Here is a 288358-nt window from a genome sequence, read left to right on the forward strand (position 1 = left end):
TGATTTATTTTACAAAAGAGGTAATAAAGTAAAAAAAGATCTCCATGAAGGAAGCATGAAGGAGGTTTGTAAGAGGGTAGGATCCAGCATCTTCTCAGTCCACGTGCTGGCCTGAGTTCAGGATAGCCCTGAAACAAGTCCTATTTTAGACCAAGTGTGGCAGAAGGAAAAGCAGCATGACAAAAAGGCTGCATGAATAGCGGTATCAGCCAATGATCAAAAACACAGATTACAAGAATCGTATAGATTTTGACTGGTTCATGCTAACTTGACTAGGTTAGCATTAGCAGTAAGGTATAACTTCAAAAGTATATTTCAAAGAATTGGGTAGGAGGGTGAAAAGTTCCCTTTTAGAGTATGTAAAGGGGCTGTAAGTGATACTGGGTAGCACCAGAGATAATCAAATTGAATAAATTTTGTATTGAATCTTGCATAAGGAATGCAGGTTATCTACATTTCTTACTTGAAACCTATAGGAATGAAGAAATTCAATTATTTTAAGCTAAACTGCACTGACATTTGTATAGCACCCTCCAGAGAATAAGTATTTTGGCCCTACAAGAATATGACCTATGTATAAGCTCCCTATTTGTAAGCGCCTTTGACATCTGAACGATGAATCAGACAGAAGGTAGATGGAGCAAATGCAATTTACGTAAAAGGAGTATTTCTGTCCCCAATCCTAGTAAAATGCTTATTAGTAGGAGAGAGGTTGAACTATACCTAGTTAAATGATATCCTGTGGCCTTTTTTGGGTGCTGTTTGTGGATCTAATTTTTCTGTTTTTTCTGGTCCCAGTGATAGCTGGCATCAGTGGGACCTGATACACAGGTATCTGAGCTATCTGGCACACACTAGGAAAGGAAAACATTTTATAAACACAAACAAGAGCTATCCTGTTTTCTCACGCTAAAGAAAAAGACAGTCCTCATAATCTGAAGACTCCCTACACTGTGGGTGTGCTGCTCCTCATCTAAGATCAGGCTCCAACTCGATCCAGATTGTTGCAACAGTCACTGGATGGCCCACGCTTCCTACAGCAGTGGCTTTCAAGGCTTTTGTTTTAAAAAACTGCAATTCGTAATAGGAAATCACATTTTATATTGTGACCCAGTACACACAGTATATAAAGTATTCAACTGAAACAATATTTCAGGAAACGATATTTAACCTTGTTATATGCAATGTTCTCATCTTCTTTTCTATTCCACTTTTAAAATATGCTGGTCTTGAGTTGTTAAATTGATTTCATGGCCCACTAATGGGTTAAGACCTACAGTTTGAAAAACACTGTCTGTGCAATGGCCCTGGCACCCAAACAGATTTCTCTGAATTGTGTGGGCTGGAGTATGAAAACACCTAGTCAAAAATAGCTACTTCCACCTTTAGTGTATTCGGCACACACTTTCAGTCCTATAGGCAAAGTAACCCAGCACCTTGTCCAAATCTTTTTAATACTGGGACCTTGGTTTGGCCTGAAGGATCAACTAATACAGGCAATTGATGACTGGATAACTAAGGTGCAGAAAATTCAGCACTGAGCAGAATCTTTAACACCAGAAAGGAATAGGATACTGCTTTGTGGTCTATTTCTAAGACATGAGCTAGGTACATATATATTCACTGGGATAATATTACTACTACTACCATCAAAAGAAATGAGAGAGAGAATTATGATAGGAAAGACAATATAAATTAAAGAAAAATTTCTTATTTATTTGGAGGCCACAGGATAGTTTTGGGATGGGTAAGGGTTATGGAGGAGAGAGGGCCAGGGAAGAACTGCCTACAGCTGGAAATAATTATTTAGGGATCAGAAAATAACTCGGCTGTACTAAACTGAGTCTGGGAAAAACCCCAAGGTCTCGCCAACACTCGGGGAGAAGCTAATACATACCCTGTAATCAGGAAGTCCCTGGAGAAAGGTACATACTCTTTGGTTCAGACAGTATTTTGCAAATGGGAAGAAATCACAAGGTTCTTTCTGTATCAGAAATCAATGCTGCCATTTCTAATGACCACAGTTTTCTGGAGGAGAGCTGGCAGAGAACGGACACTCTGCCTTAGGCTTCACGCAATGATCATGGGCCAGAATACATGCTGTGTTAGAATTAAGGGCCTGGGGCTACAGCTAACAAATAAAACAAAGAGTGGACACGGTACTCAGGACCTCATTCTGTAGCAACAACCAAACAACTAAGACAAGTTGAAAGTTCTCAGGCAGAGAGCCATTAAGTGTAGTTAATTCAGAGCAGATTGTTTTCAAATACAGTAAGATTATGGACTCTCTAATATTCAAGAAAAAGAAGAATATAGAATCAAACACATAATTGTAAATTGTAAAATGTTATGCTAAAGACTGACATTATCTAGTGATCTACTGATGTTCTTTGTTTAGATGAAGACAATCTTCTAAGACAACTGATAAACCGCGGCTCTTGCAATTGTGGGTGTTTTTACTCTAGAAACAGAGAAAGTGATGGGAGGTGTTGATGGGCAGGTGACTGGTAGAGAAAGAAGAAAATCTATTTCTAGGTTGCTACTGGTAAGGGAACAGGAGGATAGGCATCCTGGCCTTGCATGTGTACTAGTTACAAGACCCACTCCTGCTGGTTCCAGAGGATGCCAGAAGAATTTCTAGGATTCCTCGTTTAGGCTTTTCCTTACTACAGGACACTCACGGAGTTATGGGTCTGTATTTTTTCTGAGAAAGAAATCATGAAATTGGAGTAGGTAATGAGGTACTTGGCTAAAGGCATGGAGTGGAACTCCAGTAAAGCAACATTTCAGATAAAGACAATCTGATGCAACTTTTCTGACTACTCTACTCTTAGGTTTAATTCTAACATAGGCAAAATTGGAGGAGCTCAACAACAGAGAAAATGTGTATGTTACTTTGAACAAAGGTCATCATAAGAGCACGCACTATCATGTGATTTGAAACTTGTCATCTTTTGATACGATTTATGCTCAGCAAAGAAAAAACATTCTGGGGGAAACAACTGATAATAAGCAAAGTTTTTATAATCAGGAAAATCAACAGTATTTAGTAGAAGGATTTGGTCAGGAAGAAATACAGTTACAGTCTGGCATGCTGTTTATTTTAGCTTTTACAACAAAGCAAGGGTTTGAGAATTTCACAACCAATGACTATACAGTCTCCAATTCCAAAAACAGTTTATAATAATTTGGCGGCACATACAACATGCATCAAACACTCTATTATTCAATAACTAAATGAGACATTGCATCATTCTCTTCATCGTTCACAATCATATATTCACCCCTTTTCACTTGAAAAAGTTCATTAACATTAAGGTACAAGGATCTTGGACAAAAACCAAGAAAAAAAACCCCATGACCTTATTTTTACTAATGTGCAAACCATGATTTTTGTTCTGATGAGCTATACATTTAAAAGAGTGATTCTCACTTGAATAACTGTCGAGAAAGCAAACCAGCAATTCTCAATCTACTGCCAACAGGACAGGTTACTGGGTTAGATTTTAGGGTACACACATTTACTTGTGAGAGGGGCTGTCTCTTCAGAAGCATACCTTGTATCTAACATGGTGGGAATTTTGTTTATTTCATATTACCAGTGAATGGAAAGTTGGTATTGTTAAGGCTTCAGGAATTTTCTTTAAAGTCAGCAATCTATTAAAAATATGACTTGGGTAAACCAAGTAGAACCCCTGGAATTGGCTTGAGGAACTATTTCTAAGGCTTCAAAGTTCTGAACGGGGCTTTCCATTTTTGGGTATGATGCTCATTTCTTCAAGTCTTTTTTAAGATGAGGCTTGAAGGAGTATTATTCAATCTGCATTATATTATATAAAAAAGTCTGTTTTTCATAGTCATGCTATGCATTTGAAGTATAATTAAAACCTATCCTTTATTAAAAAAAATAAGGAAAATAATACCAAAATATTTATTTGTAAAAAGAACTTCATGTTTCTAAAGAAACCACCACTGAAGTTCTCTTGATACCACTGAGGCAATGTCTGATTTGATGATTTATCTGTCACTCATTCAGGAAGTTTGAAGTAAACATGACAGAAGTTTAAAATGTGAACGAGGAACATTAAACTTAGCTCCATGTGGAGGCTAAATATGGGCAACCTCTCTATCATTGCAGAGAATCACCTAGGGCAAATATTTAAGATTTATGAAAGAAATGTTTCTTTTATAAAGTAATTGGAATTTTAACCAAATGCATGATTCAAGTTACAAAACCAAATGGATCCCCAGGAGTTGAAATATTTTAATCACATAGCTGTTTTACCTGATTCTAACTGATTTTTCTTTTAGTACTTGAAATACTTCTGTTCTATACTTCCCAAACAAGTTTTGAAAGGTACAAGGTGGAAGCCGTAATGATTTATTGCTGTGTGTCTTCAGGCAGTGTTTTCCGTCAGAGCCTCGGGGAAGGTTCTCTTGCTTCTTCTAGCTTTGTGAGGATCCACTGTTGTGGGGGAACAAACCAACATTTGTTTACTTCAATGAAGTTGCAATGAAACTCAAAAGGTAACGAACAGAAATCTAGAAGTTGGCTCTCTAGATTAGTTGGGTATATACTCATAGCCAATAATTAGCTTCATCCTGCATAAGAGATCATTCACTCACTTAAAAACTCACTCATTAGCAGGGATGATGGTACTGGGTTTGATTTAACAGTAGGAATAATGTTTTCCTAAGGTCTTTGGACTTAGATGTTCATCTTCAGAATAAGAAAAGTAAAATGAACCATCCTGAGAGAGAAGGGTAATTTGGCAGCTGGGCTGAATAACTTTGGCATAGTGTGAAAATTATCTATGAAAAATTTGTTTCAAGTTATGCCAATTCAGTATCACAAACATTTGTGATTCCCTGTCTAGGATTCTACTGATTGCGCAGGAATAATTATGTATAATTCTACAGTGAGTAGTAGCACAGAAACATTCTTGAGCATTTTAGGGCTCTCATTATATATGTTCTATTCTGAAAGGATTTGAAATCACAAAAATAAAATGAAAATATAATGCAAACCTTTCTACCAATAATGTCTATTATCATTGGGACTGTATGACAGATGAAAGCACTGGCGATGATACTGAGGTTATCCCATTATGGAAAGCTTTAGCAGAGATATTTGTGCTTCTTTAACTTAAGAATAACCTCGTAGGAACAGCTCTAAGATAAGTAGAGAAAGAAAACTGAGCTCAGTATCCTTCTCAGCATGTTTTTGGCGGAGCAGGAGGTTCAAAAACAAACCTTCTGGGATAAAATAACATGGTGACAGAGATTAAGTGGAAAATATATTACAGAGAAACTGAAATAGGTGGTAATGTCCTTCAGCAACATGAAAGAAGATGGCCTGAAAGTCATGCTATTACCATGTCTTACTCTGTCTCCCTGGTTCCAGGTAACACACATATTGAAACTCTCATTACTGTACTCCTCTGTATTTGTAACTTATCCATGCCCCCTTTCAGTTTTCTACTGTTAGTATGCCAGTGCTGCCTTATATCACAATGTCTAGATAGAAGATTGCACAGCACATGCTAGCTAGATGGTCCAAGGTTCCTGATTTGGGGTCCAGATGTGATAAGTGGACTGGTAAATGTTACATCCAGCCAGGACCACGGCAGAGAGTAGTATGAGGGTGGGAGGCCCAGGGATTCAGTAAAGGAGTAATGCGTTCTTATTATACATTTTATGACACAGTGAGTACAATTCAGTATCAGGAATAGTGTCTTAGTTGTGATTAATGAGGTGGATACTCAGTTGACATCTTTGTAACTGCCATAATCCTATAGTATGCATAGTGCTTTTCAGTTCCTATCATCCACATTTTGAGGAAACTGAGGTTAACTGACTTCTCCAAAGTCCTATAGTCAAGAAGGAACAGAACCAATATTCAAACCCAAATTTTCTGACTCCAGGCTTGGCTCCTTTTGCCCTGTGCCATGCTATGGTAATTAAAAAAAAACTGCTATAGCTATATAGTAGAGAAATCAACAACGCTAGAGCTGGTAGATCAGCATTAGAATGAAACAATTCTTTTGTTTGTTGACTTTTTCACAAAGTATTATAGTTAGGATTTAAATAAGATGGAGCAATTTGATATGAAAAACAAGTAGGTGTGTTGAAATCAAACTAATGAAAAATAGTTTTGGGGAAATATTATGTAGTTATATATACTAAAACTACCAAAATACAGAAACAAAATTAAAAACAAACACAATTTATCTGACTTAAGAAAGAGCCCAACTTACATGACTTTTAAATGAGAAGGTGCTATCTGTTTAAGTAAAAGATTCATTATATTTACCCTAGCATCCTCAGGGGTCTTGAAGTTAATTATTTTTCCAAACTCTTTGGAGTGGAATACAGACTTCACTCGTTCCTATAAACAGAATAAGTAACTTCATTAAAATGAAAATCCAGCTGTAGAAATACGATAAAGAAATGCCATGCAGTTTTATAAATCTGTGCTTAAAGCATCCATCTTACACATATCCTATACCTTAAAAAAAGCCAAGGATGGGGAACCAAGAAGAATCAAACACAAATGGGAAAAAAAGACTAAACTCTAACATATCCATTATCACTAATCCTAAATTAAAAAGTTTCGGGTGAGATTTCAACTGCTAAAGCCACAAAGGGTTTACGCAGAGGATGGGAAGGAGACTGGTTGGGAGCAGTGCCACTGTTTTTCCCTCCAAACAATTTCTCAGATAGTTCTTGATATCTGGCCATGGAATCATGATAAGTTCAGCTTAAAAATAATGCATATATATGTGTGTGTTTATATATACACATAAATGTTATATGGGGGTGTGTGAACGTATGCGTGTATGTATGTAACTTCTGACATTTTTAACTAGTCATGCAATAAGAATGTAGTTGAAGAGTCAAAGAAATCAGGGTGGGTCCTAGATCATAGATGATTATTCTCCACTTTTTACACTCCTTTGGTATTCTGTTCAGTGTTTGTTGGGGAGAACTGTCTAATGATGGATGTTAAGCATCAGAGAGACAAATAGAAAGAATGGGATTATTGAGGAGAAGGGTGGTGTTTACCTCTATTAGCTATGGGTAGAGTTATAGAAGAAGCAATATGGAGGTTTTACTCATCTAATAATTGCTATAAATAATTCAAATATCCATGCAAATATAGACTCAAGAAGAAATCAGATTCCTTTATTTAAAAAAAAGGATGATTGCTGATACAAGGTCTCAAGAAAAAGCGGAAGGGGAAGAAATCAAGTAGCCCAGACGACATCTGTTGTTTCTGCCTGTGTGTGTCCAATGCATCTTCTGGTGACAACTGTTTGAATCTCTTTTAGGTAACTATTTCTCACCTTATCTCACTCCAAACACTTCAGACAGAACTGACTCTTCCTTCTTGGTAGCATCCATGGTGATCCCTTGACCCTCACCTGGCTCACTGGCCCATTCCAGCTCCCTGACCAAAGTGCCTGGTTCAAGAATAAGCATGTGACCAAAGGTGGCCCAGAGAGAAGTTCCTTCTGCTCAGCTAGTAGAATACAAGCTTGCAATGCCTGCTGGCCATTGTGTCACCAAAGGACAGCCTGCTTGACAATGAGGCCAACACTGAAGAAAGCAGAACCTAGAGATGAAGGCAGCAAAGGAGAGAAAGGAGGAGGAGAGGAAGGGAGGGAGAATAACTGCTAATGACATCACTTGAGCATATCTAAGCTACAAGAGAGAGACTCAGACTTTTCAGTTACGCGAGCCAATTAAATCCCTCAAAACCAAAACAAAACAAAAATAACAAAGAACAAGACTTACTTGGGTTGAGTCATTTACAATATTTCTGACCAAGACAGCCAGTGCCAAAGTGGTCCAACACATAGCTATTTGGTCAAATACCTCGAGGCCAAATACATTATCTTGTATTTCTTTCTATCACCTATAATACCCAGCACAATCATTACAACTTACAGTAAATGTTGAGTCTCTGTTGATTTACCAAATGACTAGCAATTCACTGCATTTTATATCAACATCCAAATACCAGGCACAGTGCTAACTGCTAAGTACTCAAAGCAGAATGAGAAATGGTCTCTGCCTTCAGGAAGATTAGAATTGAATTGGGAATATAAGATACTATCTATAAAAAGAGGAAGAACTATCAACAATTGGCTGTTAGAAAGAGAGAACTTTTCAAGTGTCTTTTTGAGAGACTTTCAGGGAAAAACATTCTGTAGGGAACTCCTACGGATTCTGAGGTATACAAATGATTTTCTCATTTTAGTGCCCTGGACAGCAGTGGGAAGGTGGGGATCTGTTACTGAATATGAAATGACGGCCCAGGAACGTTGTTGTCAATGTAATAGCACATAAAGCACAAAAAGCAGCATATTTTTTCTTGGCCTAGCTTTCTTTGCTTTAAGCCTGAGTAAGACAGTAGGTGTAAAGGAAAACATACGAAGACAAAGAAACAATTACAAAAGAGATGGAAACATTACAAAAGTAAAGAGGACTATTTCAATGCGTTATTTTCAGTTCCAAGTTCTCAAAAAACTCTATTCAATATACCTTTGCTTCAATGCGCAATCGTCTTCCATGAACAATGAATGGCTCTTTGGTAAACTCATCAAAACTATACTGCCACTCACATGTAAGCTGTCCAAATGTTCCTTTTGTTACAAACAATATACCACTGGGGGAAAAGAAAAGAATCCACTTTAAAGATTGAAGCACTTATATCCATAATATAATAATAGCAGGATACTTCACAAGTGCAAACAGGACACCCACCAAGAGAAACTGTATTCTGGGTCATAAAAAATCTTAACCAATTTAAAAGAACTGATATCATATAAAGTATGTTCTCAAATCATAATGGAATTAAACTAGAAACCAGTAACAGAATGACAATAAGAATATTTCCAAATGCTTGGAATTGGCACACTTCTAAATAATCCATAGGTCAAAGAATCTCAAAGGAGTTAGAAAACATTTTGAACTGAATGGGAATGAAAATATAACAAAATTTGTGGGGTGCAGAAAAAGCAATGCTTAGCGAGAAATTTATAACACAACATACTTATATTGGAAAAAATAAAGTACTTATAAAGTCAAACATATAAGGTACTTTATAAGAAATAGGAAAGATTTACAGAACCGATTATCAATCAATATTTTGGGGAACTTTCATGTAATTAATGCTTTAGAATAAATGCTTTTATTACTAAGCCTCCATGTAATATATTGACCAACCTACATCAGAAAGAGGCTTTTAAAATTAATTCTTGTTTCCTTGCCATTTTTGAGGGAAGAAACCAAGAAACGAAAATGCATTGTTTAGAATAATTCTATTTAATCCTTCCTTCAAAGGCCTTTCTCCCCCAGTTCTTCCTTCTGGTTTAAACATCGACTGTGGATGCAACAAGAGGTTTCTTTAAGTAACACATACTTTAAGTTAAGGGATTGAGTTAAAAAAAAAGCTGGCTGCTGGCTGGAATGGAAGAGAATGCTAAAGAGGATTCACATCTCTCACCTCAGTCTTCTGTCTCTGATCCCCTCTCTCACCAATCTTGGAGTATAGGGGCTGTTGCAACAAATGTACTGGTCCTCCAGTACATCTTCAACAATGTGAAATATCAAAGATAGGCTAAGCTTGTAGCAGGTACCTAGTCCTCCCTCTCCTGATTCCAAGATCCTTTCTCCTCAAATCCGACACTTGGGGAAAAAAGCAAATTCTAAGCATAAATGTCACCTTTCAATCAACTACAACTAACTCACTAACCTTACCCTGTCAAGGTTTAGGTGACCTCATTTAAAGAGCTCTCCTATATGTTGAAAAGAAGGTAATTTTTAAAATGTTGTAAGATATTGTAAATGAAAAAACTTTGTAACTGACCCTTGTTTATTAATTCTGATAAATCACCCTTCCTTTAGTTAATGAGGGAGAGGGTTAATAAAAACGTGATTGAAAACTGCCAGGCAATAAAAAGACTGCTGAAGCATTGTGTGTAATAATAAAAGTTCAGAAACAACTTAGATGTAAATACTAGGTAGTCATTTTCAAATTAAGAAAAGTCTCCATATGCTGACATGGAATAATCTTCAAGACATAGATCTTAAATAAAATTTAAAACAAAGTACAGAATGGTGTGTATAATAGGTTCTCATTTACATTAAAATACCTATGTGTGTATGTTTACATAGGCACAGAATATTTCAAGGATACAAAGGAAACAAGCACAAGTGGTTGCCTCTGGCAAGCGGAAAAAAGGGACTGATAGCTGAGACAGAATGAACATTGACTTTAACATGCATACTTTCTAATCTGTGTGAGTTTAAATAGGAAAATTAAGATAGTGCTGTACATTTCAGATTCAAATTATTAGGATTAAAAACATTAAAAATGAATGCTAAGTTCAACGGTCAACTTGAACTAACAAGATGCTTATAGTTCTTGTTATACGCAAGTGATAACAATAATGAACAAAACCACATGGGTTTACTGACCGCTCCTCTCTCTTTAGCCATAACCTCTCTCCCTCAGCCACATTTTCATTCGCTGCCATGCAGAAATCTCCATCCTAATACTAAACTTGCTAATTCTTTTCCTCAGTTTAACAATAATGACACCTGCAAAAACTTGCCCATCTGAGGCTATGCCACCGTGTATTTTTGCTCGCACTCCTCCACTGAATACAAGTCTGTTTGAGGATTTGGCTGTGGCTGAGAGTAACCACATAAAACCTGACCCATCTCCAATGGTCTATCTAACTTATGTGAGTCAATCTCTATTCATTAATAGTGCTATTCTAATGAACAGATACCACCAGAAGATCATTGACTTCTAGGGTAACCTGAAATTGTATACTTTTTCAAGAAAGGAAAGGAATGGTATTGGCCTACCTTTAAGGGGATAGTTTTATAGGAATTTCTGTGTCAGTCCAAATTGGTTGAAATAATAAATTAATTTACAGTTATGTTTATGCATGGCTATGCAGTTATCCTTATGCACATACAAAGCTAAACACGAATTTATGTAAAGTTTTAAGTACGAGGCTTATAGAGCAAGAGGACCAGAGTTAAGCAGGAATCAGTGTGACTATCTGGAACAAAAGTTGAATAACAAGTGCTTCACTTCATGAGTGGCTGTCAGTCAACCCCTTATCAAATTATATTAGAAAAAGAAAGAAAGTTACCTTTTGGTTATCATCAACATATCTGTTTTATTTATCATGACATGGGTAAAATATTTATATTTTGCAAATCTTCCATTTTCTATGACCTGAAAAAAAGTGAGAGCCAGAAAATCAATTAATATTCCTATTCTAATGCGAGTAATGCCTTACAATCCTTTAAAAACCATTTCTCAATGGGGGCAAATCATTAACATACTTATATAGGAAACATATCTTCAGAAAATTGAATATTCACAAAATCATTGCTGCTTCCTTTTCCTCTTTTTCTTTTTTGAGGAAGATTAGCCCTGAGCTAACATCTGCTGCCAATCATCCTCTTTTTGCTGGGGAAGACTGGCCCTGAGCTAACATCTGTGCCCATCTTCCTCTACTTTATATGTGGGATGCCTGCCATGGCATGGCTTGACAAGTGGTGTGTAGGTCTGCACCCGGGATCTGAACTGGTGAAACCTGGGCTGCTGAAGCAGAACATGCAAACTTAACTGCTGTGCTACTAGGCCAGCCCCTGCTGCTTCCTTTTTAAAAGCACCTATTTGCACTATTTTATTCAAGATTACTCAGTTGCAACTATATCAATCTTTAATGCTGGATTTTGGGAATATATTGTTATTATTCCAAAGTTTAAGTTTAAATTGAACCTATTAAAGTTACTATTAAACTATCGCATTCATTTTATCTTGGAAAATATATTAGTATTTGATCACATCATATAAAAACACAAGTAAACACTAACACATACAGTCACACGTTGCTTAACGATGGGGATATGGTCTCAGAAATGTGTCCGTAGGTGACTTCGTTGTTGTGTGAACATCATAGAGTGTACTTACACAAACCTAGATGGCATAGCCTACTACACACCTAGGTGATACAGTACTAATCTTATTGGGCCACTGTTGTATATGAAGTCTGTTGTTCACCGAAACATTGTTATGCAGCACATAATTGTATTTAAATATATGTATCACATAAATTACATTAGCCTCCACCTTGCCTCTTTCCTAGAATTTCCCTATCTGCGTTACAAACGTTATTTTCTTTGCAAGTCTCATAACTCACTCAAAAATAAGGAGCAAAGTGTTTCTGGACAAAGAGGGAACACCAGGGACCCAATTAGCCTATGAAACAACCTTTAAATTTATTTTCAGGACAAGCATGTCTATCCACGACATTGTCAACAATTCTTTGTCCCAGAAAATATAAAGATAATGATATAAACGAAATGGACTTATTTTTAATTCTCCCTAAATACCATTTGCTCTGAAATGAAGTTACTTTGGCTACTTAAAATATATAGTAAGCTAGACTACCATTTTTCAAAAGACACACAATAAGATCCCTCAAGAAGAGGTATGCTAAGAATTTAGCCAAAATGTTAGATCTCTTGAAGAAATTCCAAAACAGGATACAAGATTTTAGAAAATTGTATTCCATGAGGCTATATCAAAAAACTAAAACTATTTAGCCTAAAAGAAAGCTAACAAGTGACTTCATAATAATCTTGGTAGACAAGGCCGGTAGAATAGCCTTCATTTTTATTGGAGACAGAAGTTAAAAAAAAAAAGAACCTACTACAGTACGATGAGGGATACAGATTAATTGCATGAAAGAATTTTCTAACTTCAAAGATTATACTTTTTGAGGAAAGAGTATCTTTACTATTTACTATAGTAGGTAGGGCAAGTAAGCACAAATTCCTTCAATTATAAATGAAAAAAGGACAGAACCACAGATTCAGAAGAAATTAGTAAGAATTACTAGATAATTTGTAAATTATGCAAACATTTGAATAACTAGGTGAAATGGGTCATGTTTTAAGAAAATACAAATTATTAAGAGAAAGAAGCATCAAATATTGGAGAAAAAGAGCAGAAATTATTTGCAGATGACAGTATATCTAGAAAATCCAAGTACATAAAGCCTAGTAACTTTATTTTATAAACACAATAATCAACCTGAAAAATGGAAGGAAAAATATCCTGTTTACAAAGGTGTACATATCTACACATAAGTTTAACACCATGCAGAATTTCATGGAATTTATGTGGTAAAACCTATAACACTCTATTGAGGGGAATAACAGAAAAATTTGAAAATGGAAATTCATGTCTTATTCTTAGATAGAAAAATTCACTACAATGAATGTGTTATCCCCTCCTCCCAATTTATAGATATACATACACACACTCAATGTGATCCCAAGATGGTATTTGTGAGCTTGTTTTGGGGAAGCGGAGAAGTGATTTAACAATTTATCTAGGAAAAAAAGTGATAATATCTAGTAAATTATAAAAGGAGAATGAGAACTACCCTAGCAGGCATTAATAGAATTTATTAGTTGCAGTAATGAAACAGTTTGGTGTTGGTGGATATAAAGACATATCAATAGAAAGAACACACATTCCAGAAACTGACCAAAATGCATGTAGGATTTTTGTCCAAATATAGGAATTTATGAAATCAAGACAGCATTTCAAATTACTAGGCAGACGCAAGTATTATTAAATAAACAGTGTTTCAGGTAACTCGCTGGCTAAAGCTGGATCCCTACTTCTCGCTTCATACCAAATTAATTCCACGTGGGTCACTGATTTACATATACAATACGAAACTATAGAAGTACTAGAAAAAGTAACATTTTAATAATGTTAAAGTGAAAAGGCTTAAATATAAAACACAAAGTCCATAAAACAACGTAAAAAAGTGGATAAGTATATGGAAATTAAACACTACTGAATGGCAAAACAATAAGCAAATAAACAGAAATAAAGTAAAATAACACAAAAACCAAAGGATAAATTGGGAAAACATTTGTCAATAGAGAGAGGGCTAAACACAGAGAATTCTAAGAATATGAATAAACTAATAGGAGAAAAATGAGTCAACCAACAGGAAAACATGTAAAGTTTATGAATAAGTAATTTAGCAAAACACAAACAAAATCTGACGAACAAACACATGAGAAAATGTTCAACTTAACTCAAAATCAATAAAATCCAAATCAACTTAACAGACCTTTTGAGCCAGCAATTCCATTCCTAGAATTTATCTTATGAAAAAGTATGCCAAGATATACATATAAAAATCTTCATGGTAATACGGTGGTAAAAGCAAAAAAATCTAAATGTTCATTAACATGGGAGTGTTTAAATAAATTATAGCATAGCCATACAAGGAGACACTATGTAGTCATGAAAAAGAAAAAGAGGGATGCATGTACCGATACAGAAAGATGTGCAAGATATAGTAAATGAAAAGAAATTAAACTACCGAGAATGAATGGCGGGAGAAAAAAGCAGAAACGCATACATGTACACTTATTTATATATGCACAGGAAATTTCTGGAAGGGTTGATGGTAACACACCAACCTGTTAATAGCACTTATCTTTGGGCCTGGGAAGGGTAATAGTGGGGGTAGAAGTGAAGCTTTTATTTTTAACTTTACATCCTATTGTTTCAGTTTTTTGGTATGTGAAAAGAAATAAGCTGCCCTATTAACAGATCACAACCTTCAAATAGCTTAAAAGCTATGGTTCAGCTCTAAGCACCTACCTTCTATTTCAATCCTACGGTAGTTTAGGCATTGCAGTTGAGCCTGCCTCTCATCACTTTCCACTTTTCAGACACAACTTAAATCAAATCTAACCCATGCATATAAGCAATTAAACCAATTTCAATAGTCACATACCATCTTGTATAAATAAAAGCTAAAACATCCAAAAAAAGTCATTCATGCAATGTTTTCCGGAGTTCATCAAAAACCTTAAATGCAACACTTGAAGGATGAATGGACATTATGGTCACAGTAGTCTACTTTGAAACAGATGACAAACTGTATTCTTTATTATTATAATGGATATATTTGAATAAACATCAAAGATAACCCCTTATGCAGCAAAACGTTGGTGGTCAGTTTCCATTACAAACATGTGAATATGGAATAAGAACAGCATTATAAGCAGAAGCTAAAACCTGGGAACTAAATCCCAAAGCAGCATGTGAGAGAATGTGATGGCTTATCAGCCATCATCTTCCATCATGCTGTAAAGTCTAGAAATATCATGCCTTTGGTCACAATTTCCTGATTAATTATTTGACTTTATAAATTTCCTATATATGAAGCTACATAACGTCATTATATATTATTTTAGGGAAAAAACAACAGAATTTTAGACCTGAAGGAATGTTATTGTTCATCCAAACAAATCTCTTCCTTTAAAACATGAAGAAATTAAGGATCAGTAAGTGTCTTATCCATCTAATTTTCACAAAAACCTTGTGTAATTAGGTAAGATTACTGTTAAGTGACTTGCTTAAGGTCACACTATCACTTGTAAAACTGGGCTGAGAAAAGTGGTTTCTTCACTTCTAATTCCAGGGCTTTTCACTATACCTTGATGTCTCCTCTTACGGTGTCAGTCACACATTTCCCCAGGGTACCTCAAAAATGTCTTCAGTATCCCTGGATGCTGGACGTTGCTGAGGCAGGCTGCTAAAGCAGTTCAGGCTGGCTGATTTTTTTTTTAGGTTAACAGAGTCCAAACAGTTTAGTGTTAATATCCTATCTTCCTCCATCCCAAACAGATGTTATGTATTAATGTTTCTACTAAAGTAATTTGTGATGCCCTTTAAAATAAATGAAGAATTAGCAAAGCCAGGGCTAGAAGTTATCATGTAGAGCCTTTTGCATAAAGACCAAGATTTGGCAGAAATACCAAATGATTTGAAGTATCAAATACAATAACCAGTAATTTAGACATGTACGCCTCATTTATCAGGCTATAGTGCTAAAGGAAAAACAATTTTTGCCTTATTAAATTACCTATCATTATTTGAGAAGTTTCTTAAAGAAAGAAACACCACAAGACAAAGGGAACTGCATTCATTACGTATCATTGTCAGAATTTGTAGATAACAATCGAAATGTATGGCTATTGGTAAAAGGGTCCCTTCTGCAGTAGAAAAAATGAGTATGTAAACCTTAGTTTATTAGATATAAATAAACCCAAACCAAACTTAGAAACACAGAGAAAGAAAGAAATTGAAAAACAGTGGTATCAGGGTTACCCTCTAAAATTCATATTTCCTGTCAGATAAGTTCCAATACTTTAGAAAAAGAACATGAGCTAGAAACTACAGTAATGCAGAAAACATTCCTAACACTCTCACATCATCCAAATGCTATGAAGTAGCAGAATATTCTGAATAAATATTTCTGAAAAAACAAAGCAAAATATGAAAAGTCAGATACTAGGAACAAATCAGTAACATGGAAGGCTTTAAATCTCAAACAATATAAAGTGCTAATATTCATGGGAAATATATTTAAGAAAATTGGATAAAGGACAAGAACAAACAGTTCAGCAAAAAACAAAAACAAAATCTGATTAATGTCTGACTCTTCTGGAAGATGAATCTAATAGAGGTATAAATGAATTTTTTTTTAAAGATAGCAACATGGAGTAAAAGGAAAATGAAATTCATCTAGATGAAAGATAAAGTAAGAATGCTATCAAGAAAGAAAATCTACTTGACAACAAATAAATGGTTTTATAGATTGGTTAATCTAAATAGTCAGGAGATGATGGGGAAAGAGGAAAGGTATATGAACAGATTATACTGAAAAACTAGGGGCCAGCCTGGTGGCGCAGCGGTTAAGTTTGCCTGTTCCGCTTTGGCGGCCTGGGGTTCGCCAGTTCGGATCCCGGGTGCAGACATGGCACCACTTGGCACACCATGCTGTGGTAGGCGTCCCACATATAAAGTAGAGGAAGATGGGCATGGATGTTAGCTCAGGGTCAGTCTTCCTCAGCAAAAATGAGGAGGATTGGCAGCAGTTAACTCAGGGCTAATCTTCCTCAAACAAACAAACAAACAAAATTAAGCTTACTTTTAAAAACAACAAAATTCAGGCAGGTAATCACAAATTAAAATGGTAAATGCTCTATTTTCAATTATTTAAGAAGTAAATAAATAGACAACTTGTTCAAAACAATCTTATCTTTAGAGAAAAACGTAGTCAATAAGCATAACTTCCTTAGAGTTATCTGAGTAAAGGTTAAGGATAAAAAATGTTGTACTAATTCACTTCAAATATGAGAGATTTGAAGGCCATGACCAGAAAAAACAAGGCATTCAACCCAGCTTCATGATCAAATATAGCAAAATTCATTACCTCAAAGCTCAGTGATTTCATATAACAACAAATGTAAACAAGAGTGAAGAAGTGATATTTAGCTTATTCCATGAGGCAAGTTGGTTCAAAAAAAAAAACCAAATCTCATGGACTATCATCAAATCTGAAGAGGAATTAGCCCTTATTTAATCCCCATACCTTTGTCTCCTCCCATGGTAATGAATTATTTAGAGTGTCAGCCCAAGTACAAACTACACTGACAGCTTAGACAGAGCAGGAAAGCTGACCATAACCCTGTGACATAACATCAAATAAAAGAAACTATTACCTTAAGACATATGATTTGTTATCAAATGGTTCAACTAAAACAGTCTGGAGAAAGAAAAGAATTATGCTCATAACATAATTGTGCAGTGACAACAGCAGACCATTAATTAACCTACTTAATATGTTCTAGAAGAAGGGCCAGAGAGGTGGGTCAGAAATAATATACGTGGACAGTTATAAGAGTCTCTCTAATGCTTTTCCAGCAGAACCTCTATTGAGCAACACTTACTGACCCATCATACTATATATACTTAAAAACAATCATAACATTTCTTTTAAGATATTGTATAATATTGTATAATTCCAAATTACTAAAGTTTTATTGTTTCTATTGCTTACCAATTAGTGTGTGGAAATTATCATGGTATTTTAACTAAAATATTCTATTAATCTTGAAAGGAAAAAGAAGGATAACATTTAATGATGCTTTTATCTTGGCAAAAAGGAGACAAATGAGGAATATAGAATTTATATAATGATGACCAAGAACCAGCATCAATTGGTATTCACCTGGAAAAATGAAAATAAATGAGTTCTTATTAGACATTGTACTAATAATCATATATATTACCTCACTTGTTTTAATTCTAGCAACACCACCAAGGTACTGTTACGTACTACAATTATCTCCCTTTTACAGTCTGGAAATTCAAGTCAGAAAAGCATAATAAAAGATTATAAAGTTAATAAAAGGAAAAGGCTGGAATTGAACTCAAGTTTACTTGGTTCCAGAACCCAGGCCCTGAGCCATAGGGTACTGCTGCATTTCAGATAAATTTTATTGTCAAAATGAGTCAGCACAGAACTACATGTATTGCAGTAGATGCAGTGGGATCCCATTTTAACAGCTCACTGGACTATGGATTCAGGTATCCCACAAGCTGTAGCATGTCTCTTGCAATGCTTCAATTTCATGTACTACTTGGGGATCATCATCTCTTTGTAAGACTGGGAATGTCTTATGTGTCTTTTGATTCCTACAGTTCCTTAGAGCCTTGCATGTGGCAGCTAGTCAACAAACAGGAATGACACTGTGAAGATCCAACATTACAGGGCTGGCTTCTAACACGGCACGTGTTTTATTCCCAATCACCAGAATAACAAAGCTCACTACAATTATAAGCTCATGACAGATGAGCAGGAAACTTGACTACTCTCTTCAGGGCTGTAACCTTAAGATCTAGAAGAATGTCTAACACATACCAAATAGGAGTTTAACAAATACTTGTATGAAGAATAAACACGTGACATTACATTTTTTCTTTGTATTCATATAAACTATGCTACCAAATCATTCAGCAAAAATTCATTTATACATATATAATTACACCTTTATTCTTTTGACAACTTTAAAATCCAAAGTAACCTGGCAATTTATTCCAGAAAGGTTAACTTTACATGAAATATCGAGCCTCCCACACTTGTATTTCAACATAGTAGCTCCATGAGTCCTCTAAAACAACCTCAGACTCAAAGTACCACAGAATGTCTAAATGTACGTTTCTCCACATTGCTTCCCATGGGGTTCTTTACAGTGGTAAATTTTCACTGAAAAATTGGCAGTGTAGTTCATTAGACTCATCATCAGAACTAGGATATCAATTTCATTTGAATTTATAACTAAAGACTGTTAATTGACAAAAACGTATACATGGTGCTTCCTTTCCTAGATCACATTAAATTTTGTTTTTAGATGAATGGAGGTAGCCTCCGATCGAACTTTGTTTGAAAATGAACTGTTTCATTTGGCAAGAGAACATCCTTTCTCTGATAGGACATGTGACCATTAAAAAACTAGACTTTTCAGAACTTATACTAAAGTCTTCTAACACTACTGCTAGAGCACACGCTAAAAAAAGTCTGAATGCGCTTTACTAAGCTCAATTTATGTTGAAAATCTCTGTGCTGTCCAAAGCAACCAGGCGAAGTTATAAGGTAGAGCTCTAGCACATCAGCAGAGAAGTCATGGGTTGAGTCCCAGGTTACAATTTAGCACCTTTGGCCTAAATAAAGGCTAAGGACCTTCTAAACTTACACCTACTACAGAGTTTTAGCACTATTTGCATCCTGTTTAGCAGAATAAGAAGAGAGTAAGACTCAGTTGAACCTACCTGAGCTTAACATTTAGGGATTTCTTTTAAAGTTAAGTGTACCAAGTTTTAAAATAGTATGTAGCTTTCCTTAATATATTTACAAATTTAAGGGATGCAATGATGACAAACTTTTGAAAAAGATTTAGAAGTCAAATCAGTCTCATTCAAGGTACTGGATTTAAAAAGAGAATTAAAAAATTCGTTCCATACTTGAGGCAAAGAGAAAACTGGCACCTCCCCTAAGTGTAATCATCACCTCCAGAAAAAGATATGATTTCAAAGACTTATTCAAAAAGTATTTCTATGTAATAATGGAAGGTTCTAAGTGGCATGAATTACTCTATTGGTCCAAAAAAAGGTTAGTGGGACTAAGTCCTCAATGTTCAAAAGCATAGGCCTTCGAAAATGACGTGCCAAGGGCTCTTCAAGAGTTTTGTGCTAAACTAATAAACGAGGTGTGACAATTGTATACAAGTTGGACAGGTACTATCCTTTTCCATGGGATCTGCTTTATCTGAGATGCCAAGAATTCTAATTTGCCTGGATAACAGAATTTGGCTCTCTTCAGTTTTCTCGTCCCATTCAGAAGTATGCTTCTGGAGAGGAAGAGTTACAAAGTGAAGAGTGAAATCCAATAAGCCTCTGTCTCCTAGATCTTGTCCACTTACTCAAAATTTCAGATGAAGCCAGGAAGAGTGTTCGGCACTACTCTGGTGATCTGACTGCCTATGGTAAGCCCTTTCTTCCAGATCAGTTGTAATTCTCCTCACGAAGTAAAGGGCAAGACCACGTCGGCTGAAGGCAGTTATCTTCCAATTGCTATTAAGGCAGTGTTTGAAGCTAATTATAAACATCTGTAATTTCTGAAAGAAAAGAAGTATACAACAAACAAAAACAGCCTCCCTTCTACAACAACTTACATAATGGCATCTATGAGAACTTTTAAGAGATTTACGAGATTCAAAGACAATATAAAGTTTAAAAATATCTGAAATGGTTAAGAATATACTACCTCCATGGGACAGCCCATTGTCAATATTCACACACAATGAAAGACACAAGGATTACACATACATACATACATACATACATACACACACACACACATATTTTAAGACGAGATTTATTTAAGGGGTAGAAATTTTTTAAATAGGTAAGAGTTAAAAGGTACAAATATGTTCAGTCAAAAAGAAAAAGCTTGTACATCAGCTATAAAAATAAGGGAAAGATTCTGCTGGCTATTTATATATTCCAGAAATAAAGACCAGGTTTCCCACATTTGGGATTATTCTATGAATGAGCTACTTTTTAAATCTTTCTTAGAAGTTAATAATTCTGTTTATAAAAATTTACAATAAAATAAAAAATATATAACAAACTTTTAGATTTAGATCTTAATCACATGAACAAAAAATTTAAAAGGGACATATGCTGTAAATGGTGGGAGACAGGATTTTTTTCTTCTTTACAGTTTCCTAACTTTTCTTTACTGAGCATATATTACTTTAACAATGTAGAAAATAATCTACTTTAATTTTTGAAAATTTTCATATCCACTGTAAAATACTAAAATCGTAGACTGAGAATCAATGTTAGCTAAATGATTCACAAGACGGATTTAGCTTTTTCCATGAACAGCAGGTCTCTATAATTTTTTTAATTCATAGAAATCCTAAGTTTTATTGCATACATTCAGAAATCTCTGTAGCCATATGTAGTTAACAGGTTATTGATAAATGATAATTTACAGTAGAAAAACAAAGCATGTCCAATTAAGAAGAATTATACTTAGCTAAATCTCTGACTATCTTGATTGTTTTTAAAAAACACAATGATTATAATATTTTGAATGCTCAAATATTTAAGTTTCCCCAAGATCTAGAGGAATGGCACAACGCAACTTAGTACATATCTTTGTTACCATTTCACTGCTTAGAATATGTATATGCAATGAAGGTGGTTACATTAAAAACCGATTTTAAAAATTATTAAACATTTATTTTAAAGCTGACATTTGGAGGTACACTGTTGCTACATATATTGGTTGATACAGAATAACTGCTAAATAAATTTATCACACTGACTGAGAGATAATTATGGATATGAAAATGGTCTAACACATCAAAACAAAACAAACCATAAACCCTTATATGAGAATCATAAACTATTCTAATTAGCTCCATAACATAGACTTATCTGAAATCATGTGTTTTATTCTTCTTTGATTCAGGACTTTCTGTAATGTTTTGTATAGCGTTGACTGTACTCACTGTACTTTATTAATTCAAACATTCATCCACTGAAATTAAACATTAACTTAATGATCTAGACATTTTTAATTGATCTCCATTCATCCCAAAGGTGCAGGGATAGAATAATAAATAAAATTTACATTCTTTTCCCATATCCATCATAATTAATACTTGATCTAAACGAATAACCTGTGTATCTTATTTAGACCCCATAGGACTTTTAATATTTTTGGACTATTAGAATAAATTTCCTAAATTTGCAGGAAATCTATAAAACAAAAAACAGAGGATTGAAGGTGCAGTAGAAAACCACTCCGTAACAGTTGGAATGGTTGTTTCTGGTCTTTCTCCCACCACTATAGGAAAGTATAATACAAAATTTCACCACAGGGCTTAAGTCAGACAAACTACTACAGTAGTCATCATTCTTTAGTGTATATGACCTAGGTAGGGATGTAAATACAATAGCATATATTTCATGTTGAACACTGATGTCCTAGTCACAGATCTACAATGGCTCCATCTGTAAATTTTAATAACATGACCTTAAAATCAACACTCAGGATTTTAGCAATATGTGTTTTAAACAATTTCAAAAGGTAAAATTTATAAAATCTTTATTGTTTTAAATATAGAAACAAAGAAATTTATTCTGAGCTCCTTTTCCATAAGGAATATTGAAACTTAGCAATAATATTCTGGATTTACATTTGTTATATCTATATCCACTGTGAACGCTAATTAATTTCATCCACAGGCTCTTATAAACTTCGGTTATTTATTCACGGTGATAGGTGCCCACAACTTCAGGACTTTTATAAATTTTTCTTCTTGCCAGTTTTCAATATCATTCAAGTGTCAAGTAGACACAAAGGACAATAAAGAATGAGTAATTACTCCCTTAGAGAAAAGAGAAGAACCCTCTCTCCCCTTTTCTACACACAAGCAATGAACATGGAGAAATTTGGAATATAATAAAGTTAAAGGATATGGAAAGGTATGGTATTACATTATCTTTCCAACAACTTTCTCATTAGACTTTCTTATTAGATGGATACTTCCATTTTTAAAGTTCTAATTCATTATAAAGCCCCTAATAAACAAATAAAAGAACTGTTCATCTCATTAAAGCCCCAAAGTTGAACTTATTTTCTTTACATTTGATGAGGAATAAGAAGATATTACATCTCCATGAAGAACACACTGATGTAAAACAATAGAGCAATTCTTAGTCTTAACTTTTTCTCTAATAAAAGCACATAATGTGGAAAAATAATTAATACCTCTGGTCAAAAAAGCTTGAAAAGATTATTTCACTGTGGCAGGAAAACAGAAACAGAAAGAAGAAGGGCAATTACACTGTTAAAGAACATATTTCATTTCTAAGGGCTAAAAACTTAAGAATGATGAATTCTTAAGATCACATGAACAAAGTTTACTAGTTACTAGAATATTGTTTTAAATCTTCTTACTGTTCAAGAGATTTAAAATAAATGTAATCCTACCTCCAATTTTCTTTTCATTAAAATGGTAACTCATTGCTGAAATATCCAGAACTTTTTCCAGATAAATTCTTAAGGATCCTTACGAAACCAGTACCATAAAATTAAGTGTCACAGGCGAACCACAGGAAACTCAGTAAATGTCTTGCAAACAAGTAGTTTTAGCATTTTCCCTTTTAGAAAGGCCTTGTGCCTAGCAAAGGTGGAATATAAGAAGCCAGTGAAGACATTTCCAGACCTTTCCTTCCTCAGGCATACATAATACATAACAACAGGCTCTGCTCCTTATAGCTTCTAGTAGCAGCAGCAGCCTTGGTTTGATTTTGGCTAAGGGTGAGAGAACACTGAGTACATGACAAATACAAATTGTCATTGATAACCAGTAGTGACTATTTTAATGATCACTGTTTTCATTTATTTACTTACTCCAAAAAGCTAAGAATACTATTTTGATGAAAACAACAATTAAATTCTTTGACATTTACATATTTCTTAGTCCTAGTATACACGACTTTGACTTGTATTTAATTTGAATGAATGTTAGGCAGGTAGAATTTCAAGAGATGGTAATTTTTCAGTTTTCTTTTTCTGTAAGATCAATAAAAGTTTAAAGTAATAATTTTCTAAAAAATTGAGAACAATGACTTAATAGCGATAAAATCTTGATAAACAAGAATCAGAAGAGACTCAGAAATCACAGGCTGAATGAATTAAGCCAAAAGTTGAACAATTAAGGCAAGTATTTACTACAATCTAATATAAACTCAATATAAGCAAAGTGCTTAACATACATCAAGGTAAATGTTCCTTTGTTGATCCAAAAGCACAGCAATCATAAGGGATTAAACATTAGACTGTAACAGTCATTCACTTATTAGAGAGTTTTTTTTTTAGTACATCTGATACACTAGCAAAACAGAAAAAGACAGTTTCATGTAAGTTGAAATTAAAAACAAAAAAACCCTCCAGTACACAAAACATAAAACAGATTTACTCACTGATCTTTCAGAGACATAGATAACATTTTCTCAGTATCACCAAGAAAAAATATACATAATTATGCTTACTATAAAAATTCTTCTAATGTCCTGAACTAACTTGTAACATTTTATTATAGGGATATAGCATATGGATATGTAAGTTAATATGTAAATATACTGACTGTTGTGGGGATCAGAACTGGCCAGCCTAAAATGCGTCTCTTTGGCATGAGGATTATTTTGGGCTGGTTACTTTTGAGAAACTGCAGACAGGCAGAAGCTCTGAAAATCAAGTAAGAAGTTACCCTTTGTAAGAGACATGTACGTTTGTAAGAGAAACCTCCATTTGTAAAGACGTCTCCCTCTCTATACCACGAAGAAGTGGGGACGATCTTATCTCTAGAAACTCCTGTCAATGCAGAAGGTAAGGACTTAAACCTGTGTAATAACCTTACTCTTATTTATTGTGCTTTTCTGGCATCTCCCATAACATCCTCCTTTGTCTTTAGCTGAAGATAGTATTTAAGGTAACAGCTTCTGCCATTTTGGCGAGTTGCTCAGTTTTCCTGGTTCTCTCCCATGTACACATGTTATAAGGCTTTGTTTGATTTTCTCCTGTTATTCTGTCCCATGTCAATTTAATTCACAGACCAGCCAGAAGGACTCAGAGTGTAAAGGAAATGTTCTTCCTCCCCTTCACTGTAAAACCAACTTTGTTCATTGTTTCACAAAAAGTACATACATATAATGAAATAAAAAGTAAACCAAAGAATGTTTTTTTCATTCTCAGACTATAAATTATCTCGCTAGCTAACCTTCCATGGCACATCATGAATGTTCCTTATTGTAGCAGTTCAATCTGCGTGCTTTTGGAACAGAACAACAATTCACAGTGCTTCAAGTTATATAAGTTTCTTATTATTAAAAGAAATTTGAGAAAAATACTTTTAAAATGCTAAATAAATATAAAATATTGACTGGCTATTACTATTCTTTTTCTTTTCTTTTTTCTTTTTTTTTTACACAACAGCATTATATTATAGCCCAGAAAATTTAGAGAGAACATCAAAAATGGCATTTTGCTAACAAGTAAGCAGATAATTTAAAATAAAACTAGTGAGCATTAAAAAAAAATTTGTCTAACTTTAAATAATAAAGACTAACTGTATTATAAAGCCACAAAATATATACAAGCAAATGCTATAACATATGGTATGCTGTACTTTGAATGTAAAATACATTTTTCTGTGCTTAAATAATGTAATTATTTTGCTTTTTGAAAATGTGCAGAAAACATTTTAAAAGGAAAAAGTATTTTAATGCCTTAAAAGTGGACATATGGGCATCATGATAGCAGTCATACAAAACACATTAATGAAACATTCCAAATAAAATGACAAAGAACATGAATTTTAACGTATCAGATCTGACTAATTATCATCATCATAATCATCATCACTACTGCTACTTTGAATCATAATCCACTCCCTGTAGACCTGAATTTTCTGTAAGCATGGTCAAAAAAAAAAGAAAAGCACAAAGGTTAGTTAAGTATGGCAAATTGCTTGGAAAACATGTAAAATTATGAAATTTTCAAGGAGTCAGAATAATTTTGAAGTAGACTTTTCAGCTCTGAGTAGGGCAGTAATTATGGATATAATATTACATAACTTAATAGACCTAAGACTAAACTCTACTGGTTGGTTTACTTAATGTATAAAATAGTTTGATGATACCAGTGAGATATTCTGTGAATGTCTTAGAATTATTATTCTATTTCTCTAAGTAGGCAACTTTAATTGACTACTAGGAAGCACTATAAAAATGTGCTACTTCCTAGATACACAATGAAAGAGTGTATTTTATATTTAATTATATATATGGGCATATATAACTTAGTGAACACAGAGTACCTTTTCTAGAAAATCAGAAAATAAAAGGAGAAACATTTGAAAGTATTAAACATTTTCTAAGGGCACCATTGTTAAATCACTTAGGTTAAAACTAGGCAGATGAGATTTTAAATTCTGTTTATATGTTATCTACTTCTTTTCCACAATACTGGTATTTGCAGATTTTAAAGTGTTTGCTAATAATACAGAAGAGTTTTGAGATTCAAAAAAGCACCATTACCACCAAAGCAACAACCCACTTCTTATATCTGTAAGAGAATAATGCTAACCAGAAACAGCCTAAAGCATCTGATGAATCGACACAGGTATTCCAGCTAACATGCGTTTTATTGTTCCTGCTGAAACACAAGTAATGGCTGACAAGGATTGTGAGTTTTTAGTCATTTAAACAGCTCCTTAAGTTAATTAGTGCTAAGACTGGCCTACTGAAAATAATATGCATCTTTAAAAATACACTCAAAAGTCATGACTTTTGAATCCCAAAGTTTTAAAGTTTCAGAAAACAACAATGAAAATGTAGAATAAATTTACTTGTCACTGAAATTTACTTGTTACTTGAAACATCAACCACAAGAAATTTTTGATAACTCATGGCTTTCTTACGTATTATAAGCTGTTCCCTAATAATGAGGATGTATTTTTAAACCTCTCCTCACTACTCATCCTTACTTCATACTAAGTTTGTTAAAATAATTTCTCAAGAAATATTTTTAGTTTTCTAAAAGGTGATTTGCTAACTTCAGTCTAGTAAAATATCAGTATCACACTAATTGTCTTCTAACAAGGGAAGGCAAATACTGAGCAGAAATATATGTTCAATTGTATTAACCATAGGTGACTTCTTCCATAACATTTCCAAAGAGTAATATGCTGTCATTGTAGAGACTGTGAAACACGTCCTTTAGCACTAGATTGCCAGTTGTATCCCAATACACAATTATTTTGATGCTTTAAAAACATTTTAAACACACTGTAAAATCACTTTACTAAATATTGCACATTTACTCAATGGTTATGTTTTACTACATTAGATGGAAGTACATTTTATGTGAAATTATATACTCTGGATGTAGTGGGTAAAATATTAAAGTTTCAAATCTTTACCCTCTTCACTCTAAAGATGAAATATTTATAATACCAAGGCTATAAAAGAAGGATCATATCCCCACAGTTTATTATTATCATGAATATTTTCAAGTCTATACAACATAATGACTCCTTGTTTGTTTTCAAACAAATGATTTAATTTAGTATTCCACAGCTAAACACAGAAACGACTTTAAATCAGTATAACCTATTATGATGTAAGTTACCTACACTATAATCCAGATTTTAAAAAGTCCCATGTACAAAGTAAGAAAGTCGTTTGTTCCAAAAGCTAATTCTTCTTACTAAAAGATGTTGGCTTTCATGTGAACTGCTTATCAAATTCTACAAAGTTTCAAACAGACTACACAAGCATAAAGCAGGAAGAGGGTCATGGCCACTTAAGCATCTTCAAAAGAAAAACATAAGAACCCAAGAATTTGCAATAGCAGTGGTCCTGAGATTTTTCCTTATCCATGCCTAATTGGACATGAGGGCTATATCTGGCAAAAAAAGCTACTAGTGGTTTGATAAACAGAAATGGTCTAATTGACTAAATGTGTACCACCAACTATGAGGGTACAAAAGGCACAAGAGCTTTCAATAAATCTAGCAAATCCAGTACACAACTAAGAATAGCCTATAAAAAGATCATATTCACTAAAAATCCTATACAAAAAGTTACCAATACAAAAGCTTTCCTTTGTATTCAAAATACTGAAACAGCTGTACGTAGTCTATAAATTTTAAGACTAAAATCTACTGCTGGCTTTCACTTGCAAAGTCATGCATTAACTGTTTTCATATCAAACTTTTTGATGCCTGTAAAAAAGAAAAAAAAATCTTATAGTAAATAAATGTACATTAAAACCTAAGTAAACATAAGACACTTACAAATGGAATTAAAGAAAACCAATAAAAGCCTAAATAATCTGACATATATTTAAAGCATTATATAGCTACTTTTAAAAAAGTTAACTTGACTAATCTTAATTTATAAGATATTTTTCACCCACCTGTAACATTTGATTTCCAGTGCCATCCCTCAACCTGTAAGGTCTGATAACTCCATCTTCATTAAAGAATCGAGGAGGTCGCAGACTCGCCACTTCATCAGAAGTCTCTGTAGCTCTAGGGAGAAAAAATATAACTTGATTTTAAAAATTATTCAAAAACTCATAAGTAACTTTGAAATGCAACTACTAAAAAGGATCTTCTTTTGGATAAAGTAAGTCTATTACTCTATTTAAAATTTGTCTTTATGACTAAGTTCTCCAGAAAAACACAGAATTGTAAAGTTTGTTTATAGATTCTCTTGGACTTTCTTGTAGACAATAATCAGAGAATCAGCAAATGATGAATACTGCTTTTGTCTTTTCCATTTTAAGACCTTCAATTTCTTTTTCTTTCTTACTACAGTCATGTGTCACTTAATGATGGGGATACGTTCTGAGAAATGTATCGTTAGGCAATTTTGTTGCTGAGTGACCATCATAGAGTGTACTCACACAAATCTAGATGGTATAGCCTACTACACACCCAGGCTCTATGCTACTAATCTTATGGGACCACTGTTGTACATGTACTCCGTTGTTGACCAAAACATTGCTATGCAGTCCATGACTATATACTGTCTAGTTCCTCCAGTACAATGCTAAATACCAGAGGGACTGTAGGCATCCCTGTCTCATTCCTAACTTTAAAAGGAAAGCTGTTAAGAGTTCTCCATGATGTACAGATATTAGCAATGCTTTTGCTTTCCTTTTTAAAGGCAACTTTTGTCAAGCCAAGTAAGTTCATTTCTACTCTTAGTTTGCTTGTTATAGCTCTTTTTCTATTATTGTTTCTGAAAATCTTGGATGTGCAATGAATTTTAAGTAACGATTTTTTTCCTGGTCATTGCTGTAATAATGTGGTTTAATCTCCTTCAATCTATTAATGTTATAAATCTTACATTACATGGTTTTCTGATGTTCAAATACCCTCATATTTCTACTTGGACTCAATATGTTTTGTTTGAAATTCATATATACATTGCTGAATTTGGTACTGTAATATTTTATTTAACATTTCTGACTATATGGACCTACATGTGAATGGTCCATTTATTTGTTCATTCATTCAACAAATATTCACACATTCAACAAATATTAGTTAAGAGCTTACACATAATATATTCACATATATAGCCACACAGATATAGATAAATCCCCCAGTTATAAGAATTTGGCAGAATGGATAAAAAAATATCTGCTGTCCACAAGAGACTCACTTTAGAGTCAAAGACATAAATAAGTCGGAAGTAAAAGGATGAAGAAAGATACACCATGTAAATAGTAACCAAAAGAGAGCTGGAATGGCTATAGTAAGATCAGAAAAAATTAGACTTTAAACAAAAAAATTCTTATTAGTCACAACGAAGGCCATTTCACAACGAGAAAAGGGTCAATTCATCAAGAAGATATAAAAATTATAAACATAAGTACTTAACAACAGAGCCCCCAAATGCACGAAGCAAAAACTGACAGAATTGAAAAGAGAAAAAGACGATTCAACAATAATAGTCATTCAATACTCAACTTTCAATAATGGATACCAAACAGACAGAAGATCAGCAAGGAAATAGAAGACTTGAACAACACTACCATCCAGTTAGACCTAAAAACGTCTATAAAACACTCAATTCCAACAACAGCAAACAACATATTCTTCTCAAGTGCACATGGAACATTCTCTAGGACAGAGGAGTCCTCATTTATGCTACGACATGGATGAACCCTGAAAACATTATAATGCTAAGTGAAAGAATCCAGCCACAAGAGGACACACACTGTATAATTCCATTTATATGAAATGTCCAGAAGAGGCAAATCCAGAGAGACAGGAAGAAGAATAGTGGTTGCTGTTGGCTGACAAGAGGGGAAATGCTGAGTGACGGCTCACAAGCACAGGATTTCTTTTTCGGGTGATGAAAATGCTCTAGAATTAGATAGCGGTGATGACTGTACAACTTTGTGAATATACTAAAAATTACTGAAATGTACACTTTAAAATGGTGATTTTTTTAATAGTATGCGAATTATATCTCAATTTTAAGTAGACTATATTAAGGTGTTTAAAACAGCATTATAGATTACAGGGATATATGGGAGGGAGGTAGATGTGGTTATAAAAGGGCAATATGAGATATTTTTGTGGTGCTGGTACTGTTTAGTATCTTCATTGTGGTGGTGGACACAAACATACAAAAATGATAAAATCGTATGAAACTGGTGCACACACAAGCAAATGAGTACAAACTGAGGAAATCTGAATAAAATTGGTGGATTGTATCATGTCAATATCCTGGTTGTGATACTGTTAAAGTTTTGCAAAATGTTACTACTGTGGAAACTGGGCCAAATATATGTGGTGGTCTGGATGGTGGTTCTCAAGGATATCAGGCTCCCATCCCTGGAACCTCTGAATGTTATTTTATATGGTAAAGTCTATGTGGATATGATTAACTTAAGGATTCCAAGATGAGGTGATAATCTTGGATTATCTGTGTGGGCCCTAAATGCCACCACAAGTGTCCTCATGAGAGGCAGAGGCAGATTAGGCATACAGAGGAGAAGGAATGTGAAGATGAAGGCAGAGATTGAAATGATGCAGCCACAAGCCAAGAAATGCCTGTAGCCACCTGAAGCTGGAAGAGGCAAGGTGCAAATTCTTCCCTCCAGAAGCAGTGCAGCCCTGCTGACACCTTGATTTCTCACTTCTGGCCTCCAGAGCTGGGAGAGAATAAATTTCTATCGTTTAAGCCATCAATTTTGTGATAATTTGTTACAGTAGCCATAGAAAACATAATACATGTACAAGGGGTCTCTCTGCATTATTTCCTACAACTGCATGTGACTCTACAATGATCTCAGTGCAAAAAAAGACTACCACATGTCAAGCAGTATTCTAAGTGCTGTGGAAACAGACAAGAGGCACTGCATTCACAAAACTTACATTCTGGTAGGAAAGACAAATAAACAAGGTAAAATATATAGTGCATTAAATAGTGATGAGAGCTAAAGAGAAGAAAAATAAAGGAGGGAAGAGAGATACGAAGTATCGGGGCAGGAGTAGGGGATAAATTGAAATTTTAGGGTGGCATGGAAGGCCTCACTGGGAAGATAAGTTTTGAATAAAGGAAGTGACCATGCTGACAACAGAGAGAAGAGTACTCCAGGTAGAGGGACTGCAAAGATGAAAGGGGAACAATTTCTCTGTTCTAAGTCCCACACCTGCTTTTCAAATCAAACTTATAGTGCTCTCACACAAGATGCATGAGAGAGGGTTCTCTTTTCTCTTACACAACAGTACAAGCTAGGATTGTCTGTTTCTTGGCTTTTGGAACACCACTTTCTCAATTATCCCCCTTACTTTAATGGCCATTCCATTTAATGGCCCTTTCCTGGGTCCTCTTTATTTCCCCAACTTCTACGTGTTGCTGTGCTTGAAGGCCAAGTCCTTGGAACTCTTCTTTTCTCTCTTTTCCATTTTCTTTCCCTAGGTTATCTCATCCAATCTCATGGCTTTAAACACCGTATTATAGGTTCAAGAATCTCTAATTTTTAACTCTAGCTTGGAGCCTTCTCTTGAACTTCAGACTCCTATACTCAACAACTACTAAATGTCTCCATTTGGACATCTAGGAGATAGTTTAAGTTTAATATATTCAAAACAAAACTGTGAATTCCCTCTTTCCCTAAAAGGAATGACAACTTTATCCTTCTAGTGGTTCAGACAAAAACTTTAGAATTGCCCTTGATGAACTCTTTCTTCCATATGCCACGTCCAATTTATTAACTAATCTTGTTGCTACCACCTTCAAAATACATGCGGAACATGACTCCTCCTTACAACCTCTAGCCTATACTGGTCTAATCACCCTAGTCTAATCATTTCTCCTATCACTGCAAAAGCCTCTTAAGTGTTCCCATGTCTGCCCTGGTCCCCCTATGGTTTATTCTCAATATAGCAGCCAGTTTATATCATTCTTCTTGTTCAAAACCTTCCAATAGCTTCCTGTCTTACGTAAGAAAACGCTAAAATCCTTACAGAGGCTTACCAAGCCCTATATGATCTGATCCCTTGCTCATTCTCTGAGAACATCTTTGCCCACTTTTTCCTTTGCTCAATCTACTCCAGGTACACTGGCCATGCATCCTCCTGCATCAGGGCTTTGTACTTGCTGTTCCTACCGCCTACGACATTCTTCTCACATGGCTCACTCCCTTACTTCCTTCACATCTCTCCACAAATTTAACCTTACCAGTGAAGCTTCTCTGAACATCTTATACATGAATGCATATCTGAACATCTTATATATGAATATAAGAATATATATGATTCTTATATAGATAAGAATATATATTATTTTCTTATATATATATAAAAATATAGCATTTTCACCATTTAACATATCATTTATTTACCAGTTTACTTATTTCTATTATTCTCCCACTAAAAATGCAAGCTCTATGAGGACAGGAACTTTGCCACTTGTGTCCATTTCTGGGTTTCTTCAGCGAATAAAACAGTATCTAGACATATAAGAAGCTCCCTAAAATGTAATGAATCAATAAATATTTATATGTGTATTAGATCAAACTTGTTAACTGTGTTCAAATCATTTATTTACTTTTATTTTGTCTTCCTGATCTATCAATTATGGAAAAAAATGTTAGATTCTTACACCATTATTGAAGATCTGGAAAGTTTTTGTAATTTTATCATTTTTGCTTTACAAAGATTGAGGCTATTGTGAGTTGAGGATAAATTAAAAATTGTTATTATCTTCTTGGTTAATTGTTCTTTTTATCATTAACTAATTATCTTATTTATCTAAAATAATGCTTTCCTGTTTTTTGCCTTACAGTCTGTTTCATCTGATGTTATGTAGTAATCCTCTTTAGTATATATGGTGTGTGTGTATGTGTATATGTGTGTGTGTATATATTTACTATATATAATATATATGATATATATAAAATAAATAGTATATCTTCTTCAGAAATGAAATTAAAATGCTTAATGCCAATTATTCCCTTCAAATTGCATCTCATTATTTTTAATATTTTGGTTCCAAAGCTGTTTTTATACAGTTCAATTAGCTTTATCTACCAATTTATATTTTTACATTTGATTCTTATAACCCACTTCTTTCTGGTTTCAGTGTCCTTTTACAAGTATGTCCTTTAATAGTTCCTAGTCTTATTTTTTTCTAAAAATGTTTTATTTTGCTGTTAATCCTTAAAGGTAATGTAGCTGGATATAGATTATAAGGTTTTTAGATAAATGGAAAGTTATTATAGCAGCTCTGAACAGATACCTGCCTAGCTCTCTACATATTTTTTAAAATTTTCTTGCTGAGGAAGATTTGCCCTGAGCTAACATCGCTGCCAATCTTTCTCTATTTTGTGGGTGGCTGCCGCAGCATGGCTGACAAGTGGTGTAGGTCTGTGCCCAGGATCTGAACCTGTGAACCCAGGCCTCTGAAGCACAGCGCACTGAACTTAATCACTAAGCCATGGGGCCAGCCCTACACATTTTGAACTCCTCATGTTTCACTGACTTTTGAGTTTCTCTAATGACTAAAACTCAACACATTATATGTGTGAAACTAGTTACAGGTAGAAGAGACAAACTTTTTTTCTCATCCTAATTCTAAATTACAAAACTGGAAACATCCAATTATGGTAAGGAGTATGAAATACTGACTTAAGAGGAGCAGCTCATAGGATGACAATACTTACCCCTATAGAGCAGGAAGCAAGAGACAATACCAAAGGAAACAGATTAGGGAGATATCCACCCACCTATCTTTCTAAATCAGGTCTCATTAGCATGAATTTAATCAATCATTGTATGTGTTGCAAATTTCTAGAACAGATAACAATAATGCACTTAGTAAATTTCAGTCTTAAGCTAAATTTAATTTGGAGGAAGGGATACCATGCTTTAAAATTATTGTACAAATGAAGAAAAATATAAGGAACAGATGTCATGTTTCATAACAAAATAAGAGCATAAATGAAGGGTGAACACAGGGTGAGTTTGAACTAGGAATATAAAATGCCATTCTTTATTTCTCAAAATAGGAGACAGAATATTACACTTGCTAATTTTATAACTGACATATAGCATTCCATTATTGTAATGTATATCAATCAATATAACTGAAAAGCTTGCTTAACTTGCTAAACCTTTCCTGCCAAGACACCTGGGAAGAAATGACAAATAAAGGAGAACTCTATAAAGTTGAAATGATGCAACGGCAACAACTTAAAACTATCGAAAGGAATTAGAAAGATCATATGCAACTTGCTATAGTGTAGGGTTCATAACTAAGTGCCTTGAGCCAAACAGATGTATTTCATTTCTTGTGGTTTAAGCATTTTACTCATATCCTACATCAAAGAGAATTTACCTTTTTATTCCCTGAAACGTACTGCTAGCCATGTCTATGATGCCTCCTGTTGGCCTTGCCACTGCTCCAACTAAACCTTTCCCAACACCTTTAAAGAAACCAGCTGCCCCTTCTTTTTGAGCTCCTAAAAAGAAAAAAAAGACAACGTTTTAGACAATTGGATGAAGAATGAAAATAGAATCAACTTGTGAAAGACTTGGTAATATATATCACCCGAAGGAACTATCATACTTGCCTTTGATTGGTTTTGTAACAATTCCTGTTATGCCACTTACAAAACCCTAAAGGGAAAGGACAAGTGAAAATTTATAAAACTTTCACACAATGCCTTGAAGCACCAAATCTGGCTTACCAAAAAAATACGGAGCTCTGCTTTCTAGACATCTAAGAACTAACATAATTACTATTTTATTTAACCTGAATGCTTTTGGAGGCTACTGACATATTTCACATAGGCCACAACCTACTGTTCCTCCAATATCCAAATAATATTTGAAGAAGCCAAAGTTCTATGTCTATTTCCTTATTCACAGAATGTGGCTTTAAAAGATATTCCCTAAAATGTTCACAACCCTGGGAAATTTCTTACAGAAACTAAGCCTTTTCCTCCACGAGTGATGCCTTCTCTAAGACCAGCTGGCTGCTTATTCATGGCTTCTCTTCTCTTCTGTTGGTAGTCTTCATCCATAGTCATAGCTGCTACCCCTTTAGCCATAGCACTGGTGATTCTGGAGGCAGCACCAGCTAATCCACCTAGGAGAAGTTACAGTATCTTTAATAAGAGCAAATATATCATTACTTTCTAGCATAATCCTACTCAGTAGGCATTCTGTTTCTTACCAACAGCTCCACCAACTAGTGCCTTCAGCCCTAGTGCCATTCCCTCCACAAACTCTTCAGGACCCTGAATGGCTCCCTAAAGGGTCAAAAAAAAACAAAAACAAAAACAAATAATGTTATATTTACTGTTAAAGGTGAACTTATTGCTATAAATGAGGATAACTATCTTACCTGGTAAGGTTCATAAAAAAATGCTTCTACACCTTCAGAAAATTCTCTAATCAAGCCAAAAGGGTTTCCCAAAACTTCAAGTCCAAGAATGAGTACATACATCTGCTTAATGGCCTAAAAATGAAATACGAACTTTAATCAATTTGGATGATCAGACTTAATACTTTTTTCTTATATCTAGTACACATATCCAGTTTTTTTATTTCAACACCTAAATCATTATCACCTTATTCATCACTAGTCTTCATTTTCATTTTTTATTTTTATGTTTTGTGAGGAAGATTGGCCCTGAGCTAACATTTGTTGCCAATCTTCTTCTTTTTGCTTGAGGAAGACTGTTGCTGAGCTCACATCTGTGCCAATCTTCCTCTATTTTATGTGAGATGCCACCAAAGCATGGCTTGATGAGCAGTGCTAGGTCTGCACCTGGGATCTGAACCTGTGAACCCTGGGTTGCTGAAGCAGAGTGCACAAACTTAACCACTATGCCATCAGGCCAGCCCCACTAGTCTTCATTTTCAAAAAGCAATTTAGTGTTAGAATATTGGAAATAATATGAGATAGTTACATAAAGCTTTAGAATATTCAAAATGCTTTCACTTTTACAACTACATTTGACAGTGATTACCACCATGATTTTAAAAGCTAGAGAAACACATGCGTCAAAGGATGCCCAGGGTCACACAATGGGTAAACAGCAAAACTGGGATCCAAATCCAGACCTCTTAGGTCAAGCTCAGTGACCTGTCCACTATACAACAGCTGCCTCAGATACTCAATAAGTTATATCGTACAATACAGGAGTCTGTCTAGAGGCGGAAAAAACCCCACTAAGATAACGTATCTAGCTGACTCAACAACTCAATTACATTAAAAAGTATCCTATGTTCATCAGTTAGTTACTAATAAATAGTTTCCCTTGAATCTATTTTTTTTTTAAGTAAGTGTGGTGAATTACTTAGTTAATATTTTATTTAAAGATTTATGCCTAGGAAATATTTCTGTCCAGGAAAGATTTCTGTCAGTGGCTAAAAAATAGGACAAAAAATGGAAATGGAGTTGGGCTCAATTTCTTTCTACAATTCTGAGGGGAAAAAACTCATGTTTTAAAATTTTGAAAATGGTTTTTCACTTCCTTGCCAAATCTACATTATACGCATACAGACATATACAGTTTAACTATTTTATACCACTTTGTCCCTTTGTGAAATAATCTCAGACAAACCTGTTTTGAGTAGTGTCTTATTACTTCAGACTGTAGTTCAGATGTTGTATGGAACTGATAGTTGAGTTCAAAAAATGCAAGCCTGAAAAAAATATATAAATAATGTGTGCGTGTGTGGAAAAAAGGAAAGAGGATGTTTTTAATATTAATGAATAATTTTATTTTCTTTAGAATTTGCCTACAAATCTTTCCTGTTAGTACATTTTCCCATGCCAATCAGAAAATCTACTCTTTTACATACATCTCTGCACATTCTGATCAAAGAACCCTCTAAGAAGCTGATAAAAGCTATGGATCTTATCCTCGGAAAAGCTGTCAATATATACACACATTTTCACATAATTTAGGAGATGCAGAGACCTCCAGTTTCCCACTCATGGACATGAACTGTATTTCTCAACTCTGTCCTATTATGGCCCACACAGAAACTGTTTGACACACGGAGATAAATGGAAGAGGCTGCTCAAGAATGGCCAGAGTTCAGTTGCTGCAGGTCCTGCCTGATCAGCTGACAGCTGAGGAATCAAGATTGATTCACTTATAATCTATTCACAGCATGTCCTGGAGTTACCTCTCACTGGACTGACTGATTCTTACTACTGCTCTTAGTAACAGTTCTAGGTGCTACCTGAAAAAGTCACTCTCATCTAAAGGTCCCCCTCAGACTCTGAGTCTCTTTGGTCAGATGCTCTAAGAGCTTCCATTATGACTCACATTAAAACGTAAATTCTTGATGCTAACATTTAAACTGATCCTTTCATTTTCACTATCATGGCATTCATTTTATTCTAGTCACAAATGCTTTGAAGAGTCTTGATCCTGTAGGCCTTGAAGCTGTAAGTTTTAAGCACCACATCTTTTAGACACCACACCTTAGGGCACACACAGCTTCTTAGGGATCCTTTCCTAGGCCAGAAGGGCCTCACAAATTGCACAAACTTGCACGGCCACTGTCCCTCTTTCTTAAGGAAATTATTTAATAACTATTCTGTTATTTAGTAGTTAAGGGTTAGCAAGTAATATGTTACTTAAATTACATTCCATTTAACAGCAAAAACTATATTTTGCCTATGATATGCAATGTACTTTACACACTTTTTCACTTATAAAATTTTGAGGTAAATATAAAATGGACATTTCACTAATTTATAGACTTGAATATTAAACATACTTAAAAACTACATCTTGTACATTTGTAAGAGTGGCACCAATACTCTTCAGTAACAGATTTAAAGAATGAACTGCAAGCAGCCCTCCATGTTGTTCTGAATCTTTAGCTTCTTTACCCGAACTCAGTGAAACACTTAAATGCAACTAAAGAGAGAAAGAAATAAATATTGAAAGCACTATCTTCACAATGACAATTTTAACTTTTAAAATTTAATCTCATTTTAAATTCAGTACATGATAAATAAGACTTCAAAGTTATCCGGATTATGCCAAAATTAATAAGTGAAAGTTAAAGGAATTTAAAATCTAGTACAGCTCTTTTAAAATTTTAAATTCAGCAATGTAAGATTATATGATATTTACTTCAATTCTTTTAGTGAACCTAGGAACATACTAATTTTTACATACCTTTTAATAACATTTAAAATCTAGAAGTTGAAGTTGTTGGAAATAACTCAAATATCTCCAAAAGTGAATGTTTCAACTATTAGAATTAAGTTAGCATGGTGAAGCCAGTTAAAAAGCACTTTTGTATTGTATGCATATACATACTGTAGATATAGTTGTACAATAATTTTTCAAGTAATATGTAACTCATAGAAACTTTGTGTTAAGAACTTACATTTACTTCCATTCAATCTTCAATTCTTAAATCAAAGTTACTTTATAAATTAATTTAAAACATATACTCGAGTTAACAATACCATATTGCATATCTGAAAGTTGCTAAGAGAGTAAATCTTAAAAGTTCTCATTATAAGAAAAAAATTTGTAACACTGTATGGTGATGGATGGTAACTAGAATTACTGTGGTGATCATTTTGCAGCATATGCAAATACTGAATCATTATGTTGCACACCTGAAACTAATAGAATCTTATATGTCAATTATACCTCAATTAAAAAAATAGTTATATATATGTCATACACAAAATTTTGAAAATTGTCATAAACACCCTAACAGAAAACTAAGGTAACATAATGTTAGGTCAAGATATAAACATACAAACACATGCTGTAGGTGGTTCCACTATGACTTCCACATGGTGAAAAATTATTATAAGTACAAATAAAAATTTAAAAGGATTATTCCTTTGCTATTTATTTACATTTGTAATTGAGAAGTTACAGAATTTATATACTACTAAAGAACATAATTTAAATGCTATATTCCCCCAAACTGATCAAGTTGATTTGTTATTACCTAGATTATCAAGGATAATGAAAATGACTTGTCTTTCCCCTACCTTGATAGGAGATATATGAAAATATTCATAGAGACTGACTTGTGATGAATCTACCGATGAAACTGTTTTATATTCTTCTTGGAAAGCTTCTATATCTTTATGAAAAAGTTCAATCTACAAAGGAACATAAAATATTAAAAACTTGTGGGACCGATCTGAATGAGGTATTTAAGCCAATAGCTCACACACTGCAGAAGAGTCCCCTATAATATCCAGATTCAACACTGCTCATGGATGGAAAGATACTGCCTCAGAAGGGAAACTAACATCTCTGTTGTCAGGAAAGTTCTGTCACTCACAAACTGATAAGCATATCTTCTATGTTTCCATACAATCCATTAAAAGACACTAAGCTTTTCTTCATGTGACCATAGATTTTATTCCAAAAGGCCACTGATCCAATCCATCAACACTTTCTTAGAAACATTTATTTTTTTAAATACAATCATAGTTCACTTGTAGCTTTTTGATAAATGCCTTACTGACATCTACAGAGGCTGGTAATACGGTCAAAAAAGGGGAAGGCAGTGGAAATAATTTTGCACGAAATGATTAGTGCTTTCATTCTTGATAATCAACAGTACTTCTCTTCCAACACTCACAAATCAAAGTTACTTCTATGTGCTGAGAAATGGCCCAACATTCACATTTTAACTTATTAACAAAATCATCAAAATGAGAGTCTTACTAAAAGTGTATTTGGAAATTGACTTCTGGGATGATAGTGTGAGAAGCTCTTTAGGCCAGTTCCCCAACAAAACTGGTAAAATGTATTTAAAAAACAAACATTTAAGGCCTCTATGAATGGTCCTAAGGATATAAGCAAATGAAACATCTATTAATCTACAAAAATTTCGTAAGAAAAGGAAGTTTGCGGCATCTGAACAAGGACCATTCTCTCAATTCCCACTCTCAGCTCAACAAGCCACAACTCCACTCAAGACTGGTACACACAGAGCTCCCTCTATGGCCAGACTCCAATTGGAGGACTCTTCCTAGAAGGCACAGGATGTCAGCATTTCTCACCCTATCCCCACCGATCAGCCGCTGAGGCTAAATTACACGGAACGTAGGAGCTGCCTTCTTCTGTCCAGTCTCTACTCATGAAACAAGTGCTCTACCTGAGTGTGACACCACTTAGAATATTGGGGCTCTGATCACCCTTGCTTCACCCCCAGCTCCAAAACTCTGGTTCAGAGATTTTGCTGGGGGGCAGGTAGACTTTAAAGTAGCTCCTAATCTATTCCCAAAGAAATTGACTTCATTTACAACAGAGTGTGAAGAAGTTCAACCATAAGAGTCCTTTAGGAAACAGTGGATTTTGTGGTGAAGGGTAATTGGGAAGAAAATCATTGACTCAACGAAGATACAGGGGCCGGCTCTGTGGCCGAGCGGTTAAGTTCGCGTGCTCCGCTGTGGCGGCCCAGGGTTCGGATCCTGGGCGCGGACATGGAACCGCTCGTCAGGCCACGTTGAGGCGGCGCCCCACACCCCACAACTAGAAGGACCTGCAGCTAAGATATACAACTGTGTACAGGGGGCGTTTGGGGAGATAAAGCAGGGAAAAAAAAAAAACAGATTGGCAAGAGTTGTTAGCCCAGGTGCCAATCCTTAAAAAAAACACACCAAAAAACCAAAAAACAAAGATACAGGCTAAACTGTAGGCCTGTAAGTTTTCATGAGAGAAGTGGGGAAAGAGACAATTTAGAAGAGTCCTCCCAGGTCAGATATTTCAAGCACTAATCTCCAAATCAAGTCCTTCAAAGCAGCCCAAATTTGACTGGATTAGTCTGTACAGTAATTTATGCCCTGAGGCACTGTTGAAAAAAATAGAGCAACTAGCCCGCAACGAGTGGAGTTCAACAGTTGGGTGTGCTCATGGGAAGAGATGAAGAGAGCCCTGTCAAAACCACTGTCATTCCAGGGTAGCTGGGTACCCCAAATCTTCGTCTCCCTGAGGAGCAGCACCAGAGGCTTAACACTGCAGGGGAAGGCAGGGGTGTGGTGGTCTAGACTGCAATAAAATAATCCAGCCAGTCACTAAAGAAATAAACTAATAACAGTAACAAGCCTCAGGACCCACAGTGGCTACAACGTATTATCTAAAATGTCCAGTTTCCAACCAAAAATTATAAGATATGCAAAGATACAGGGATATATGATCCATACGCTGGAAAAAGAGCAGGCAACAGAAACTGCCTGTGAGAGTGACTAGATTGGATTTAAAAGAAAAAGACTTCAAAGTAACCATTATAAATATGTTCCAATAACTAAGGGAAATCATAATATTTAGGGAAGTAAAGGAAACTATAATGACAGTGTCATATCAAATAGAGAATATCAATACAGAGGGAAACTATAAAAAAGAACCAAACAGAAATTCTGGAGTTGAAAAGTATAAAAGAAATGGAAAATTCACTAGAAGGGCTCAATAGTGTATCTGAACTGATAGAAGAAGTTTAAATGCTTCATTATATGCTAAATTCAAATACTTCACTTCATTAGTGAACTCGAAGATAAACTGTTACAGATTATGCAATCGGAAGAAAGAGAGAAAAAAGAATGAAGAAAATGAACAGTCTCAGAGAAATGTGGGTCATCATTAAGCATACTAACATAGGTAATATGGGGGTATAGTCATGCACTGCATAATGATACGTTGGTCAATGATGGACCGCATATATGATGGTGGTCCTGTAAGATTAGTACCATAAAGCCTAGGTGTGTAGTAGGCTATACCATCTAGGTTTGTGTTAGCACACTTTACGATGTTCACACAGTGAGGCAACACCTAACCATACATTTTTCAGAACATATTCCCCTCGTTAAGGGACACGTGACTATATTAGAAGGAGAGAAGACAGAAGAAGAAGTAGAAAAAATATTTGAAGAAATAATGGTTGGAAATTTCCCAAATTTATTGAAAAACAGTAAGCTACATGTCCAGGAAGTTTAATGAACTCCAAGTGTAAAAAATGCAGAAGTTCACAAACAGATATATAACAGCAAAAAAACAATGCTGAAAGTCCAAGACAAGGAGGAAATCTTAAAAGTGAGAAGAAAAAAGCAATTTATTACATATAAGGGGACCTCATAAGATTAATAGTTGACTTATTGGCAGAAACAAGGAGGCAAGAAGGCAGTGGGATAATATATTCACTGGTAACAAAGCAGTGGTAAAGGTAATCACAAAATTATAAAAGACAGTATAAATATATAATCTTTTCCCTTTCTTAACTGACTTAAAAAGCAATTGATTAAATAATATATTTACTATACTGTTGGGTCTATAACGACAGACCAACATCTCTTATGAATATGAACACAAAAATCTTCAACAAAACACTAGCAAACTAAATTCAGGAAAATATATACAAAAAATTATACACAGGACCAAGCAAAATTTATCCCAGGTATGCAAGGCTGTTTTAAGATGCAATGCAATAAAACTATCTTAGACAAAAACAAAAACCACATGATTATCTCAATAGATATAGAAAAAGCATCTGACAAAATTCAACACATTTTCATGGTAAAAATACTCAACAAACTAGGAACAGAAGAGAACTCAACCTGATACAGGGTATCTACAAAAAAATCCACTGTCAACATCATAATTAATGGTGAAAGACTGAAAGCTTTCCCTGTAAGATCAGAATCAGGGCAAAGATGACTACTCTTGGCACTTCTATTCAACATTGCTAGAGGTTCTAGCAGGGCAATTAGGCAAGAAAAAGAAACAAAAGCCATCCAGATTAGAAAGGAAGAAGGAAGACTACCTCCATTCTCAGATGACGTGAGTTTACATACAGAAAACCCTAAAGATTCCACAAAACAACTATTAGAGTTAATAAACAAGTTCAGTGAGGTTGCAGAATACAGGATCAATATACAAATATCAATTGTTTCTACACACTTGGAATGAACAAACCAAAAATGAGACTAAGAAAACAATTTCTTTCATTATACTATAAAAAAAGAAGAAAATACTCAGAAATAAATTTAACAAAAGAAGTGTAAAAACTTACACTATAAAAACAATAAGTCATTGCTGAAAGAAAGAAGATATACATAAGTAGAAAACATCGCATGTTCAAGGACTGGAAGACTCAACATTGTTAAGATGGCAATACCCCCCAAAGTGATCTCTGGTGCAATGTAATCCCTGTCAGAACCCCAGATGACTTCTCTGAAGAAGTTGACAAGCTGATTCTAAAATTCATATGGAAACACAAGGGACCCAAAAGAACCAAAACGATCTTGAAAAAGAACAAAATAGGAGGATTCATACTTCTCAAAAACTTTACTTCTCAAAACTTAGTATAAAGCAACAGCACAGCGTTGTATTGGCACAAAAATGGACATATAGATCAACAGAATAAAACCACGTGTCTATGATCAACTGATTTTTGACCAGGGTACCAAGACCATTAACGGGGAATGAACAGTGTTTTCAACAATGATACTGGGACAGTTGTTTAGTCAAATGCAAAAGACTGATGTTGGACCTTTACCTCACAACATACACAAAAATTAACTCAAAATAGATGAAAGATCTAATTGTAGGAGCTAAAACTTTAAAACTCTTATAACACCAGACTAAATCTTCATAACTTTGGATTTGGCAAAGGAGTCTTATAAATGACACCAATCATGAGCAACAAAAGATAAAATAATTTGGACTTCATTAATATTAAAAACTTTTGTGCTTCAAAAGACAGCAAGAAAGCAAAACACAACACACAGAATCAGAGAAAATATTTACAAATCATATATCTGATACAGGACTTGCATTCAGAATATATAAAGAACTTATACAATTCAGGAAAAAGAAGACAACCCATTAAACAATAGGCAAAGAGACCTGAATGGACGCCTCTCCACAAAAGATATGCAAACGGTCAATTAACACATCAAAAGATCCTCATCATCATTACTCATCAGGTAAACGGAAATCAAAACCACAATACTACTTCACACCCACTAGGATGGCTAGAATTAAACTAAAAATTGTACACAAATATTCATAGAAGCATTATTCATAATTGCCAAAATGCTGAAACACCCTAAATGTCAAATTAACTGATGAATAAACAAAATGTAGGATATCCATGCAACAGAATATTACTGGGCCACAAAAAGAAATGAAGTCGTGATACATGCTACAACATGGATGAACCTTGAAGACATTAGGCTTTGTGAAAGAAGCCCATCAAAAAAGACTACGTAGTGTATGATTTCATTAATATGAAATGTCTGGAATGGGAAAACCAATTCACAGAAAGTACATTAGTAGTTGCATGGGGCTAGAGTGATTTCTTTTTGTGGTGATGACAATGTTCTGGAAATAGTGTGATAATTGTACAACTCTGTGAATATACTAAAAACTGCTGAACTGTGCACTTTAAATGGGTAAAATGTATGATAAGTGAACTATCTCTAAATAAACTGTTATTAAAAGAAAAAAACTATATGTCTTTATGCATGTAGTTCGTTTTATCTTCTGAATTCTTTCTGTGAGGGCTGCTGAAAAAGAGACCACATCTGATCCACCCTATCACCCACTTTATAGTCTTTCCATCAGTCACAAATAAGATACTATCTTTTATTTGCCTTATCCCTTCTATCATCAAATATCCTGGTAATACCCAAATTTCTAAACTATTAATCGAAACAAAAGTAACCCAGGAAAATAAAGAAAAAACAGTGATATGAACATGATTGATTATCCTCTTCCCTCTTCGATCAGCCTAAAAACTTTCTTCCTATCTGCTAACTCACTTTCAAAAGACTATTTTAACTTGTCTTGCTTCCATCTTCTATAAACTGAAAATGTGATTTCTCCCAATGTACTCACCACAGCAGCATAATAAAAAGTTAAAAATTGTATTTTTAAAATGGAACAAGACCATTTTAACATCTTTAAGAATTTATAATGATATCACTTTTTTTGTCCTCCTCTTTCCCTAATTCTCCCCATCAAGGCTATTATTCTAAGTCTTACCTCCGTTTTTTCAGTCACTTCAGCTTCTGTCATAAGTTCTGCTAAAGCATAGACAAAGCCAAGATCCAACCTGAGATCCATTTCTTGGATCAACACTTTGAAGTACCTATATTACAAAGCAGAAAACATTTAAAAATCATCAACTAACTGCATTAAGAATATTAGGTGAGGAAAAAAAGTATCAGATATATTAGTATGTTGAAACTTAGGACTTTCTAGATTAATAAATTAAAAAACGTCAGGACAAGATTGTTCATAATGGCAAAAAACTCAAAACATGAAGACACCTATACAGAGGAAATTGATAAGGAAACTGTAATATATAGCCATACAACAGAATATTATACATTAGTGATAATGAAAAACTCTAGCTACATCCAACAAAATGAATACATTTTAGTAAAAAGTTGAATGAAAAAAGAAAGTCCCAGGAGTACATGTACATTTTGAAAAGACTTTTTTAAAGATTGGGAAAAAAAAGAAGGAAAACTAAGACGCACAATGTTTAGGTACACATATACAGTGAAACTATATTTTAAAAAGCAAGGGCGTAAAGACAGTGTTTATCTTGGTGATAAGATAGGGGAAACAAGAAATAGGGGGGTAACACACAGATGGATGTTTCTGTCAATGTTCTATTTTTTTAGACTGGATAGTGACTGAATTTGAAAATATTTTCTTCCTTGTTTCTAAAACAATATGCAATAATTATAGATAATTTAAGAGAGAAAAAAACAAAAAAAGAAAAGAAAATACCCGCAATTTAGACATGACTATTGTTAATATCTAGGTGTATTTCTTTCAGAGCCTTCTGACTCTACAAGATTATAAAATAATTCATAGATTTTTCCTATGACTTCCATAATTTAACATTTTACACTTAAATCTTTGACTCATCTGAAATTATCTTTTTAAAGAGTACAACTAATTCACATTCTTAAATCAAAACATTAAATGAACACACAAAAAATGTATTAAGACACTTACTTAATACGTGATATTTGGGAATGCCCTGCAGATCTCATGACAATACTGACATCTGTAAAGGGCTTTGGTGCTGTAAAGGTTAGTAAATATGATTAATCCATGATGCTTTACGCAAAAGATAAGCATTTTCTTGCAATTTAACACACATCACAAAGGACAACTAAATTATTTACTAAGTCAGGAATATTAAAATTACTGATATTTGTAAGACCCATTACAATCTTAATTTCAGACTCCAGGATTTCTTTTTTTTTTAAATGATCTGTATTCACTCTAAGGGTAACTAATCCTTTAAATTAGTGATTTTAAACTAGAAGTATGCCTTAGGATCATCAGTGCAACTTCATGAAAACACATATTTCAGGGTCTTGCCTCAGACTTCTAAGTGGAGGGTCTTGAACATGGTCAAAAAAACTTCCACGCAGATTATGGATATCCCCTTAGATAGTTTAGAGCCAGTGATGTGGAGGTGGGGGGTGGAAAGCAAGAGGAGAGGTGGGGGAAGCAGAGCAGTGGAAAGGGAAGAGAAAGTGAGGGGAAAAGGGATAGTAAAGAAAGAAAAGTTAAGGGGAAGAAGCAGATGGAAGAAAGGGTTTGTCAGTTAATCTTGTCTGGGGAATACCGGACAATTTCCGTGATTAGAAAACACTCTGAATTTGAATTTCCTCATGCTTTATTCAAAGGTTCTAGTGGATTTTAAATCAGGGGTTTACAAATTAGTAATGTTTTTAAATATTTCTAAAAATTTAAATATATATTTCTAATTAATTTTCTCTTCAGTATTCACTCAGAGTTTTGTTGAAGTTAGTTGAGTACTTGCTGGTCCTTTTTCAAGCTGTTTAATTTTCCAGTGATCCTATAGAAACTAACCTTGAGAATGGTTTCATTTCATATTTTTATAGCAAAATAAACCAAATAGCTAATACAATCATTTTTATGCCAATCTAGAAATACAAACAAACCTGAATCCATGGTGATTGACTTGGGAGGTTTAATAGGATAAAACACAAATGGAAATACAGCACCATGTATCTGGTTTTGGATCTAAGAAGACAAAAAACAGGTCAGAATATTAATGTGTTAATTACAGAACCTGAGTAGAATAATAGGATTTATGACATAGAAGGAATGAAAAAGCCTAGTCGACTGAAACTGACCGAAGTACTAGATAAAACAGAACATGGGAATATACGTGTTTATTGCTATGTTCCTTTAGAATATAATATGAGTATCTTTTCAGACTCACCTGTATTCTATAAATTTGAATTCTAAAGGATGACTGGTGTGCAGATGTGCTATATTCCACTTTCAATGCTGGAAGATAATTTCTTCGTATAGCTATTACATGTGGTTGCAGAATTTTCATGTTAGTACCAGTAGGTGTGAAGCGAACCTGAAAAATATGCCCCCCCCCAAAGAAATCCATGGAATTTCTCTTTATTCATAATCGGTTAAAATTAGAAATTGTTACCAAAAAACTTCAACAATAATATTAATTAAAATAGTAGGTTAAATATTTGGTTAGGTTTAGACTGAGATCTTTATATAGCCCATAGCCATAAGAGTCACAAGAATATTCATATAGTCCTTATAGCTTGGTTGTATCACTTTTTATATAAATTTACTAAAAAATAAAGTGATAAAAAATAATTTTAAAAATAAATGAATAAAATAACTTATTGGCTTCTTGTTAACCAAGGAATAGATCATTAGTTTCATAAGAGAAATTCTGAGTTCTTAATATAGGTAATTATTCCCTTAAAATATTTTATATAAAGTACACATGACAGGATTCATTGTTTTGTAAGGAAACCAGATTTTCCTTAAAAATTCACTAGTGATTCATCTAATTACAATAGATAAAAAAATCAAAACCTCACATCAGTACTTAAAAATATTACCGGAATGTTAGTGTCCAACTCTATAACCTTATCTTCTGAAGGTGAAGATTCAGCATATTCCTTAAATTCTCTCTCTAACTTCTCAGTGTGTTTAACACTCATTGGCTTCCATCTTGCCTTCTTCTTGGGCTTTGTCTCCCAAACCACATCAGAACTTATAGATGAGGGCAAAAATCATGGTACAAATTTATAAAAATTTTCATTTTAACTGGTTTTACATAAATTACAAAATGTTCAGTAGAATTGAATCAAGTTTAAAAACATGAATTCATTCAACCAACACAATTAAAATCTTAATCAGGCACTATTGGTGGTAGGAATACTATCAAGTGAACATCTCTGCCATCTGGAGCTTTATTTTAGCTGAGGAGTGACAGATAATAAATAGCAAATACAATAAAGTTGTGTATTCTAATATATTAGGAGGTCAAAATGCTTTTGAAAGAAAAAAATCCTAACAGGGTAAGGTGGATCTGGGGTACTAGGATAAGCAAATTGGTGGGGGTTGCAGTATCAAAACAGAGTGTTCAACGGGGTTGTCATTTAGAAGGTGAGATTTCAGCAACCTTAAAGGAGGTGACTGAATTATTCAGCAGACAATAGAAGAACATTCCAGGTGGAGGGACCAGCTAGAACAAAGACTCTAAAGCAGAGCACACCTGAAGTGTATGAGGAAGAGCAAGGAGGCTGGCAGACCTGGAACACATCAGGAGCAGGGGATGAAGTTAAGACAGACAGTGGGAGGTCAAATAATGCAAAGCCATATAGGACACTGTAAAAAATGAGTTTTATTCTGAGATGAGGAATCATTGAAAGATCATGAGATCAGCGACATGATCTGACTTAAGCTTTGATAAGAATACACTGTGTGGTGGGATGGGGGAAAGAAAAAGAGGATGAAGGCTAGAAGCAGGAAAACTTGTTAGGAGTTTAATGCGGTAATCCAGGAGAGAAATGGTGATGGCTCTGCCTAGGGTGGTTAACAGTGAGGTAGTGTCAATTCTATGTGTGTTCTGAAGGTAGAGCTAGCACAGAACTTCTAGATGGATTAGATGCAGGGTGTGAGATAAAGAGAGGAAGCAAAGATGACTCCAAAGCTTTTGGCCTGGGAACTAGAAGGATGTAGTTGTAATTAACGCCAGTGGGGACGCAGCTTTTGGTAGGAGGAGATCAGGAGTTTGGTTTCACACATATGAAGTTGAAGTTTAAGACGTCTCAGACATCAGACTCTGTGTAGGTGGCTGGATAAAGTCTAACGTTCAGGACAGAGGCCTGGTCAAAGATACAGTTCTATAGATTTTTGGCACGTGGTATTTGAAACCATAAAACTGAAACATAGAAGAGAAGAGGACTAAGGTCTAAGAGCCTGAGGGCACCCAGTATTAAACAGTTGAGAAGACAAGGAACCAACAAATGAGACCGAGAATGTTGAGATAGAAAGAAAAACCAAGATGGTGAGGTATTCTGGAAGTCAGGTCAAAGAAACTGTATCAAGGAGGGATCTATGTTAGTGTTACAAACTTAAGCAACATGAGGACTAGTGATTGTACACCGGACCTGGCAATATGTAGGTCTCTGGTGATCTTGACAAGACCAGTTCCATGGTATGTTAAAAGCAAAAGCCTGTTTGGAGTGGTTAAGGAAAAAATGGGTAAAAAGAATTGGAGATAGTGAATATATTAAACTCTTTTGTAATGGGATACAAGGCAGTGAGCTGAGAGAGAAAACGGGAGTTTAAAAAGAAATAAAGTGGGGCCAGCCCGGTGGCACAGCGGTTAAGTTCGCACGTTCTGCTTCTTGGCGGCCCGGGGTTTGCTGGTTCGGATCCCGGGTGTGGACATGGCACCACTTGGCACGCCATGCTGTGGTAGGCGTCCCACATATAAAGTAAAGGAAGATGGGCATGGATGTTAACTCAGGGCCAGTCTTCCTCAACAAAAAGAGGAGGATTGGCAGTAGTTAGCTCAGGGCTAATCTTCCTCAAAAAAAAAAAAAAGAAAAAGAAAGTATGATATAGTAATCTAGAAGACAGAGAGAGAATGGAACAAGTCTAATTTACTGAAAAATTGCTGAAAGGCATAAGTAGAGAATAAAAAATCTATCCACATTCTAAAATTACCTTCACTCTTTCTGTTTAAGTATTTAAGTATTCTATTTTATACCTTCTAAAATTTATATTCACTTAGTAAACAGAAAGGGAAGAACCATGTATTATTCTCCTTTGCATTCACATTATTTAGCATAGGAGATAGCACATAACAGGTTTAACAGGCTTTAAAATTTGTTGTCTATTTGACCTTTTTGTTTAAATAATGAACATATTTTTGAGAACAAGAAAAAGTTTCTAAGAAAACAGTTTTAAATGGCATGGATTCTATTCAATGAGAAGTCAGGGGAATTTCTAGATGAATTTACACAGAAAAATAAATTTAAATCTATATCATAAACCTTTAATATATATATTTATTTAGGAGTTTAACTCAAGTAAAGGAGTAAAACTACAGTATCTTGGTTAAACAGATTGGAATCCAAAAATGCTCTGAAATTAGGCACTAATATATAAATTAAGTTTACTTTGCATGTTCATGAATAGGAATATTGAGGGCATAAGAGAAAGAAAAGAGTTTTACTGGTGATGACCTTTATGGGTAATGATAGACACAGTATTACCTTATTAGATCTTGAAGTGCCAAGGTTAAATTGGAAAGTAATTGTCTTTATTCCTCCAATAACTATTTATGGAGCATCTGCGGTGTACCTTGCCCTGCCCTAGTAGTTGGTAACTGACAGTTAAACATTGCCCTATGACATGTTAAATAAAGTATACTTTTGATAAGTTGAATAAATCTAACTTTTTAGAGAGCTGGGAGAATCAACATAAAGAGGAATTTATAAATTTGATTTTTTTATATATCTTTATCTCAAAAGGCAAAAAAAAAACCCTCAAAGCACTTTTAAATTAGCATTACTTTACTATCAATGAACAGTAAAAACACAAAATTTAAATTATTTTAGGTTTTACAATCACCATTCTTAATGACTAAGAATTGATTGTTTAAATTTATCCAAATTTTAATGCATCTAACCTTGTAATGCCAATATAGGCTACTTCTTGCTTTGTGTAATTGTTGACGAGAGAAATTCCAACATCTTGTAATGCCAACACGATTTCCTGCTCTGCTAACTCTGCTTTCTCACTTTCATATGTCACTTTAAATACCCTTGGATCTTCAGTGAATAAAATAATGCGCTGTAAGCCTTCAAAGAATGAAACTAAATAAATAGTCTTTTTCCCCAAATTTATAGGTGTCATCATATCCTAAAACAAAACCAGCAAAAAATAAAAAATTAGAGTTTTGTCCCAAACAACATGAAATCTAGATTCCACATTTGAAAATTGAGAATAGTGATAGCACCACCTTCATAGGGATGAATAAACTAAATGAATTAATATTTGTGTAATACTTGGAAATTTACATAATTAAAATCATTTGATGTTACCTTCTACCATTATTATGAAGTTATTAATCAAGAAGACAGGTCAATTGTTCTTTTCTTTTAACATCATAATAAAATTTAATTAAATAATCTCCCTTTGTAGGCTTATCAGTAGCACAAAGTATTATTTTCTCTGCTTTATTCTAAGACTAATCGATGTGTCATATGTTAGAAATTCATATTTCCTTATGGAGCTGAATTAATATGATAAAAATTATCTGACACGTTAGTTGCATGCTCTACAAGGCACGGATATTCACCACAGAATCAATTCTGCAGGAAGCCCTTATACATAAGCATTGTGCTGATAGCAGGGTCTTGAGGTTCAACGACAAGATAAATATAGCAATTTTCATAATTAACAACCATGAATTTCTCATTAAGTGACCACTCTGATTAACAGGAAATTTTAATACACAGTACACATTCATGGTACAATCCAATGAAATTAAAAACTGGAGTTCTTCACATCAAATCAATATCTAGAAACAGTCATGTTACTTATAATACCTTCTAAAATAAAATATATATCACTATAATTACATTAAGAAATAAGAAAACTAACTTATTTCCAAATAATTCTGAAGTCATTCTAATATTTTGTAGTAGATTTCAGATTTATCTTTATAAACTTCAACTACCATTATGATATAAATAAGCAAAAGTACAAATCAACAGATTAAATAAGATTTTTATATTAAAATAAAAACTTTTTTCCTGAATAAATATAATAATCAGGAATATAAAAAAAATTAAAGTCAGGTCAATTATAGGAAGCCTTCTCAAATACACTTTTAAAAAAACCACCTACACTGGACTCCACAAGAGCAACACTGGAAGACAATGGAAAAAGACTATCAACATGCCATGAGAAAAGAACGCTGAACCCAGAATTCCTTACTCAGCAAAAATATCCTTCAGTGAAGAACAGTGTACCAAATAAAGATGCCTAAAGACAAATAAAAACTACTAAGTTTCATCATCAACAGAGACTCACTAAAGGAAATTTTACAGGAGGAATTAAACACTGGCAAAAAGAAAGTGATCCAAGATGATGTCTGAAGCCAAAAAGGAATGCTATGCAAATAAAATAGCACCGATGTGGGAGAAAACATTTTATAAAATTGAATATCCAGTCATAATAAAAACTTTCAGCAAACAAAGGCTAGATAAGAAGTTCTTTAACCCTTTATCAAACTCTCCAAAACTGCCCCCCTCTTCCCCAAACACTAAACTCTGGCAAAGCTCATACTTAAAGGTGAAATATTGACAGTATATCATTTCAGATCAGAAGTAAGGCAAAGATGTTTGTAAACAGCACTTTTACTCAGCAGTATGCAGAGATCCTAACCAGTCCAGTACGGCAAAAATAAATTAGATGAAAGGATTGAAAAAGGTATTATTTCTAAGTGTCATGATTGTTCACAGAGAAAAATCAAAACCTAATAAGAGAATTCAGTGAGTTTTCTGAATATAAAATCAATAAACAAAATGCCATATGCTAACAAGATTAATTTTAGAAAGACACTATGAGTTTCTGCTGTGGGAGATGACGACAAGTTGGTCTTAGACCAACCCTTTTGCTAAGAACTACAGCTGGACAAAATATAAAAGGGAAAACATATGCTTGAAAAGATAAAAAGGCTGCCAACGCAGTGAGAAGTAATGGGGTCAAGATCTGAGAGAGAGAGAAAGCCAATAAAAGTGAACTTCGTATTTGGAGGCACTTTCTCCAAATGCCGAATGTCAATTCTAAAAGCAGCAGCAGACACTGAGAGGTTAAGAAAATGAGAAAAATACTGGGTAGTTTCATGGAAATGGAAGGACCAAAACTGGGAGTGCAGGGCGTACCAAAAAGAAGGGGTCAACAGCTCAGGCTTTCAGCTGAGTCCCCAAGGGGCTATCCTCTAGGTACTAGGGTAGACTGGAAGTAGTCTAGTACTCACAAGGATTCAAGACCAGATTCAAATCATTTCAATGCCCATTTTGATTGAGGTAATCTCCCCCTAGACTACCTGCCTGACAAGGGCAAAACCAGATCTTCTCAAGAGATAGAGAACATCATACAGACCCTCAAATTATCTCTAAAAATTTTCATATACTACGTCCAGCACGTGGGCAAAAATAAACATGGATAAAGAATGGATTTGAGTGAAAAGTAAGAAAAAAAGAGAAAATATAAAAATATCCACAAGAGATCTAAATATTGGAATGGTCAGATAGGCTTTAAAGTAGCTGTGATTAATACATTGGAAGAATTATGTAACAAGAATTTTGGAATAAAAATTTCTGTGACAGAAATTCTAAAACTGATAATTTCAATAATTAAAATTAAGAACCCAATGGATGATTTTAAGAGCAGATCAGATATAGCAAGAGAAGTATGGTAAAAGGTAAGTCAGAAGAAAATATCTGTACTGAATGATGAAGAAAAAAGTATGAAACAATGTAGAACACCACATAAAAGTTACATGTGACAGGGGCTGGCCCCATGGCCGAGTGGTTAAATTTGTGCGCTCCGCTGCAGGCAGCCCAGTGTTTCATTGGTTCGAATCCTGGGCGCGGACATGGCACTGCTCACCAAGCCACGCTGAGGCAGCGTCCCACATGCCACAACTAGAAGGACCCACAATGAAGAATATACAACTATGTACTGGGGGGCTTTGGGGAGAAAAAGGAAAAAAATAAAATCTTTAAAAAAAAAAAGTTATAAGTGACATGGTGAAAAGGTCTAACATTTACGTAATGGTGGAGTCCTAAGGTGAAAAGAAAAAAAGAAGTGCCAAATCTGAAATTTGACATCCAGCAAAAGTACCCCACAAAAACAGGATGAAATAAAGATATTTCCCGACAAATGAAACTGATGGAGAACTCATCAACTGTAGACTCACGCTAGAAAAATACTTCAAGAGAAGAAAAACGAACCCAAATGGAAACATGGAGATGCAGGCAGGAATGAAAAGTGGCAAAAAGGAGAAACAGTGGTTTAATTTAAACAGAATATTAATGGCGGAAAACAGTAAGAGTACTTCTTATGGGATTTAACCCCATATTTAGAACCCCATAACGTATATTTAGAAATAAAACATATAACAATAGTACATAAGATGGAAGGGGATAAATAGAGTTAAGGAGTTCTAAAGTCCTTCCATTACTGAAAAAATGGTACAAGTACTAATTTACAGCAGGTTTGAATAAGTCAAGAATGCATGTTGTAACATGGTAGGAAGCTACAGCATTAGGCTTCTCTTAAGGTGATAGGCTTATACATCCCTTGCAGAAAACCTGTAAGCTATGCTCATGGGCTGTTAACAAGAGATATCTGCTATTGTGGAGTAGGGCTTCTTAGGTCAAGGTGGCTCATATACATCCCAATGAGCCTTGTTTCCTCAGAACAAAGCTGTCATTTGAGGTGACTAAAGAGAATACCTCCTAAACTGCTATGTGAAATGTCTGATGCTCCCTGCTGGCATGCTGTGTTTCCTGGCCTGTCTCTTCCCAAGTAGGCAGCTGCAAACTGTGGTCTATGGTAGTTTTGTGAGTCTGAATGTTTGAGCTTGAAAAGATACTGTGTTGGGCACTGCAATATTATATACTAATGAAAGGATCAATCTACCAGGAAGATACAACAATTCTAAATTTGTATCTACCTAATCACATAGTTTCAAGCCAAAATTAACAAAACCAAAAGGGAAATGTATAAATCCATGATTATATTGGGAGACTTTAAACACAACTCTCACAAGAACAGAACAAGCAAACAAAAAAATTAACGACAGATGATTTAAACAACACAATTAACAAACTTGAACAAACTGACATACGTAGAACATTGTAACCAACAACTACAGAATACATATTCTTTTCAAATACACATGAAATATTTACAAACACTGACCACATGTTGACCCACAAAGTCACTCTCAACAGATTTGAAAGGACTGAATCAGAGTATGTTCTCAGATTGCAGTGGAATTTAGTGAGAAATCAACAAATAGGGGCTGGCCCCATGGTCGAGTGGTTAAGTTCTTGCACTCTGCTGCAGCAGCCCAGGGTTTCGCTGGTTTGGATCCTGGGCACGGACATGGCACTGCTCGTCAGGCCACGTTGAGGCAGCGTTCCACATGCTACAACTAGAAGGACCTGCAACTAGGATATACAACTATGTACCAGGGGGATTTGGGGAGATAAAGCAGAAAAAAAAAAAAAAGATTGGCAACAGTTGTTAGCTCAGGTGCCAATCTTTAAAAACAAAGAAATCAACAAACGTAACTAGAAAATTCCCATGTTTTTGAAAAGTAAGTAATAACCTAAGTAACCATGAAGCCAAAATATAAAAAATAAATCATAACGAAATTTAGAAAAATTCTGAATTAAAGGATAATAAATAGAACATACCAAAAGTTGTGAGAGACAACTAATGCTGGTTTTGAAGGGAAATTTGTTAACTTTAAGTGACTTCAAATAAGAAGTGAAGAAATTTTGAAAAAGAATGATATCGGTATTTGCTATGAATTGTTGTGTCCCCCCAAATTCATACGTTGAACTCCCAACCTCCAATGTCACTGTATTTGGACATAAGGCCTTTATGGAGGTAGCAAAGGTTAAATGATGTTGTAAGGGAGGGACCGAACCAAAAGGATAAGTGTCCTTATAAGAGAGACCAGAGAGCTTACTCATTTTCTCCCTGCCATGTGAGGACATAGCAAGAAGGCAATCATCTGCAAGCCAGGAAGAGAGTCCTCACCAGGTTCACCAGAACCTACCATGCCGGCACTCTAATCCCAGGCTGTCAGCCTCCAGAACTGTGAGAAATAAATTTCTGCTATTTAAGCCATCCAGTTTAAGGTATTTCATTATGGCAGCCCAAGCAGACTAAGACAGTATCTATCTCAAGAATTTAGAAGAAAATTATCAAATTAAAACCATAAAAAATAAAAGAACATAGATTAGAGCAGAAATTGGTGAAAATGAAAACAAATGTATTAAAGAGATCAAATGAGTGAAACGATGACTTTCTGACTGAAAAAAAACCCCACAAATAAAACTGATAAATCCTTAGCAAAACTTATGAAGTAAAAAAAGAGTGAAGGCAAAAATTATCTCTACCAGGAATGAAACAGAGAATCACTACAAATATTAAAAAGATAAAAAAATGGATACCATGAAAACACTTACATCAATACGTTAGAAAATTCAGAGAAAATAAACATTCTTAGAAAAACTTTTACCAAAATGACACAAGCAGAAATAGAAAACTGAATTGCCCTATATCCAATAACAAAATAGAACTCCTAATTTAAAATCTCCCTACAAAGACAATCGCAGGCTAAGATGGGTTGGCTTCACTGGTGAATTCTAGCAAACTTTCAAGGAAGAAATCGTACCAATCTTATGTAAAGTCTTTTAGAAAACAGGAAAATCATACTTCCCAACACATTTTAGAAGTCGTCATGACCTTAATATCAAAATCTAGTGAGGATATTACAAGATAGGAAACTTACGGGCCGACTTCTCTCACGAATACAAGCAAAAGTCTTCAACAAAATAATACAGAGCATGTATTCAGAAAAGCAACCTACAGTAAAGACATACTTAATTATGAAATTAGAAGTCTCTCCTCTCCACTGGCTTATTGACAGGAAGAAATCACAACTAGCGGTGAGAAAAAAAGACACTGGAATAGGGGTCAAGTTAAGACAAAATTTGAAAGATTAATCAGACAATTTCTGGAAGACACTTAAAATGTTACTGGAAAATGTTTATACGTAACTTTAATATTATAAAACACAAACCAACACTAGCTTCTCACCCAGAAACAAATTTTTTAGTTAGTGGATCTCTAAATGTTCCTCACAGAAGCTAAATTGACCTAAGATGACTGTCTCAACACAGAGAGCGTATCTGTTTACGAGGTCAATGCTGAAAGCACACCTCTAAGCACAGTTTACCCTTTATAACATAATAGAAGCAAATAATGATGTAGACAAAATAAGAATTCTTTAACTTAGCCAGAATATGTTTAAAGTCAAAGTTTGAATACTGGTTTTAAAATCTTTGGCAGTTTTTTAGAACTGTATGTAGACACAAAACAGGCCTTAAAACTAGCAAGGTTGAAACAGAACACCTTTACAAAAAAAAAAAGGCTGCTACTAAGCTACAAAAAAAGATGAAATCTTGCCATTTGCAAAATAAGTCAGATGGAGAAAGACAATTACCTAATGACTTCGCTCACATATAGAAGATGAACATAACAAACGCAGACGGGGAGAACAGATTGGTGGTTACCAGAAGGGAGGGGTGGGGGAAGGGCAAAAGGGGTAAAGGGGTGACTGATGGAAATCAGACTTTTGGTGGTGAACGTGATGCAGTCCATAAAGAACGAGAATTATAACGATATATACCTGAAATTTATATAATGTTATAAACCAATGTGACCTCAATTAAAAAAAAGAAAGAAGAAAACAGAAAGTTACTGTTTTGTTTTTCTACCTATTGTTATTGATATTTACTAGTGAAAAAAGTTTACTTATATTTTTATTCAAAAGATTTTAAAACAAAAATAAACTATTGAAGAGGAAAAAAGAAGGCTTCTGAGAAGACCACAATAATCAATCCAATACATACATCCTTTTGTGTTACTTCACCATGGCTTTTTCCACATATCCACTTCAGCTTTCTAGAGCCCACTGGATCAGCCCATGTATAAAATACTGCTTTTCCAGGAGGGAGGGAATCTTCTACTTCACTGAGAGAACTGACATAAATAGAAAAATATGCATTAAATTAAGTGCAAGTATATGAATATATAAAGAATCCAAAATAATACTTCATTAACTGAGTCCATTAATTCAAAGTTGTGATACTTCTGATTAAGAGTAGACTGGAATTTTTTCCTTAATAATGAAAAAAAAGTTTTCTAAGAAAATAGTGAGACTATTTCAAGGGAAAATATGTCCTACTTAGAAAATAAAATTTTCAGGTCTTTGAAACTACTTTGTCAACTTTCATTTTAATACAAATTAATTATGAAAGAAAATTATTCCAATTATTTTATGTTATCTATACTAAATCTAAGAGAATTTAATTGGTAACCCTTCCCTAAGTATTAGTCTTACTCTGGCAAAATGATACAGCTCAATTATTTTTCAAAATCTTAAGACATGGGATATAAATCTAAGAAATTCAATCAACTCACAAAATGACTACCAGAAAGAAAAAAATTGGAGAAGTTACAAACCTTTTCTGAGCGGAAGAAGAAGCTGACTGCAGATTAAGTGACTTCATTGGTTATCAGACAAAATTAATGAAAAAAGAATATCATCCCACACATACCTTTGTAAAATGTTTAAATTTTAAGAAAATAGAAAACTGCCTATAAACATCTAGGAAAATGAGTAACCCACAAAGGAACAAAAATAACACTGGTCTCACACTTCTCTCTAATACTGAATGCCAGAAAACAATGGAGCAATGTCTACACAATTTTGAGGAAAAGAGGTTATGTCTTAAAATTTTATGTCAAATTCTAAGAGCAAAACATTTTCAAACAAGCAATAGCATAACAAACTTTTACTGAAAAACTAACTCAAAGACTTTTCCAACCAAGTCAGATATGACTCGAAATAAAATTTTACGAACTAGGATGTAAGAAATATTAAGCAACAAAACTAGTCAAATAAATCAACTTGTGATTAATATGTTATACAAAAAATGCAAATACCACAGAAAGCCTTGAATACCATTTTTCTTTTTCAAAGCTTCAGTGCATGGTTGTGTATCCTAGTTGTTAGTTTTTAGTCCTCTATGTGAGCCACTGCCACAGTACGACAACTGACAGATGGGTGGTGTGGTTCCACAACCAGGAAATGACCCTGGGCTTGGTGGTGAGAACGCCAAATCTTAACCAGTAGACCACCAGGGCTGGCTCTAAACATATATTTCTAAAACTAACCACTTTATATTAATCTGGGTCAAAAGTCCCAAATTCCTAAGAACCTGGGACCTTGGAAAGAGAGGTTGAAGAAAATGTAAAAGTTATTTCAAATTTTTCAGGGCTAAGTTAGCAGCTACTGTTTCACTCAAAATTTAAAATGCATCAAAATCTTCAAGAACAAAAAAGTACGTAGAACAGAAACAGAATGTATATTTTCCATATCATCATTAGAAAAAAATAACTATTACCAAAAAAATGGCAAGGAATCATAAATTTGTTTATTATAAGGATTACAAATGGGTTAAAGATTTTTATTAAAAGATAAACAGATTCTAACAAAATCGAAAATAACCAAAGTTCTCAACATGAGAGTATTTAATTATAGTGCATCTAAATGATGGAATATCATGCATTTATTAAAAATTGTGTTTTTGACGCAAGTTTACATGCTCACAATAGCTGTTAAAAATGAGATTCAGGGGCTGGCCTGGTGGTGCAGTGGTTAAGTGTGCACGTTCCACTTTGGTGGCCCAGGGTTTTGATGGTTCGGATCCCAGGTGTGGACACGGCACCACTTGGCACGCCATGGTGTGGTAGGCGTCCCACATATAAAGTAAAGGAAGATGGGCATGGATGTTAGCTCAGGTCTAGTCTTTCTCAGCAAAAAAAAGAGGAGGATTGGCAGCAGATGTTAGCTCAGGGCTAATCTTCCTCAAAAAAAAAAAAAAAAAGAATCAAAAACATAGATAGCAATAGTAAAATAGTGTGAAAAGAATGCATCAAAATGTTGACAGTGTTGGGATTATAGGGATTATGGTTTTCTTTTCAGTTTTTCTTTGGAATCTTAAAAATTAATTGATAGCTATTATTTTTATATGAAGGAAACAATTAACCATATTAACAACAACAACAAAAGCCAAGGGAAGGGAAGGCAGAGGAGACGAAAGACGCGTATTCTTTATTTTTCCATGAAAAAATACCAAATGTAAATGTGTTGATCAAATAAATTTGGTTTAAAAATAGTTAGAAATGCTTTTAATCAATATAAGTTTTAATCTATTTAATTCATTGCAGAATATTCCTTATGAAAAAATTCATCTCAAATATATCTTAGGTAGGCAATGGGAATTCAAAGAAAATAAAAACTAACCACAGTTCTCAGAATGCTAACCCTGTAGGTGTACATGTCTTAAACTCACAAGAAAATGACAACACGATGTGAGAAATGCTTTAACCTGCATATGCAAAGGTGCAGTCAAAAACTAGGTGTACAGATTAAGCTGGCGGGGGAAGGGATCACAGGAAGTGGAGTTTTTCTATCAGAAAGGAGCACCTATAAAGGTAAAAACACATGGAAGGACCCACAGCATTCAGGAAACAAAGACATCATTTGGTCTTAAGTATAGAGTAAGAGTTAGGCAACAGAAAGATAAATGTTTAGAAAGGTAGCCTAGAAACATATTTTGTTTTAAAAGAAATGGAAAGTCACTAAAGAACTTTAAACATGAGAGAGAGAGGACTATATTTAGTGTTTTTGGAAACCTACCTCTGGTGGCAAATGGAAGATTTACTAGAGACAAGACTAGACATATAGACAAAAAGTCTATTCAAATAGACAAGAAATGTTGGGAGCCTGAACTGGGATAATGACAGTAGAGATTAGAGAAGAGGAGAAGATTTTTAAAAAACAGAGTTTAACTAAGTGAATGCTGTGGTGAGGCAGAGGAGATCTAGGCTGATGGAGGTAGATGACGCCGCCATTCACTGAGAGGAGGATGCGGGCGACGAGTAGTTTTTGCCGTGCAAATGATGAGATCAGCTTTGAACCACTTTAGGTTCTTACGTGATATTTAGGAGGAGGTGGCAACGTGAAACTCAATAGAAGTCTCTACTGGAGTAAAGATTTCGGGATCACTGGCACACAGAACTCTGGATTCAATATTTTTTTAAACCAACGTTTCAGGTTCTTGCTTTAATAACTTCTTCAAATAATTCTAAGTTTAAATCCAGTGTTCATTCTTGTAGACTATTTATTTTATAAATTTCCAGGAGGATTGTAATTTTTTTAAGTTTCAGAATTTCAACACAGGATCACATTCTAGTTTTCCCCTTATCCCTTACTTTTACAATTATAACAATGCAATGGATAACATTTCTAAACAATTTATTCCTGCACTGTACTATAAAGAAAATTGCAAGGTCAAGGCCAAAGAAAAGACTGAGAAGTCTTTAGTTCAGCCTCAGTCAGGCTCAACCAGATGTCAGAGGATTAAACTATGAGGCCCTACATCATCCACAGTATGTAAAGAATTAACTTAGCTCCTGTGTTTCCAGAATGTGACCAGCTACGCAGTATACTTGAGAGAATCAAGAAAACAGTCACTCAAGTCATCTTCTGAAGGTCTTAATTTTGTGAACACTGTTGGGGAAAAGCTACTTGAGGTACATGGATTGAAGGGCATATGAGAAAACATTTCTATTTGTTTTTGTCAGACTTTTTTAAAAAAAATTTTTATTGAGTTAATGATAGGTTACAATCTTGTGAAATTTCAGTTGTACATTATTGTCTGTCAGTCATGTTGTAAGTGCACCCCTTCACCCTTTGTGCCCCCTCCACCCCACCTTTCCCCTAGTAGCCACTAATCTGTTCTCTTTGTCTGCATTTTTAAATTCCTCATATGAGTGGAGTCATACAGAGATTGTCCTTCTCTATCTGGCTTATTTCATTTAACATAGTTCCCTCAAGGTCCATCCATGTTGTTGCAAATGGGACAATTTTGTTCTTTTTTATGGCTGAGTAGTATTCCACTGTATATATATACACACCACATCTTCTTTATCCAGTCATCTGTTGATGGGCACTTAGGTTGCTTCCACGTCTTGGCTATTGTGAATAATGCTGCAATGAACATTGGGGTGCATGGGACTTTTGGAATTGCTGATTTCAAGCTCTTTGGATAGACACCCAGTAGTGGGATGGCTGGATCGTATGGTAGTTCTATTTTTAATTTTTTGAGGAATCTCCATACTGTTTTCCATAGTGGCTGGACCAGTTTGCATTCCCACCAACAGTGTATGAGGGTTCCTTTTTCTCTACAACCTCTCCAACATTTGTTACTATTTGTTTTGGTTATTTTTGTCATTCTAATGGGTGTAAGGTGATATCTTAGTGTAGTTTTGATTTCCATTTCCCTGATGATCAGTGATGGTAAACATCTTTTCATGTGCTTATTGGCCATCCGTATATCTTCTTTGGTGAAATGTCTGTTCATGTCTCCTGCCCATTTTTTGATTGGGTTGTTTGATTTTTTGTTGTTGAGTTGTGTGAGTTCTTTATATATTGTGGATATTAACCCCTTGTCAGATGTATGACTCGCAAATATTTTTTCCCAGTTAGTGGGTTGTTTTTTTGTTTCAATACTGTCTTCCTTTGCCTTGAAGAAGCTCTTTTGTCTGATGAAGTCCCATTTATTTATTCTTTCTATTGTTTCCCCTGTCTGAGAAGACATGGTGTCCGAAAAGGTCCTTTTAATACTGATGTCAAAGAGTGTACTGCCTACATTTTCTTCCAGAAGCCTTATGGTTTCAGGTTTTACCTTTAGGTCTTTGATACATTTTGAGTTTATTTTTGTGAATGGTGAAAAAGAATGGTCAATTTTCATTCTTTTACATGTGGCTTTCCAGTTTTCCCAGCAGCATTTGTTGAAAAGACTTTCTTTTCTCCATTGTATGCCCTCAGCTCCTTTGTCGAGGATTAGCTGTCCATAGATGTGTGGTTTTATTTCTGGGCTTTGAATTCTGTTCCATTGATCTGTTTGTCTGTTTTTGTACCAGTACCATGCTGTTTTGATTACTGTAGCTTTGTAGTATGTTTTGAAGTCAGGGATTGTGATGCCTCCAGCTTTGTTCTTTTTTCTCAGGATTGCTTTAGCAATTCGGGGTCTTTTGTTGCCCCATATGAATTTTAGGATTCTTTGTTCTATTTCTGTAAAGAATGTCATTGGGATTCTGATTGGGATGGCATTGAATCTGTAGATTGCTTTAGGTAGACCAGACATTTTAACTATGTTTATTCTTCCAATCCAAGTACATGGAATGTCTTTCCATCACTTTCTGTCATCATCCATTTCTTTCAGAAAAGCCTTGTAGTTTTCGTCATATAGGTCTTTCACTTCCTTAGTTAAATTCACCCCGAGGTATTTTATTCTTTTTGTTGCGATTGTGAATGGTATTGTGTTCTTGAGTTCTTTTTCTGTTAGTTCGTTATTAGAGTATAGAAGTGCTAGCGATTTATGTAAATTGATCTTATACCCTGCAACTTTGGTGCAGTTGTTGATTATTTCTAAAAGTTTTCCAATGGATTCTTTGGGGTTTTCTATATATAGGATCATTTCATCCGCAAAAAGCGAGAATTTCACTTCTTCCCTTCCTATTTCGATTCCTTTTATTCCTTTCTCTTGCCTAATTGCTCTGGCCAAAACCTCCAGTACTATGTTAAATAAGAGTGGTGATAGAAGGCATCCTTGTCTCGTTCCTGTTTTCAGGGGGATGGCACTCAGTTTTTGCCCATTGAGTATGATGTTGGCTGTGGGTTTGTCATATATTCCCTTTATTACGTTGAGGTAATTCCCTTCTATCCCCATTTTGTTCAGAGTTTTTATGATAAATGGCTGTTGGATCTTGTCAAATGCTTTCTCTGCATCTATTGAGATGATCATGTGGTTTTTATTCCTCAGTTTGTTGAAGTGATGTATCACATTGATTGATTTGCAGATGTTGAACCATCCCTGTGTCCCTGGTATAAATCCCACTTGATCCGGATGTATGATCCTTTTGATGCATTGCTGAATTCTGGTTGCCAGAATTTTGTTGAGAATTTTTGCATCTGTGTTCATCAGCGATATTGGCCTGTAGTTCTCCTTTTTCGTGCTGTCCTTGTCAGGATTTGGTATCAGTGTGATGTTGGCCTCGTAGAATGTGTTAGGAAGTGTTCCATCCTCCCTAATTTTTTGGAAAAGCTTGAAAAGGATAGGTATTAAATCCTCTCTGAAAGTTTGGTAGAATTCCCCAGGAAAGCCATCTGGTCCTGGGGTTTTATTCTTTGGGATGCTTTTCATTGCTGTTTCAATCTCTTTCCTTGTGATTGGTCTGTTCAAATTGTCTGCTGCTTCTTGACTAAGCTTTGGGAGATTGTAGGAATCCAAGAATTTATCCATTTCCTCTAGGTTATCCACTTTGTTGGCATACAGTTTTTCATAGTATTCTCTTATAATCCATTGTATTTCTACGGAGTGTGTTGTTATTTCTCCTCTTCCATTTCTGATTCTGTTTATTTGAGCTTTCCCTCTTCTTTTCTTTGTAAGTCTGGCTAGGGGTTTATCCATTTTATTTGTCTTCTCAAAGAACCAGCTCTTTGTTTCATTGGTCCTTTCTACTGCCTTTTTTGTTTCAATAGCATTTATTTCTGCTCTGATTTTTATTATTTCTCTCCTTCTGTTGACTTGGGCTTTGTTTGTTCTTCTTTCTCTAATTCAGTTAGGCATAGTTTAAGATTGCTGATTTGGGATTTTTCTTGTTTGTTAAGATGTGCCTGTATTGCAATGAATTTCCCTCTTAATACAGGTTTTGCTGTATCCTATATGAGTTGGTATGGCATGTTATCATTTTCATTTGTCTCCAGGTATTTTTTGATTTCTTCTTTAATTTCTTCAATGATCCATTGCTTGTTCAATAGCATCTTGTTTAGTCTCCACATCTTTATGCCTTTCTCAGTTTTTTTCTTGTAATTAATTTCTAGCTTTATAGCATTATGATCAGAGAAGATGCTTGTTATTATTTCAACTTTTTAAAATTTGTAGAGGCTTGCCTTGTTTCCCAATACATGGTCTATCTTTGAGAATGTCCCATGCGCGCTTGAGAAGAATGTGTATTCTGCTGTTTTGGGGTGAAGCGTTCTATACATGTCTATTAAGTCCAACTGTTTTAGCTTTTCATTTAGCTCCACTGTTTCCATGTTGATTTTCTGTTTGGATGATCTGTCCATTGATGTGAGTGGGGTGTTGAGGCCCCCTACTATTATTGTGTTATTTTTGATATCTTCTTTTAGGTTTGTTAATAGTTGCTTTATGAACTTTGGTGCTCCTGTGTTGGGTGCAAAGATATTTATAAGCGCTATTTCTTCTTGATGAAGTGTCTCTGATCATTATGTATTGGCCCTCTATGTTTCTCTTTACCTGCCTTATCTTGAAATGTGTTTTGTCTGATATAACTATTGCAACACCTGCTTTCTTTTGTTTGCTATTAGCTTAGAGCATTGTCTTCCATCCCTTCACTCTGAACCTGTGTTTGGCCTTGGAGCTGAGGTGTGTTTCCTGGAGGAAAGAAATTGTTGGATCTTGTTCTTTCATCCATCTTGCCACTCTGTGTCTTTTTATTGGAGAGTTCAATTTGTTTACATTGAGGGTGATTATTGATGCATGAGGGCTTAATGCTATCATTCTGTTGTTCATTTTCTGGTTTTCCTGTATTTCCTTTGTTTCTCGTCCTGTGTGTTTTAGCGGTTACCTATTGACTTCTGCAATTTCTTATGCTGGGTCTTTAGCTTTTTCCTTACTTATGTTTTGTGTCTCTGTTCTGTTTTTTACTTTAGTGGCTACCCTGAAGTTTGCATTCAGAACCTCGTGCATAACATAGTCCATTTTCTGGTGTCCTCTTACTTCCTTAGCCTAAACTGATTCAATCCCTTACCTCCTCCCCTCCTAAATTATTATTTTCATCTCTTATTCCAACTTGTGTTGTGAGTTTGTGGTTAGAGCAATAAAACTATCTTTGCTTTGGTGATTTCCTTCCATTTATCCTAATGCTATAGCTGATTATTTGCTAACCTATTCTCGTTCTATCTATTAGTCTCCCTACTCTGTATTTTGTGACCCCTTTCTCCCTTTTTTTTTTTCTTTTTTCAGGTATAAGAGCCTTCTTGAGGATTTCTTGTAGTGGAGGTCTTGTGGCTACCAAGTCCCTTAGCTTTTGTTTGTCTGGAAAGGATTTAATTTCTCCCTCATACCTGAAGGATATGTTTGCTGGATAGAGTATTGTTGGCTGAAGATTTTCATCCTTTAAAGTTTTGAATATGTCATTGCAATTTCTCCTAGCTTGTAAGGTTTCCGTAGAGAAATCCACTGAAAGCCTGATAGGGGTCCTTTGTAGGTTATTTTCTTCTGCCTTGCTGCCCTGAGTATTCTTTCTTTGTCATTCATTTTTGCCATTTTTACTACTATATGCCTTGGAGTAGGTCTTTTTACATTGACAAATCTAGGAGATCTGAAAGCTTCCTCCACACACACTTCTTGCTCAATCCCTAGTTTTGGGAAGATCTCTGCTATTATGTCACTGAGCACACTTTCTGCTCCATTTTCCTTTTCCACGCCCTCAGGAATTCCGATGATTGTTAAGTTGCATTTTCTCATTGAGTCAGCTATTTCTCTGAGATCTTCTTCAGTTTTTTTAATTCTTAGTTCTCTTTATTCCTCTGTCTGGAGGCATTCAACCTGTCAATCTTCGATTATGATAATTTGCTCCTCTCTGGTGTCTACACAGGCATTCAGGGAATCCGTATTCTGTTTTATCTGATCCATTGTATTTTTCCTCTCTAGTATTTCTGATTGATTCTTCTTTATAGTTTCAACCTCTTTTGTGAAGTAACTGCAGAACTTGTTGACTTGTTTCTCTATATTTCCCTTTACCTCACTGAGTATTTTGATGATAGCTATTCTGAACTCACTTTCACTTAGTTTACCTATTTCCAAGTCCTCAAGACATAATTCTGTGTTTTTATTGTTTTCCTTTTGGACTGGAGCTTTTATATTTGTTGGATGGTAGAAGAGCAGTTTTTGCACATAATGCTGTTATTCGGTTGCAGTTAGAGCCTGTCCCCACTAGATAGGGGTCAAGAGCCCCATATTCTGAGCCCTCTGCCTTCAGCCGCAATAGCAGTGTGCAGCGTGGATTGGGGGAGGAGGGGCACTTTCTCTCGTGCACAGACCTGGATTCTGATCAGCTCTCGCTCTCTGGTTTCCTGGGGCCCTGGCTTGATGGGGTGCCCCCATGAGAAAGCTTTCCATTGTTAAAGGGCTTCCACTGCACAGGTCTTTGGGAGTCCTGCATGATGCCGTAGAAACACGATCCCTCCCCTGCTCCTTCCCTCACCCGCGGCAGTGATCCCAGTCTCCAGGGGAGGGAGCGAAGTTCTCTCTTACCCTGTTCAAGCTCCTCCGAGGGTGGCTGCAGCCTCTCCGCCCTCTGTCATTTGGCTCCTGTGGGTCTCTGATGATCTCTGTGTTATTAGGATTCTTTTGGTTGGAATTCAGTTGTTCCTTTTGGTTGTAACTTGGAGGGGAGAGAGTCCTGGGCGAGCTCACTCTGCCATGTCACTGATGTCACTCCGTTTTTGCCAGTTTTAATCAACCACTTTATTATTTTTGTAATACAGATAATCCTAAAAAACAGGCTTTCCTCTCTTTCAACATCTTTGAAGATGAGAGAATTGATACGCAAGGAGGAGTTCTGTGCCAATCTTCCTCTATTTTGTAGGTGTGATGCTGCCACAGCATGGCCTGATGACCAATGTGTAGGTCTGCACCTAGGATTCAAACCTGTGAACCCTGGGCTGCTGAAGCAGAATGTGCAAACTGAACAGTGGGGCTGGCCCCAGTATACTTTTTTAAAAAAAATGAGGACCTTGTTTTACATAGCCACAATGCCATTATCAGTGTTTATATTCTTAAGAAATCATCATAAAGTCAATGTCTCATCACCTAGACTCTGCTAAAATCAGGAAATATCGTATTTGTGATCATCTTCTTACCTTTGCATGTACTGAACAATGTCATTCTTGGTGTGATTTATTAACAGGAATGTAGCTGCTCCATCATGATAATCCAAAAATTTAATAACTGTAGAATTCTCAGCCAAGTTAACTTCTGCTATAATACCTCCAAGCTAGAAGAAAGGAAAAGGAAATATTCTCTTTGATCATTTTCCAAAGAATACTAATAACATTTAATAATAAAACTATTCCTAACAATACTTTCTTTTGATGACTTAGAAAGCAATTCAGGATTTTATACTGCATGTCTGGGAAACCATGAATCTCAATTATTGGATACAGATAGATCAAATTCCAGATGTGGTATATTCTAGTATTCTAGGTACTCCGACAAATTTTCTGTATAACAATTTAATTGTTTTATGCCTCAGTTTCCTTTTAGTACTTTTCCCCTTTACAAAAAGAGATGTTTGTTCATTTCTGATGAAAGGAAAAAAAAATCAGAGACAATTTTGATACAAAAGAATAAAATATTAGTAAGTATATATTAGCTTCTCTAATCACACACACACACAAATCACGTACCTTATTATCTAGACGCAATAAAATACAATTTTCTTGCTTCTTAAAATGTATCTTTTTGGGAGGGCCTTCATTTCTTTCAACTTGAATCAGAAGTTTATTAGAAGCATCCTCAGGCCAAAAGGGGATACACTAAAACATATGTAACATATTGAAAAAAGACTGTATCATAAAGACCTTTATGATTTTAATAAACCCATGAGAGTACACTTAGACTTAAATCTCTTCCAACACTAGCAGTAAAGCACCTCAAGAAGCACATATAAAGGAATCCTGTGTAGACACAGAGTAGGGTGACTGTGTAACATCAAAGACAGGAGAGGACCATGAGGCAGGTAAGGAGAAAAGAAAGATGACCTCCAAAGAAATGACAGAATCACAGCAGAATTTTCAACAAAAATGGAAGCCAGAACACAGTGAAGTAGAATCTACATGTTGATAAAAAATAGAATTGATTATCAAGAAAAATTATCATAAAAGAAAGATGGTGATAAAAAGTTGTAGGGATAAACACAAACTGATGGTCTTTACTTCCAAAATCTGCTCTGAAGGAAATTGTAAAGGATGTTCGTCAAGAAGAATGATCCCAGAAGAATGGTTTAAAAGTAAGAAGGTATAGTGAATAAAAATAGCAAATGCTTCTCTTACAATCCTAACATATTTACAACAAAATTTATTCAAAAGTAAAATATTCTATCAATCTCAGGCAGTCTTTCAGAATGCTCTTATCCAGAGGTCTAATAGCTGAAGATGGAATAGAATCAAAATTTTACTCCTGAATCACTAGCACCTTCTTAAAATAACTGGCTTTAACCCACACTGTAAAGGCGTTCCTAACAGCTTCCCAGACAATAAATCATTTCCTTCTTTTTGCTGCATTTATACCTTATCTAGTCTTCTACTGCTGTATTTAACCTCATGTGGTTACTCATTGTTAAATGTCTACTTTCCTTATCAAGCAATGCATTCTTAGATGGCAAAGTCTGTTTTTTAATAACTAAATATCTAGAGCCTGGAACTGAAACAAAATAGGGGAGGGAGGAATTAAAACATTACATAGTGATTTCAGGTACCTACCTTCAAGGAAAAATGAAAATCTAAAGAGGTACATTTTTGAAATTCATCTACCCACCTGCTCTACATCAAGAGAGAACCATTTATCATTTCCCTCTTCAGCCACTGATATCCGATATTTGCTTTTATTTTCAATCATATAAAAAGGGGTAAATGTCACAATTCTGGTAATGTTAAAACTGCTGAGGTATATAGTGACACCAACCTAAGGAAAAAAATATTAACACTTGAAAAACTGTTACATTCTCATAACATCCTTATAAAAATTAAGTAGTCAATAGACACAGATTAATAAAAGTTTCTTGATGAGCATAGAAGGAACTCACTTGATATTCCATTTTCAGGCCTTTACATTTGACAGCTCCATGACTACCAACAGTATCAATTGAAAACTGATCTGACAATTCACTATCAGTTACCATAAGCTGAACCTAGGAAAAAGTATTTCAAATATATTACAATTTAGGTACCTTTAAACCTTTCTACATAAATTGATAAGCTTTTGCTTTTGAGAATAAACTAGCATTATACTGTTAATGCACTAAACCTTTCCCAATACTAAATTCTAATCTTTTTAACCTCAAATATTTAATAAATGTTATTTCTACCTGTTTCATAATATTTTATTCTTCAAAACTCTAAAAACTAAAAAAGTGATAAACAGCTAAAGAAAAATGAAAGTTAAAAAAACCTTACATACCTTATTGTTATTAAAAAAGTGCTTTGGCTGAAAAGAAAAGAGAACTGGCTTTTTATAATTAGGTGGATGCTTTCGATGAATTCCATCTGCTTTATACTGCAACATTCGACCAGTTTTATTGACCATCCAATAAGGACTATGAAATGCCACAACTGTCTGGCCAGTATTATAAGTCACATGGACAGCAATATCTAAATCAGTCTTTTCTAATTCTGTAACACAGGTAAAATTGATGAAACTAATATCTTGTTGATTAGATTTTATATGATATTCACTTTTCCAGTCATGATTAAGATAGTCAAGTAATTTTAAACGTAGCTTTGCTTTATCCAACTGTACAGTACAAATCTGGGCTGAATGTCCTTCATTTAGAGTAGAAACTCTATGCTCAATCCCCTGTAATAAAAAAAATGCAGTAAATTTTTAAATGTTCCAGAATAATATGCCAAAAAATTCTATTTAATGATTCCAAACGCTATACAAAATGCTTTTGAAATACCTCCGTCAAAACAAGTGAGAAGAGAGGGCCTACAATGGAGAAAAGAAAGTCTCTTTAACAAATGGTGCTGGGAAAACTAGACAGCCACATGTAAAAGATTAAAAATTGACCATTCTTTTTCACCATTCACAAAAATAAACTCAAAATGGATCAAAGACCTAAAGATTAGGCCTGAAACAGTAGGTCTTCTAGAATAGAATATAGGCAGTACACTCTTTGACATCACTTTCAATAGAATCTTTTCGGACACCTAAGTCCTCAGATGAGGGAAACAATAGAAAGAATAAACAAATGGGACTTCATCAGACTAAAGAGTTTCTTCAAGGCAAGGGAAAACAGGATTGAAACAAAAAAACAGCCCACTATTTGGGAAAAAATATTTACAAGCTACTTATCCGACAAAAGGTTAATCTCCATAATATATAAAGAACTCACACAGCTCAACAACAAAAAAGCAAACAACCCGATCAAAAAATGGACAGAGGACATGAACAGACATTTCTCCAAAGAAGATATAAGGATGGCCAACAGACACATGAAAAGATGCTCATCATCACTAATCACCAGGGAAATGCAAATCAAAACTATACTAAGCTATCACCTTACACCCGTTAGATTGGCAAAAATATCCAAAACCAAGCATGACAAATGTTGGAAAGGTTGTGGAGAAAAAGGAACCCTCATACACTGTTGGTGGGAATGCAAACTGGTTCAGCCACTATGGAAAACAGTATGGAGATTTCCCAAAAAGTTAAAAATAGACATACCTTATGACCCAGCCATCCCACTACTGGGTATCTATCCTAAGAACCTGAACTCAGCAATTCCAAGAGTCCCATGCACCCCTATGTTCATCGCAGCATTATTTACAATAGCCAAGACGTGGAACCAATCTAAGTGCCCAGCAACTGATGAGTGGATAAGGAAGATATGGTATATATACACAATGGAATACTACTCAGCCATAAAAAAGAACAAAATCATCCCATTCGCATCAACATGGATGGACCTTGAGGGTATTATGTTAAGCGAAATAAGCCAGACAGAGAAAGACCAACTCTATATGACTCCACTCATAGGTGGAAGTTAACATATAGACAAGGAGAACTGATCGGTGGTTACCAGCGGAAGGGGGGGGGTGGGGGGAGGGCACAAAGGGTGAAGTGGTGTACCCACAACATGACTAACAATAATGTACAACTGAAATTTCACAAGGTTGTAAACTATCATAATCTTAATAAAAAAAAAAACAAAAAAAAAAACCAAGTGAGAAGACTGATATTCAAGTTCCAACTGTGCCAACTGTATAAACGTCTAAAAATTATTTGAGTTAATTTGTAAAACGGTTTAAATGATCCACCTTCTAAGGACTATTGTAAGGATAAAATTAAATAACATAATACAAAACTCCCGTTGGAACTAATAAACATTATAAAACACTGCAATTAGTAAAACATAAAAAAAAAATCTTATCCACTAGTGATTTTAGTTTGGAAAAACTATAAAATGATGAAAAATGTATGAGAAAATTTATGGTAATTGAAAAAAGCAATCCTAACTTTCATTTTTGATTTTCAAAAATCCCTCATCACCCATTTCCAATCACTGTTTATACCGCACCTTATATATCTCTCAAAACTGTTCATTTCTCTCCACCCACACTTCCATTACCTTAGTTCATGTCACCGTGACTTCTCAATTTAAGAGTCCCCTAACTGCTCTTGTCCCCTCTGACCCCTTCTCCATACCACAGCTAAACTGCCATTCTAAAAATTAATCATATCCTTTGGAAACTAGCAAACAGAATGTGATCCCTAAAAGCATCAAAGTAGAAGTTCTATGAGAATGGAACGTAGATGGATAGTTCATCTGGTTATCTCACCAGTTTTTCTGGCATCTCTAACCTGGTTCCTTCCTGTTGTTATAGGAATCTCTTCATCTTAAGATTTTGAATTACTTAAAGCAAAAATAACATGCTATTGACACTGGACATGTTAATTAACATTCCACAAAATAGAATGGTAGTGGTGGTGGTGCTAGAGAGGTAAGTAAATGGCAACCACGTGCCTGTCAGGCACTGTGCTAAGTCCTTTACATATTATATCTAATTTGATTTTCCCCATATCCCAATCATGCAAGTTTTATACTATCCTTGTTTTATAGACTAGGACAAATGATTTAAAAAGACAACATAACTTTCCTAAAGACATAAAGCTAGTAAGTGATAGAACTAGGATTCAATCTCAACTCTGACAGTGAAATATAAATTTTTAACCACTCTATCTGCCAACCATATGGAAAAATAGATATTCTTAAACCAAAAGTACATTAAATTTTTCCCTCCCCCCAAAAAATTACCAGAAAAGTGTAAACATACAGTAAATCCCAATAATTAATAATTAATAGACTATAATAAAACCAATAATCAATAGACCATAATAAATACCTACTTCCTTATATTTGATAAGCATGGCAAATGGAATATTTACTTAAAATCTTAAGATGGACAGATTCCCGTTAAAATAAAAGGAAGGAGTCAGATGTAATCCGTTAAAACAAAGAGTATTTAAAACAAAAAGCATCTTTATAGGTCACAAAATCCTTTTAGAGAACTCCCACAAAAATAATATAAAATAATGCAATAAATAAAGTAGATTTTTTTTTCCATTTAAGTCTAGTACTTGAATATTATCATTATTTTTTTCTGTGTGAGGAAGATTGTCCCTGAGCTAACATCTGTTGCCAATCCTCCTCTTTTTGCTTGAGGAAGATTGTCCCTGAACTAACTCCTGTGCTAATCTTCCTCTATTTTCTATGTGGGACACCGCCACAGAATCGCTTAATGAGTCGTGCATAGGTCCGCGCCCAGGATCCAAACCTGTGAACCGTGGGCTGCTGAAGTGGAGCATGTGAACTTAACCACTAAATCATGGGGCTAGCCCCCTGAATATTATTTAATACTAATTCTCATACTTATTTCAAAAGTTAGTATATATCTTTTAAATATATGACATACAACCCATACATGAAAAGATTAAAAAACATATATTCAAAAACTGAAACAATATCTTCATCTGAAGTGCTACCTTCAGATGATGTGATTATAGGCAATTTTTATTAACTCTATTTTCTGAATTTTCTAATAGAAATATATAATACTTTCATAAATGATTTTTAGAATGGCATATCATAGTTGTGTGTTTAATCAGTAGCCAGAATTTTAAGGTAAATTAATGGAAAAAAATTTTTTAAATCCTCTTTTTATACAACATGATTGAAACATTTCTTTTCCATTTGAAGAATATCTGTACTAACTACTCACCAGGACTGTTAAAACACTGTTCTATTGTTCATAATTTTAAATAACTAAAGCTACGAGATCAAAGACAGGAAGGCATTAAAAAAATTCCAGAATACCTCTACATAATAAGCAATCTTATAAGGAAGAAGATTTTGGAGTAGGACAGGCGGCCACAGATGCATTATGTATGGTAAGTCCCAACCATCTTCTGAATATACTGACAGAGATGTTAAATTATCTTTTTCTGGGACAATATTAATGATAAATGGTTTCTTGGAAGAGGTTTTAGGTCTACATTTCTTCTTTAGAAAAGTGCCATCATTTTTTATAATTTCTTCAAAGTCAATTCCTTCACACATTTGATAGTCCTCATCTTCTGGCTTCAGAAAAAGGAGTGATCTGTATAAAAGATTAAACAATATGTTTTAAAAAATACATTATGATTACAGCTTTAGAAAAATGAAATTACCTTCCTCCTTAGTAGTGTAATAAATTTTTATATTTTCACATTCTTCTTAGAGATAGGTAGAGAGAGAGACAGATATTTTCATCTTAACTTTCTGGAAACTAATCAAGTTATTTGGGTTATAAAAGAAAATTTTTCTTACAAAGTTACTGTCTTAAAAGTATGTTTACAAGATAACTGGTTTCTTACAGAAAATACATAATCATATAGATCATATATGCATAGCTAACATATACAACTATCTGTGACTTGTACATTTAACTTAAAAAAGTCAGCTTTCTTCAATATGTGGCCCTAATAGGAAGTAAATGTCGCAACTGAGTTGATGAACTAAAAAAAATTTGCTTTGAAAAATTAATCACCAGCTTTTCAAAGTTAATCAAAGTAAGCTCTCAACACTGAGCATAGTTGCAGAAGTAGTTGAAGATAGTGATAAAACCATTGGGTGTCACATATGATTAATCCTTATACTTAAATATCGCATTCTTTGTTTACATTTCAATTATATCTTAGGTTTAATAATTTTTATTTATTTATTTTTCCTTTTTCTTCCCAAAGCCCCTCAGTACATAGTTGTGTATTTGTGTATTCTAGTTGTGGGTCCTTCTAAGTGTGGCATGTGGGACGCCACCTCAGCATGGCCTAATGAGTGGTGCCATGTCCACAACCAGGGTCCAAACCGGCTAAACCCTTGGCTGCTGAAGCACAGCAGGCAAACTTAACCACTTGGCCATGGGGCCGTCCCCAGGTTTAATAATTCTGAAACTTAAGCTGTGTCCAAATATAAACACTTAAGAAATACTTTTATATTTGTAAAACTAATCACTTACGATTATGACACTATTATCCCTTACAGATGAACAACTGTCTGGAACAACTACCTCCAGTTCGATGATTTTTCTAAGCTCTAGTTCTAAAATTTTAAATATCTACTACATATTTTTGTAATGATATCTCATGGTGCCTTAAATTTGCTAAAGTGAACTCTGAACCCTCCATACCCACTTCTCTGTGTGTCCTTTTTCAGGAACTTTCAGCTACTGGCACTCTGGACTATGAAATAATATTAGACTCTTCCATCTCCCCTGACACACACACAGACATAATTATCTCTCAAATCAGTTATCAGATTTAGCCTATTCTCTCTGTAATTTTTATTCTCTTTTCTATTCTTATTTCTAATATTTAAAAATAAAAACTTAATTTTCTGTAAACTAATGCCAATAGACTTATCCAGATTATCAAGACATTTATTGGATCCATTATTTACCAATAAGAAGGTAAAACTGGAAATGAACAAATGAGTCAGTCATTCTTTACCCTTAAAGAGATCCCAATAAGGTAGGAAATGTAATGTTAAAAGATAACTACTGCACTGCAATAGGCACCAAAAAACACAGCAGACTGAGGGCATGAGGGTGTGGTTAACTCTTTCTAGACTGGCCGCAGAGTGTTTTGCAGAGGTGATAATTTTTCCAAAAACCTTTGTCCTGAAGAAAAGACTAGAATAAGAGAAATACGAAAGGTTAAAGGAAAGTTTAAGAAATGAGTGTGGAAAAAACATGAGAGACAGATGATCAATGGCAAGATGTTCTGAATGAGATAAGCTGATAGAGTGATGGTCTTGATTAAGAACTCCAAATGTTCTGAGGGAGGAAGGAAGAAACAGATGATATTAAAGATGAAGATAAAATTTACATAAATGGGGGCAACAAAATGAGGGAACACCTACTTCACTGTGAACTTGAACTATCTTTCAAATTTTATCTTTCAACATGCACATTATGCTCCAAACTCCAAGTATTTTCTATAGACCTATACAAACCCTGTGCTTTCATGCCTCCTTATCTCTGTTCATGCAATTCCTTCCACTTAAAATTGTCCTTCTCCGCTAATCTCCATATTACCATATTTTACCTATAATTCATGTACCTCGCCCAGGAGTGAATAATTAATCCCTTCTTTGTTTTCCACAACTATAACTCTTTCTGTAACTCTCTACAATTCATTTGTTTTCTACTTTCTGTATTTAGATAATATATCAATCTCTCAAGGGGAATAGCCATGCCAATTCATCTTGGTATCCTATAGTAGTGCACTGCATGTAACAAAACACCTGATAAATGAAATTAAACTTAAGAATTTAATGAATTAATTAAGAATCAGTATATTTAAATTCTACAGGGAAAGACAGCCATTTGTTAATATAAGACTTCATATCTTAAGTGTACCTATGTCTAAGCATTGAATTAGAAGAGTATCTGATGTGAAATCCAAGCTAGTCAGTCACTAATTATTTTAACTAAGATTAACTTCCATGTAACAAATTAATATTTAGCCTTGAACAAAAAAGTGTAAAGAGACTCTAGTAGCCTAACTTTTCACTTATATAGACATAGACAAAAAATATGTGGCAATAATTTTTTTAAAATAAAGCAGAATGCCATTAACATTTATTATCCAAGTACAAAATGGATTTAAAGTTCTTCACAGAAATTTTCAAACATATTTTACATGCTATCTTTAATCCAGTCTTGTAATTCACCCAAAATCCTCTCTAGAAGAAGTTCAAATACTATAAAGAACTATTTTGTTGCTGTTCTCATAACAATTTAATTCTTTCCTTCAGCAAGTGTGAACTAAGCAATAAAATACTCATTGGGGTGAGCAGGTCTACTATCTGAAATATGTACCTAAAACATGACAGACGGTCTTTCAAGCATTAGGGATCCAATCCAGAACTCCTAGGACAGGTCGGAATGAACAGCAGCAGGGAATATTTAAGCACTGCTTGTAATTTCGCCTCCATCTTTCTGGAGCATAGTTCTAAGTGTCCACGTCTAGTGTGTGTTCTCAAATGGTACTTACACAAACTATGATGCTTATGCAACCCATAATTATGAGACTAGCCAATCATAAGTAATGTTACAATTTTAATAACCCTTTTATAATCCAGACAGTTTTAAATCAAGTTTAATTAAATATTTAAGATTGACGGACTATATATCTCTATTGCCATTACAATCTATCTCTGAACAATTAACAAATATGTAGACAAAAAGATAAAATATTTTATATTTCTAAAGGAATTTCAAAAAAATTCTATTATAAAACCTTTGAAAAGTAAAAATCACTTCCTAATAGTGTATGTAAATCCAGAATCATGCTCAATTAGACTTTTTTTAAAAAAATCATGAATATATATGACTATGATTATGATGGCTATATTGCAAGCATGTAATAATTGTATTTACTAGTAAAAGCACAAATAATTTTTATGGTATACATTAAATACATTAAATTAAGTGATATTTCTTAAGAAAAAAACCTTCTAAAGTCCTCTGAAACTAAAATAAGCTAGATGAGATGACATATTAACAGGATAGGTTTAATCAAAGTTTAGTAATTTAAAGATGGATATCTCCATCAAGTTAGAAACTAAAAAATTCTATAAGAGACGTTAGAGCAAACAAAAAAAGAAAAAAAATCACCGGTAAAATGCTAATGGTATGTTGAATTCATTTCCAGGTGAAGCCGTTCCCAATAAAGTGTCCCTTCCATAAACAGAAATTGGGATTGAAAAATGGTTTCTAATCTGGGAAAGAAAATAAATAATATTTAATACCATTAACCTAAGAATCTAAAGACATTTAAAACAAATTCCATCTAAGTATCACAACAAAGGAACTATGAGGCAATATTTACCTTGTTCATATAAATTAGAAAAGAAACAAACATGCAATTGCAGTTATGCTCTGCATAAGGATGTTTCAGTCAATAACAGACCACATATACAAGATGAAAACTGTAAATCCACATATTCAAGAAGCTATTAAAACACAGGTATAAGAAACATGAAGTAAACTATACTAAGAATCATTGCAAACTAACTTCTTAAAACCAGTGATAAAGATCAAAAAATCTTAAAAGCATACAAAGAAAAAATTGAAATATTTCATAAAAAAGCAAAGATAAGAATAACAGCAGATTCTGGTCAGAAACACTATAATCAGTCAATAACTCTCATGAACATAAACGAAAAATTCTAAACATGATTTTAGCAAATCACTTCAATAACACATTAAAGGTTAATAATACTTCATGACCAAGTGAGAGTTATCCTGGGAATGCAAAGTTGATTTAACATTTTTTTTTTAAAAGCTTGGCCTTGAGCTAACATCTGTTGCCAATCTTTGTCTTTTTTCTTTCTTCTTCTCCCCAAAGCCACCCAGGACATAGTTGTATATACTAGTTGTGGGTTGATTTAACATTTAAAAGTCAATCAATCATTATTTAATGTAACAATTAAAAGTAAAAAATTAAAAGTAACAATTAAAAATGTAACAGTTAATTCACCATATCAACAAATTAAAAAAAAATAGACTTCTCAATAAACATAAAAAATCATTTGACAAAATCCAACATCCATTTCCAACAAAAACTCTCAGCAAACTAGAAACCGAAGGGAGCATTTTCCACCTGAGAAAGGGCATCTACAAAAATATTACAACACAAAACATACTTAATGGAAAAGAAATGAACACTTTCCCTCTAAGATTGAGAACAAGGCAAAAAATCCACTTTCACAATTTCTATTCAAATTTTACTGCAGATTCTAGCCAGTGCAACACGCAAGAAAAAATAAAATAATGCACATCCAGATTGGAAAGGAAGAAGTAAAAATGTCTTTATTTGCAGACATTATACCGATATGTATAAAAAAGCTACTAGAACTAGTAAGTCCATCCAGAAAGGCTGCACAATACAGGTTAATATAAAAATCAACCGTACTTCTACTAGCAATGAAAAATCAGAAATATCTAAAAAAAAAGCCAACTTTATCAAAAGTTTTGAATAAAAATTGAAAACTTGAGTCAAAAATTTAAATGGAAATGGAAAGGACTTAGCCAAAACAACTTTGAAAAAGAACAAAGTGCAACAACTTGTACTACCTAATTTCAAGACTCAGGATAAAGCAGTAACTAAGACAGTGTGTAACTGGCATAAAGATAAACAAATAGATCAATGAAACAGAATAGAGAGTTCAGAAATAAACATACACAGATATGGTCAATTCTCAATGGAAAAGGGATAATCTTGGCTGGAACAACTGAATAGCTCTATGGAAAAAAAATTAACTTCAACCCTTACCTCACACCATATACAAATATTCATTCAAAATGGAATGTGGTATATCCATATAGTAAATATGGATATACTATTATTTATTATTGTTGTTATTATTCAACAATATCATTATTAAACATGTAACTGCATGTAACATTAATACATAAAAGCTGATACATACAAAATTATGCTGAGTGAAAGAAGTCACACTTCATTTTGTACTCCACTCCATTTACATAAAATTGTATATTATATAAGTAATGTACAACAAGAACACACCAGTGGATGTCTGGGAATGGGGAAGTATGGAAAGAGGAAGCTTTTGGGGGCCATAAATATGTTATTTACCTTGACTGTGATGAAGGTTTCATAGGTATATTTTTGTGTCAAAACTCATCAACTTTAAATATATTCAGTTTATTGTACATTAATTTTGCCTCAATAAAGCTGTAAAAATTTTCTCTCACCATGTTCGCTAATTAAAATGAAAGGATATATACATACTAGAAAGACCTAAACCAAAATATTGATTTTTTTAATGAAATACTACAAAAAGATCTTACAAAACAGTGCTATAAAAAATTACAGAAGTATATTCAACAAAATCCTACCACTGCTCATATCAGAGTAGTATAATTACTGGTAATGATTCTTCTTTTTGATATTAGCTATATTTCTATTACAGTTTGTATCCTTTTGGTAGTAACTTGTTTTAGGGTTTTTTAAAAATTAGTAAATATGCATAATATGACCCCACAAAAGAATGGATCATGTCCTACCTGCACTGGGGAGCGAATTGTTATCTTCTTACTTCCTTCTTCTCCATCAATTTGACAAACGATAGATCTTTCGACTCCAGACTCTCTGTGTCTCACAGTGTACAGTCGTCGTCCCACTTTTGTTAAAGGAATTTTATCCGTAGCAGAGTGGTTAGCAGGTGCTAAATTGAATATACATGTCGGAAAATGTTTATTATAAATCATCATATATTAATTTTAAGTAGGTGTTAAATACCAGAAACATCAGATGATTTTTTAAACTTATGAATAACAGTGAGAAATAAATGAAAAGCAATAGGATATATCAGAGTATATGAGGAAGCCATTTGGTCTAAAACTAATTTGGCCTGAACTTGTTTTCCCAAAAGGGCCTGATGTGGCCTGCTGAGCATGCATTGTACATCTGCTTAAATATTTACTATGTCCCAAAGACAAGAATGATGCCCTTAAAGATAAGGATTTAATTTCCCCCATACTGGCATTTCTTTAAGGATAAGCACCTCTCCCTAAGGATTAATCACTGACCTGCTTGTGACCTCATGATGACTCACTTTGTGACCACAACCTGCTGTTCCAACAAAGTAATCTCATGACTGTTGTAAAAGGGACATTCCTATCATATGTGATGTATGCTCTGTTCCAAGATGGTATATAACCACTCTGTACACCCTGCTTCTTTGGTGCCTTTCCTTCCTTGGGGAAGGAAGGTCCCAGGCTAGTCCTCAGATCTAGCTCATAATAAACTCACCTCAATTTTGATTTACAGATTGGTTATGGATTATTTGCATTGACAATAGGCACTGAAGTGTTTAAAGCATTTTACCAAAAAAACCTCTTTATTGGGAAAAAAAAATCTCATTCAGTAGTGTAACCTAATATAAACCATTCAAAAGTAACTGACTAATGAGAGGAGTTATTATAAAATACAGGAACACTAATCTCTGGTTTGCTGTCATAATAACCAGAACATAATACCTTCAGGCAGTCACTGGCAATTGCCAAGGTAGCTGCAATTCTTCAGTTTTAAATTTTTCCAACAACCTGTGATACTGTGTGATATCTAAGATTTGATTAAACAAAATTTTATACATATTTATCTACTATACATACAAATATTGTATTGGGGGTGAATTATTTACATAAACCCCTCTTCCAATCCGTAAAAGTGTTACTTCAAAAAACAGAGGTAAAATTAATGAGAACAATTCACTGATAATGCTGGGACAACAATACCTGAAACCTAGTCATTGTTTTACATCATTTTGAGACTAAGAGAAAGCACTAGCTATTAGTTTTAGTGACGCCCACCATGTCTAATTTATCTTTCAAATGCCCTCCTCCATAACTAGTATTTAAATATCAGAGTATCAGAAAGTGGTGTGGGTGAGGCTTTGGGACTATAACTTCACAATGAGTGGATATTATGATAATTTAAGAATTTATTTACTTTCACCTCTCATTAAAATGAAAAACTTCTGCGAAGCAGAAAAGACAAAGGAAAAAACCTCCACCTCAATAGGCAGAACATAAAAACCATTTACAAACTCCAAAACCATGACAATGTGCCATTTTCATGAATTCAAATCTTATTTTGAATTTATCCAGCTGCAAAACTGGTGGAATACTACTGAGTTATACCAAATGTGGTTAAAACTACAACCACCAATAGCTATAGTCTGTAAAAGCTGAGTGAGAATGAGATCTAATATTTCTCTTCCCAAAAATATAAAGCAGTAAATTACCATGCTCTAAATAAAGCAATGGATAAACAAAGTCAGAATTTGGAATAACAAAGATATGGTGACAACAGCAACCAAAGCCCTACAAAGGAAAAAAGAAAATTCCCAACCAATTAAGCAGGAGGAAAAAAACCTGTAAGATACCATAAATGAGTAAAATGGGATGTAAAACATAACTTATAAGAAATTAAAATCCCAGGAAAGTAATTTATCACTTACTAAGAAGAATGAAGAAGAGCTTGCTGCTTAGGCTGGTCATTGCGTTGAAATGATCATTGTCTTTAGTTCCAAAATAATCCATACTTAAACTTTCCTCATTTTTCAATACATATGATTTTGCCATAGGAACATTGAGTACGCTAAAAGAATCACTTGGTGAAACAGTGATAGTAAGTCCAAGAGAATTTAAAATCAGAAATGGTGCGAGATCCCTTACGAAGACAGCTGAAGGTCTAGTGGCAGCTTCTGTAAACGCCTAATAAAGACGTTATGGTAAATAAAATAAAACAAAATGTGGAAACTAAATGACAAGCAGAGCATTAATGGACATATGACAAATAAACTAATAAAAATCTTCTTATTCAATAAAAGAAAAGGGTTAACTCAGACTAGTACATCAACATTTAAAGTTTCAAATTTATTTTCTTACCTTGACTAAATTATTTAACATTATAAGGCCACATTTGGATAATGTAATGTTTAGTTGGTCTTTGGAATGAAAACTGATGACAGTTTTATATTCTGGGACTTTGTAATTTTCTTCTTCAGTATCTGACTCAACAATGGCCTTTTTTGCTTTCTTTTTCATCTAAAATGACACACAAATTATAGAAATGTAAGGAAAATGTTACCTGGAGGACAACATAACTCATTTTGCAAAGGAAAGACAAATTTCAAACAAATCCCAATAATAACACTAGAGAGAGTAGTAAATATTATCAGTTCCACTGCCTTACTGGAATTACTTGGACATCCGCCAACTAAGGTCACATAGGACGGGCAGTATGAAATGAAAAATTCTTCTCATCCTCAGTGATACTAAAATGGCGGGCAAAATTTACAAGGAAAGAAAAACTCTTAAAATTACTAAATATGTGTAGCATCTGAATGAAAATTAAAAGCACATACTTCATAGAACATAGAAATTCAGAGCAAGAAAAGTCATTTAGTCTATTAGCCACGCTAACAAATAAAGAACAGAAACCCAGGGACTTAAAAAGCCCACAGTTGGAGAACAGTGCCGTTAAAACCTAGGACCCATGAGGATCAATACCATCTACGTCTTTTTAGGATTCACAGACCCACTGTCCATGTATATTCCAACCTAAAAACCACCAAATAAGTTCCTTTATTCAAAATCCTTTATCTGAAATACGTGGAAAATCAAATGCAGAGATCTAATACAAAAGGCGGGACGTGGCAAGCCAGTCACCTGTTATTACTTTAACTGGCTTTAAACCACTGAAAATTTGCGTGCAGGTTGACTGAGGCAGTATTAGGGAGGAGGCCTGCTAGCAGTTCTGCAGTCTCCTGCTTCAGAAGCACAACTCCATCCATCTAAAGGTCTCGATTCTTACAATTACATAAATTCATAACATATTTCAAACAAATAATAGCATACTTTCTTCTATACATACATCCTTCAGAAGACAAAGGAAACCCGGGATAGGCAACAACCAACAAGAAGATGCTAGAGGCATTTTAACATGGTGATGAGTGGGGACTCTGCAGCCAGAATTTCATCCCACCTGTTCCACTTTGAAGATATTATTACTTTAGAGAAGTCCCTTAACCTCTCTAGTCTCAGCCTCCTCACATGTTAAAATAGAGTTAAAAACTGTATCTTCTTCAGAGGATTGTTGTAAGGGTTAAAGCAAAAGAACATTATTTAGAATAGTGTCTAGTACATAATAAATGTTACAGAATTATTTGTATTAGAAATATGAGGCATTCGTCTTGGGTTTCAAAATTACATTCAGGGGTCAAACAGGGAAGCATATGGCAAGGTCTGTAATAAGAAACTTGAACTTTGCTGTGATTAAAATTAAAGTGTTTTGTGTGGTGTGGACATGCTAAATTTTTGAAAATTCTTTGCAGACTTCAAATATACCTTGATTCCAAGATTCCATGGTCTAAAATCCTCAGTCTGATCAATTTCTAAGGGTTCAAGCAAAGGCTCCCATACACCGAACATTTCATTGTAATAATGCACCTATAGAGAAAATTTTTAATTGTTTAAATACAGCATTCTGATATTTTCTAAAATGATCTTCCATGCTGTTTCCCACCACCATTCCTCTTGGCTGTGCGATTTCTTCTACGTGAAAACTGTTCTACATGCCATTCATGAGTTTCCTATGTACACTCCTTCAGTGCTTTTCTCACCTAGCTAACTGCATGGTCTAGTCTTTAACATTTAATCCAGATAAGGCTCTCTTTTAACCATCTTTCCTCAACTTCCAGGCTGGGCTAAACAACAAAAACTGTGTTCATCTATCATAGATTATTGACATTTTTTAACATGTCTGTCTAGCTCCACCAACTTTTCGAAGCCCTCAAAGGCAAGTTATCATATGATTCAATGAGGGTTTGTTTATTTGAATTCTCTGAACTTCTTGGACATCCTAGATCAAATCTTCTGTAAGATATACAGAATTCTAGCCAGAATTTGAAAATGTGAAACCTAGTCAGCCAATTCTACCTACCTCCATTAGCATATAACTCTGTGTCAACAAATAATACAACAGCTTAAAAATTTTCATATTTATTGATATAAGATAGAATATCAGATTAGTTTCCACTAGACTTAAACTCAAGAATTTAAACCAAAATATCTCTGGGGATTCTATGTAGATAAATTCCGAAGCAAAATATACATTGATTCAAAGCAAATATCTCTCATATAAAGTACTATCACAAAATTTGAAAGATCTTAGTGGATTCTCACTAGAGTATAAAGATTCTATATTATATAAAAGTATAAGGCATATCCTTCTAATTCTTTACATTACTCTTTCTAGAAGAGATTCAAAAATAGTTTATTTTATTTAATTCTTAAAAGAATTTTGAATCTAATCAACAACTATTAAAATATCACCTTTACGTTGATAAAATCAATTGAAATACAAACAATGTGGACATGTTCTCTAAAAGTAAAGTACATATAAGAACAACTACATCAAGGGCACAAATGTGTAAACTTTCTTCCAAAAGTTTTAAGAGCCAACATCATATTTATAATCAGCTTAATTTAAATATTTAAATAAGATTCCCGAAATATTCCATGTCTAGCATTATTTGTTATAAAATCTGGAAAAATACTCTATATGCTTACTTCCAGTTCAAGCTGACAATGGAGATTTATTAGGGTACTCCAGTTTTTGCCTTCTCCTGAAAAACGTGATTTCGCCAAAAGCATAGGCACTGTTCTATGACCAACTCCAGCCTCAAGAACTATAAAAATAGAATCAATGTTCATTCTTATCATCTCTCCTTTGGGTACTAATTCAGTTGTGGGAGCTATGTTTTCAACTTCATTTGGTTCTTCAAGAAACCACATTTTTAAACTCTTTGTATCCTTCTTTTCCCATAAATGTGCTGTAGAAGAAGCTGTTTCTTGTGGGATGGTTTCCTTAGTTGTATAAAGTGCTGAAGTTATGGTAATCACAGTATTTATGATAACTGGTGAAACCTAAGGGGAAAAATTAAAACTAATAAAAAATCTACACATACCACTTTCAAAAATATGTACTTCAAAAAATATTACATATATTTGCTGAAGGATCATGAGGAATTAATAATGAACTAACATTATCACCATGAGATAGTAGATATAATTTATTGCCTACAAAAAATTTTATCATAACTAATTTCAATTGTTAAAATATTTACATGAGTCTTAGTAGAGATTAAACTGATCAAGCGTCATTTTAACTATACATACTAGGAATGTTAGATATTAACTACAGAAGCAGTCAAATGTCAATAATTAAAGTATATGATAATATTCATTATAAAACGTACACTGAATAATAGTATCATTTTGTTAATAAGGTGTCAAAAATATTTTCAAAAACATGGCTTTTTTTGCTTATTAACAAAAGATTTGCTATAATAATTGCTTATTTCCAGGTTTTAATACTTTTTTTTAAAAGTGCACTAAAGACCTGAAAGACTGACTACATTTTAATTTACCTTTAGCGTCAGGGATTTTACTGATACATCAATCACTTGTGGATCTGTCCCTGTCTGAGTAGATTGATAGAACAAGTCACAGGGTTGCAAAACCTATGAAAGAAAAATCAAAACCACTAAATTAACACTAAAAAATATTCTTAGAAGTTTTTATTTAAGACCTTCCTAGTAATAGCTAACTGTATTAAATAAACATATTATTCAAAATAACTTTAAAAACAAGAAACTCAATAACACACTTCTTAATTATGCTCTTTGCTTACTCACTGTTTATGAATAAATAGAAAGTATTAACAATATTAGCAACAATATTAATCTAACAAAGTAGAAGGATTTTTAAATATGCTTAAATATATGAAAAGCCCATAAAATTTATGTATTTTATTTTATTTACCAAAATAAAAATTTATAGCAGTATTTTTTTTTTTTCCCTTTTTCTCCCCAAAGCCCCCTGGTACATAGTTGTATATTCTTCGTTGTGGCTCCTTCTACTTGTGGTATGTGGGATGCTGCCTCAGCGTGGTTTTATGAGCAGTCTCATGTCCGCACCCAGGATTCGAACTGACGAAACACTGGGCCATCTGCAGCAGAGCGCGCGAACTTAACCACTCGGCCATGGGGCCAGCCCCTATAGTAGTATTTTTTACACTATAAAATTGAAACAAAATAATCAACATAGGAAAAGTTACAAAAGATGAAAGAATTATAAATACTATAAATACATTAGACTTACTAAATAATTCTTAATGTAATTATAAATTAACTGAGTTTTCCCTAACTGTGGTAAGCAGAATTCTGTCCTCTAGCCCCCAATGACTCATGTTCCCCCCAAAAGCAAAATATATTTACCTCCTCCTAAGGTTCCTAACAGTCTCATCCCATGATAGTCCAAAGTCCAAAAATCTCATCATCAAAATCTGTTATTTCATCATATACATATCTCAGCTATATCTCTCATTGATTCAAAAATCCTAAATCTCATCTTTCTCTTACCGGCTCAAAGTCTAAAATCTAAATCAAATCCAGGTACTGATGAAGTTCCTGGGTGTAATCTATTAAGTACAGCTGCTAGGGCACAATTGCTCTCCCTCTGTGGAACTGTGAAACCAAGGTGCTCCCACACTCCCAACAAAGAACAGTACAGGCAAAGGACAACAATTACTAATATTCCAGCTCAAAGGGGGAAAAGGAAAGTAAAAAGTAGTCACTAGTCTAAAGCAGTTCTGAAACCCAGCCAGGTAAATGAGTTTCTTGATTAGGTTTCAAAGCCTAGGGATAATTCTAGTGGCTCTCAGCTCCACTCTCTGAGTCATCCTTCCTTTTTCATAAAAGATAGCACAAGTTTGCAGCTAAGTGGTTTTATCATCCAGCTTCCAGTTAGCAGAATTTTGGGGGTCCACAAGTCTCTCTTCATTGGGAACTCCCTGTCCTTCCCAGTCTATGCTGGCAGTGTTTCTGCTAAAATAATTTTCTCAAGAACCTTGAGAGCCTTCTGTAGATTTCATGAGGTTTCACTCCATTAGACAAAAGCCACATCCACAGATCTTTTTGAGATAATCATGGCCTCCTGCTGCGATGGCTAAGGGGTGACACCTTTATGATTCCTAGAGGCCTTGTAGTTTGATTGAGAAGATCTGTGAATACACACTAATCCCTTGAAAGAGTCCTTTGTGTAACTGAACACTCTATGACTTTGATCTGAGGTTTACCAAAAGGTCAGACAATCACTTGATCTTTTTCTCTATGCTATACTTTTGGCTTTTAGCTACCTTATGCCATTTGGAAGGCTGAGAATTATCAAAATCATTAAGTCCTGGTTCTTTTAACTGTTCTTCCCACAATTTATCTCTCTGCTCTAGCACTTTACTATAAACAGTAAGAAACCAGGGAACACCTTCAAATCAGGTAGGTTGTAAATTTCCTTAGCTATATATATATGTTTCACTTACAAGTCCTGCTTTCCACATGACAGCAAGAAACTTTTTTTTTTTTTTTTTGGTGAAGAAGATTGGCCCTGAGCTAATGTCTGTTGCCAATCTTCCTGTATTTTTTGTATGTGGGATGCCACCACAGCATGGCTTGATGAGTGGTGTGTAGGTCCACACCTGGGATCCAATCGTGCAAACCCCGGGCCACGGAAGCAGAGTGTGTGAACTCAACCATTATGCCACCAGGCCCGCCCCCCAGGACACAATTTTGCAAGGCTTTCTGTCATTACATATCAAGCCATCCCCCTAGTTTCCAGTAACATGTTCTTTACTTTCCTTCTGAGCTTTCATTGGCAGTGTCCTCAATGACCACATTTCTACCAAAAGTCTGTCCAACACAACTTAGGCTTTCTCTATCATTCTCCTCAAAATTCTTGCAGCTTATGCATACCTCTGTGTACTGCTCAGTTCTAAAACTGCTCCCACTTTTTAAGCAATTGCTACAAAAGCATCTTACTTCTGGTACAAAAATGTGTATTTGTTTCCTACTGCTACATAACAAATTACCACAAACTTAGTGGTTTAAAACAACACAAATTAATTATTTTTCTGTTTGCAGGGGTCAGGAATCTTGCTGAAACCAGATGTTAACCAGTCAGGTCCTCTTCTGAAGACTTTCAGGGAAACATCTGCTCTGAAGCTCCTTCAGGCTGTTGGTAGAATTCATTTCTTTGTGGTCCTAACTCATTTCTTTGTGTGCCTGCTGGCTGTTGCCAGGGACCACCTTCTACTCCTACTGGTCACTCATGCATCGGTTCTTGCTCCAGGGCCTTCTCCACAACACAGCAGTTTGCTCCTTCAAGGCCAACAGGAAAGCATCTCTTTGACGTTCACCAATTTTCAAATTAGGTTAGGCCCACCCTGAATCTCTCTTTGATTAATTCCAAGTTAACTTATTAGTAACCTGTCCTGTCCACACTCAGCAGGAGGAGACTATACTGAACACATGCAACAGGGGTAGCAAATTGAGGGCCATTTTAGAATTCTGCCTACACTAACCATGAAAAATTAATCAGAAAAAAAAATGACATCCAAACCTATTCCCCAAAGAAATCACATTAAAATCTACCATTATTCTAACAAATCGGCGAGATCAACTGGTACAGGGCTTAAATATTCAGTATATTATTTCTTTAAACTTCAAGGACAGGAAATTATAACCACATTACAACACACAACCCAAGATTTTCAACCTAAAATTTGTGTTATCTCTTCACTTTAGGGAAGGCACCCCCCCCCCCAAGCTATTCTAAATACACATAAAAGTTTCTCTATAACTTGAAGATTTTTAAGTGGCTAGATACTCCCTTCCCAAAATAAATATGAAAGTATGCCTTGAACCTTACCCAATTCCTATATTTTCAAGTCTAGTTAAGCTACTTACGATTAAAACTGCAGCTGGTCATTAACAGCAAACATGTTCATACCAAAACTACATTATAGTCAAACTGTTCATAATATAGTCCATACAGATCAATTTAATGATGTAGAAATATTTCTTAAAATGGAATTATTTATTGTCTCCAACTACATCCATTGTGATTTTAGTGCTATTTCTATCATTTTTTCTCCTTCCCACTCTCACTCTCACCATACTGCTCCCAGCCTTATATGATTTTCACTACTGATGTATTCCTTTTCAGCTGCTACTGCTTCCTTTCAAAGAAGCAATCTTAAGCTATCCAACATCTAGAGAAACCTATGAGAGCTCATTATAAATTTCTATTTTACAAATACTATCTTGGTGGTGGGAAGGACTGCCCCAAGTTGAGGACTACTGAAAAACAAGAAAAAAGGCAGAGTACATGAGTATAGGTATGTGGGTAGATGTGGGGTGGGAACTTGTGTTCTCTGAAACCCAGGTTCTCTGCATATGCTATCCCTTAGTCCTGAAACACACACCTGTGACTGCTCCATCCCAGTTTAACTAGATAATACCTACTCATCCTTCAGGCACCAGCATAAATGTCATCTCTACTGAGAAGCCTCCCCCATCTACTCCTCCAGACACTTACAGTCTTCTACTGTCGAATCCTAAGGCATCCTGAGCAAACTAAATATAAGAACAAATTAAAATATACTCAAATTTAAGATTAAACCACAATTATAAGGCTTATACTATAATCTATAAAAAGAGGAAATTACAGAATTTAAAAATGCAATAACAGAAATTAAGGACTTGATAATAATATTTAATAGCATTTAGACAAAGCAGAACACAGAATTAGTGAACTGAAAGACAAGTAAGAAGAAAATACCCAGGGTGCAACATAAAACAATATGGATGGAAAATAAAGAAATGAGCTTAAGAGACATATGGAATATGGCTAAAACATCTAACAAGAACTGGGAAGGAGACAAATCTAAATCTATTTAAATAGAATGGTGCTCCTCAAACAACAAAATTCACTTTTTCCCCCAGTGGACATTAAATATTCATAAAAACAAAATTAACCATATCCTGAGCAATAAAATAAGTCTCAACAAATTTCAAAGGATTAAAATCAGAGTATGTTAACAGACTACAGTGATACTGAAATAGAAATCAATAATAAAAAGATAACCAGAAAACCCCTAAATATTTGGAAATTAAGCAAAACCCTTCTAACCCCTGCATAAAAAGTAAAAATGAGAAGACATTTTAAAACAGAATAATAAAAATAAAACACATCAAAACTAGTAGATGCAGTTAATGCTGTGCTAGAGGAAAAATTATAGCCTTAAAATTCATACACTAGAAAAGTTTAAGGGCAGAATATCCATTATCTAAGCATCCATCAAGAAGTTAGAAAAACAGCAATTTAACCCAAAGAAAATATAAAGAACAACAATAATAATGAAACAGAAAACAAATGTATAATAAAGAGAATCAAGCAAATGACATCTTGTTTCTTTGGAAAGATTGTCTTTGTTGGGCTCCCTTAAAACTATATGCTGACATTACTAAATCGTGGCCAGAAGGATGTAAGCAGAAGTGGTATGTGCAACTTCTGGGCAGTGCTCTTAGAATGGGCATTCCTTTACCCCTTTGTGTTCTCTCCTTATCACCACCACTCACCCTCAACAAACTGCAAAGTGGACACACTGTAAACTATCTTTGAACAAGCACATTAAGTTATATCCTAGGAATAGGAGAACAAGATGGAAAGAGCCTGGTTCCCCTACATTGTACAAGCCATTTTACCATGTTCCTAGAAAGAAAAATGTAGTGCTACCGTGCTTTAGCTACCTTTTTAGGGGGAACCAGGGGTACCTCTTGTTACAGCAGATGAATTAATATCCTAACTAATACAAAATTTCAAACCTAGAAGTTGGCACTGCTGCAACAAAGTCAAAAATATTTGTGACTGATTTAGTAATTGGACAGACAGGGATATTTCAAAATAAAAAGCTGAATACTCTAACAATGCTACAGAACAACATTTGGCAAAACTGCTACTGATACCTAGAAAGGCAGACCATGTACTTAAAAAAAAAAAAAAGCCTAAAACTTTAGCCAGACAGGTTTGGAATATTTAGAATGTTTCAGTATATTAGCTCCTTCTTTCTGCTGTTTGCAAAGTCCTATAGGAGAAAGGAAAACACTGAGGAGACTCAAGCTCTAAAGAGGAGCCTCAGCAAGAGATAAGACTGTGGCTCTTATTCCTTCTCTGGCAATTCTCATTAAAATCTGACACAGGAGCCAGCCTCTGGCAAAACAAACAAACAAATACATTCAATTTACAGATGTTGCCTATCCCACTCCCCCAAACCTACTGTTAAAATAGCCTTTACTAAGTCAGAAGGAAGGAAGGATAGGCAGAATACAGAAACTAGTAAATAAGATAGGAGTTTTGTGGCAAGAAAAAAACCAATAAAATAATAAATAATAGCTTTGGTTATGGTTACTTACACATTAAACTACCTAGATGCAAACTAATCTAAGAAATTAAGGATTGCCAAAGAAATGAGTATCCGACATGCAGAAGCCTGTTTTTATCAACTGCTAAAGCAATCTCCAAGTAACCAACTCAGTAGGAAGTAAACTGTCAAAGCAGTGCAGTTCCTGCCTCCCCACAAATAACAGCCAATTCAGATGTGTCTAACACAGAGGATAATGGTAAAGGAAAAGAATCTCTCAGAGGGGAAAGCGAGGGACACGTGAGAAAATGGCAACAACGTTCTTCCAAGAGAGCAAAATGGAAGACTCCAATATGGGCTATACAAGGAACTTATTCCATTGCCAGAGCTTAGAATTTTCACAATTCCACTCAACAGGATATGACAACTGTTGTGGACCAGCGACTACCAAGTGTTTCCTATTCTTTCTCTTTCTGAATGGGTTTTTAAACTGCAATTATCCTGTCCTTATGCCACCGTTATACAGTGGTTGTGGGTGTGGTGGTGAAGTGTGTGTCTACTGAAAAGTGATAGCTTATTTGTCTATTAGCTAATAGATTGCCAGACCAAGAAAAGCGACATGCAGACTCCACAAAGAAATCTATCATATAAAGAGCCTGGACTTTGAGATGAGATTGTAACCCTTGACGAGGAAGTGAATATGTTCTATGGGTGAGAAAAGACAAGTACGGATTATTCGTGTGAACAAGGGAAGAAAGCTTTGAGTGCACAGTGGGAAGCACCTCTAGTCACTTGATATCTTTCTCCTCTTCTTCTACAGTTAGAGGTTTTATCTGAGCACAAGGTAGCTCAGGAAAAAGACCACGTTCTCCAACCTTTTTTGCAGATAAGTGTTGTCATACAGCTATGTTCAAGACAAAAGGATGTGAATAGAAGAAATATATGTAAAATTTCTAACTCATAACCTAAAAGAGAAACAGTATGTCCTCCATTTTCTATTTCCTCTCTTTTCTTAGTGGTGAGACCAGCCTTGCAAACTAGGGAAACAGTCTGTCCTATATCCTAACCAACATATATGTACTTACTCAAAACAAAATTATAGCTTATATTTCTATGTTGATAATATTTAGAACACCTATGTTTCTATTACTCCTGTAGAAGCCTAAATATTTTTTTTCTTTTGCTGAGGAAGATGAGCCCTGAAGTAACATCTGTTGCCAATCTTCCTCTTTTTTTTTTTTTAAAGACTGGCCCTGAGCTAACATCTGTTGCCAATCTTTTCTTGGTGTTTTTCTTCTCCCCAAAGCTCCTCAGTACATAGTTGCATATTCCAGTTGTAGGTCGTTCTAGTTTTACTATGTGGGAAGCTGCCTCAGGATGTCTTGATGAGTGGTACTATGTCTGCACCCAGGATCCAAACCGGCAAAACCCTGAGCTGCCAAAGGAGAGTGTGTGAACTTAACCACTCAGCCACAGGGCTGGCCTCAATCTTCTTCTTTTTTTGCTTGAGGAAGATGAGCCCTCATCTAACATCTGTGCCAGTCTTCCTCCACTTTATCCGTGGGATGCCATGACAGCATGGCTGATGAGTGGTGTAGGTCGGCACCTGGGATCTAAACCTGCGAACCTGGACCACCGAAACAGAGTGTGCCAAACTTAACCACTACACCATGGGGCTGGTGCCATCCTAAACATTTTTGCGAGTACTAGCAGTTAGGTAACTTGAGAAAGATACCTTTTAAGAAATGAATTGTAGTCAGAATTATGAAAAGGAGGAAGGCCAAGAGGTTACTAGAGAGTAACATAGAAATGTGAAGTATGTAAACACAAATGGCTGAAGGTTCAAATAAGTCACATGGAGAAAAGCAGAACCACATATCTGAGCAAAAATGTTCAGATGGGAGAAAAAAATTAAAAATAATAAAACTGAAAGAACATAGTAAACAGCTTGTAGAAACTCTTAAAAGGCCTAAGAGCAGTGTGGCACTGGCATGGTTAGAAAGTCAGAGCAAGGTCTTAACGGAGTCAAGATGAAAGCAGCTTCTTAGTGCAATTAGGCCACAAATATACAACACAGTGAGGAGCGACTGGAAGAATGGAAGAGTTTCAAAGCTGGTATATTAATAATCTAGATTAGGTTCTCCAAGCAGAAAGAAAGGTATTTTACAGAGAAACGTTACGAAGTATGTAGGTAGTTTCCTAAAGTGGTATATACTAAATCCAAAATAGTTTACAATTAATTATTTACAAATAATTAAACAGTAAACTCACAGTAGTGATTTTGCCTTTTCTCTTTACTGGAAGAAATGGGCACGCTCTCACTTGGAGATCTTTAATGGCAGCAGTCATTGTATTGTTTTCAAGGTCACCTAACCAACAAATTTCACACTGTGTTGTAATGACTAAGGCAGGAGCATCATTTCTTGTCATATCAGCCACAAACACAATTTCAGGATTTTTAATAATAATATTAATTTCCCACTTCACTGACTCCTGTATAGGTACTAAAATAGAAATGAAAATAAATTAGTGTTTTAAAATATTTATAAATCTTTATTATATAGATTATTTGTGAATAATTTATTATTTATGGGAAAATGTTATTTTCATTCTAAGTAAAAAGTAATTAAAAGAATCTTAGATCCCAAAGGAAACTACTACAACTCTTTCACTATTAGATTTGAAGAAACTATAGCCATAAGAACACTTTAAAATGTGGAAAAAATCGCCACTATTTAATGGCAGAGTTGGAAACTAATCCAGTTTCCAATTCTCCACTTGACACTCTTTGTACTATATACCACAGTGAATGAAGTATGTAAAAGATACAAGAAACTATAAACATAACAAAAATAAAAGAGTACTTTAAGTTAAAATACTATCTTTAATTATGAAAAGGAGTGGTCAGTTCATTATTCCTCCAGTTTGTTTTCTTCTAACAAATTCAAATTATTGCCTGCAGAGAAGTACAATTACTTATTATAAGTCTCATAATTTTTGAACCCAATATAACTTCACACCTTAAAAAACATGCAAAATGCATATCTTAGCAGAAAACACATTTAAATTTTCCCTTTACCTCTGAAAAATAAAATTCTTTATTAATTTACTTAACCTCATCAAAAGAAGGCTAATCAATTTAAGTGGTATTGTAACACTTCAATAATACAGGTATTCAATATTTTAGCCAATAACTAACCTTCTTCCTTAGCAGTCCATGTTTGGACACTGGTTTCTACAGCAGTGCCCGTGGTGTAAGCCTCAAGAAAGACATTTGCAACTGTCAGCAGAAATTCCACACTTGCACAAATGTACGTTTCTTGAAGGACTAAATCAGTCACCCAACCATCTCTGACTCTTCTATACCTTACATCCATCATGTCCTTTTTGTCAAAGCCAACTGTCAGTCCTATCATTCTGAAAAACACAGTAATAACAATTCCTATGAGTATCATAAATAATCAAACACACTAATAAAACTCAAAAGACTTCTATCCCTTTCATGACAGCAAACCAGCATTCTGAAGTCATTTCTCCCAGGAAGATCACAAAGTACTCCAAATAACAGACTTATAAACTTCTGGAGCACAACTGATTCATAAATTTGGAAGTGTATCACTGAGAAACTATCAGAATCTTGAATCTCAGCATATTTTTTCTTCTTAATTTTTCATGTATTTCCCATTACAATCTGCATGGATTAATAATAATTTAGATAATATAGATGAATGTAAAAAGCAGTTTAATCATGCTGATTATTTCTATTTAACCAATCTATCGACCATCCAGCAAGAACAGCACACAACTGGACCAGGACATTTTACATGCTGACTGAGAACAATGACTCAACTGAACTGAAGCTCTAAAGATCTTAGGATGTACCCAGAATATAAACATGTAACTTTGGGAAGAAGTTTTATAAAATACATCAACCATTTCTGAAGTAAAAACTGAGAACACTATTACCTAGGAGTTGCCTTCTTGACATGAGGCCTTTTATCATCTAAAATACAGTTTTTTAATGAGAAGGAAGATGATGTCGAGTCATCTGAATACATTTTTAAAGTACTTATAATATTCTCCAACTTAAATTCAGCAAGCTTCAGAGAAGGATCACGAACATCTCTAAAGGAAGTCTGTGGAAGAGGAAATCAATACAAACTTTATGCAAAACATAAGTCTAAAGTGTATTTTAAGCTAAGACCTACCACATTCTCTTATCTCCAAAGGGTTCACTAATGAAAGGCCAAAAAAATATTAACTTTAATTAAAAAATTCATTTTTCACATCACTAGCTATAGGAAAGATCTCATTTTAAAGAGAAATGGTTAAAATTATTTTATTGTTAAAGTGAAAAGACAAGTAATTTTTCTCATAGCAACAGATACTCCAAAATATACATGAAATATTAACAGTTGTTATTTTAATAAACATTGATCTACGTAATTTTATCAAGAGAAAAACATATTTTCTTCTTCAGCTTACCTGTTCGGGGCCTGGACTATACAGTACCATGGTGAGATAATCAGTTTTGAAACTCATGTTTAGTGTTGTCTTAATTTGAGAGGCACGTGAATGTACTTCTACCACAGCAGCTGTCACTACAGTTGTTCCTTGGAAAAATTACAGTTAGTGAATGCAAGAAAAAAGTCAGGTCAGGTAGAACGCATTAAAACAGCCTTGGAATAGGTATAACAGAATTATTAATTAAATGGGTATAGTATAATGTTATTCAAAAAAATTAAAAAGATTAGAAGATTCAGATGTTGCACTCAGTAACTCCTGGCTTATGATTCTTCCCATGATAACTTGGGAAAATTAAACACTTTGTGTTTCTGTTTCCATTTTTGTAAAGTGGAAATAATAGAACTGACCACTGGGTTTATTTTGGGGGTTAAGTAAAATAGCATGTGTAAAATGTGTGCTAGAGCACCTGACACACAGTTGAATATTCAAATTTTACTTAAAAAACCTAAACCAAACAAGACATTTTGGGTGACATTTAAAAAATTGTCTCATTTAACAGAAGGATCCAAAATTCATTCTTTTCTACATTTTACATTTTGAGTCAAAGTATTATATGTATGTGATACATATTAAATGGGCTTATAACAAAAACACAGCAATTCCTGATTCTTGGTCTACTCAACACTAGAGACAAGTACCACCATGCCAGGTAACTTATTTTTAATTGATGCAAAATTTACATCAGTGAAATGTAAAGACCTTACTGAACAAAATGTATACACCCATGTCACCAACACTCCAATTAAGATACTGAACATTTACATCATTTCAGAAAGTTCTCTTGTAGCCCTTTCCAGTCAATCCCCAACCTCCTCACCATTCTAATTTCAATCACTGTAGATTAGTTTTGTTTGTTTTAAAATTCCACATAAATGGAGTAATATAACATACTCTTCACATTTGGCCTCTGAGATTCCTCCATGTTGTTGCACATGTCAGTAATACAATCTTTTATGTACTTTATGAAAATGCATTCCATAAAAATACATTGTATGAAAATAAACAACGTATCCATTCTAGTATTGATAAGCATATGGGTTGTTTCCAGATTTGGGCTATTGGGGACAAATCTGCTATAAATAAGTCATTTTGTGTATATATGTTCTTATTTTGGAGTGGGGTGAGGGTAAATATTAGGCCTGGAATTGTTTGTTATAGGGTAAGTATATGTTAACCGCCGAACTCTGTGTCAAAGTAGTATTTCACATTCCTAACAACAATATGAGTTTCAGCTGTTTCACATCCTTGTCCACATTTGGTGTTGTGAGCCTTTTAAAATTTCACTACTAGGGACGGCCCCATGGCGGAGTAGTTAAGTTCACGCGCTCCGCTTGGGTGGCCCAGGGTCTCACCAGTTCAGATCCTGGGTGTGGACGTGGCACTGCTCATTAGGCCACGCTCAGGCGGAGTCCCACATGCCACAACTAGAAGGACCCACAACTAAAATATACAACTATGTACTGGGGGGACTTGGGGAGAAAAAGCAGAAAAAAAAAATTCACCACTTTGATAAACTGAAGTTTTCCTGAAAAATAACTAGATCAGTAGCTTTTTAATTTGCTTACTGTCCATTTAACATATCATCCTTTCCCAAGTATCCAAATCTTTTGGGCATTATTTTGTTTTTTAAAGTTGTTATTGATTTCAAGCACTTCTCATGTTTTCCAGCTATAAGATCAGATACGTGTATCATGAATACGTCTCCCAGCCTGAGGCCTCACTTTTCACAATCTTGATACTATCTTTGATGAGCATAAGTTTAAAATTTTGATGAAATTCACTTTATAAAGTTTTTCTTTTATGATTAGTGTTTTTTTATCTACCTAAGAAATCTTTGGATATCCCACGATTATGAAGAAATTCTTCCATGTTTTCTTCTAGAAGATTAAAAGCTTTAGCTTTTAAATACACATCTTTCATCCATCTTGAATTAATTTTTGTGTATAGTATGAAGGACAAGGTTCAATTTTTCCCACATTTATCTGACGTTATGACAGTACCATTTGTTAAAAAGTTTATCCCGTCCCTGTTGATTAGTCTTCGTTGAAAATCAGTTGACTCTACTTGTGTGTCTTCTATTTTCCGAAAGAGTTTGTGTAGCACTGGTATTATTTCTTACTTAAATATTTAATAAAATTTACCAGAGAAAATTCGATTCCTTTAATAGACACAGAGCTACTCAGATTTTCTATTTCTTCTTATGTCAGTTTTGGCAACTTGTGTTTTCTAAGAAATTTGTGCCTTTCTTACAAGTTGTAGAATTCATTGTCACAAAACTATTCATAATTTTCCCTTATTATCTTGGTAGTGATCTAGTAATCTATTTAATTCTGATATTGGTCTTTTGTTTTCTCTCTTTCATCAGTCTTGCTAAGGGTTTATCAATTCTGTTAGTCTTTCCAATGAAAACAATTTTTGACTTTGCTAATTTTCTCTACTGTTTACCTGTTTCTCTTTCACTGATTTCTACTCCTATCTGTATTACTGCCTTCTTTTTATTTACTTTGAGTTTAACTTGCTCTTCTTTTTCTAGTTTCTTGAGTAAAAGATTTGATCTTTGATTTCAAATTCTTCTTTCCTAATGTTATCCTTTACAGCTAAAAATTTCTTTCAGCAATACTTGAGTTGCATCCTACAAATTTTATGTTTTATGTTAATTATCTTTCAGTTTAAACAATTTTCTAATTTCTCCTGTCTTTTCTTTTTCGACCTATGGGTTATTTAGAGATTGTTTAATATCCAAATATTTCAAGCTTTGTTGACATCTTATTGCTACTGATTTCTAATTTAATTCCAGGTGGTCAGAAAACTCTATGGCCTCCAAAATGGTCTATTTTTGTGAATATTCCAGGTTTTTTTGTCTGTATTCTATCAATTATTAACAGTGGTGTGCTAAATCTCCAACTATGATTCTGTATGTGCATTTCCTCCTTTAGTTCTATCAATTTTTGCTGCATATATTTTGAAGCTTATATATATTACATTTAAATTTATATACATGTAAATATGTATACATTTAAATTTATTTTATCTTCTTCATGAATTCATCCCTTTATCATTGCTTAAAAAAAAAACCTGTAAAGAAACATTTATGAGACAATCAGGAGAAATATGAAGCCTAAATAGATATCCTTATGGTTTAAAGGAAGTATTGCTAATTTTTTAGGGAACATGTTACCATGACTATCTTTAAAAAGTAAAGTTCTTACTGCTTACAGATAAACAGCAATTAAAGATATAACATCTGAGATTAGCTTTAAAATAATCTAGTGGCGTGGGAGTAGGGGGAAGAAAAAGAAGAGAGTTATAGCAGTAATAAAAGCACCTACGTGATACTAATTGTTGAAATTGGGTAATGGGTACAAGTGGGTTCATTACATTATTCCTTCTACGTTGATGTATTTGTAAAAATTTCTGGAAGAAAATAATAATATATTTAAATGTTTATTTTTGTTCTATCCCTTTTAGACCTTATCTTTATACTCCTCACTATTGAAGTTCTTACCATTTCCTCTACCTGTTCTATTTTCCTCTTTCCAGCTTTAGTCAGTTACGTCTTCACTTCTATGTTAACGGGGTTAATAACATTTACATTCTTATTTACATAGTAAGTCTTCTATGTGTTAACTATGGCCATGTAATAATTTTCAACGAAGAGACTAATAGTTTATTACAATACTTCCTCTGCTGCTACAACATCACAACTAGTGCATCTCTCAAAAAAGACTCTCTTTTCACATTATAACAATGGTTCAAAATCATGCAAAATTTAGTTCACTTCACTTCTGTATCAGAATATATAGAAGAGATTTCTCTCTTCTAAGGAACAGAAAGCATGTGTTCCTCTTCATATCACTTATGCAGTTAGTTAATTCCTCACTCTACATATTATATGGAATTTATTCTATTTTTCTTAAGACATTCTTCCACTTATTTTTTCTTAAAGCATTCTGAATCCCTCTTTAACGAAAAGAGTACTTTCTAGCCCAGTAACACAGATAATTTTGGGATTCCGTTTCAATGCACTCCTGGGTGGGCCCACTGTTTTTGGATCATAATTATGTTTTCCTCTTTCCTGGATTCCTTGTTTGTTTTGCTAGAATATATTTTCAAACTAATTTCCTTAGGAATGAGTATAAAGGAAGTAAACTTTGAGTCACTGGAAATCTCAGAATTATTGTGTCTTCACATTTGGATGATGGTTTGGCCATATATAGAATCCTAATTTCAAAATCATTTTCCTTAGAAATCTGACTATATTGCTCCATTGTCTTTTATCATCTATCCAAACTATCCCATCCATTTTTCGTGATAAATGTGATTCCAATCACTTTTTTTCCAAGTCCCTAACAGGCAGCCTGTTTCTTTTTTTTGAAACTAAAAATCTTACCTTTGTTGTCCTGACATCTCATGAAAATGTGTTTGCATGAGGAATCTTTACTTATCCAATCTGCTTGAAACTTGGTAGATTCTTTATATTCCAAGAATTTGTTCCAATATTTAGTTAGCCCTGGAGAGTTTTCTTCTATTATTTCTTTGAAAGATTCTCTTCTTCCATTTTCTCAGTTTTTTCTCCTAAAATACTTATTATTCTGAAATTTGACCTTTTGAACTAAAGCTCTCTCCCTCCTAAATTTTATCTCATTTTCTGTCTCTGTGCTTCTTTTTCCTCTGTGTCATGAGAGATTTCATTAATCACATATATTCTAACCCCATGCTTAGTGCACTTGTTTTGTCTCAAAGTTTCAGCAATCATATTTTTGGTTTCTAAGAACTCAGTTTCTTATCTTGGCAGAATGAAAAGTAATGATGGCAGGATTCAGTTCTTATATTCTCAAAACTCGCTGGTTATGAATTAGAGTTTGTTTTCTGTTTGTCTATATTCTCTTCTGTTCCCTGAATTATTTCTGTTTCATTCAGGAAATACTATTCTGTTTATCTTGGTTTCTTTCATGTATAGGTTCTTGTCATTTTCTTCATATCTGATCGTTAATATTTAACAATAAAGGACTGGATTTGTTATTCCAGCTATTAAGGATGGGGTTTCTTGTGATGTTATAAATGTAGGGTTGTTTCTGTTTTAGGATTCTCTCTGACTGGAAACATTGTATAATATCTCAGGACTTTGCAAGAGAGGTTCTTGTGGATCACCAGGTTGAGGTAGGCAGGTTTGGAGATCCCCCAAAAAGCCAGAATGAGGAGAACTTTATTCTTGTGAACCAAAATCATCCCATCAGCCTTAACTGACCCAATTCTCTGTGTACTCCAGTGTTGAACTTAGGACCCAGTGAGGTTCCACATAGGACGTTAAATCCAACACTGGATGCAGCCTTGTTCTGAGTTATGGTTCCCTCTGCCCTGTTCCCTCCATCTATCTTCTAAATATTTGTTAAAATCATTTACTAATGATCATCTTTTGATATCTCTAATATTTTGATATTCCTAATATCAATTAAAATACATATTCCATCTGGGACATATGCTGCACCAGGAATAAGGGAGAAGCGTGGGATGGGGAGAAAAATTGAAAATAAGGATCTTTATGGAAGTTGGGATAACAAGAATAATACTAAGGAATTTTGTCACAACAGGACTAGGAATCTTAATTCAAAGAAAAAACAATCAACAGAATGACTAATAACAGACAATTTAGAAATATCTGAATGGGATTAGCTAATTAGAAAAGATTTAAAAATCTTGTTTTACCCAAAACTAGAACTACAGAATGGAAGGAAAGAAGTAAGGTAGAGGGGGTGGGGAAAAGAAAAAACTAACCTAAGGTTAAGAACATACCTCCTGAATGGGATGAACTAACTCCACTAGCAACAGTATGCTGATCTTTTACTCCTACAGGTGAGGCACTATCACCTTCTTCATACCATATATTGCCATATAATGTTTTAAAAATAGTTGTTAAATCTTCTTGACTAAGAATGAACTGTAAGAAAATAAAATAAAATTTGCTTACTTTAACACTACTTTCATACAAGAAAAATGATTGTTTCATTTCACTTCTCTACAAAACCAATTTTTTAACTCATTAGATATTTCTACTAACTGAACATTCAGTTTTCTAAATGACCATGTGATCTTTAGTACTCTGTGAAATACAAAACTAAATGAGATGCCAATATTAATGAAGCTATGAATCATGAACTTCCTTGTTATGAACGTACCAATTAACATAGTAATTTTAAACCTTTAAAATGAACTTTTGTCTTTCAGTATTCAAGTACTTTGTATTTTTTTGGTTAGTAAGCACCTCAACTTACAAATACAGAATAATCAAAAATAATACATTTGTATAATAAAAAATAGTTCACAATGTGTTTTACGTGAATTATCTGAACCTTACAAAAATTCGAGGTGTAAAGATAATAATCCTGATTTTATGAGAAACTGAGGCTTAAATGGTTAAGTATCATGCTTAAGTCCACTTACTTACTTAAAAACTAACTCAACACCCCATGTGTTGTGAATTTAACCTAAAACCACCAGCCTAAGACCTGTCTTGAAAGCTGTAATGGTTAGTTTTATGTCAAATTGGCTGGGTCACAGTACCTAGATAATTGGTCAAATATTATTCTAGATGTTATATATATGATATATAATATATATGATGCAGCAGACCATCTACAAATGCCCAGCTGCCTTCTGGGGCAGATCCATCAGAATAAAATTGGGTCTTCCTCTATCATGATGCACCTGAGTAGTTAGCAGCTGTTGCAGCCCACAGGGGTGGGGAGTATGGTTGGAGGGCAGGACACAGATGGACCACATATTTGACCCCTCCTGGACCTCATCCTCAGCATCGGGGAGAAGCTAAAGTCAAGTCCTCAAGAAGACAATCTAACGCATCCAGACTCACATACACACACACATGTTCTATTGGTTCTGTTTCTCTGAGAACTCTAATACAACAGCAATTGTGTAAACAACAACAACAACAAAGCAAACAAAAAAACCTATGAGTTTTAAATTGACTTGTTTAATCACTTCAAGGGGATAATTTTAATGCCACAAAATTTAATAGTTTTATTTGCACCAGCTTCCTCTGACTGTATTTCAAAGGTGATATACCAATTTTAAGATTAAGTCTACGTGTACCTTATTCATGCTACTTATGTTGTTTTGTTTTTAATTTTCATTTCTTTATGACACTTATTTTGCAATTATGATGCATCAGGGTATTGCAAAAATAGTATGTTAATATAAATTAATGAATTGAAATTAAATATCACAACTTCTAAACCACATCTTTCAATTAGTATATGTATATTGAATACCCCCCCAAATACAAATATTAAATCATTATTCTCCACTCTTGCCAACAGCTATGTGTAGGAAGTGTGAAGAACCACAAGGATCCAGGACCGTTGATCTGTGGCTCCTACATGTCAGGACAGGCTGTGTACCCCCAATGTCTAACAAGTCAGAAATCACAAGATGCAGCACTTTGTCTGAATACATTAGAGTAAGTGATTCCAGCCTCTCTCTGATGCAGAGGATGATGTCCAGGAAGGGTCAAATATGTGGACCCGGTGGGCTGCAACAGCAGCTAACTATTCAGGTGGATCAGGGTAGAGGAAGACTCAATTTCCTCTGCCCCAGAAGGCAGCTGGGCATTTGCAGATGTTCTGCAGCATCACCTCAACATGCTGCATAGATTCTCCCTGGAGAAGAGTGAAGGAAAATGGTGTCCCTGCCGCTTCACACATATCTGCCTCATGACTGGGCCCAGTGGGGAGTGGATCTGCCCAGCATGCCGGGAGGAATATGTTGCTTATGTTTTATAAGTTTCTATCTGTTGTCTCACCAACACAAAAAGACTTCATTTATTTATCTTAAGAAGATACTTTCCACCTGTAAGGAGCCCATATGATCTGATACACTAAGAGATTAAAGATTTTCAGGTGAGATCATCATTTTAAATTCTAAATATACTTCTGAGTTAAAAATCTGAAATCTTCAGAATGATGGTTTTCCCTTTTTGAGTACAACTTTTATAGGGAGAAAGAGAAAGGGAAACTGGGGTCGGGGGTAGGAAGAGAATTTGTTAAGTAGGTTTCCTCAAGAAACCTTCCAGATACAGTATATGTTGCTGTCACTTCAACAAATCCTGTGATACAGTTTTGACTTCATCCAGTCAGGAGGGAAAAATACGAACTTGCGTATAGTTACATTAGAAATCTGTGACGCAATATCAACTAATAGGGGGGTAAATTTAGGCCTAAGGTACTGACCCATTTTCCATTTTCATCTTCAACTTTTCCATTCTTTTGGGACCTTCTCTAGGTTATTTCATATATTCCCATGGCTTTAAATACCACCTATATGTTGATGACTTCCAAATTATTATTTCCAGCCTGTACCTCTCCACTAAGTTCTATATTAATGCATCCAACTGACTACTTACAGTACCATGTCTAACATTTGTTTCCTTCATGGAATTTACCACACTTTATAGCTATTTTAATTATGTGCCTGTGTACTTTTTTACTGTCTAACTACCATGCCTCTGGACCATCATCACCAGCACTCCCTGTATTAGACTGTAAGCTCCATGAAGCCAGAGACAATGTCACAGCTTCTTTACCACTGTATCTCCACTATCTAGCACAGGGCCTAACACACAGTACACACTCAAATATTTGTTGAGTGAATCAATAGAGAACATTCAATGAATTCTAGGTTAATATAGCTTCTATTTCATTCCTGACCAAGCTGATTAATATATAATTTCTACACCCCAAATGTCTTATATCCCCAAGCAGTATTTTTAATCAACAAAACAAAAATCAATAACCATCCAAAAGTTACCTCCATAGGCTTTAGTTGAGCATTTACATTAAAACAAGGAACTTCCTGGTACCACTCCCAGGACAAATTTCGCTCAACAATCACCTCAAGATTTAATGGCAGTAGTAGATCCAGTACTTCTTGATACGCATCATTAATAAATTGAGTCCTATAAGTACAGATAAAATTGTTTTGAACTATTTCATATAGGCTCATATACTAAAAAAATTAATCATTTTATATACAATTGTAGAAATCAATAATTTTCGTGTCTGATGAGAAAAATAAAATCAGGCTTTCCATGTCAAAATGAGAGATGTTCCATCCCACTACAAATACAGGTGACTTTCTCTGTGCTAAACTCTTCCATATCGCAGAGAAATGAGTTTTTAAAATAAAATTTTGCAACATGTTAAGTGCCAAAACTATACAAGTCGGATAGTAAACCCTTATAATGAGAACTATCTCGAGATAATCCGTAAACATCCATTATATAAGACCTTGTTACAAAACATTTTAGGGGCCGGCTGCGTGGCCAAGTGGTTAAGTTCACACACTCCAGTTCAGCGACCCAGGATTTTGCTGGTTCGGATCCTGGGCGAGGACCTAGCATCACTCATCAATCCATGCTGAGGTGGTGTCCACACACTAGATCTAGAAGGACCTCAACTAGCATATACAACTATATACTGGGGGCTTTGGGGAGAAGAAGGAAAAAAAATATTGGCAACAGATGTTAGCTCAGGACCAATCTTTAAAAAACAAACATTTTAATTCACTGATTTAGATATGTAGCAGAATATCACATATCCCCTTACTTTATAAAAAACAAACTTGCACCATATGAAATTTCTATTTCCATGGACCAGAAATAGTTGAATATGGACAATTTCATATTAAGTCGAGCCATCTTTGCCTTTCCAAGTACTTATAAGGACAGGACTGATGCTTAGGAATGATAAAAAATGTAGTAGGTTATTGAATCCCTTTCAAGTGACAATGTGACCACAGAAGCCTCACATTCTACCTTCAAATGACAATCTCAAAGTGGTACTCCTAAATAATGTACTTACATTTTAATTGGCAGAAAATCTCAAATCCTTTAACTAGGGTATGAAGCTATGACTGTAGAACTCTAGGATAACTTACTCAGTTGGAGAGAAACAGAGGAGTCATCAGGATCTCACAGAATGCCTAACATCATACTATTTTATGAATTGACTATAGACTGATGCTATACTTATACTTGCATGCTTGCAATCTCAACTTATTGGTAACAAGGAATCTAAAAGCCTTATAAGGGCATACTACATATACAATTTTAATGGGTACCTATTACAATATATGGCTATACCGTAAGTCATTTAACCAACCTTCTATTGTTAAAAAATTATGTTATTTCTAATTCTTCACTGTAATAAACAATACTTGGATCATTATCTTTGTACATATCTTTGAGTAAATTTCTTCCTCTGGACAAATCGCTAGAAATTTTAACTGTTATGTCAAAAGATTACTTCCTCTGGAAAAATTTTCCTTATCAATACTACCTAACACCTGGGGTAGATACCTATGTGCTCCCACAAGTACCTTGAACTTTTTCAATCATTCTATTTAACATACTGTATTTATTGTCTTGTTTATAGCTTCAATTAGAGTGAAAGTTTCATGAGGGCAGGGACTATGTTTATCATATTATTTGCTGTATTACCAGTACTTGGCTCAGATGATTGCAGTATGTCATGTACTATACACTTATTTGCTAAACTGCATTCAAGAAACTGGATCAGGGGCTGGCCCTGTGGCCAAGCGGTTAAGTGCACGCACTGTGCTTTGGTGGCCTAGGGTTTCGCCAGTTCGGATCCTGGGCAGAGACATGGCACCGATCCTCAAGCCATGCTGAGGCGGTGTCCCACATGCCACAACTAGAAGGACCCACAACTAAAAGTACACAACTATGTAGCGGGGGACTTTGGGGAGAAAAAGGAAAACTACAACCTTTAAAAAAAATATAAACAACATATGAGAGCATCCATCTCCCTGTACCCTGATTGAGAAATATTATTAATATTTGCCAAATTTAATGGGAAAACAACAGTATTTCACTGTATTAATTTTCATTCCTTTGATTACTGAGGTTGAATATTTCTATTAGCTGTTTATTGGCTATCCTTGTTTCTACAAAGAATCACTACTCATGATCTTCACCAATTTTTCAAATTATCTTTTTCTTACTGGTTTAAAATATTTAAGGATTTTTATCTTTTGCTTAAGATGGTGTTAATTACCCCATATGCTAGTTCCCTTGTAATTTTGTTTTGGTAATTAATATTCAGAAACTTATATTCTCATACTGTCAAAGCCAATCGATATTTTTCCCTTACCACTTTTTTCTTCAGTGCTTAAATTAGAAAGTTCTTTTTTACCCTATTACTGATATTTATATGTTATTTGCCTTTAGTTTTTTGAATAGTATTGAGATAATTCATGTACCACACAATTCATGTGCTTTTATTTTTTTTTTTATGGTTGTAACTGGCAGTATGCTTGGGGGCCACTCTAAACAGTGAAATCACCAACAAAAAGCCCCCAAATACGGGCCAGCCCTGTGGCTAAGTGGTTAAGTCTGGACGCTCCGCTTTGGCAGCCCAGGGTTTCACTGGTTCAGATCTTGGATGCAGACATGGCACTGCTCATCGGGCCAGGCTGAGGCGGCGTCCCACATAGCACAACTACAAGAAGGACTTATAACTAGAATATACAACTATGTACTTGGGGGCTTTGGGGGAGAAGAAGGAGGAACCAAAAAAAGCCCCCAAATGCAAAAAACATGGCATGCAAAAAGGACATTTGTTTAGAGCCAGCCCTGATGGCCTAACGTGGTTAAAGTTCGGTGCTCTCACTGCCCTGGAGGCCCAGGTTCAGTTCCCAGGTGTGGAACCACACCACCCATCTGTCAGTTGCCATGCTGTGGTGGCAGTTCATATGGAACTAGAAGGACCTACAACTAGGATATACAACCATGTGCTGGGGCTTTGGGGAGGAAAGAAAAAAAAAAGAGGAAGATCAGCAACAGATATTAGCTCAGGGCAAATCTTTCCTGCAAAAAAAAAGAGAAAAAAAAAAAAGAAAAAAAAGACACTTATTTAGAGTATGAGAGCTGAAATAAGAAGGCAGAGCATCACCTTGTTTCAGACCTCTGCTGGGAACATAAGCTTCGGGAGACCCAAACTTCTTGCAGCTCTGCACATGTCCAAAAATGACTACAGAAGTGCCATGAGTAGCTTTTGGGGTTACAAATAAGTTTTAGTGAACAGGCAAATTCACAAATATGGAATCCATGAATAATAAGGATTGACTGTATACATATGAATATATATGAATAATGAGGATACACACACAGTCAATTGCTGAGCTTTCTATTCTGTTTCACTATTTTAATTATTTTAGTTTTATAATACATTTTTGTATTTAATGCAACTTAATATACTTTAGTAGTACTTTTAATGTTATGATTCCCCTATGCCCTATATCTCAATTTTTTCTTTCAAAAAAAATCTTTGATATATCTTGTCCCCTATTTATATTTCCAGAAAAACTTCACAACAATTTTCAAATGCTTTAAAAAGAAGCGTGTTGTGATTTTTACTGAGATTGCATTAAATATATAAATTAATTTAAAAGAAACTGACATCTTAGGTCTAGGAAAATATTCTCTCTACATTTACTTAAGATTTCTTTCCAGCCCTTGGTTAAGTTTCCTTAGAGAAATATTGTAAATACCTTCTAAAAATTTTATAATGCAATTAAGAGCTTTGCAACAAGATGATTTTAATAGAGGTGGTCACAAACACGAAATACTTGTTTTTCTTTATGTGCTTTCAACAAAGCTGTAACTAAATTAAATTTTCAAATGTCAGTTATGTTAAAATTATTTCAGGGAAAACTGGTTATACTCTATAACTGAGTAATTCTATTTCTAGGAATTTATCCAAAGGAAATGAATTATCCTCAAGAAATGAGTAGAAAAATCACATAAATATTGATGAACAAAGATACCAATCATCATTATAGTGTGATTTATAACAGCAAAAAAATGGAATCAACTTAAATTTCTAACAGGCAAATGGATTTTTAAAGGACTATAGAATGAGATATTTAGAAAAAATTATGCGCTCAACATGGAAAAATACTTGCAGCATATTGTTAAGAGAAAAAAATTTACAATCTAAAATACACAGTATAATTCTTATTTTACTTAAACATATGTGCAGACATAATGAACTACAATAAACATAGCAAATTAGTAATAGTAGTTATCTTTGGGTGGTCATATTGTCAGCAATCTATTATGTTCATCCTAATTCATTTTACCTACTTCTTCAATAAAAAAATAATTCTTCTTGGTCATAAAAATAATAAATATTATCATTTAATGCTCTAGAGATATTTGGTGAACTCTTTTAAAAACAATCTATTTGTAATGTAGACTTACACCTAATTTACATCTACTATTTCTTGAAATCAAGCAAAATGTGATCAAATATAGATACATAAATATTCTATTTTTAGTAAATTCAGACTTTTACACAGTTTAAACTCCAAGTTAAGGAGCCATCTAAAGCTTAAAATTATTACTCTATATCTATACTATATTATTAAGATAGAAGTCTCTCACCTCAACATTTCCCTGTAATTTCTGAAATCCCTGGACTTGGCTGAACAAATCATTCTACAGATTCCAATGATACTAAATGTATCATTCATTTCTTATCTTAACTGAAACCTAGCTTTCCATGGAGCTCTATTAAATAACGGCCGATTTATCTTCAACACCTTACCTTTCTCAGGGTTGAGACAGAAATTATTTTTCTTAAGTTGCAACAATGCTCCTCAACTCTCCTATTTCTTTATGAGTAACATCATCCAGGTTGATCACCTTCTACTCTTTCTATAACCTATTAACAACTAGCCAGTGCTTATATTTGAAGACTAGGAGATTACTGAATGTCCAGCTTATAAAGCCCTCTCTACATCTTTTACTCTATCAGTACCCTCTTTAATTTCTTCTCTCTCCATTATCCATCAACATGACTCTCAATAATTAAAATCTCATCCCACTATTTTCAGCCACGCCTGCTTGTTAAAAATTCAGTCTTGCCTGAATCCAACTGACTGACTATTGGATTTCAAATACCAAATATCAAGTACTACATGGAAAAAAATCATGTACTATTAATTCGTAGTTAACAACATCAACAGGACCTTCAATGCTGCCTCAATACATTCTCCTGGTTTCCCTCCTATCCCTCTGCCTACTCCTTCTCAGTCTCTTTTGAGGGCTCTTCTTCTGCCAATTCCTTAAATATTGGCATTCCTCAGCAAAACTACATACTCTCTGTGTGATCTCACTTGTTCCAACGGCTTAAAAAACTAGCTAACTATTACTAAGGACTCCCAAATCTTGTTTAGAAATCTAAACATTCTCCTAATATCCAGACACATATGTCCAACTGCCTTCTAGATCTCTTTCTAGCTCAGATGGCTTCACTGGTGAATTCTACCAAATATTTAAGGAAAAAATAATACAACTGTACACAAACTGTCACAAGCCTGTACATGTCAAAACTTAAATTGTATACTTTAAAGATAGGCCATTTATTATGTGCCATTTATATCTCAATAAAGCGGCTTTAAAAATATTCAACTTATGGAAAGGAGGGCAGGAGGGAGACTGACCAGCCAGAGGCCAAATAGAAGCAGAAGTAGCAAAAATAAAGGCAAAGAGACAAATAGAAGATGAAAGAAAAAGGACAGGAAGAAAGAATAGGGCAGTAAAAGGTATAAACAGAGATATATCCAAGCTGGAATGGGAATAGGGAACTAAATCTAGAACAGGTGATTCAAAATAACAGAGAAACACAGTAAAAAGTTCTGGAACTATCTGGATATTCACTTATTTCCCTAATTCCTATCCTCTGTCCAATTATTACATAAGGTTGTACTCTACTGTTTGTTTGTTTTGTTTTTTTTTAATTAAAGCATCAGATCCACAGCACAAAGCTGACAGAATAGTTTGGGTAATGTTGTACTTGCAAAGTCAATAAATGTATTATATTAGAAATTCCCCAATTTCTTCCATAATCTTATAATCTATAAAGGATTCCAAATAAGTACAAATATACTTCCTTGGATAATAAATTTTACAGTGTTCCTAATTAAAATGGGAGTGCTTTTCAAATACTTTATAAATTTTTAAAAACTAGGAGACCATAATTGATATTCCCAAAAAATACTTGGGGAAGAGAGAATTACAAAATTAAATATAGTTATAATAAAATAAAATCTCATTGTAATAAGAGAAGATTCAAGATACCAAAACATTTAATGTAAAAAGCTGGAAAAAGATTGCATTCTACACAAATATACTTGTGAAAAGCTTACCTGTACAGTCGCATTTCACTCAGCTTTATCGTTATCAAATCAATAATGGGTGGGGGGTTGCTCTGACTCTCTGTTATCATATGGAACGTATTCGTCATTGTAATTAGTCCAAAATCAGCAACAAAAACATTTTCAGACACTGGAGACTGTGGGATGACCACAACTGGGGCTTTGATGTTAACATCCAATGCCATTCTAGAACTCCTTTGTGCCAGTTCTTTTACACCAGTAGCAGCCATTCCTGCTGCCTGAACAGTTGCCTCAGTCAAGGCTTGTTTAGCTTCTTGAAAATTGTCTATAAAAGCCTATAAAGATAACAGAATTATATTCTTAAGGTTACCATTAATAAATAAGACTATCTGGGGCTAGCCAGTGGTGCAGCAGTTAAGTGCGCACGTTCTGCTTTGGAGGCCCAGGGTTCGCCAGTTCGGATCCCGGGTGCAGACATGGCACCGCTTGGCAAACCATGCTGTGGTAGGCGTCCCACATATAAAGTAGAGGAAGATGGGCACGGATGTTAGCTCAGGGCCAGTCTTCCTCAGCAAAAAAGAGGAGGATTGGCAGCAGATGTTAGCTCAAGGTTAATCTTTCTCAAAAAATAAAAAATAAAATAAATAAGACTATTAAATGTATATTGGTGTTTATAACTTTGCCTCCATAAGAAAAATTTTTTCATGGTACAACCAAGCATTAATTATTCAAAGTCTGATTGTCTATATTAAATCTTAATTTTCTGCAATAAAAATTGAGAAACACAAAGATACAAATACAGAAACACAGTAAAACAATAAAAATCTAGTCCGTGGAACAAAGCAACATGTAGATATTGCAGTGTTTCACTGATATCTATTTTCCTTGTCTCACTTTCCCTAACAGTTAAACAATTGCATTGTATTTTCCAATATAACCTCAATGGACTGAGAACTTATTCATGTTTGTAAGACAAAAAAAAACCTCTAACGTTTTCTAATTTCTGAATTCTGGAAAAAATACTTCAACGACATAAAATATACCAAGAATTAAACTTAATATTCATGTTTAGAAAAAAATTTATATTTAGTAATTTTTGATTAGAAGGCTATGACTACATGGCTCACTGACATAATTTGACATAAAAAGAAATCAGAAAAAAAGAAATTAGACAGGAATACTTGTTCTTTACTTTTTTATGTATAAAAAAATTTTTATGCCTATAGGAAAAACTGCATGTTGACCTCAGTTAAAAAGATCACAAATACAGCAACATTATTTATTTAGAACCAACTGATTATCTAGTTTATACACCAAAACTTGGAGACAGTATTTTAAAAGAATGAATAGTGAAGTCATAGAGGTATGACACTCACAGGAAAAAATATCAGCCAACAGAAAGAGCAAAATACAGGGAAAAAAAAAAACTATGAAAAGGAGAAATAGAACTCGAACACCTTAGGGTGGTGTCATATAGGGATTAAATATAAACCCTTTAAAGCCCCAGATATTCATAGAATTATAATCCCATAGAAAATATAATTTTCTTAATGATTACCTTGGATCAAAGTAAACTTCAATTATATTTTTAGTACTTTTAATTAGAACTAGAAGTGAGGTAAAACAAACCAATGATGTATAAAATAAAGAATTCAATTAACATATGTAACATATATTACATATGACATATAATGTACATATATTTAATATTTATAAAATATATATTTCAATTCACTAAAATATTCCTATGTGGCAATGATATTACATAAATAATGTACTATACATTTTGGTCATTATAAATGGTACTCCGAAAATTATGAAAAATCAGGAAAAAGTCAAGCAAGGAATTCTTCTTCATCTATGTTTGACGCACAGCAATTTCCAACTAATTGGAAAGAATAAATAAAACAACTGATTAACATACTTACCAATATGGAATATAGAAATTTTGTGACAAAAACTACTTCAATGCAACCAACAGTTAAGTTAACTTGAACGTCAACCACATTCATATCTGTGTATGCAGAACCTGCAGTTGCATCCATGTAAGAAATCATTTTGAAGCTGAAAACCTCTTTTCCAGTGATATAAACAGCCTGAATGAGAGAAAATGGAATTCTCAAAACCCATTTTTGAGATATATGTCTTCAATATAAAAATAAAGCAAAAGATAATAAAACATTCACACATATTTAGAAAACCTCCAAAGTATCCAAGCCAAGTACAAATAAGGCAACAATTCTAACTCCTTTATTAGAACCTACAAGGCAAGGTCTTTCAAACTGATGGTGGCAGCTCACTTTGTGAACCAGGAAATCAATTTAGCAGGTCTGGCCCAACATTTTCTTTTCAATGGGGAAAACAAGAAAAATTATCATAACATACATTTTCATTTAGTGTATATACTTGTGTACTAAAAATTGCCACATAAATGTATATGTCGGTCACTGTCAAAAGTTAATGTAGTCTCGGCTCAGCCTGGTGGCATAGTGGTTAAGTTCGTGTGCTCTGCTTCAGCAGCCTATGGTTCGCAGGTTCAGACCTAGCACCACTTGTCAAGCTACACTGTGGCAGTGTCCCACATAAATAGAGGAAGATTGGCACAATTGTTAGCTCAGAGCCAATCTTCCTTACAAAAAATAAATAAATAAATAAATAATGTAATCTACTTGTCTTCATTTGAGGTATGTAAATAGATTTTCCGTTCTGTATTAGTTTGTAATGAGTCATCTTAATTGCCGAACAAGAACTACCTACAGCAGTTTATAAGCTCAAACTCTGGAATACTAGTTAAAAATGGTGGAGATAACAGCAGATGTGAAATGTCAAAAATATTTTGGAAGATGCATAGAGCACTAACTTAGTTTACAGTTTTCTTAATCTCCTAAATGCTAGAAGCAAGGCAGAGGACTGAAGAGCCATCAACAAGCAAATGAATTCCAACCACAGAACAAAGAAAATCTCAGGAATCAAAGATACAAAGGACCTGTGAAGGCTAGGGTGCAAGATGAGACTGAAAAGAAGTCTGTAAGAATTCTGCTCAGAGTTCTGCCCAGGAGGTAGAATGCTGGGGAGAGGACCATTCTAAACTTTAACAAGAAAAAAACCAGATATACTACAAAATCATAACTTTTCTTAAAACCATTAGAAATCTGATGTCACAAGCCAACCAAGCAGCCTGAAAGCTAAGGAAAAAAGGTACCTTTGAAAGAGAGAACATAAGCACCAGGTCACTTGTGGTAAGGGGGCAGGAGAAAGAGATGCCAGATATCACACAAGCTAGGTAAGAAGAATTAGCTAAAATGGTAAAAAGTTGACTACGAACTAATGTGAGATCTAGAATCCCTAGGAGCCACAGACACAAGAGGAGTTCACACTCAATTGGAAGTACTTCATTAGGAGCTCTCTGCTAGGTGCTCATCAGAAAGATGGGGCAGTGGAAGAAAGCTTTCCTTGGTACAACCCTGGAAGAGGGAAGAAGCCTCCACTGCAGAAAAGGCTCAAAGTACCATCAAGATTATTCTCTTCTCGGAAGAAAAGCCTTAAGAAACTAGGGGAAAGGCAGTAACCTTTTGTCCTCAGGGCACAGGTGAAGGTACTATAGCCCAGGCGCAAAGATAAAAGAAAACTCCTTCTACATCTGAGGGAAGAAACTCTACTGGGACCAGACCATTATATGTCACCTCCTGCTGGGGCAGGGAATAAAATTCCCACACAGGAGCTACTGAAGATATGAGTCAGATGCGATGGAAAAGCGGGATAGGATCACCAAGAATGCCCCATTTCGGAGACCTAGAGATTATGCACAGCTAGGACTGAAACTGGACTAGGACAACTGACACGCCTACCCAAAGAACCTCCCTGCCTCCCCTCCAAAAATACCATCAAGGTAGCAAGCACCAAGAAAAAGCAGCAGTAGACTCTAACATCAAGGAAAGAGCCAAGACTGTGGACAGAGAACTTTCTGAGGTATGGGAGTAGAAGAAAGGTCAAAAGTAGAGGATGGAGCAGCATTCCAGAACAAAGCCCCAACCCTAAGCACAAGATATACCTAAAGGAATCTGAAGCACAGGTGTATTGAAGGGAATCATACTAAACAAGAAAACTCAGAGTGAGCTCAGATTTCCACTAAATTGACCCAACCCCCACACTAATAGCCTAGCACAAAAAAGAGGCATTCCCATTTTCAGACACTTGAGTCTCTACTGTCCTATATGTGATGCCTGACATTTAGCCAATAATTATGAGACAGCCCGAAAATCAAGAAAAAAAAATGACCAACAAATGACAAAGCAATCAACAGAACCATATTTGCTGATAACACAGATGTTGGAACTTTTAGCCAATGAATTTTAAATTACTGTGATTAATATGGTGAATGCTTCTAGTGGAAAAGATGGCAAATATGCATGAATAGATGAAGAATATCAGCAGAGAAATGGAAAAATAAAAGAGTCAAAGGGAACTATTACTGATAAAAAAACATGGTAACAGAGATGAAAAATATCACATATTTTTTTAAAAGACTGGCATGGGAGCTAACAACTGTTGCCACTCTTCTTTTTTTCCTTTTTCTGCTTTTTCTTCCCAAGTCCCCCCAGTACATAGTTGTATATTTTAGTTGTGGGTCTTTCTAGTTGTGGCACGTGGGACGTCACCTCAGCATGGCCTGATAAGCGGTGCCATGTCCACGCCCAGGATCCAAAACGGCGAAACCCTGGGCTGCTGAAGCAGAGCGCACAAACTTAACCACTTGGCCACGTGGCGAGCCCTGAAAAATATCTTTAATGGGTTCATCAGCAGATTCAACAGAGCCAAGGACAAAAATCAGTAAACTTAAAAACAGGTCAACAGAAATTATCCAGATGGAAACATAATGAGAAAAGAATGGGGGAAAAGTTGAACAGAGGATCAAAGGTTGTGGGACAATATCTAACAGGAATCTAAGAAAAATTTTTGGAATTCAAGAGGGAGAAAGACAGGAAGGAGATGGAGGAGGAGAAAGGGAGACAGAGGCAGAAGAACTATTTGAGAAGATAATGAAAAATAATGAAAGGCAGATCCAAGTAGCTCAGAAAACCCCAAACAGGAAAATATATCAAAACATACACGCACCTAGACATTCTATACAAACCCTGAAGGATGTCAAATAAAGATGAGAAATTATGTACAAAGAAACAAAGATATATAGCAGACTTCTCATCAAAACTATGCTTAACGAAGAACAATGGAGTCACATCTTCAACAGTTTGAAAGGAGGGGGGAAAAACCTATCAACCCAGATTCTATATGTAGCAAAAATATCACTCAGAAAGTGAAGATGAAACAAAAGGGTTTTTTTTCCAGCTCCCATCCATCCTCCCCACCAACAGCTGATACAATTCATTATCAGCATACTTGCATTATAAGAAGTGATAAAGTTCTTCAGGTAGAAATAAAAATAGACAGAAATTTGAAGCTACCTGAAACACTGAGTTTCAAAAATAGCTAAAATGAAGGTAAATATAAAATATCTTTTCTAAAAAAATTAACTGCTCTAAAGAAAACTGACTAAACCAAAATCAGTAGGTATGTATTGTGGATTTTCAGCATACATGAAAATAAAAAATATTACAATAATACTACAAAAGACAAGAAACAGGAATTGGCAATATAGTGTTGCACGATATAGATGAAGCGGTAAAATATTACTGGAAGGTAGACTGTTATTAAAAATATGCACTGTAAACCAAAGGGAAACCATAAAATAAACGATAATTTAAAATCAGGTAAAAAAAGAAAGAGGGGGTGGTGGCAGGCAATACAACAAACAGAATGAGCAAAACAACTAGAAAATAGAAAACAATTAGAGAGAGAGTAGATTTTAATCCAACCATATCAACAACTAGATTTTTAAAATGGCCTAAACACAAATTAAAAGTTGGAGACTGTCAGATGGGATTTAAAAGCAAGCTTGAAATATATGTTGCCTACAAGAAACCCACTTTAAAAATAAAGACATAGATTGGGGCCGCCAGTGGTATAGTGGTTAAGCCTGCACACTCCGCTTTGGTGGCCCATGGTTCACCAGTTTGGATTCTGGGCGCGGACCTACACACCACCTATCAAGCCATGCTGTGGCAGGCATCCCACATATAAAACAGAAGAAGACGGGCACAGATGTTAACTCAGGGCCAATTTTCCTCAGCAAAAAGAGGAGGACTGGTGGCAGATGTTAGCTCAGGGCTATTCTTCCTCAAAAATAATTAAATAAAGAGATAAATAAATAAATAAATAAAGACATAGACTAAAGCTAAAGAATAAAAAAAGATACACTATGCAAACACCAATCAAAGAAATCTGGTGTAGCTATATTACTACCAAAGTAGACCTCAGATTAAGGACAATTACCAAGGTTAAGGAGGAACATTACATAATCACAAAAGGGCAATTCACCAAGAAGGCATAAAAATCCTATACAGTCATGTGCCACATAACAACATTTTGGTCAACAACAGACTATATAAATGACAACAGACCCATAAGATTAGTACCATATAGCCTAGGTATGTAGCAGGCTTTGCAAGTACACTCTATGATGTTCTCACAATGACAAAATGACCTAATGACGCATTTCTCAGAATGTATCCCTGTAGTTAAGCATTAGGCGTATAGGTATGCACCTAATATGAGATCTTCAAAACATATGAAGCAAAAATTGAGAGAACTGAAAGGAGAAATAGACCATTCCAGAGTTGAAACTTCAACAATCCTTCCTTAGTAATCAACAGAACCAGAAAACACAAAATCAGTCATTTGAACAACTCTAACAACCTACTTACTTGCTCTAATTGACATTTATGAAACAGTCAACCCAGCAACAGCCAAATATACACATTAATTTAAAGTAGACTTGGAACATTCACTAAGGCTGAGCATGCATGCTTTGGGCCATGAAACAAATATCAACAAGTTTACAAGAACCAAAAAGGTTTCTTCTCTGAGCACAGTGGATTTAAACTAGAAATCAATAACAGAAAGATACCTGAAAAATGTCAAAATATTTGGAAGTTAAACCACATACTTCTAAATAAATGGATAAAAGAGGAAGTCACAAGAGAAATCAGAAAATATCTTGAACCAAATGAAAATAAAAACACAACATATCAAAATCTGTAAGCTGCAGCTAAAACAGTACTTAAAGGAAAATTTATAGCAGCAAATGCTTACATTAGAAAATAAGAAAAATCTCAAATCAATAATCTAAGCTTCCACCTTAAGAAACTAGGAAAAGAAGAACAAAGTAAATCCAAAACAAGAAGGAAGGAAATAAAGAGCAGAAATAAATAGAATTGACAAAAAAGAATACTCAATTGAATCAAAAGCTGGTTCTTTGAAAAGATTAATAAAATTGATAAATCTCTAGCAAGACTGAGCAAGAAAAAATGAGAAAAGACAAAAATTAAAATCTCATATGCTAAGAAAGTACCAGACTCACAAGGCTACATACGGTAGTTTTCCATTTATATAGTATTCTGAAAATAGCAAAACTATAGGGATGAAAAAAAGTGCAGGCACTCCCACATGCTGGGGTGGTGAGAAGGGATAACTACAAAGGCAGGACTAAATTTTGGGAGGTGACAGATCTAATCCATATCCTTAAAGGTGTTGGAGGTTACATAACTGTGTTTGTCAAAATTCATAGAACTATGGGCTGGCTCCGTGGCCAAGTGGTTAAGTTCGCACGCTCCCACTTTGGGGGTGCAGGGTTTTGCCAGTTCAGATCATGGGTGTGGACATGGTATCACTCATCAGGCCATGCTGAGGAGGCATCCTACACAGCACAACCAGAAGGACCTACAACTAGAACAGACAACTATGCACTGAGGGGCTTTGGAGAGAAGAAGGAAAGAAAAAAGACTGGCAACAGATGTTAGCTCAGGTGCCGATCTTTAAAAAAAAAAAAATTCATAGAATTATGCACTTTAAAGAGGGTAAACTTTATTGTATGTAAATTATATCTGTATGCATAGTAAACTTGGCTTTAAAAGGAAAAAATAAAGACAGAATTCTATATGAGTTACTGAAGTCCCTACAACCTCCCAAATATGCCAAGCACCTTTCTGCCACAAGGTCTTTTAGCTGCTGTTTCCTCTACCTAGAATGCTCTCTCCACAGGGCTCACATCCATATTTCTGTCAAATGTTCCTTCCACAGATTCCACAGAGAGGTATTTCCTGATAATCCTAAAATACCATTCAAATCACTATCAAATTACCCTAGTTTATTGGTTTTCAAAGCACTTATCACTCTCTGATTGTTTTCTGTTACTGAATATTTATTGATTATTTACCCCCATGAGAAGAGGGACTCTGCATCTTTTGTTGACTGTAATATCCCAAATAATGTTAAGTTAATAAAAAACAATTATCTTCCACAAGTCACATGAGCGACCCTGTGACTATCTCCCCTTGATCCTAACAGAAGAGAAGAAATTTGCTTAAGACAGGGTTTAGAGCAGAGAGGCTATGGCCTAGAAGACACCAAGTGCAGATAAGAGGCAAATAAAACACCATACCGAAAAATGAGTATTTTAAGTTAAAATCTGTAAATTGAAAGGTGAGGTCCCCACATTCTTCAACCAACTGGCTCCCAGAATCTCGGCTGTCAGGGCTATACTTATAGTACCTTTCTCAAAGGAAACTGATTGGCTTAAGAAAAAAAAAATAGATACTCTCAATTTTCGAGGCCATAAAATCGTTGTATCACTGCCTGATCATCTAATGTGATATCCACCTGTCAAAAGTCCTGCCACACAAAGCTTCCAATCAGCTCTGAATATCTAGGCAAAATGATCAAGTCCTTCTAGGGAAAAAGAGAGGCAAATTGTCATCAGCAATTTTATTGAACACTCACTAGGCCAGAAGACACAGAGTAACACGTTTAAGAATCATCTAGGAAAGAAAATGCAATCTAATCCTTAGATTCAAAATCCAGACAAACTGCCCTTCAAATAGAAATGTAATGCAACAAGTAAACACTCAGGGAGTACTGTTCTTATGATTATGAGCCTTATGATTTATGGAATCTACTAAGGAATAAACTTTTTATTTTATGTTTATTTTTTGAGGAAGATTAGCCCCAAGCTAATTACTGCCAATCCTCCTCTTTTTGCTGAGGAAGCCTAGCCCTGAGCTAACGTAGTGCCCATCTTCCTCTACTTTATATGTGGGACGCCTGCCACAGCATGGCGTGCCAAGCAGTGCCATGTCTGCACCTGGGATCCGAACCAGCAAACCCCAGGCCGCCGAGAAGCAGAATGTGCAAACTTAACCACTGCGCCACCGGGCCGGCTCCAGGAATAAACTTTTGAAAAACTAAAATGATTGGAGATGTCAGCATAAAGGCTGGTGAAAGCTTCTATTTAATAAATGACAAAGAAATGTTTGAATTAGAATTATCATTTTTAGCCCTTAACAAAATGGCTATTACATCATAAAAAGAAAGACAACTAGACACTATGTGCATCCTTTGAAAATACCCAACACCAACTATGAAGTATTCTTGTCAACAAAAAACAAAAAGAAGGAGCTAACCTAGTGGCAATGCAGTTAATTTGCGTGCTCTGCTTCAGAGGCCCAGGGTTCACTGGTTCGGATTTTGGGTGTGGACCTACACAGTGCTCATCAAGCCATGCTGTGGCAGGTGCCCCACATATAAAGTAGAGGAAAATAGGCATAGATATTAGCTCAGGGCCAATCTTCCTCAGCAAAAAGAAGAGGACTGGCAGCAGATGTTAGCTCAGGGCTAATCTTCTTCAAAAAAACAAAAAGCCTAAATCCCATCGTGCCTCAAGATTTAACTACCAATTTACAGGAGATACAGGGAACAGAGGAACATGTTAAATATTATAAGAACACAATCAGCAAAAGCCAGGCTGTGGAAAATTCTACCAAAAAACATAGGATGGCACCAAATGGCAAGGGAGAGAGAGAGAAACTTACAGATTAAAACAGACTTAAGAGGCAAATTAATCAAATGCACTGTATGGACCTCCTTTGGATCCTGAGTCAAACAAACTAAAAGAAAAAAATTATGAGACAATCAAGGAAATATGAGCAGACACTGGATGTTTGATGATATTAAGAAATAACTCTTTGTTTTTTAAAGTCAAAATACCAGTGGTATTTCTTTGATAGAAGTTGAAAGAAGATTGATTCTAAAACTTATATGTAAACACAAAAGTCTAAGAACAGCCACCACATTATTGAAGAAGAGAAACAAGATGGAATACGAGCTTAAAAATTAAATTAAGCTCAATAATTCGGTTTGGAATTATTGGAGGCAGCATAAAATGGTTAAGAGCATAAACTAAAGAGCTAGAATGCCAACTAGCTATGTGACCTCAAGAAGTTAACCTTTATATGCTTCAGTTTCTTTATCCACAAAATTGGAAAACGATCTCAATGAAACTGGTGAAGATTAAATAAGTTAATACTTACAAAGTATTTAGAACAGTCTCCAGTGTGAAGTAAGGACTATATGTATGTTTGCTACTGATTCAAGGAAAAGTAAACCAATGGAACAAAAGACAAAGTCCAGAAACAAATCTATTCACACATCTACATCTAAGATGTAATGGACATAGTACCATAGACAAGTGAGAAAAGGATAGCTATTTCAACAAACGGTATGAGGGAATTTACTGTGAAAAAAGCAAAACTGGACCCCAGCCTCAATCATATTAAAAATCGATTCCAAGTAGGCTGAAAGATCTAAAAGCGAAAGACAGAATTATATAACTTTTAAAACAGCAAGTGGGGAATACCTTTACGAACCCAGAGAATGAAATGATTTAGAAGACACAAACTTCTCAAACCAAAAGGAAAAGAATGACAAATTCTACTTAATTAAAATTAAGAACTCCTGTTAATCAAGACACCATAATGAGAAGATAACAACCAAACTGAGAGTAACTATTTGAAACATACATAAACTAAGCAAAGAATAATGTACAGAATATTAATGATTTCCTACAAATCAATAAGGAAAAAAATAACCTTTCCCCTAAAATTGATAAATTAAGCCAGGGGTCAGCAAACTACAATTGGTAGGATTAGGTAAGCCTAGTTGTCACACTTTAAGGTAACTGAAAAATATCAAAAGAAGAATAATATTTTGTTACATATGCAAATTATATGAAATTCATATTTTACTATCATAAATAAAATTTTATTAGAAGATAGCCAAACCACTCATTTATGTATTATCTACAGCTGCTTCCACACTACAATAGCAGAGTTGAATAGTTGTAACAAAAACCACATGGCCCACAAAACCTAAAATATTTACAATCTGGCTATTTACAGAAAAAGCTTGCTGATAACCTGAGTCAAACTAATAGGAATTTTGTAGAAGAGCAAGCATAAATAGCCCATAAATATACGAAAAGATGTGCAATTTCGTTAGTAGTAAGAAAAATACAAATGAAACACCATATTACACACTTCAAATTTTCAAAAAATTTAATATCTGATAATTTCAAGCACTGGCACTGAAGAGAAACACCAAATCTCTCTTCCATTTCTTCTGGAGGTACATGTGCCACTAGAAACAGATTCTCTGAAAACGCTTGTATGAGATACATATAAGAATATATGAGAAGACTATACAAGACTAGTTACAGCAGTAGTGTTCATAAAAACAAAAAAGTAGAAACAACTCAAAGATCCATCAATAGACCAATGAATAAATAACCAACGGTATATATTCATACAATACACTACTACACAGTAATAAAAATGAATGAACTAGACCTCCACACATCAATATGGATACATCTCAAAAATATAACATTGAATGAAAAAAGGAACTCAAAAAATAAATAAAATATGATGTCCTTTAATGGGGGGGCAAAATGAAACAATGTGTTATTTAAGGATTCATACATAGTTGGTAAAACTTATTAAAAACACAAAAATCAGGACATTGTTAACTCTGTGAGGAGACAGTAGGACACAGTCAGGTTAGGACATACTGGTAACTTCTGATGTACCTTCTATTACTTGGCTTGAGAACTGGGCATAAAGGTGTTTGTTTTACTGTTGTTCTTTAAATTACATTATATGCTTTTGTGTGTATGCTATATTTCAAGCTAAAATATATGTTTCCAAAACACCACAAAACTGGGTAATATATTGTCTAAGGATGGAAAAATATGTAGTTAAAAACTATAACAAAGAGTAAGGAGGAAAAAAGGCAAGGACATAAAATTTATGCAATATTTTGTATCATCTCAATTTTTATTAAGAAACACAAAGAATAACAGAATCAAAACCACATATGTGCAACAAATTCCAAAAAAGACACATTACTAAAACTGACTAATGAAAAACAAGAAAATTCAATTAGACCTATATCAAGTAAAGAAATGGAATAGTAATTAAGTCTTTTCCCAAAGAAAACCTCAAGGACAGATAGCTTCACTGGTGAATTCCATCAAACAGTTAAGGAAGACATAATACCAATTCTACATAAATCTTTCAGAAAACAGAGGAGCAGAAAATACTCCCAAATCATTTTATGAAGCCAATATTAGCCTAATACTGAAGACAGAAAAGTAGACAATAGTTAGAAATACTTATGTATCTACCACCCAGAATTAACAAGCATTAATAACTGGATAATTTTTTTTTAAAATTCACTTTTAAAACACTTTTCTATAAAGAAAGTATAAGAAACTAACTTGCAACGATATCTTATTTCATAGGAATGTCAGGATCAGCTAAAATCCTTTCCAGACTATAGCACACATAAATAATCATATCTGTGTAATGATACCAGGGAAAATGCAGGTGGCTGCTCCACGACAGACTCAAATAGTCTGAGGACTCCAGGCGTCCTTCACCCAACTGTCCAGAAAGCTGAGGGGCTCAATATGTTATTATACCTAAAACCTATTCAGAACACCATAGTGTGTCATATCACAATAATTAGGAAGCTCTGATCTATGGCAAAAACCTTGTCTCTCTGGTTCCTTGACATGTAGAGTGTTACTGAACAAGGTATAGTTTGTTTAAAAATCATGCACATTACGAAAGACGAACTCTATATGACTCCACTTACAGGTGGAAGTTAACATATAGACAAGGAGAACTGATCGGTGGTTACCAGGGAAAAGGGGGGTTGGGGGGAAGGCACAAAGGGTGAAGTGGTGTACCCACAACATGACTAACAATAACGTACAACCGAAATCTCACAAGGTTGTAATCTATCATAATCTTAATTAAAAAAAAAATCATGCACATTACAACACGACTAACAATAATGTACAACTGAAATCTCACAAGGTTGCAAACTATCATAATCTTAATTTAAAAAAGTGAAAAAAAATAAACAACAACAAAAAAAATCATGCACATTGGAATCAAAGTCAAGGAACAGGGAGAGGGAAATGGGGGTGGGGCAAGAAGACAGACGTGAGAAACTTTTCATTTTGTAGCTTTTTGTAAGTTGGATTTTTAACCTTATAGACACATTAAAAACAAAATTACGGATAAAAAAGTAAATGGCTTGGGTTATAATACCAGCTCTAATACTAACTAGTTGATTGACTTTTGGTAGATGCATTTATTTATGTGAGCTTTACTTTCTAGATAGGGTCAATAAAATGGATAGTCTACTACTTATTTTTTTTTGACTATCCCTGAGCTAACATCTGTGCCAATCTTTCTCTATTTTGTATGTGGGATGCTGCCACAGCATGGCTTGATGAGTGGTGTGTTAAGTCCACTCCCAAACTCATGAACCCCAGGCCCCCCAAGTGGAGCGTGCAAACTTAGCCACTATGCCACCAGGCTGGCCCCAATAATCTACTTTTTTTTTTTTTTTTGAGGAAGATTAGCTCTGAGCTAACTGCTGCCAATCCTCCTCTTTTTGCTGAGGAAGACTGGCCCTAAGCTCACATCCATGCCCATCTTCCTCTACTTTATATGTGGGATGCCTACCACAGCATGGCTTGCCAAGCAGTGCCATGTCCACACCCGGGATCTGAACTGGCGAACCCCAGGCCTCTGAAGTGGAACATGCACACTTAACCGCTGTGCCACTGGGCCAGCCCCAATAATCTACTTCTTCAATGCTCTAATACTACAATTTTTTAAAAAAATAAAAGCAATAGAAGCAAATCAAACCATGGCTTCTGAAAAATTTCTTGTTCCTTATTCCTATGGGCCATGCACCTTTGATGTTTTGGGACTCTTGTTATCTCATGCTAAAAAGCCATAATAAAATATAAGGAATAAGATTTTTATTTAACATAAAAATCAGGTCATCACTATATCTCATCAGTATTACTGGCTAAACCTAGTCATCTATTTCCTTTCTTCCTGTCACACTCCAAACTCTGACTTCCTGACTCAACAAGTACCTCAGCCTTTTCTGATCCTACTTTTGATATTCTCTTCACTCCCTTAAATATACCATCTTACCTAGATGCTCCACTGTTCAAACATTACCTGTCTAACTCTACAACAGTATCTAGTTCAAAAACCTTACTGTCTTACATCCAGTAATAAAATACCTATCCTTCAACCACTGGCCATCCAGTTCAAAGGACTCTCAATATTGTAACTGCTATAGTATTAGTAAGCATCCATGAAATTTATTCAATCTGACTTCATACCCTCTGCTTTTGAAATTTGAAATGCAGTATAAAGTTCAGAGGATTTGAAGAGAAGAGCAAAAGGAAAAAAAGTAAAAAAGGCATTGACAAGCTCCCCAACCCCCAGCATCCCCACAGACCTCACCCCCTGCAACTCTATTCCAGAAGCATTGCTTAAATCTATTTCTTTTTTTTTTTTCCAAAACATTGGCAGCTGAGCTAACAACTGCTGCCAATCTTTTTTCTCTTTTTTTTTATTCTTCTCCCCAAAGCCCCCCAGTACGTAGTTGTATATTCTAGTTGTGAGTGCCTCTGGTTGTGGTATGTGGGATGCCGCCTCATCATGGCCTCATGAGCAATGCCACGTCCAAGCCTAGGATCCAAAACGGTGAAACCCCGGGCCGCCAAAGCGGAGCGCGTGAACTTAACCACTCGGCCACGGGGTCAGCCCCAATTATACCTATTTCATTTACAAGATATTTAATCCTCATTTTACAAATAAAGAAACAAAATTCAAGATTCAGGGCACACAGCTACTAAGGAGCAGAGCTCCTTAGAACCCATTTACACCTAACTCCAAAACCCATGGACATAACAAGCCACATTGCTAAAATCCAACAACTGTCTCATTTATACCTATGGTCAATCTTAAAGGACAAGCACATTTAATGATGTACTATTAATTAATAGAAACAACTTCCTACCTTTTTGTATACAGCTGTTATATCAGAATCCAAAACAACTATATTCCTTAGCTTTGCATTTATTTCAGTTACTGAAGGCCTCATTATCAACTCAGAATCAAGCCCTAAGGGAATAAAAGAATTATTAAATGACTTCTCTTTCATTTAATAGTTTTGAATTTATTTTTTCTGAAGTTTTATTACCTTCAATCTTAATTTCAGAAATGTTACGTTTCTGATTTTGAATAAAGATCTGTATACTTGATAATTCTGCTAAAATCTGCAAGGTAATAATATCTTCATTCTTGGGTAGTTTTAAAGCTGCAAGAAGAAAAAATCATATTGAAAAACATAGGAAAAACTTTCAGTAGTTAGCTCACTACAGTTATAAGTAACTGAACTATGACAACAAATAATAGTAATACAAAAGGAAAACCTGATTTGCAATTCAATTCAAAGCAAGTAGGATGAAATTAGGAATTCTAAAAACAATCAAATCTAATGAAAAGAAAGCCACACAAAAGCAAGCAGACAAAACAAAAAACAGCTCCTAGATGAAGCTAACATTTGAAACTAAGAAATTGCAGTTGGAAAACCATGAATCTTTTCCGATTTACTAGGTGATTCTTGTCATTATCAAACTGCAACTTTTCATTGCTTAAAAAGTACTCTGATTAAAAAATATATACTCTGATTATTATTCAAATTGTTAGTTCTATTTTTCTAATCCAAAACAATGATATTAAATGCATAAATTTTAATCTAAATCAAATACTTCTACTGTATAATCTTCAATTAAAAAGACTGATAGATAAATAAAAGGCATATTGTCTTCAGCAGTAATCACTTTTTCTTACTATTATTTTCTAAAATTAACCTGGCATATAATGACTCTTTCTAGATATTAATCTAAGCAATAGAATTCTAAATCCAATATTCTAAGTTAACAATAAAGCAAGAGCCAAAATTCAATGATCTACTTGGTTAAAAAAATCAAAGTTGAATTTTAAAGAAACATACGTATTTTTCTAATGACCTCTCCTTTGTCTTCAGTCTCCGCAACATACAATGAGGCTGATTTTTCCTCCAATTGTGGTAAGATATTATTAAAATAATTTATTGTATTCAGAAGAGCTTCAGTATGTAAATGAATATCCAAAGAGGAAAAATTCACCTAAAGAACAAAGTAGATTTTAGTAATAGGTCAATAAACATTTGTTTGCCTGCTCTGTATAAGACTTTATGCTTTGTGGTATAAAGGATACAGTTTATGATCTTCTGTTTTTACCCTCAAGGATCTTACAGCTCTAGTGATAAAATAATTTTCATAATATATTTACTTAGAAATACAGTATCTAATTAAAACATAAATTGTTCACTCATACCTTAATTAGTTGCACTACATTGTTATAGGTACTTTTCAAGTTGGGTACATTCTTTTCAGCCTATCCAAAGAGAAAAGAATCTGTTAGACTATCTTAGGAAGACATATGTATATTCAATTACATGATGGTCTTAATATACATTTATATAATTTTCCAGCTATTTATATATATAATTATCTAAACAAACAACTGCTTCACCAGAAAAAAAGAAATTTGGTAAGTATAGGACTCTCTGGTACATGGCAAGTATTCAAAATATTATGTACCATCTCTCTCATTATCAAGGGTGGAAATTTAGGTATTATCAAGTGTGGACAATAATCATTCTGTCATCAACAACTCTGGAAGGTCCTTTGAAGTCTTCCTATATGTGAAAAAAATTGTGACAGAACTGTCCACCAAGTATCCACATATTCTGTGTTATTTTTAGATCTTTACTTTATTAAAGATCTTCAGATCTTTAGATTACTTTTGTAATATAAAAGCTATTTAATGAATAAACAACAAAAATCCTAAAATATCTACATCAATAATAGTAAAAATGGTCTTAAAAGTGGTAAAATGCTCTTTTGGCACTATTCTTATTATAAAGTAATTATTATATCTTACATAATATATATATTACATATATATTATATTAAATAATGTGGTACTTTTATTAAAATAGGTCATAGAAAAACTTATAAATGATGAAATGGATATCATAAATCAATAGGAAAGGAATGGAGTCACTGAAACCAGGAAAATTAGGTAACTTCAGACAACAGTGGGAAATCAAGTGAAAACCTCATCTTGCATCATATACCACAATAAATTCCATAAAGATTAAAAAGTTTATTTCTTTTGGATACCCTAATGGGGGAGAAAAGTCAAACTGCAGGACATTTCTACTTAGAACGTAGGCTTATTATTTTGCTATAAGAAGTGTTTATAAATCCCAACTATTTGATACTTACGACAAAACAAAAAAAATCTTCCAGTTTTAGGAGTTATAAAGATGACATTAGAATGAAGATGAAACTGAATGTTATTAAATTTACAAAAACTTGAAGATAACATTTCAGCAGAGCACTTACCATAGCAAGCATATAAATGGAACTGCTTACCCTCACATATTCCAGTGTTAACAGATCTTCCATTGTGTTATCCAGTGTTGTAATCAAATAAACTGGTTTCTCATTTGCATCTAAAAATAATTTTAAACATTATTCTTTCATAGGAAAACTAATGGAAAATAAATATAGGCAATATTAATAATTACAGAATTGGAAAAGGTGAATTTCCTCTATCAGTTCTGAGCCTTGGATTCTATCTTGCCCATGTCAGGTCTCTCCTCCTTTATTTTAAACTCTAAAAATTTACCTTCTTCTCACAGTTCTCTTCCCTTCTCTTATGCTACAACCCTAAAGACTCTTACCCTTAAAAACCTAGATAGAAGGTAAGGTAAGAAAAAGTAGCAATCAGTTAAAGAAGAAACAGAACGGTTATTGTATAAAGCCTTTAAAGTATCATCATCAAATTACTTATGGCTCCTAGAAATCAATATTTAGATACTGGAAGAAAGGATAAGAAATCAATCATTGCACTCTTGAGGAAAAAATGAAACGTATTACACAGAATCCTCTAGATTTAGAAGCTCATTAGCACTTAAGCCAGACTTCTACTGCAGGCGCTAATCACATTCCAATCCTTAAGAAGGTCCTCACTTTTTCACACATTTATTCATTCATTTAACAACTATTTACTGATCATTTACTTTGTGTAAATGATCTGTGCTATTCATTTCTTCCCACTCCAAGAAAACAGAAGAATATTACAGAAATAGGTGCACTGATGACTGTATATCCTATATTCTGTGTACAAGGGTGTTCTTATACTTTGCTCAAACAAAAAATAAACATAAAAATTTAAAATTGCTATAATACTTCTGGATTACTGGAGAACACTATCAAGTTGGTTCACTTTTCTTTCCAATTACCAAAGCAAACTACTTCTTGATGTAAAAAGCATAATGAAACAAAACTCCATTATCTGGTTTATATGATGGTTTACTCAGCTGGAGATTATCATAACACAATCCACCACACTCAAGTTCTCAAGGGCTACAGAACAAGTGTAGAGCATGGAACTAAAATGTATAGTCATATCCAATGACTGAGCTTGCAGGCTGCAATACTTAATTTGCTTCCCAAAATACAAAGATCATATTTAATCCAGGGATCAAAAAAAAAGGGAAGTTTTCATGACACTACCTAAGTGACCTCTCTGCCTAGGAATGAGATCCCAGAGAAGATGGACTTCTTAAATCCTTGGGATGTATATAAGCATATTCTCTACTTTTCTTAATTCCCACAGATAGAAGCTGGATTTCAATTTTCACTTTTAGTTTAGTTCTGTAACTCCCTTATTTTCAGTATCTCAATTTATTGGGGGAAAAATCCTAAATGAGTTCAGAGTATTCACGAGATGGCTTCAATTTAATACTTGAATAACTTATAAACATTAAAAAGTGAATAATAAAAAAAAACCAGATTCTAGGATAGCCAAAAGTAAAGTATTTTTATACACATGTAAGCAGAACACATTTACGTGGTCTCAAAAATAAAGGTAAACCACTACTATCTTTAATCTAAAAAAAAAACTTTCAAGCCAACTATATCAATAATCACTTTGAATGTCAATGGTCTAAATGCACCAAGTAAAAGACAGAGATTGCCAGAGTGGATCAAAAAAACAAGACCCAACTATATACTGTCTACAAGAAACTCACTTCAAATACAAAGAAACATACAGATAGACAGTAAATGGATGGAGAAAAATATATCATGCTAACACTAATAAAAAGAAAGCAGGGATAGCTATATTAATTTTCACACAGAGCAGACCAAAGCAAGGAAAGTTATCAAGGACAAAGAAAGGCATCACATAATGATAAAGAGGTCAATTCTCCATGAAGACATAACAATCCTTAAGGTGTATGCATCTACCAACAGAGCGTCAAAATACGTGAGGCAAAAACTCATATTACTTTAAGGAGAAGTTGATGGACCCATTATCATAGTCGAAGACTTCAACACCCCTGTATAAGAAATGAACAGATCCAGCAGACAAAAAATCATTAAGAACATAGTTGCACTTAATAACACCATCAATCAACTAGACATAATGGACATCTATAGACTACTTCATCCAATAATAGCAGAATACACCTTTTTCTTAAGTTCATATGGAATATTCACCAAGATAGACCACATTTTGGGTCATAAAACGCATCTTAAAAATTTAAAAAAGCAGAAATCATACAATGTCTGTGGCTCACACTACAATGTAATTAAACTAAAAATGAGTAACAGAAAGAAAGTTGGAAAATCCTAAATTTCTAGAGAATATACAACACACTTCTAAATAACACATGGGTCAAAGAAGAAATCTCAAGAGAAATTAAAAATTGTTTGGAACTAAATGAAGACACGTAATCAAAATTTGTGGGCTGTAGTGAAAGCAGTACTTAGAGGCAAACATAGCATTGAATCCATATATTTAAAAAGAAGACCTAAAATGAGTAATCGAAGTTTCCACCTTGGGAACTAGAAGAACAGCAAAATAAATCCAAAGTAAGCAAAAGAAAAGAAACAATAAAAACTAGATAAGAAATCAGTGAAATTGAAAATAGGAAATCAATGGAGGAAATCATTGAAAACAAAAGCTGGTTCTTAGGAAAGATCAATAAAATCGACAAGTTTCTAGCCAGGCTAATTAAGAAAAAAAACAGAGAAGACACAAATTACTAATACCAGAAATCAAACAGAGATCATCACTATAGATCCTATGGAAATTAAAAGGATGATAAAGGAGTACTATGAACAACCCTATGCCTGCAAATTTGATAATTTCAATGAAATGAAGCAATTCCTTCAAAGATAGAATCTGCTAAAACTCACACAAGAAACAGAATATCTGAATAGGTTTATATCTATTAAAGAAATTGAATTAATAATTAATAACCTTCCAAAACAGAAAGCACTAGATGCATACAGGTTCACTAGTGAATTCTACCAAACATTTAAGGAAGAAATTATACCAATTCTCTACAATCTGTTTCAGAGAATATAAACAAAGGGAATATTTCCTAACTCATTCTATGAAGCCAGAATTACCCTAATATCAAAACCACAAAGAGACATTACAAAAAAAAAAAAGAAGAAACAAAAGAAAACTACAGGCCAGTAACTCACTAACACAGATGTAAAAATCCTCAACAAAATACTAGCAAATTGAATCCAACAATGTATAAAAAAATTATACACCATGACCAAGTAGAATTTATACCAAGATGCAAGACTGGTTCAATATTCAAAAATCAACTGATGCAATCCATCACAATCTATAGGCTAAAGAAGAAAAACCATATGACCATACAAATAGATGTAGAAAAAGCATTTGACAATATCCAACATCTATTCATGATAATAACTTTCAGTAAGCTGGGAGTAAAGAACTTCCTCAACTTTTATCAATATCTTCAAAAAACCCACAGCTAACATCACACTTAATGGTGAGAAACTCAAAGCTTTCTCACTAAGAAACTAGGTTTTCAAAATTGTACTGGAAGTCTTAGCAAATGTAATAAGGCAAAAAAAGAAAAAGAAAAAGTATACATACTGAGAACAGACATAAAACTGTCTTTGTTCACAGATGACATGATTGTCTATGTACAAAATCTGAAAGAATCAACAAAGAAGCTCCTGGAACTAATAAGCCATTAGATCAAGATCGCAGGATATAAGTTTAAGATAAAGTCAACTACTTTCCTATATGCCAAAAATATACAAGTGAAATATGAAATGAAAAACACAATACCATTTACATCAGCACCCCCAAAATGTAATACTTAGGTATAAACCTCACAAAATATGAATAAGACTTATTTGAGAAAAACTACAAAACTCTAAATGAAGATATATTCCATAGTCATGGATAGGAAGAATCAATACTGTCAAGATGTCAGTTCTTCTCAACCTGATCTATAGATTCAATGCATCCCAAACAAAATGCCAGGAATGAATTCATGAATATTGACAAACTGATTCTAAACTTTACAGGGAGAGGCAAAAGACCCCCGAACAGCTAACACAATATTAAAGAAGAACAAATTTGGAGGATTGATGCTACCTGACTTCAAGACTTACTACAAAGCTACAACAAGCAAGACACTGAGGTATCAACGAAATAGACAAATACATCAATGGAACAAAATAGAGAGCCCAGGAACAGACCTCCATAAATATAGTCAACTGATCATGGACAAAGCAGCAAAGGCAGTACAATGGAGTAAACTTTTTCCAACAAAAGTTGATACAAGAAATGAACACCCACATGCAAAAAAAATGAATCTAGACACAGACCTTTCACTGATCACAAAAATCAATTCAAAATGGACCACAGATCTACATGTAAAATGCAAAACTATAAAACTTCAAGATGATAACACAGGAGAATATCTAGATGTCCTTGAATTTGACAATGACTTTTTAGATACAACATCAAAAGTATGATCCATAAAAGTAAGAACTGATAAACTGGACTTTATTAAAATTAAAAATTCTGCTAAGGAAACTGTCAAGAGAATAAAAAGGCCAAAGACTAGGAAGGAATATTTGCAGAAGACACATCTGATAAAGGACTGTTATCCAAAAATACAAAGAACTCTTAAAATTCAACAAGAAAACGAACACCACAATTAAAAAAACAGGGCAAAGACCTTAACAGACACCTCACCAAAGATATATAGAAGCCAAACAAACATATGAAAAGATGCTCTACATCATGTCATCAGGGAAATGTAAATTAAAACAACTAGATATCACTACACACTTTATTAGAATGCCCCAAATCCAGGACACTAACACCAAATACTGGTGAAAATGTGGAGCAACAGGAACTCTCATTCATTGCTGATGAGAATGCTAAATGGTATAGCCACTTTGGAAGACAATTTGATGAGTTCTTAGAAAACTAAACATACCCTTAACATACGACCCAACAATTGTGCTCCTTGGTATTTACCCAAAGGAGCCGAAAACGTATGTCCACATAAAAACCTGCATACAGATGTTTATTGCACCTTTATTCAGAACTGGCAAAACCTGGAAGCAACCAAGATGCGCTGCAGTAGGTGAATGGATAAAGAAACTGCGATACAACATGCAATGGAAGATTATTCAGCACTAACAAGAAACAAGCTATCAAGTCATGAAAACATATGGAGATAAATACATATTACTAACTGAAAGAAGCCAGTCTCAAAATACATACTGTATGATTCCAACTACATGAGATTCTGGAAAAGGCAAAACTATAGACACAGTAAAAAGATCAGTGGTTGCTGGGGGTTGGGGGAGGAAGGGAAAGGATGAATAGGTGGAGCACAACGGATTCTTAGCGTAGTGAAACTACTTTGTATGATACTATAATGCTGGAAACATGTTGTTATATATTTGTCCAAAAAAACCCTAGAATGCACAAAACCAAGTTGAACTCTAATATAATAAACTATGGACTTTGGGTACAATGTGTCAATACAGCTTCATCAACTGCAACAAATACACCACTCTGGTGGGGAATACTGATAATGGAAGAGGCTGTGCATGTGTAGGTGCAGTGGGTATATGGGCAATCTTTGTACCAGCCAATCAATTGTGCTGTGAATCAAAATCTTCTCTAAAAATAGTCTATTAAAAAAATTTTAATGGTATCTGTACTCATGTACAATGTCCTTATGCCACAAAGGAGTTTAATGAAATTAAACTGAATAGTTTGTCTTTTCTTTTTAAAATCGAGGTATACCTGACATAAAATTACATTAATTTCAGGTGTACAACCTAATGATTCGACATTTGTATATACTGCAAAGTGATCACCACAATAAATTTAGTTAACATCTGTCCTCACACATAGTTAAAAATTTTTTTTCTTATGATGAGGACTTTTAAGATTTACTCTCTTAGCAACTTTCAAATAAGCAATTCAGTAGTATTAACTATAGTTACCAAGCTGCACTTCACATCCCCATGACTTATTTTATAACTGGAAGTTTGCTTTGGACCCCCTTTGCCCATTTTGCTTACCTCCCCATCCCCTAACCCCTGGCAATCAACAAGCTGTTCTCTGTATCTATCAGCTTAGTTGTTTTAATTTTAGGCTTTTTTTTTCCATTCCACATATAAATGAGATCATACACTATTTGCCTTTCTCTGACTATTTCTCTTACCATAATGCCCTCAAGGTCCATCTACATTGTTGCAAATGACAAGATTTCATTCATTTTTATGGCTGAATACTATTCCACTGTATATATACCACATCTTCTTTATCCATTCACCCACTGACGGACACTTAGGTTGTTTCCATATCTTGGCTATTGTAAATAATGCTGTTAACAAACATGGAGGTGAATATATCTTCTCAAGTTAGTACTTTTGTTTTCTTTGGATAAATATCCAGAGGTAGAATTACTGGACCATATTGTAGTTTTATTTTTAATTTTTTGAGGAACCTCCATACTGTTTTCCATAATGTCTGTACCAATTTACATTCCCAACAACAGTGCACAAAGGTTCCCTTTTCACCTCATCCTCACCAACATTTGTTATTTCTTATCTTTTTGACAATAGAAATTCTAGCAGGTGTGAGGTGATAACTCCTTGTGGTTTTGATTTGCATCTCCCTGATGATTAGTGACGTTGAGCATGTTTTCAGGTACCTGTTGGCCATACGTATACCTACTTTGGAAAAATGTCTATTCAGATCCTCTGTCCATTTGTTAATCAGATTGTTCATTTTTTTGGCTTTTGAGTTATAAGAGTTCTTTATATATTTTGGGTATTAACCTGTTATCACATATATGATTTGCAAATATTTTCTCCCATTCAGTAGGTTACTTTTCCATTTTGTTGATGATTTCTTTTGCTGTGCAGAAGCTTTTTAGATTGACACAGGCCCACTTGTTTATTTTTGCTTTTGTTGCCTTTGCTTTTGAAGTCAGATCCAAAAAAATAACTGCCAAGACTGATGTCAAGGAGCATGCCACCTAAGTTTTCTTCTAGGAGTTTTAAGGTTTTAGGTCTTACAATTCAAGTCTTTAACCCACTTTGAGTTAATTTTTGTTTATGGTGTAAGAGAGAAGTCCACTTTCACTTTTCCACATGTGGCCGTCCAGTGTTCCCAGCACCATTTGTTGAAAAGACTGTCCTTTCCTCATTGTATATTCTTGGTTCTTTTGTCATAAGTTGACTATATATGCATAGGTTTATTACTGGACTTTATATTCTGTTCCAGTGATCTATGTGTCTGCTTTTATGCCAATACCATACTGTTTTGAATACTACAGCTTTGTAATAGAGTTTGAAATCAGGGAGCATGATGCCTCCAGCTTTGTTTTTCTTTCTCAAGATTGCTTTGGCCACTCAGGGTCTTTTATGGTTCCATACAAATTCTAGGATTTTTTTTTTCATTTCTGTAAAAAATGCCATTGGAAATTTCATAGGGATTGCATTGAATCTGTAGATTACTTTGGGTAGTATGGACATTTTGAGAGTATTAATTCTTCCAATTCATGAGCACAGAATATCCTTCCATCTATTTGTATCTTCTTCAATTTCTTTCATCAATGTCTTATAGTTTTCAGTGTACAGGTCTTTCACCTCCTTGATTAAATTTGTTCCTAGGTATTCTATTCTTTTTGATGCAGTTGTAAATAGGACTGTTAATTTCTCATTCTAATAGTTCATAATTAGTGTACAGAAATGCAACAGATTTTTGTACAACTTGACTGAATTCATTGATTAGTTCCAACAGTTTTTTGGTGGAGTCTTTAGGGTTTGTATACATAATGTCATGTCATCTGCAAATAGTGACAGTTTTACTATTTGGGTCAATGAAGAATTACTGCAAATAGTGCCAGTTTTACTACTGAGTGAACAAGGAAATCAAAAAGAAATTTAAAAATACCTTGAGACAAATGAAATTGAAAATACAACATACAAAATTCATGGAATGCAGAAAAAGCAGTTCAAAGAGGGAAGAGCATAGCAATGCCTGCCTGCCTCAAGAAAGAAGAAACATCACAAATAAACAACCTAACTTTAGATCTCAAGAACCTAGAAAAAAGAAGAAAAAGCCCAAGTTAGTAAAAAGAAATAACAAAGATCAGCGAAGAAATAAATGAAATAGAGGCTAAAAGACAACAGTAAAGATCAATGAAACTAAGAGCTGATTCTTTGAAAAGATAAACAAAACTGACACACTTTAGGACTCACCAAGAAAGAAAAGAGAGGTCTCAAATAAAATCAGAAATGAAAGAGGAGATGTTACAACTGATACCACAGAAATACCAAAGATCACGAGAGTACAAACTATTACACACTAACGAACTATGCAACCTAGAAGAAATGGATAAAGAAACATACAACCTTCAAACATGGAATCATCAAGAAACAGAAAATCTGAATAGACCAATTACTTGTAAGAGATTGAATCAGTAATCAAAAACCTCCCAACAAACTAAAGTCCAGGACCAGATAGCTTCACTGGTGAATTCTACCAAACATTCAAACAAGAATTAATACCAATCCTTCTGAAACTCTTCTAAAAATAAAAGAGAAAGAAACACTTCCAAACTCATTTTAGGAGGCCAGCATCACCCTGACACCAAAACCAGATAAGGATGTCACAAGAAAAGAAAATTACAGGCCAATATCCCTAAGATACATACATGCAAAACTCCTCAACAAAATATTAGCAAACTGAATTGAACACCATATTAAAAGGATCATACACTATGATCAAGTGGGATTCACCTGAAAAATGCTAAGGATGGTTCAACCATAAATCAGTGTGATACACCACACTAACAAAATGAAAGATAAAAAATCACATGATCATCTAAATAGATGCAGAAAAAGCACTTGACAAATTCAACATCCATTTTTGATAAAAACTCTCAACAAAGTGGGTATAGAGGGATCGTACCTCAACATAATAAAGGCCATGTATGACAAGCCTAGAGCTAGCATTGTACTCAACAGTAAAAAGCTGAAAGCTTTTCCTCTAAGATCAGAAACAAGACAAGGATGCCCACTCCTGCCACTTCTACACAACGTAGTACTGGAAGCTCTAGCTGGAGCAATTAGGTAAGAAAAACAAATAAAAGATATCCAAGTTGGAAACAGTTTGTCTTAATCATTCCACCAACCATTCAGAATTATCTTTCAAGGAAAAGTCCAAAAACGTAAAGGAAGAAATATAAATAATACCCTCCTAAATGCCTAACACAGCAAATGGAAGTATTTTCTAAGGTATCATATAATTTGCCTATTACGATTCTGGTACATAAAGTGTTTGTAGTAGGCAGAATAATGCCATGCCCTTTCCCCTACAAGGATGTCCATGCTCTAATTCTCCAAAGCCTGAGACTATGTTACTTCACATGGCAAAAGGTGACTAAGGTTAAGAGGAAATTATCCTGGGTTGTCCAAATGTAACCAATTTAATCACCTTAGTTTTTGAGAGTGGAAGCAAAAGGCAGAAGAAAAGGTTAGAGAGATGACAGCATGAGAATGATCTGACATCCCATGCTGGTTCTGAGATATAGGGGACAATGTGTAAGGACCTAGAGAGGCGTCTAAGAGCTAAGGCCAGGCCTCACCTAATAGACAGCAAGGAAACAGACTTAAATCACATTGAATTAAATTCTTCCAACACAACTCCTTGAGTGAGCAAGGGAACAGGTCTTCCCCTAGAGCCTCCAAGAAGGAGCTCCTGTTGATATCCTGATTTCTGCCTGCTGAGACCTGTGTCAGCTTTCTGATCTACAGAACTTTAAGATAATAAATTTGTGTTGTTTTAAGATACTAAGTTTGTGGTAATTGTAACAGTATTGACGAATTCAGTGTTGTAGTATATAGTTAAGTAGATTTAAAATTAAACCATGACTATTTTATTTTCCGTAATGAAAAAAATTATCTTCATTTTATCTCTGGTCTACCCCCCTAGATTACCAAGTATACAGTTGAAGACTAATTCATAATATACTACTTCTTTGAGAATTTTTTAGCAAATATACTGATTTAAAGCCTAGAGAATTTAAAACTCACTAGTAGATAGTCAAACAATACAACTAATTTATTTATTTGAAAAAAAATAGAGATTCTTACCAAAGTATTTTGGGCATTTTAAGCAGAACTCTTTCAAAAAGGCATTTGCTTTCAAATCAAATGTTCTAAGCTCAATTTCTGTGCCCAATCCTAAGACATCAATTTCTACCACAGGCAGTTCACAATCTCCAACAAGGTGACAAAACTGAATCAAAACCTGGAGAAGAAAAAAAAAAGAAACCACCACTACGTAAGAAAAAAAACTGTTTATGTAGATGGTAGTTATATATGGATATATGAGGTATACATATGATGTAAATGATATGTATTAAAATTTAGGAGAGATTTTTATATGCACACACACATACAACTTCACACACAGTACAATTATTTTCAATAAATATGTATTGAATAAACACAATATATCATCTAAATGCCTAATTAAAACAGTTCTTCAGAGTTATTTTTCATCTATTTTTCTGTTTTGTCTATACCTATATTATGTGTAGCACCTGAGGGTGGTGGTAGTACAAGTAATAAAACCTGGTGTATCACCTCCTACCTCTCCATCAAATACTCATATTTAAAAACAAAAACTCATGGAAGTTCTGTAAATTAAGAAGTTAAATGTTCAAGATCGTTGGCAAAGTCCAGGGAGATGGATTGAAAAATACAGCCTTCAACATCATAATTAAGGGAAATAATCTTCAAAGAAAGAGAAAGAAGAATCACACAGCAATATCTGGATTCAGGTTTAAACAGGATAAAAACAACAGTGCCTATTAGTAATGAGACTATATAAATAAGCTGTGAATAGCAGAAATGTCCAACAGTTTAAATCAGCAACATTAATTTTACCACTGTACATACCTCTGGCACCTCAAATCTTATTTTATACTGAGTCATATTTTTTGAACAAGTCGTCTTTGGAAGCTTTTTCTGTTGATAACTTTTAACTGTAGTTGGAGGTTGAAGAGGTTCCTCCAAGGGACTACACGGTGCATCAAAAAATTCTTCCTCAGAATCTACATATCATAGAATATCGTTTAAGTAGATAATTAAAATGATTACTTTAATAACATTTTAATAATTTTTTTGAAATAAATATGAACACTAAAACACTAAGAGTCTATTTCAAATATCAAACATAAAGATGAGAAAATAAATAGAAAAGAATAAAGAGATTCTATCTGAGCAAATAACATTCTGGATGACAAAAAAGTGTAGAAAAGTACAAGATGCAATTGTCAGCTTAATGAACATCATCTTTTAAAATCATTAGTCTATCTAAAAATTGCTAAAGAAAATTTTATAGCAAATGTCAATGCCAACAATTACATCCACCATCCATACTCAAAGGAACACACTAACATGCTCACTCTATCTGGAAAGCAAAACAGGACTTAGTTACAAACTCCGCAATATTAAAAGCAGAAAGCAGTCCTTGGAGTTTGAATGAAGAAACTGAGATTTAGTATCAGTTTCTAGAAAATAAATTTTCAGAATTTGCTATTAGAAAGGATCCAGAAACTAGCAAAAACCACTAAAAGAAGGTTTAAAGCAAACTAAAACCATCTGAAGTATATCCCTAATGCCCTAAGATCGAATTTAAGGTAGATGATCTCGCAAACAAAACCTCTTAGCCCACCTCCGCTCCCTGATCACCACACACGAAGGAAAAGCTTCCCTAGAAAACCAAGTATCCACATGGTAATTTCTGTGATTTAACATTTAACAATTTTAAAAGTCTTAAAAGTAAAGAAATACATTTATTTTTTCTTTCCAGTGTGGAGAAGAGAAAGCAGATATTTGAAATCAAAATATTTAGCAGTTTTCATGTGTGAATGTAGGAATTAAAGCTTGATTTTTTCCATTAATAACAAAAAAGGAAAATATAAAAAGTTAAAAAAAATTTTTTTTTACCATAACCAAATTCTCCAAATGGCTGACATTTAATAATACATTAAATGTAAAAGTAAAAGTAACACATTATAAATTGGACATCTACAAAGTTTCATGGGGTCTATTGGCTCACAGCAGGATAAAGATGATTAACTTACTAGCAGTCCTTGTGATTATGAGTTCAACTTTTATATATCAAAAAATCCCAGCACAAAAGCAACTTTAAGAAACATCCAAATTATGTTGTTTTAAAGGAATTTTAGTAAAAATTTACAAATATCTGCTACTGTCTGAAATTTTTATATGGTCTCAAAATGAAAATTATTTTCATAATATATTTATAATAAGGAAAATTTCCTAAAGTAGTTTCATTTTACCATCTTCAACACATGGAATTTCCAAGACAGGAAACATTTTCTGTGAAATCTGTGATGTTCCCAAAGAAACGGATCTTTGCATCTGAAAGAAAGGAAGTCACTGTCAATTAGCACAAAGATTTTTATTGGAAATTCTATAACAATTTTGACCAAAACAAACAAAAACCTTAATTTGAATTAACTGAGAAAAAATCCAATCTTAGATTTAGACTAGAAATTTAAATTAGAAAAGTAAACTGTAAAATGTAGATTTAAAGAAGTGGTTTCACAATTTCAAGACAACATAAATTGTGGAACTGTTATAATAATTTCCTTGTTGATAGGCTTTGAGTAGGAAGAGATCTGAAATCCATCTTAACTCAATGTCTTACTAAATAAGGAAGCCACCTCCAGGACATCCATGAGAAACAACCAAAGGTTCAACATTTAAAGCTTCCAGAGTAAAGGATCTTGCAGTTTTATTTTTAATTTTTTAAAGATATTTTAGTAAATTCACTTTTTTACTGTTTTGGGAAATACAGCATACAAAAAATACATAATACAGTTAAGAAAGTAATGACAAAAGACACTCCTCAATCTTTCACCCAGGCCAAGAAACAAAACAATACGATACCCTTATCTAGAAGCATTTATGCACTCCTCTTTGATCACAATCCTTACACCTGATCATATTCTTGATTTTATTTACTTGTTTTTAACCTCCTATGAATGATTCTCTAGATAATACATTGTTAACCTCTGTTTCTTTCTAAACTGTAGAAAAGGGCAATGTGTCATGTGTTTTCCTGTGACATTCTTCTAGGAAACAAGCTTTAAATTTTACCCATATTGATCACTCATTCTCACTGCTATACTGTATTGCAATGATGAATAAACCACTACTTATTTGTCCACTACATTGTTGGTAAATATTCATATTGTGTATAGATTTTTGCTTTTGCTCACAGTGCCACGATAAGCATCCTTGAACATACCTCCAGGTACTCATACGCAAGATTTTCCATGGTGTATATATCAAAGAGTGGAAATACATATGTTCACCTTACTAAGTACTATCAAACTGTTTCTACACGTGGTCGCAACACATTACACTAATGTCAACAGATTAGAGTTGCTATGGCTCCATATCCTCACGAATGCTTAGTGTTTACAGATATCTTAAATTTTGTCACTCTTGCTAGAAATTTCACCTTAGTTTTAAGGAGAATTTCACAAATGTGTAATAACTACACGTCACATCATAGGTTCATGGGTTGTGTGTGTCCTTCTCTAAATCCTGTCCATTTTGGGAAAACATTTTTATTGAAATATAACCTACTACACAAAGTAAGTATAAACTTCAATAAATTTTCAAGAACAAAACATATTCATGCACCCAAAATCCACATCCAGGAATAGAACATTACCAGCAACTCAGAAGCCTCTCTCACGCTCCTCACAATCATCAGGCAAAACCCCCAAAAGTAACAACTATGCTGGCCTAATTTCAATTTTTAATGTTCTGAAATTTTTTATGTCTACATTTCTGAAAGAATGGGTTCTTTTGCACCTTGCTGACGAGTAATAAAATCTAACACCTTCTCACATGTCTGCTCATTTCTTATTGGGCTCTTGGTCACCTTAAATATTTTAGATAAAGTTTCCTGTAAATTATATGTGTTACAAATATTTTTCCCAATTGGATGGCTTGCCTTTTGCATTCTTAAGTGTCTTTAAAAACACAGAAAATTTTCATTTTCATGAAGTGTAATTTATTTTTCTTCTATATTTGTGCTTTTTTGTCCCAAGATCTCTCTCCCTACCACAAGTACTCAAAGATTTTCTATTATGTATTTATTTTGTTAAAGAGCATTTACACTTAGGTCTCTGTTCCATTTCAAGTTAAATTCTGTGTATGGCAAGAGGTACGGGTTGATGTTCATTTTTTTCCCCCACATGGAAATTTAGTTATTTCAGAACCATTTGTTGAAAGGACTATCCTTCCCCCACTTAGTTGGGTCGACACCTTTGTAAGAAATCAAATATATATTAACTATATATTCTACTGTGGATTTATTTCTTAACTCTTTTCTAATTTATAGATCTATATGTCTATTCTTATGTCAGTACATCACTTCCTTGAATAAAGCAGCCTCTAAAATAAACTCTGAAATCAAGATTTAGAAATCTTTCAACATTATTCTTATCCAAAATTTTCTGGTAATATGTATCCTTTGCACTTCCATATATACTTTATAATAAACTTGTCAATTTTTAGAAGAAAAATCTGGTATTTTGATTGCAATAGTGAGAAATCTACCAAGTTTGGAGAGAATCGCCATCTTGACAAAGTCAGTCCTCCAATCTTTGACTATGTATATCATCATTTAGGTCTTCTTTAATTTTTTTCAGAAACGTTTTGAAGTTTTAGGTATACAAGTCTTAATACTTCTCTTGTTAAGTTTTTCCTAAGTATTTAACATTTTTAATGCTATTATGAATGGAATATTTTTCTTAATTTCATTTAGGGAAACAACTAGTTATTTACATTGATAATGTTTCCTGTAACCTTGCTAAATTTGTTTACTGTAACTAGTGGTATTTATACATTCCTTAGAGCTTTCTGAATAAATGATCACGTCATCTGCAATAAAAATAGTTTTACTTTTTCTCTTCCATTTCATCTTTATTTTTCTTGGCTTACTGCATAGGCTAGAACCTCCATATGAATTTCAATAGAGGTGGTGAGAAAAGGTATTCTTGCAATATTCTTGATCTCACAGGGAAAGAATTCAGTCTTTCAAAGTAGGTATGATACTAGATATAGGTTTATCCAAGATGTCCTCTACCAGATTGAAGAGGCTCCTTTTTATTTCCATTTTAAGAGTTTTTATCACAAATCATTGTTGGGTTCTGTCAACATTTTTTCCTCTTCTACTGAGATGATCATATACTTTTCCTCCTTTACTCTGTGAATATGGCTAACAACATTGATTAGTGAACCATTTTTGCTTCCCTAGGGTAAATGCTTTTGATCACAGTGTATTATACTTTTTAAATATCATACTATTTTGGCTCTAATATTTGTTGAGGATTTTTGCATCTGTGTTAATGAACATATAGGTCTGTAGTTTTCTTTCCTCATAATTCCTTTCTCTGGTTATAATAGCAGGATACTGCATGCAAAGAAGTAAGAAAGTATGGTGCATACACAGAAGAAATTAGCAGAAACAGTTCAGGAGGAAGCACAGGCACTGGACTTATTGAAAGAAAATTTCAAATAAACTTAATATGCTCAGACAGCTAAAAAGAACCATGGAGAAAGAGCTAAAGAAAAGTAGAAGAATAATGTCACAAATATAAAATATCAATAAGGAGATATAAATTAGAAAAAGAAATACAACAAATTCTAGCCCTGAACAGTATAACTGAGAATAATTAGAGAATTTCAATTGAAGATTTGAGCTAGCAGAAGAATCAGTGGACATGAAGATAGGTCAACCAAAATTTTCAAAAAGAAAAGAGTAAAGAAAGGTGAACACAATCTAAGGGATCTGTGGGACACCATCAAGTGAGTCAATATACACATTATGAGAATTCCAGAAGAAGAGAAGGAGAAAGGGGCAGAAAGAATACCTGAAAAAATAATAGCCGAAAGTATCCCCCGACTGGATGAAAGACACAAATCTAATAACCTCAAGAAGTTCAATGAACTCAAAGTAACATACACTCAAAGAGAGCCAACACCAAAACATGCTGTAATCAAACTGCTGAAAGATAGAGAGAAACTTGAAAGCAACGAGAGAAGCTAGTCACCACATACTAAAAATCCTCAATAAATTAACAGCTAATTTCTCATCAGAAATTATGGGGGACAAATGGTAATAGAATAACATATTTAAAGTGCTGAAAGAAAAAAAAAGTCAACCAAGAATTCTGTATCTGGCAAGTACATTAAAACAGAAGAAAAATTTCAAATCAATAACCTCATTTTCTACCTCAAGGAGCTAGAAAATGAAGATCAAAATTAGCCAAAAGCTAGCAAAGGTAAAGAAATATAAAGATTACAGCAGAGACAAATGATAGTGAACAGAAAAATAGAGAATTAATAAAACCAAAAGTTAATTCTTGTAAAAGATCAACAAAACTGAAAAAACTTCAGCTAGACTAAGATCAAACAAGGGGCATCAGTAACTAAAATTAGAAATCAAATTGAAGTCATTACTATCAACCTTACAGAAATAAAAAGAATTATATAGAAAACTATGAATAACCGGAGGCCAACAAGTAGCATAACCTAGATGAAGTGAACAAATTCTTAGAAAGACATGGATTATCCAAACTGACTGAAGAAGAAACGGAAAATCTGAAGAGACTTACAACAAGAGATTGAATGAGTAATCAAAATCCTCTCAAGAAAGAAAAGTCAGAAGAATTCACTGGGGAATTTTACCAACATTTAAAGAAGAAATAAAACCTTCCTTCTCAAACTCTTGAAAAAACAGAAGCGAGAACACTCCAATTCAGTCTCTTAGTTCCGATAACAAAGTCAGACAAATACACAACAAGAAAACTATAAACTAATATAACTTAGGAATATAGATGCAAAAATCCTCACCAAAATACTAGCAACCAAAACCAACAGCCTATTAAAAGGGTTATACATCATAACCAAGCAAAATCTATCCTAGGAAAGCAAGAGTGATTCAACGTAGTAAAGAAATCATTGGGGCCGGTCCTGTGGTGTAGTGGTTCAGTTCAGTGTGCTCCGCTTTGGTGGTCTGGATTTGTGGGTTCAGATCCTGGGTATGGACCTATTCCACTCATCAGCCAAGCTGTGGCGGTGACCCAAATATAAGAAAGTGGAGGAAGACTGGCTCAGATATTAGCTCAGGGCTAATCTTCCCAAGCAAAAAAAACGAAAGGGAAGATTGGCAACAGATGTTATCTCAGAGCTAGTCTTCCTTAGCAAAAAAAAATATATATATTATAAAACACCATATTAATGGAATGAAACAGAAAAGCCCACATGATCATCTCAACTGAGGCAGAAAAAGCATTTGACGAAATTCACCACCATTTCATGATAAAAACACACAATAATGCAGACATAGAAGGAAACGTCCTCAACACAATAATGAGCATTTACGAAAAACTCAAAGTGAACATCACACTCAATGGTGCAAGACTGAAAGCTTTCCCCCAAGGAACAGAAAAAAGACAAGGGTGCTCTCTTTCACCACCACTATTCAATACTGTACTGAAATTCTAGCCAGATCAATTACTCAAGGAAAAATAATAAAGGCATCCAAATTGCAAAGATGGAAAACTGTATCTATTCTCAGATGACATAATCCTACACAAAGAAAATCCCACAATCGACAAAAACAAAACAAAAATTAATAATGCTAAAAAATTAATTCAGCAAAGCTATAGGGTACCAGATCAACATACAAATCAGTTGTGTTTTGATGCACCAGCAATTAACAATCCAAAACAGAAAATGAGGAAATAGCTTCCTTTACAATAGCATCAAAAAGAATAAACTAGGACAAATATTAAGCAAAGAAGTGAAAATCCTATACACCAAAAGCTACAACAGACTTCTGAAAGAAATGAAAGAAGATCTGAGTAATGGGAAAGATATCATCTGTGTTCATGGATTGGGACACCTAATATTTTTAACACGGCAGTACTATCAAAAGTGATCTGCAGATTCAACGTAATCTCAATCAAAATGCCAACTGCACTTTTTGCAGAAATGGACAAGCCAATCCACAAATTCATAGGAAATTGCAAGGAGCCTGAATAACTAAAACAATCATGATAAAGAAAGGCAAAATCAGGGGCTGGCCCTGTATCTGAGTGGTTAAGTTCGCACACTCCGCTTCAGCAGACGAGTGTTTTGCCAGTTTGGATCCTGGGTGCAGACCAAGCACTGCTCAACAAGCCATGCTGAGGTAGTGTCCCACATAGTCAACTAGAAGGACCTACAACTAGAATATACAAGTATGTACTTTAGGGTTTTAGGGAGAGGAAGAAAAAAAAGAAGAAGATTGGCAACAGATGTTAGCTCAGGGGGCCAATCTTTAAAAAAAAAGAAGGGCAAAATCAGAGGACTCATATTTACCAATATCAAAGTTACTAAAAAGCTACAGTAACCAAAACAGTATGGTATTGACATGAGGATAGACACATTTATTGGCCAATGAAATAGAATTGAGAGTTTATAAATAAATCTATACAACTATGGCCAACTATTTTTGACAATGGTGCCAAATCCACTCAATGGGGAAAGAACAGTCTCTTCAACAAATGATGTGGAGATAAGTGCATTTCAACATGAAAAGAATGCCTTTGGTACCCTACATCACAATGTATTAAAATATTAAGTAAAGGGGCCAGCTGTGTGGCTGAGTGGTTAAGTTCGTGTGCTCCGCTTTGGCGGACCAGGGTTTCACCTGGGCACGGACATGGCACCGCTCATCAGGCCATGGTGAGGGGGCATCCCACATGCCACAATTAGAAAGACCCACAACTAAAGTAAACAACTATGTACTGGGAGGATTTGGGGAGAAAAAGCAACAAAGAAAAAAAAAGATTGGCAACAGTTGTTAGTTCAGGTGCCAAAAAAAAAATTAAGTCAAAATGGATCAAGAATCTAAACACAAGAGCTAAAAACATGAAAGCATAGAAGAAAAGAGGGATATTTATCCCTCATGATCTTGGATTTGGAAATGGATTCTTAGACATGATACAAAGGAACAAAAGGAAATGAGAACAAAAGAGAAAAATTAGAAAAACTGGACTTCAAAATTAAAAACTCTTGTACATCCCATAGACAGGAGACAACCCACAGAACAGGAGAAAATGTTAGCAATCACATATCTTATAAGAGTGATTATGCAGAAAATATAAAGGACTTATAACTCAACAAAAAAAACCAAACTCCAATTCAAATATGGAGAAGTTGCTGAAGAGAAATTGCACCAAACAAGATTTTAAAAAGTGGCCAATAGGGGGCCAGACCAGTGGCGCAGCAGTTAAATTTGCACATTCTGCTTCTGTGGCCCAGGGTTCACTGGTTCAGAACCCAGGTGTGGACATGGCCCTGCTTGGCAAGCCATGCTGTGGCAGGCGTCCCACATATAAACTGGAGGAAGATGGGCACGGATGTTAGCTCAAGGTCAGTCTTCCTCAGCAAAAAAGAGGAGGATTGGCAGCAGATGTTAGCTCAGGGCTAATCTTCCTCAAAAAAAAAAAAAAAAAAAATGTGGCCAGCAAGCATTTGAAAAGATGCTCAACATCATTAGTTGTTAGTGAAATGCAAATGAGAACCACAATTAGATATTCCTTCACATCCTCTAGGATGGTTATAATCAAAATAAGGGAAAATAACAACTGTTGGTGAGAATGTTGAGAATTTGGAACCTTTGTACATTGCTAGTGGGAATGTAAAATTATCCAGCTGCTGTGGAAAACAGTTTAGCGGTCTCTCCAGTCTTGCGGTTTTATGTTAAACATAGAATTATTATATGACCTAGCAATTCCATTCCCAGGCATGTACCCAAAAGAACTTAAAACGAGGATGCAAACAAACACTCATACTCAAATCACCAAGCTAACAAATGAAAAATCAGATGTCATTTCACATCCTTAAGTTATTGAAAGAATAGGGAAATATTAATAACAACTTTATTTCCATATATTCAACACCTTGGATAAAATGGACAAATTCCTTGACAGACAAAATTTTCTAGGGGCCAGCCCCATGGCTGAGTGGTTAAGTTGGTGCGCTCCATTCAGCAGCCCAGGGTTCACCGGTTTGGATCCAGGGTGCAGAACTACAGACTGCTCATCGAGCCATGTGGTGGTGGCATCCCACAGAGAAAAACTAGAATGACCTACAACTTGGATATTCAACTATTCATTGGAGCTTTGTGTAGGGGAAAAAAAAAGAGGGAGATTGGCAACAGGTGTTAGCTGAGGGCCAATCCTCCCCACAAAAAAAGAAAAGAAAAAAAACAGAACTTAAAAAAAAATCTTCTGAAACTCATGCAAGAAAAAACTGAAATTTGTAAACAGTCCTGTAAAAATTAAATTCACAGTTTAAAAATCTTTCAATAAAGAAATTCCAAGCACATTTGGCTTTACTGGTAGATTCAGACTCATTTAAGGCAGAAACAGTATCAATTCTATATAAATTCTCTCACAAAATAGAGAAGAAGGAAATACTTTCCAACTCCTTTTATGAAGCTTGCGCTGCCCTGATATCGTAAACAAGACATTACAAAAAATATATATACAGCAATATCTTACATGAATACAAATATAAAACTCATCAATAAAATATTAGCAAATAAGGATGTCATTAACAAATGAGGTTTGTACTGGGAACACAAGGATACTTTAACATTCAAAAATTAATCAATTAATTCATCACACTAACAGAATAAAGAAGAAAACTATACGATCCCAACAGATGCAGAAAAAGTAATACATAAAATGCAACATCTATTCATGATACAAATAAAACTGTCAGCCAACTAGGTATAGAAGACTACCTCTTCAACCTGGGAAATAACCTCTAGGAAAAACCTACAGCTATTATCATACTTAACAAGGTAAAGACTAAATGCACTCTTGCCCCCTAGGTTCTGGGCCTAGCCCAATGAAACTGAGGAGGAGGCTCCACCCTCTGACATTCAAGAAGAGATAGCTTCAGCTCCTTCAGACCTGTGCCCTCTTGGCCCATGTTGGTAGTGGCAGACCTGAGAATCTCAGGATAGCCTTTGGGGTTATTCTTTCAGAAATACATGGGAAGAGAAACAAGGGAAATATAGAACAACTGGAAAACAAGAGATAAAATGGCACTATTAAGCCCTCATATATCAATAAACACTCTAAATGTAAATGGACTGCATTCTCCAATCAAAAGACAGAGTGGCTGGCTGGATTAAAAACAAGACACAACACTTCCTCTAAAGACAAACGCAGGCTCAGAGTGAAGGGATGGAAGACAATACTCCAAGCACATAGCAAGCAAAAGAAAGCAGGTGTTTCCATACTTATATGACAGAGCAGAGTTCAAGAGTTCAAGATAAAAAAGGCAATGAGAGACAACGAAGGGCAACATATAATAATAAAAGGGACATTCCACCAATGTCTCACCAAAAAAAGGGTAAACATTGAGGTAACAGATGTGTTAATTAACTAGATGGAGGAAATCCTCCAGTGATTTCTATGTCTATTCTTTTCATCTGTGTCTGTTCTTCCACTGATGACCACACTGTCTTATTTTCTGTATAAGTAAATATATATTTATGCTAAGTCTTTTTTTTAATCTTCTTTAGATGTTAAGGGGCATTCCTGTGACAGTTTTCTGAGTCTGGTTCTCCATCAGCTTTATGCTATGCTGACTGAACCCCTAAGTCCTTTCTGGCTTAATGTATATTGTCTTTTACACTTTTACTGACTTCTTTCCTCTTAAGCTGTTATCAGTTTTGGAAAAAGTGCTTGTGTAACTGTTAGATTCTCTCTTGGTTTTCACTGATGCTCAAGAGGACTTTCTCCCCTATGCTGTGCTTAATCTCTCTATGTAGCAAGAGGGTCTCAAACACATGATCTATGCTAGATCATGTTCCTTTAAAATCAAGTAAATATATAAAAATAGGCAGAGAGTAACTGTGTAATATGTCTTCTTATACTGAGTTTCTTTTATATGCCAAGCCACACATTTGGGAAAGGATTACTATCTAAGGGTATCTATTATTTGTATTCAATACCCAGCACACCTCTAGATTTTTGCATATTTTTGTCTTTAATCCTTTTCACATTCTAATAAGTTAGGTATTATGGTCATTATTTTACTCAGGAAATAAATTCTTAGAGAGGTTAAATATTTTGCCTAAGATCATATAGCTTATAGTATGCTGAGTCAAAGTTGATTTCAGGTTTCTTTTCTTTCTTTCTCTCTTCCTTTCTTTAAACAAATCTACACCCCTACCACCGATGTTCTTTCTGCTATTATCATGCTGCTTTCTGTATAGTTGACTTCCTAATCTGCAGGGACTGTGTTTTCTACTTTTTCCAAGTTTCCTGAGAAAGTTCAGTACAAAAGAGTAGATCTTTACTAAGAGTTTTGATTTAACTTGAAGTGGTTTTACAGTTCAGATCAAAAAAGTTTTTAAACAAAGAATCACCCCTTCATGAATGTTTGTTTGGCTTGTCTCAGAAACAAAGTTTCAGTTACAAGTCTTAAAAGTTTGTTTGTTTCTTTGTTTGTTTTGCTGAGGAAGATCTGCCCTAAGCTAACCTCTGTGCCAATCTTACGCAATTCTGTATGTGGATCACCTGCCACAGCATGGCCACTGATGACTGGTGTACGTGCATGCCCAGGAAGAAAACCTGAGCCGCTGAAGCGGTGCGTGCCAAACCTAACCATTAGGCCCACAGGGCTAACCCCCTTAGGTGTTAAAAGTTTTAACACCTAAGTATCTTTTGAAGTTGAACGTCCCTCTTCACTTCCTGCAATAGATGGCTTTTTTTAAAAAAAATTTATTTCAGTTTTGTTGAGGTATAACTGAAAAAACTGTAAAGGATTTAATATGTACATTGTGGTGATTTGATATAGAAACACATTTAAGGTCTACTCTCTTAGAAAATTTAAATTATACAGACAGTATCAACTATAGTCACCATGTTTTACATTAGATCTTCACTGGAGAAGAACAAAGCAGCAGACTCAGCTCAATGGAGAAAGAAAGTCTTTGCTACATATGAAACTGAAACAACTAGAAATACAAATGCAAAAACAGAATGATGACTCATCACATTCACCATATAAAAATTAACACAAGGTAGATCATAGACCTAAATATAAAACCTAAAACTACACAATTTTTAGAATAAAACATAGGAGAAAATCTTTTTGACCCTGTGTTGGGCAATGATTTCAGGGATACGACAGAAAAAGCTTCACTCATAAAAGAAAATACTGATAAATTGGATTTCATCAAAATTTAAAACCTCCAGTCTTCAAAAGAGACTGTTAACAGAATAAAAAGCTCAGTAACAGACCATGAAAAAATACAGCAAAAAACTAGTGTCTTAAGGGTAATGGTAGATGTCAGCAACTTACTCTCAAATAGTTTGAGGAAAAAAGTTCTTTACACTATTTTTACAACTTTTCTACAAGTTTGAAATTATTTCAAAAGAAAAAACGTTAAACACAAAAAGAGAAACCAGAATTTAAAATCAGAGAGTGGATATTTTCTTTTTGAAATTCTCTTGATAAGGGATAAGGTATATAATACAAAACAGAAATCAGCAAGTAAAAATCTAATAACTTTGGCTACATAAAAAGTAAAAGCTTTGGCATGGCGAAAATAAATATATCAGATAAAAAATAAATGGGGAAAAAAATTTTTTGTAAGTGATAAACAGCGATAATTTCCTTAATTGGAATACCATAACCCAACAAAAGACACAAACAGCAGTTTCCAAAAACAGAAATTCAAATACCCAAGAAACTTACAAAACTAAGTCCTATCTTACTCATAAAGAAACGCAAATCAAAACCAGAAGATAACACTTTTTCATTTACTAGAAGAAATTTAACATTTGTTAATATTCAAGACTAATGAGAACAGAGAAACACTCATTTACTGTTGGTGGGACTATAAATTAGTACTCAATTTAGAAAAGAAATTTAGCAAAGTTCATGAAAACATAAAATTCACATACTCTTTTACTCAACAATTCCACTTCAAGGAATTTATCCAGTAGACAAAAATATACCCCAATATATGTACAAAGAAGTTCAAAGCAGTAATTTTTATAACTATGAACACTCAAAACAATATGAATGCCCATCAAAAGAAGATTGTTAGGCAAAGGACAGTACACTCACAAAATTCAATAACCTATCACCATAAACAAAAATAAGGTAGATCTGTATGCGCTAACATGAAAATATCCCTAAAGTATACAACATATATGATAATAATGGTGAAAAGAATACAGATTCAGAACAGTAAGTATGATCCCATTCATGTAAATTTTAAGAACATAATATATATACATGTACGTACATATACACACAGGCAAGCACATGTTTGTGCGTGCACTAATACACGCCATAAACATTTCTAGAACACTAGAGAATCAGTGGTTAACAGTGTTACCATTGAGGAGAAGGACTGGTGGCTGGAGGAGTGAAGAAAAGTAGACTCATTATTTTATACCTTTCTTTACTATCTGCATCTTTTACTACTGTATCGTCTTCTCTTCAAAAATGTAATTTTTAAAGGTCTACTCAAAATGAATTAAGTTGCTTTACTTGAAATTTCTGTGGTTGTTACAAATACTATTTGTGAATTTTTTTTAATTCATGCTTTTATTAATCTTGAAAGTAACTTTCATTACCTGAAATGATTTGGCAGGGCCATGTACTTCAGTTGCAGGTTTGGGTTTTGGAATGCTTTCAACCAATTCCAAAATCCCTTGCAGTTTTTTATCTGAGATTCGTAAAGAAATCAGTGGTAACTTTCCAAAAATCTTGAATCTGTTTTAAAAAGATAGGAATCATTATAAAGCAACTTTCACTCTAATTTGTTTGTTAATTAAAAAAACCACTGTCCCTCTTAAATTATCCAAGAACAGTCAAATGTGATTTTAAACACAAAAATTATCCACACAGTCCATGAGACAAATTATCCCACAATTTCCACTCAAATTTCTTTTTACCTTATTGACCAATCTCTCACTAGATGAACTACCCTCATTATTTTTCAAAGGGTTGTTTTCTAATGTTGTTATGCTTATTATCCCTCTGCTATTTGCCAAAGGTAGTTGACAACTAGTATTTATCAAGTGTTTATTTCATGACAGGCATTAAGGAAAGCACTTGATATGCATTACTGTAAATAGTTCTCAAAGTCTATGAGGTAGACCACCTATTTCTGCTTCCTGCTTCTTAAAAGTTCCCATTTGTGCATGGTTCCTATCAGGAAACTAAGACTTAGCAAGTTCAAATAACTTGCCCAAGAGATTATATATCTAAAATCATGCTTAAAAATCAGATCTGAGTGAAAAAGAAAAATCACATGATCATATAAATAGATTCATGTTGCAAAAACCAATACCCATTCATGATAAACTCTCTCAGTAAACCAGAATAAAGGAGAACTTCACCTTGGAAAAACCTCCACCTAACATCATACTTAATGATGAGAAACTCAAAGTTTTCCCATAAAATTAGGTATAAACCAACTATGTCTCTCTCATCACTCCTTTTCAACATCACACTGGAAGTCCTTGCCAATGCATTAAGGCAAGAAATAAAAAGGTACATAGCTTGGGAAAGAAGACATAAAACTATCTTGTTCACAGATGACATAATCATCTATGTTTCCAAAGGAATTTAAAAAAAAACCTCCTGGAACTAATAAGCCATTACAGCAAGGTTGCAGGATATAATGTTAACATATAACAGTCAATTCCTTTCCTATATACAGACAATGGACATGAGAATTTGAAATTAAAAACACAATACCATTTATATGAGCAGCCAAAAAAGTAACACAAGGATAAATCTAACAAAATATACCCAAGATCTACATAAGGAAAACTGCAAAACTCTGATGAATGAAATCAAAGAACTAACTAAATAAAGCGATACTCCATGTTCACAGATAGAAAGACTGAAAATTGTCAAAGAACTATGTCAGTTCTTCCCAAACTGATCTACAGATTCACTGGAATCACAATCAAAATCCCAGTAAATTATTTAATGGATATTGACAAACTCATTCTGAAGTTTATACGGAGAGGCAAAAAACCCAAATAGCCAACATAATATTGAAGGAGAACAACAAGGTCAGAGGATTGACATTCCCTAACTTCAAGACTTATAAAGCTACAGTAAGCAAGACACTGTGGTATTGATGAAAGAACAGACAAAGAGATCAATGGAACGAAATAGAGAGCCCAGAAATAGACTTCATAAATATAGTCTACTGATCTTTGATACAAGAGCAAAGGCAATGCAATGGAGCAAAGACATTCTCTTTAACAAATGGTGCTGAAATAACTGGACATCCACACGCAAAAAAAAAAAAAATGAATCTAGACAGAGACCTTACAAAATGGATCACAGACCTAAACGTAAAATGCAACACTATAAAACTCCAAAAAGATAAATCGAAGAAAACCTAGATGACTTTAAGGTATAGCAAGTACTTTTTAGATACAAGACAAAGGCACAATTCATGAAAGAAATGACTGATAAGCTGGACTTCATTAAAATTAAAAATTTCTGCTCTACCAAAGACAATGTCAAGAGAATCAGAAAACAAGCCAGACTGTGAGAAAATATTTCCAAAAGACACATCTCATAAAGGACTGTTAATCCAAAAGTATACAAAGAATTCTTAAAACGCAATAAGACAAACATTCTGACTGAAAACTGTGCCAAAGATCTTAGCAGACACCTCATCAAAGAAGATATACAGATAGCAAATAAGCGTACAAAAGTATGCTCCACAACATATACCATCAGGGAAAGACAAATTAAAACGAGATACCACTACACACCTGTCAGAATGGCCAAAATTGGGATTACTGATAACACCAAATGACGGCAAGGATGTGGAGCAGCAGGAACTCTCACTCATTGCTGATGGGAATGCAAAGGGGCGCAGCCACTTTGGAAGAGAGTTTGGCGGTTTCTTACAAAAGTAAACATATTCTGACAATATGATCCAGCAATTGCACTCCCTGGCATTTACACAAAGGAGTTGAAACTTATGACCCCAAAAAAACCTACACACGGATGTGTACAGCACCTGTATTCATGATTTTCTATGAATAAAGTTTATCCACATAAAATTTATATTCCAATTTTATAACCAAAACTTGGCAGCAACCAAGATGATGGATAAATAAACTTGCACATCAGACATCTGAATATTAAGTGCTAAAGAAAAAAAAAAGAACTATCAAGTCATGAAAAGACATGGAGGAAACTTGCATGTTACTAACTGAAAGATGCCATCTGAAAAGGCTACATACTGTAATACTCCAACTATACGAGATTCCGGAGAAGGCAAAACTATGGACACAGTAAAAAGATCAGTGATTGCCAGGGCTGGAGGGTGGTAGGGGAGGGATGAATAGTTGGAGCACAAAGGATTTTTAGAGCAGTGAAAATAATCTTATGATATACTCTGTATGATACCAGTCATTATGGATACAAGTCATTATGTATTTGTCCAAACCTATACAATGTACACCAGAGTGAATCACAATGTAAACTATGGACTTTGGGTGATTATGATGTGCCAATGTAGGTTCATCAATTGTAACAACTATACCACCCTGGTGGGGGATGCTTTTAATGGGGTAAGCTACGCATGGGTGAATACAGGGAGTCTATGGCAAATCTGCGTATATTTCTATCAACTTTTCTGTGACCCTAAAGCTGTTCTAAAATAATGTCTTTAAAAAATAGTAATAATAATAATAATAATAATAAAGAGACTGACAGCAAAGAGAGAGTGAGTTTTCATTCACCATTTTTATCTCTGCATTTTTCCTAAAACTTACTTTTTCAATTCACACACACTGACTACTAAGGTTCTCCTTCTAAAGATATATCTGAATTCCTTGAAAAAATTATAAGCTTTCTTTTACTTCCAATAGCCTAAATATGTGTAATTAATCCCATGCATCCTGGTTTAACTTAGGTACATGTTATGGATCAGTCTCATTAATGTTGCCAGTTGTACAACCTGAAGATAATGACGCTGAATACTACCTACCAAAATGATAGAGCATTTCTTTTTATTTGTCTTAAAATTTTTTAAGCTCAAACTTCAAAGGAAGCTGTCTGACACTTTAGAGTTGCAGGATTTCATGTAATATCATTCTCACTTTTTACTGCCCACAACTTACAAAACTGTATCTTTTCTTCTCTCTTTCTCAAACCAAATTCCTGGTATTCCTCTGCCTTAAAATTCCCAGAGAGCAGTTTGATTTTCTAGAAGACGGAAATCTACAAGAATGAGACTTAGTACACTGCACAATGTTTGCTAATGGATACAGTCACTATAATTTAAAAGGCAACAAGAAGAGTGCAGGTTTCTCTTAGGTCTCTCCCTTTCACATAGCAACAGAAGTAACTACCGGGTACCAGGTCTATACCACAGCATAAAGGAGAAGGCCAGGCCATCACTACTTCCTTCTATCCTTCTTCCTATACTTTAGGGACAAAGCCTTCAGCACTACTATATGAACATTCTCTTGTTGCCTCTCTAGTAACAATTCTCCTGGGATTGTATGCTAGGTGTTAGATGTGTCTTTAGTTAGACTTTAAAATAGATCTGTGGCTGAGGTTTGAATGTTTGCAAGGGAGAGAAAAAGTAATGGTGGAAAGAAGAGGAAAAAGGGCTAGCTACAGTCTAAAACTATTTAGAACTAAATCAGCTAAATAGTCCAGTCTAGTTCAACAGACTTCTCTACTAAGGACCCTGGACTCAAAGCTTCAGCTAACAAGAAAATATAAAGATCCTGGTAAAGGTAAATACATGATAAATATAAATCAAGTATTACTATAATTTTCATTTGTAACTCCACTTTTTTATTTTCTATAGGATTTAAAAGAAAAATGCATAAAAATAATTATAAATATATATTAATCAGTACATAATACATAATAAAGATGTAATTTGTGACATCAATCACATAAAATGGATGAGGTGGAGCAGTAAGGAAGTAGTTTTTGTATGCAATTAGTTAAGTTGGTATCAATTTTGAATAGACTGTTAAAACTTTATGCTGATATATGTAATCTCCATGATAACCAGTAAGAAAATATCTACAGAATATGCACATATGGAAAAGAGAAGGGAATCAAAGCAGGTCAGAAGAAAAAATCAACTAAACACAAACGAAGGTAGTAAGGGAGGAAATAAAGGGAGAAAAACCTATAATATATACAGAGAGTAAATAACAAAATGACAAAAGTCCTTCCCTATCAATATTTACTCTAAATGTAAAAGGTTTAAACTTTCCAAAGATATAAATTGACAGAATGGATGAAAAAACCGGGATCCAACTACATGCTGTCTGCAAGAGACTCACTTTAGATCTAAGGACACAAATAGTTTTAAAGTGAAAAAACAGAAAAAGATATTCCATGCAAATAATAACCAAAAGAAAGCAAGAATAGTTATAATAATATTAGTCAAAATAAACTGTTAAGTCAAAACCAGTTAGAAGAGACAAAGAAGGACATTATATGATGATAAAAGGCCACTTCACCAAGAAGATATAACAATTACAAACATATCTGCACCAATCATCAGAGCTCAAAAATATATGAATCAAACTGACAGAATTGAGGGAAGAAACAGATCTACAATAATAAGAGACTTTAATATCCCACTTTCAATAATTGATAGAACAACCAGAGAGAAGATCAATAAGGAAATAAAGGACTAGAACAACTTTATCTACAAACTGAGCCAAAAAGACATATACAGAACTCTCCCACAACAATAGCAGAACACACATTTTTCTTTAGTGCACACAGAGCATTCTCCAGGGCAGATTATGTTAGGCCACAAAACAAGAGTCAAAACTTTTTTAAAACATTGAAATCACAGAAAGTATCTTCTCCAATCACAACGGAATGAAACTAGAAATAAATAGCCCTCACTGTTAAATACACTCACTGTTAAACAATGAGTCAAAAAAGAAATCATAAGGGAAATGAGAAAATATCTTGAGACAAGTTGAAATAAAAACACAACATACTAAAATTCATAGGATGCAGCAAAAGCCATGTTGAGGAAAATTTACAGCTGAAAACTGGATAACCTAGATGAAGTGGACAAACTCCTAGACACAGAAACATAACACTAGATTGTGAAGAAACAGAAAACCCACAGACCTATAACCAGTACGGAAATTGAATCAGTAAACAAAAATCTCCCAACAATAAAAAGCCCATGATCAGATGGTTTTACTAGCGAATTCTACCAAACACTTAAAGAAGAATTAACACAAATTCTTCTCAAACTCTTTCAAAAAATCAAAAGGAAAGGAACGCTTCCTAATTCATTTTAATGCCAGCATTACTCTGATACCATAGCCAGACAAAGACACGACAAGAAAAGAATACTACAGACCAATATCCCTTATGAATATTGTTGCAAAAATCCTTAACAAATACTAGCAAACAAAATTCAACAGCACCTTAAAAGGATTATACACCACAACCTAGTAGGATTTATTCCTGGAATGAAAGGGTGGTTCAACATATGAAAACATCACTAATAGAACAAAGGGAAGAAAGCCACATGATCTTCTCAATTGATGAAGAAAAAGCATTTGAAATATTCAACACATTTCCATGATAAAAACACTCAACAAACTAGGAATGGAAGGAAACTATCTCAACATAATAAAGGTCATATATGAAAAAACCTACAGCTAACATACTCCATGGTGAAAGACTGAAAGCTTTCCTCTATGCTCAGGATAGAGGATGCCTGCTTAAATCACTTCTATTCAACAGAGTATTAGAAAGTCTAACCACAGCAATTGGGCAAGAAAAATAAATAAAAAGCATCCAAATCAGAAAGGAAGAAGAACAATTACTGCTGTTCAAAGATGAAGTGATCTTATATGTAGAGAACCCTAACAAGTCCACGCCAAAAAAGAAATGTTAGAAGTAATAAACAAATTGAGCAGAGTTGCAGGATACAAAATCAACTTGAAAAAATCAACTGAGTTTCTACACACTAACAATGAACAATCTGAAAAGGAAATTAATAAAATAATTCCATTTATGATAGCATCAAGAAGAATAAACTTAACCAAGAAAGTAAAAGATGTACCCTGAAAACTACAAAACGCTGCTGAAAGAAATTAAAGAAGACACAAATTGAAAGACATCTCATGTTCATAGACTGGAAAACTTAACATTAAGATGTCACTACTCAAAGCACTTACAGATTCAATGAAATCCAAATCAAAATCTCAATAACATCTTTTATAAAAATAGAAAAACCCATTCTAAAATTCATATAGAATCTCAAAGGGTCCCAAACAGCCAAAAACAATTTAGAAAAAGAACAAAGTTAGATGACTCACACTTCCTGATTTAAAAACTTACTACTAAGCTACAATAATCAAAACAGTGTGGTACTGACATATAGAAAGACACAGAGACCTAGGGAATAAAACAGAAAGCCTAGAAATAAATCTTCACATATATGGTCAAATGATTTTTGACAAGGGTACCAAGACCATTCAATGGGGAAAGGACAGTCTTTTCAACAAATGATGCTGTGAAAACTAGATATCCACAGGCAAAAGAATGAAGCTGAATCCTTACGTTACACTATATCCAAAAATTAACTCAAAATAAATCAAAGACCTAAACATCACAGCTAAAAGTATAAAATTCTTGGAAAAAATATACAGGAAAGCTTCATGACAGTGGATTTGGTAATAATTTTTTGGATACAATACCCAAAACACAGGCAACACAGACAAATTAGACTTAGTCAAAATTTACAACTTTTGTGTATCAAAGGATATTATTAAAAGAGTGATATATAAGGCAATACACAAAATGAGAGAAAGTAACTGCAAATCATATATCTGATAAGGAGTTAATATTCAGAATATACTAAAAAACCAAAAACCCTCCTATAACTCAACAACAAAAAAACAAACAACCCAATTAAAAGATAGGCAAAGGACTTGAATAGACATTTCTCTAAAGAAACATATAAATTGCCAATAAGTAAATGAAAATATATTGGTTCTAAGGCAATAATGAAACATCACTCAATAGCACTAATCATTAAGGAAATGCAATTCAAAAGTATCCTTAGATACTACTTCACACCTATTAGGATGGTTATTATTTTAAAAAAAGAAGAAAAAAATAAGTGTTGGTGAAGAGGTAGAGAAATTAGAACCCTTGTGCATTGCTGGTGGGAATATAAAATGGTGCAGCTGCTATAGAAAACAGTAGGGTGGTGCCTCAAAAAATTAAAAATAGAATTACCATATGATCCAGCAATTTCACTTCTGGGTATATACCCAAAAAAACTTAAAGCAGAGTCTTGAACAGATAGTTGGTACACCAATGTTCATAGCAGCATTATTCAATAGCCAAACATCATTATACAGCAACTCAAATGTCCAACAACAAATGAATGGATAAAGAAAATGTGATACATACATACCATGAAATATTTCTCCGCCTTAAAAAAAATGAAATTCTGACATATGCTACAACATTGATCAACCTTGAAGACATTCTGCCACATGAAATAACCCAGACACAAAAGAACTAATACTGAATGATTTCACTTATCCAAGGTACCTAGAGTAGTCAAATTTATAGAGACATAACATTGAATGGTGACTGTCATAGGCTGGGGGAACTGGGGAATGGGCATTATGTTTAATGGGCAGAGACTTTCAGTTTGGGAAGATGACCAAGCAGTGGATGGTCACACAACAATGTGAATGTACTTAATGCCACTGCATTATACATTTAAAAATGGTATATTTCACGTTATGTATATTTTAGTACCAAAAAAAACCCAATGAAATATGGTATTTCCTTAGCTACGGAATTACTGAGAAAATCTACAATCACATGAAACAGACAATACATACTTGGGCATTCTTATATCCATGAAAACCATGGCCTTAGAGAGTTCCACATTGAAGTGCATAGGTATCAAAATATGCTGTGCAGATACATTGAGTTTTCGTGCTTCTTTCCAATTATCACCTAATTATAGAAAATAGTACATGTTTAACACATGCATAATTTGAAAAACAAACTAAACCTAAAATTACTACTAATACTTCGTAATCATACACTACATGATACAGGGAGATCTTCCCACATGGAGATAAATTTAATGGCACATTCCCAGATACACACAATCTGCAGGTAAATTCTTTTCCCTTTCATCACTTTCCTCCTGCTGCTTCAAAACACTCCCTATTTTTTAACAGGAAAACTTCTTATTAAAAAACAACAGTTTTAATCAAAACTACTGTGTATCCACTGACAGTCACTACACCAACCAGACACCTTATCAAAAAACAACATGGCTCTAAGGCAATGATGAAAAAGGTAGGGAAAAGCATAGTCTTTCTGTATCAAGAAATAAAAGCTACCACGTATTCAAGACTTACAACTGGCACTGTTCTAGGCAATGTTTAAATTTTCATTTACTTCTCACAATGATATATAATCATCTCATTATAGGAAACTGAAACTCAGAGGAATTTCTAACTTGCTTATGCTCAAAAGGCTAGCAAGTGATGGAAGCTGAAATTTACATCCCTGTCTGCTAACACCTGACCTTCTGGCAACATTCACTGCACTCTAACAAGCTTAAATGTTCAATAAAGGAATGGCTAACTAACTCATAGCATAGCCTTAGAACATTAGTCAATAAAAATCATGAATTCAAGTGCCCAAAATATTACTGATCAATGAAAAGAAAATCAGGATATAAAACTATGTAAATCATGTAAAAAGTGCATTCACAAATACTCCTACTCATAAACACCACACAAGCACATCTCATATACCCATTGGCATGTACATTGAAAAAAATACCAAAAAGATATAACTGAATAACAATGTTCATGTGTGAGCAGTAAGATAAAAGATGATGTTTTTGTTTTCTGTATTGCCGACATTTTCTGAAAGACAGGTTTCTAATTAGATGAAATAATTTTTAAAATTTATAACAAGCTGAATGAGATCTGTATAATACAATGCATGTTTATATGCACTACCTCATTTGAACCTAATATTTCTATGAGTCAGATAAAATCCTCAGGCAAGGAAACCCAAGCCAATGAAAGATTACATTCTTGGAGACAGGTAGTAAAATGGATTTTATTACCATTTTTAAAATTCCAACACTGTTGAGATAAATGAAATATTTCCTTCACTTCTTAATTTACAGATAAAAAATAAGATATCATAAAAGCATATGTTTCAGTATTTATCAAGACAGCTTATAAAAAACAATTACATAAAGTAACCCCAATATCAAATAAATCCGACTTAAAAAATATTTAATTATTTAAGAATAGTTAGTGCTTATCAAAACAATTCTAAGGAATTCCAATAATTTTCAGACAACAATGAAATACTTTAAAAATTTTTTCACAAAGCATCTCAATATCTTAAATATTAAGTATGGTTTCATGGACTTCGAAAACCAGTAACCAAAATGTATTAAACATACCAAAATACAGTAATTTATTCCCTGAAAAAAACTTTACGGGTTTTCTATAAACAATTTACATCTGCCACCCACTAAACTTCTGGGCTCTTTCAATGCCAAATGAAATATGATAGAAACCAAGGTCACTATCCTAAAGCAAATATAGTTAAAGAAATAAAATAAAAATGTCTCAGTCCTATATAAACTAACATTTTTAAGAAGCGTTACTTTGGATTCTCATTGCTTCTCCATTTATTAGTTAGCTCAGATAATTAAAATCTGACTCTATACATACATATTTAGACCTCAAAACAACCACCAACCCAACTCTTTTGAATTATCTGAACAATTCAGAAGCAATATGACAGTGGAAAGAGGGCTCAACTAGTCTGGGCTCTCTCACTATCTACTTTGGAGACTCGTGACAAGTGAATTTCTGGCTGTGCTGACTTCATCTAAAAAACTAGATCTGGATCAGAGACTCTTGATCAGTACACCAAAGTGGATGGGGTAAAGGCAGAGCGAAGATAGTGACACTCGGAAAGACAGGTCTTTGTGTGGCTGCTTATGGCCTGGGCTGTCAGAAGCCCTAGGCTGGCTGCCTGGCCTTGAGCAGCCTTTTCTGGTTATCCCACCATGTATTACAAATATCATTTTAAATACACATCCCAAGGTTTCTAACCCAAGGTTGGAAAACAGTCTAGATCAGGATTTCTCAATCTCAGCACTACTGACATTGGGCAAAATAAGTATTTATTGTGGGGCAGCTTTGCTCTACATTGTATGATGTTTAGCAGTATCCCTGACATCCACCCACTAGATGGTTGTAGTGCCCCCACCACAGCTGTGACAATCAAAAATGTCTCCAGACGGCGACAATGTCTCTTGAGGGGTAAAGTTGCTCCTAGGTGAGATATTGCTCCTTGGCAATATCTACAATCACTTCTAATTTAAAAATATAAAAGTTCTAATATATTTAGGATGAAGGTCTTCAGAGAAACTATCTAAAATCCTAATTAATCACTTCAGCAAGATGAATCAATAAATAATGCATTGTATACTTACCAGCTCTGCTGTAAAGCAGCTGTATGCTTGTCAGTTGAACATCAAAGGAATCATAAGCTCTATGCATTATCTCTTCAAGTTTGGCCCCACCTTGTTTCATATCCAGTAATTCTGATCGAGTTTTACTTGTCACCTTGAAGTTAATTTTTATAGTTTAGATTACGCAAAACACTTCAAAATGAAAATATAAAGTTATCTTTCGGACTATAATATAAAAATTTAATAGAAGAGGACAAACTCACAAGCTAACATATATTATAAGGCTATTAGAAATGTCTTTATCCATAATATATACAATAAGAAGGCCAGGTATGCAGTAAATTTTTACATATTAAGTTATATTTCCCAATTATTTATACTAAAAGAGGGGAACCAAGGCAGTCCCTGAGAATACTACATCTAAAAATTTTTAAAACCTGGTAAGAAGCCTTTCTATTAAAAATAAAATTAAGAAACAAATATAGCTTACAAAAGTTTTCTATGGCACAACGACAGATATTTAGGTAGTTTTTAATAAGAATAGTCCAGGATTAAATAGTAGGATAACTGAATTTTAGTCCCAACTCTGCCATTTATGTGACCCCCGGCAAGTTATATTTGTACCTCCTCTTTCTTGGAGTACTATGCACACTACTTTTTTTCACTTAAACATCTTGGAGATCACTCCACTGCCATATATAAAGATTTTATTCATTCATATATACACATGCGTGTGTGTATATATATATATTTTAACATTTTTTCCTCTATTTTATATAGCTCATGTGAAATAGAGAGTCAAAACTGATTATCTCTGAAAGGCAATGAATTTTAGGCAAAAGGTTAAGCAAATTGCCTAAGGTCACATAACCAGATAGATACCCTTACTCCTGACCACATGCTCCTTCCACTATATCCTGAATCAATTCCATAACCAAATTCAAATATGAATAATTAGCTGTGTAAATTTTATCATAAACATAAATCCAGCAGATGTCTACATAATTACAACTGAAGAATAAAAAGTATAATAAAGGAGAATGTCAATATCAAGGAAAGGCACATTTTTGTTAGATAGCCATAAAGAGCATTCTAATATTACCCATCTCTCTTGGGTTTTTATTTTTTTTTTTTTGTGAGGAAGATTCACCCTGAGCTAACATCTGTTGCCAATCTTCCTCTTTTCTTGCTTGAGGAAGATCAGCCCTGAGCTGACATCTGTGCCAATCTTCCTCTATTTTGTACGTGAGTTGGTGCCACGGCCTGGCTGACAGTGGTGTGGGTCTGTGCCCAGGATCCGAACCTGCGAACCCTGTGGCCAAAGTGGAGTGCACTGAACTTCACCAACACACCACTGGGCCAGTTCCTCTTGGGTCTTTAAATTGTTAGAGCTATTCTTCTACATTTAATGATCTAGAGCAATACTGTCCAATAGGACTTTCTACAATGATGGAATTGTTCTCTGTCTGTGCTAACAGAGTAGTCACTAGCCACTTCTGACTAGTAAACACTTGAATGTGGCTAATGTGACTAAGGAAATAAATTTTTAATTTAATTTAATTTAAATCAATTTAAACAACTACATGTGGCCAGTGCATACTATATTGAATAGTGCAGATCTAGAAACACAGAAAAAAATTATTCTCTACTCAAAACTGAAGAAAAATTTACATAATTGGAAAGAAAGGGAAATGACTTAAGTAAATGCAAGAAGACCATCTCTCAATTTAGGATTATTTAATACAAATATTAAAATGTCAATATCTAAAGTTATATACACAAAAAATTTCAGAGGGATGAAGATATTTAATTACTTCCAGAACTCCCTCTTATTCTATATATTTTAATTAATCAGATAATAAATTTAAATTGAAAAGAAAAAAAACTCCTCAACCATTACTCTCAAGTTCTATAAATTTAATTCTTAGATTCACTCCTAACCTGCAGAGTTCAACTTGTCATTTTGCTTTTAGAAATATAGGAAAACTACCTAATTAAATGAAGCTTCACTTCATTCACCAGAAAGAAAGATTTCTTAAATCCTAGCATCTACCATAAATCTAAAAATCAATATCCCAAACCAAACTAAAAAATAAAATACATTTTAAACAAAGAAACACCCTAAATGCCCTATTATAAAACACATATTATTAGTATATACCTTTAGATGACCAAGATCCAAAAGAAGTAGATTTGATGTAGGGCTAAAAATTCCATCTTGTGGGATAATGACATATGAAGCCTTCAAATTAATTTTGAGATCAAGAACTTTCTGTGTTTCAATAATATACATCAGACCTGCAAAAAATTTAAATCTTCACAATGAATAGTTTTCACGAATTCCTCAAGAAATAGAGAATCATCAAACATACAAATTGGTAGCACAGTCTTACAATAATGTGAAATCAGAATTAACTTTAAAATGACCTTAAGCAAATATTCTCAATATAAAGTTAAAATATTTTAGTCAATGTGTACACTCCTAATTAAATATAACTGAGTACAAAATAGCAATGATTCTTCAAATAAATGTTTTTAACTGGTAAACTCAATTTGGGTGAAACTGGAGAGAGATATAAATCTCTAAAAAAATTAAGATGTATGAAACACTTATTCATAACTGCTACATTAGAATCTATACAATTCCCAATTCCTGAACTTAATACATCTACCATACTAAACAATGATATTTGATCTTTATATTACTCTGAGACAATGAAAAATCCTGGATTATTAAATCATCTTCAATAAAACCATATGTAAGCCAGAAAAAGGTAACAAACTAGAGTTCTCCATTCCTTAGGTATTTCATTCACTTGAGGTTTCTTATTCTAATAAATTCATTCGCTTGCATGTAACTTGTATATCAAATTAATCTCTTTTATGTTCCTACGTCCAGCATCTGCTTTTAAATCTAAACAAATTACTATCATTTATCAGATAATTATGACCCCATGAGATGGGAACTCCACCTTAAAGAGATAATTCTGTGAGCAGCCACTGAATCAGTTTGAGCGAACAAACAATGTTGATTTATAAAAGTGAGGGGATCTGATATCAAAGAAAGGAACCTCTCTTCACAAAATACAACAAAAAATCTACACAAGAACTATCGAGAGGACTAGATTTTTTTTAACATGAATTATAATGAGAAACTAAAAAATGACTGTAAGAATCCAGTATGTAAAATTCTGAATGGCTGGACTGAAGAAATTTATGTAGTTTATTTAATGTATACACTCTCATACTGCAGTCAAGAGTATATGTATTTTAACTCAACATTTTGTCCAGATTAGGTATAGGTTGCGAAAAGGCCACAAGAAAGTTGAACAGGAAGGGCAGTGATTAACCCAAAAAGCCTTTGCAAAAAAGGCCCCAAGATTTTATAAAAGAATTGATCCAGAAAGTCAAATGACATTTGAACAGTTCATGATATTTCTGTTTGGAACTACCCTGACTTATATTCCATCACCATCTAGTCCCTTCTTCCGCAAAAGCTAAATCCCCAAAAGAAATCATTCCATGTTTTTTTATTTCATTAATATGAAATACACTATTATGAAGGATTAAAGTCAAACAGCTTAAATGTAGGAAGACTGGTATTTTTTTTTTTTTAAAGATTTTATTTTTTTCCTTTTTCTCCCCAAAGCCCCCTAGTACATAGTTGTATATTCTTCATTGTGGGTCCTTCTAGTTGTGGCATGTGGGACACTGCCTCAGCGTGGCTTGATGAGCAGTGCCATGTCCGCGCTCAGGATTCAAACTAACGAAACACTGGGCCGCCTGCAGCAGAGCGCGTGAACTTAACCACTCGGCCATGGGGCCAGCCCAAGACTGGTATATTTTAACACAACCTTTAAAGTTAAGGATTTATGATTAAAGAAAATATGTATGAACTGAAGAACAAGTCAACAACTTTAAATGTACTTATAATAAATTAAAATTATAAAAACATACTCAGATAAAATGTCTTTACAATGATTGAGAAAAGTAAAGCTTGAAAGCAGATGTGGAGCAAGAAAGTCAAGTGCCAAGAGATGAATGGCCTGATATACAGGCTAGTGAAAAAATAATTAAATTAAAAATATCTTGTTTTAAATATACATATTTATAGAATAATTGAGAATAAATAGCCTAAGTCTGAGACATCTCTTCCCAATATGAAAAATTGATATCAAAATTGTGTCATCCTAAGAGACTCCAAAGGCCTTGCCCAGGCAGGCCCAAGCAAGACTCTAATAGAGAGAAAGGAAGAAAACACCTTGACGTTTCAACAGTCGATAAGAAGCAGATTCAAGTGAAATCTCTTAAAATGGGGATGGAGGGTGTTGAGAGGTAAACACAGATTAACAGATCATCACAGAATTCTGAAGATCACCCAATAAGCTTGGAATTTAATAGCAGAACTGACTCAAAACACAATTGTTAATTTTTTCCCCAAATGATATGGATTCAAACACAGACGACATGGTTTTACTAAAGTTGGTTTGGTGGGTGAGTCAGGTATGAGAGCCACAAGCAGCAACCAAAAGGGACAATCTGGCATTCAAATTCCCATCTAATTGTTAAGCATTTCTCTACCCTCAATTCCATCTCCACTATAAGAATTCCTCAATCAGAATGATCTGTCTCAGGTATTCCTGCTTAGATTTGTAAATCTAAGTCCTGTACTCCCTGGAAGTTTTACTTTTAGCCTTACTTTCAATGCAGGCTTTCTTGACGTCAGCAAAGAGTGATCTGTCTAGTGTTTGTTTGTTTGTTTGTTTTTTTACAGATTGGCACCTGAGCTAACATCTGTTCCCAATCTTCTTTTTTCCTTCTTCCTCTCCTCCCCAAAGCCCCCCAGTACACAGTTGTGTATTCTAGCTGCAGGTCCTTCTGGTTGTGCTATGTGGGACGCCACCTCAGCATGGCCTGATGAGCAGTGTCATGTCCGCACCCAAGATCCAAACTGGCGAAACCCTGGGCCCCTGAAGTGGAGCATGCAAACTTAACCACTCGGCCATGGGGCTGGCCCCTCTAGTTTGTTTTTTAATGGAAGAGAGAGGGGGAAGTGAGTATTTCGTTTTATTTTGAATATAAGTCTATTGTGTCTCTCCCCTATTTCTCATTGCACTTAAAACAAAATCCAAACCGCTTAATATGACTTTCAAGGTTTTGCATAATCGAGATTATGCCTTTTTAACATCATCCCACTATCCCCCTCACTAACTACATTAGAACCAATCCAGCTTTTTGCAGCTTCCAAATTCTGTCCCAGGTTAGGGCCTTCACAGTTGACCACTGCTTCAAAGACTCCTCCTTATACTCTTCAGCTGAGTGGATCCTACACATCTGGTCTTAATGATAATTTTTTAAAAAGATCTTTTCTGACACCACCACCAAAACTAAATTGGGGCATCCATTATTCTCATTTCCTTCACAGTATCTGGGCCTGTTAGCAATCTGTTTCCTCTATCAGCCCCATATTCACCCATTTGCCTGCTCTATAAAAGTGGATGTGAGCCCTTATTAAACACTTTTCCTTTGCCAACCAGCACTGAAGGAGATAGAGAACCCTGGAGAGACACTGCATAAGGACAGGGTTTTGCTTCCTGGTTCCAGTGTGCTCACCAAGCAATATTCTTCAGTAGTGTGGCTTTCTTCAAAACCAGTTTCCAAAAAGTTTCAGAGCAAATTTCCGGCCAGTTTTGCCAGCATAGCACCACAGTAATTTCTTTGCCATGTAGTGAGCCATACTTATATCTTCTCCAGCAACGTCTGGATCTCAGTCCTTGGGGAGGGAGAAGGACCTCTTTCCAGGAATGCTATGTCAGCCTTATGGTAGTAGCTACTTCTTATAGCTATTCTTCCTATATTCTTTAAAATCACTCTTTGGAATAGTGAGCCAATCCCTCATTACAGTTAATCATTCATTATGTTCAACTTTACCAGTTTAAATTACCGTGTGGTTTCTCTCTCTTGACTGGACCCAAAAAGCATTTATCACAATTTTTAAGTAGATAACTTAATTTTATGTCTGTCCTATCCATAAGATTATAAAATCCATCAATAGGCAAGAATATCTGTTTTGATGACCGTTGTATTCCCCAGCACCTAGCACAGTATCCAACACAGATTAGGCTCTTGACAAATATTTGGATGAGTGAATAAATGAGATCAGTGAAGAAAAATGAATGACTATAATCCTATCAGAGAACCCTACACTTCAAAAGAAGAGTTTTAATAAATGACCACATTTGTCAAAATGACCACATTTGACAAAAGATAACCACATGAGTATGTTCTAGAAGCTGATCCCTCTACTTGACAAAAAGGAAAAGATCTGAAAACCTTGACTTCCTAGAAAGGATGAAGAAAATAATACAAGAAAGAAATCAGGTTATAGAGCAAGAGGATAATTAATAGGGGTTAATGTAGAAAAATGAAAGAAAGGAAGGAGGGAATGAATGAAGGAAGAAAAGAACCAAAACAGAGCTATATAACAGATATGAATCTCTTCCCAAATGGGTAGATTTTAACTTTCTGGAAAAATCCAAAATTATTATTGAATTTTTTAAATTAAATTCAAAAACACAGTAGCACCCCATTTTTTCATAATATCAGCATTTTTATTCTAAATAATAATAAATGATACTATTTGTGTACAGAGAAAACACAGTTAGAAGAATAGATTTCAAATTGTAAAATTTGTTACCCCTAAAAGGTAAATACTGAAAACTCCACTTTCTAAACTATTTCTAAAACATTTTGACTTTATATAGTGAATATTTACTATCTTGGTAATTTTTTTTAAGTAAAAAAATAAAATCTTAGGAAAACCAATCTTAGAAGAAAAAATCGCTAAATGACTACAGTGAGTTTCTAATACAACATATTTATACTTAACTATAATGAGTAATGGTCTCTATAAATCAGGAGGATTCTATCAGAGAAGAGGCCTGATCTTATGCTTATGAATTCTACTGAGTATATAATATACCAATACACAGAATTTGAACTATAAATGGAATTTGAGATTATAACAAACAGTGGAGGCGTAAATGCAAACCCTACAACTTCTAGAGTTAAGGCATCATCTGCAATCTAACATAAAACATACTCAGATGTAGAAAATAACAGGGAAAATGAGTAAAAACCAGAGGAGAGAGAGAGATTTTGAACAATATAATGCACACCTGTGTGAAAAAGGGAAAATAATGTATTCAAGATGCATATTATAAAACTGAGAGGTAGTGTAGCCTAAAAATAGGATACTAAAACTAATTAGATATTTTTTGAAGGTCTGATCAAAACATGAGGCGATTTCTTGATTTACCTGGCTAAAATATTTTCTCTTAAGAGAGACAGGAAACAAAGGAGAATGGTAATCAGTACATCTCATTTTTACCAATGAGGATAAACTGAATATAATGGAAAACAAAACTCTGACAATAAAACTAGAAATCACTTCACAATGAGAATTTCAGCCAAGAATTAAAAAGTCAAAAGTACTGGTCTCTGCAATAATCTCAGACTTTAAGGAGACATTCACAATAGGAAAGATGCATTACCAAAGACAAATATGAAAGTTTTACGAATCTATAAGAACGTCAGTAAGATTAAATGCTTGGTATATATTGGGGAAAAAAGTTAGCTGCTTTAAAGTGAGGCGTTAGTTACAGTCAGAGCAGAGAAAACCTAACATGGAAGCAAAACAAATCTTTGGGATATATGGTACAACGATAAGAGAGACGGAAAAGCAGACTAGCTCTGTTCCTATTTTTTCTATCCATCTTCTCTGTCAAAGACTACATTCAACCTGGGAGAAGGAGAACATAGTTAGAGAACTTAAAGCTAATTGGTGAGACTTCTATTTAATGGTCCACTCAGATCACATCCCAGATATCTAAGCTGGTGATATTACTCAATCAATATTAATAATTTCCAAGAAATCACTGAGAACTACAGAGATCTTAAAAGACTGAAATGGACAAACACCCAGATTTCTTTAGAAAGGAAAAAAGATAAGTTAATATCTTTTATTAACTGGTCAAGTGAATGTGGATTTTGAGAAAATTTTAACAACATAAATTAATCCACAAGTAGAAAGGGAAGCACTAATCATTAAAAGCCAATAAATTTCACAAAAATGAGGCATTCTATAGATAGTAGATTTCTTCTTTTCTGGATTTTTTTTTCATTTCTACTAAATAGATAAGTCATAAATTGAGGAACTATTACAGACATAGGATACCAATATTTCAGCAATGTACTTAAAGTATGTCTTTATATTCTTGAGGAAAAATTTAGAAATATGAACTAGATCAGACACCATTAACCAGGGGTTCATGAATGGAATTCAGAGTTTTCATGAACCTGAATGGGGAAAAAAAACCACATCTCTATTTTCATTAACTACTGCTGACATTTAGCATTTCCTTCTATTAAAAATGTAGACAATAAACCCCTACACCAGTGACTTTGTTACCTATAGAAACTGCATATCATTTCATTTTTATTCCTTAACATAATTGTTGCAGATACACTGAAATATCATTTACACTTGCCAATTTAAGGTAGTTTTTTGATCTGCTGTTAATTCTTGTTATTTTAACCCATAAATAAAGAAAAGCAAATATATTACTACTATCACAAATTTGGGTTTCTAAAAAGTATTTTGAAACTATGTTTTACTACAATTTATTTTCTTTGTAATTCTATATAGTTTATTTTACATTCTTAAAACCATTATTTTCAGAAGGGATCCTTGGGCTTCACCAAACTGTCAAAAGTGTCCACGACACCAAGAAGGTCTAAGTACCCTTGAGCAGTCAATTGTCAGTGGATAGTGAACGGTATTTCCCAGAAAATAATATCCATTTATCCTAGGGTTCAAAGACAAGACTCAGATACACAAAAAAGATGAAAAATGGATCAATCTAGCAAGATGAATTTTAACAAAGATAAAGTCCTGAACTTAAACTGAAACATTTAACTATATTTCCACATCTTGGTAATATGGATGAGTAGGTAGCCAGACCTAGTCTTCCACTAAAAGCAACAAAAAATGTTGGATATAAAACAAAACAAACAAACAGCAACAAAAAACCCACTAAAAAACACTGCGAGGAGGTGTAAGAGTAAGTATTTATCAAGCCAAAACCCAAACTGGAGGAGTAAGTTAACAGATTTAAATGGAGCCCAGAAAAATTTTATCCTGAGACCATTTTCTACCTGGTGAATTTGGGAACTCCTTTTCATAGCCTCACAGAGTATAGGGAACAGAAGATAAAGATGAAGAGTCTAGCAGGAGTTCTCACAAATCTGAGATCTCGGAAGATACACATTCAAGGTTAAGAGGAATCCAGAAGTTAAACCTTCGCTCCCTAAAACCCACCCACAGGGGAATGTAAAGACAGGCTGTGAAAAACACTGGGAAAAGGAAGGTAGTATCCCTGATTGTAATCACAACACGATCCTCAATCAGATATGTAGCCCAGCATTTCCTGGCATTCCAGAGTGTTTCAAGCAATAAGTTTAAAGCAGTCCCACCAACATGCCCAACATACCTGGCAGAAGAAGAAAAAATTCTTCCCTGAATGAAAATCCATTTATCCTAGACTCCAGAGAATTCTCTCAAATAATTTTCTAAGAAAAATGAGCAGCTCACAATAGAAAATCACCAAGCACAAAAAGATAAAGGTTATCATGAATAAGAACCAGCAGAAACAAAAGAGAGAAAAACAAAAAAGTCTTCACATAATGGAACTATTTGAAGAGAGAATTATCTGGTGAGACAGAACATAAAATAACTATACTTTGATGGTTGAAGAAATAAAAGACAATATTGAAGATATCCATGGGAAGCAAAAAACTATAATGAATGACAAAGCAGATTTTAAATATAGCAAAACAATTTCTAAAATAAAAAATATGGGGGCCAGTCTGGTGGTGCAGCAGTTAAGTTCACACGTTCCACTTCAGTGGCCCAGGGTTTGCCAGTTTGGATCCCAGGTGTGGACCTACGCACCATTTGTCAAGCCATGCTGTGGCAGGCATCCCACATATAAAGTAGAGGATTGGCGGCAGATGTTAGCTAAGGGTTAATCTTCCACAAATTAAAATAAATAAATAATATATATATATATAACCACCAAAATTAAACTCAATGGAAAGATTTAATAGCATATTAGACACAGTTGAAGAGGGACTCAGTAAATCAGAAGATAAATTAGAAGAAATTACCCAGCAAGTAACAAAGAAGAAAATAGATGGAAAGAAAATAGGATACAGAAGTTAAGAAGAATGGAAGAAAGGGTAAGAAATACTAAAATACATGTAGCTGGAGTTCCAGAAGAAGAGATTACAGAGAAAAAAATATCTAAAGGGTTAATGGTTAGAAATTTTCCATATGGATCTTCTAGAACTCATTAAAACTACCAATCTTCAGATTGGATCCATAGCTGAATACATCATATTGAAACTATAGAAATATAAAAGACCAAAAGAAGACCTTAAATGTAAAAGAAAAAGTGCAGATAATCTACAAAGCAGCAGCAAACACTGACACTTGAATTCTCAACATCAATAATGGAAGCCAAAAGATAGTAGAATGGTCACTTCAATGTGTTGAGGAGAAAATAACTGCCAATCTTGAATTCTATATCCAATAACAATGTCTTTCAAAACTGAGGACAAAAAGAAACTGTTTCCAAAAACAAAAAAAAAAAGAAACTGTTTCCAGACCAAAACAAAACAAATAGTTTGCCAACAGCAGATTCTCACTAAAGAAAAAATTTATAAATAAACTTCCAACAGAAAGGAAATAATCCCAGATAAAAGGTGTGAGGTGCAGATAAGAATGAAGAGCAAAGAAAGTAGTTAATATGTAGGTAATTCTAAACTAACATTGACTATCCAAAAATAACATTGTATAAAATTAAAAAAAAAAAAACACAAAGACTTACAAGTAAAACAAAAAAAATAACAACAGTATGTAAATCAGGAGGATAGTAAATGGAGTTCAAGTGTTCTAAAGTCCTTGGAACGACTAAGAGGAGGTAAAATTTTATGATAAATTTATATTTTGAGAAAAACATGTGTTATAACTACTAGAGTAAAAAAGAGTGAAACAGGGCCAGCCCCACAGCCAACTGGTTAAAGTTCTGTGCACTGCATTCTGGCAGCCTGGGGTTCAGGGGTTCAGATCCCAGATGCACACCTGCTCCACTCATCAGCCATGCTGTGGCAGTCTCCCACATACAAAATAGAGGAAAACTGGCACAGATGTTAGCTCAGGCCTGATCTTCCTCAAGCAAAAAAAAAAAAAAAAAGACTGTAAATAAAGATTGAAAAACATCCCACTGTATTTATGTTGTTGACACAACACATCTAAAAATAAAGATACAGGAAAAACAGTAAGTAAAAGATTGAAAAAAACATATAGCAGGCAAATTCTAACCAAAAGAAACCTAGAGAACAAAAGTTAAAAATAAACTCTAAAGGGAAAAAATTAAAGCATTACTAAAAATAAAAGCAGTCAAATTCATACAGATAAAAGACTTGGTTCATAGGAGAAGAAAATTTTATTTCTACATGTACTTAAGGATAGCATCAAAATATATAAAGAAAAAAATGTCAGATCTACAAGAAACAGACAAATCTACATTCACAGTAAGCTATTTTTCATGTATTTCTTTAAATAATTGTTAGAATGTGGTAACAAAACATACAAAAAAATCCAGTAAGGATAGAGAAGATTTGAAGTACATGAGAAACAAATGCGACCTAAAGGATTTGTACAGATATGAAAAATATATGCTTTTCAAACACATGCAGAACATTTTTTTAAATCACCGTACAAGTCTCAACAAATTACACAGCACTTACATCATACAGATCATCTCTATAGTCATCTATATATTTTAAAAAGGGAATCTGTTAATTTAAAATCTTCCACAATGAAATCTTCAAGCCTAAATTGTTTTACTGTTAAATTATGCAAAACACCAAAGGAAGAAATAACATGAAATATTACACAAACTCTCCGAAAGAATAGAAAAGGATGGATTTTGTATTTTCTGAGGCCAACAGATTAAAATCTAGAACTCATTACAAGAAAGGAAAATGACAGACCAGTTTCTGTCATCAACAGAATTCCACAGATCCTAACAAAATTTTGCAAATAAACTGAACATGGTTAATACGTCTGACCTTTCTTATTGAAGAAATGATTATTGTTATATCTCAATTTAAATATAGAAGTACCAAATTAGTTTTAACTAAACTGTCTCTAGTCCAGAAATATAAATTTAAAGTATATTTCACTAAAATCAGTTTAAAATAACTAAAAGTTTAGTAAAAGATACAGTACTTAATTCACCAAGATTAACAGTGGCATTTACCTGTTGCTGTCTTCTCTCGAAATTCTTCAAGTTTTGTCAAAGTCGCTGAAGTGAGTTGTGCTAGATGTACGTCTTTCGGAGGTCTGAAGAATTCCACTATACTATTCACAGTTCTCTGTTAAAATAAGTATCACTAACATGAGGCACAAACTGAAAGGTAATTGAAATATATTAAAACTTAGGAATTAAAAAAATGCTTACTGCATCATATATCATTTCTAAAGGTTCAGCTTCTATGATACACCTTTGAGCAACTGTTTCATCTAATGGATTTATCTCAAATGTAATTTGGAAGAGTGATGTAGCATCATCCAATGAAGACAGGAGGCGGGGTTTTGATGAATTATCTGGCAATCCAGTAACATGAAATGAATCTATTTTGGTTTCAAATCTGCATGAAAAAAGGTAGGACAAAAACCACTAATCAATACAATTTGAAACTATTTTTCAAATTGAAAATAACAAAATGAAAATTAGTAAAAGCAATTCCACTTTGCGTTTCCCACTCCATTCCACTCACGTCAAAGAAAATATACTATTCAATCTGAATTGACATAGATTAATTCACAAAAAACCCTATTCACATGTTGATTTCCATATAAAAAAGCTATTAAGGGTTAGGGGTGTCTGATTCCCCACAAAAAGAGTTTGGAAGTCACCACTCTGTACTAATAACAAATAAAAAACTGAACTGAAAAATCAACAACTCTTGTTGGATATATAAGAGAGGGGAGGACACAGGGCAAACTGCTGCCCCCAAGACTGGAGAGACAGAAAGGTGACTACATGGAGTCGTCTTGGCAGAGCAGAGACTCACAAAAGGAAACCACCACGGACACCAGTACCCAGGTAGGAAATCCTGAACTGTAACTGATGAATTGCTGGAGACTCAGGGTGGACAATTCTGAGAGTTAAAAACTCTAGGGGGACCCAGTCATAGGGGAGCCTCTACAATATTTTGAGATATACCTCCAGGAATTTGACCAGGTTCCCATGGTAAATATTGGAGAAAAATATCTCATCCTTCAGGCAAGGAGAGGGGAAAAAGAAACCATTTAAAAATATGCAGAGTACTCTGATCTTAACAAGGCCTGCCCTCTGGAGAAACTAATTAACCAGAGCCTAACCTGAGGGGGTATCATCAGAGCCAAAATGACCTAGGGAAAGGAAATATTCAACTCCAGTCAGGTCTACCATTCCTTCCAGGAGAAGGGAAATACACAGACCAGCCCACTATCCTGTGCCACCTAAGCAGGGAGGAAAAAACTGAGAAACTCTTGTTAAGTTCACAGTCCAGAAGCACAGCTCATTAAAAGACTAAGAACTAATTGTAATTCTATAGAACTGTTCCCCTTCCCCCACATCTTACAACTAAATTACTAAAGACCTATTTACAGCAGCTCGTTTTACCCAGTATATCATGTCTGGCTATCAAGAAAAAATAGTAAGGCATACCAAAAGGTAAAAAACACAATTTGAAGTGACAGAGCAAGCGCCAAAACTATAGACATGCAAAGATGCTGGAATTATATGAACAGGAATTTAAAACAACCACAATTAATATCCTAAGGGATCCAATGGATAAAGCAGATAGCATGCAAGAACAGATGAACAATGTAAGCAGAAAGAGGACATCTTAAGATAGAACCAAAAATAAATGCTAAAGATCAAAAACACTGTAACAAGAATGCCTTTGACAGGCTCACTAGAAGACTGGAAGAGGCTGAGAAAATTAATCTCTGAGTTAGAGAATTTATCAGTAGAACTGTAAAATACAGAAAGCAGAGAATAAAGACTAAAAAACAGACAGAATAATCAAGCACTGTGGACAAGTACAAAAGGTGTACCATATGTATAATCGGAATACCAGAAGAAGAAAGAGGGAAAGGGACAGAAGAAATATTTGAAATACTAATGACTGAGAATTTCCCCAAATTAATGTCAGACACTAAAACACAGAACCAGGAAGCTCAGAGAACACTGAGCAGAATAAGTGCCAAAAAAATTACATACAGGCATATTTTCAAACTACAGAAAACCAAATATAAAGAAACAATCCTGAAAGAAGCCAGAGGGAAAAACAAAACACCTTACCCACAGAGGAGCAAAGCTAAGAATTACATCTGTCTTCTCAGAAACGATACAAGCAAGACTAGAGTGTAGTGAAAAATTTAAAGTGTAAGAGAAAAAAACCCACCAACCTACAATTCTGTACCCTGTGAATTTTTCTTCAAAAGTGAAGGAGAAATAAAGACTTTCTCAGACAAACAAAAATAAACAGAAAGCTATCCCAGGTTCACCAATTGGAAAAATTAATATTGCTATGATGGCAATACTACTGAAAGCAATCTATAAGTTCAAGGCAATCCCTATCAAATTCAAAGGGGCTTTTGTGCAGAAACAGAAAAGCCAATTCTCAAATTCATATGGATTTGCAAGGGAACCTGAATAGCCAAAACATTCTTGAAAAAGTAGAACAAGTTGGAAGACTCACACTTCACAATTTCAAAACTTAACTACAAAGCTAAAGTAATCAAAACAGTGTGATAGTGGCATAAGGATAGACATAATCAGGGTCTAGAACAGAAAAGAACTCAGAGTCCAGAACTGGCCAATTGATTTTCAACAAGGGTACCAAGACCATTCAATGGGGAAGAATAATCTCTTAAACAAGTGGTGCTGGAACACCTGGATATAGACATACAAAAGAATCAAGTTGTATTCATTCTTTGCACCATATACAAAACTTAACTCACTGTGGATCATAAACCTAAACATAAGAGATAAAACTGTAATACTCTTAGAAAAAAAATAGGACTAGATTTCCAAAATCTTGGATTAGGCTAATCATGATTCCAAAAGCATGAGCTTTTGGGGGAAAAAAAAAAAGCATGAGCTTTTGATATGATAGATATGATACCAAAAGTACAAGCAACAAAAGAAAAAAAACCAGATAAACTGAACATCAAAATTAAAAACTTACGTGCATCAAAGGACATTATCAAGAAAGTGAAAAGACAAGCTGAAGAATGGGAAAAAATATTTGCAAATTATGTATCTGATGAGAGTCTAGTATCTTGAATATATAAAGCATTCTAAAAACTCAATGACAAAAAGAATAACCCAATTAAAACACAGAACCAGTGAAGATATATAAACAGCCAACATCCACATGAAGATGCTCAACATCATTAGTAATTAAGAAAATACAAATCAGAACCACAAGGAGAAACCAACTTCATACCCATAAGAATGGCTATAATTTAAAAAGAACAAACAAGCGAAAAAAGAAAGTTAAGTGTTGAGAAGGATGTGGAAAAACTGAATCCCTGTACATTGCAGGTGAGAATGTAAAATGGTGCAACCCTGTGGAACACCGTTTGGCACTTCCTCAAAAAGTTAAAAACAGAATTACCCTATGACTCAGTAATTCCACTCCTGGGTACCTACCAAAAGAAGTGGTACTCAAACAAATCCTGGTACATGAATGTTCACTGCAACATTGTCACAATAATCAAAAGACAGAAAGAACACAAATGTCCCTCAAGAGATAAATGAATAAACAAAATGTGGTATATACATACAAGGAAATATTATTCAGCCTTAAAAAGGAATGAAATTCTGATACATATAACAGCATGGATGAACCATGAAAACATGCTAAGTGAAAAAGTCAGACACAAAAGGTCACATACCATATGATTCCATTTATATGATATAACTAGAATTTGTAAATCTATAGAAACAGAAAGCAGATTGGTGTTTTCCAGGGGCCAGGAGGAGAGGGAAAATTGGGTGTAATTACATGAGTATGGGGTTTCGCTTTGTGATAGTGATAATGTTTTGATCAGATAGAGGTAGTGATTGTCCAACATTCCGAATATTCTCAATCCTACTGAACTGTAGTCTTTAGAATGGTTAATTTTATGTTATGTGAATTTTACCTCAATAAAGGAGAAAAAAAACTTTAAAGAAAGTTAACAGGGGTGGGGGCTGGCCCAGTGGCGTAGTGGTTAAGTTTGGTGCACTCCATTTCGGTGGCCCAAGTTTGCGTGTTCAGACCCTGGGCATGGACCTACACCACTTATCAGCCATGCTGTGGTGGCAAGCCATATACAAAATAGAGGAAGACTGGCCATAGATGTTAGCTCAGGGCAAATCTTCCTCAAGCAAAAAGAGGAAGATTGGGACAGATGTTAGCTCAGGGCGAATCTTTCTCAAGAGAAAAGAAAAAAGAAAGTTAATGGATTAGTAAATGCCTACATTCCAAAAGAAAATCTCAAATAACTAACCTTCCACTTAAAAATACTCAAAACCCAAAGCAAGCAGAAGGAAAAAATAGTAAGGATCAAGGATAAATTAATGAAATAGAGAACAGAAAAACATTTTTAAAAATTTACAAAACCAAAGCTGATTTTTAAAAAAGATCAACAAAAAAAGGTTTTTTTTTAAAGATTGGCCCTGAGCTAAGATCTGTTGCCAATCTTTTTGTTTTTTTCCTTCTTCTCTCCAAAGCCCCCAGTACATAGTTGTATATTCTAGTTGTAGGTCCTCCTAGTTTGTGCTACATGGGATGCTTCCTCAGCATGGCTTGATGAGTGGTGCTAGGTCTGTGCCCAGGATCCGAACTGGCGAAACCCTGGGTGGCTGAAGCAGGGCACACAAACTTAACCACTCAGCCACAGGTCTGGCCCTTAAAAAAGATCAACAAAATTTAACCAGACTAAGAAATAAAAAACTCCAAAAAATTAGGAATAAAAAAGGACAATACTAACAGCCTCACAGACAGAGAAAGGGATTATATCGTAATACTGTGAACAACTATATGCCAACAAATTAGATAACTTACATGAAATGGACAAATTCCTAAAAAGAAATAAACTACTGAAAACTAAAAGAGAAACAAAATCTAAATAGGCCTATAACAAATACAGATTGAATTATTAATTAAAAACTTCCCCCCAAAGAAAAACTCAGGCCCCCATAACTTCATTGGTGAATTTTACTACCAAACATTTAAAGAAGAATAAATACCAATTCTTCACAAACTCCTCCAAAGAGGAGGGAACACTTCCCAATTCATTTTATGAGGGCAGTATTATCCTAATACAAAAACCAGACAAAGCCATCACAAGAAAATAAAGACCAGTATCTTTTATGAATATAGATGTAAAAATTCTCAATAAAATAATAGCAAACCAAATCCAGCAACATATAAAAAGGATTATACACATGACCAAGTGAGCTTTATCCCAGGAATACATAGTTATTTTAACATCTGAAAATTAAGGTAACACACCATATATCAAAAGAATAAAAACCAAAAACTTTCTGATCATCTCAATAGACACAGAAAATGCATTTGACAAAATCTAACAACTTTCATGATCAAAAAAAGACTCAACAAACTAGGAATAGAGGCAATTTCTCCAATCTGATAAAAGGCATCTATGAAAAACCCATACTTAACATGATACTTAATGGTGAAAGACTGAGCCCTTTTCCTTAAGATGAGGAACAAGACAAGGATGCCCATTCTGACCATTTTCTTCAACATAGTAGTGGAGGTTCAAGCCAGGGTAATTAGGAAAGAAATGAAAAGAAAACGTATCCACATTGAAAAGGAAGAAGTAAAACTCTATTTGCAGATGACATGATCATGTATGTAAAAATGCTAGGGAATTTATTAAAAAACTGGAAATAAGTAACAAGTTCATCAAGATTGCAGGGTACAGGATCAATATACAAAACTCAACTGTATTTCTACACACTTGTAATAAACAATCCAAAAATGAAATTAAGAAAATGATTCCACTTATAATAGCACTGATGGGGTTCAGGATGCACTACCTCAAAATATGGCATCTTGGCGTACTGAGTATTTTAAGCTGAAGAAGTTCGAGAAAATAGCAGAAGCAGGAAGTTACTCTGACATTCCTCCATCCTTCTCCCCTCAAATAGGTCATAAAACTCTCACGTAAGAGGTACCCTCCCCATACACAGAGGAAAGGAGCTTCCTTATCTCCAAAGACAAAGTGACACTGAGAAGAATCCTAACGAACAGGCCTTGCTAAGTTTCTCCCAGGTTACTATACTTACCTTATACTCCTTGACCTATCATATTACTCTACAACTGTCCACTTTTCATCAAACTTAGCATAAAAATAATAAGGCCAACTGGTTCTTTGGGTCTTCATTTCCTTACGAAAGCTCTCGTGTCAACATAAAACTTATATTAAATAAATCGGTATGCTTTTCTCTTATTAAGCTGTCTTTCCCAGTTAATTTTCAGACCGAGTCAGGGACCCAAAGGAGATCAAGGAAAAAGGAAAACTTTTTCCTCCCCTACAGCATCAAAAACAATAAAATACATGAGAAGAAATTTAACAAAAGAGACATAAAAGTTGTACTCTGAAAACTATAAAGCACTGTTGAAATTAAAGATCTAAATAAATGAAAGACATTGAAAGTTCATGAATTGGAAGACAATACTGTTTAGATATCAGTACCCCCAAAATTGATCTACAGATTTAACACAATCTTTATCAAATTCAAGCTGCTTTTTTTGCAGAAATGGACAAGATGATCCAAAAATTTACATAGAAATTAAAGTCAGAATAGCTAACACAATCTTGAGAAAGAAAAAGCTGGAGAAGTCACTTTTTGATTGTAAATTTAACTACCAAGGTGTAATAATCAAGACAGTGTGTTATTGGCAGAAGTTGAGTGATAAAGGTCAATGTGAACAGGAGGCCAGAAATAAATCCTTACATTTATGGTAAACTCATTTTGACAAGGGTGCCAAGATCATTCGATGGGGAAAGAACAGTTTTTTTCAACAAATGGTGCTGGGACAACTGAAGAATCTCAAGCAAAAGAATGAATTTGGACCCCTATTTCATACCATACACAAACATTAACTCAAAATAGATCATAAACCTAAATTTAAGAGGAAAAAGTATAAAATTCTCACAAGAACACACAGGAATATATCTTTGTGTCCTTGAGTCAGGCAAAGACTTCTTGAGTTTTTAGGGCAAGAAAATAAAAAATAAATTGGACTACATCAAAATTAGAAACACTTGAATTTCAAAGGCTACCATCAAAAAATGAAAAGAAAACACAATAAAAAGACAACTCAATTTTAAAATGGACAAAAGAACAGACATTTCTCAAAAAATATACAGAAATAGCCAATAAGCAAATGAAAAGATGCTGAACATCATTAGCCATCAGGGAAATGCAAATCGAAACTACAGCTGAAGTTACCACTTTACACCCATTATGCTGGCTATAATCAAAAGGACAGATAAGTGTTGGCAAGGATGTAGGTAAACTGGAAACCTCATAAACCGCTGGTGGGACTGTAAAATGGTGTAGCCGCTTTGGAAACAGTTTGGCAATTTCTCAAAAAGTTAAAGATAGAGTTACCATGTGAGGCAATAATTCTGCTCCTAGGTATATATCCAAGAAAATATAAAACTTATTGTCCAAACAAAATATTGCCCATGAATATTAACAGTAGCATTATTTATAGTGGCCAAAAAGTGGAAACAAAGCACATATCTTTCATTGATAAATAGGCAAACAAAATGTGGTATATCCATACAATGGAAAATTCTTAGGTCATAAGAAAGAATGAAGCACTAATTCATGCTATACAATAGATGAACCTTGAAAATATCATGGTAAGCAAAAGAAGCCGGACAGAAAAGGCCATATATTGTATGATTCCATTCAAATGAAATGCCCCAAACTGACAAATTCTTAGAAATAGAACATAAATTAGTTGTTTCCAGACACTGGAGAGAGTGAGGAATGCGAAGTGACTGCTAATAAGTATAGGGTTTCTCTTTGGGAAGTTAAAATGTTCTGGAATTAGCAGTAATTGTTACACAACCTTTTAAATATATCAATGTGAATCTGGTATACAGTACAGGTGACAAATGAATTGTACACTTTAAATGGATGAATTGTATGGTATGTGAAGTATATCTCAATACAGCTATTTTTAAAAATGAAAGTAAAATAAAGGCATTCCCAGATAAAAATCAAATTGTTAATGCCGTTTCTTTTAGTATGGTGTGACTGCTGATATTTTTGTATTATTCTTCAGGGTCCCTCTATGTTTCCTCAGCATGCAGTTTTCTATTGAACACATTATTTTAGTAATTCCAAAATATATATATTACTGGAAAAAAGTCTAAAAGTTCCTAAAAATACAAAAGGATACATTAAACCATAGTCCTCTTTACAAAATATTGTAAGATTGTAACTAACTTTTTCTCATAGATAAAATAAATTAATACTTACTTAATTGCTTGTGCTCCTGGTCTCTGCACAATGTAAGTGCTAAATTCTTCTACTACAATATCTAACAACTCAGGTTTTTCTTGTTTTTCTCTTAGAACAATTGACATACTTTTCAAGTGAACAAAAAACTTCATGGCTTCAAACTAGAGTATATTCAAATAAACAAAATGGAAAAAAAAATACATATATATAAATACAGCAAATACTCTTATTCAGATAGTTTATTCTTTCCAAAAGCCAAAAAACACTTTAAAAACAACTCTTCATATATGAAAGAATCACCATGTAACACTAAAAAGTAGGAGGCAATTTTTATTCCTAATTTGGAAATTAAAATAAATGCAATATTTACAGATCCAGAGAAAGATCAAAGAACAAGTCAATAATATGTATTTCTGAAAGGATTAAAAATAGGCATATCTGTCATTAAACCCTGAGGTATAAGGCAAAAAAAACATCTTACTGTTTTGGGCAAGGTTGGATCAACCGCTGTTTCGCTATAGCCAATTGCTTCATAGAGCAAAGCTTTTTCTTCAGGTGTCAACATTTCTTCAAGAACTAAAAAATCATAAACAAGTGTTTTGTGTTCTTAAGTGGTAACAAGACAAAACTAACCCAAAATTTAGCTGCCTTTAATAAATTAAATACAAATTTCACTCTCTTCTTATAATACTTTTAAGAAATTATAATTACTGAATGTTAGCATGGCGTTGGCAATTTTCGAAGGATTATTCTCCAAAAACATAAACTGCTAAACATACATGAATTTAGCAATATAAATTTCTAAACATCTGTATTAAGCAAGAGCTCACAAAATGTCTAACTGTATCAGGCACTTAGCATTGTGCTAGGCAATACATTTAGCATACAAGTTGGGTAGTATTAATAACATAATTGCTCCTCATTTTACAGATGATAAAATTGAAGTTTAGAGAGCTTAAATAATTTGCCAGCACCACAGTGTTACTAAGTGATAAATCCAAGATGTAAACCAAAGCTCCTAAGCCTCCAAGGCTATAATCTCAAGCATTTGGTTAGGAAACAAAAATCTTTCCCAGAAACAATTTCAACAAGAATTTACAATGGCTTATATCCTTTTGGAATTTTTACTTATCTATTATTGTGCTAGACGTATTTTCTAAATCCTTTGGGCATAAAGCTCTTTTGTAAACATTAGTGAGATAAAAAAATTTATTTTTATTTGAATGTATATTTACAATGTTTTAATAGTAATTTTGATAATAAGGATAAATTATCACATGTATATATACTTACAATGTCTATTTTGATTAGAAAATTTTCTTCAAAACTTTAGTTTCACACCTGATAATTAGCTACACTATCATCAGCTGATGATTAACAACACTACTATAAAATGAAATGGACATACTTCCAGGTTTAACATCTGGTTGTTCTTTAGTATTTGATTCTGACCAAGTCCACAGCCAGCTAAACCATCCTTTATTTTCCTCTGAATCTTTTGCTCCTTCTCTATAAATCCTGTATCCAGCTTTCTTTACCTAAAATAAATGAATTTTCAAATAAATGATAAATTATCCTTTACTTAGAAAATCTAAAGAAACAGAAGCATGATATTTCCAAAACTTATCTGCTTAAGCGAATAAATGTAAACAATACGCAAACCGACAACAGAACACAGTAACTGCAACATTACCCAAACATAAAGATTTAGGATAACCAGGTAGGTAGCCCCACTGTCTTACAAGTGACAGCAATTACAAAAAAAAAATTGACTTTTCACTTTCATATGAACTCTGAGTGTTTGATAAGCCCAATTATTTAGAATTTTTTCCCCATAGAATTTGTCTGATTTAAACAGACGTAGCAAAACATTAAATTGAATTTTCTTATAACATCAAGAAGCAAATTTGAACCCCTTTTAGAAAACAGTATATTACTGCACATTACTAATAATATCACAGCATCTGTCAAATCTATATGGAATCTACATTTGTTTTTACTACTTGAAAGATAATCTAGAATTACCTCAACTTCTGCCTGTTGTCTGGATATAGTTATATTAAATACATCCAAGGTCTTTTCCAACTCCTAAAAATATTTTAAAAAAAGGTTTACATAAATAACCTTATATGAATAACCTTACTAAATCTATCAAATAGCTGCATTAAAGAAAAGATACGATAGGAAGCAGAAAACAGATCATTCATCAACATAATACTCTTGTTAAATTCTGAGAAGCAATGCTCGTATATATGTCAGTTTGGAAATTAGTAATGTTGGGATAACTTTCTGAACAAAGAAATCACATGTCACGCATGTAAGAGTTACAAATCTACAAGATTTACAAATACTAAAAGATACCATAAATGTATTGTTTAAAATGACTTTTATTTCAGTTTTAACTATAGCTAAGGGTAAACATGTTAACCTTCAACTAAAAATACAACTATAAATTTTACACTTTTCAAAATTGTTAGGGCTACTGAAATAAAATGAGATAAGCTAAATCTTTCATTACATTTATACATATTTCCATGATTACTTTTAAGAGTTTCATCATCAAACCACTCTTTGCCCCAAAGAGAAGCAATCATGACCTACTATTATCTAGGAAACAACTTAATTCAGGGTTCTACTGTCCAGCAGATTTGGAGGATTCAGGTTAGGATCCAAAACTAACTAAGGAAATCTGTAACCACCCCACAAAACCTCTAAACCCAAGCATTCCTAATACCACAGGTCTTCAGACAGCCTCCTACGTCAAAAATAAAACTCAATCTTTAGGGAGTTCCTAATTGGAAACTGGCCTGGATTCAGAATGGTTACACTAATTTCAAACAGCTCACTCCCCTTACCCTCCCTAAGCAGTACTTCATCCACTGTAAAATAGTCCCTTCTAAAATACACCATAATGCTAAGAGATAAAACAAGACTAGTATTTAGAGACCTCTCAAGACAGATAATTAAATTTAAAATTGCTAGTAAAGACTAGAAATGGCACGAGAATTAAGAGAGTAAGAGCTCTGTATGGGCAGAAAATTAAGGAAAGTTTGTACAAGAAATGGGACTTAAGCAGAACTTAAAGGATGAATAAAACTGGGATAGGCAGGGAGATAAGAAAAGGTAGATGGAATGCATGAGCACAGTCTTGGCTATAAGTGTAAGCATAATACACATAGAAGACAGGAAATTTATTTGATTAATGCAGTTAAGATGGTTAAGAAATGGAGTGGTGACAATAACGTAAGGCTTTGAAACTGACACAGAGAAGAATGGAATCAATGTAGCAGACACTTTTTTTGGTTTGTGAGGTTAGAAATATCACAATAACGTGAGGCTCAAATAAACAATCTAACACTATACCTAAAAGAACTAGAAAAAGAAGAACAAACATAATAACGTGAGGCTTCAAGTTATTATTTGCATGAAGTCAAATCTCTACAGATTGAGAACAATCTCAAATTCCAAAAGCTCACAGGAGAATATCACCAGAGCTTCTATCACACAACTGAAGTTAAGAATAGGAGTACGAAAAAGTCTAAGTGAAAGAGACAGACATAGGTCAGTCAAAATTAGAACGAATAAGTAGGAAGTGTTAGTCACTAACACACTGAGGAGTCATGTAGTACAAAACATTCAACAATTTTTTTAAATGCTAACCTCCAAAGTGACGAGAAGTTCACCAGATGGCTTCTTATTTATTAGCTTTTTTTTATACAGTTCTTTATATTGCTTCATTTTTTGCCTATGTTCTCTAATATGCTTCCATGACCACATCCGTAAGCGGGGAGAAACATTTACTTCAAGAATACCATAGATAGCATAAGCCCACCTAGGTAAAAAGACAAAAACAAAAACTCTACACTTAACACCCTCAAACCAACAGTATGAAATATAATTGGTATTGCTTCTACTCTAACAATGTAGATTACTAGAATACAGACTATGAAAATGGTATATCATCTGAGTACTTGCTTTTTCCCAACCCTATTTGTATTAACAACATATTATTCTCACCTGTTTCCTAAATGAAAATAAGCAAAATCACTGAATTTTGTTACAATAAATATAGCTCTACAGAAGAACTATTAAAGTATTAATTGGCTAATAGCACTTAAGTCATCTGAAAAGTAATTAAAACAGTGAGCTGAAAGGGTAATTGCAACTTCTAGAACTAGGCAAGAGCTTAATAACTGAAATAATTTTAAATTCAGACTTCTGAATTTTAAAAAGGGGTTGTACTTTACAGACTTTCATAACCTTTTCAGGTTTAATAATATAGGTTTAATATGTCTGATATGGAAGTTTGAAAATTAAAAAAAAAGACATTGCTAGACAACGAACTGGGATATAGTTTTCTAATAATTTCAAATATACAGTAAATGAACGATATTCTAGCATCTCCAGTTGTAAATTCTGTTATAAAGAATCCTTTATGTCAACTTTATTAACATAATAAGCAAACATAGCTACATACATTTCTAGCCACAAATGAAAGTACAGTTAATATCAGCCCTTAAAGAAAGTATCTTAAAAAATTATTCTTAAAGTCAACAAATTCACTTTTACACTATATTTTTTAAATCTTAAAAACAAAAAAATTTAAATGAAGCAATTCTACTTCTGGGTATTTATCTGAAGAAAATGAAAACACTAACTTGAAAAGATACATGTACCCCCATGTTCACTGCAGCAAGTCAGACAAGATATGGAAACAACCTAAGTGTCCATCAATGGATGAATCGTAAACAAAATGTGGAATATATTTATGATGGAGTATTATTCAGCCACAAAAAGGAATGAAATCTCACCATTTGCAACAACACAGATGGATCTTGGGGGCTTTATGCTAAGTGAAATAATAAGTCAGACAGAGAAAGACAAATGCTGTATGATCCCACTTATATATGGAATCAAAAAAACAAAATAAAAACCGTGCTCAGAGACACACAGAACAGACTGGTGGTTGCTAGAGGCAGGGGGTGGGGCATGGGTGAAATGGGTGAAGGGAGTCAAAAGGTACAAATTTCCACTTATAAAATAGGTAAGTCAGGGGGATGTAATGTACAGCATGGTGACTATAGTTAATACTGTATCGCATATTTGAAAGTTGCTATGAGAATACATCTCAAAAGTTCTCACCACAAGAAAAAAGATTTTGTAAACATATTTGATGATGGATGTTAACTAGACCTACTGTGGTGATCATTTCACAATATATACAAATATTGAATCATGTTGTATATCTGAAACTAAGAGCGTTATATGTCAACCATACCTCAACTTTTAAAACAATTTAAGTCATTTTACCATTCTCTGGCATGGTGTTGCAGAGGTACATCAGGTTTGAATTTCCTATATGGCAGATTTTGTGTCATCATATCAACTGATTCAAGAAGCTCCATAACACTGAAATACTGAGAAATAAAAAAATTAAAGTTCTTAAATGTTTCAATTTCATGTTCAATTGTTGAAGATGAAAGTTAAATTATTGACTTCTCAAAGAAAATGTTACCACGTAACATTAGGAATTTTTGAAAAATATTTAAAATCTTAGTTCTGCTTTTATCAAACTATATCTCACAATTTAAAATATGTTTTAAAAAAATCACCTGCGGTTTATTAAATTCAATTGCTATGTCATGTAACTCAACATCCAGATTTATCTTGGGGGCAGAAAAGTCAAAATCCGATCTGCGATTCATCTGAAGTTTAGCAACAGCAGATATGGGGCGAAATACTGGAAAATAATACAAATTTTTAAAAATTAAATTGAGTTATATTTTAAGAGTCTCAAAGTACTAAAGAGATCAAGTTTAAAATACTGATTTTCATTTCTTATATGCCCTTCCTACAGTTCCCAGATTTCCACACTGCTATGATTTGGTCAGATGAACTGTCACTTAATTAGTGGAGAAGATTCTTTTATCTTTTTCCTACCTTTAATTCATATGGTCTTCTCTAAGTACAATAGAGGCTAACTGAACTCCCTCTCAAAACACCAATATAAGCCTTAAAAGGAAGAACACCCTCTAAATGGCAAAACAGTCCAATAAAATAGTTTTAATAAAAGTTCACAGTTTTAAGGAATGACTGCACATCAGAAAAGCTAAAGGGAAAAAAAGGATCATATTTAATCACTAACAAAAGTGGTTATAATTTCTGATCAGTTTCTCTGTATCCATCTGTTCCTCCTTTTTTAACTTGTAAAAGAGGAGAGAAAAGATGAGTGAGGGTTTACCCAGTATAACCTTCTTGGGGCAACCCATAAGGCAAACCTCTCTCAATCCTCTGTATTTAGTCCTCAAAAGAACAGGAATAATGCAGAGGGAGACCAGTAATACCAGAATCTAGATAGAGATCAACTATTAATTTATAAGCTAATATGTATACAAAGATAATATATTCCTCTTGTTTTAATCATTCCCAATGCATAACACCTAATTTTTTACACATTAAGCATTCAAAAATACTTTTAATTTGAATGGAACAAGCAGATATTCATCAACAGGAAATGGGTTAAATTCATTATGGTACATGATACAACAGAAGAGTATACGGTTAAAAATGAGAAAAATTTGTATGTATATAAATGGAAGGATATATTAAGAGAAAGTTTAAAAAGTATATATATTGGGGCCAGCCCCAGTGGCCTAGTGGTTAAGTTTGGTGCACTCCACTCTGGTGGCTCAGGTTCAGTTTCCAGGTGCGGACCTATACCATTGTCTGTCGGTGGCCATGCTGTGGTGGGGGCTCACACACAAAATGAGGACGACTGGTAGCAGATGTTAGCTCAGGATGAATCTTCCTCAGCAAAAAAAAAAAAGTGTATGTATAAAGCAATAATATCAGTATTTGAAAAATAAAATTCTCTCTCTCCCCCAGCTTTAAGTCTGCTGTTACACACAAGACTACATCACCCACTATACCTTCTCCAGGTGCAATCAACTATCCCACCCTGTGCTACACCCTCTCCCACCTCTCTGAGATTTTAGCTCCTGGCAGTGCTAATTTCTTAGTGATTTCAACACACAAATGATCTTTCCAAAACCATGGCCTCTCAGTTCCTTGAACTCCTCCACCCTTACCTCATCCATAAAACCTTATCACACCAATATCCTAGACCTGCCTATAATCTCAGTCTCAAGCATCCAATGCTCCTACTAGCACCACCACCTACCTCTCTAGTATTCCAATACCAAACCTTCAAGTCCTGTGGAACCTACCATTCATTGACCCTCTACCAATCCTGTCCTTCACCTCTGCTTCATGCCCTCAGTTCCCTCCCCACTCTGTTGAAATTCCATGATCAGTTATTTTCATCATTCCCTTGCATTTTACCCTCAACTCCTTTGCCCTTCTAACTTTGTCAGTGTACTTACTAGGTAAAACCCTAAACTGGATAAAGTCACTCTCCATTTCCACACCTGTACCTGAGCAGCTGAATGTGGTTGGGGAAAAAAATATATACAATCACACTGATTGGTCTCACTTTAATGTCCTAAATCTCAAGTAGGTCCTCAACGTTGCTGAGGAAACACACACATTCCTTCAGTCCAGAGACAGGCCAAATCCATATCATAGCCTGTTTTTGCACAGCCAGTGACCTAGGAATGATTTTTATACTTTTAAAGAGCTGTTTAAAAGAAACAAAGAAGAAGATATGACAGAGACTGTATATGGCCTACAAAATGTAAAATATTTAATTTACTACTTGGCTCTTAACAAAAAAATCCTGGCCAATTCCTATTCTAGACAGGTGGTTCTCAAACTTCAGTATTCATCACAATCACCAGAAAAGCCTATTAAAACATAGATTGTTGAGCTTCACTCTCAGAGGTTCTGATTCAGTAGCTCTGGGATGGGCCCTAGAATGTATATTTCTCCCAGGTTTCCAAGGACACTGATGCTGCTAGTCTGAACTAGCACTCTGAGAATGCTGTTCTAGTCTATTCAATCTCTCATTCTCCTATTTCACAGCCACTCTGCCCTCCACAAACCTCCAATATCTCAGAAATCAAAAAAAAAAGTAGAAGAGCTCAGATGAGAAATTCTATAAACTCCTATCACCATATCTATTTGTCCATTCAATATCAGGACTTCTCTTATAACTGAAATCTATCTTACAATTGAACTGACCATGCTCCTATCTGTGGCAAAGCACTTCACCTGAATACTAGATCCTATCCCCTTGCACCCATATCACTCTAGGAATTACCCCTTCCCTCTCTTACTTCATTTATTCTTCATTTCTATGGATCATTCCCATCTTAACCTAAAAAAAACTGTTCTCCCATTAAATCAAAAAAAAAATTTTTTTTTAAACTTTCATTCCTTCTTCCTCCTCCAGCAGGTATGTCAGTTACCAATTTATTACCTGTAAGTTCCAAATTCACCCTTCATTGCCTGCTCTAAAAACTACATTTGGACCCTTTAAAACTTTTTTCTTTCCCAGTTAACATAATGTTAATCTTTATCAGTAGAGGACACTGGAGAGACACCATAGGAGGAAGGAGTTATGCTTCCTGGTTCTAATGTGCTCATTCAACAGACTCCTGCAGTGCTATGACTTCTGCAACACCCAGCTCCTACAGAGTGGCTCCTACAGAAGGTGGCTTCTCCAGTGCCTGGCTCCTGCAGCATGACAGATTTCTTCAGCTAGCAACGTCCAGCAGCCAGCAAATTCTCCCAGCACCTGCTAAGGCAGCTTTGTAGTGGAGTGCCTCCCATGAGACAAATCTTCATGAGGCTCCCTAAAGGGTAGATTTCCAGAAAGTTCCTGAGGGCAAATTTGCAGCAAATTTTGCTGGCATAATACCACAGAGACTTTCCTGCCAATCAGTGAGCCACGGCCATGTCTTTTCCAATAGCATCTAGATCTCAGTGCTGAAGGAGGCAGACCACCTTCTTTGGGCATTCCATCTTAATCTAGGGTAGGAGCTGTTCCTTCCATCTACTATTCCTATATTCTCTAGAGGTCTCCCAACTTTTTATTACCCAATTCCTTGTTACTCCAATTCCCTGTTATAGTTAACAACACTTTATATTAAACTTTCCCTGCTCAAATTATGTACGGTTTCTGTCTCCTCATCAGACCCTGACTGATACACGAGGAAATGATAGTGGGGCAAAGAAAAATAAGTCAACCTAAAGAGATACATTTGAGAATAAACAACACACATGACAGACAATCTCATCTGTTCTTAATGTTTCCTGTAAGAAGAGAATCAAGAAATGAAACCAATTCAAAACCATGAAAATGGTATTTTAAGAGTGAGCACAAGAAGAGCCACTTTAGGAAACTGATAAAGAATAGTCATGAAGGTAGAAGAACACAAACAAGTATCACTGGTTAATGACATCAGAAAGCCAAAACCAAGAGCTAAGTCATCTATCACCAATCAATATCTATTAAGTGCCTTTAGGGTGGAAGAAACAACACTCCTTTTCTCTACATATTTTAGTAACTCAATTCTGATTATAAAAGTACTACATGTTCTTTTCAGAAAATGTGGAACAAGAAAAAAAGTATAAAGAAGAAAATTTTTATATACACATTTTTTAAATAGTAAGATCAACTAGCTTTATTAAACTTTATTTGCCATGTCAAAATGTCTTAAACACATATCATAATTGTTACTGAATAATCCTGAGAGATTTCTCTCAATTTATTAACATCCTCCCTTATTGGAGATTTTTCTTTCCCATAGTTTTGAAATATAGCCAAAAGCTCCTCAACAATGAACGATATAGAAAAAATAAGTGTTTCGCTTTTGCATCTATAAATATATTTAACTATATGAGAAAATTAACATGAAATATCACAGTGACATCAACAACTTACACTTAAAATTTATACTGATTACTTTAATTGCACTTTTAATTTTATGAAATGTACTTGCCAAAATCATAACCTTCTGGAACAATATTTTCATGGACAATACCACTCTTCAAGCTGCCCTGTTAAAAGAAAAATTGCTTTTATTTATATTCATGCCAATATACCTTTAACCTAAAAAATCCCATTATATGCAAAGGAAAAATGTTTAAAAGCAATTTAAAAAAATAAACTTAACAGGACTTAGCTATGGAAAATATTAAAGTGGTTAGACAATATCTCATTAAACTACTATTATAAAAGAATGCTCCAAGAACTATTAAGACATGCCTGTGTTCACATGTGTTTGTGTCTGGGCACATGCACACAATTCAACATCCATTTATAACAAAAACTCTGAACAAAGTGAATATAGAAGAAATATTTCTGAACATAAAAAGGCAATATATGACAAATACACAGCTAACATACTCAACAGTGAAAAGCTGAAAGCTTTTCCTTTAAGATCAGGAACAATACAAGGATACCGACTCTTGCCACTTTTATTTAACATAGTATTGGAAGCCTTAGCCAAAGCAATTAGGCAAGAAAAAGAATTAAGAGGCATCCAAACTGGAAAGGAAGAAATAAAACTGTCAATATTTGCAGATGACATGATATTATATACATAGAAATCCCTAAAGACGCCACCAAAAAACTTAGAACTAATAAATGAATTCAGTAAAGTTTCAGGATACAAAATCAATATAAAAAAAATCTGTTGTGTTTCTATAAACTAATAACAAACTATCAGAAACAGAAATTAGGAAAACAATTCCATTTACAACTGCATCAAAAAGAATAAAATAGCCAGGAATAAATTTAACCAAGGAGATGAAAACCTGTACACTGAAAACTATAAGACAGTGATGATAGAAACTGAAGAAAACACAAATAAATGAAAGAAACAATCCAAAAATTTGTATATAACCACAAAAGATCCTGAATAGCTAAAGCGATCCTGAGAAAGAAGCAAAGCTGGAGGCATCATGCTGCTTGATTTCAAACTGTAGTAATTATACAGCAGGGTACTGGCATAAAAACAGACACACAGATCAACAGAAAAGAAGAGAGAGTCCAGAAATAAATCCATGCATATATGGTCCATTGATTTACAACAACGGAGCCAAGAATATACAATGGAGGAAGAACAACCTCTTCAATAAATGGTGTTGAGAAAACTGGACAGCAACATGCAAAAGAAGGAAAATGGACCACTATCTTACACCATAAACAAAAATTAACTCAAAATGGATTGAAGATTTGAATCTAAGACCTGAAGTCATAAGACTCCTAGAAGAAAATTTAGGGGGTAATAAGCTCCTCGACATCAGTCCTGGTGATGATTTTTTTGGATCTGACACTAAAAGCAAAGGCAACTAAAGCAAAAATAAACAGGTAGGACATCAATCTAAAAACACTTCTGCACATCAACAAAATGGAAATGTAACCTACTGAATGGAAGAAAATATTTGCAAATCATATATCTGATAACAGGTTAATATCCATAATATATAAAGAACTCATCCAACTCAACAGCCAAAAAAACAATCCAATTAAAAAATGGGCAGAGGATCTAAATAGACATTTTTCCAAAGGAGACATACAGATGGACAACAAATACATGAAAAGATGCTCAACATCACTAATCATCCACAAATTAAACCACAAAGAGATATCACCTCACGTCTATTAGAACAGCTAGTATCAGAAAGACAAGAAATAAGAAGTGTTGGCAAGGATGTGGAGAAAAGGGAATCCTCAAACACTGTTGATGGGAATAGAAACTGGTATAGCCACTCTAAAAAAACAGTATGGAGATTCCGCAAAAAATTAAAAGCAGACTACCATATGATCCAGCAATTCCACTTCCAGGTATTTATCCAAAGAAAATAAAAACAGTAACTTGAGAAAATACATTCACCCCCATGTTCACTGCAGCATTATTTACAATAGACAAGATATGGAAATAACCTAAATGTCCATCAATGGATGACAGATAAAGAAAATATGGTGTATATATATACAATGAGATATTAATCAGTCATAAAGAGCAAGGAAATCTTCCCATTTGTGACAACATGGATGGACCCTGAGAGCATTATGCTAAATGATATAAGTCAGACAAAGAAAGACAAATACTATATGATCTCACTTATATGTAGAATCTTAAAAAAAAAAAAGAACCAAGCTCAGAGATACAGAGAACAGACTGGTGGTTGCCAGACGCAGGGGATGGGGATGGGCAAACGGGTGAAAGGAGTCAAAAGGTACAAACTTCCAGTTATAAAGTAAGTACGTCATGGGGATGTAATGTATAGTATGGAAACTACAGTTAACAATACTGTACTGCATATTTGAAAGTTGCTGAGAGAGTAAATCTTAAAAAGTTCTTATCACAAGAAACAAGAAAAAACAGTTCAGTAACTATCATGATGGATGTTAAATAAAATACACTTATTGTGGTGATCATTTCATAATATATACAAATATTGAATCATGTTGTACACCTGAAACTAACATAATATTGCTTGTCAATTAAACAAACAAACAAAAAGATATACGTGTATGAGTTTACATGTTTGTGTACAGGCACACATATATTCACCTATTTTTGTAAATTCTGCTAATGGATTTTGCCTAGAAAAAGAAGACCACTGACTACAGTATGTTAGATAAATGACAATGAATAAAACCTTATGCAAGATCTGATACCAACAAATATGTACACATATATATACATAAAAAAAATTTACTTACCAATGATTCCTCATAATCATTAAGATAAAACATCTGAGACTCCACATTCCAATAGGCAAAAAGGTTATCCAATCGGATTAACTGAAAATAAATCAAATTATTATATGTCTTGTTTTCTTTGAAGGATCTTTAACATTTGCTATCTTAAGAAGTCTCAAATAAAACAGAATTAAGTAAACACAATTCACATAAATCCTTATGTATACATTACCATTTGCCTTTCTAAAAGTCTCTTGTCAAGTCCATGGGTTGACAAAATATATTTGTTTATTTTACCTTACGAAATAGTTTCTCAGTTTCATCATGTAAATCTGGAACCCAGTATTGATCAGTGGTCTGAAAAGAAAAAAAAAAATTAAAAAGGCAGGAAAAATGTCATTTACATATGACATGGCACTGATTAATCATATCTATCATACCCTAGACCAATTTCCCATGAAAATGTCCCTGAAAATATAACATTCAGTCAAAGAATATTAACTGACCACAAGGAAGTCTCTGCTTTCAAGGAGCTCACTGCCGGTTCAAAAAGCAAACAAGTAAATGAGCAATTAAAAACAGGTAAGTGCCACAACAGAGGTTACATACATAGTACTCTGGGAGAACATGGTAGGAGCCTAAACTCAGTGGTGTGCTGGAGAACATGATGTCTAACTTAATATATGATGGTAATTTCTATTCCGAAATTACTGATTCTAAGGTCAATAGGGAATATGATTCAGAGAAGGAAGATATCCAAATATATGATATGTTCAGGAAACTGAAGTAGCCCAATATGGCCAGAGAATATAATACAAGACAAAGAAAAGAGGTGAAACCAGATATGTTACCCAGGGTCAGGTTAAAAAGGGATTACAAACTATTTTAAGACAAAACTATGGACTTTATTCTAAAAGCAAGGAAAAGCCACTGAGGGCAATAAAGTGATCAGATGCTTATTTTACAAAGAAGGTTTTCGTTTTTTGTAGAGAACTGAATGGAGAACAGTGGTTCTCAAACTTTAGCATGCATTAGGATCATCTGAAGGGCACTTAAAAGCATAGATGGCTGGACCCCAACCTGAGTTTCTAATTCAATAGGTCTGGGCTAGGGGACAAGTTTCCAAGGACCTCCAAAGGTGACGGTTAAAACCAGGGCTGTCACAGTTACCAAGACCTTCACATTGCCAAATCCAATGGCTAATTCTCCATCCTTACTTTTCAACCTACCAGCAGCACTTAACAGTTTGCCCCACCCAACTTTACTGAAGTCATTAAATAACTTCATTGGCTTTCCTTCTTTCTTTTTTTTTTTTTGCTTGCAGTGGATCAATGTTTTAAAAAGAAATCATACACAAAAATCCAATGGATATAACAAAAAAGCATGTACTGAAATACTAGACAGCATGAATTGAATCTCACGTAGCAACACAGATAAATGTCAAAATCATTATGAAGAGAGAAAGAGAACTTATAGAAGAATCATGCAAAATATTTATGTTAACTTTTAAAAATCTACCAAATATTATACATTTTAATGATACATGATATAAAAGTTTAAAAACTTAGATGTTTATCTCTGGGGTGGGAAAAGAGAACAAAATGGATTTAAACTTACTTTATAACAGTACATTCTTTGAAAGTACTTAAAACTTAAACCAAATGACAAATTGAACAACTGTCCATTCTGGATGCAAGCAAATGTTTCATAATCCTCTATGTGTTCTTATACTTTTAAAATTCTTCAATTTGAAAAATTATACAGGAAGAAAGCATGCCACAATAAAGGTGGTGAGGAAACGGGTGATTTATTTATTTATGCTATTCATGACCTATCAAGTTTCTGAAATGAACAGTTATTACTTTTATTTTGTCTTTACTCATTTAAAACTCAGAAATGGATTTTTTAAGCAAAAAAAAGTATCAAATATAACAATCAGCAAAATAGTGTCTCATATTTTAAACTAAATTTGATAACCATTTTTTGAAAGGTGAAACTTTCAAAACTACCTATCCTCAATTCGAATCCAGTCTACACACTTTTTATACCAATTCTACATAAACATATATTTCTGATGCTGGCATACTGAATAGGAATTAGTAGTTTGATTAACTTTACTGCACAATTAAATATTTAAACTTTTAAACAAAGTACCTGCATGCTGAGATTTTGAAGGGAAATACCAAATGACAGTGGTTTGTCCCGATTTGTGATCTAAAGAGGAAAGAGTAAATTTTACTCAGATTTTTAGTAGTTGGACAAAATTCACTTTACAGAAAAAGTTCACTTTCTGGGAAGTACACTATTCCAAACATTCAAAAACATTTTACTACTTTCTGGAACTTTTATTCCTATATTTTTCCTAATATTAATTATAAAGTAGTAAGTATCAATGTATTAGTGTTATACAATAATAATACATCTGCATAATGTTTTTCAGTTTACAAAAACAAGACTTTAAAAACTGACTGACCCTCACAACAGTGCTATGAGAAGCCAATAATTATGTGTTTTAGAGAGAACACATGATCTATCTGAGACCAAACAACTTAGTTAAGTCTGGTTCTACTGATTCCTCGACCAGTGCTCTTTCCAGGAGGTAAATATAGTCTAATTCAAAGGATTTCAAAAATACATAACTGCTAAATGCATAAATCCTACCTATCAAAGGTGATTATAATATAAGAAAGGCACTTTCCCTCATTATCTGACGTTTGAACATTTTACGAAAGTGTAATCAAGGCACTAAGGACTCAAATTACAGCTATAATTATAGAAAAGAGAGATTGTCCTCTTCAGCTCCGTATCCCTCCACTTCCCAACATCTAACAGGTTGGCCACTACAGAGCAGATGTCAATAAACAGTAAAATATATATAAATATAAAAACTAGTGTCACCTATTAAAATACTTACATCATCTTCATAACGAACATGGATGCTGGAAATTTTCACTTGAAGATTTTTTATGATCTGAGTAATTAATTTTTCTGTAAAAGTGTCCTGTTTCTCCACCCGTTCTTTTTCTACAATTGCAAATATTTCTTTTTTAACTTGAATGAAAAATATACTCTATAAATATCCACATATCGAGGTAACATAAACATTACCTTGTTAAAGAAAAAAATCTGTATTTATAAACAGAACACTAAAAGCTTGTTTTCCAAAAGTCTTCCATACCAAAAGACTTTCAAAGGCAACTCAATGAATAGTTTTCAAAAGCTAGTTTCTTGTTCAATGAAATCAAAACCAATTATGTAGCATTTATTAGCATTAAATTTTATAACTTTCTCTGTTAACTACCTGAGTACACAAAAATATGGAAAACAATGAAGATTATTAGGTAAGAATTATAATAGGCTTAAATTAGAAAAGCCAGAAACAGCAGCAAAGAAGGAATCTCCCTTAAAATTAGTGATACCATCATAAGTGGTCTATGGTAATGATGTATAAAATAGTTGAATATGCTCCTCCCCCTGATGAATACAAAATAGAAGCTATAAGACCCTTTCCCTCTATCCTTTCAAGCAAAGATGAAGTTCATCATTTGTTTCATTTTCTAAAAACAATACTGACTATCTCCAGTTTCAATACTTCCCAGGGAAACAGAAAAAATAAAGAATTGAGCTTCCTCATTTCTTTTTTAATAGGCCTTTGATAACTACTAGTTACTACTACTTTTTCCCCCAACTTGAAAATGCCAGTGAAAGCTATCTCTTGTCCTATTTCTAGTCCTGTTCCACCTGTATATATATATTATCTATCTTCTCCTCTAATGACTTACTACTCCTCCCTAACTCAGCTGGCCCAGAAGGCCTTAGATAAAGAAAAGTTGATGAAGATATCATATGAGCATCAAATGCAAGTGATATCAAATGCAACAGACAGAAGCGAATATATGTGAATATAAAAGAACTTTGGAATTAATAAGCAGATAGCAGAATATAAATTCAGAATATAAGCTCTTTGAAGACAGGGCTTTTTATTTTAATCTTTGAATCCCACCACTACCTAACAAAATCCTTTACTCTATAAATATATTCAGTCATTCAATTAAATGCTAAATCTTTCTTTCCCTATTGACTAGTTTCCTGCTGACTTCCTTATCCAGCTCGGATTCCATAATATATTATTTCATCAACCCTTTAAACTCTTTTGCTCTTTTTTCTCATGTTCCTCTGTCAATAAAACTCTAACCCTGAATAAAACCAACTATCTACTTTTTATATAAACATGCCTATGCCTTGCCAGGTGAGTACTAGAGGAGAACATCACAACAGTACAGATTGGAATTACTGTAAATTAGTCATCACCAACTTCAACTAACCAACAACCTTATTACACTTCTCCAGTCAACTTGTTCACAGTCTCCAGAATAACTATTTCAAAATTCTTTTTGATTCTCCTCAAAAGTCCAACAACTCTTCCACTGCTCTCTTTACTCTTAGCAGATCACCTTGCCTCCAACTTTGGAAGAAACAGAAGCTCCTTGTCTGAAATCATAAATCAATAAAAATAGCTATTTCTAAGGTGACCAATGACCTCTACATGTCATAAATAAAATGACTGTTTCATAATCCTCAATTTACCTGATATCTCAGCAGGATCTGATACATTCTTTGCTTCCCAAAACATTGTTTTCCCATGGAATCACAATCCCCAAATGTCCTCCTACTTATCTAACCATTTCTTCTTGATCGTTTTCTGTTTTCCTCCTCTGTACAATCATTAAATGTTGGGTTTCCTTAGGGCTCAGACCACGGATTTTTTTCTCATTCCATACCGCTGTTACAGGGAATCTCATCCACATCTTGTAGCCTGAACTATCAGCCTAATGCTGGTAACTCTGAGAAATCCCAAGGCCAAAAGAAAGAGTACAGGAGAAAGAACAGATAAGAGAGATCTTCAAAAGTTCAGAAGCTGGAAAGAAGATGGCCTTAGCCGATGTACCAGAGAGGAAGAAACGCAATCTTAAATGCCCATAGATGGAGATGCCAATAAAACACAAGATGAATCAAAAAACAGAACCCTGGAAAGATTCAGGAACTGGGGTAAATGGCAAAGAGGAAGGATGGTGGAGGGACCGGATGATGATACAGGGATTGGTTTAAAGTCTGTGTAATGAGCAGTTGGACTTCTATGTACCCTCCCTACCCCAGTCCACACAGCCAATCAACTATCCCTTTCCCACTCTAGTGAGAAGCAAGGGTTTATTCTGGACAAAATGAACCTGACAGGCTAAAGACTCCAAAACCACGTACATGAAGGTACAGGGAGATCCATCTACCAGAAACAGACACATTAAGTAAAAGTTCTACATAATAAACAATCACATCTACATCCACCTACTATTACCAAGCTAATAAAGTTGTGCCAGGAAACATATGTAATCAGAGTAGACTATTTGGCTCAGGAGTAAACATTCATATATGGCCATGATAACATAAACAACGAATACTGATTTAACTAAAAATCTAACTCTATTAGGAAGATGGAAAATTAGGGTCGGTCTTCATAGTCCATAGAAGGAAGCTTATACATATACATATACAAATGGTGTATGAACAGAATACATCAAATAGAAGAAGAGTACTCATCTTATGTAGCAATATGGAGATAAACACAAACACACGTTAAAAACTTGAAAGTAGATCTGCAGAGGGCAGGGTGAGGGGCTAAGCCAGGAGACAGTTTTTTTTTCCTTTAATTATGGGTCCTATACTACTGTTTAACTTTTAAAGCTATGTATATGTATTATCTTGATAAAATAAAAATAATTTTTAAAAGGAAAAAGTCTAGGAGACTTAAGAAAGAGAAGACTGGAAGAGAGGAGGATTCTGGGGAAAATGGCAGAGTAGAAAACACCAGGAAGCTGTCTTCTCATGTAGACACAACAGCACAGGCAGAAGCTGCCTAATGTAAGTATTTCAGAACTCTGGAGTCTATCAAAGGCTTGCAACTTCAAGAGGAAGGCTTAGAAAGTAAATTGCAATTAATTTATATAAATTCCAGCTCTTAGCACAGCAGCAGCTACCCCTCCCCTGCCCCCAGGCTCATGGCAGGCAGCTATGCACTTCTTCCTAGAGCAGCTTGCACACAACTTGCTGGAGTCAAGGTGAGCACAAGGGGCCCTATCCTCTGAATATCTGGAGGTCTGTGGTCTAATTGCTGACTGCCGCTTCTGATCACAGAAGTGCAAAGAGAAAAGTGGACATTGTTTTTGTACCATCCCCCATTGTTGCAAGCCCCTCATCCTCCAGCTCAAGTGACATCCAGGGAATTTAAAGGGCCAGTATCTAGTTTTTTCTGCCCCCTTCATTGTTATCTTCTTGCCCTTTCGGGAGCAAAACATTAAGGCTAGGACATTCAAAAGCAACTGCACATATGGGGAAAACTAGAATGTGACCACACATGTTCAGGGAAAGGCACAGGCTAAGAAAAGATCTGAGAAGACCTTAAGTTTATACCTCAGGCTGATCCTTGGCACAGAGACATCCTAGAATAATCAAAAAATAATAATAAACACAAGCAGTAATAAAAAAACAGAAAACCATGGGGAGGGGGGAGAATTTGATTTCCACAGACACCACATTGTTAGATTCAAATGTCCAGTTTCCAGTGAAAACTCACAAGGTATACAAAGAAACAGGAAAAGTACGGTCCTTCAAAGGGAAAACATAAATCAACAAAAACTATCCCTGAAAAAGACCTGACAACAAATCTACTAGACAAATCTTAAAACAACTGTTGAACAGATGCTCAAAGAACTAAAGAAAGACGTGGAGAAAGTAAAGAAAACAATGTATGAACAAATGGAAATATCTATAAAGAGATAGAATACCTAAAAAGAAACCAAACAGAAATTCTGGAACTGAAAAGTACGACAACTAAAAGGAAAAATTCACCAGATGAAGATTCAAAGGCAGATTTCAACAGGCAGAAGAATCAGTGAACTTGAAGATAGAACAATGGAAATTATCAAGTCTAAGGAACAGAAAGAAAAAACATTGAAGAAAAGTGAACAGAGCCTAAGGAACCCACAGGACACCAACAAGCAGACCAACATACACACTGTAGGAGTCCCAGTAGGAGAAAAGAGAGAGAAAGGGGCAGACAGAATATTTTAATAAATAAGAGCTGAAAACTTCCCAAATTTGAAGACAGATATAATTACACATATTTAAGAAGCTCAAGAACCTCCAGGTAAGCAGAACTCAAAGAAATCCACATCGACACACATTATAATCAAATGTTCAAAAGCCAAAAATAAACAGAGAATCTTGAAAGCAGCGCGAGGGAAGCTACTTATCACATACAAGGGATCCTTAAAAAGATTTTGAGCAGATTTCTCAACAGAAACATTGAAGGCCAAAAGGCAGTGGGTCAATATATTCAAAGTGCTAAAAGAAAAAAAATCAAGAACGCTATATCCAGAAAAATTGTCCTTCAAGAGTGAGGGAAAAATGAAGACATTCCAAAATAAACAAAAGCTCAGAACATGTGTTACCAGCAGACCCACCCTCTGACACATGACGACGGGGGGTGAAATAAGGTGAAAATAAGAGGGCAGGGTGAATAAGAGGACACTACCCAGTAACTAGAAGCCATATGAAAAAATAAAGACCCCAACAAAAGATAATACATGAGCAATTTAAAAAGCTAATATTATTGTGACAATGGTTTGTAACTCTACTTTTTGTTTTCTACAGGATTTGAGAAACTAATATATTTATAAAAAAATTCTTAGCCTAAAAGCTAGTATTATGGTAACTGCTTTGTAACTGCACATGTTGTTTTCTACACAATTTAAGAGACAACTGTATTTAAAAGAATTATTAGTTTGTTTTGGCAACACAATATATAAAGATGTAATTCTGTGACATCAGCAACTGAAAGAGTTAGGGACAGGGCTGTAAAAAAACAGTTACTGTATGTTATTGAAGTGAAGCTGGTATAACTTCAAAGTAGAGTGTTGTAACTTTAGGATGTTAAATATAACCCCATGACAACCACAAAGAAAATAGCTATAGAATATACACAAAAGGAAATGAGCAAGGAATTTCAAAACTTCTCTACAAAAAAAATCAACTGAATCAAAATAACAACAGTAATACAGTAATTGAGGGACAAATAAATATGGTGAGGCATATAGTAAACAAACAGCAAAATAACAGAAGTCTCTCCTTAGCAGTAATTATTTTAATGTAAACAGACTAAACATGTCAGTCAAAAGACAGAGATTAGTAGAATGGATAAAAACACATGATCCAATTACATGCTAGCTATAAGACACTCACTTTAGATCCAAAGACACGACCAGACTGAAAGTGAAAGGATGGAAAAAGATATTCTATGCAAATAGTAACCAAAAGAGAGTACTGGTGGCTATATCATCAGACAAGACAAACTAGAAATAAAAGAAGGTATAAGAAATAAAAAAGGACATTATATATTAATAAAAGGTTCAATACAGCAAGAAGATATAACATTATAAATAATTATGCACCTAATGACAAACTAGCAATATATATGAAGTAAAACTGATAGAATTGAAGGGAGAAACAGACTGCTTTATAATAATACTTGGGAGACTTGAATATACCACTCTCAATAATGAATAAAACAACCAGACAGAAGATAAGTAAGGAAACAGAGGACTTACACAACACAATAAACCAAATGGATGTAACACACATATATAGAACACTCTACCCAACAATGCCAGCGAACACATTCTCCTCAAGTGCACATGGGACATTTTCCATGACAGACCACACGAGGACACAAATTGAAGTCTCAATAGATTTTCTTTCTTCTTTTTTGCTTTTCTTTTTGTAAGATTTTATTTTTCCTTTTTCTCTCAAAGCCCCCTGGTGCATAGTTGTGTATTTTTAGTTGTGGGTCCTTCTAGTCACGGCATGTGGGATGCCACCTCAGCATGGCTTGACAAGCAGTGCCATGTCCACGCCCAGGATTTGAACCGGCCAAACCCTGGGCTGCAGAAGCAGAGCGCAAGAACTTGGCCACAGGGCCAGCTCCTCAAGAGATTTTAAAAAAAGGTATCATGCAAAGTATCATCTCTGACCACAACAGGATAAAATTAGAAATCAATAACAGAAGTAAAACTGGAAAATTCACAAATTTGTGGAAATCAAACATTCTTAAAACAACCAATGGACAAAGAAGAAATCATAAGGGAAATTACAAAATACTTAGAGATGAACGAAAATAAAAACACAACATACTAAAATTTATAGGACACAGAAATAAATATTAAGGGAAAAATTTATAGCTATAAAAAATAAGAAAGATCGGGCTGGCCCCGTGGCCGAGTGGTTAAGTTCGCGTGCTCCGCTGCAGGTGGCCCGGTGTTTCGTTGGTTCGAATCCTGGACGCGGACATGCCACATGCCACAACTAGAAGGACCCACAACGAAGAATATACAACTATGTACCGGGGGGCTTTGGGGAGAAAAAGAAAAAAAAAATAAAATCTTTAAAAAAATAAATAAATAAAAATAAGAAAGATCTCAAAACAACCTAACTTTAGAAAACTTAAACAAACAGAAAAAGAACAAACTAAACCCAAAGCTGGCAGAAGGAAGGAAATAATAAAGATTAGAGCATAGATAAACTAAATAAAGAATAGAAAACCAATAGAGAAAAATCAACGAAACCAAAAGCTGGGTTTTTGAAAAGGTCAACAAAATCAAAAATACCTAGATGGACTAAGAAAAACAAGGTAAGTCTCAAATTACTAAAATCACAAATGAGAGTGGGAACATTACCACCAATTCTACAGAACTAAAAAGGATTATGAGAGAGTACTGTAAACAATTGTATGCTAACAAATGGGATTAACCAGATGAAATGGACAAATTCTCAGAAACACAAAACCTACCAAGACAACAATCACAAAGAAATAGAAAATCTGAATAGACATATAACTAGGAAGATTGAATCAGTAATCAAAATTCTCCCAGTAAATAAAAGCCTGGGACATGATGGCTTCACTAGCGAATTCTACCAAACAATTAGAAGACAATACCAATCCTCCTCAAACTCTTTCCAAATTCTGAAGAGAAGAGAATACTTCCCAACTCAATCTATGAGGTCAGCAATAATCTGACACCAAAGCCACACAAAGACACCAAAAGAAAACTACAGATCAAAATGGATCAAAGATTTAAATATAAGACCTAAAAACTATAATAAACTCTTAGAAGAAAACGCTGGGCAAACGCTGCAGACAGTGGATTTGGCAATGATTTCTTGCACATGACATCAAAGGCACAGGCAACAAAAGAAAAAGTAGACAAAATGGACTTCATGAAAATTAAAAAATTTTGTCCATCATAGGACACTATCAACAGAGTAAAGAGACTACCGACAGAATGGGAGAAAATTTGCAAATAATATATCTAATATGGGTTAACATCCAGAATTTATAAAGAACTCCTATCACTCCAACAACAACAAAAAACCAAATTGACTAAAAGATGGGCAAAAGATTTGAACAGACATTTCTCCAAAGAAGATATACAAATGGCCAATAAACACATGAAAAGATGCTGAAATATGAATCACTAGGGAAATGCAAATGAAAACTACATGAGTTACACTTCACTCCCACTAGGCTGCTACTATCAAAAAAACAGAAAATAACAAATGTTGGCTAAGATGTGAAGGAACTGGAACCCTTCTGGACTGTTGGTGGGAACACAATATGTTACAAGTCCCTATGGAAAACAGTACAGCAATTCCTCAAAAAATTAAAAATATAGTAGAATTACCATATGATTCAGCAATTTTTCTTCTGGGTGTATACCCCCCCCAAATTGAAAGCAGTGTCTCAAAGGGATATGTGTACACCCGTGTTCAGAGCAGCATTATTCACAATAGCTAAAGCATAGAAGCTACCCAATTCTCCCTTGATAAATGAAGGGATAAGCAAAATTTGGTATATTTGCAATACAGAATATTATTCAGTCTTAAAAAAGAAATTCTAATATATGTTACAACATGGATGAACCTTGAAGACATGATGCTAAATGAAATGAACCAGTCAGGAAAAGACAAGTACTGTAGGATTCCACTTACATGAGTAGTCAAAATCTTAGAAAGTAGAATGGCAGTTGCCAGGGAGTAGGTGTAAAGTGGGAGGAATGGATGAGTTATTGTTTAATGGCTATAAAGTCTCAATTTCTAAGATGAAAAGAGATAAGGAGATGGATGGTGGTGATGGCTGCACAACATTACAAATATATTTAATAACACTCAACTGTACACTTAAAATGATTAAGATGGTAAATTTTATGTGTATGCCACAATAAGAAATTTTTTTAATAAAAACAGGGATTGTGTGTAGGGATAAATGACTACAGAGGATATGAAAGAACTGTGACAAAAATGAAAAAATAATTACAAGAAGTGTTGCCACGCACAATGAATTGGTTAAATCTCCTTTAATGTTTTTAACCTGTTTCTCAAAAGGTAAAATGTTTATCATTGGATTTTATTTTTTAATTAAAAAAACCAATGCATGGCAAGGCTAGTGAAGTTAGTACATACATGTATTTTTTAAGATGCTTAGCTATTAAATGAAGGACAGAGGAACAGAAGATAAACAGATGAACAGCTTAGGTTAGGAAGACGATTTTATGTTTGAAGATAAGAGAGGTTACAGTATTTCACATGCTAAGGAAAAAGATTCACTAGAGGGAGAAGTTAGTTAGACTACAAAAAGCAGCTGGTGATGGTGGCCACAGCACAAGTGGACAGCGATTAGATTTCTGCAGGACATCTCTTCCACTGACAAAAGAAAGGGTTGAAGTAATGCACCATTTTTGGTCTTGGTTGAATAGCAAAGGATGTGAAGCCAGGGAGAAAAGAGATTTGAGAAAATAGAAATAGACTGAGGGAATGGGTATCTGCAGAAAGTGAAAAACTGATATAAGGGGGACAAAAAAAGGCTAGAAAGGTTAAGAGAATATACTTGATGAAATTAATTACTATAAATAAAAACTAATCTTACTCATAAACTAGGTATATTATTTGCCCCAAAGTAAATTTCTGCAAGGTAAAGTTTCTGTCACTATGACAAAACACATAAACCACATTAAAATTCCCCATGTAATAAGAGTCTCTCATATTTGTTAAGTAATCTCAGTGCCTCCAGAGAAAAATAATATTCAAATATTATATATATTGATATATATTTATACGTTATAAATATTGATAAATATTTAGGTCTTTTCCACTTTTTTTATTACCATTCTTATCTATTGTTTTCTTTACCTTGATCAGCTACTTTTTGTTTTGCTTCTTCTATTCTATTTAGTTCCCGTTGCTTTGCTTCTAAAAGTTGTTTTTCTTCTTTTAAAGCATCATATTTTATTTCTACAGGAAGCATAAAAAGGAAGAATCTTAATTACCTTAAATTTAAATCCACTCGTTCCAAAACATATCCTTGAAAATAATCACTAACTCAAAGTCTACAAAAATTTACAGTAAAGTCCAATTTAATTTGAATTACCAAATAAGTTTAAATATAAAAAATCTCAAAAACTTCCCCAAAAGTATTTTGAACAAATATAATTATCAAATATAAAGATTTTTTTCCATGCACAAAAAAGAGCAATTCAAATTACAATGTTTAAAATTTGACTTACTAGAAGAAGGCACTATGAGTAAATAAATGTCTTCCAATACAGCTTCAACTGGTTGAGTATAAAGGTTTTTCCATGGAATTACAAGATTAAGAATACCTACATGAAAAAAAAAGACAAAAATATTATTCATTCAATCTACAGCTACTGTCAGCCCATTTCCTGTCAGACGTGAAAAGAGATAAAGTGGCCTTTGACCTTACGAACTCAGTCACTTTACAGAAAGCTATTCTACAACCAAAAACAACAAGCCTTTGTTGTCATGATTTGAAATTATCTGTACTAGTATTGTTGGAAAATCTACCTGATATTCTAAATATTTACAAGTTTCTATTTATGGTGATTTGTGTCAAAAATATACCAATATTCTTCCATTAATCAACAATCCTTGATATCATAACTTTGAATTTCCCCAATTCTTACTCTAACTCCCTATAAGTATTTTTCTTACACTTTAAAAAAGCAGACTATATACTTTATGTAAGTGTACATATGTGCACTTTTCACATACGGAGATTATATATATACACACACATATATATAGTAATATAAGTGTATGATTTTCACCATAAGTGTACATATGCACAAAGTTCTACGCTAATAATCAAGGATCATGGGCAATATTAGAAAATTATTCAAACTAATGAAAATGTTTATCACAATCCAATAACAAAGTATTTTAAAAAGCATTAGATTTCTTGAACTAAAAAATACTATGTAAGAGGTTCATCATACCATTTAGTTTGGTGCATTTAGAAAATTTTCATAATAAAAAGTTTTAAAATTTTTTACAAAGTATGAGTCTCTAGATTTAGAAATAATTGTCCTGATTGAGGAAGGCAAAAATTACTAAATACACTATTACTGCATTAAGTGGTTAGTAATTTGGGAAAGGAAAAAAATATCTACTTAGATCTATCTCATTACATAACCCAAAAATGGGTAAATGAGAAAAAGATTTAATCATACAATGTCTATCCAGAGAAAAACAAACTATCTGATTTCTAAAAGAGAGATAACTTTCTAAGTTTTAGAATCAGAGAAGATAGTGACCATGTCAAATTTATGTACACTCCAAAATATAACCAAAATGAAATGAGCAGATTGACAAAACAAGTGTGCCAAATTTGACATAGTGAATTTATTTATAAATGTACCAAGCAGAGCCAGCCCTGATGGCCTAGTGGTTAAAGTTTGGCGTTTTCCGCTTCAGTGGCCCAGGTTCAGTTCCTGGGCGGGGAACCACATCACTCATCTGTTAGGGGCTATGCTGTGGCGGCAGCTCACATAGAAGAACTAGGACTTAGAACTAAAATATACAACTACGTATTGGGGCTTTGGGGAAGAAAAAAAAAATGTACCAGACTGCTTACACACATAGACAAACATACACTAATAATCAAAAAAAGCAAATGAACAAAAAGACAGAGAACAGTGACAAAATAGCATTAAGTAATCAAAGAAACACATATAAAATTAACAATGAAGCATTCTCACCACTAAATCTTTTTTTATAAAACCAAACTGTTTTTTATTCTCATTATAAAGTGCAGACTTCTCACAGAAAATTTGGAAAATTCAGAAAAATATGAACAAAGGCAATTCCAAAAATCTTCCACATGAAGACAACTACTTCTAAAATATGTGAGAACTTATATTTCATATGTATGTAATTCTGCATGCTAAATGAGGGAAACTTTCAAATATCAGTAAGATTAACAACACCCAATAATGGCAAGGGGACAATAAGTTTCTAAAACTGGTTATACTACTGTACCACTTATTTGGAAATGTGTACTTCTTTCATTCAACAAACTGTTCTACTATATGCCAGGTATTGTGATAAGTGGTGAGGATACAATAAAAATTAAATCCACTTCTCAAGAACCTTATTGTCAAGTAGAAGAAAAAAATAATAATGATATTAAAGAATGACAGGTGCTATGATAGACGTATGCAAACAACACCTTAAATGATTCTCAAAATTATCTAGTATTTAGTGCAGTGTACTTTCCACTATGTTATATTAACAATGAAAATTGCCTTACTATTATTTTTAAACATGGTCAGGCAAGAAAAAATAAGAAGGAAAGAAGGCAGGCTCTAAATGAAATCAAGTCTATCTATTCTTACATATTTTTGACTTTTCTTGAATTGATGTTAAATTTATATACACTGAAATACGATAATTATAAAATTCAATGATTTTTGGAAAAATTTTAAAAGCTACATGAAAATGTTTACTGTAATATTTTTATACCAGTGGAAATACCAGATTATTCTACAATGTCCAAATATGCATTCATTGGATTATTGCACTACCATAAGAAATAAATGAGGTCAAATTAACATACATTATGAGAAATCTTTATTAAATGTTAACTTAAAAAATTGAACATAAAATCACACATATATCAAGATTACAAGTAGTCAAAATGTATACATGTAAACAATCACATACAAATATGCAAAAATAAACATGTTAGTCACTAATCATCAGGGAAATGCAAATCAAAACTACAATGAGATATCACTTTACACCTGTCAGAGGGGCCATAACTACGAAGACAGAAAACAACACATGTTGGAGGGGATGTGGAGAAAAGGGAACCCTCATACACTGCTGGTGGGAATGCAAACTGGTGCAACCACTACAGAAAACAGTATGGAGATTTCTCAAAAAATTAAAAATGGAAATATCATATGACCCAGCCATCCCACTACTGGGTATTTATCCAAAGAACTTGAAAACAACAATTCAAAGAGACTTACGTACCCCTATATCCATTGCAGCACTACTCACAATAGCCAAGACATGGAAGCAACCCAAATGCCATGGACTGATGAATGGATAAAGAAGATGTGGTGTATATACATACAATGGAATACTACGCAGCCATAAAATAAGACAAAATCATCCCATTTGCAACATGGATGGACCTTGAGGGTACGATGTTAAGTGAAATAAGCCCAACAGAGAAAGACAAATACCATATGATTTCACTCATATGTGGAAGATAAACAAACACATGGACAAAGAGAACAGATTAGTGGTTATCAGAGGGGAAAGGGGGTTGGGGGTGGGCACAAGGGGTAAAGGGGCACATACATATGGTGACTGACAAATAATAATGTACAAATGGGGCCAGCCTGGTGACACAGTGGTTAAGTTTGCACGCTCTGCTTTGGTGGCCCGGGGCTTGCAGGTTCGGACCTGCATGGGTACAGACCTAGCACCACTCATCAAGCCACACTGTGGCAGCATCCCACATAAAATAGAGGAAGACTGGCACAGATGTCAGCTCAGCAACAATCTTCCTCAAGCAAAAAGAGCAAGACGGGCAACAGATGTTAGCTCAGGGCCAATCTTCCTCTCACACATACACACAAAACACAACAATAATGTACAAGTGAAATTTCACATTGTTATAAACTATTATGACCTTAAATAAATAAACAAATAAATACGTTAGGGGGAAAAGTTAGGGGTGACATTTTTTCCCCTCTTATTTATGCTAAATTGGTTTTAAATTGAAGGGGGCAAGAGATAGAATTTGAGTCCCAGCAATGTCACATCATGAAAACTTTCTCTGGCACGTGGTCTAACAGCAACTGTAAATGCACAAACCTGTGGCAACATCATCATGTAACTTACACAGGCTTTCAGAATACTTTGTTCCCCAAGTGACATCAACAACATTTATATAATGCTGCAACACTGTATAAATCGTACTATACAAACTAAGTAACAAAAATACCTCCAAGGGACAAATAATGATACTATCGTCTTGCACCATATTTAAACCAACAAAGTATAAACAATAGTTTAAACAATAAACTTAATAACCCAACATAATTTAAGAAACCAAACATACATGTTTTTATTCAACATTTTAAAACATCATATTCCAATCAGTTTCTGCTCACCCAATTAACTTAAAATGTAAACTATGAACACCAGGGAAATAATACAATATTTCCTGCAAACCTAGAAAACTTCCAGAGCAGAAACTAGGTTTCCGTTCGGTCCCTAGCCACACTGCCTGGGATGATCCAAACCCTACTCCCTGTACCACACATCCACTGCCAATCAGAATACAGCAACATTAACTAGTATCAGAAACCTATGAAACTGAGATAGTTATGCTCTATTAGATTTAATGCTTTGGCTCTCAATTAACTTATTTTTAACACCTAATAAAATGTATAATTTAAAATGTGTAATTTCATAAGTATTAGACAAGGGATATACGGACCACACAATATTTTTGCTATACAACTAGTATCTAACTAGAAGAAAACACATGATTATTTCCAATTAATGCTCAGAAACTTTAAAAACATCCCATTATAGAGATACTAGACATATTATTCTACTTGCATGTCCAGTAAGAAGGACATTCAAACAATAAACATAGCTTACCTATATGACCAACTTTAATTTTAAATGGCACATCAAGTTGACTCTACAAAAAAAACATGTAAAATATTAGTACACGAACAGTTCAACAAAACAGATAACTTTTTTCTTCCCAAAATTATTTAAAGGATTTAAGTTAACTTATACCTTCCCTTTACCTTCAACACTTATTTAAATTTATGTTTATAATTTCAATATTATTCTCAAAACCATAAAATTCAGGGAGATTGGTCCTTTTAAAATAAATAGGGGAAAGGTTCTACAGCAATACTAATCACTTAAGTTACCCATACCAGCATGACTACCGCTTTTACATTATTTGACCAAAAAAAGTGAGAAATTCCACTGTTAGTGTATTCTTGTAAAAAGATTAAAACTCCATTATGCAAATGAAAAAAACAATTCTCAAAAACATTTCTCCCCATTCAATGGGGAAAAAGACAACCTTTTAAATAAATGGTGCTGGGAAAACTAGATACCCACTGCAAAAGAAAGAAGTTGGACTCGTACCTTATACAAAAATTAACTCAAAATGGACCAAAGTCCTAAACACAAGAACTAAAACTGAAACCCTCAAAAGAAAATATGTTAAAATCTTAACATGAGACTTGGCAATAATTTCTTGACTATCACATCAAAGGCACAGACAATAAAAGAAAAAATAGATGAATTCAATTTCTTCAGAATTAAAAACTTCTGTGCAGAGACACTATCAACAGAGGCATAAGGCAATCCACAAAATGGAGATTTGCAAATCACATATCTGGCAAGGGGAAATATCCAGAATACATAAACAACCACAACTCAATCAAAAACAAAACAAAACAAAACTCGAGTAAAAAGCAACATTTTTCAACAGACATCTCTCCAAGGAACATACACAAATGGCCAATGAGCACACGAAAAGTTGCTCAACTTCATTAGTCATTAGAGAAATGCTAAGCAAAGCCAAAATGAGATGCCACTTTATACCCATTACAATGGCTATTATCAAAACACAGAAAATAAATGTTGGCAAGGATGTGGAGAAACTGGAATCCTCATGCATTGCTGATGTGATATAAAATGGCTCAACTGCTATGGAAAACAGTGTGGCAGTTCCTGAAAAGGCTAAATATAAAATTACCATATAATCCAGCAATTCCACTCCTAGATTTTTACCCACAGGAATTGAAACCACGAACTCAAATAGACATGTATATACCAATGCTTATAGCAGTGTTATTCACAAGAGCCAAAAGTCAAAAGTAACCCAAGTATCCATCAACAGATGAATGGACAAACAAAATGTGACATACACATACAGTGAAATATTATTCAGTCATAAAAAGGAATGATGTTCTGATACATGTTATACCATGGATAAACTCTGAAGGAATTATGCTAAGTGAAATAAGCCAGATACAAAATAAGGAACATAGCATGATTCCACTTATACAAGGTACACAGAACAGGCAAATTCATTGAGACAGAAAGCAGATTAGAGGTTAGCAAGGTCTATGGAGAGAGGGAATGGGGAGTTATTTCTTAATGGTTACAAGAGCTCCCTTTGGGGCTGGTTGCACAACATTGTGAATACAAGTAATGCCTGAATTGTACAGTTAAAAATGGTTAAAATGGTATTAAAAAAAACTTGAAGACAATTGGGGAGATAAGTTAACCATTTAAAATAAAAGCATACAGGAAAAAATAAATATTAAACATATTTTTAAATGGGAAAAATTATACTGTTTATGCTTTTAAGGAGAGTAAAAGCCCACTTTGCAAAATTCACATTTTACAGAAATTATTTTCAAAAAATTTTCTCAAACTTAATAAATAAATAAATAAAGTAAACCCTGAAGAAGTCCATATAGCTAAATATACTAATATTACAAATTTTTATAGGGAAAACCTACCAGGGCATTTTCTTTAATTTCAAGATTCTTCAAGGCCACAGCTCCTAAAAAAAGTATTAAAAAATTAAAACTGAAATACTCAAATATTTTCCATTTTAAAGTTAGGTATACTTATTCGTAAACATCATTTTAAGGAAAAATAATTATAAGTAATGTACGTAACAGCAAACAGAATCCAACTATGATCTCATTAGCTCACCTTCATCCTTCAACTGAGTCTAAGATTCCATGTTTGACCACAACATCATTTACTGCAAGTTCTGACCTCTACAGTTGTAGCTCAGTGTTAATGTATACAAACATTTAAATCAGAATTATACAAACAATATGAATCTAGCAAGGTAGCATGATAAAAGAACAATATAAAATAAATTGAATTTAAATATATTTGCAATGAACAATTGGAAAGAAATTTTTAAAATCCAAAGTCAGCAAACTTGAAAATATAATAAACTTCCAAAACTGAAATGCAGAGAGAAAAACAAAAGAACAGAACATCCTAGAATTGCAATACAATTGTAAAAGCTGTAACATATACATAATAGGAATACCAGAAGGTGAAACAAAGGAGAGAAACAGAAAAAAAACATTTAGAGTAATAATGGTTGAGAAATTTCTGAAATTAATGACAAAGACTCCAAACCATGGAACCAGGAAGCCCAGAGAACACCCAGCAGGAAAATACCAGAAAATCTACACCTAAGCATATCATAATCAAAATGTATTCAAATTAATGACAAAGAAAAATCTTGATTATGATCTAGAAACCCCACTTCTGAGTATATATCCAAAGGAAAAGAAAATAGGATATGGAAAAGATATTTGCACTCCCATGTTTACTGCAGCATTATTCACAATAGTCAAGATACAAAAACAATCTCAGCGTCTATCAACAGATAAATGGATAAAGAAGATATGGTGCGTATATACATAAACACAATGGAATATTATTCAGCCATGAGAAAAAAGGAAATCCTGCCATTTGAGACAACATGGATAGACTGTGAGGGCATCCTGCTTAGTGAAAAAAGCCAGACAAAGAAAGACAAATAATGTATGATATCATTTATATGCAGAATTTTAAAAAGCTGAAGGTGAACTCATAGAAACAGAGTAGAATGGTGGTTATGAGGGGATGGGATGTAGGGGAATTGGGAGATATTGTTAAAGGGTACAAACTTGCAACTAGAAGATGAATAGTTCTGGAGATCTAACGTACAACCTAGTGATTATAGTCAACAATACTGTATTATATACTACAAAATTGCCAAGAAACTAGGTCTTAAATGTTCTCATCACAAAAAAGAAATGATAATTATGTGACGCAAGAGAAATGTTAGCTAAAGCCATGGTGGTAATCATACTGTAATATATAAGTTATCAAATCAACATGGTGCATACCTTACACTTACACAGTGTTATACATAAATTAGAACCAAAAAGAAAAATCTTGAAAGAAAGCAGAGAAACACACACACACAACAGAGGTAATAAAGTATAAGTGAATTGAAAAATTCACTAGAGAAAATCAAAAGCAGACTCAAGCAAAAGAATGAATCAGTAAACTTGAAGACAGGTCATGTGAAAGTACAGAGTGAGCAGCAAAAGGAAAAAAGTGAAGAAAAGTGATGAGAGCCTAAGGGACTCAGGGACATCATTAAGTAGATCATGCATTATGGGAGTCCAAGAGGAAGGGAGAGAAAGGAGCAGAATTTATTTGAACAAATAACAGCCAAAAACTTCCCAAATCTGAGGAAAGACATGGATATTTGAAGGCAAGAATTTCAACCAAGAAACATGTTAATCAAAGACAAAGAGAAATTAAAGGCAGCAAGAGAAAAGTCACTTGACATGTACACAGAATCTTCAATAAGATTATCAGCATATTTCTCTACAGAAACCTTGCAAGCCAGAAAACAGGGGATGACATATTTAAAGTGCTGCAAGAAAAAAAATGTCAACCAAGAACATCGTGTCCAGCAAAATATGCCTACTTCAAAAACGAGGGAAAAATTAAGATATTCTCAGATAAACAAAAGCTGAGGGAATTCATTACCAGTAGACTTATTTTACAAAAATTTTAAAAGGAGTCCTTCAAGTTGAAAAGAACGAACACTATGCAGTAACTCAAAGCCATATGAAAATATAAAGTTCTCAGTAAAGGTAAACACATGGGCAAATATAAATAGTATTATTATAATTTTACTTTGTAACTCCACTTCGTATTCTTTTACAAAATTTAAAAGACAAAAGAATAAAAAAAGTATAAGTCCATATTAATAGGTATATAATATATAAAGACATCATTTGTTACGTCAACAACAAAGTTGGAGAAGCAAGCTGAATAGGAGTACAGTTATTGTATGCGTTTAATTAAACTGGTATCAGTTTAAAATATATTGTTATAACATTAAGATACATAATCCCTGCGGAACCACAAAGTAAGTATCTATAAAATATACACAAAAGGAAACAAGGAAATCAAAATGTCACCACAAAAAGAACTGAACAAAAAGGAAGGCAGTAAGGAAAAAAACAAAACAGAAAATATAAGACATACAGAAAATAACTAACAAAATGACAACTGTAAGTCCTTCCCTAGCAGCAATTACTTTAAATGTAAATAGTTTAAATTCTCCAATCAAAAGACACAGATAGGCAGAGTGGATTAAAAAACAAAACAAAACAAAACAAAACCCCACTATATGCTGTCTACAAGACACTCACTTTAGCTCTAAGGACAGACATGGGTTAAAATCAAAAGGATGGAAAAAGATTCCCTAATGCAAATAATAACCAAAAGAAAGCAGAGAAGGCTATACTTAGATAAAATAGACTGTAAATCAAAAGCTGTTACAGGAAACAAAGCAGCACATTATACAATAATAAAAGGATGAATTCTCTAAGCAGATATAACAGTTGTAAACATAGATGCACCAAACATCAAAGCTCAAAAACATATGAATCAAACAATGACAGATGTGAAGAGAGAAATAGGTAGTTCTATGGTAACAGTAGGAGGCTTCAATACATGACTTCACTAATGGATAGAACAACCAGATGGAAGATTAACAAGGAAATAGTCGAATTGAACTCAATGAATATATACAGAACACTCTACTCAACAACAGCAGAATACACAATTTTCTCAAGCGCAATGAGACATTCTTCAAAACAGGTCATATGTTAGGCAACAAAACAAATCTGAATACACTTTAAAAGACTGAAATCATAAAGGTATCTTTTCTGATAACAATGGAATGAATTTAGAAATCAAGAGCAGAATGAAAACTGAAAAACCTAAAAATATGTGAAAATTAACACACAAACTAGCAATGAGTCAAAGAAGAAATCAAAAGAAAAATTTAAAAACAAAAAAATTAAAATTAAACACAACATACCAAAACTTATGAGATGCAGCAAAAGAAGTCCTGGGAGGTAAATTTATGGCTGTAAATGTTTACATTAAAAAAGAAATACCTGAAATCAACAATGTAAATTTTCACCCTAAAGAAACTGAAATAGATGAACTAAACCCAAAGCTACCAGAAGGAATGAAATAATAAAGATTAGAACAGAGACAAGCAAAATAGAGAACAGAAAACCAATAGAGAAAACTGATGAAACCAAAAGCTGATTCTTCAAAACTATCAACAAAATTGACAAATCTTTAGCTAGGCTGACTAAGAAAAAAAGAGAAAAGAGTCAAGTAACTAAAGTCAGAAATGAAGGAAGGGATAGTAGCAGCAATTTTACAGAAATAAAAAAGATTATAAAGAGTACCATGAACAACTGTACATCAACAAATTGGATAACCTAGATGAAATGGATAAATTCTTAGAAACACACACCCTACCACTAATGAATCATGAAGAAATAAATAATCTGAAGAGACGTATAATTAGTAAGGAGATTTCATAAGTAATCAAAAACCTCTCAAAAACAACAAAAACCCAGACCAGATCATTTCACTGGTGAATTCTACCAAATATTTAAAAGAGAATACCAATCCTCCTCAAACTCCTACAAAAAACTGAAGAAAAGGCAATACTTCCAAACTCAATCTACGAGGTCAGTATTAATCTGATACCAAAGCCAAAGAAAAGTACACAAGAAAACTACAGATCAATATCTCTGATGAACATTGATACAAAAATCCTCCACAAAATAGCAGCAAATAAAATCCAACAGCACAGGAAAAGGACTGCACACCATGACAACACAATTTATTCCTGGAATGGAAGGATGGTTCAATATATGAAATCAATCAACGTAATACACCTTCTTAACAGAATGAAGAAAAAAACCACATGATCATCTCAATTGGTAAAGAAAAAGCAGTCAAAAAAATCTCAAATCCTTTCGTGATAAAAAACACTCAACAAACTAAGAATAACAGGAAACCAGCTTAACATAATAAAGGCCATACATGAAAAGCCCACAATGAACATCGTTCTCAATGGTGAAACACAAATCTTTTCCTCTAATATCAGGAACAAGATAAGGATGCCCACTTTCACCACTTTCATTCAACACAGTACTGAAAGTCCTAGTCAGGGTAATTAGGCAAGAAAAAGAAATAAAAGGCATCCACCTTGGAAAGGAAGAAGTAAAATTATCTCTGTTTACTGACAATGTGATATTCTATGAAGAAAACCCTATATATTCCACTAAAAACAACTCTTAGGATGAATGAATTCAGCAGTTGCCAGATACAAAATCAAAACACAAAAATCAGTTGTGTTTTCTTACACTAACAATGAACAACCTGAAATAGAAATTAAGACAACAACTCTATTCACAATAGCATCAAAAATAATAAAACATTTATGGATAAACTTAACCAAGGGAGTGAATGACTTGTACCCTGAAACTATAAAACAGTGCTGAAAGAAATTAAAAAATGAAAAGACATCCAATGTTAATGGATTAGAACACTTAATATTGTTAAGATGTCAATACTATCCAAAGCAACCTACAGATTCAATACAATGCACATTAAAATCCCAATGTTTTTTGCAGAAATAAGGAAATCCATCCTTAAATTCATATGGAATTTCAAGGGACTCCCAAATAGTCAAAAAATCTTAAAAAAAAAAAGAAAGAAAGTTGGAAGTCTCACAGTTTCTGATTTCAAAACTCACTAGAGTAATTAAAACAGTGTGGTACTGACATATAGACATTTAGACCAATGGAAAAGAAGAGATAGCCCAGAAGTATATCCCCACAGATACAGTCAAATGATTATCAACAAGGCTGTCAAGATCATTCAATTCGGAAGGACAGTCTTTTCAACAAAGGTGTTGGTAAACTGGACATTTACATGCAAAAGAAAGAAGCTGAAACCTTACCTTACACTATATCTAAAAATTAACTCAACATGGATCAAAGACTTAAATGTCAAACCCAAAATTATAAAACTCTTAGAAGAAAGCATAGGTGAAAGTTTCCATGACATTAGATTTGGCAATGATTTCTTGGATGTGGCACCAAAAAGAAAATAGATGATTAGTATTTCATCAAAATTATAAACTTTTGTGCATCAAAGGGCACTATCAACAATGAAAAGGCAAGACATGGAACATGGGGAATATTTGCAAATAACATATCTGATAAGGGGTTAATATCCAGAGTAAATAAAGAACTCCTACAACTCACCACCAACAACAAACCAATTAAACAACGGGCAAAGGTCTTGAATAGATATTTTTCCAAAGAAGATATACAAATGGCCAATAAGTACACGAAAATATGTTCCCTAATCATTAGGGAAATGCAAATAAAAATGACAATGAGACACCACCACAAATCCAGTAGCATGACTACTATGAACAAAACAGAAAATAACAAACGTTTCTGAGGATGTGGATAAACTGGAACCCTAGTGGAATGCTGGCAGGAATGTAAAATGGTGCAGCCATTATGGAAAGCAGTCAGGTGGTTAGTCTAAAAATTAAAAATAGAATCATATGACCAAGCAATTCCACTTGTGGGCATATACCCAAAACATTTAAAAGCAGGGACTCAAAGAGATATTGGTACACTCATGCTTGTAGTAGCATTATTCACAACAGCCAAAAGGTGGAAGCAACCCATGTGTCCATTGACAGAGGAATGGAGAAACAAAATGTGGTGTATACATACAATGGACTGTTATTCAGCATTAAAAATGAATGAAATTCTGACATACGCTACAACACCGATGAACCTTAAAGATACCATGCAAAGTGAAATAAGCCTGACAAAAAAGTACAAATAGCATATGATATCACTTATATGAGGCACCTAGAGTAGTCAAATTCATAGAGACAGAGAATAGGACGGTGGTTGCCACAGGCTGAGGGGAGGGGAAATGGGTAGTTATTGCTTAATGGGTGCAGTGCTTCAGTTTTGCAAGATGAAGAGTTCTGGAGATGGATGGCGGTGATGGTTGTAAAACAATGTAAATATACTTAATGCCACTGAACTGTACACTTAAAAATGGTTAAGATGATAAATTTTATGTTGTGTATATTTTACCACAACTCTTTTAAATGGAAGGAGAGAGTGAAGGAGAAATAAAGACTTTCTCAGACAAACAAAAACTGAGAATTTGTTGCCAGTAGACCACCCTTGCAAGAAATGTTAAAAGTTTTCAGAGAGCAGGAAAATGATATAGGTCAGAAACTCAGATCTACAAGAGTATTAGAGAAGGAATCAGTGAAGGTAAAATTATCCCTTCTTTTTCATTATTCTTAAAGGTCTAATGAAAAACTATCCAAAATAATGACAAGAACAGTACACTGGGTGAGTAGAGTTTATGGATAAGTAAAATGAACGACAGCAATGTTATAAGAGGCATAAGGGATGGAATGAAATACTCTGTTATAAGGTACCTCCACTATCCATGAAGCAGTATAGTTTTATTTGAAGGCAGACTTAGATTAGTTTTAAACGTATACTATAATCCTAAGCCAACTACTAAAAAAAAAAAAATTTAAAGAAGTATAATTGATATGCTAGGAGAGGAGAAAAAATTAAATCATATAAAATGCTCAATTAAAACCAGAGAAGGCAGGGAAAAAAAGGGGAAGATTTTAAAAAGCAAAGAAAGATACGCAACAAATAGAAAACAGCTACAAATACGGTATATATAAATCCATTAACCCAACTATATCAATAATTACTTTAAATTAAATGTGAATGGTCTGAATATACCAATTAAAAGACAGAGATTTGACAGAGTGGATAAAAAACAAAACCCAACTATAAAGTGTCTACAAGGAGTCCACTTTAAATACAAAGACATAGACAAATTAAAAATAAAGAGATCTAATTGAAATTTATAAAACATTTTATCCAACAACAGCAGAATACGTATTCTTCTCAAATTCATATGGAACATTCATCAAGAAAAATCACACTGTGGGCCATAAAACATACCTTAACAAATTTAAAGGAACAGAAGTCACACAAAGTTTGCTTTCAGACCACAATGGAATCAAACTGGAAATAAGTAACAGAAAGAAAGCTGGAGAATCCCAAAATATCTGAAGATTAAATAAACATTAGTTTTAAAAGACACAAAGGTCAAAGAAGAAGCCCCAAAAGAAATTTTAAAATATTTTGAATCAAATGAGAACACAACTTACCAAAATTTGTGACATGCAGCAAAAGCAGGGCTTAGAGGGAAATTTAAACCACTGAGTGCACATATTATATTAGAAAAGAAGAAACATCTAAAATCAGTAATCAAAGCTTCCACCTTAGGAATCTAGAAAAGAAGAGCAAATTAAATCCTAAGCAAGCAGAAGAAAAGAAATAATAATTAGAGCAGAAATCAATGAAATTGAATACAGAAAATCAATAGAGAAAAATCAATGAAACCAAAAACTGGTTCTTTGAAAAGATCAATACAATTAATAACTCTCTAGCCAGGTTAACTAAGGAAGAAAGAGAAAAGCCAAAAATTACTAATATAAGAAATGAAAGGAAGGGCCATCATTACTGATCCTATGGACATTAAAACGATAATATAGGAATATTATAAACATGGCCACAAATGTTCTAACTTAGAGGAAACATACCAATTCCTTGGAAGATACATTCTACCGAAAATTCACACAAGAAAAAAATACATAATCTAAATAGGCCTATATTTATTTTAAAAATTGAATCAATAATTAATAATCTTTCAAAACTGAAAGCATAATGCCCAGATGGTTTCACTAATGTTCTACCAAAAATTGAAGGAAAAAATGATACAAATCCCTTACAATCTCTTCCAGAAAAGAGAAGCAGAGGGAACACTTTCTAACTCATCTGTGAAGTCAGCATTACCCTAATACCAAAATCAGACTAAGACACTACAAGAAAGAAAAACTGCAGACCAGCATCTCTCATGAACATAGACGCGAAAATCCTCAACAAAATATCAGCAAGTTGAATTCAACAATGTATAAAAATAATCATATATCATGACCAAGTGGGATTTATTCCAGGTATGAAAGGCTCATTCACCATTGAAAAATCAGTTAATGTAATCCATTACACCAACAGGTTAAGGAAAAATCCTATGATCATATCAATAGATGCAGAAAAACCATTTTACAAAAACTAACACACATTCTTGGAAAACAACTCTCAGTAAACCAGGAATAGAGGTACGTATGGTAGGAAAAAAAATCAAAATATTGGATGTTTCTGGGAAAAGGGGCAAGGAAACTTTTGGGTGTGATGGATATGTTCATTATCTTGATCATGATGATGGTTTCCCAGGTGTACATATGTCAAGATTTATCAAACTGTACACTTTAAATATGTGCATTTTACTATATGTCAATTATACCTCAATACAGCCGTTAATATATAACTAATGGTAGAATCTAGATTATGGGTAGATGGATATGACTATAAAATCTTGTAACATTGATATATGTTTGAACACTTTTCATAACAAAATGTTCCCTTTCAGCTCTGAAGTTCTATGAAAGTATCTTAGAACATAAAGTAAAAATAATATTTAATGAATTAGAATTAGTAATTACCACTAGACTATAACAATCATCTGTTAGGTTCCCCAGTATGTTCCTATCACAGAAGAATGACTCCTTAAAATCAGGAACTGTGCCCTGACTGAATCTTCATCTTCCTATACAGACACTGGTATACTGAGGGTATGCAGTAAGTGGCCACTGAACATAAGACACTATTAAAAAGAGAAAACTGGGAGGTTAACATTTCAAAAACAGAATATGGATGTTAGTTAAAAAACAAGAAATGTGAGCTTCTAATGTTACATAGAGATGTCAGGCATAACAAAAAAAAAACCTTGCATATTGGAGAGGTTGTGGAGAAAAGGGAACCCTCATACACTGCTGATGGGAATGCAAACTAGTGCAGTCACTATGGAAAACAGTATGGAGATTTCTCAAAAAACTAAAAATAGAAATACCATTATGACCCAGCTATCCCACTACTGGGTATCTATCGAAAGAACCTGAAATCAACAATTCAAAGTAACTTATGCACCCCCATGGTTCATTGCAGCATTACTCACAATAGCCAAGATGTGGAAGCAACCCAAGTGCCCATCAACTGATGACTGGATAAAGAAAATGTGGTGTATATATACTATGGAATACTACTTAGCCATAAAAAAAAGACAAAAAGCCTCCCATCCACAACAACATGGATGGACCCTGAGGGTATGATGTTAAGCGAAATAAGCCAGAGAAAGACAAACACCATATGATTTCGCTGATAAGTGAAAGATAAACACACGGACAAAGACAACAGTTCAGTGGCTACAGGAGAAGGCGGCTGGGGGGTGAGCACAGTGGTGAAGGGGAGCACTTATATGGTGATGGACAAGCAATAACGTACAACTGAAATCTGACAATGTTGTAAACTATTGTAAACTCAATAACATAAAAAATGGCAAATTTGTCTGAGTACCATAATTTTCGAAAAAACAAGAAAGAGCAAGAAGAAGACTATAATAAGAAGAGACTATAACGTATGGGTACTCCCTGTGTTACAAATAATAACTCTATCACACAAGCCACCCTTGTAACTGCCCCTCTCTCTGAATTTCTAATACTTTGCCCTGAAAGTCCTCTTAAAATGCACCTATTAGTTGTCATCACAATCCTGGGTCATTTGTCGAAAAAAAAAAGTTTTAGTGTCCTACTCCAGATAAATGAATTATAATCTCTGGGAAGCAGTTTACAAATCTGTATTTAAAACAAGCATCTATGGCTGATTCTAATCCAGCCTAGCTCTTAAAGGAAATGTGAATGCTTGATTGCTTAGGAAAGTTGGGAGATGACTCTCCAACGAGTCTGTTAAGTACTACCACCTCCCTAAGTAGATGATCTATAGGAAGGGTGGAGAACTGGAAACAGCCGTGTATAAAAAGTATACTTTACTGACATCAAAATTTGCCAAGAGTTTGAAATAAAGCTCAATTCCTCTTTCCCCTCCCACACAATAGATGTTTCCAGCACTCAGTCTACTTAGTGTATAGGACCCAGTATAGGAGCATTGTTCTGCTACATGATAATTAACCAGGTTTTTGGAAACTATTCATTCATATATAACAATGGTTCTAGGGAAAAGTGGATTCTGATTTCCAAAGAGCCATCTTAGAAAGAAATTTTCAGAGCACTACACATTATCAGGTTTGAAACATCCATGTAACTTCAGAATACTAATACTATTAATATGCTAAGAGTGAAATTAGTTGGATTACTACACAGAAGCCTAGGATGAAAGCAAACATTTAAAACTAACAGGCCCTCTGACATTAGATCATAAAATATGATCTAATGATCCAAATCTTAACATTTTTCCTATGTAATATCTAGTTTCCATTATTGAAATTTTCAAAGAATGTTTTTTAAAAGTCCTCTAAGTTTATCAAAAATTACTGCTTTTTAAATTCTCAAAGAATGTTTTTTAAAAATCTCCAGCTATTATTTAAAGCTTCATTTATCCAAATACAACCAATTTCTATACATAAAACACTGACATGTTATTTTAAAAATTTGATAAACACTAAAGTTACAGGATCACATTACCTAATTTCAAGACTTACTATAAAGCTACAATTATCAACACAAGGGTGATAGTGGTGAAAAGATGGACACACAAATCATTGAAACAGATTACAATCCAAAAATAAACCCACACAATATAAAGTCTACTGGGTTTTTTTTTTTTTAACAAAAGTGCAAAGACAATTTAATGGAGAAAGGATATTCTTAAGTGGTGCTCAAACAACTGGCTATTTGCATCCTCATGAAAACAAATGAACAAATGAACCTCACCCTCCAACTTCTACCACTCCTTATTGAAAAAAGGATCAGAAACTAAAACATAAAATATAAAATTATAAAACTTCTAAAAGAAAATAGGAAAAAATCTTTGTGACTTCGAGTTAGGGAAAGATTCAAGGTCACAACACCAAAAGCATGACTCACAGAAAATTTTGGATGAACTGTACTTGATCAAAATTTAAAATTTTTGCTTTGCAAAAGACAGACTTGGAAAAGACTGGCAGAAAATATTTTCAAATCACATATCTAACAAAGAACTTGTATTCATAATATTTAAAGAACTCTCAACATTCAACAACAAAAAAACACATACTTTGGAAAAGTTTGGCAGTTCCTTAAAAAGTCTGAAACAGTTACTATATGACTCAGCAATTCCACTCCTAGGTATACACCCAAGAAAGTTCAAAATATATGCCCACCAAAAAAAACTTGGACGTGAATGTTCATAGCACCATTACTTCTAAACGCAAAATGCTGAAATAACTTAAATGCCCATCAAATGATGAATGGATAAACAAAATGTGGTAATCCCTACAATGGAATATTATTTAGTCATAAAAAGGAATGAAATACTGATACATGCTACAACATAGATGACCCTGAGAATATGTTAAGCGAAAGAAGCCAAATGCAAAAGGCCATATATATTGTATGATTCCATTTAAATGAAATGTCCAGGGCCGGCCAGGTGGCCAAGTGGTTAAGTTCATGCACTCCACTTCAGCGGCCCAGGGTTTCGCCAGTTCGGATCCTGGGCGTGGACCTGGCAGCATTCATCAGGCCACGTTGAGGTGGCATCCCACACAGCACAACCAGAGGCACTCACAACTAGAACATACAACTTTGTACTGAGGGGCTTTGGGGAGAAGAAGGAAATAAATAAAGACTGGCAACAGTTGTTAGCTCAGGTGCCAATCTCTTTTAAAAATACTAAAAAATAAAAATAAATGAAATTTCCAGAATTGACAGATCCATAAAGATAGAAAGTAGATTAGCAGTTGCCACAAGCAGGCAGGCAGGCGGGCTGCGGTTGGGGGTAGGGATTGGGAGCAAATTTGGAGTGACTGCTAATGGGTATGAGGTTTATTTTTGGGGTGTTGAATATGCTCTGGAATTAGTGCTGATAACTGCAAACTTTGTGACTATGCCAAAGAACACTGAATTATACATTTTAAAATGGTGAATTTAATGGTATGTGAATTAAATCTCAACAGAAAAAGAGAAACAATCCAATCTAAAATGAGCAAAAGATCTGAACAAACGCTTCACCAACGGAAATATACAACAGCAAAGAAGAACATGAAAAGATGCTCAACATGTTTAATCACTAAGGAAATGCAAATTAAAACCATAATGCTTTATCACTATATACCTGTTAGAATGGCTGAAAAAAAAGTTTTTAAAATGACAATACTAAGCACTAGGGACGGTGCAGAGCAGCTAAGCACTCATACAACGCTGGTGAGACTGCAAACCAGTACAGTCACGTTGTAAAGCAGTTCCATAGTTTTATATATTCACTTACCATATGACCTCCCAATGCCACTCTTAGGTATTTACCCAAGAGAAACAAAAATGTATGTTCACACAAAAACTTGCACATAATGTTTATAGCAGCTCTATTCATAAAAGCCAAAAACTGAAATGTCCTACAACCGGTGAACACATAAACATTTAGAGTATATCCATGCAATGAAGTACCCATCAGAAACACAGGAATGAAATAGTGATGCATGCAACACATGGATGACTCTCAAATTCATTCTGCATGTGACGTGAAGGGAGAGAAATTAAGTGAAAGAAGCCAGACACCCAAAAGCTACATGCCATATAATTCCATTTATATGGCACTCTAGAAAAGGCAAAACTGCAGGGACAGAAAGAGATAAGCGGTTGCCAAGAGGAAAGGTGAGGGCTGGGTGGGTGGACTACAAAGGGGCAGCAGAGAAAAATTTGGGGTCTTGATGGAATGTTTTCTGTATGACAATTGTGATGGTGGATACACACCTCTTTGCATCTGTCAAGAAAGAACTATATACAACACGAGTAAATTTTACTGCAGGTAAATTCTGAATAAACAAATCCGTGGATAAATCACACTGTACACAAACCTCCACCTGGAACGTAGAAGCAACCTTCTACTATAATAGATCAAAGTACATCACAAAATGTTCTCAAGACTTCCTTCTGAGGTAGGTGGAGTCAAGTTTTATTATTTTTACTTTGCAAACGAGAAGCAGCACAAATTAAACAATCTGCAAGTCTGGTACTAGTCAGAGATGCTGAGCTAGCATTCATGTCCCCAGTTCTTGTAGCCCCCCTCTCTACCACGGTGCTAGTCACCAACGCAGTAACAAGAGGTTTCCTTTATCAAACTAAATTACCTATTTACACTATTTCATAAAGGAGGAAAACCAAGATAAGTATTTTAGAAGAAGGCTGAAAGTGTGTGCGCATATTCAATAGTTAAGTTTAAATATATATACTATTCACACAAAAAATTAACCCTAACTTTAACCTGGGAGATTCGTTTCATACAGAAAAAGAATCTAATTTCTAATGGGTGTTTAACACAAATGTGGACATAATAATAAAAAAAAAAAAAAAAAACAGAGGGAAGCACCAAAAATGAGGCTCCAAATAAGGCACAGCACCAGAGTAAACGGACACAAAGTAAGGCCGGTCCTTGACCATCTCAGCATCGCCGGCGCGCGTCCGTGCCTGTCCTCCGCAGCCCTGAGATGATGCACAGCGCACCTGGCAGCCTCAGAAATTCAGTAATTCACTTTGACCCACAAAACCCCAGAGCCTTACAAAGTGACACATTCCCGGGTCAGCTTGAGAACTGAAAACACACAACATTCAAGTTATTCTGCGCAGGAGTTTCGCTTTCTCTTAGGAGCCGAAACAGGCGAGCCGCCCGGCGACCAGGTGGCGGGGCCGGCAGGGGGAGCCGAGAACCCCCCAGGGCTCAACCGCTCACGGGGGCGGGGGAAGGAAGCCAGAAGGAAGGAAGAGGGCGGCTCCGGTCCCAGCGCCTGCCCTCACGTGCGAGGCAGCGTGCGACACCCCGGGGGCTCTCCGGGGCCCGCGCCATAACCCAAGGGGGGAAATGACAGGGATGAGACTGAGACCAGGCGCGCCTCGTCGCCTCCCCAAGCCTCGCACCACCGAAGCGGGACCGCGAGGGGCGAGGGGCAGACACAGCCCCTCGGTCCAAAGTGAACTGCTGCCTCTTGGAGTCCCCTGCGGGTCCCCTCAACTGCTCCGCTCGTAAAAGGGCGTCCTTGTCATCCCGCACCCACGACCCCATGCCCCTCCCCGTCAAAAAATAACTCGCGGGCTAGGGCCCCCGCCCGGCTCTACGTAATTTGACCCCAAAGGGGGCGGCGGCAGGTGGTGGCGCCGGGCGAGCGACGGGCCCGAGGCCCCGGCGACAAGGGGCTGGGAGGGAGGCGGGGCGGCGGCGGGCTCGTTACCTCCCCAGATGCCCAGAGTGAGCTGGGACGTGTCCAAGTTCACCACATAATCCCCCAAGAACCGGTTCAACACGTCCACGACCACCGACTCGAACACCATCTTCCTCCGCCGCGCGGCACGCCGGCCGCCCCCCGCGCTCCTTCTTCCCGCGCCTGCCCTCCCGCGCCCCTCCCTCGAGACGGCTCGGTTCACCGGCTCCGACCGTAGCTGCACTCGCGCCCGACGCGCAGCCCCGCCGCGAGCCCTGCGAGGGGCGGAGGCGGCGGCTGGAGCGACGCGTGCGCAGCTCGGGCTCGAGGGGGGCGGGCCGCGGCTGCGCGGCCGCCTCTCTGACGCGTGCCCCCTTGCGGCAGAGCGCGGCTCCTTTTTCTCCTCGGCCCCACCTTCTCCCCCGTCGCCTGGCAACCGGAAGAGCGTCCGGAGACGCCAGATTTTTTCCGACCCCGCTCCCAACCGCAGAGCCGCGCAAGGACCTGCGCCGGGGGCGGGGCGGGGCGGGGCGGGGCGGGGCGGGGCGGGGCAGGTACGCCCGGCTGGAACGCGCCTCCTGCGGCCGAGGGGCGGGGAGGTCCCGCCCCTGAGTAAGGCGTAGGTAGCTTCCAGTTCCTTCTGTGTTAGGCCGGTGGGGTGTCCAAGGAGTACTGCCCCATTATTACAAAGTCGGGGACAGAGCTCCGGGCGTTGCCGGCTTCCTGGGTGCGGCCGCGTGTAACCGCCCTCCCCGCTCCTCCGAGAGCACGGCGAGAATGCGCCTTGGTGACTCGACTTCCCCGGATGCACGTGGAGGGAGGAGGAGTGAAGCGTGAACTTCGGGCTCCAATTCCACGCCCCCTTCCCTGCGTCCGAGCTGCCACTCTTGTTTGGTTGAGGTATTTGCCCCGAGCCGCCTTTCGTCCCGTAGAGAGTCCTTTAGATTCGGAGTTAGAGTCAGCCAGCTCGGAAACTGCGGAGGGCCATCCAAGAAATACTGCGAGACCTAGACCCTCCTTGAGCCTTTACAGAAGGACCGCCCTAAAACAGATGAAAATTAGAGCTTTCAGCGCTTCTCCCACCCCCATTTGGCCTTATGTAGAAATAGGGCCAAAGGCCTGAGATCACAGAGAAGCTGCATGTGAAGTTTGGAGGACTTTGATTAATCACCCTCTTAAGGATTTAAGATGTAGGGGTGTACCTTCAACTTCTTCTCTTTGCATGGTAAATAAATAATGTCTCTGATAATTTTCTGTTAATGCCTGTATCATTTTAGTAGTTTTTGTGCGTAGTCACCCAAATTTTTTAAGGTTTGCCTTATGCAAGTAGAATGCCTGGCAGAACAGTGTAAAATCTTATTTCCCCTGAGTTTATAAGCTGTTTTCATGTAATTTCATATTTGAAGGTCGTTTATTGGGTCATCAGTTCAATCTCTTGGTCTTATAGATAATCAAGCTGAGATGTTAGGGATTTGTCCAAGGTCACACAGCTGGTGTTCTCCAAAAACAGAGCTGGGACCTGGCTCTTCTCACTGACTCCACTCCACCACCCCACCCGCTCCTCTTGCATTTGCCTGTCATTATTGGAAATCTACCTCAGAATACCTGCACAGAGAAACTAATAGAGGCTAAAATGCCCAGAAAAGGGAAAGCCCCATATAATGAGGTATTTTGCTGCTGTACTAGAAGCCAGATATACAGTAGCTGCAAAATTCCACTGTTATATCTAGCACCACAAATTTAAATACAAGAACTTCCAGAATTCATTCCAAAAATACATCTTAGTATCTTGCAAACGCTTCATACTAGTTTTCTATAATCCAGGAAAATCCTGTGGAGTTGAGGGAAGAGGAAATGCTGCTGAGAATTTACTAGTATAAGCATTTAATGGCTAAAAAGAGCAATGAAAAAAAATCTGCTGAGAAAGTGTTAGAAATATATAAGATGATGCATATGATAACTGATTTCTTATTTAGTTAGGTGCTGTATCATGAACAAGTTTCCTACAATTTTGCATTCAGTTCTTGTGTTGCTTAATCCATCTGAGAAAGTTTGTAAGCAAAAATATATTCATATCATCATATAAAAGATAGGTACACTATTAAGCCATTAAACTAAATATCTGTTGGACCTTGAAAAATAAGCCCATGGACTACCAAAAAAATGTTCAGTTTTCAAATTGGGGAATATGTCAGTGTAAGGTCTTTTTTCTCCAGCATTTCTTAAAATGCTGTACTTCATTGTTTGAGCAGATGAAAAAGAAAATGACCCCAAAATGTAATATCGTCCAACTGTACAATAGATCTCTAACTTTCCAAGTAGGACTTGCTGTCTTATGCGTAGTTTATGTCCCACAGCTTTCCATCTTTGAAGCTTTGGCATGCTGGTAGTAATCTTGGAAATTTTTTTCTCCTAATCTTAATTCCTCTGTCCACAGTAAATGTCATTTTTGTGTTGCTTGTCCTTATTCTCCGTATGAGGTCAGCATTGTGGTAGCAGGCTAGATGACCAGATACAAAGCCGTTGAAACAGACCACATTCCTGAAAAGTGTCCTGGAGGAACAGGTCTAAAAGAGAGCCATTTTACAGGATAACTGTTACTGACATAGCTTCACAAAGCCCGGTGCTCCTATCTCAGTTAACAGTTTTAAAATTATATTTTAAAAAGGTTATTTGGATTTATGTGTTCCAATCCTTAAAAATAAAAAATTAAAAATGAGAGACAGAAATTTGTTGGAAAGGAAACACAAGCAAAAGTTTGAGAAACTTACAAGAACCTTACTCAGGCAGTGCAGGTGAAAATGCAGGTCAACACAATCTGTCTAAAAGACAGTGTGCAAACATCTGCAAGCGGATGCATATGTATATATACACACAGAAGTACGTACATGTATGTGTGACTTTTGACTCAGCGATCTCACTTCTGGAGATTTACTCTAAGAAAATATTTACAAAAATTCAAAAAGCTATCCCCACAGAACATTCGTTAAAGCATTGTTTATAGCAGCAAAAAACTGGAAACAATCTAAATATCCATTAATAGCGAAGATGGTTAAGTAAACACGCATACACATACGCACACACAATGGCTTACCATGCGGTCTTTAAAAATTATCAAATTCTATACTAATACGGAAGGAAGTCAATCGTATGCCTGTGAGAAACAAGGTTCAGAATAGTATCATACCAATTACATAAATTGTGGACATGTTTCAAGTGCACAGAAAGAAATCTAGAGGTATGCTCACCAAATGTAAACAGTGATTACCTCTAGCTGATGAGAAATTTGGTAATGTGTGTTTTCTCTGTTCTTTCAAGTTTGATTTTTTTTAAATGAGCATGTATCTTTTCCCCAAACAAGAAAGCTATTTAAATAGACTAAGAAGATTACTACCAACTATAATAAAACTTTCCTTATTCACACTAACTGAAATGCTTTTACTCTAAAGAAAATCAGCTTTGGAATTTTGAAATAAGGAAATTGGGTTTCATTACAGTCCTCTATAGGCTGTACACTTGGAACATTAAAAAAGAAGATATAAACTTAATGTATTCCTCTAAACTGGTGAAGAGACATGTATCAGAAACGTTATTATATTGCATATTCTTCCATAACTGTTGGGGGAAGCTATATAGGCACATGGATGAATTGTTCTTCCTAGAATTAGAGCCAACTGAAGTTTGTGAGCAAGGTCCCAATCCTGGTGGAGAATTGATACACAGATGCATGTGAACTCAAAAGTCTGCCAAAAGACATGACCAGACCTCTCCTGGAGAGGATATACCGATGGCAGATAAGCACATGAAAATATGTTCGACATCATTAGCCACTGGGGAAACGAAGGTTAAAACCACAAATGAGATATCCCTATATACCTCTCAGAATGGCTAAAAACAGAAAAAGCAATAACACGAAATGCTGGTGAAGAGGCAGAGAAACTGGATCATTTATGCATTAGTGGTGGAACTGTGAGATGGTACAGCCACTCCAGAAAACAGTTTGGCAGTTTCTAAAAAGAAACACTCCTCTTCCTTATAGGTTTTTAATTTTTCTGTCTCCCTCGTCACCACCACTTCTAGAACAGGGAGCTAATGTGTCTAGTTCACTATTGTATCCCCAGGACCTACATGAGCACTTGACACCTGATAGGTTTTCAATACATACTTGTTGAAAGAATGAGCAAATTTTGGATATGAAACCACCCCCAACATACACCAGAGAAGTAGATTAATATATCAAGACCAAGTCGAGCAGAGACTATTCAGAGGGTACAAAAGAAAAAAAAACAGAGGCTGTCATTGTGGAGTGAAGTTGCAGCCCCAGGAGACAAGGCATGGGAACCTGGACTGGGGCCCCTCACTGCAGTGCTATGAGAGAACAAAGATGCATGTGGAAGGCAATACTCTAGACCCAGAATTATGTTCCCATTGATTCATTGAGGTGAATCCGGGGAGGACAATTTCATCTCAAAATAGCACCCAGAAGGATCCTTCAAAAACATAAGTCAGATCCTGTCACTTCCGTGCTCCAAAGCTGCTAGTGTGCTACCCATATCACCATGGCAACGGCCACAGCCCCTGCAAGGGCAGATAAGGCCCTACACAACAGGCCTTCCTGTCCACCCCACCCTTATCTAGAATGTTCTTTCCTCAGATATTTGCATGACCCACTTGCTTCATCTTTGCTCTCGTGTCATTTTCTCAGCCCTTCCCTGAACAGCCTGGTTAATGTTGATACCTGCCCTCCCCACTGGTGCCTCAGCACTTCTAGCACCGTCCCTGCTTTATTTTTCCTCAGAGCACTCACCACCTGACATGCTGGTTTTTTACTTATTTTTTTTTTGTCCATCAATCTTTCCCCATTATAATGTATATAATGTAAGCTACTGGAGGAGAAATTATTATTTTGCTCATTGTCCTATCCTCTGTGCCTAGAACAGGGGAAGCGGTCACATATTAGTGGAAGGCAAGAAAGGCATACCCAAGGTGCCAGATATTGAATTATTGCTAATCAGCTCCAAACCTGCCTTTCTGTTTTCTGCTCTGTGACTGAGGCACACTCTGCAAATCATATTTGGCTTCGGCAGCAGGCTCCTAGTTAGGCTCTACCAAGAGGGGGAGCTAGAGAGGCTGGAGGAGAAAGAAGAGACTTGCTCCTTGCTGTTTGTTCCCTCTTGGGCTTCCTGTCTATTTCCTTTTCTTGTGACCATCACCCCAGCAGCTTTTTTTCACCCAGACAGCAGCGGTTCCTTAGCAGCACATGAATCTGGCTTGCATTTTCCCCAATACTTGCAGAATCATCATCATCTCACTATCTCAGAGACAGCAGAACCAACCTCATCATTCCCCCTCCTACTCACTCCTACTCACTCCCACTCAGAGACACCCAGCCAAGCAGCACCCTTTCCTTGGAGGTCTGAGTTTCAGCTCAACGGCTCCTCTTCTAAGTTTCCAAGTCTGTCTCTTTGCTTGCTCAGCCCTTGGGGTTATATTTGCTTCCTACAATAACTACCTCCAATACCTTAAAGCTCTTTTCATTCTTTCACTACTTAATTTTATACCTTGTTAACAGTTCTGTGTATATCTCTTTCTATGGGGAGCAGAGTCAGGACCTGCAGTTGAGTCTGTGCCAGGGGAGATGTTTGACTGAGAAAGAAAGTGTTATCAAAGGGAGTAAATGAAAATTGTGGGTGAGAAGGGAAGCCAGGCTCAGGGCCAGAGATCAGATTAAATGTCAGGACTGGAAGCAACTGCCTGTCTATAAATAGGTAACAAGTCCAAGGATCAAGGTCTCAGATAATCAAGAACAGGTCAGTCAGTGAAGTGTCAGGTGGGTCAAGATGAAAGATGCCAAAGATAGGCTACCCAAATGAAGTGCTGGGGTTCTGTGCTTAATTGTCCTGTGGCACAAGGCAGGGAGGTAAGGTCGATTCACCACCAGCTGAATCCAGTGATACCTCTCCGCTCCTTGTTTGCTCAGTCTAGCCTCCCCATTCCTGAGCCAATCTTGATTTAGACAAGATTTGAAAAACCTCCCAGATATGAGCTCTCTGTCTCTCTGGACTTTTGAATATTGACCACTATCTCAATCTCCTGCATCTGTTCTCCTTCCTCTCTTTGTGAATAATTGACGGAACTGGAGGCTGTGTGACCCTGTGTGTGTTGCTGCTTCCATGAAGCCCTTCTCCAGAGCCTGGGCCACCTCAGTGTGCAGTCTAAGGACAGCACCTGTCACTCTGCCTTGCCTATCCTATGCAACCTATCTGTTAATGCAAGTAAACTGAAACATACAGATAGCAGGCACTGACCAGAATGGAGTGGGGTGGGAAAGTCAAGAGTTAGAGAGCAGCCAGGAGGCCATTGTTGAGATTTAGGTAGGAAGTAGTTATGGATCTCCAGTAGGTCATGACAATTTCAATGACTAGAAAGGCATAGATGGAGGAGGTCATAAAGTTGAAATTTATGAGCCTTGGAAACTGATTAATCATAGTGGCTGAAGTCAATAAAATAATTCCAAGATTGTGTCATTCACAGTTAACTGGAATATGAAAACAAAGTATTGGTTTTTTAGGACATGATGAGGAATTCAGTTTTTGGTTGGTTCCGTGAGATTTGAAAGCTGGGGAAAAATATACAGGACCCAGTGTAATTTGTCTAGCAAAAGTTAGAAATTAAGGAACAAGGTCCCAGTGAGAGCCCAAGACAAGAGGTGGAGACCTGAGAGCTTCTTACACAGAAGCAATTATTCATACTCCATCTGTGGATGACCCTTACAAGTAAAGGAATGTAGAGAAAGAAAAGCAGATCAAGGATTGAACAGTGAAGAAACATTCTCATTAAGGGAAGAGGCAAATGGACGTGAGAGAAGAGGCTTAGAACAAGAGCCAGTGTACCTGGAGTGGAATGACATGGAAATCCAAGAACGATTTATAGGAGGAAGGGGTGGTCAACAATATCAAAATCATAGAGATATGAAGAAAGATAAAAACTGAGAAAACTCAACCAAATTTACTTAGTGAGTACTTGCAAGGTTTTTTGATTCATCTACTAAGAGACGTCTAACTGAAGTCATTTAAAAAGAGTAGATTTTAATAACAAAAGAGTTACTAGCAAATTTGAACCTGATGTTTACCAGTAGTATGCTTTTATTGAGAAAATTAAGTTCATTTCAACACTTAGGAAGTACATAAACCACACAGCTCCTTCAATATTAAAATAGAGATTCACTGTCAATGAGAGTTCATTAACTCAATAAATGTCCACATTACTTTTTGTATTTTTGCGGTATTTAAACCCTTCTCGTTCTAGTATATGCTTTTATCATCACAATATAACATCATTCCTGGTAAGAATCTGAACAGATCCATAAATAAATCAGTCACTTCCACATATCCTATTTTTGGGTTGCTTTAATCAGAGTTTGTCTCTGCATTCTTTATTTAACAACTACTTGCCTGGAAATATACTTACTCTATAAATAGATATTTAACAAACTGTATGTAAAGCTGTTTTCAAAGTTTATGTACTTCTATAAATCTTGACAAAATACACCATTACTAACATCATAAGCATGTATCTTGGGTTATGAGAAGGCAATTTCCTTGCTCCCCAGTCTGCATACACATGCGCACACACAGATGTGATGGAGAAGTTGTAATATGCTCCAATATTTTAATAAATAACATTGTCCAGGGCCGGCCCCATGGCTGAGTGGTTAAGTTCTCACACTGCTTCGGTGGCCTAGGGTCTTGCTGGTTCAGATCCTGGGCACGGACATGGCACCGCTTATCAGACCATGCTGGGATGGCATCCTACATAGCACAACCAGAGGCACTCACAACTAGAATGTACAACTGTGTACCAAGGGGCCTTGGGGAGAAGAAGGAAAAAAAAGGAAGATTGGTAACAGATGTTAGCTTGGGTGCCAATCTTTAAAAAGAAAAATAACAGTGTCCATGTCATGCAGAGATAGCTTATGTACAGTATATATATAATTCACACATAGTGTCACAGATGGAACATAGATTTTCAATAACAAAACAAAAAGCCTGTTGACACGTTTGAGCCTCATGTATATCAGCAGTGCTTTTATTTAAAATATTTAGTTTAATTCAACAATTACTTATTAAGTAAAACCTGATAATGTTTAAAATTTTCCAATGTTCACCTTTAATAAGATCTTATTTCCCAAAGAGTGCAACATAATATTCCCAGACTGTCTGCCTTGAAAGTAATCATGGTATTTTTCCACTGCTAATAAAACTAGTCTCTGTCAATTAATTGTCATATTTTTACTGTTCTTAGATTATACCCTGTGCTTTTTATATTCGAGGAGATTCTGAGTCAGATGTGCTAATTTGGTTTCGTTAACATTAAAGTAGCTGAATCAAGCATCAACTACTGATTCAAACTTCAGTTTTCCCTTACAAGAAGTCAAAAGAGCACCATCTAGTGGAATTTTGACATAAAATCCTTCCAAATTGGTCTTCGAATTGAAGCAATCGACTTTTAAACAAATTTTGTAAGTGATAGTGATTATAAATCAATTCTTACATATTTTCTAAAATAAATCCTAAAGATTTTCAACTGAATTTCAGATTATAAAATCTAAATCAATAATTCACCTATGACATTTTTAACCACATATTTTAACTACTGACTTGGTTTTGCTCTCATTTGAGTGTTAATTATGATAAACTCAGGATTTTCTTTCTTTCTTTTTTTTTTTTTGAGGAAGATTAGCCCTGAGCTAACTACTGCCGGTCCTCCTCTTTTTTGCTGATGAGCCTGGCCCTGAGCTAACATCCGTGCCCATCTTCCTCTACTTTCTATATGGGACGCCTACCACAGCATGGCATGCCAAGTGGTGCCATGTCCACACCTGGGATTCGAACTGGCAAACCCTGGGCCACCTAGAAGCAGAACATGTGAACTTAACCTCTTCGCCACCAGGCCGGCCTGAGGATTTTCTTACTTTTCATGCATTTTAATATCTTTTTAAAAAAGACCTAATTGATTGTAATTTTATGTTATTGAATGCAAATTTGGTGCTTTTTTTTCCCCCAAGAGTGATTGTTAGAGGATCAGTTCCTAAACAAACAAGATTTAATTCTACTAACTGGCCACGTCAAACATTTGAGCTGGTCTTTGAGGAGGTTCAAAAATTTAGGTATAGAAGTCCAATTTCTCTTTTAGTGGCTATACCCAGTACAAACAATTTGACTTTTTCCCTAATTGCATAAAATTCATCAATGTACTTGGTATGAAAAGATAAATATGGTGCCTGCCTCACCTTGAAATACTGATCTCATCATCAGACTCAAGGTCCTGGGAACAAGGTGAGCAGGAAGTGAAGTTCACGTGTCTTCAATCCTGAAAAGGCAGTGAATAAATACATAAAAGTGGTCGTGTGACCATGTGGGCTGACGGGACTACAAGTTCATAGCTTCCGGCTGAACTCTCTTTTCACTTTTGTTTGTTCATTCTATTATTTCATTATTTTTTTATTTTATCCCTTTTAGCCTCTATTCTTCCAGTTCCCTAAATGATTCCTCCTCACATTAAGGTCTCTCTTCAAATATCTCCTAATCAAAAAGACTTTCCTTGACATCCTATCAAAAAGAGCACCGTCCTTCCACCCCTCCCTTCACTCTGTGTCGTTATTTCTATACCCTGCTTTCTTTATTTTTTCTTACAACACTTATCACTACCTCTCATGATAAATATTTGTTTATTTTCTGTCTCCCTCTGTAATAATGTCAACATCGGCTCTGTTATTTTACCCATCTCTGTAGCTCATCGTTTAATTCTGTAGGGCTCTCCCCTTGTGGGTGGGGCATTTAGCCCCCTCTTTGACTTCACGTTCAGTTGTAAGACTTGTTTAGGCAAGTGCAATATTAGCAGATATGAGGCAAGCAGAGCTTGAAAAGCACTTGCACAACTGGGCCTGCTCTCTCCCTTGTCATTGCAATGAGCACACGCCTGGACCAGGCTACAAGAGGAGGAGCAGTGCGTGGGACAGTGCCAAGGCACCAGAGTTGCCCCAGTTACTCCCGCTGGCCTAGTTAGGCTGTCTCTCAGCTTTGTGTTTGGAAAACTCTAATCATAATAATTGCTTTTTAAGCACTGCACTTGAGGGTGGTTTGTTCCCCAGCAATAACTAATTCATACACCCTCCCCTAGAAGGCAAACTCCTTGAGTGTAGGGCCTAATGTATTTTGTTCATTGTCACATCCCTCGCACCCACCACTGTGCTTGACAAGTAAATATTTGCTGAATAAATGAATGGAGTGGGGGTAGGTAGGCCATCGATTACAGCTTAACTTTTCTGCTGGTCTATCTTTATATTGGGCTAGATTCAATCAACATTGGCAGAAATGGGTAGTCTACTTATCCAAAAGAAAAATTATTTTTTCTCTCCATCAAGTTTTTGATAAGCATTAAGGAGTGGTGTGTTCAAGGTTACATATCTTACCAAGTATTTCAAGTGTAACTATTTTAAATGCACAGTAAAATGTTATAATAACCAACTCTAATGAAGTGGAGTTATGACTGGCTTCCTTTTATGATCACTGAGCAGCCTAACAAAGAAATGTGAGAAAACCATCCCACCTCCACGTAGAGGTGGGCTCAGGGGATATCTTTCGACCAAGGGATAGTTTTGAGCTAGCTTTAAAACAAAGATGAGTGGGTAAGCAAGGTACCAAAGTTCTGTGTCAAAAAGCATAGCTACAATATCTTTAGCCTGAAACATTTTTTTAAAAAAGAGGTATTACCAAAACGTCACCCAAGCTAATTTTTAGCAATGTAATAAAATACCCATTAAACGTCTAATTTTTTTTTTTTAAGATTTTATTTTTTTCCTTTTTCTCCCCAAAGCCCTCCGGTACATAGTTGTGTATTCTTCGTTGTGGGTCCTTCTAGTTGTGGCATGTGGGACGCTGCCTCAGCGTGGTCTGATGAGCAGTGCCATGTCCGTGCCCAGGATTCGAACTAACGAAACACTGGGCCGCCTGCAGCGGAGCGCGCGAACTTAACCTCTCGGCCACGGGGCCAGCCCCTAAACGTCTAATTTTAAGGATTGTTGGGGCTGGCCCCGTGGCCGAGAGGTTAAGTTCGCGCGCTCCGCTGCAGGCGGCCCAGGGTTTGGATCCTGGGCGCGGACATGGCACCGCTCGTCAGGCCACGTTGAGGCCGCGTCCCACATCCCACAACTAGAAGGACCTGCAACTAAGATATACAACTATGTACGGGGGGGGGGGGGGGTTGAGGAGATAAAGCAGAAAAAGAAGAAAAAGAATTCTTACCCCATAACCCCATAATCCAAGTTAAATAAAATAAATTGCCTTATGTTGTAAAATTATTAGCTCTAAGCCAGGATTTTATCACCCTGAATCTAACATTAATATTAACATTTTGGGCTGAATAATTCTTTGTTGTAGGGCATTTCCTGTGCATTGTAGGATGTTCAGCAGCATCCCTGGCCCCTACCCAATGTCTCAAGACATTGTTAAATGTCTTACGAGGAGCAGAATCATCCCCCATTGATAACCACTTCTCTAAGCTAATAATTATTGGTGGAATAACTACCATAAATGATGTTTCATTTTTATTTAAATGATTTTCAAACCTTTTTATTTTGAGATAATTGTAGCTCACATAGAGTTATAAGACATAATATGAAGAATCCCATGTACTCTTTCCCCAGTTTCCCCCAATGGTAACATCTTGCAAAACTAATGTACAATATCACAACTGGGATATTGACACTGATACCGTCAAGATGCAGAGCATCTCCATCACCACAGGGATCATTAATGTTTCCCTTTTATAGCCACACCTGCTTCTCCTACACACCTTTCTTAAATACTGGCAAATACTAATTTGTCTTCCATTTCTATTAATTTTATCATTTTAAGAATGTTGTATAAATGGAATAATATAATATGTAAACCTTTGGGTTGGGCTTTTTCCACTCCGCATAATTCTCTAGAGATTCATCCATGTTGTTGCACATATTAAAACTTTGTTCCTCTTTATTCCTGAATAGTAGTTCATAAAATGTATACACCACAGTTTTTTTAACCATTCATCCATCAAAGGATATGTTTCCCATTTTTGACTATTATGAATAAAGTTGCTATAAACATTCACATACAGGTTTGTGTGTGACCATAAATTTTCATTTCTCTGGGATGTGGGCTCAGGAGTGCATTGGTGGGTGGTAAGATAGGCTCATGTTTAGTTTCTTAAGAAACTGTCAAACTATTGTCCAGAGTGACTATACAATTGCTCCAACACCAGTTGTTGAAAATCTCTTTCCTCCATTGAATTGCGTTTGTGCTTTTGTCAAAAGCATTTGCACATATTTGTATGGATCTATTCTTGGGTTGTCTGTCCAATACTCCTTACAAGAATACAACAAAACTGCAAATGCAACAATGTGACATTCACAATGTCCAGCATCCAATCAAATATCACCAAGCATGCAAAAAATTAGTAAAATGTCACTATCAAAAGAGAAATGATCTAGGTACCGGCCCAGTGGCACAGTGGTTAAGTGCACACATTCCGCTTTGGCTGCCTGGGGTTCACTGGTTCGGATCCCAGGTGCGGACGTGGCACCACTTGGCAAGCCATGCTGTGGCAGGCATCCCACATATAAAGTAGAGGAAGATGGGCACGGATGTTAGCTCAGGGCCAGTCTTCCTCAGCAAAAAAGAGGAGGATTGGCAACAGGTGTTAGCTCAGGGCTAATCTTCCTTAAAAAAGAAAAAAAAGAGAAATGATCTAAATAGTGGTCAGATACACAGGTTAGTCTCATATTGTACCTGGATATATATGGCTTAAATTACAACTCTTTTTTTTAAATTGAAGTATAATTGACATATTATATTATTTTCAAGTGTACAACATAGTGATTTGATATTTTTACACATTATGAAATGATCACCATGCTAAGTGTAATCATCTATCACCATACAATGTTATTACGATATTATTGACTATATTCTTTATGATGTACATTACATCCCCATGACTTATTTCTTTTATAACTGGAAGTTTTTACCTCTTAATTCTCTTCACTATTTCGCCCACCCCCTTCACCCCCTACCCTCTGGCAACCACTAATTTGTTCTCTGTATCTATGAGTCTGCTTCTCTTTTGCTATGTTTGTTCATTTGTTTTGTTTTTTAGATTCTGCATATAAGTGAAATCATATGGTATTTGTCTTTCTCTGTCTGACATTTCATTTAGCATAATACCCTCTAGGTTCATCCACGTTGTTGCAAATGGCAAGATTTCATTCTTTTTTATGGCTGAGTAATAGTCCACTGCGTATATGTATGTATATGTATATATATGTCTCTCTCTCTAACATCTTCTTTATCCATTCATCTATCACTGGAGAATTACAACTCTTTATGCCTCTGTCTCCTCAGCTGTAAGATGGAGATAGTAACAGTACCTGTCTCACAGGGTTGTACTGAGGACTAAGAGATGTAATATATAAAGCACTTGGCAGAGTGCCTAACACTTAGGAAACTTTATGAAAACATTAGTTTTTATTATTATTATCATTACAATAAATGACTGTTTAGGATATTGCTTCTAAGAAAAAAATAAATTCTTTTCTACTGCTCTTGATTCCAGAAACACTGCATTAAACATGAAAGATATTTTTTAGTCACTGTAGGGGTAATAGCTGTGGAATGTGAAGAAATAGAGGGTCAAATACGTTTCAGAAAAACTTAAAGTATCCATTAGGAGAATAAGTAGGAGAAATAGAAGATTTATCTATCAATAACACCATAGGAAAATCAAATGGAAAAATATCAAATGATCACTATTTCAAGGAAAATGAGGATTTTTAAAAAAGAATAAAACAATAAAGCACACTAAGACAAAACATAAAACAAGACTGGGGGCCGGCCCAGTGGCACAGCGGTTAAGTTTGCACATTCTGCTTCAGTGGCCCAGGGTTCACCGGTTCGGATCCCAGGTGCAGACGTGGCACCCCTTGGCAAGCCATGCTGTGGTAGGCATCCCACATATAGAAAGTAGAGGAAGATGGGCATGGATGTTAGTTCGGGGCCAGTCTTCCTCAGCAAAAAGAGGAGGATTGGCAGCAATTAACTCAGGGCTAATCTTCCTCAAAAAAAAAAAAAAGAGTAAGAATAAATAAATAAATAAATAAACACAAGACTGAAAATAACCTGTCAGTCATTATACTAAATGTGAGTGGGTTAGTTCCTCTCTCTAGATTCGATCAAAGAACAAAATAGCTATATAGTCATGCACTGCATAAGGACATTTCAGTCAATGATGGACTGCATACATGACAGTGGTCCCATAAGATTATAACAGAGCTGAAAAATTCTTATCACCTAGTGACATCGTCGCCATTGTAATGTTATAGCGCAATGCATTCTCATATGTTTGTGGTGATAATGGCATAAACAAGCCTACTGCACTGCCAGTCATATAAAAGTATAGAAAAATCAATTAGGTATTGTATACAATACTTGATAATGATAACAAACAACTATGTTATTGGTTTATGTATTTACTATACTATACTTTTTATTGTTGTTTTAGAGTATACTCTTCCTACTTATTAAAAGAAGAAGTTTACTGTAAAACAGTATGCCATGTTAACAGCGGCAGCAGCCTCATATATCTCGTGTTTACCGTGTCTCTTGATTGCATCATTTTCTCTTGTGTCTGATTTAATCTCATATTGTTTTGTTCATCATGGCCCCTAAGTGTACAAAAGTCGCTGCTAGTGTTGCCAATAAGAAGCCACACTGAGTGATTGACCTGGAGGCAAAATTAAAAGTGATTAAGGATTATCAAGGTGGAAAATCAGTGGTAGTTATTGCTTGTCAGTCACGCATGTCACATTCTACCATAGCTGCAATCTTGAAGAACAAGAACAAAGTGACAGAAGCTGTTAAAGGGTCTGCTTCATTGAAGCCAATGAAACTAATGAAAATTGAGAAGGGCCTATAACAGACACGGAGAAACTTCTGGTGACCTGGATTGAAGACCAGACACAGAAGTGTACCCCTTTCAGCACTATGATGATCACAGTTAAAGTAAAAAGCTTGCTCATCATGTTGAAAGAAAAGGCTGGACCCTACTACGATGTTGAATTTACTGCTAGCTCTGGGTGGTTTAAACAATTCAAGAATCATTATTCATTACATAATGTGAAACTGAGTGGTGAGTCTGTGAGTGCTGATATGAAGGCAGCTGAAGAATTTTTGGAACCTCTAGAATTTGTGGAGGAAAATTACTTGCCAGAGCAAATATTTAATATGGATAAAACCTCCTTATTCTGGAAACAGATGCCTGAAAGGACTTGCATCCATAAGGAGGTTAAGTCAATGCTGGGTTTCAAGGCTTTTAAGAACAGGATAACAGTCTTACTTGGGGGCGATGTTGCAGGCTACAAATTGAAACCCTTTGTGATCTGGTACAGGGAGAACCCCAGGGCCTTCAAGCTTTTCACTAAGCACACACTGACAGGACTGACTGTGGTACAGGAGCAATAAGAAGTCATGAATGACCCAGCTCCTCTTCAAAGATGCCCTCCTGAATTGCTATGCCAGCCAAATGGAGAAGTACTATTTGAAGAATAACATATCTTTCAAAATTTTGCCTGTCATTGATAACAATCCTAGATATCTTCCTTTTATTGGTGATCTTCATCCCAATATCAAAGTGCTGTTTCTGCCCCCAGACACCATCTCTGGTCAAATGAATGGATCAAGGAATTACAGCAACTTTTAAGGCCTACCATCTGAAAAAGACCTTTGCCCAGGCTATTGTTGCAACTGAGGAAGACACTGATGCAATTCTGGAAGGATAACAACATCTATGACTGCATCAAGAACCTTGCTTGGTCTTGGGGTGATGTCTCCAACACGTATATGAATGGCATCTGGCAGAAGATACTTAAGAGATTTGTCCATGACTTGAAAAGATTTGCCAAGGATGAAGAGGTTCCAAAAATCAAGAAGGCTGTGGTTGAGATGGCAAACCACTTTAACCTGGGTGTGGACAAGGATGACAGCAAGGAACTCCTAGAGGTGGTTCCTGAGGAATGGACTAATGAGGAATTGTTGGAACTGGAACAGGAACGCATAGCTGAAGAAGAGGCAAGAGAAAAGGAAGCTTCAGGAGAGGAAAAAGAACTGCCAAGAAAGTTCCCAATGGAGGGTTTAGCAGAAGCTTTTGCAGACCTCAACAAACTCCTTAAAAATTTGAAAACATGGACCCAAACACCAAAAGGTTTTCCTTAATAGAGAGGAATGTTCATGTACATTATCTGCTTAGAAGCAAATGTGCGATGAAAAAAAGAAACAAACCAAGCAAACCACTGTAGACCTATTTCTGAAAACAGTGACACTTCCTCAGGACGAGCCTTAGGCAGGCCTTCAAGAGATATTTCAGAAGGAGGCATTGTATGATAGGAGATGACAGCTCCATGTATGGCATTGCCCCCGAAGACCTTCCAGTGGGACGAGATGTGGAGGTGGGAGACAGTGATCTTGATGATCCTGACCCTGTGCAGGCCTGGGCTGATGTGTGAGTTTGTGTCTTCGTTTTTAACAAAAAAGTTTAAAAGTTAAAAAAAAATTGTTTTAATTGTAAAAAGCTTATAGAATAAGGATATAAAGAAAAACATATTTTTGTACAGTTATGCAATGTGTTTGTGTTTTAAGCCAAGTGTTATTACAAAAGAGTTTCAAAAAGTCAAAAAGAATTTTAAAGTTTGTAAAGTAAAAAGTTACGGTAAGCTAAGGTTAATTGATTATTGAAGAAAGAAGAATATTTTAAAAATAAACTTGGTGTGGCCTAAGTGTACAGTGTTATAAAGTCGACGGTAGTGTACGGTGAGGTTCCAGGCCTTCACATTCGCTCACTACTTCCTCGCTGACTCATCCAGAGCAACTTCCGGTCCTGCAAGCTCTGTTCATGGTAAGTGCCCTAAAATGGTACAGAAGTACCTGTTTTTTTTTTTTTTTTAAAGATTTTATTTTTTCCTTTTTCTCCCCAAAGCCCCCCGGTACATAGTTGTATCTTCTTCGTTGTGGGTCCTTCTAGTTGTGGCATGTGGGACGCCGCCTCAGCGTGGTCTGATGAGCAGTGCCATGTCCGCGCCCAGGATTCGAACCAACGAAACACTGGGCCGCCTGCAGCGGAGCGCGTGAACCCAACCACTCGGCCATGGGGCCAGCCCCCAGAAGTACCTGTTTTTATCTTTTATATCTTATTTTTATGATACCTCTTCTATGTTTAGCTATGTTTAGATACACAAATACTTATTATTGTATTATAATTGCCACAGTGTTCAGTACAGTAACATGCTGTGTAGGTTTATAGCCCGGGAGCAACAGCCCATATCATATAGTGGCAATCACCTAAAGACGCATTTCTCAGAACATATCCTCATCGTTAAGCGGTGCATGACTGTATAGCATTGTAAGATATGCCCCTAAAAGAAATAAGGCAATTGCAATTAAAGGACACACAAAGTTCAAATGAGGAAATCCAGCAAGAGAAATTCAATATGCTAATATTAATGTAAAACTAGAGTTCAGGTCAAAAAGAATTAATAGGACAAAGAGAAATATTTTATATTGATAAAAAAATACGCTCTACAAAGAAGGTACAGCAATTATATAACTTTATGCACCAAACCACATGGGACGCTCAGGAATAAAGATTCAGAAGCTCTATATCATAATTGAGAAAATCGGTAATATATCTATGTATGTATACAAACATATATGTAGGTGAATAATGAAATCTTGGTATGTTGGAGGATTTTCCAAGTGTGAAAATAATGCCGAATATCCCAAGGAAATTTAAAGGCAAATGATAAAGTGAGGAAAAGATTTTCAAAATCATGATGTTGTTAAAATACAAGATATTCTGATAAATTTAAAAGAACTCTCTAAAAGAAAAGTGCACCAGAGATTTGAATTGACAATTCATGAAAGGAGAGATATAAATGCCTAATAAATAAATGAGAAGACGTTCAAGTTTCCAGGTAACAAAATAAATACAAATAAAAAACAAGAAACACTTCTCACCTATAAAATTGACAAAGATTAAAAAAACATTGACAGTACCCAGAGTTCTGAAGGAAATGGTGCATGGGCAACTTCAGAGACCAGTAGTAAAAACTGGTATCATCTTTCTGGATGGCCATTTGACAATATAGATCAAAAGCCTTTAACTTGAGGGCCGACCCGGTGGCACAGCGGTTATTTTGCACGTTCGGCTTCTCGGCAGCCCGGCGTTCGCCGGTTCGAATCCCAGGTGCGGACATGGCACCGCTTGGCAAAAGCCATGCTGTGGTAGGTGTCCCACGTATAAACTAGAGGAAGATGGGGATGGATGTTAGCTCAGCGCCAGTCTTCCTCAGCAAGAAGGGGAGGATTGGCAGTAGTTAGCTCCGGGCTAATCTTCCTCAAAAAAAAAAAAAAAAAAAGCTTGTGCTTAAACTTGGGCCAATATAGTCTGCTGCTAATAAATTATTCTAAATACAATATACTATTTATTGAATTCCGCCTCTGAGCCAGGCACTGTAGTAAGCATTTCACAAACATAAGTATTTAATCTTTACAACTTTGCCAGCAGATGTTATTGTCAACTTTTACAGATGATACTTTTAATATGTAATATATATTAAATTCTTTTACCGATGAAGAAACTAATGTGCAGAAAGTTCAGCAACAAGTCAGAGATCAAACAGCTGGAATAGGAGTTTACATACAAGTCTATAAGATTTTTAGAAAAAGTGGACATATATGCACATGTGTAAAAATAAGGATGTTTACCGCAAAGTTTATAATAGAGAAAAGTAGGAAATAGCGTCCATTACCCATTAATAGGAGAATTATTATGTACATTACATTTATTCAAATTATCATATAAATTTTAAATGGAAATGTATTTAGAATACATTGTTAAGTTACAAACATTGGTAGAAAAACAGTGTTCATAATAATAGCTGATTTTTTGGGGAATGCTTGCTATGTGCACAGACATTTGTTCAACTCTGTAAGCGTTTACCTAGAAAGTAACCTGGAAGGACTCACACTAGAATGTAATAATGGTTGTCTCCAGGTAGTAGAATTAGGGATAATTTTTGAGCCTCTCTTTTGTTTTTTGAAATGACTGAATTTATTTCAATGGGCATGCATTTATTTGTAATCAGAAAGAAACTTAACCAAGAAAGAGAGAGAGGAAAAACTTTTCACATTAAGAAGCAAGTGAGTGGAAATTTCTCAAATTGTTTTGATACACACATGAGCCAGGAGAGTGTGCTATGCTTCCATCTTCCTAAATCTATCTTTTTTTAATAGGGTACTGCAATTTCAAGGACGACCATCATTTTTTGTTGTAGATTCTTTAATAAAGTCTTTGTAGTCATGATTTAATTTTCAAAATGTTTGAAATATTTCCGAAGACCACAAAATGAAACAAAAGCTAACAGGAGTTTTTGGATTTCTCCAATAGATTTACACGTGGAACTCATGCATCTTCATTTTCCTCCTTCCTGGAGGGTGGATACAGCCCAAAGGATGTAGGTTATGATGACAATAGCCTCTTTTGCGCCCTCTTCTACTAAATCCCTATATGCCAGCACATCAGTGCCTCCCTACCCCTGGCAGGATCCTGGGTGGCTCAAGCTCTCTCCTCAGCAACTTGTTTGCCAAAGTCCCTGGCATTGAACCCTTGTCTCCTGCCCCTTGCCTTACCTGCCACTACCTGCAGCATGTAGTTTCTGGCAACAGGAATGTGTCTTTGAGGGTCATGAGTGATCCAGGGACTTGATATTACAAAGCTTGACTTTGTCACTATCGACTAGGTCACTTAAGGAGCTCGGTGGAATTGTCAACAGTTTTCTCTTGATGGTCCTAGCAGCAACTCTGTTCCGTTAAACACAATTGGAGGGTTAACACTTTTTTTAAGTAAACAGATTCTTCTTCTTTTTCCTACCTTCTTCCTTTTTTTTGCCAGTAAAGTTGATAGTAAAATAAACTATAACTGTCAAAAGTTACAAAATAGAAAATTGAAAGATACATACACTCATACATATCGACACACACGTTATTCCATTCTCTTGGGGTTTTTTGAAAAGTCTTACTGTCATAATATTAATTAGTATTTCTCCCACTTGTGTTCACCAGACTAGGAATGGTACAAAGATGCTGAGGAAATTGGAGTCATTTGGAAACTTCTGTTCTAAGGGGAAGGTTCTATATGTCAGAAGATGCCAAAAGGTCTCAAGAAGATTACATGGTACCTCTAGAGGTGTTCGATGTGTTGACAAATTCACACCTCCTATATTCCCTGATTCTATTAAGGTGAGCCATAAGATACTGCTGGACTTCCTACGTAAAAAATAATTGATTATCAGTGATTTCATAAGATTCAACCTAAAATAATGAAATGTGGATTGTATGGCAGAGTGAGGAAAGATGATATGGAGGAGAACAGTGAAGTGTTTCAATGGAAAAAAGTGTTACTGACTTCTGTAAAAGTTGCTTAACTACATCTCCTTAAGGATAGGTTGGACAGGTCCAACCTTCCCTCATAATACTAACGTGTGTGCTGAGGTCCGTAAAACCCCCAGAGAGCCAGTAAGCCAGACTAATCTCTACTTTAATGGATATTTACCGAGAACAAATTGTGTCAGGTTATTTATCACAATAGAGACACACTCTTCCTTCAAGGAACATTGAATCTATAGGGAGGAAGGCACACAATTATGTTACAATATGTCAGTTGCCATGATGGATGCATGTTCAATGTGCCACAGAAGCCTAGAAGAAAGAGTACCTGAGACTGCCTGGGGGAATCAGGAAGGCTCCACAGAAGGGATCAGAGTTGACTCAGGTTGTAGAAAAACAGAAATAAGTAAGGGTCTCTTCCATAGCGTTTTCCACAAGATGGTTGGCCAGAATTGGGCATTTTTCAACATTACGGGGATCATATATAGCTGATGCTGCTGGAAGTTGTATCGTGAGTGGGCAGAATGGCAAGAATGGATGTGATCCCTACCAAAGGAACACAAAAGGACATCACTGGGCTTCCAGCAGTGAGATGTCCTGCCCAGACAGGTGAGAAACCTGCCTTCAATGTTAAGAAGTCATTTTGGATGTAAAAATCAGGACCTTAAAAGAATAAAAGCAAGCTCTATCTTAAGGATTAGATTAATTGAACCGACTCAGCCATCTCTAGATTAAATGACTTCTTGTAGTTTGGCTTGGTGAATATATCTCTGTCAGAAATATTCAAGGGACTATTCTTTGGGGCCAGGGCTTTTTATCCTTGAAAAAAGAAAACTTTCTTTATGTCTTGGGCATTCCTTGTGCTCATTTCAGTCCCTTGTACTCTGCATCTCAATCAGCCACGTCATTAGCTATCTTGGTTTCAAGCTTTCACACCTACTCCTCTGATCTAAGTCCTATGAGATATTTCAAAGTGTATTGGTTCCCATGTAGCTGATTTCACCATCCATCCATTCATTCAACAAATATTTATTGCTACCTACAATTATGTGCAGGAAACCTCTGGGTGCTGAATATACAAATCAAAGTCCCTGGCCTCAGGGAGCATTTTCACTCAAGTCTATGAGGTGTATTATCCTGTTTTCGTCTAGTCAGAGGAGACATGCAGTTGACATATCATAAAATCAGTAACCCGTGCACATTTAACTTTCATACATTTCGGTATGTCTTTAACGGTACCTAAAAGGAACCAATAAAGACAGAACATGCTGTCAGAATTATGCAATTAATACATCTTAACCAATCTGGATATTTTCTTCCTCAAGAGTTTCATTCAACACCATGTGAATCTGAGAAAGTGTTTTCACTAGTTGGTATAAAGGAGCTCTATTTAAACTGAGTTTATTTTCCAGTCTTACTAGAGTCTGATCTTTGTAAAGATTAAATCATATGTACTATATACAGTGTGCATTTACATATTTTAATATATGCATAATTTTGAAATTTTCCTTTTCAATACTATTTAGGAAACTGGGTACTTAATCACTATGAACTCAACCATAATTTCCTCCTCAATCTTTAAATTTCTATTTTCCCAGATGACCTACTTTAAAGGTTTATTTTCCGCATTGCAGAAGCCATTAAACGAGTCTATGCAAGCAATTAAAGAGCATTGCGTGGGATCTGCTGAAAGCACGAATATATTCAGTTGTCCTGGTTTTAAATCAATAAACTAACATGGATTTGGAATTAACACCCACATGGTGGACAAGCTCACCTTGCTTAAAAAACAAGCTATTTCTATTAGCGCTGATCTCAAAACTAATGAAAGTCAACAGTGATTTTTATCTTGATCCTAGAATCCTTAGGGCAGCTGGACGGCAGAGCCACTGAGAGCATTGCAAGAAAAGCCAACGGGGTGCCGGGCCAGTCATCGCTGATGGGGGAACGTGTCAAGGATTAGGAAGGTCTTATGCAAACTGCAGAGAGGCAACAGGGAGGCACCTGCCTAGAGAAAAGCCCTGCTCCTTTGTCCCTGGTTGCTTCATATGACCAGTATCTGCCTGCCCCGAACACCTGCCCCTCCAAATACAATACTTAGAATGACCTTTGTTTATTCCCTCCTATAGTCATTATTCTCTTCACCTAAAAGGACAGGACACATTGAACTTATTACTCTGCTTGGCTGTTCACAGTCACTAATCCTAGTGATGATGTCAACCTGCCCCATCTTTGATCAAAGAGTACACAACAAGGGGCCAGGAAGATTTTTAGTCCTGACTCATTGAGAAATGAAAATAATTATAATAAAAGTAATATGTAAAATTTAAAGTACATGAATTCCACCCTGATATATATATATATATATATATATATATATATATATATATTTAGCTAGCAGGATGCTGTAGGGCAACTTCTTGCTTCCCTTCGGGACCTCGACTCAGTCCCTCAACTTTTGACGGCTGCAGATGGTTCACAGCTGAGTCCCTGTCTGAGTGTTGCACTGGGTAAGAGAACGTCAGCTCCCACAAGCTTATGCCTCCTCCCCAGGAGCAGCCCACACCCAGAGACTGGTTAATGCAGGGGTATGAAGACTTAGCCCCTGATCTTGATATAGGACAACTTCTGAAAGGCCGTCTCAGCTCCAGAAATTTTCGTAGGACCGGCTGAGCTCTCTGCTGCAACTGCTCTGCGCTCAACTTCTCTCGGCCCAATTCTGTTTCCTTTCCTTCCTACAAGGATTGTTCCCAAGAGCACCCCCTGTAAGCTTCCTGCGTGCAATTCTCCACCTCAAACTCTTTTCCAGAACTGAGCTAAGAGAGCACCCGTCCAAAAGGAGAAAAGGTGTTCGTTGAGGAGAAGTTCACTGAGCTAATTTTCTTACTACTCCTGTTATTTGTATAGTAAACCCTACTGATCAGAAAACTGAGACACCACGTATGAAAAGACTTCATACCACAGAATTGATGCAATCTCCTGTTTTTCTTGAAACATATGGTTTTCTCAGTCTCTCTCTCATTGTCCCAGTTTTACTAAAGGTACAGTGTATCAGGTTTAACTGCTTTTAACAGAAAACTCAAATATGACTCTTACACAAGATAAAGTTTGATTTTTCTCTCTAGAGGAGAAGTCTACTGAGGACAGTCCAGAGCTGGGATGGTAGCTCCATGGTTGTCAGAGACTTAAGTTTGTTATATTTTTTCTTCACCATGTTGAGCCCTTGACCTCCGTCCTCACAACAGCTCAGGATCCAAATAGGTGCTGAAGCTCCTGCCAGCATGTCTGCAGGCAGAAAAAGGAAGAATGGAAGGGCCAAAAAAAAAAGTGATTTCTTTGTAGTTGAGTCAGCCATCTTTAAATAATAGTCTCAGAGGTCTTGCGCATAAACTTCCACCTATATCTCATTGGTGACTACTATTTACAAGGGTGTAGGGGAAACATAATTTTTAGTTGGGTCCATGCCAACCCTGATAATATAGACATCAATTACTGAGGACAAGAGGGGAGAATGCAAGAGTAGGCAACTGGTAAGCTCTGCCTTACCTAGGTTAAAAGAAAAGTCTCTACTTGAAGAAATCTATATAGGGCAAGAATGATAAGCAGCGTCTGACCCTTGGGCTCCATGTGCGGAGGTAACTGGAAGTGGTGGGAGCTGTGATGAGCAGGAGCACTCATCCACCAGGCACAGCCGGAGCCACCCCTGCCATGTGGGAATGGAGTCCAGTTGGGTCTGATCTTCCAATTTTCCAAGAGAAGCTGGCAAACCAGATTTTTATGTGAATTTTCCCTTTTTTAAAATCAACATCCACATTTTTATAAAATTCTGTGTCTGAATTTTGTAATTTGTATCTAATCTCCAGTTTGCAATCTCTGATCAAGAAGAGCCAATTTTCCTTGGGGCAAAACTTCAGGAAATTTGTGCCACACAGTAAGATGTGGACTCTATTGCTTTGCAATCAAAAGTGAGGGGTAAAGAACTTGAAATGAAGGTACAGGTAACCAGATGCATGGACCAGGGCAAATATACCCTGTGGGCAGGCAGCCCACCAGCCACCTGGCCCTCAATTTCCCTCTCCAGTCAGAAGGAACTGGCTCTGAAGCCGGGTGTACAGTATTTTTACAAGCACAATTCTGGATAATTAACCCCTCCTTGCTCTATATAAATGCCTGTGGCACAAACCTCATCAAATTCCTTCTACACATTTGTCCGTTCCTTGCAGCTTTCTCGTTTGACCAGCAGATGGCAGCAAATATTGACCAGTCTTGGGCACTAATTTACACCTTCAGAGTTGATGTTCTTTTTGATGCATTTTTTTAATTATGTCAATAAAAACAAGGAAAATCACCTACATTTGCCTCACTCATTACTTCCCACATTGAGAAGAAGGTTAATCCATTTTAGACCTGGTTTATCTTCTTGAAAGAGTTGTCATAAAATTCCAACTGTATAAAATAGTGGAGCAAAGGTCTTCATTTATTCCCTGATAATACAAGGATATGCAATTTAATACACACCAGCATACAAAGATTATTTATTCAACCTTGACTCTTAGGGCTCCTCTTAATAAAAGACTATGAATATTTTTATTTATCTTTCTAAGCAGAGTACAACTTCAGGACAAGAACATTTACTATTGGCGAACATTCACTATTGTGATTTTATGAATAACTCTCACATTTGCCCAGATTCACCTGTTTAAAACTGTACTTCATCCTTTTAAGCACCTAGAGATGTGAATAATGAGATGCATTCAGAAAAAGTTACAGGGAAAATCTCCCACGTGTCATTAAATTGAATTCTTATTATGTCATCTTTTGGAGAGTAGCAATGTAAATTTTTTTAGAGCTTTAGTCATGTCATCAGCGATTATGGAATAAATAAATGCCTTTGAGGAGAAAAGTCACCCATACTCAACAAAGTAATTCAGGTATTAGAGGGGATTGGATCTGCAGAACAAGTATTTCCTTACTTCATGCTTCAAAGTTTTATACAATATAAACTAAAATCCCAAAAGCTTATGAAGCAAGAACTATGACACATGAGCAATCAGGCTACACAACAGGTAAGAAGGAGATCTGACATGAGAAGTAGGAATCACTGGTGCCTGCAGGTGTCAACATAATTTACATATAAGTTGTTTGGGTTTATTAAGAAATGCAAGGGGGCCGGCCAGGTAGTGCAGCAGTTAAGTTCGCATGTTCCGCTTCTCTGCAGCCCAGGGTTCTCTGGTTCGGATCCCTGGTACGGATGTGGCACCACTTGGCATGCCATGCTGTGGTAGGCGTCCCACATATAAAGTAGAGGAAGATGGGCATGGATGTTAGCTCAGGGCCAGTCTTCCTCAGCAAAAAGAGGAGGACTGGCAGTAGTTAGCTCAGGGCTAATCTTTCTCAAAAAAAAAAAAAAAAACGAAAAAGGAAAAAAAAAGAAATGCAAGGAAACCTAAAGATGGTCGTTAAAGGTAAGTGCACAGGAAGGTAACAGACTGAGAAAGATGCTATGATGTTTCTGAAAGAATCAAAATCTTCGTGAAGTAAAGAAAAAGAAAAGACAAATTTGTTATGGATTGCATCTTAGAATTACAGAATCACAGGGGTTGAAAGAGTGTAGAAGTTTTCCTAGTGTGACCTTCACCTGGCCAAAATTCTACAGATTCTTTTCTCGGCATCTTTGGACTGGTTTATCTGGCCTCTGCTTGATTGCTTGCACTGATCCAGAGCTTTTGACGTTTTGCTGTGAAGATTTTATTTTCACACAGCCCTGCTTGTTGTAAATTTCCTCTTTACAGAGACCTGAAACTGGTATCCTTAATAACATCTGCTCATTCGTTCTCCTCTGGAGAAATAGTTCTAAACATTTTTATTTTGGGTCACAGACGGCTTTGTGAGATTTATGAAAGTTGTGGACCCTCAGCCTAGAAAAATGCATCCCCTAGGCTTATGCGTGGAGCTCAGGTGAAAGCACCTCCACTACAGGGAGGATAAAGCCTTTGCGACATGACAGTTCTTCAAATATTTAAAACAGCAGCATGTTCTTCTTTAAACACCACCCTCCCCAGCCCCCCACCCACCGGTTTCTTCAATTCCTTCTTTCTCTTTTTCTTCCTTTCTCCGTCCCTTTATCTGCTCTTGTTGAATAAGCATATACCAAGCACCTATTCTGTGCCAGACACAGTGTTGGATGCTGGAGATGCAAAGTTGAACAAGACACCATTCCTGTCCTTAGGGAGTTCCCAGCTTATCTGGGGAGCTAGATCTGTAAGTGGATAGTCAAATCAGGGAAGCAACATTCATACCAGCGTGGGCTGCAGGCGTGGATTCAGTCTAGACTGAAATCCCAGCTTTGCCAGTTACGAGTTCTCGTCACCTCAGGAAAGATATTTGACCTCTTGAAATCTCATTTCGCTCATATTTAAATAGGCCTTAATATATCACATTGCTATTATTACAGTCATTTGCCAAATAAAGGAATCTGCCATTTGTCAATCAGGAATGAATTATGTAGACTTCTGTAGGCCACCAGTTCTTTAAGAAGAGGAATGGCAGACGCGATTTGATTTTGTTTTGTCACTTTTATTTGAAGATAAACCACTCTCAGTGGGAATATGACAACAAACCAGACCAGGAAGGGAGGGAGAAACGGAAGGGAGGGAGAGAGACTCAGTGGGAGACTTGTAATTGGAGAGGTGAGAATGTGAGAACTTGAACGAAGGCAGGGTAATAAGGATGGAGAGTTGTTAAGAGAGATTTTTGAGGCACAAATTATAGGATTTGGTGGTCAGTTAACAGGGAGAAAGTAAAGTATGACTTATAAATTTCTACCTTGGGAGACTGGTTGGGTGATGATTTCATTAACTTAGATTGTAATTCTAGTGGAAGAAGCAATGAGATGATAGTGAGTTGATGTGTTAAGTGTAAGTTGCCTTTTAGATCCTTGAAGCATTGGAAATATGGGTCTGGAATTGAGACAGAAGCTTCGACTGGAAATGATTGATTTGGGATTTTTTATTTGCCCTTGGTAACCAAAGTCATGAGAATGGATGAGATCACCCAGGAGGCATGTAGGGTGTGAAGAAAAAGGAAGGCAACCAAGGAAAGAACTCGGGGAAACACTAGCATTTAAGGAAAGTTGAGGGAGGAAGAGGTGGAAGTTAATGAAGGCAACTGGTAGCAAGAAGTTAGGGAAGTGAAAAAAAACCAAAACCCTGCCCAATAAGCTCCAGGCATTCTGCTAATTGCTAATCTTAATGTTTTCCCCCCACATAGATAGCCATTGCCCAAGGCACCGTTCCCTATTCATCCGTGGCTGCCCCGGCAATAAGCCAAGGCCCACCTGTGCTTGGACATGTTTCTGGGCTCTTTATCATGCTCGGCTGGTCTAGATGTCTAGCTCTGCACTAATACCACGCTGTCTTAATTACTCACTTATAAAACCTTCCAAACATCTTCCCTCCCTCTCTTCCAAGGTAAATATGAATTATTGTCATGTTTCAGATGGACAAAGTTGTTGGCACATTTTCAGTAATAGAGGTGTATGCTGAATTACATACACTGATAATTTAGAAACCCTTACTCTGTGAAGCCACGTCTAAAATGAAATTAAAGAGTTAACATACCATATGGTGCCCTTTCTCTTTTTCCTCTTTCGATCTACATAAATCATGTTCTTTTAGACAATGATTCCCAAACCTGGCTGGGTATTAGAATCAGCTGGAGAGCTTTTAAAAAATGTAAATTCCAGAGCCCCATCCCAGATGTACTGAAATGGGTAGGATGGGGCCTTTGGGGCCCAGGAATAGGGATGTGCGGTAAAATAATCCTTAGGTGATTGTGATGTACTCAGTTCATCAACTGGCAAGTGGGAATCCTTTATTAGGAAGTTCTGAGAACATCGATTAAGGACGTTTTCAGTGATCTTAGAGTGCTATTTTGCAGTTAACTTTCAGAAAGCAAGCAATTTATTCATCTTACTGTTTTTATTCTTACTATAAAATAATAAATGTTATTGAAAAAAATTACAAACATTGTAGAAATAAAAAGGAATGTAATCTAACTTCATAACTTCCTCCTCAGTAGATAAAGGGTATGAACAGTTTAGTGAATACTCGGTATTTTTTCCTATACATTTACAACCTTATTTCTTCTTTAAAAAATTGAATCATGCTATACTTTGGGAATCTAGATTAAGAACCTATCCCAAGGAACCGGCATATCTGGGTTTAGGACCCAGCTCTGGCCCTTAATTGGCCCATCCTTGGGCAAATTATTTAGTCTCTCGGAGTCTCAGGTCTTCTTATCTATTAAATGCAGACAAAAATACAAGCACATCATAAGGTTCTTGTGAGTATTATGAGGTAATGCTTATAAAGGGCTTAGTGCAACATGCAAAATAAATTCTTAATAAACATTAATCTTTTATTATGGTTATTATGGTTATAACTGCGAATACTAAAGCTACTAGTACTGTAGGCATTTTCACCTAATATATATTGAACATGCTACTAACATAAGATTTTCTTAATTCTTTTAAGTCCATATGTAATATTTCACTAACTGGATATACAATAATTTGTTGGACCCATGCCCTACTCATACACATGTAGATTTTTCCCCTGATTTTTCAGGATCATGAACAATCCTCCAGGGAGTATCCTTGTACATGTATCTTTTCATACTTGTACGAGTGCCTCTCCAATAAGGCAAGTGTTGAGTCAATGAGTACGAATATTTTAATAAAATTTTACCCTTTAGCTTCACATAGTTTATTTATTTATAAATAAATAAAACACTAAATCAACCAAGACTATAGGAGACTATTTTCCCACATACTTGCACAAACTGGATATTAATATTCTCTAAAATTTTTGCTAATGGGATAAGCAAAATGAATACCGTTGTTATATTATTTCGCGTTTAATTCAATTATTAGAGAAAGGAAGGAAAATAATCTTCTTGTGCCACGATGTTTTGTTTAGCTTTGTGTTTTCCCACATGCCCCTGGTGTACTTTCTTTTTTAAGAGTTTTTTGCCTCTCCTGTCTTATTGCTTTCATTCCTTTTTCTCCCATTCGCCTTCTGATTCTTCTCTCTCTCTCCTTGACTTATCAATTGAATACCATTTTATAAATCAATGTCGTTTTCCATCTTCCTTTAATATTAGGTGGTCTCTGGATCCTATTAATTAATATTCTCTTTATTTTATTTGCCTTCTCTAAAGAGAAAATTCCACATCTCAAGTCAGCTAGTTTTCTTTCCCTAACTTCCCATATTTAGAGACGAGAGGAGGATGACTGGTGATGTGGCTCCCTCAAGACCTATTTGAAGTGGAAAAGAGCCGCCTCCTTTTATATTTCCTTCCTTCCCAAATCAAGTTATCTTCTGCAGCATGTAATTGTGTCTTTGGCTTTCCAGATACTATCCTATTGCTGATAGAAAAAAATCACTGCTTGTGCGAGTGCCAGTAGCAGCCAATTATACCCTAAATGATCTGCATTGGCATGAACAGGCTTGGCAGAACATGTGATGCTTTGGTCAGATGAAAATTTGCTTCAGTAAATTGTACTTGCATGGCGTTGACTTCGAATGAAAACACACTGTCCTATGGACCTAAGTAGGGGTGGCAATCCAAGTGAAAACAAGATTGGCATGAATATCCACATGATACTTTCAGATATGTTACTACTATAGCATATTTTAATAACATAATGGCCACAAATAGGACTCCACTCTTTTTATTCAAAATTCACTATATTCTAATTTTACCTAAGTTGGTATCTTTTTCTTGTCTCCTACAAAAATAATGTATGAAAATCTCCCCTAAACAAGCATATAACATATTGGTTTAAATTTTGTGTTAAACAAATCAAAATCATTTTGTGTTTATTGTAAAAGTAATTTGCATCTTCAAGACACATTTTCGCATTTTCCAAGTTGATAAGTTAGTTCACACATTAAGATTACAATGTTTTCAAGAGCCTTAATCATTAAAATAATAACTAACTGGAAAAAATTTTTAGTGGCTTGTATCATTTAAGTTTAAATATATGAGGTTTGCCAAAAACATAATTATCATTACATTTAATCTTAAAGTGATAGTGTCACAGTTAAAATCAAAACTATATACATTAACATAGGATACAGCCATTGAAACATAATTAGAAAAACCATGTAGAGATAAGGAAATATTTATAACCAAGTAAAGTGAATAAAGCATAACATTAAATTGTGATTGCAGGCCTACATATAGAATCCAACAAAAATAGCTACCTTCTATTTTGGGGATTAAGTTTTCTTCATCCTGCTATTATATTGCCTTCTCAATAAAAAATTTCTCTGTAATAAATCTAAACAATGGCTAAGGTCCAATTTTTATTCAGTAATTCAACAGTTAGATCTTTCATTAAACAAAAATCAGTAATAGTCACTTGACAAATGTTTATATTATGCTATTAATCTTCAGAATGTACTTATTCCCTGTATTCTTAATAATCTTGGAAACTTGGTCCTGAATAGGTTTGGACAGAAACAAGGGTGATATTCAAAATATCTAAAAATCAATGAGTTAGAACAGACAATCAACAAGCAGAACAGACACAGCCATACTCGAGTGTAGGGGCTGAATACCCATGCTAGATAGAAGTGAACTATGCTTCTAGAAGCAGGTTGAAGGGAGCCATGATGTTTTGGATATCAAGACAGTTTGATGAATAACACACTTGGTTTGCAAAGAGAAAGTACAGGTTCTAGTTCCAACTTTGCCAAACAATCTCTTTGAGTCTTATTTTCTATAATGGTAAAAATAAACTCTTGAAAGAATGAGATAATTAATATTGAAAGAACTATATTGAAAAATGAGATAATTTGGGAAACACTGTAAATTTTACAGCACAATAGAATCCATGGGATCTTAACAGTCATTAATGAAATATTAACATATTTAATTTATTTACTTATATATTGTAGACAGTATTGGCAAACTTGTAATCTAGTTTTTCTCACTTACATCGCTTAATGAGTTCAGTAACTGAACTCTGACTAAAAAACGCAGATTTTGGATGATATACACTGATTAAATAAAAAAATCTGTCTCTGTGAATCATGAATGATGATTGAAACCGCCAAATGTATAGGAAGTTGTCTTCTTTTAATTATAAAAGGCGTGTTTTTGTTCAGTGAAATGAGAAGTAGGTGCCACATATGGTTCCAAGGCTCAGAGTTAATACACGTATTTTCTATGTTAAACTCTTCCAGTATTGATTATAATTTGTTGAACATTTTCAAATACTGCTGATATTTTATTAATTCTATGGGAGTTTTGCTATTTTTTTTTCATTTTCTAATTCATTGTTTTTCTTTGATGTGCTCTGCCCCACGATGTCAGAGTGCAGTTTCAGTTGGTTTCCTAGATCATTTCACCTCACCCACGACATTTCATTGGCATGTCAACTATAGATTCTCTGGGTTTTATACACAGATAAAGCAGTTTTATACTTCTAAAGCTTTCAGACTTTTGGTTTACTTTGCAAATGCTTGAAAAGCACCATAAAGTTATGTTGTTTAAGTAAATAGGAGTTCAGACAAAGTCTTCATCAAGACTTTGCACTCTATTGAGCTTTGCATGTTATAAAAATTCTGGGCTTAATTTTAGAAAGCTTACTTAAGCAAATACTCAGAAACTCATACAATTCTTACCAAACTAGATGGACCACCTATCATTTAAAAAGTAGAACTTGAGGGGCCAGCCCTGTGGCGGAGTGGTTAAGTTTGCACGCTCTGCTTCGGCGGCCCAGGGTTTCACTGGTTTGAATCTTGGATGCGGACATGGCACTGCTTGTCAGGCCATGCTGGGGTGGCGTCCCTCATGCCACAACTAGAAGGACCCACAACTAAAAATACACACAACTATGTACCAGGGGGCTTTGGGAGAAAATGGAAGAAGAAAATCTTTTTAAAAAAAAGTAGAACTTGATAATCATTTCTGGCTGGCATGATAAAATTATACATATATACATATATATATATTTCTAGTAATGGTACTGGAGACAGAAGGAGTAGTTGTAATAATAAAGACAACTTTGAAATTTATAGAGACTGAGGACCAAAGCAATGTTTATTTGTCCTAAATGGTTAAATCAAATCTTGCCTTAAGCGTTTTATTGCCAAAAAACAATATTGTCCTAGAAACCCACAACTTAAGAATTATTTATGTCAATTACAAGCCTCATTTATTACTTAGGGCAAATACACGTTTTATATCCTCAAGGGGTTCTTCTCATAAGAATTATTTTGTTTTTCTAGCATTGAAACAATATGACATTATAGACAGACTCCTGTTATATCATCTATCTTAACACAAATACACATACAGCTCATATTTTATGTGCTTTTTAAAAAGTGCCAACTTATTTTATACACGTTCACACACACCACAACAGTACAATTATGATCATATAGCATAATCTTTTTTTTTTTTACGATTGGCGCCTGAGCTAACAGCTCTTGCCAATCCTTTTTTCTTCTGCTTTTTCTCCCCAAATCCCCCCAGTACATAGTTTTATATTTTTGTTGTGGGTCCTTCTAGTTGTGGCATGTGGGATGCTGCCTCAACATGGCCTGATGAGCGGTGCCGTGTCTGCGCCCAGGATCCAAACTGGTGAAACCCTGGGCCTTGAAGCAGAACACGCGAACTTAACCACTCTGCCACAGGGCTGGCCCCCCATACAACATAATCTTAAAGGATGCTTCTTGTCGGGGAAATGGTTGAAATGCTTGCATGGACAAAGTGGGGTGGTTTTCTATCCTCCCTACCTTCCCTCTTCAGGGGTTTATCTCTGGCAGAGAATATATCAGCACTGCCTACATCTAAAATAATTATGTACACATAAGCATACACACACATCTCAACATCACATCAACATCGTCCTTTCTCTTCTTACAGAAATTTTCATCTTCTAGGCTTGAAGTAATTGATGTTTTCTGATAAGATCATGTCTTTGCTCTCTGCCATCCTTCGTGGCCCCCGAATCAGGAACCACTTTACTTCCATTTCCCTATACCAACTCTTGCTTGTAGTTAAACCAATTTCCTTAATGTTCAAAACAAACAAACAAAACAAGAAAACAATACTTCCATCTTCGTTTTCTCTCTGCGTCCGTATCAGCTACAAGTTACATGATGTTGGGCAAGCCAGCCTCTCTGGGCATCAGCTTCTCTTTTGTAAAACAGTTGCTAAAAGACCCCACCAGATTGTGAAATGCTACGTTTTACTCATCTTGCCCCTTACCCTTGGGAGCCTGTCCTAGAGGACTACATAAAAATGGGGTTACTGCACCCTCAGATTTTCACAGCCTCCATTTGAACTTTTATCTTAAACTGACTTGCATTCCATTTCCCAAATTCTTATACTGATTCCTTTGCCTTCTGACTATGGGATTTGTTTTATTTATGGCTTTGCCTCATCTCTCAGACCAGGAATGTTTATGTGTTCCTCTAGCTCTAACTCAGATTTCCCCGCATGTGATCCCTCTTTCCCTATTCTCTTGATGTGGCCTCAGTGGGTAAGAACCTTGTCTTGACCACTCACCTGTTCTTGGACTTTGTACCTTTGGCAGAAGCACTGGGGGCTGATGCCCTTACCAGCTTTACCCCACTAGGAGTGGGAACTTGACATTATGATTCTATGTTCTCTTGCCCACAAATTTTTCTTCTTCTTATACAAATGCTGCCCATCATTAAGGCTCGGCTCAAGTCCTAACAATTCTATGAAAATTCCCTATATATCCTTACTATATCAACTATCGTTGATCTTTCTTGTTTTGGACTCTTACAGTACCCACCTGCAATACATCTGTCACTAGACTATAGAATAAAATATTTTTTTGAGCAACCTTAGAAGTCATTTCTTTAGATTATACCACATAAGATTCCACTCTCCCATATTCCTCACCAAGCTTTAGTTGGGATAATTCTGCTGCTTGGGAAAACAGCTGCTCTGTTTCTCAGATGTCATTTTCTCCTGTGGACACATTGGCTCTGGGATGTTACCAATGAATGTGTATCAACTCATTTTGAGAAAATGTAAAATGAGTTCCTAGGAGAGAGAAAAATCCCACTGTTCAGAACTTATGAGCTTGTCAGCTTTAGGCAAAGGAGATGGCAGAGGGGATTCAGAATAAGGGAGGGGGTAGGATGTTTAATGGATGGATGGTGGGATTCTTTGGTCTGAGGTCTCTCAGTGGAGGAGAATAGAGGTGAAATTGCCTGATATTTTACTCTTGAGAGAATGAAACTTCTACATGGACAGATTGCTTTTTTCCTACTAAATACGTGATGATGATGATGATGATGATAATGATGATGTTACATAAATGGGTAACAGATGGTCCCTGTTTATTGGTCCCTCTATTGTTTACTTTTTTTGCAGCAGGCCAGGACTGTTAGCTCAAAGCCCGCTGTGGCCAAACTTAAATTTTTACACATCTAATTGCTTTAAATATAGCCCAAATAAGCAGATTTTTAGCCATTTATGGTCTGTTTTCTTTGCGTACTCCCACAAAACTGCACCCAACATCTGCCAGCCATAGGGAGTACAAGCCCTATAGCTGTATAAGACTCCAAACCACTGCTGACCTTTTGAGCTCTCTGACCCAGAGACTCCCCACCTTGCAGCTGCGCAACATTGTCTAGACACGACTCCCCTCTTCTATTCCCCTCTTCCCTGAAAATTCCCTGGCCCTCTTCCTACTCTGGGTAGTGGCCCTGCCTTCTGGGTAGTGGAGCCACTGTCCTCTGGAAGGTCTTCTGTTGTGAGGGACTTCCTCCCTCCTGCAAGCCTGTCCCAAGAAAGCTTGTTGTGCAATACTACCATCTTGTGATCCTGGCTTTTTCTTGATCAGCACTGAAATCCTCAAAATCACCACAGATATATATGGTAGAAGTTACAGCAGTATAAGAGTTAGTCTTTCCATTTCACACTCTCTGGAGATACCGTCAACTGTTTCTTGGGTACACATCCAGAAATATCCCCTGTGTGTATATGCACATACAGGTTGGTTAGTCTGCTAGGGCTGCTGTAACAAAATACCACAGACTGGATGGTTTAAACAACAAGAGATTTATTTTCTCACAGTTCTGGAGGTTACAAGTCCAAGATTAAGCTGTCAGCTGGTTTGGTTTCTCCTGAGGCCTCTCTCCTTGGCTTGTAGATCGCCACCTTCTCACCGTGTCCTCATATGGTCCACGCATCCTCTGTGCCTGCACATGCCTGATGTCTCTCTGTGCATTCTAATCTCTTCTTATAAGGACATTAGTCAGATTGGATTGGGACCCACTCTAATGGACTCATTTTAATTTAATTATCTCTTTAGAGGCTCTGTCTCCACATACAGTCACATTCTGAGGTACTCAGTGTTAGAACATCAACATATGAATTTTGGAGTACTCAATTCAGCTCATAACACGTGTATATATATATTTCCTTTAGAAAAATACTAATGAATCTTACTATGTACACTGTCCTTTGATTTTTTCATTTACTGTATGTTGATGGTCTTTTCATATTAACAAACAGGAATACATTTACCTCATTCTTTTATTGGCTGCATAGTATTTCATTGTCTGGATAGATAGTGTATTTTGTTGATCCAGAACCCAATTGTTGAACAATTTGGCTGCTTCAATTTTTTTATTTCTTTTACAAATAATGCTACAAAATATCTTCATAATTACACTTTCTTTTACAAGTGGAGAGATAGCTGCAAGATAGATTTGTAAAATGGAGACTGCTCGGTCAAGAGGCATGTGAATTTCCATCTGGTTAGGTATTGCCGATTGTGCCGCAAGTAGAGAGTACCAGTTTACTCTCCCATCAACAGTATATGTGAAAGACTCCCACACTCTTGCCAGAATTCTACATTATCAACTGTTTTCATCTTTGTTAATTGAGTTGTTGAAAATGATATCACAATATAGGTTTAATTTGACTTTCTTTCTTTGAGACTGGGCGTTGAACATCTTCTCATGTTCAAAGCTGTTTGTATTTCTTTGTAAATTGGCTATTTAAATTCTTTATCCACTTTTTCTCATGACTTGCTGGTCTTTTCCTTAGTGATTTATTTGTCAGAGCTGTACCTAAAACAAAGGAATGGGTCTCTGGTCAAATGCAGTTTTATAGGAGACAGATTTGCAATGTTGCCCTGGAACTCTTTGGTCTTCTTGAGCATCTTCTGGGCAAATAGTTTCTAGAACCAAAGCATTTTGTTCATGGTAATACAGGCAAAGGTAGGAGGCAAATTTCCATTCCCATACCTTATAATCTCTTGTTATGACTAGAATAGTACCGAAAAACTGAGGAAATTCAGGTATTGAACACATTTGCATGATTCCATGTCAGGCATTTTCCAGAACTTTAATTTTTCTACTAACCACATAATTTAGTAAACCTATTGGACAATTACAAATTAAATAATTTAGCTCATAAGACATTTCTTTCCTAAAAATTAAAGTTGTAGTTTCAATCAGTAAATCTGCCTGGGAAGTAGAATCATCTTGTTATTCATGTTGATGGGATCAAAATTTACAGAATATATCTCTAAACCTTAATGAACACACTCATTTGAAAGGACCACACTCCTTGCCACCGTTGGCTATTGGTCATGAAATATTTGTCCTGCCTGGCATCTTCTCTTCCTTCACACCCTAGTTCAAATGCCCGTCCCTCAGAGAAACTCACCTGACACTTACCCATCCCCTAGCCTCATAAAGATTGTTGCCATTAAGCTCTCAAAGTACTCTGTTCCTTTCCTCACTAGCATTGAACATGATTGGTAGTCATATGTGTTTTTATTTAGTATAATGTCTGAAACATATTTGACTCTCAATAAAGAGATGAATGTATAAAATACAAATTCCTTTGGGTTCTAACATTGTACAATTTCATGAAATGTCAAATTCCAAAGAAGCCATAGGTATTTCTGCATCTTATAATTCAGGAGGTTACTATAAACACTCTGAAACAAAAACATACATGTCTGGACAAAACTCGACTTTCCCTATTCATTTCCATCCATATTCTTGGGGAGACAAGTTATCTTATACATCCCAGACTCCTGTTCTGTTGACTCCATGGCAACCCTTCTCCACAAGCCTTACCTTATAACTTAGAAGTGAAGAAAGTGTGAGAGAAGGCAATTAATACGTCCAGAGCTCTGCTCCAGTGTGTAGGTACAGGTTAAATGTCTTTTTTATTTTTATCATTACAACAGATTTTATGACTGCAATAAAGATGTGAGTGGTTTCTTCAAAGATAAACATCTGAAACAGAGAGGCAGGTTACATTCTAATAGCCTGTGACTGGTGTCAGAAATAATTTAATGCTTAGTGCTTTGCTGGCTGACCCAAGTCCTTTGAAGAAGTGAAGCATGCTACTTACACCATCATGGCTGCCCAGAATCCACTCATTTATGTGAGGTGCTCTGTAGTGCTGCTCAATGAAGGCAAGAAGCCTGAACTTGGTAATTGAGAATGAATGTCAAGTAGTGTCAAGACGCCTCAATTCATAAGGCTGATAACTCCTTCTGTGATTGCATTTCCATTTTTACAGCTGCTTCAGTGGCCAAGTTTGCCAGCCTTGTTTGGGAAAGTATATATATTACAGGACTCTTGGCGCTGCGTGAGAAGGAGTTAGTATTTTTTATTCATTTCTAAGGCTTCTGAAATTTTCCAGCCATTATAGAAGTCAGTTTTATAAAATTTATAGAGATAGAAAGAAAGAAGAGAGAAACTTTTTAAAAGACAAGAAATAAGGAAAAGAAAAGCACTAATCTTTGTGCTACTATTCTAGCAATCACAAATTTTAAAAAATTTTGACATTGGCAATATATTTCTTTAGAGAAAGAAACTTCCTTAAGTGAAATGAAAATATACAAATGATTAAACAACGGTGAGGCGTGAATTCAATTTCTGAAATATTTTGGAACTATAGTTATTTAAATGGAGTAATATATATATTACCCCTAGCATAGAGGCTCTCTCTTCTTTCCATAGAGAGCTAGAGAGTTAATATTTTAGGCTCTGCAGGCCAGATGGTGTTGGTAGCAACTACTCTACTCTGGCATTGTGCTAAAACAGCCATGGACAATATGTAAAAGAATGAGGTTGCCTGTGTCTCAATAAAACTTTATTTATTATCTGAAATTAGAATTTTACATAATTTTACGTGTCACAAATATTATTTTTCTTTCTATTTTTTAAAAACTATTTAAAAATGTAACAATTGTTCTTTGCTTGTATGTTGTAAGTTAATAGTTGGCATGCTGAATTTGGCTCAGAGGCCATAGTTTATTGATCCCAGGTGTTCTATGTGGTAGATGCTCCATATTTCTGCCTGAGTCCCTTCTCAAAAACAGTTATGTCTCATGCATAAGCCACCCCTACGGACAGGAATTGAATTATACTTAGTAGGGTCTTCAGCCAGCACCTCACAATAGTCTCTGAGTTTTTTTCTACACAGTGATGTCTGTTTTCAACAACAATTTGCCCCGCATACAGAAAATTATCTGGGCAAAGTTAGCAAAGAAAGAGAAGCATGAACTGTCTCCAGCACCCCCTGCCTCTAGGACCCTCCCTGCCCTTCCAAAAAACCTCTTTGGTTCTTTTGGAATGATCTGTAAGTCAGAGAGAAGCAGAAGGCACATGATGTAAGGAATATTGTAACTGAAGAAAGATGTTTCCAGTGACTCTGAAGCCAGGGTACCTTCTTAAAGTGAGTGAATGCTGAAGATTGGAGAGCAAGTTGTAAACCTACAAAACTGAAAATTTAGTTTAACACTGTATGGTTTGTTTATACATAAATGGTAAGTCTACCTACTGCCCTCTTTCCTCCTTAATTAGACACAATCAATTAACAGAGCTTTTCTTAACTCTGAAACTTTTTAAAAAGAGATTTGGGGTATAAATAACACATTTGGGAGAGTCTGGTTTTACTTCTTGTTATATAAGTTGTCTTGGTTGGCAGGCAATATGGAAATCAGTTGCAAAAATATCTTGACTATATATCTTTTCCCTGAGACTTAATTCTAACAGTGGTGAAATTAAAACCAAAACAAGACATTGGCTTTATTCTCAATGAGTCCGTCTGGGTGCTCACTTTGTGAGACTGAGCTGCTTTAATCGTGTCCCATTTTAAATCTTTTATTTTGCATTGACTGCATACCAAAGGGTGGTAATGGTGAGACTCAGAATCACTGAATTGTGAGATAGACCATCTAGTTTATCTATGGAAAGGAATTAATATATAAAGCAAAGGCAAAACTGGACCTGGTATTCAAGAGCAAATGCTACTTTTCCATACTGAATTCTAATAGTTTAAGAAGAGCTTCAGATTTGTGGTGTTTAATAATTCAGAAAATAATTTTGAGAGGCAGTATATAGCTTTTACAGTTTCGTTGTGCTGGTGTTCTTATGTCTTAGAAAGCAAGCGACAGAAGTTGTATTTGCTTTTATAGTATTTAATGTGCTTTGGGAGGCCCAGATAAAACTACTCCAAGGGTTTGAATAAAAGTTTAAGGCATTTATTTACATGTTTCCCAATCACAGAGTCAGCTTATTATCGAGATTTTTCCCGGTAACAAATATCCTGATAATTGAGGAGGTCTTCGGTTTTTACTCGGATGTCAGGCATTGTCCAGGTGTCTGGGACTGCTTAGCATTTCTATGCCACTTTAGAGATGCTTTCAGACTTTGGGTGGCTAACGAGCTGTGTTTTGTACAACACTAAGGATCTTAAGCTGATCAAATGGTGGTGCTGAAAAGCTCCCTTGGTTTTTAATATGATGAGCTAATGCTAGGAAATTGCAGTCCCTTGTTACTACACGTAGATCAAGACATTCCATTCTGGACATGGACTGTCACCTCTGCAGACCTTATTCTCTTGCTGAAGATCAGAGGATCTCAGGGCTACAGGAGCAAGTTTAAATGTCTTTATTTTGCCCACAAGTATTCCTTCTCCCTTTCTCATCCTGAACACATTTAGTCCAAAGCATAGCCTTCGTAGGAAAACGAATGGTTCATGTAGTTTTAATTACAAATCACATTAGCATTGATAACTAAGTAAATCCTAATGAATGACCGGAGCTAGATTTATTTTGAATGCTGTTTTGTTTATAAGCTTTCCATTCATCTCAGCTTTTTTATTATCTTTACCTTAAGAGGTTGGGACCAGTCCAAACTGATCATAGTGAGTCTTCATAGTCTTGACTAGAAAAAATTCATTAGTCCTCTGAATCTCACAAAACTTAGGTGAAATAGTCAGCATTTGATTAAGTCCCTGAGGGGCTTCCATTAGCTTCTTTGTGAGTTTAATGCTTGCTCTGTCCCTTCCTTCTAGCCATTTTTCGCAGTTCTTGTCATCAAGCGTTTTTATTTTCAAGTACGTTGCTGCTTCTGGTCATTGGAAAACTATTTTACTTTATCCGTCATCTGGTTTATAAATACAACACCATACTTTATGTTACTACGATAGCTTTAGGTTAGTTGGACCCAAGAAAGTCCTGTTAAGTCGGGCCATGATCATGAGTAACAACAATCTTTCTGAAAACCAACTTACCTGAGAGCAGCTAAGTGTTCCTAAATGAAACAAATCGAATGCGGAGGTTTTACTCGGGTAAGCTAACGAATTGGCTTTTTTTTCCAAAGCTTGTTTTTTTTTGGTGATTTTAAAAAAATTTTCTTCGTTTGCCGTGTACACAAGGAAATTTTCCTAAAATAGAGCTTAAGCTTGGTATCTCCAAGAAATGAAATGCTTTTTGTCTTTTCATTATGTCATTTAGTTGGTTTGGGATATATTCTTTTTAAACTTTCATATTCTTAATATTTAAATGTAAGCTTCTCTTTTAGAATCCCAAATATTACATTATAACACGGGTACGGTTAATGTGAAATAAATAAACAAGCTCAGTTTTGACAGTTTTCAATTACATAGGTAGGTGTTGGGCATCAAAGACAGGTTTTCTTTCTTTTCCTTCAAGGTTTTGTCTTTTTTTTTTTTTTTTTTGGCTATTACAAAGAGAAAGACAACTTAAGTAACAATTGGAGGTTGCTGCAGCTGTTAAAAGCTCTCTGAAGCCCATTGAGCAAGAACAGAACTGTTGAATAATGCAGACAAGATAATGAACAGCAGACAAATGATCCCAGGAGGACGCCCGCTGGGTAAAGGGAGTGTATACTTAGAGGCTAGATTTATTATCCTAACATCTTTTCTGGTGACCTCCAATTTATTGGAAATACCTGAGACATTTATAAACTCTGGGTTCTTTCCCTTTAACAAAAGCCGAACTTGTTCATCATTTCTACCTCAGCTTCTTGAAGCCACACAGCAAAGTTGCAAAACCTAAAACATCCTCTTCAAAAGAAGAAACTAAGATTTAACTAATCATGTAAGGAGAAAAGAACCAGGAACTCAACCTTATGGTCTATTTGTCACCTGAAGTGCAACCGTGGCTCCCAAGACTAAAGGAGAGCATTCCAGAGACAAGCCTTTCTTGTTTACTAGAAAATCCCAGTAAAGTTTAAATCCTAAAATTTAATAATGCAGCACTTTAGAGGTATAATCTATGCCCAGCCAACTTTGGGCCATTTCCTATCTAAGGCAAAAATTGTGGGTATATAGTATTGCGGGATTATAAATCACCTTGTTTTAAAATGAGCATTCTTAAAGACAGCTTTTGATGCACAAATTATTCTTTGAATGCAATTCATTGTTTTATCTTACACAATCTCACAGTCAAGTTCAATGAGAACTTCAATTTGTGAGTGAAGAAATTACTCCATAAAGGAAGAGAGGAATACTTTCTAAAGCCATGAGTAAAACAATTTGGGGAATCTCTGAGATATCCTAATGAGTTCCTAAGATACCTCGTCCATTTTTTTTCATTCCACCTTGCTGGTTCCTCAACTACTTTTAGGAAAAACAAAACTCTATCCAACTTTAAACCTCAATTGTCCTTACCTACAGACCAATTTACCTTATTGAGGTTTTAGAGCTTAACATATGCTAATTATGTCAGTATGTTAATTTAAAATAGCAAAATTCTGAACACCTTTGTTGCTTGAAAGGTATTACTCTACGTGTTTATTCATATTGTATCCGTCATTTCAGTCATATTAAGAAAAAGTTTGGGAGTTTTTAAGATAGTGCTAAGTGACAATAATTAAATCATCAAAAATCTTCTTGGGTTCTTTTGACATTTGTGTATGTGAATATGTGAAGTAGGAAGGTTTTAGTTTGTAAAGGAGATTGAACTAAATGAGATCAAATATGAACTTGGAACAGTTGGAAGTTTTCCCCGTTGTCCTGAGAAATACTAGAAGGAGAAAATCACGGCGGGGTCTTTGCAGAACCTGGTGGAGGGAGTGGGAGTCTTAATAAGAAGCAGATGAATTAAACTTAGTAGCTGCCATAAGACATGTCCCTTTATACTGTGGTGGCTGCTGAGATAGCACCTAAATGGCTTAACTAAGTATATGACTTTAAATGTCTGACGGTACCACAAAATAAATAAGGCAGTGTCTATAAGGTGAGTCCATTTGTCCTTTCTTCTTTTCTCTCTTTTTGACCTCTGTAGATTAAATTCTGAGCTCTGGACCAGTTGCTGTCTAATTATTTGAATCACGTTAATGAACTGGTTGCATGGACTGCTTTCTAGTGTCACTGAGGGCACCACAGCAATTGCTGAATAGTAAAACTAACAGTGCGCATGATCCAATCACAGACGTTGAGCAGCAAATTGCATGAATAGATATAATTAACCATCTAGAAGTATATTATGTATAATGTGTATATTTCTGCTTATCAAACAAAATGGTAATACATAACAGAAAAAATGAAATTTATGTGCTCAAGCACATAAAATTATATAAATTCATTCATTGATTCATTGTACAACTATTTGTTACCACCTACTACGAACAGGCACTGTTTTAGACAGAGGGATTCTACGGTGAACAAGATCTAGAAGATCCCTGCTTTTGTGGAACCCACATTTTAGAGGGAGAAGAGGACAATAAACATATACATATGGACATTCGTTCATTCAATCAACAAACATTTATTGCATAACCACTCTGTGCTGAGCACTGGAGATAGAAAGAATAAAATAACATCACTGCTCTTGAGGAACTCATAATCTATTGGGAAAACGGGTAGATAGACAAAAATATTACAATATTTTGTTAAGGCTACATCTAAATTGGACTTTTCTACTTAAACATGGTAAATTAAACATATAGGTTTATCTTATCTTTACTCCCTCTTGGAACTTCAAGAAAATGATAGTAAAAGAGTAAAGAATTCATAAACTCATGAGAACAAAGAGAGGAGGAGGGGAAAAAGAAGAGATAACAAATTTTTCATAATTGAAAAGAGGATAGATAATGAGAGCTGAGTAATTTAGCTGACTAAGGAAAGCTGAAACTTAAACCTACAGGAATGGAAAGCCCAAAATCCAGGTCAAGCCCCACAGAGAACCTTGAAAAGGTCAGGAACTGCAGGCAATAGGAACCTCTAACTGGCTTGTTTGTCTTCTTATTGAGTTGTAAGAGTTCTTTGTAAATTCTGTAAACAAACTCTGTCAAATATGTGCTGTGAATGTTTTCTCCTAGTGGGTGGCTTGCCTTCGCATTTTCTTCACTGTGTCTTTTGAAGAGCAGAAGTTTTCAATGTTGATGAGGTCCATTTACACTTTTTTTTCTTTTTTGGTTCTTGTTTTGTGTTGGCTATCTAAGAAATCTTTGTGTATCCCCAAAATCTGTTGTACAGATTTTACCATGTTTTCTGCTAAAAGTTTTATAGTTTTACTTTATACTCGTTGGAAGTGGGCTGTCCATTATAGTAGCTGCTAGCCACATGTGGCTCTGAGCACTTGAAATGTGGCTAGTCCGGATTGAGAGGCACTATAAGTACTATAAGTATGAAATATATGAAAAAGAGAAGTTTAACTATTTCATTAATATTTTTATGTTGATTACATATTAAAATGACAATATTTTTGGATTATTAGGTTAAACAAAATGTGTTGACAAAATTAATTCACTTTATTTTAAAACTTTTAAAAACATGGCCAGAACACCTAAAATTACATATGAGGCTCAGATTTGTGATACAGATTATTTTCTGTAGGACAAGGCTGATTTAGACACTCTTCCCTTTACTTACAACATCTTTTACCCTGCCCTGAGTAGCCAGACAACCATACTGGCAGAAGACACTATGTTTTATAAAGAGCTTGAATCAGAAAAACTCTGGACTTAGAAGCATCAAAGCCAACTGGGGCAGAAATGAGGTGCTAAAGTGAAAATAGAGGGATCGAGAGAAATTTGACATATAGACCAATACAACACTTTAATCCCCTCCTGTGCAGATCTGTGAATACGGGAATTTAGATATATACTGCAATACAGAATGCTGAAGAATGTTTCTCTGAGGAAACAAACTTGACCAAAGGAAACTCTTACATAGACTGACGTTTGGGATTGTGCACATTCTGGTTACCGGAGAGTAAACCCATCGATTGGCAAGTCCCACTCATGCACACAGAGAATACAAGTAGCATTTTAAAGCCTCATTCTGGACAGTAAGAGATCATCATTTAAAGCCTCAAATGTAAAAGATAGGGAACATAAAAAAAAGAAAAGAAATGAAAAAGAATTCAGAGGGCATAGAAAAAATGCTGTGGCAGAAAGAGCTTTCAAAGAAATCCATAGTTATTTTCCTCAGAGAATAAGAAAATATATTCCTTCCGTAAAACCAAGAACAGTAGACTATAAAAGGAAAGCATTCTGTCAACAAGAATATTAAAAATTAAAAGGATAGGAAAGATTAAAAATTCAAAGAAGAGTTTAAAGCCAAGGGAATATTCCAGATAGTAGAACAAAGATATAAGAAAAAAATAGAGCATCAGTCCATGTGGTCCAATATTTAAATAATTTTCAAGAACTTTCTGAAAGGACAGAGAAAAGGGATGAGATAGAATCATCAAAGAAACACTTTTTGAAAATTCCTAGAACTGAAGAACGTAAGTCTAGATTGAAAAGTCTATTGAAGGCCCAGCACAAGAAACAAAAAAAGACCCACCTACCCCACTCAAGGCTCATGATTGTGCAATTTCAGTACATCGCAGAGAAAGAGAAGATCCTGAAAGCTTTTGAATGCAAATGAGTAAACACACCTCACAAAGGATCAATAATTAGAATGGCATTGAATTTCACAACCACAACAATGGAAACCCAAAGACAATGGAGGAATGTCTTCAAAATTCTGAAGAAAAATGATTTCCAACGTAGATTTCTATACCCAGGAAAACTATCCATCAAATGAGAGGGTTGCAGATATTTAATGTCCCCAAAATTTATTCTCAAAAATTCCTTCTCAGAAAGTTCTTAGAGGATGTATTCCACTAAAACGAGAAAGCAACTTGAGAAAGAAAAAGGATGGGATCCAAAAAACAGGGGATACATGACATAGAAGGCAAAAGGAATCCCCAGGATGGTGGTGAAAGAAGATTCCCAGGATGACAACTGTGCAGTAGTCCTAGAAAGCAGCCATCTAGGGGCCGGCCTGGTGGCACAGTGGTTAAGTTCACAGGTTCTGCTTTGGCAGCCCGGGGTTCACTGATTCGGATCCCGGGTGCAGATATGGTACCGCTTGGCAAGCCATGCTGTGATAGGCATCCCACATATAAAATAGAAGAAGACAGGCACAGATGTTAGCTCAGGGCCAGTCTTCCTCAAAAAAAGAAAAGAAAAGAAAAGAAAGAAGCAGTCTAGAATGGAGCAGGAGGAAAGTGAGCTCCAGGAGGCACATATACAAAAAAAAAAAAAAAAAAAGACAAACTCTATATATCTGATATATTTGAACATATCAAAAGATTTTTCCTGGTGATAAGCTGGTGATTGATTCATAGAAATGAACAAAATATGGACAAAAAATGAGGCAATCATTAAGTCTAGAGGGAAAAAGCACGCAAGATAGGAAAGGTAATCACAGTATTTGATGTACTCCACCATGAATAATATTTATATTGTTACAGTCATTTAAACACTGAATATTTATCTAATAAAAACATCATTATTTATAATTTGCTTGGATGGGGGATAAAAGCACATGTGTGTGTGGAAATGGTGTGTAAGAGAATCACACATTGACATATGATTTCAATAGATAATACCTAAGACTGAAATATTAGAAGAAAGAGTTAAAGAAGTTGAAATAGTTATCTCTGGGAAAGGTCACTCATTGCTGTAACCCAAACAACTCAGTTCCTGGGGCCCAGAGTAGTAGAATGGAGAAGGGTGAAGCGTGAATCTGGAAGGCAAACAGAAGAAGATATCCAGCATAGGAAGTTCTAGAGATGGAATGGGAAAGATCACAAAGAAATGGATCATAAAGAAATGGAAAATGAAATGTTAAAATAATAAGAATTCCTAATTCTAGAGAACAAAATGAGTGATGATAATTCCAAATTATGAAATTTCTAGACTTGGGGGCTAGCCCGGTAGCATCGTGGTTAAGTTCTTGTGCTCCACTTTGGTGGCCCAGGGTTCGCAGGTTTGGTTCCTGGGTGCAGACATACATGCTGCTCATCAAGCCATGCTGTGGCGGTGTCCCACACAGAACAGCTAGACGGACTTACAACTAGGGGCTTTGTACTGGGGCTTTGGTGAGAAAAAAAAAAGATGAAGATTGGCAACACATGTTAGCTCAGGGCCAATCTTCCTCACACACACACAAAAAGAAATTTCTAGTCTAGAAAATAGTTATTTTATGTAAGCATTTTTTTTTGAACTCTGGAATATAATGAAATAGGCTTAAACTTCATAGAGTAGTGTGATAATCTATATGCTGGAAAGACATATTAAACACTTGAATAATTCGTTGGGAAGGTGTTAGGGCTTTTCTCATGATATTGATACATTTCTCTGAGGGTTATTTAAATCTTCCCCCTTTCAAAGCAAAAAGGGTGTTCTGAATAACTCTTTTGTGGTTCTAAATTTTTTTCAATGAGCAGCCAAGTTAAGAGCCACATTGTTTTTAAGGGCATTTATAATATCATTAGAAGTTGTATTAGTTTTCTACTGTTATGTAACAAATTACCACAAACTTGGTGACTTGAGACAATACATATTAACTAAGTCGAATTTTCCACAGGTCGGGAGTCTGAGCATGGCTGAGCTGGTCCTCTGTTCCAGGTCTCACAAGACTGCAGTCAAGGTGTCAGATGGGCCATGTTCTCATTTAGAGGCTCCAGTGGGGAAGAATTTGCTTCCAAGCTTGTTCTGGTGTTGCCAGAATTTATTTCCTTATGGCTGTGTAATTGAGGGCCTCAGCACTTTGCTAGCTGTTGGCTGGAGGTCCCACTCAGATCCTAGAGGCTGACTGAAGTTCCTTGCCATGTGGGCTTCCTCAATATGACTGCTTTCTTCATTAAGCTGAGAAGAAGAATCTCTAACCTCAGTCTGCTAGGATGGAGTCTTACGTAACATAACATAATCACAGGAGTCCATCACCGTTGCCTTCTATCCTATTTGTTAGAAGGAAGTCACAGATCCTGGCCACACTCAAGGGAAGGGATTATGCAAACACATGAACAGCAGGAGGTGGGAAATTGGAGGGGACACCTTAGGTCTGTCTGCTACAGTAGTGTGTGAAAAATATAGGAAAAGTTAACATTTGCTGAATCTTGGTGTGCAAATGTGGAATTCAACCTAATAGTTTCTCTCCTCTTATACATATCAAATATTTTAAAGTTTAAAAGCAGTTTATTGACAAAACAACTCATTACTCCACTTTGCTCTATTTTCATGATCTATTTGACCTGCAGTGCAGTGGAACCCAATTCAGCGGTTGCGTATGGTGTGCGTCTTATCTCCCATGCCTGCCACTGTGCCCGACTCATAGAAGCTGATCGGCGAATGGCTGATGATCACACGAATTCACTAAAATGTTTCAAAAATCCACAAATCTGTTACGTATCTACAAATTCTACTCCAGCTTTACATTGTGAGGATCCGCCCTGTAGCAAATGATTGTTACTGTCACTCGGGTACAGAACAACAATAAAACCTAAATTTGATTGAGTGCTTACTCTGTTCCAAACACTGGTCAAAGGGCTAAACATGTTTTAACTGTTTAATTCTCACAACAACCCTAAGAAGGTAATTATATATTTTAAGAAAGGTGAACCCTTCTAAAAATGCTATGGTGATAAGTTTTATAGTCAGTAGAGCCAAGATTTAAGCCAAACATTTATCCTCTTACATCCTCATTATCATAAACAACTCACTGTTGTTTTTTTCTTTGTAATGTAATGGTTGCCTAAGGAAACTCTAACTATGACATTGAAACATCTTTTTTCCTCTGACCTCAGGTGTTCAACAGGTCTTTGGCCTTTGCACAAAAAGTAGCCTTTCATATTTAAACCAGGAATGATTATTTTATGCAGATCTTAAAATGTATTTATAAATAATCATGCATTCAAACATATTAAGTCATTTAGGACTGTAATTAGTCATTGTCAAGTCCTGGCAAACAGCAGGAATCTAATTGGGAAGCAGTGTTTGCCCTACTTGTGCCTCAATGAAACTTTCAGAGAAGGGCAGCATGTGCTTCTTAATCTGTTTTTCTAACAGCTAGTAGCAAATCAATGAAGATGAGGCTGGTGGGTATGATAAATTAATATGCACACTGACAACTTATAACCGTGCAATTGCTTAGGGAATTACTATGCGACTATATCCAAGTAATTATATGTTTTAAATGATTTATCTCAATTTGTTAACAATACCCCCTTAAAATGGAAATAAAAAAGAGAGAAAATGCAAATAGCATGTTATACCAACTTTATGTTGAACTTATTAAGAGGTTGCCCTTTTAATGAAGAATTTAATGAATTAAGAGGTTTGTTATGAATAAGCATTCTTACTACTTGTTAAGTATTTGTCACCACAGACCTGTCATAGACATTCTAATTATGATTAATATCTTATCTTGAATTCCGTCTTCATTCACATTTCAGTAACAAATGTAACTTCTATTATATGATCAAGGTTCATGAAAACAGGATGATTTGCCTATGACCTTATATTTTATTCATTTTTACCAGATTTTTCTGAAAGTTAACCTTACAAATCTTTTAATTTTTAAAGTGCATTTTATCTTTGACATGCTTTTCAACCCTTTATACTGTTTCAAATCATGATTGTGTACTCAAGATAAATGAAAAATCCTAACATTTTGATTATCCTCATATATATCTAGAAGCTGCTACTTTGAGGCACTGTTTAAAACTCTGTTTTGTCTGCTATGGAAAGAGCCACTTTAATTCTCTCAGACATTAATAATGTTCTCAATATGGAAGACACAGGTTTATGAAGTTTAAAAAATCATGCGTTAGAATGCAAGGTTCGATTTTCATTGTAGTCTACATATAAACAGTGGTGAATGTGGAGGTTTTCGTTGTTTGGCTGTTTTTAGTGGTGTAATACAACGCACAATCCATCTTATGTTATGTTACATTGTATGTTACATATCTGTTCCTTTTTAGTTCTTTCTTTTCCTCCTTAATATTCTTTCCTCTCTTCTTCTTATTTTTCTCCCCTTTCTTCTGTTTTATACAGTTTCTTTCCCCATTTTATTCTCTTTTTTGAATTTTTTCTCCATTTCCATTTTGTTCCCTTCTCTGCAGTTCCCCTTTGTCTCCATTCTCCACGGACATGCTCTTCTCACCATTTCCATCTTCCTCTTTGTCCTATTTGTCTCTCACCCTTTCCTTTCTAGCCCCGTTCACCTCCCTCAGGTTTGGATTCTCTACCTGTGCAAGCAGCAGGCTATAAACTATCTTGGCATTTGATTTTTGTGATTTTAAGAGTCCTCAATTATTTATACTACCAGGTGTTAAAAGCTCTGGAAGGAAATAAAAATAATAATATTCCTTCTTTTTCTACTCTTTTTATTAGACTACTCTTTTTATGAGTCTCTATAAGAGTATAAAGTGCTACCTTAACTAATAAGCTCATTGGCTTCACCATGAAAATCAAGCCAATTAATTTTTGGCAATAATAACAATAATAACAATGGACTATAAGAAAACCAGATCATTTATCAAACATGAAGTCTGCTCTCCTAGGGGCTGAATTTCAAGGAGGGGCAGCTTCTTTAGCAGGAAGTAGCTCTCTGGTCCCCAGAGCCACCAGATCCTTCTCCATCTCTGGTGTTGATGAGGAACACTCCACACACATCATCGAGGCGTTTGTAGTAAGCCAGGGAGCATGAGCGAAGTGTATGCAAATCAGAGAAATGAACCCTCTCCTGAGGTCTTCCAAATCACTCAATTGTTGAAGCAATTAGCAGATAGTCTATTTCCCCTTAAACTAGATGCATTTACATTTTCTTCATCATTTGAAGCATGTCTTCACACATTTCAGGTTCTCCATTATAAGCAGAGATAAGTACTACGCACTTATTGTCGAATCCAGTGGAATAAAGTCAAACACTTGTGGTATGCAATATTCTAATGTCGTAGAGATCTGATGAGTTTTCCCTTAAAAAAATGCCACAAAACAGACTACATTTTAATTACATTTTCTCAGAGGTGTCTGGGGGAAGGAGGGTCATGTGTGTAAGAGTGTTTAATGTACTTAAAAATTATATCTTCTAGCAGTCTCCAGGACTGATTTAATAGGTCAAATGAATCCTATATCATATTTATGATGATGTCTTATTCAAGAACAAGGCAAAATCTAATGAGAGGCAATTTCTTTGATGAGAGTGACAATTACATCACTTGAACCAACACATCAACAGCTATCTCCTCTATTGACAATAAACCAGCTGCTTTGGAAATAAATTTAATGTGTAATCTTGGGTTTTCAGTTCTCATTTGTGAACAAGCCAGATCTAATTGAGGTGTGTCCATAATCATGCAAAACAAAGAGGAAATAAAAAATCGAAAGTCAAAGATAAACCAGAATTTCTCCTTCAGCAGTGGTTTCAACTTCTCTACAAACCAAATCTTTCCTGTAAATTCAAGTAAGTGAAGAGAATTGGTAAATATGGAGCCTCTACTACGTGGCAGACTGTGCTACGACTGATCTGCTTTTGTCCAAATCCTTTTCTTTCTTCTACAAATCCTTACAGTGCCAAAGCAAGGAAACATGACAAAGTCCTGCGTACTCCATGATCTTCTGGTGAGTATTACAGAAACCTGATTGAATGCTGTGTAGTCTAGATGTCTGAATGCTTATTAACTGAAAGACTTAAAAAGATAACTTTTGTTGGAGAAAAGGGCAATGGGAAGCAACAATTCACAGTTCCAGCTAGGCTAAGTGGACAAAGTACAAAACACCACAGTTGGTAAAATATGTGTTAGTGGATAAATAATGTTGAGACAACTGACCAGACAAATCCGAACAACAAAAAAACACAAAAAAATCTTTCCCTAAGTTCTAATATCATTATAAATTCTAGATTAACAAGTTGAATCATGACAACAAAAATTTGTTCTTCCCCCTACCTCTTGGGTACTTGGATTTGAAAAATGGAGTTTCAAATTGTCTTCTTAAAATTTCTATGAAGATTTTAATAAAACTGCAGAAAACAGTAAGTAAAAGATTGCTTATATCTTGTCTAAATACACACTTTGTTTGTAGACTTTGCTCATCTGTCTGCATATTTGACAGTCAGCGCAAATGTATATTTTGGCAAATTCCATTCAGTCTATAAACTTCTTACCAAAGAAAATGAACAGATCATACCTGCTAAATGTCCCGCACACCTTGACGTGGCACTGCTAAAAAGAGGTGTGATTTGCTTACCTGCGATCTTAAGGCTTTCATAATGAAAGCTTTTGGTTGCTTTTCATTTTCCTCAAAACCTGTGGAGGCACTTAATGAGGTTTTTGACTTTATAGAACTGGAAAGAGGCAGCCTCCTGAGACACACGACTATGAGATGGCTATCAGGGGTGCCGGCCACAGTTAAAATGTGGGCCTGCCGTCAAAGCAGATTTTCGAAGTGAGAGACAAGCAGAGTGTCTTTATCTAGTTTGGAAATACACTGAGAATGAACAGTGAGTAAAGGACTCTAGTAAAACAGAAATTTAGTTGCCATTTAGTGACTCCAGGTAACGCCACATAGGGCATGCAGCGAAGCCCTTCCCAAACTGCTTTAATGATCTTTGAAGACATCAAAAGGAGCTTCGTAAAAGATGAACTGTTTGTTCAATCAGAGTCACCTGAATTTTTTTTTTTTAACATTTTATTTCTCCTTTTTCTCCCCAAAGCCCCCCGGTACATAGTTGTATATTTTTAGTTGTGGGTCCTTCTAGTTGGGGCATGTGGGACGCCACGTCAGCATGGCTTGATGAGCTGTGCCATGTCTGCACCCAGGATCCAAACCGGAAACCCTGGGCCGCGGAAGCGGAGCCTGTGAACTTAACCACTCAGCCACGGGGCCGGCCCCCTGAATGTTTGATATAAAGTGTAGATCACAGCAAAACATATATGGTGAAAAAAGTGACTCCTTTTTTGGAATAACATGGCCTCAGAACTAGGAAAAACTGCCACTGGACAAAGGCAACCAAGTTAAACAGGACTTTTTCAATATCTTTACTAAAACTGTAACTTATTTGGAATCCACTTTTGATTTCACAAGTTCAAATTAGCTGTGCTTTAAAACCATTTGCCCTGGGGCCGGCCCCGTGGCCGAGTGGTTAACTTCATGGGCTCCGCTGCAGCGGCCCAGGGCTTCCTGGTTCGGATCCTGGGCACAGACATGGCACCGCTCGTCAGGCCATGCTGAGGCAGCGTCCCATGTGCCACAACTAGAAGGACCCACAACTATAATATATAACTATGTACTGGGGGGTTTTGGGGAGAAGAAGCAGAAAGAAAAAAAAGAAGAAGATTGGTAACAGTTGTTAGCTCAGGTGCCAATCCTTAAAAAAATAAAACCATTTGCCCTGAGAAAGAGGCGCTTAATTAATGATGACATTTAATGTATTTCAGAGCGTTTAAAAATGATGGACAATTTAAATATAGATAGCCCATAATGATGAAGTTATAGATGCAAAACACCTGTCTGACAAGGAGCTGGTCCCCAGAGCAAGCCCGTGGAGGCAGAGTAGATGGGCATGATTAGAAAGCTACAAGTCTAACTCCTGCTGTTGCTAGCAAGTAAAATCCTAAGTATTCCAGGCGCAAATGCCTTTGCTGGAAGGATGTTTGGCTTGATTGACATGACATTGGACTCAGACCAGGGATCAGTGTAATGTGGGCTTGATGTGAGCCGAACTGCAAGTCGAAGTGTTTCATACTTTTGACTGTATTCAGTTTTACCACTAAAGACAAGGAGGAAAGGATGTCCTCCAGGAGGAGGCAGTTCAGAGAAGTATTATTGAAAACAGAAACAGGAAAGAGTAAAAATATCCTACTGTATCACAGGACAGAAAGAAACGTTTCATCATTTTTTATTAACTGAAAGTACTGCTTATTATTCCTATTGTATTTATGTTCTTTAAAAATGTCTTTATATATCTTAAGAATGTAGAATAACATAATCTAAAAAATTTATCCAATAGTCCAAAAAAAGAATCCAAATAAATTGCTGTATCAAAAGACAAAAACATCATAAAATACTGTTACATTTTCTCACACAAATTACTTCTTTAATTAATCCTACTATTAATCTCTTCTAATTGCCACTGTTATCTAGGCTTATTGTTGTTTTGTTAAAATAACATTTATTTAACATAATGTAAATAATACAGAATATATAATTTCAAATACACACCTATTTCTCATATTTTTATGTTACAGTAATAACACATTTGAGTACACTTATCTATTATACATTATGCTATTATGGTGTTTTTGGATTTTTTTATTCTGGACTATCTGTATCCTGGGTTGGCTTTCTATAAAGTTGCTCACCCTCCTAGCCAGGTTTCTTACAGGTCAGTTCAAGACTATCAACATATCCCAAGGGAGAGATGCAGGTGGAAGCTGCATTTCCTTTTAGGACTCAGCCTTGAAAATCAAACATTGTCGCTTGTGCTATAGTCCTTTCTTTAGAAGGGAATCACTGAGTCGGGCCTACATTCAATGAGAGAATTAGACTCCATCTTCTGAGAAGATGTGTCAAACTGTTAATATGTTTTAAAACTACCACAAAGTATGAAGTACACAGTCACTTTCATACAATTTTGGTAGATAGATATACTGGTACACTCTTTTTGAAGAGCAGCTTGGAACTACCTATCAAAAAAAGTAATTCTGTTTTTAGGAGTCTAGGCTGTGGACATATTTGCAAAAATACGCCAAATGCGTTCATTAAAGGTTTCCCCACTCCACCTCAATTTTTAATTTTGGAAATATCTAGACTAGAAAAGACTAGAAATGGGCACAAATTATTTGACTCTCTTCCCACGGAGACACCGGGTTTCTTTCCCTTCCTTTGAATTTGAGCTATTGTGACTACTTTGAGCGATAGAAAATGGCGGAAGTTAGCCTGTGCCGATTTGGG

General features: G+C 35.1%; 1 protein-coding gene across 7 annotated transcripts; it reads right to left on the minus strand.

Annotated features, from left to right (window-relative positions):
• Positions 1-1868: 1868 nt before the first annotated feature.
• On the minus strand, positions 1869-233616 carry VPS13A (vacuolar protein sorting 13 homolog A). 7 transcript variants are annotated; one of them, XM_070495864.1, is made up of 73 exons: positions 233284-233493; positions 226118-226239; positions 218487-218530; positions 216592-216634; positions 212172-212267; positions 211798-211899; positions 202418-202527; positions 201658-201717; positions 199801-199860; positions 199525-199605; positions 196790-196847; positions 192500-192627; positions 192198-192304; positions 190548-190719; positions 188913-188975; positions 188296-188425; positions 187369-187463; positions 186906-187048; positions 178794-178983; positions 178593-178707; positions 168368-168504; positions 166228-166360; positions 163583-163700; positions 155306-155444; positions 142901-142982; positions 141492-141646; positions 140682-140838; positions 130575-130654; positions 129469-129528; positions 129104-129257; positions 128288-128404; positions 128105-128208; positions 114688-114855; positions 112790-113094; positions 106367-106514; positions 103340-103484; positions 97505-97632; positions 96986-97155; positions 96219-96436; positions 95291-95523; positions 87192-87284; positions 86332-86688; positions 85108-85209; positions 83647-83805; positions 83217-83472; positions 81259-81419; positions 78844-78947; positions 75003-75285; positions 71087-71482; positions 70713-70817; positions 70445-70591; positions 69316-69444; positions 68770-68903; positions 58598-58727; positions 51559-51791; positions 48473-48626; positions 47818-47964; positions 47534-47615; positions 46572-46641; positions 45585-45690; positions 39581-39694; positions 38335-38477; positions 37164-37245; positions 35939-36052; positions 35768-35843; positions 35517-35680; positions 35163-35208; positions 34928-35051; positions 28482-28596; positions 11175-11260; positions 8548-8671; positions 6314-6388; positions 1869-4465 (listed from the first exon to the last, which is right to left on the minus strand). In XM_070495864.1, the coding sequence occupies exons 8-73, from the start codon at positions 201661-201663 to the stop codon at positions 4415-4417; spliced, it is 8961 nt and encodes a 2986-aa protein (XP_070351965.1). In that variant the 5' UTR covers positions 201664-201717; positions 202418-202527; positions 211798-211899; positions 212172-212267; positions 216592-216634; positions 218487-218530; positions 226118-226239; positions 233284-233493; the 3' UTR covers positions 1869-4414. The 7 variants fall into 7 exon arrangements, 5 of the variants coding, with proteins under 5 accessions (XP_070351965.1, XP_014688030.2, XP_044623527.1 ...); XR_011497472.1 differs by lacking the exon at positions 226118-226239 and adding an exon at positions 20401-20551 and having other exon boundaries at positions 3007-4465; positions 233284-233616; XM_014832544.3 differs by lacking the exon at positions 226118-226239 and having other exon boundaries at positions 233284-233616.
• Positions 233617-288358: the final 54742 nt, after the last annotated feature.

Source organism: Equus asinus, chromosome 23, assembly GCF_041296235.1.
Source record: "Equus asinus isolate D_3611 breed Donkey chromosome 23, EquAss-T2T_v2, whole genome shotgun sequence".
NCBI classification, from domain to species: domain Eukaryota; kingdom Metazoa; phylum Chordata; class Mammalia; order Perissodactyla; family Equidae; genus Equus; species Equus asinus.

Bases quoted from the DNA above. Each gene is read 5' to 3' on its own strand.
- VPS13A (XM_014832544.3), bottom strand. From the start codon at position 233,383: ATGGTGTTCGAGTCGGTGGTCGTGGACGTGTTGAACCGGTTCTTGGGG. The intron at 85,210-86,331 runs GTAAGCATATAG...TTTTCTCTATAG, and splicing joins ATTGTCAGCTTGAACTGGAA to GTGCATTATTACAATGAAAT. The intron at 35,052-35,162 runs GCAAGTATGATA...TTTTCTTTTTAG, and splicing joins TGTTACAAAACCAATCAAAG to GAGCTCAAAAAGAAGGGGCA.